The sequence below is a fragment of the Lethenteron reissneri genome, chromosome 33 (genome assembly GCF_015708825.2).
Source record: "Lethenteron reissneri isolate LAM-NWPU_2019-01 chromosome 33, ASM1570882v1, whole genome shotgun sequence".
In the NCBI taxonomy this organism is placed as follows: Eukaryota; Metazoa; Chordata; class Hyperoartia; order Petromyzontiformes; family Petromyzontidae; genus Lethenteron; species Lethenteron reissneri.
In genome coordinates, this window is record NC_083811.1 from 3,137,129 (window position 1) to 3,356,069 (window position 218,941).

General features: G+C 44.8%; 3 protein-coding genes across 7 annotated transcripts; 2 read left to right on the forward strand and 1 right to left on the reverse strand.

Annotated features, from left to right (window-relative positions):
* Positions 1 to 1,121: 1,121 nt before the first annotated feature.
* LOC133350399 (uncharacterized) lies at positions 1,122 to 3,108 on the forward strand. Its single transcript, XM_061564733.1, has 2 exons — positions 1,122 to 1,312; positions 1,494 to 3,108. The coding sequence occupies exon 2, from the start codon at positions 1,677 to 1,679 to the stop codon at positions 2,388 to 2,390; it is 714 nt and encodes a 237-aa protein (XP_061420717.1). The 5' UTR covers positions 1,122 to 1,312; positions 1,494 to 1,676; the 3' UTR covers positions 2,391 to 3,108.
* Positions 3,109 to 79,211: 76,103 nt separating this feature from the next.
* LOC133350204 (activating molecule in BECN1-regulated autophagy protein 1A-like) lies at positions 79,212 to 178,574 on the reverse strand. 5 transcript variants are annotated; one of them, XM_061564304.1, is made up of 21 exons: positions 178,250 to 178,573; positions 172,185 to 172,629; positions 169,529 to 169,587; positions 168,087 to 168,270; positions 166,996 to 167,168; positions 165,614 to 165,680; positions 159,584 to 160,816; positions 158,989 to 159,355; positions 158,203 to 158,503; positions 154,096 to 154,218; positions 145,797 to 145,961; positions 139,512 to 139,595; positions 133,435 to 133,535; positions 108,645 to 108,755; positions 106,453 to 106,641; positions 102,807 to 102,961; positions 96,510 to 96,649; positions 93,691 to 93,795; positions 91,851 to 92,014; positions 83,896 to 84,204; positions 79,212 to 81,002 (listed from the first exon to the last, which is right to left on the reverse strand). In XM_061564304.1, exons 2-21 carry the CDS (start codon positions 172,317 to 172,319, stop codon positions 79,657 to 79,659), a joined length of 5,511 nt encoding a protein of 1,836 aa, XP_061420288.1. In that variant the 5' UTR covers positions 172,320 to 172,629; positions 178,250 to 178,573; the 3' UTR covers positions 79,212 to 79,656. The 5 variants fall into 5 exon arrangements, with proteins under 5 accessions (XP_061420288.1, XP_061420286.1, XP_061420287.1 ...); XM_061564305.1 differs by having other exon boundaries at positions 80,213 to 80,396; positions 80,725 to 81,002; positions 158,989 to 160,816; positions 178,250 to 178,574; XM_061564306.1 differs by having other exon boundaries at positions 80,213 to 80,396; positions 80,806 to 81,002; positions 158,989 to 160,816.
* Positions 178,575 to 187,037: 8,463 nt separating this feature from the next.
* On the forward strand, positions 187,038 to 216,574 carry ARHGAP8 (Rho GTPase activating protein 8). Its single transcript, XM_061564307.1, has 13 exons — positions 187,038 to 187,375; positions 193,252 to 194,260; positions 198,490 to 198,600; positions 200,025 to 200,112; positions 201,536 to 201,667; positions 202,687 to 202,773; positions 203,085 to 203,183; positions 205,027 to 205,146; positions 208,272 to 208,345; positions 208,455 to 208,532; positions 209,301 to 209,435; positions 211,911 to 212,014; positions 213,831 to 216,574. Exons 2-13 carry the CDS (start codon positions 194,218 to 194,220, stop codon positions 214,068 to 214,070), a joined length of 1,311 nt encoding a protein of 436 aa, XP_061420291.1. The 5' UTR covers positions 187,038 to 187,375; positions 193,252 to 194,217; the 3' UTR covers positions 214,071 to 216,574.
* Positions 216,575 to 218,941: the final 2,367 nt, after the last annotated feature.

Consider the following 218,941-nt stretch of genomic DNA (forward strand, 5'->3'; position numbering starts at 1 on the left):
AGAGCGGGGGACCCAAGGAGAGGCTCTGCAGCAGCAGCAGCGGTGGCGGCAGGCAGTGTTTGCTCGGGAAAACAAAACTAGCGAGTGTTTTGACGGGCAGGGTTAATAAAGGGAGAGAGGGGGGCCACGCGAGAGGGAGGAATCGCGAGGTTGAACGCGAGATGCGTGCGATGAGAATGTGCACAAAGGAGAGAAGACAAATGGGTCTCGGTCCCTCCCGAGGCGAGTTAGGATGAGTCTCCACGGATGATGTCGCCTCGCCCCCCCCCCCCCACCAAACTTCCACCAGCCCCCCACCCTCGTCAACCCGGGACAGCGCGACTACATTCACGCGTTTAACTGGCACCACCTCAGCATCTCACTTTCTCCCTCCTTTCATTCCTCTATCCTTCCTTTCTTCTACTTTCTTTCCTGCCTATCTTCTTCCTTTCTCTCCTCTTACCTTCCCTCCGACGGTTCTTTTCGTACCTCCGATATTCCCTCGCTCCCTCTCACCCTCCCACCCACTCTCCATCCTTCCCTTCCTCGATTCACACGTAACCCTTTCTGTAATCATCGCTCAACATCTCCCCCTTCTTTCCATACCTCATTCACGTCCTTTCTCCATCTATATCTCCCTCCATACATCATCCCTCCCTCTTTCAATGCCCCCCACCACCACCAGCTTTCCCCTCCCTCTCTCCATTCCTCCCCAATCTCTCCATACCGCCCTCCCTATTTCAATTCCTACCTCACTCGATACATTCTATATCCATACCTTCCTCCCTCTCAATCCATACCTCCCTCCATACATTACACTATGTAATACTTTTTTTTGTTCCTGGGTAGTAAGTGTTATTTCCTAATTGCTTATGCCTCAAAAGTACAGAAAATGGCTCTTATTCCCCACAAATTTTGATTTTATGACCAGGACAGTGATATTTTGAAATGTACCTATTTTCCAGAACATTCCACAGATTCAGTGCCGAGACAAACTTAGAGTAACTTCTTGAAGATTCTAGAACTTTTAAGTAATATAAATAGTAGTATAGATACAGGGGCCTTAAGCCCACCAGTTCAGTTTAGTTCCAGCTGCCTAAGTGGATACATTTCTGTATTTTTCTGAGATGGCATCAAGAGGCTGTAAGCATCTGGCAGACGCATTTTTCGGTCTGCGGCCAATTTATCAAGGCAAGAGTGAAAAAGTACTCTGTGGAAGCATCTGCTATGATGTGTGAGGCCTAGAAGGCATATTTCGGCATGCCTATCGGGGATCAAGACAAACCCTGGGCACCTCATTTCACCTGCGAGCAATGCAAAAAAACTCTGGAAGGTAAGATGGACAATTGTTGCTCGGAATTTTACGTAATATAATTTGTAAAAAAAAATTGTTAAAGTTTTTAATTTTAAAATGTTTTACACTTTTCAATGTTATTGAAAAAATATAATATATGAAAAATGTTGCAAGAATCTCTTACACATTAGTCATGGGTGAAATAAATGTATTTTTGTAGGATGGTACAGAGGGCAAAAGAGAGCCATGAAGTTCGCTATCCCAATATTTTGACGGGAACCCATTGACCACTCAAGCAACTGCTACTTCTGCCATGAGCTCCCCGTACCCACTCCTCCAGATAGAGAGCAACTGTCTTTAGAAGAGCACAGTAAGTCTGAGAGCGAGGAAGACGTAGATACAGATGACAATTTCAGAGGTGGAACCTGAGGAAAGAACCCCATACTACCCCAACCTTAAAGACCTCAACGACTTGATCAGAGATCTTGGTCTCACCGAGTCCAATGCCGAGCTTTTGACGTATAGACTCAAGCAGTGGAACTTGTTGGATGAAAGTGTGCAAATCGCAGATCGGAGGAAGCATCACCAACCTTTTTGCAGTTTCTTCACTCGTCAAGATGGGCTCTGCTTCTGCCACAATGTGACCAGTCTGTTCGAGGCAATCGGAATCGCCTGTAACCAGAATGAGTGGCGCCTCTTTGTTGACAGCTCATCCAGGAGCCTCAAAGCCGTGCTGCTCCATAATGGTAACAAGTACCCGTCTCTTCCCCTGGCTCAAATGGTGCACCTCAAAGAGGATTACAACAGCATCAAGACCTTGATGCACGCCTTAAAGTATGATGAGTACGGCTGGGAGGTCATCGGAGACTTCAAAATGGTGGCATTCCTGATGGGTCTCCAAGGCGATTTTACCAAGTTTCCCTGCTATCTTTGCCTTTGGTACAGTAGGGACACCAAGGCACACTACTACAGGCGGGACTGGCCACAGCGGACCGAGTTCTCTGTGGGGAGGAACAACATCAAGTGGGAGCCACTGTGTGGACCCCCGGAAGGTGCTGATGCCTCCACTGCACATCAAATTGGGCGTTATGAAACAATTTGTCAGAGCTGTAAATAAGGAGTCGGCAGCCTTGAAGTACCTTCAAGACTTCTTCCCTAAGCTGTCTGAGGCAAAGGTCAAAGCCGGTGTCTTCGTCGGACCACAAATAAAGAAAATCCTGGAGTGCAATTAATTCCCCAAGAAGCTCACTAGGAAGGAGAAAGCGGCTTGGAACAGCTTTGTCGCAGTGGGTCGTGGCTTCCTGGGCAATCACAAGGTCGGGAACTATGTGGAGCTGGTTGAGACTGAAGAACTACGGCACAATGGGGCTGTAGGATGTTCCTCAAAAGTCCAAATACTTGATGGTCATCTTGATAAATTCAAGGAGAACATGGGAGCGTACTCGGAGGAGCAAGGCGAGCGCTTTCACCAGGATAAACTGGACTTTGAACGCCGCTACCAAGGACAGTATAACAAGAACATGATGGGAGACCATATTTGGGGGCTGATTCGTGAAAGTGATTTACAGTTTCATCGTAAATCCCGAAAAATCGTTTGTAGTCTTTTTATTATTTTAGAATAAATACATGTTAATTTTGATTCATGTTGGTTTTTTTCTGACCTTTACGTAAACGAAAAGACACACATTCGCCATTTTTCTCACTTGAAAACATGTACATTTCAAAATATCACTATCCTGGTCACAAAGGCAAAGTTTGTGGGGAGTAATAGCCATTTTCTATACTTTTTAGACATAAGCAATTAAGAAATAACACTTACTACTAAGAAACAAAAATTGTGTTCGTGTCATCTATCCCTACCTCCCTCCATACATTCTCTATCCATAACTCCCTCCCTCTCTCCATCCCTACTTCTACACATTCTCTACATACATCCGTCCCCTAAAGCTCGCTCCCTCCATCGCTTCCTCTCCTCTGTATCGGGCAGAAGACTCTCACTCGAGCTATGATTCCAATGCAGCAGTAAAAAAAATAGTTACGCGAGTGAATTTTGTAAATCCAGTCTGACGGTTGTCTACATAATATTGATTGCAGCCCCGCGTAGATCCATATCTGCGGTAGGCAGAGTTTTCCCTCTGAAGCGAGCAAAATCTGGTGACTTGGCTGAATTTAAAATCAAACTGAAAATGTCTCACAATTTATTCATGAAGTTGTACGTAAAATCATTTACTTATTAATAAACATTGATTTTCTTCCGTTTAAGTATTGCTTCGACGGTCTTTCATGAACTTCATCTATGTATAACTAATTATACTATATGCTTTTATTTATGTTTATGCCAGACGCATTCATTAATTATCGTTCCAAGTAAGTACATTAAGTGGTTTATTTTCTCGTACAATTTGAATCCCGCTAACAGTGAGAGGTCGCGCTTAGTGGACTGGCTTGACGGCTTGTTTATGAATTGCAATACGGGCGCATAGGTATTTCAGGATATTTATTTTTGTCGCTGTACTTCCAGGCACGTTGCATGCGCAAAAAGTAGAACTTACGACTCGGCTCTGCACGTTACATAATAATGCGTCAATAACGTACGGGTTCGCTGTTGGGGAGCCGTGCATTAAATATTAATGAAGTGAAGGTGAATGAGCTGACTGGTTACTCGGTGCACTGTGCCTCTGCCACGCGTCCGGAGTTGAAGGCTCGGGCATTTATGGAGGTGGCGAGGAGTTCGCGTAAGGCGACCAGCCGGGCAAGCTGCTCCTGGTTTCCCCGAAACCAGATGTACGAATTAATGTATGTATATATGTTGAACTTCTTTTGCACCGTACGTAGCCAGCCGTGCTAATCGGAGGTGCAGCGGAGGTAGAACAAACCAAACACGACAAGGACTTCGAAAGAAATGAGCTTTCCATCTAGACGATTTTTTAAAGTGCATCGCTCCAATAGCTTCCGAATATCGGGAGGAAGAGCGCTCCAGACGACGACAGAAGCGCATCTGCAGTGCGCACAGCCGTGCACTTATTTGAGGAGCGGTGGGGAAGGAACGTTTTTCCCAAGCCATGGGCAAATGGTTTCAAGTGCATTTGTTGAACCAAGAGGTGAGAACTCGGGAGGGGGCCACCATGAGTTTCATTTTCCAGGAATGACTGGGGGCCCATTCGTATGCCAATAGGCGAAACGACGATTGATATGTAAACTTTGGCCAATTTTGGACCGTGACACCGACACACGATGACCTCCCCTTGCAAATAGGGTCAGGTGATCTTTAACGTCCGGCGCGTGAAGCCGACTTGAGCGCAGTAAATTTCGATCTAAAGCTTTCGTGACTGCAGGGATTCATCTTCTTGGTTCTTTCGGCAGCTCCTTACTATTAAAATGTCCCTCCCTTTATTACTGGTAATCCTTCTTCCTCCCTTTATGACTGCTAATCCTACATAATACACGAGCATAATATGACTTTGAGACCTCCCCACCACCTACACATTCCACAAGTAGTGATTAATCCCATATCTGCATTACCCATAAATATGCTAAATTCCTCTGTTGATATGTAAATTCCTTTGTCAAGGCGCTCTCCTCCTCTAACCCAGCTTAAATATACGCTGCCAAGCTTGGTGGTGTTCATTCGGACGCTGTCTTTCCGACAGCCCTGTTCTTCACCCGAGGACGGCTGCTTGTGCTGTGGCCGAAACGTCGTGAGAATTGTATTTAATGTTTTATTTTTATTATTTTATTATTTCCCTTCTACGTGACTTTACCGAGAGAGCCAAGAAGATGAGCGCAGTAGCTATCATGGTTACCAAAACCGCAGTCTTAATCGCGACGACCACTGGGATCGAACCGCGAACCTCTGCAACAAGCAGCCGACGCCGCCGTCTGACCTTGCCGTCCAGAATCCATTTCCCCCTGGCTGTGTTTGCACTGCTTAAGACCCCTCCTGGTTCAAGTCCAGGTCCAAGCCCTCGATTGAACATTCCATGATGAATGTCTCTTCCCCCAATGAAGTCTACTCAAATCCCGCTGCTAAATTGGTAAATAATTACGGCCCATTGTCTTTAGAATTACTGTATAAAGGCCTCCCCCATGTTGCATTATCCCGGTGGAGTTCTGACCATATTTCACCACGTAGAGCGCATGTTAGTTAATCTCGGGAGGCCAAGACTCTATTAAATATCGCACACGGCGTGAGATATCGCGACGGAGCTGCATGGCTCCCGGTGTCCTCACGCGGTTTGCAACCCGCGGACACATCGGAGAGAGATTCTCGACAGTCACAAACGTCACCCGTGGCCAGGATTCTAACTCGGACGGCTCAAAATCCATAAGCACAGCGCGATGTTACCGCGGTGCCACCATCCGGCCAGTAGCGTCTTCCATGAGAGGCTGATCTTGACACCGCTAGTGCGAGCGTTCGAGAGCACACACGCGCACAACGCACGATTTTGCGTTGCGCTGATGTTCGTGATCAGTCGAGGCTTTCTGAGCCTCTGCCTATCCGCTCTCCCCCAGCTCTCCCTTTTCCCCAATTCCTGTCACACCCCCCCAACCCATGTCAATATATTAGCTGCGCCGCCTGGGATCATCCAACGTTTCTCACAAACATCTGTTGCACAAACACAAACACCGCCTGGTTACCGGCCGGTGAAAGCATCCCCACCCCCGCCTTCTTTCTTAGTGACAAACACAGCCGTGCTGTATCGTTACGAGGCCACATGAATCATATTTGCTCCGGCCAACTGGCAGATCTTAATTGTTCGCGATTCTAAGCCATATTCCGCCGTCGCTACTAAGAGCTTGATATTTGTTTATGGCAGCTGTATGCTGTGTATGTGTAATATAAACACAGGCAAGTGTGGAACGGTAGTGTAGCGGCTAGCACGCTGCGTTACGAATCTTGGGGCCCAAATTCGATTCCCGCTCACGGCCAACACCAGTGACGATTATCTGAAACTGCTCCTGAGCCTCCCCTAGGTCGACTCGGCCTCCGCGACGCCCTGATGACCGATGGAAGGGATGATGACCGGATGGGTCCAAGGATATCGACGATGAAGGGATGGGGGGGGGGGGGATCAGATTGTTAGCAATGACTGAGAATCTAACTTAGGCGGCTAGGTTCATCGTGCAGTGCGCTAAGCGCTGGTGCCACGACTCCCCCAAGAATGGAGACGTGAAATATACATAACGATGAAACCGGAATAATTATTATTATTATAATAATAACCTTATTACTCGTGTCTGTTGTGCATTGAGACATCACGATGCCCCCATTCCGGCAGACTTTCTTGTGACAGACGCAACTTATTAATATCGATGCGAATGTCCAAAGGAGCCTCCTTGATGTCGCCATAAACGCGTTTCATTATATCACTGGGGTGGAGCAGGTGGCGCAGTGGTTAGCGCATCGTGCTACGAACCCAGCGAAAGCGAGGTTCGATTCCAGGCCACGGCTAACATTGGTGATTACCTGAACCAGCCCTGCTGAGTTGTCACTTAACGAACCAGCCCGCAGCGACGAGCGTGGTGAAATATGGTTAGAAATAAAACCTCAACTGATACAGTGGTAGCTTGTTGACATGGGGATGTAAAATGGGATTATTAATATCGTAATGCAAAACATCTAAATGGTTTGTTTAGACACGTGTCGGAGGTAGGCACACATCTGGATAACACTGTTTTTTTTCTATGGACCAGGATCAAAAGATTAAATTAATGGGGGACAGGCGCGGACGAAATTGGATCATTTAATTTCGTATTGTAACTCGGGTATCGGTGGCTGTGCACGTGTCTGCTGTAATCCAGCACTGTGGTGGAGGCAGCAGCGAGGGGGTTGGTGGGTTACCGCACACACAGCCGTTGTCGTGGTGGAACTCCCTTCCCCGTGGGCATCGAGGAGGGGTCATCATACCCTGGTTCGCCAGCAGAACGCATTACAGCAAGTAGGCTAATCTCATCACTTTCCATCTGTACGGGGGACGGAGTTCAGTTTCATTTATTTGGTGCAGCCCTGTGAGCCTTTCGGCTCTTGAATCGGGTGCAACCGCAACAAACAATAAACAAAAACATGAACAAGAAAACATCTTAATTTGATTATGTAACTATGTGCAAACAGAAATTCCAAGAAAAGACAGCAAAATATTGCAGAAAAAGCACCGTACACCAACACTGTGTGCAAAAATCCCAGTGAGATGCAAGTCAAACGACAACAACAACAACCACAAGACACCCCTCGCGTGTATATTACAACACAACTCGTCATGAATTTACTGAAAACATCTTTTAAAATAAAACCCCAATGCAGCAGCAGGACCACCACCCCTCCTGAAATAGGGTCATTGTAATGACGGAGGGGAGAATCGACGGAGAGGACCGTCCAGGACGGAGATGGAGCCGACGAGGTCACGTTGTAGTGGGTACGGGAGGCGGCTATGGATGAACAGTTGGAATCTCGGGACTATTCAGGATTGTGTGGCGGCTTGGGGGGGGGGGGAGGCGGCCTTCATCGTGGTCGCTGTCGATGACTGATGAATACAAAACGTTACCGGACTCTGACGAGGCGCTGAGCAACAATGGAGGGGACACACGGGGGGGGGGGGTGGTGGTCCCCAACGCGCATTTAGTCACAAACCCATTCCTAGTCGAAGTCTCTCCTCTCCGCTCGTCGTCTTGTACACGAGCAGGCAGCTACCCCCCTCCCACTAACCCCCCCCCCCCCCCCACTAACCCCCCCACTAACCCCCCCCCCCCACCAGTCCATCTTCATCAGGCTTAGGAGCAGCGCCGCTGATCGCCGCGGTTTCACTTCCCCCTTCCAACAGCCCCCCCCCCCTGCCCCCGCCCCCCGCAAAATTCCTCGCGGAAAACCCCAAAACATCTCCGCATCGAGCAAGTTAATTAAACCCCAATTTAAAGTGCCCAGCCAAGCGATTACAATTACGTTGTAAAAAAAAAAGAAAGAGAGAGAGAGAGCCCCCGAAACACTGTATCCACCCCCATCTGCATAATGCACAATGCCAAAGGAGTAAGCAGTTTCGACTCAATTATCTGCCTCGTAGATCTTCACAGCCACTTGGCCGTGCTGCTGATGGGGCAGGTATTTGTCCGCAGGGGAACGCCGGGCATTGGCGTACTCAGTGGCACGGTGAAGGGGGGCGGCCCGTGGCACAGGGCTCGGATTACTTCACCGCCCCCCCCCCTCTGATTACCTCACTGCCCCCCCCCCCCTCGGAATACCTCACCGCCCCCCCCCCCTCGGAATACCACGCCGCCCCCCCCTCGTATTACCTCACTGCTCCCCCTCGGATTACCTCACTGCCCCCCCCCCCCAGCACTGAGTCAGTGGTGATGTTTGGTGGCCCATTAGGGGGGGGTTGGGTCCGAAGAAATTTTTTTTTTGGGGAGGGGGGGATTCCTCCCCCTCGCCCCCCTCGCCTCCTGTCCTCCATGTGTAAATTGTTAGTGAGGTGACAGAACAGCTGTAGCCCACATGGAGACGTAGCGAGATGAGAGAAGACGGACACGGTGAACTGACGCGCGCTGTGTACAGCCATAATAATAATAATAGTGCCCCGTATCTAGAAAAAAGCCTCGCTGAGTTTCAATACTTTTTTTAGATGAGGGCCCCTGCATTGGGATGTTGGACCAATTCCACTTTTAAACAATGGGTGTGTTGACGAAAGTTAAATTAAGCTCGTTTAGGATTCTTAGGGTCTCACGTCAATGCCTTGATCATCAGACGCAATAAAGGCACCTTTGGGATTCTTAGGGACTCGTGTTTAATTCGTCGGGCTTGGACAGCCAGAATAAGGCACCGGTTAGGATTCTTAGAGTTCAATGTTAATTCCTGGGGCTTGGAAGGCCGGGGCTAATGCACCCATACGCATCGTAGAGTTCTGTATGAACACCCCGATTCTCGTCGAGTCAGACAAAAGCACCCTTAGAAACTCGTAAGGTGTCATGTTAATTCACAAGGCTCTGAGAGGCTGGCTAAAGGGTTTAGAGTAATACCACGAGGCTCCGCAGAGCCAGCTTCAATAGCAGCAGTGGCTGCGGTGAATCTGCTACCAAGACAAAAATAAGAAGAAAGAGTAGGCTAAATTTCGATTTAAAGCTTTCGTGACTGCAGAGATTCATCTTCTTGGTTCTTTCGGTAAAGTCACGTAGGAAGGAAATAAAAATAATAATAATAATAAAACATAATGTTATTATGCTTTATTTTTTTATTACTTTATTAAAATTATAAAATAATAAAACATAATAATATCATCTTAATTTTGGAGCTTTCGTGACTGCAGGAATTATTCTTTGTTTCTTTCGGTTAAGTCACGTCTAAAGATAAAATAAAAAATTAAAATAATAGCATATTACGACGTTTCGATTGCAACACAAGCAATCATCATCAGGCATAAAAGAAATAGCAACAAAAATCTAACTAGAAAACTATAGACAGACATACAAGCAGACAGACATGTTTATAGTTTTCTAGTTAGGTTTTTGTTGCTATTTCTTTTATGCCTGATGATGATTGCTTGTGTTGCAATCGAAACGTCGTAATATGCTATTATTTTAATTTATTATTTTATCTTTAGACGTGACTTAACCGAAAGAAACAAAGAATAATAATATTATGCTTTCTTTTATTAAAATAATAAAATAATAAAATGATAGAACATACTTATGTTTTCTTTTTATTATTATTTTATTTCCCTTCTGTTTTATTTAAAAAAAAATAAAACATAATAATAATATTATGTTTTATTTTTCTTATTTTCTTATTTCCCTTCTACGTGACTTTACCGAAAGAACCAAGAAGAAAAAAGAGTAGGCTGAGTAGGCTGTGTGTGTGTTTTGTGTGAGAGCGATACACGCTGTCCATATTATGGGCCTGGAGAAATGAAGGATGACTCACGCGTCGTAGATGCATGTTCATATATTGTACGAGGTACACACGAGGATTTTGAATAGAAAATAACAAGTCAATGTTCTCTCTATCCAGGTCATCATTTATAATGTTTATGTAACGTTTTTCCTTGCAGAGGAATATCATTACGGTGCTTGTGCATCTACACACGTGTCATTGCATATAAGCTGCGAATTGTCTGTGTGCATGGCATGCTCGTCTGGAAGACCGTACGATCTAAATTGTATTATCGGTGTATAGGCGCAGCTTATCTACTCAATCGTTGAGAATGGCATGGCACATTATGTGGGTCAACATTTTCTAAAATCGTACAACCGGTGGAACGTGTGTCCATCGGGGGACCCATGTTCTGTGTCGATATATTTGTACCAATTGAAGGCTGGCGACTCGAGACTCACACCGAGTCCGTCTTTGTCTCGTAGAGCGCTCACCGCCCTGCGCCGCCGCTCCCCACAAGTTGCTCGCTCACAGCACTTGCCCCAAACAGTCTAAAGTCTATACGGGAATCTTTGGCTTTTGTTTTTCGTATATTTGTGCTTCTCTGTAAGGGCAGTAGCGTTGCGGCTATACAACACACCGCTGTAAATTTAGCACTTAAACGACAGCTAATAACAACATTGCCTCGTGGGAAATCAAATTGCTGACATAGCATTTTTAAATAAAACATTTTCAAACTCTTCGTGTAAAATGTTTGCAGGATTAAAGATTTATTTTAAAAAATCTATTGAAACGAGCGGTCAATGATGTGTCGTCTATCTCGGCCTACTATCCAAGAGCGTGCACACGGTGGTACGCTACGGTGTACTTATATTAGACAATGGTTTCTTATCGTCTTGATGAACATCAGCCGTGTTTCTATGCACTTCTGGCTGAAGGGCCTCCCTTTTTAATGGTTGTTTACGACGATCCGCCTGCCAGAAGTTTGGGGGGGTCTGATCCTTCGGTGCCGTGAGCGGTTGTCGCCCTGACTCCATTCGGCGGCGTGACGGCAAACCCGAGCCGTGAGCCGCGGTTACGTGACGACGGAATGGGATTTCTAGCGACGCACATTTGCGGAAGTTCGTGGTTCCCGGCTGTCGTCAAGCCAAGCGGCGATCTGTGGACAACGCACACACCACCCCTCCCCCTGCAAATGATGAAGCTGCTGCCTGGCTCGGCGCAAACACACACACTAAATAAAATAAAGAACCACATTTATTATCATAATGAGAAGAAGGCAATGTTATCTAAAATATACTCGCGCACTCATTTGTCTTACGACTTCCATTTCCACCCGATCAGTGCCCCCCAAAGACAAAGGTCCCCCATCTAGCCTTCAACAGACGTGCCGTTAGCGAATAGCACATGAAGGGCCAGCACCACGCCCGGCCGCCTTTGTATCCCCAGTGGCAATGTTTACACCGCACTTGGTACACAATTAAGGCTGAGTCGACCTAGGGTGGACCCAAGCTCCGTTCAAATAATCGTTACTGCTCCCCACAGCTAAACACAGACTACATTATTATTATTTTTACCAGTTAAGGCCCATTGAGCTCTGTAGCTATTTTTCAGAAACGACCTGGCCAAAAATATCTCGGCAAAGTGGATTATCACGTGGAAATATGTATCAGCCAAATACTTCAAAGGCATTTTGATTCTAAATATGCAGAGAAAGAGAGAGAGAGAAAAACGGAGGACCCTGAGAAAAATCCAACCGGTCACGGGGAAAGAGAGAGTTGCAAACTCCAGATCTACAGGCAGGCGTGTGAAGGTTGGGGGATCGATCGTATACCACGCGAGGTAGTTAACATCTCGCCACCATGGCGCCGCAAGACAGACAGGCGTAGGAAATAAAACAATTCGGCGCGAGGTGGCTGCGGGGGCCACCACATCACGCTGTTGAGCGATTTTGCTTGAAGGCATCCCAGACTCGCACGCACGGATTTTTTTTTTATCGTCGCGAAGCGCGGGCGGTTATTTTTAGAGGCGCGTAATTGTGTGTGCCACCCCCGTTAGGCATTAAGTCGGCTTTTTTTAGGAGCTATTTTTTTTTGCGATCCGCCTTATTACCTGCCCTGAAATCGGGGTCAAATCTCGAGGTGCATTTTTCCCCGGGTTAAGCCCGCGAGATGGAGTTACAAGATGTGCCGCGCGCGTGATGAACAGCACAATAACCCTCAGCCGACCAAGTCCATCAAAATCGTTATTCGTTATTGGTGCAGCTGCCACCCAGTTCCACGAATAACCCCCCCCCCCACCGCTCCTCCTCATTTGATTTTGATTCTCCCAAGGCGTGCGAATTACACTGGTGGGGGTCTCCTTGTGGATGAAGTGAAGCTATGTTAATGCCGGGTGGGATATAACATATCGTGAGGTTTGGGGAATAATGACATTTGCTCATCAAAAGATTGTATTACCCGTGCTAAGTGCGCGGCTTGAGCGTTTGCGACATGGTGTCTGTGTGTGTGTGTGTATACGTGGCTCGCAAAGGAAAAGGACAATGTTAGGTGAGAGAACGAATTGAGACCACGGCTTTTGCGAGGGAGATCTGGGTTGTAAAAACAATACGCAATCAGGATATGTATTTGATACTAGAGAAATCTGATTAGCTTTCAAGGCTCTTTTATTCACAGGTATCCAGTCCGGGCGGGTCAGGACGTTACAACAACAAACAAAAAACAATCGGGGAGTGCAAGGCATAGGGAAGTAAAATACCTGGGCGGATACAGGGGAAATACAATGACACAGTACTTTGGAAATAAAGTAAAATGACAACGATAAACCCTGAGATAATTCCAGATAACGGTCACGCATTTCGCAGTTGCAGCTTTTAACGCGAACCTGTAATGCGAGCCACGTTCGGTCACATTCGTACTCATCCGAACAACATTGTCGCCAAATGATGCTTCGCCGTGCGGAGTGGTGAAGTATGGTCAAACACCCCCATCGATGGTCGGCACGGCGGTGGATTTGTCCAGTGGGGGGGGGGGGGGGGGGGCCGTAAACGATTATTGTGCCGGGTTTGTGATGCGTCGCCGTTGATCTGAGCGCCTTCTCTGGGCAGTTTTTTAACCCTCGGCGGGGTTAAAAACGCCCGAACGTGGACGGTTGCTCATTGCGGTGGTGTAGCGGTTAGCGCGCTGCGCTATGAACCTGGCGACCCGGGTTCGATTCCCGCTCACGGCCAACAACACCAGTGATGATTATCTGAACCGGTCCTGGGCCTCCCCTAGGTCGACTCAGCCTCAAATGAGTACCTGGTGCGGTGTGTAAACATCGCCGCTAGGGAGACAAAGGCGGTCGGGCGTGGTGCTGGCCACCCACCCCCTCGTATACCGTTTCGGCCTTCATAGGTGCTCACTAACAGCACTTGCCCCCAGAGTCTGTTAAGGCTATACGGGGGATCTTTGTTTGTTTTTCGAGTGCAAGGTGAGGTGTTGGCAGTAGTGCTGGGTGTGAGGTGGGAAGACGTGATGGATGGTGTTGATGCGATAAGCAAGGTCCTGTGATTTGTAGGAACAGTTATGGGGAGGAAGCTGCATTTTCTTAAACTCCTCGATCAAATTAATCAGTTCCGTAATGATGTGTCAATATAAGCTTGCGTTCGTGCAGTGCATTGTAAGAGCCAGTGATGTCACCGGCGGTGAAGTGTGCTTGGAATGAGACCTTGTCGAATAGAATTACACTTAACCCTCCCGTCCAAATCCTCCCCCTGGATCCCTCCGACGAACCATGGGAACTCCGGTGCAGTTTCACCGCCTGCACACTTGATTGGTCCACCACTGAATAATGTCGCGTTGTCATTTTCTCAAAGGATAACCATTTTTTTTTTAAATCTTCCACAACGTTTAAAATTGTGTCGGAAAGGAAAAAAAAACTGGTTTATCGTGGAATAAAATCACATCTTAAAATTTTGTTTATGCAAGTCTGGCCGTATTATGCCGGGGATGAACTTGGCTTACTGTGACTTGGGATGACCTCCTTCCTTAAACTGCTCACGTGGTTGACAGTCGTGTCACCGCTTGTAAAAAGGCAAATCGCGCGTCGCCAACTGACACCCGGGGTAAAGCTTCTGTGTAAAGCTGACATGAAAAGCAAAACAAGCATGTTGGGTAAAAAATTACAAATATTATAATTAGTATTTGAGAGCCTCATCAGTGAGTGGCAGATTATTCTTAGGGCCTCTGGAATGGATTAGGTGCACTGCATCGTGACGCTGTGGCCTACATAATTATAGGCGATCTCCACCGTAACACAACAAATACAAATCGCTCTAATTTAACAGGTTGAAGCATAGAAGTGTATGAACCGGGACCGCATGTGGCGGTCGTAACGTGGCACAGCGGTATATCGCGTTTACCACTCGTAGCAGGGGGCTCGTGGCTCGAGCCCAGCCCCCCCTCTTCCTGGTTAATACTCTGGGTGTATGGACTGAATAATATGCGCCAGCGCGCGTTAAAAACATCCCGTGATGTTATTCAAAAAGTAAAGTAGGTAGGCCGCAAGTGATGATCATGTCAATGGCTATATCGTCCAGTGGAAGAGTGAATGTTCGTGTCTTTTACGGACGTTTTTGTTACTCCCAGACAGGTTTCACGCAAACTGCAGTGACTCCAGTTTCGCTTAAATACCAATTTCCACTGGGCAGCGTGGTAGGCCCTCATCCAGCAGTGGATTGCTCTCCTTCGGCTGAAATAATTCTGTGGAGTCGTCTTGCTTTCGGTTACATTCATCTTGAAGGTCGTGTGGCGTTTGTTTGTGTTCTGGATGTTAACGTCCATAGCAAAAATACTGTGCTCGCGCTGTTCTAATGCTGAAGCCATCTTTGATTTTAAACCAAATTCTCTGGTGGGTTGATGGCCTCAGTCTGGTCACCCAATGACTGCAGAACAAAGTCGCCTTATACGTAAGATTACACCTTATTTGGCAACATTTCAACTTTGAGATTCCAAAATATCGTTTAGTTGACTGGCATGTTAGGAGAATTTCTCTGCCGCTGTACGTGTAGGGAAAATGCAGTCATCTCTATCTGGGATGAAGAGCTCACTTTGTGGCTCTCGACTAACACGGAGTGAACTACTGCCCTGTGGGAGATGCAGATTCAGCGTTTCGTGGCACGACCCCAATAGCACAATGGGGGGGGGGGGGGGGAGAAATATCAGAAAAAAAATCTTCAAATTGTTAAAAACTCTAAGAAATTCTTTATCGGGGGGAGGGGGGGGCAAATGTTAGGCTGGAGGGCGATGCACTGGTTGCGGTGTTCGGAGGCTGATGCCACAAACGGGACGAGCCGCGTGGCCTCGAGAAAGCCAAGTGTTGGGAGTATAGCTTCAAACGTGAATAATGGGCTGCCGCATTGACGCCTACCACCGCGGAGTCGAGGCGTCGCGGCGAGAGTGTTAAATATGCCTGCGGTAGAGAGATATACGCGTAACAGCCTTCGCAAGCAGAGTGCCAACTTTGATCCACCGCCTTTTAGCAACCAAGCCCGGCAGTGAACCCCGCAGTGAACCCGGGCTTACCGTGACACTTTTAGTCCCACGGAGCACCCTACAGACTGTGTTGGCACCAAGTCAACGTAGCCGCTGGCAGTCCGCCGCGTATCTGGCAGGCTTTGCGAATGCTCGTCCCCTTTGTGGCATCAGCCTCCGAACACCGCAACCAGTGCATCGTCCTCCAGCCTAACATTTGCCACCCCCCCCCCTCCCCCTGATAGAGAATTTTTTAGAGTTTTTATCAATTTGAAGATTTTTTTCTGATATCCCCCCCCCCCCAATTGTGCTATTGGGGTCGTACCACGAAAGGCTGAATCTGCATCTCCCACAGGGCAGTAGTTCACTCCGTGTTAGTGGAGAGCCACAAAGTGAGCTCTTCATCCCAGCTCGCATGCGCGCGCCCGGTTTAAATTTTTGTGCAAATATTTTCAGCGGTGTGCAGTGCGAGCGGCCACTCGTCGCGCGCTGAGAACGACGACGACGACGACGTCAACTTGTGACCCGCCGCCGCACAGCAGCCGGAGTCCGCATTGGCTGTGCCGCCTCCGCTTGGCAAGCCAGGGTTCTACTACACCTCGTCGACGCACACAGGGAAGGAGTTACGCGACATTGGCGCGGTGATCCACCAAACCCTCGTCATCCTCAGGCAGCAAATCCGTGGCCACGTGGCCTCGTTGCTCCGCAGAGGTTTGCGCGCAATCGGCTGGTTATTTAGCCAGCGTGGAAGTTCATTGTTGATAATGTGCCCGAGTGGCCTGCAGTGGTTGGGAGTGGCCCAAGTTGTACACGTCATCTACTTACTCCTTAACCTATTGATTTTGGTGTAATGTTAGCGGCTAAAATATTTTTTTACGCAGAGAACTCACCGGACTGTACCATTTAGATGTGCATTTATCGTACGCAGTGAGCCAGCATGCTTTCTCGGTGTCCTCAACCATTCTAATCGGGGTGAACAACCCGCTTGATTTCGTACGTTTTGTGGGAGGTGGATTGTGAAGGGACGGCGCGATTCGCTTCACCATAACCTTGCAAGACGTGGACACACACGCACACACACAACGCGTACAACACTGGAGGTGGGTCAGAGGGAGGGAAAACGGCGCCAGCCGTGCTCGAGTCACTTTTGATCCTTCAAAGTAAACGGGACAAACCTACTGACTTTTTTTGTCTCGCCCGATCTCCATGACATTCCCAAGATGTCACCGCACCTGGGCCCTCTCTCTGATTCGACCGCTCGCGCGCGAACAACTTTCTAAAAACCCTACGAGTGACTTTAAAAAAAGAATTCACGACTTCCCTCCTTTGCGCTTACTCTTTAGAATTTTTTGTGTGTGTCCATGAAACATTTACGAGCCCAGGGACGGCTCAAGCCGTTGCGCACGACCCATTCTGGCCTGTCGCATCGCCGAGTGGCGGGGAGGGTGAGCGGGGTTCGCGGAGCGAGCGCCGTCGCGTCCGCCGTGTGGACGAACAGACGCGGTGTTGGCGGTGGTGGCGGTGTTGGCGGTGGCGGTGGTGGTGGTAGTGGTGTTGGCGGTGGTGGCGGTGGTGGCGGTGGTGGCGGTGGTGGCGGTGGTAGTGGTGGTGGCGGTGGTGGCGGTGGTAGTGGTGGTGGCGGTGGTGGTGGCGGCGTGCCAAGCAGTCGCGGGCAGCCAGCCCACAGCGCCGGTGAGGCATCGCGCCCATCCAGTCGTGCCCTTTGCTTTTCACAAGCCTCCAGGCGGATGTTATCTGGCTCGGCGCGAAAACTTTATTCCTTTATGCCAATTTTTTTACGACTTCCCCAGCCGAGTTCGTGATCCCGTGCCTGGCATACATTTCAATGGCAAAGTCTGACTCTCTTTTTGTTTTTTAAAGCGAAAGGTCCTCTAACTTTCGAATGAGATCTTTTTTATTGTTCTGTTGTTTGGAATATTTGGCTGCTTTAAATTTCCACACGATATGAGCCACTTCGTTGAGCTATTTGTGGCCAGGTCGCTACTGAAAAAGAGCTATACAATACAGCTCGGCCTGTCTTACCTGGTAAAATACAAATAGTTTAATAGTTTATAATTGCGTATGGTGGTTGGCATGGACCCTGGTGTATGAAATAAAATTGGGGGGGGGAGGGGCTCTGTCCAATTCCCCCCCCCCACCCCGGTCACCCCCCGACTCTCCAGCCCGCGGGCACACTGACAGCCAAGATTGGGGGGGGGGTGGTAAAGAGGACGGTGGTGGGGTTGAAAGTGAGAGGTGCGACCAGGAATTCTCGACGCCGATTTGCGGGTGAGGTGGCAGGCAAGCTGCCAAGGCTGGCACCTTTCGGAGTGTGCGAGCGAGCGAGCGGGCGCGACAGGCTGGGCGCCGCCGGTGCTCTAGGGAGTCCTCCGGCAGACATCCCAGCGCAGCCCAACGCGAAAATTGCTCGCTTACAAATGAGCGGCCAGCTGTTGCCGCCTCCTCGATAATGTGTCACGCCTCGAAGCAGTCTACTGAACCCGCGGCATTTCTCGCTAATCCCACTTTAAGTCGCGCAAATGTTGTGTGCATAATTGCAGTATGCTGCAACTAATGCGACTGGTCGTGAGGCGGACTGAATGGCTTGAATGAGCGACTGTCGTACATTTTAATGATTTTCGAGAAGGGTTAGAGCTGAAATCTGGTATAAATATTGTTGAGTCTTTGCTCTTAATTCTCGGAATTTGGAAACCACAATTTATATTTTAGGCCCCCGCAAAAGCTTGCGTGTGGTGGCTTTGAATGGCACTAAAATACAATGATGAAATTTCAATGTATGGTGCGAAAGAAGTTCAACATACATGCAATTAGATGTATACATTGTGATGCACTGAACCAGGCCCCGTGGTGTCTGCAAAAGCCTCTTGCAAGACATCTGATGATTCACTCCCCCACTATACGAATCAATTCTTCTTCATGCGTATGGTTGTGTGCACAGACACACCATGTGCAGCTCTGATAGCAGAGCATTGCATCGGGAGTGGTGGTGGGGGGGGGGGGGATCTGAACGGATGATGTTGTCAATGCCTCCGCTGAATCTTAACCGAGGTGCACAAAGCCTCGGGATTTCTACAGGTGCCAAGTTTTCTGGGATTGTCCGTTTGAATCATCTGCCCGGGTGCTTACAGGTGCTGCGGGTTAATCGGTTCAGCGGGCGCCGTTTGTTCCGAGGCAGCTCCCATCTAGGGGGGAGGTGGGGGGGGGGTGCGATGGTTGGGGTCCAGAGCCGCCCCCTTGGGAGGGCGGAAAATCGGAGTCGACCGCCCCGGGCCCCGCGCTCTGGGCCAGGGCGGGGCGCGGGGGGTCGCGTGCTTCGACGTGACAGCGTGTTGAATGTAATACTTCCATCTTCTTGGTTCTTTCGGTAAAGTCACGTAGAATGGAAATAATAAAATAATAGAAATAAAACATAATAAAATAATTCTCACGACGTTTCGGCCACAACGCAAGCAGACTCTGTCTTATCGACAGACCTGTTCTTCACCTGAGGACGGCTGCTTGCGTTGTGGCCGAAACGTCGTGAGAATTATTTTATTATGTTTTATTTCTATTATTTTATTATTTCCATTCTACGTGACTTTACCGAAAGAGCCAAGAATATGAATCCCTGCAGTCACGAAAGCTTTAAATCGAAATATGATACTTCCAGTTGAGTTTGAAGGCGTCCGGAGACCCACGCGGTGGGATGTGTGTGATTTGCCCGGGTTCCGCAGCCCTCCTATGGACAGACACTGGGTGGGGTGGGTCGCTGACGACACGTCGGGGGATCTCGCCGTCTATCCAGAGCCGTGCCGATTTGCCCCCCCCCACCCCCGCCCGATGTGCACTGGGCCCTCCACTCGTATGAAAAATCGGGATCAACGAATCGATTCGATCACGCATCGATTCGTTTTCATCTCGTTTTTGTTGTTGTCGTCTATCGATTTCTCCCGTTTTCTGCCCCCCCCCCCCATCCAATCGTATTTGTTCCACTGGCCTAAATGTTACATTTGCAAAGAATGTAGAAATAATTAGCTTTGGACGAGTCAATTATTGAAGACGACACGCACAATACACTGCGTGTGGTACTATTTGTAAGCATCTATTTTAATCCGAATCACGGCGTTATGTACCTAGCTCTTGCCAGTAACATCGGGCAACCCAGCAGCATCTGTGTCAAACAGACCCCGCTTTGCTGATGAGCCTCGAATAAGTCGAAAACTGGTCCAGTTTGTTCCTGCAGCGATCGTGATTGCGTTTAACTAGGTTCAACCTGTCTATCGTGTGTGTTGCGATGCAACACAAACAATTGAAGATGTAGTAAACCACTGTAATCTGCCCTCCTTCAATAGCGGAGCAAGAGCACAACGGACACGAACTCTCTCCTGAAGCACACTCATGGTGAGCAGACCTTGACATTGGCAATTGCTACCATACACGACAAGAATAGAGCCTATATCTTTTAGCGAAAAAATGCTATGTTGATACCTGTGTAAAAAAAAAAAACATTCTACCGTGCTTTTTGTATCAATAATTTAAACATAGCCACGAAGATGACCTACGCGCGATATTCTGCAAACGGCAACGCGCAATTGTCACGAGGATGGCCCGGACGAATCAGATCGCCTCCCCCCCCCCTCCCTTAGTGACGCGTAATCACGTGGCCCGTGAGACAATGAGCCACGCGGTCCGGGTACAGCTCGCAGGCTACTGTGGGAACACCAGCTTTGGCCCACTTGCCCAGCTCGTGAACGCCTGTACATCAACATCAACGGCCATCACCAGCCAAGGTCAGTCCACTGCTGGACGAAAACCTCCCCAAGCCGTCGGCATTTCTCAAAGGTACTGTGATGCAGCCATCCACCGAGCACCGTGCACACGAGCTGATTTTAATCGCTCAGTGGTGCCACTTTCGTGGTCATCCGATAGCACCGAAGTTTAAGCTTCGATTTTTTTCGGTAAAGTCACGTAGGTAAAAAATTAAAATTGATAAAAGTTAAATACAAATAAAATAAAAAATCACGACGTTTCGGAGGCAACACAAGCTTCCGTCTTCAAGCGGAACCGTCACAACACGATAGCTGTATCAAGTGAAGACGGAAGCTTGTGTTGCCTCCGAAATGTCGTGATTTTAATTTTATTTTACTTTTATTAATTTAAATTTTTCATCTACGTGACTTTACCGAAAAAACCTAAGAAAATGAATCCTTGCAGTCACGAAAGCTTCAAATCTATAATTTAAGCTTCAAGTTTATTTTGTTTAACCGTGTGAGAAACTGAAGAGATTGGTTTGAGTCTCATTTACGAGAGTGACCTGCGGGCATTAAGCAATCAATAGAGAGGAGCTGATTGCTGCAGAATGATCCCAATCGCATAATTTGCGGAAAACTTTCTAATTTGGTAACTGTGGACCCTGACGTCGGCACACGTGGCCTTGCTCTTGCGATCGACGTCAGAGGGGGGATCTGTAACGTGCAGCCGTGAATCAGACGACCCAAAAGTGAACTATTTCCGGTCGTAAAATTGTAGCGTCAGTGACCAGGACATTTACAGCAGAATGAAGAATAAAATAAATTAACCCGTAAAAACTAAGTTTTTCACTATAAATCCTTTATATGCGTGGCGGCTACAGTCCTCTCGTCCTCTGGCTTGAGATGGCTGCCACCTATGGGTCAGATGAATGGCTGGCACCATTAAGCAATTGGTAATTAAATATAATTAATATTTTCCTAAAAAGTGTAAAATTTTGGATAAACATTTTCACGAAAATACATTGTCACGCACAACGAGTCTGTGTGCAAAATGTCAGCTCAATTGGATCACGGAAAGTGGGTTAAAAAACGACCGAAAGATTTGCACAGTCGTAAGCACGCAAGCAAGCAAGCAAGTGAACTTAATATAAAGGATTTAAAAAACAGATCTGCAGGCAAAGACTCGGCTTTGCAGAGAAATAGATGCAGTTAAATTCACGTTGGCATGTTATGCACTGGAGACCCATGCAAGGGCAATTCATCGTCGTGCAGCTGTGAATGGATAAAGCCTTTTTAATGGGCGGAGGCTTAAGTCATTTGTTTCGCGCAAGAGCCGCTTCTGTGATTAAGCGACGTCACGTAATCTGTCACCAGATTTTGAAAAATACACCCCCCGCTCCCCCTGCCCACGTGCGAAAAGCAAACGAACCGGAAGACGCAAACCGCGATATTGTGATCGGGGGAAATTATCAGAATCCTCGCAAAGCAATGTTCATAAGGCGCAGTGCAGTGTTCATAATCATCAGCCGTGATCAGTCCACTGCTGGATAAAGACCTCCCCCCAAGTCGTCACCCATCCCTTTAATGGTTCCTGCAATGCAACAAATCGGTCTCGCTCCCACGCACGCGCTGATCTCACCGCTGTCTCCACGCAGACGTAGTCTCCAGTTCGTTCCCTCCTTCGGCTGCCACTCCATCTTCGGTCTCGACCGTCAGCCATCAACCCTTAGTTATCTATCCTCCAGCAGTGGAATCCAGGGGCACAACCACGAGTTCCCCCGTTCTGTCTCTCGTCTATTCCAAACATGCCGTGCTTCTCTGCTGCACACTTTTACGAGTTTTTTGGGCCCTCCGCCTTTTTTTTCTTTTTCGGCATGTCCATGTTTCTGATTCATATTAACATACAAGAAAGGTAAGTTCAACGCATGGGATTTCGCGACCAAATCTTATGATTCGTAATAGATTTTTGGAGGACATTTTCACGATTCTGCCAACTGCCTGACGATCCTGGTTGTAACTACTAGCGAAACGTCTGGTACGCAGGTTAAATGTGTGGTTTGCTTTACACTAACACACCGGTGGCACTGCTTGAAGCAGCGATAAATTGGCCACGCCTGTTCACCGCATAACAACTTTATTGGCTTCGTCGGGTGGAGGAGGGTTTACGACACACATTGCATTTACGCGATGATCTGACCCCAAAATCTATCATCTAGTATTTTAATCGGTGCCAAACGCCGATTTAAATACTTTGCCGTTGCTTTTCATTGCCAACCTGCTTTTCCCTCGCCCAATTTACGACGCTGTCGGCTCTAGCAGACGTGATCGACAAACGGGGCCCGCCCGTGGACACCCAAGTACTACGGCGGAGAAAACGAGCGTAACGAGCGTAACGAGCGAGTTCCATTGGTGCGCGCGCGGCTCGAACATCAGGCATTGTCTAATGCAAGAGCTGCTTCCCCCGCGTACATTTCGAACAGAAGGGGGGAAATGAACGGCTTGTAAAGTTACGAATGAATTCCCTTCTCATTCCAGCTCTTCCGCACCCACAACACTCGGTGTGTTTATTTTTAGCCGCTGTGTAATGCTCGAAAAATGAAAACGTCATAACCAAGTGGCGACGCTCTTCACTGTGTCTGCTAAAATGCGTCAGCTGTTGAAAATGCAGCCGGAGTGACTCAAGGGAACCTGCATGCCCACATATGCGCATCACGGAGTCGGACTAGAACACAATCGCTTATTACTGAAGAGGCGATCAAATTGGCCAGGTAGCTCAGGTGTCTCAGCACCGCCCAGAATTCTGGGTTTGCATTCAGGTGGTCATCCATTGATGATTCTCAACTCTGTTTCAAAACCGGAGCGAGTTTGTCTCGGCTCCGGTCACCAATGTCTGCACAGAAACGTTGCTGTCGTGTTCAGTTTGTTGTCCTTCCCACGCACATCCGATGAGCGCGGTTGGCTACATACGGTGCGAAATAAGTTCTACATAATACACTTTTCTTTTTACTGTGGCTTAAAGCCAGCGTTCACGGTCACATTATATATATAGCAGAGTGTGGAAAAGTGCGCTCCCTGTTGTGTAGCGAACAAGAGTCACCTGACGGGTTTTTCTTAAGTTCTGCCAATAAACATCGCTTATGCAGTTTCAAACAGACGGGGTCGCGCTGCTCTAAGAAGTCCAATTTGTCTCACGACACGATGCTAACAATAGCGCACCCAGGCATTCAAGTGTGGAAAAGACCAAACAATATTTGTTCAAATAATAGCCGAAACGCTTAAAGTTTCACTCCTACGGGGGGAGTGCATCAATGGATGTGCTTTGTGAAGGGTTTCCTCCCACCCCCTCACCCACCCCCCCCATAAAAAACATTGAGGAGCAAGACTGCAAGAGGCAGCCGGCCAGGTGTAATCGCAGAACAGGCCGTGTAAATTCGCTTTGAGCTTGCAGCCACTTAGCCCTTTTTTTTACTAACTAACATCCACTCATCTACATTTCACACGCGGCTTTGTACCTGGGTTCTCCAGATGCAGATGCACTCCATTAGCGATATTGTAACGAAGCTCTCTACTAGAGTAGGGGGAGGGGGGGACACGAGGAGAGGGACGGTCCGAACAAAATGTTACCGATGAACCTATTTTTCATAAAATATTCACCTCATTATTTCCGATGGAGTGCTTTGTCGGTGCGATTTTGAAATTAAATTGTATAAGATCAGGCCGTCTCAAACTCCAGTCCTCACGCCCCCCCCCCCCATATATGGTCCACATTTCAATTTGATGTCAACACTCACGTGCATTCACAGGCAAAGTCACGACGCATTCTCCGCTTCGCGCCCAGGACCTGTTCAGACATCACTCGTCGTCAATGCGAGCCGTGGCTGGGAAATCCACCTCAGATTTGTGAGTTTCGAGTGCGGTGGCACCAACAAATGGGCCCTCCGCCTCCGCTACTCGTTTTCACTGTTGCAATATTTTTTTGTCGAAAGGTAAACAATTGTTGAATACAACATTAAGATCGCCGGGATGAGCCATTTTCGAGGGTCATGTCGCCCTCTGGTTCAAATTAAGCTGTGTCGCAGCAATTTATTTAATCTTAATCCAGCCAACATTTATTCGTAATTACTTTTATTTCCGAACACACAATTACATTCTAAACATACAAAAACTCACTCGACTTTCGTTCTGAAAAGTACGGTTGTGTTCCCTCACCTCGCCCCGCGCGTGTGCCGGACTGCATAGTAATGATGTGCTTCGAGGGAAAAAAAACCTGATTCACGGGCGTATTTTGAGAAGCTTGTTGTGACAAAAAAAAATTTTGCAATGAAGGAGCAGTTACTGCTCGGCAAGCCACGCGTGCTTGAAGCGACAGGAGGGCAAAGCCGCTCGCAAAGTGCCACTCTCAAGCCGGCCGAGTTGTTGATGTCATCGACGATGGCTATTTAAGCTGGGCAACCCAATTCTCCGGAGTGTCCCACAGCCAAATACGTAGGCTCTGCCCCCGATTCGTCAAGAAGCCGACTGGCAATGTCAGCATGCCCTCTCTCTCTCGCCAGAGTTTCAACCAGCGCGCGTTGAGAAGGAATTGGCTTTTGAGAAGATTATTATTGTTGTTGTTGTCTCTTCTCCCCGTGTAAATGCTTCTTTTGGGATGGCACACGGTGTGATTTAAAAAAAAAAGTGACTGAGCCACGGGGAGTGGAATTATTAGCCCCGGGTCATCTCGTGCTTTAATCTTCCACTCGAACACATTCTTCCCGTGGCCTTTATATTTGTATATATCGGCTTGCAGGTTCCCAATCGGGAGCAGCATTGCACACTTTTTTTTTGGCTAATTCGTTACATAGGCAATGCACGGAGTGTCCTTGTAAAGCTGTTTTCTTTTTTTAATGCCCCATATCAGATTTTGATGGGGAATTTGTAACGGAGCCGGTAAAATTCTCTCACGAAAAATGTCAATGCGGGGTTGCCAACTGGTGGTTGAACTTTTTTCTGTAATGAGTGGAATCAAATTCACGTTATTTGTGACATTTGCTCTGGTTAGTGTTTGGACCTCCATGCTCCTGCGGATGGTGGCGGTGTTACATACATTTGGAAGCAGGGATTGGTGGATCGCGTCGAGATTTGTAGAACTCCCAAACCCTACTGGGCCGTGTGGTAACCATGATAACAGCTAATGGAGGACGTGGGTTCAACAAACCAGTCTGTGTGGACCATTCAATGTTTTATTTTCGTCTACCCGTAGTCTGGTTTCCTTCCCACTTCTTCACATGGAAATGACCAAACATCTCGGAGTGTATGATAAGACTCAGGCTAAAGCACACCGAGGTCTTCCTAGATGAATAGATTTCATGATAATAAAAAGGGGAAACACGTGGGTTCGGGAACGTGAGCAGGTTATCGGCATTAAAGAAAAATAAGTGGCCTTTGGCAGGGACACATCGCGTGGCCGTGGATGATGCTTGCAGCGGCAGTCGAAGAATGGAAGGCACCTAATCATAGATCGGTTCCGGCCGTCCAGCAGGGAGATGGAGCGATAGAATCGGCTTGTGTGCAGCTGCTAGGTGGACTTGCGTCACAGGATCAAAAGGTTGGGAGATGGCATTGGGGAGGCATTCATCCAGCAGTGGATTCATCGTAGTGGATGACGATGAATTGTAGAGTGGTTGTGTTACTCGAATGCCCCCCCCCCACCGCACTTCCGCTTAGCACGGTTGGCTACGTACGGTGCGAAAGAAGTTTAACATACAAAGATCCCCATATAGCCTTAACACCTACGAAGGCAGGAACGGTACACGAGGGGGTGGGTGGCCAGCACCACGCCTAAGCGCCTTTGTCTCCCCAGTGGCGATGTTTACACACTGCACCAGGTACTCATTTGAGGCCGAGTCGACCTAGGAGAGGCCCATGACCGGTTCAGATAATCGTCACCGGTGTTGGCCGTGAGCGGGAATCGAACCCGGATCGCTGGGTTCATAGCGCCAAGTCACGCACGTAAAACACACAATACGAGAGCACTCTTCGTCTAACCTTGGGGCTTTGGGAACAATTGCTGTCAATGGGCATCTAATATGCGTCCCACATTCAACCGTTCTAGTACGAACCCAGTGCAAACGTTCACACGCTACACCTGTTGCTCATTGATTTTTGTCTCGCCCCCACAGAGTGTGGGAATCCTCCCTCACCCAGACGTCCGTGTTGTCCACTCTTTCGCCCCCCCCCCCCTGCCTCTCCCTGTTCGAGTCCAGGCTGAAGGACTTTCTTCCCCTAATTTACCTTGGCCCATGATTAATCCACTGTCTCTGTGCCCCAAAGAGCTGTACCCACCGTTTTTCTTTTTTTTGTACAGCGCATTGAGATGCGGCCCCAGTTTTTTAAATGCCAATATATAGACCAAATGTTATTGTTAACAATGTAAGGTCAACCTCGGGGAAGCTAAACTGTGGTAGCAATGGTGGTGTAGCGTGAGGACACTGAAGTTTCAGCACAATGAATGAGCAACTCTGCCAACTGACACCCACGCACAACCAAGCCTCTAAACAGACTGTTGGGGCATACACAGTTAGCGAGCACCTATTAAGGCAGCGAGCGGGTGGCTGTCCAGCATCACGCCCGGCCGCCTTTGTCTCCGCAGTACTGATGCTTATACACTGCAACAGGTAATCATTTGGATGCGGAGTCGACCTAGGGGAGGCCCAGCACCGGTTCAGATATTCGTCGCTGATGTTGGCCGTGAGCGGGAATCGAACTCGGGTCGCCGGGTTCGTAGCGCAGTGCGTTAACCACTGCGCTGCCTGCTCGCCACACGTACTCAGACGCACACAAAACCGCACAGACACACACGGATACCTCTACACCTCCACACACGCAGGCAAAGATCCCCCGTATAGCCTTAACAGATTGGCGGGGCAAGTGCTGTTACCGAGCACCTATTGAAGGCCGGCACGGCACAACGAGGGGGTGCGTACACTGAACCACACCAACACACAGAAACGCACCCCCCCGCCCCCCAAATAAAACCACACCACACACGAATGCCAACACCCACTAAACGACGCAGACGCGCACAAAACCACGCGCGCGCAGACGCCTTGCGGTGGCGCCTGTGAAATTGCCGGGTTTTGGCCTTGATGGATAACGGTGACATTTGTGCCGCCGCCGCCACCTCATCCTCCTCCTCCCTGGGAACAAGCGGAGCTGGGCTGTTGCGTCAGCGCTGCGCCCGTCACGCTCGCTCTCCGCAATGGATATTGCTTTGAGGGCGGTTATCTCAGCCGAGTCGCCCCGTCCGGGGGATATGAAAACAACCGCCGGCTCTCTTTTTTTTTTTGACGTTTCCCGCGCTCCGTGAATCAGCGAAATGTCATTAAATCAGAATAGAGCCCTCGCCTCCACCGCCCCCCCCCCCCTCCTCACCACGACGCTCAACCATCTTCTGCTTCGATCTCGCTCGCTGGTGCACCCACCGCCACCGCAGACACCCAGCAAGGAACGCCACCCGCGTGCGTTCAGACGGCGCACGGGGGCAGGCCACTTTGTTGGATGTCTCGTTCCAGAAGTCGTTTTACGGAGCTGCTCCGATTTTCTTTCTTTGGCTCTAAAGGGAAACTTATTCATCGTTTTTCATCATCAAGCCATGGTCTGCCCACTGCTTGCTGAACGCCTCCCCGTGTCATCGCCGTCCTTCGTTGGCTCTCGATGCCCAAAAAGATGCATCCAGCTTCTGCATGGCGAGCTGAGTTCGTTCAGGCATCACTCTCGCCCTGACCTGAAATTGAACCCAGGTCACCGTGGCTCGTAGGAGCAGTGAAAGACTGGACGCAGAAGATTCCTTGGGTCCGAACATCCGCGAAGCTCGTGGTCCACCCTAAATCGCAACCGCATATGCCACGGGCAATAGATGCGGATAACCTGATGCACAAATGGAAGAAAAAAAATATAAAAAATTCTGGTCATCCAGAACAGACCGTATACCGGCGCAATGCCCGATTAACAAATACGAAGGAAGAGACGTCGCAGCGACGATACACTCCGCTGCTCCCTGACGCGGTTATCTGGCTTGACCACCTTGCATGTGAAATCGTAAGTTGTAGCTCTGCGTCTACATCAGCCGCCACACGTCGACAAGACGGAGATGGCGGCGTGCGCGAAAACCACCGCCGCACCGCTCCCACGGCCGCAATTAGCAAATAGAAAATGCAGACGTCCGTCGCGAGCTTGTGCGGCTTGCACCCTTGACCTCTAGGGCAGCCGAAAAACCAAACATGCCCTCTGCGGATTTGTATTCTCGCTTCCCCCCCCCCCCCGGCCAGCCAGAGAAAGGGGAACAAACGCCGCTGACATGGACATGGGGGGGGGGGCGTTTGAAGCTGCGTATCACCCCCTGCTGCATGGGGGGCTCACACGAGGCCCGATTTAACCCCCCCTCCCTTTTTCTGGCCTTGCCCCTCTCTCTCTCTCTTGTACTCAATAAATAAGTAAACACACCGCATCCTTTTAAAAAAAAACTATTTACATTGAACTTTTTTCGCGCCGTACGTGACCAACCGTGCTAATCGGAGGTCGTCGTCAGCCGTGATCAATTCACTGCTGGATGAAGGCCTCCCCAAGCCACCTGGCACCTGCACATGAGGCTAATTATTTCATAGTTCCATCTCCTCTCGTTGCCATACGTTTACAATATTACCAATATTTGATGACAAATGAAAATTTCGGGTAAATAAAGTAATTTTTTTATTTTATGATTCCCAATTAGTTTATTTCCGATTAGATCGTCGTGCAGGTTTAAACGTCGTCTGTTTAACCATAAACCCTCTACCATCACAACCGACAAGAACCAATCAATTGAAGTCGCCACGTTGGCAAATGTGGCACGTTAAAGAAAATTTCAACAAAAAACGGAGATTGTTGAAAGGCCCCGAAGCAAAATCGTGACAATTTTATCCGACGTTTCGCTGGAGATTACATCCAGCATCGCCAGGTGTTAATGAAAGCTCAGCATTTACGAGACCCTGCAACCTGTTATATATCCAGGGTGCTTCAAACAAATGTTAACACTTACACGGGACAATCGTTTTTAATGGAAAAAGAACGAATACACTGTAGCGTGAGGACAAATGCAATGTTCATAGCTTCAAAAAGTCGCCATCATTGTCAACGTGTGCCTGGAATCTTCTCCGGGTGGTCTCCAGAGCCCGGAGGCACATTTCTTGTTGTTATTGTTACAAATTCTCAGAAGTGATATAAAAAAAATTGTAGCAGATTTATTTGAAGTCCATCACTTATGTTCGTGGGCTTTTTGAGCACCGCACATCCTGGCATGGAGGACATGTAGGAACATAATCACACTTGTAATTTTTTTTAAATTACTATCTCTTTAAAAAGAAAACAAGCACAAAATGTACAAACAAACGCTTGCAGACGTGCATGCGTAGGCCGTTGCCTATGCAATTCAAATTATTATACGGACGTCAATCTGAAACATGAGACATTTTGGTTGACACGCATTCCCCTCAATCATTACGTTCCCAAAAATAATTAATTATTAACCTATTTGTTGTTGTGGCCCTCCAATGAAGACCACTGCCCCCCCCCCGCGCCTCCCTCCCCCATCCCCTCGAGGTAACAGTACTAAGGCCAGGATACATAGATAAACCACATGTTCACGCCTATCGTCAACGCGCTAGTACTAAGGCATTTCTTCCACGTTGTGTATTGACATTTTGTACCCACGCACTTTTGAAATTCATCCTGCACAGTATCCATGCCACATCCCTCTCTCCCGCCCTCCCAACTCGTTCTTGCTTTGCGCGTAATCGTTTGTGACAAACAACTGCGCGTAAATTAGTTCGCCTAAATTAAATAACTGTCACGTGTCATTGTAGTGTGTTTTCATTTTACCCAACTATACAAGTGCCTTTGTCTCGAAGGCTTCGTCTCGGCCAGATGCGCACGCATGCACGCTCGCTCGCTCACCCACGCACGCACGAGGAAGAATACAATCAGTGTGGGTTTTGTTTACGCTGTGCTTAAAAAAAAAAGCCCCTCGACGCTGACTTGGGAGGAAGACAACACAAAAAACCCGCTCAGCTCCGACCGTGCCAGCTGATAGCGGCTCCAGGGTTTGTTGTGTTAAGCCCTCCCTGGGCACTGCCAGCGAGCTGCGAGGGACGCACCGCAATGACCTTGCCGGCATCTGCGCGCCAGAAATCGTTGACGTCTCCCCAGTCCATCATCCGGGAGGCATCGTTAACGCGTCCGCTTCGTGCGAACGGGGGGGTGGGGGGGGTGGCGCTCGCCTCCGTGGGCAGCCCAGAGAGACCCACGGTGGAGCTTCTGTAATATCCATGGCGGGCGCTCCGCAAGCCCAACCCTGGACAAAATGGTTTTGTAACATCCCTGTGAAGTCACACCTCCTCTGCAAACGGGATTTTTTTGTTGTTACACAAAAGCACAATACCGTAACGGCCAGCTGTGCGGTTAGTGGAGAGAAGCACACGGGTAATCAGAAATTACAAAACATGTTTAATGTACGCTTACAAATTCATGACAAATCTGGAACACTGAAATATTATTAGAATTAGGAAGGGGGTGGTGGGGGTGGGTGATAAATAAAAAACAAATATCAGGTCCATAATGTACGCATTGCTATTCCGATCAATCGGAGGTAATGTTTAGGAGACAGAGGCAGCCTCTGGGAGGAGGGCTGTCTTCGCTGCCATTACTCGGCGTGGAATAAACGTTGCATGTCTCATAGAATATGCAACTATGTATTGATTCGTCGATTAATATATATTAAGTTCACACTACTTGCATGCAAGCATCGATGATTTACCGCTTATGCAAATTGCAAGCTTATGACGAGGTGCAATCATGCACCCTCTACCCCACGGTGATCTGATTCGTCGTGGCCATTCAAGGCCACGTTCGATTCGAGAATCGATTGTCACTGCACAATTTGCATTGTTTTGAATTCATATTAATTTGTGAATCATTACAGAGTAAATTATACCGCAGCGGCTACATATGAGGTGAAACGGAGCAAAGAAACAACGTCCGGATGAGAACATCAACAGCAAAAATAGAAAAGTCAAAACGAGACCAGATGGAATGGAGGAATTCCAAATTGAATCATAACCTCGAATAGTGATAATTAATAAATTCCGTCATGGCGGAGGGGAGAGAGAGGCGACTCATCTACACACCTCGTAATTAAACAATGACCCCGAGTCACGACGATCCATCTAGTCGCTGGAGGGCGCATGGGGAAGGGGGAGTAGAGAGGGGAGGATAGAGAGAGGGGGTGATTGGTTATAATTGAGGTTGTTTTGGGTTAAATCGCGTAAATATAAATGCGTCGTTAAATCCGCCAACCCCCGACACATCCGATGAGCGCGGTTGGCTACATACGGTGCGAAATAAGTTCTACATAATACACTTTTCTTTTTACTGTGGCTTAAAGCCAGCGTTCACGGTCACATTATATATATAGCAGAGTGTGGAAAAGTGCGCTCCCTGTTGTGTAGCGAACAAGAGTCACCTGACGGGTTTTTCTTAAGTTCTGCCAATAAACATCGCTTATGCAGTTTCAAACAGACGGGGTCGCGCTGCTCTAAGAAGTCCAATTTGTCTCACGACACGATGCTAACAATAGCGCACCCAGGCATTCAAGTGTGGAAAAGACCAAACAATATTTGTTCAAATAATAGCCGAAACGCTTAAAGTTTCACTCCTACGGGGGGAGTGCATCAATGGATGTGCTTTGTGAAGGGTTTCCTCCCACCCCCTCACCCACCCCCCCCATAAAAAACATTGAGGAGCAAGACTGCAAGAGGCAGCCGGCCAGGTGTAATCGCAGAACAGGCCGTGTAAATTCGCTTTGAGCTTGCAGCCACTTAGCCCTTTTTTTTACTAACTAACATCCACTCATCTACATTTCACACGCGGCTTTGTACCTGGGTTCTCCAGATGCAGATGCACTCCATTAGCGATATTGTAACGAAGCTCTCTACTAGAGTAGGGGGAGGGGGGGACACGAGGAGAGGGACGGTCCGAACAAAATGTTACCGATGAACCTATTTTTCATAAAATATTCACCTCATTATTTCCGATGGAGTGCTTTGTCGGTGCGATTTTGAAATTAAATTGTATAAGATCAGGCCGTCTCAAACTCCAGTCCTCACGCCCCCCCCCCCCCCCCCCCCATATATGGTCCACATTTCAATTTGATGTCAACACTCACGTGCATTCACAGGCAAAGTCACGACGCATTCTCCGCTTCGCGCCCAGGACCTGTTCAGACATCACTCGTCGTCAATGCGAGCCGTGGCTGGGAAATCCACCTCAGATTTGTGAGTTTCGAGTGCGGTGGCACCAACAAATGGGCCCTCCGCCTCCGCTACTCGTTTTCAATGTTGCAATATTTTTTTGTCGAAAGGTAAACAATTGTTGAATACAACATTAAGATCGCCGGGATGAGCCATTTTCGAGGGTCATGTCGCCCTCTGGTTCAAATTAAGCTGTGTCGCAGCAATTTATTTAATCTTAATCCAGCCAACATTTATTCGTAATTACTTTTATTTCCGAACACACAATTACATTCTAAACATACAAAAACTCACTCGACTTTCGTTCTGAAAAGTACGGTTGTGTTCCCTCACCTCGCCCCGCGCGTGTGCCGGACTGCATAGTAATGATGTGCTTCGAGGGAAAAAAAACCTGATTCACGGGCGTATTTTGAGAAGCTTGTTGTGACAAAAAAAAATTTTGCAATGAAGGAGCAGTTACTGCTCGGCAAGCCACGCGTGCTTGAAGCGACAGGAGGGCAAAGCCGCTCGCAAAGTGCCACTCTCAAGCCGGCCGAGTTGTTGATGTCATCGACGATGGCTATTTAAGCTGGGCAACCCAATTCTCCGGAGTGTCCCACAGCCAAATACGTAGGCTCTGCCCCCGATTCGTCAAGAAGCCGACTGGCAATGTCAGCATGCCCTCTCTCTCTCGCCAGAGTTTCAACCAGCGCGCGTTGAGAAGGAATTGGCTTTTGAGAAGATTATTATTGTTGTTGTTGTCTCTTCTCCCCGTGTAAATGCTTCTTTTGGGATGGCACACGGTGTGATTTAAAAAAAAAAGTGACTGAGCCACGGGGAGTGGAATTATTAGCCCCGGGTCATCTCGTGCTTTAATCTTCCACTCGAACACATTCTTCCCGTGGCCTTTATATTTGTATATATCGGCTTGCAGGTTCCCAATCGGGAGCAGCATTGCACACTTGTGTTTTTTTTTTGGCTAATTCGTTACATAGGCAATGCACGGAGTGTCCTTGTAAAGCTGTTTTCTTTTTTTAATGCCCCATATCAGATTTTGATGGGGAATTTGTAACGGAGCCGGTAAAATTCTCTCACGAAAAATGTCAATGCAGGGTTGCCAACTGGTGGTTGAACTTTTTTCTGTAATGAGTGGAATCAAATTCACGTTATTTGTGACATTTGCTCTGGTTAGTGTTTGGACCTCCATGCTCCTGCGGATGGTGGTGGTGTTACATACATTTGGAAGCAGGGATTGGTGGATCGCGTCGAGATTTGTAGAACTCCCAAACCCTACTGGGCCGTGTGGTAACCATGATAACAGCTAATGGAGGACGTGGGTTCAACAAACCAGTCTGTGTGGACCATTCAATGTTTTATTTTCGTCTACCCGTAGTCTGGTTTCCTTCCCACTTCTTCACATGGAAATGATCAAACATCTCGGAGTGTATGATAAGACTCAGGCTAAAGCACACCGAGGTCTTCCTAGATGAATAGATTTCATGATAATAAAAAGGGGAAGCACGTGCGTTCGGGAACGTGAGCAGGTTATCGGCATTAAAGAAAAATAAGTGGCCTTTGGCAGGGACACATCGCGTGGTCGTGGATGATGCTTGCAGCGGCAGTCGAAGAATGGAAGGCACCTAATCATAGATCGGTTCCGGCGTCCAGCAGGGAGATGGAGCGATAGAATCGGCTTGTGTGCAGCTGCTAGGTGGACTTGCGTCACAGGATCAAGAGGTTGGGAGATGGCATTGGGGAGGCATTCATCCAGCAGTGGATTCATCGTAGTGGATGACGATGAATTGTAGAGTGGTTGTGTTACTCGAATGCCCCCCCCCACCGCACTTCCGCTTAGCACGGTTGGCTACGTACGGTGCGAAAGAAGTTTAACATACAAAGATCCCCATATAGCCTTAACACCTACGAAGGCAGGAACGGTACACGAGGGGGTGGGTGGCCAGCACCACGCCCAAGCGCCTTTGTCTCCCCAGTGGCGATGTTTACACACTGCACCAGGTACTCATTTGAGGCCGAGTCGACCTAGGAGAGGCCCATGACCGGTTCAGATAATCGTCACCGGTGTTGGCCGTGAGCGGGAATCGAACCCGGATCGCTGGGTTCATAGCGCCAAGTCACGCACGTAAAACACACAATACGAGAGCACTCTTCGTCTAACCTTGGGGCTTTGGGAACAATTGCTGTCAATGGGCATCTAATATGCGTCCCACATTCAACCGTTCTAGTACGAACCCAGTGCAAACGTTCACACGCTACACCTGTTGCTCATTGATTTTTGTCTCGCCCCCACAGAGTGTGGGAATCCTCCCTCACCCAGACGTCCGTGTTGTCCACTCTTTCGCCCCCCCCCCCCCTGCCTCTCCCTGTTCGAGTCCAGGCTGAAGGACTTTCTTCCCCTAATTTACCTTGGCCCATGATTAATCCACTGTCTCTGTGCCCCAAAGAGCTGTACCCACCGTTTTTCTTTTTTTTTGTACAGCGCATTGAGATGCGGCCCCAGTTTTTTAAATGCCAATATATAGACCAAAATGTTATTGTTAACAATGTAAGGTCAACCTCGGGGAAGCTAAACTGTGGTAGCAATGGTGGTGTAGCGTGAGACACTGAAGTTTCAGCACAATGAATGAGCAACTCTGCCAACTGACACCCACGCACAACCAAGCCTCTAAACAGACTGTTGGGGCATACACAGTTAGCGAGCACCTATTAAGGCAGCGAGCGGGTGGCTGTCCAGCATCACGCCCGGCCGCCTTTGTCTCCGCAGTACTGATGCTTATACACTGCAACAGGTAATCATTTGGATGCGGAGTCGACCTAGGGGAGGCCCAGCACCGGTTCAGATATTCGTCGCTGATGTTGGCCGTGAGCGGGAATCGAACTCGGGTCGCCGGGTTCGTAGCGCAGTGCGTTAACCACTGCGCTGCCTGCTCGCCACACGTACTCAGACGCACACAAAACCGCACAGACACACACGGATACCTCTACACCTCCACACACGCAGGCAAAGATCCCCCGTATAGCCTTAACAGATTGGCGGGGCAAGTGCTGTTACCGAGCACCTATTGAAGGCCGGCACGGCACAACGAGGGGGTGCGTACACTGAACCACACCAACACACAGAAACGCACCCCCCCGCCCCCCAAATAAAACCACACCACACACGAATGCCAACACCCACTAAACGACGCAGACGCGCACAAAACCACGCGCGCGCAGACGCCTTGCGGTGGCGCCTGTGAAATTGCCGGGTTTTGGCCTTGATGGATAACGGTGACATTTGTGCCGCCGCCGCCACCTCATCCTCCTCCTCCCTGGGAACAAGCGGAGCTGGGCTGTTGCGTCAGCGCTGCGCCCGTCACGCTCGCTCTCCGCAATGGATATTGCTTTGAGGGCGGTTATCTCAGCCGAGTCGCCCCGTCCGGGGGATATGAAAACAACCGCCGGCTCTCTTTTTTTTTTTGACGTTTCCCGCGCTCCGTGAATCAGCGAAATGTCATTAAATCAGAATAGAGCCCTCGCCTCCACCGCCCCCCCCCCCCTCCTCACCACGACGCTCAACCATCTTCTGCTTCGATCTCGCTCGCTGGTGCACCCACCGCCACCGCAGACACCCAGCAAGGAACGCCACCCGCGTGCGTTCAGACGGCGCACGGGGGCAGGCCACTTTGTTGGATGTCTCGTTCCAGAAGTCGTTTTACGGAGCTGCTCCGATTTTCTTTCTTTGGCTCTAAAGGGAAACTTATTCATCGTTTTTCATCATCAAGCCATGGTCTGCCCACTGCTTGCTGAACGCCTCCCCGTGTCATCGCCGTCCTTCGTTGGCTCTCGATGCCCAAAAAGATGCATCCAGCTTCTGCATGGCGAGCTGAGTTCGTTCAGGCATCACTCTCGCCCTGACCTGAAATTGAACCCAGGTCACCGTGGCTCGTAGGAGCAGTGAAAGACTGGACGCAGAAGATTCCTTGGGTCCGAACATCCGCGAAGCTCGTGGTCCACCCTAAATCGCAACCGCATATGCCACGGGCAATAGATGCGGATAACCTGATGCACAAATGGAAGAAAAAAAATATAAAAAATTCTGGTCATCCAGAACAGACCGTATACCGGCGCAATGCCCGATTAACAAATACGAAGGAAGAGACGTCGCAGCGACGATACACTCCGCTGCTCCCTGACGCGGTTATCTGGCTTGACCACCTTGCATGTGAAATCGTAAGTTGTAGCTCTGCGTCTACATCAGCCGCCACACGTCGACAAGACGGAGATGGCGGCGTGCGCGAAAACCACCGCCGCACCGCTCCCACGGCCGCAATTAGCAAATAGAAAATGCAGACGTCCGTCGCGAGCTTGTGCGGCTTGCACCCTTGACCTCTAGGGCAGCCGAAAAACCAAACATGCCCTCTGCGGATTTGTATTCTCGCTTCCCCCCCCCCCCCCCCGGCCAGCCAGAGAAAGGGGAACAAACGCCGCTGACATGGACATGGGGGGGGGGGCGTTTGAAGCTGCGTATCACCCCCTGCTGCATGGGGGGCTCACACGAGGCCCGATTTAACCCCCCCTCCCTTTTTCTGGCCTTGCCCCTCTCTCTCTCTCTTGTACTCAATACATAAGTAAACACACCGCATCCTTTTAAAAAAAACTATTTACATTGAACTTTTTTCGCGCCGTACGTGACCAACCGTGCTAATCGGAGGTCGTCGTCAGCCGTGATCAATTCACTGCTGGATGAAGGCCTCCCCAAGCCACCTGGCACCTGCACATGAGGCTAATTATTTCATAGTTCCATCTCCTCTCGTTGCCATACGTTTACAATATTACCAATATTTGATGACAAATGAAAATTTCGGGTAAATAAGTAATTTTTTTATTTTATGATTCCCAATTAGTTTATTTCCGATTAGATCGTCGTGCAGGTTTAAACGTCGTCTGTTTAACCATAAACCCTCTACCATCACAACCGACAAGAACCAATCAATTGAAGTCGCCACGTTGGCAAATGTGGCACGTTAAAGAAAATTTCAACAAAAAACGGAGATTGTTGAAAGGCCCCGAAGCAAAATCGTGACAATTTTATCCGACGTTTCGCTGGAGATTACATCCAGCATCGCCAGGTGTTAATGAAAGCTCAGCATTTACGAGACCCTGCAACCTGTTATATATCCAGGGTGCTTCAAACAAATGTTAACACTTACACGGGACAATCGTTTTTAATGGAAAAAGAACGAATACACTGTAGCGTGAGGACAAATGCAATGTTCATAGCTTCAAAAAGTCGCCATCATTGTCAACGTGTGCCTGGAATCTTCTCCGGGTGGTCTCCAGAGCCCGGAGGCACATTTCTTGTTGTTATTGTTACAAATTCTCAGAAGTGATATAAAAAAAATTGTAGCAGATTTATTTGAAGTCCATCACTTATGTTCGTGGGCTTTTTGAGCACCGCACATCCTGGCATGGAGGACATGTAGGAACATAATCACACTTGTAATTTTTTTTAAATTACTATCTCTTTAAAAAGAAAACAAGCACAAAATGTACAAACAAACGCTTGCAGACGTGCATGCGTAGGCCGTTGCCTATGCAATTCAAATTATTATACGGACGTCAATCTGAAACATGAGACATTTTGGTTGACACGCATTCCCCTCAATCATTACGTTCCCAAAAATAATTAATTATTAACCTATTTGTTGTTGTGGCCCTCCAATGAAGACCACTGCCCCCCCCCCGCGCCTCCCTCCCCCATCCCCTCGAGGTAACAGTACTAAGGCCAGGATACATAGATAAACCACATGTTCACGCCTATCGTCAACGCGCTAGTACTAAGGCATTTCTTCCACGTTGTGTATTGACATTTTGTACCCACGCACTTTTGAAATTCATCCTGCACAGTATCCATGCCACATCCCTCTCTCCCGCCCTCCCAACTCGTTCTTGCTTTGCGCGTAATCGTTTGTGACAAACAACTGCGCGTAAATTAGTTCGCCTAAATTAAATAACTGTCACGTGTCATTGTAGTGTGTTTTCATTTTACCCAACTATACAAGTGCCTTTGTCTCGAAGGCTTCGTCTCGGCCAGATGCGCACGCATGCACGCTCGCTCGCTCACCCACGCACGCACGAGGAAGAATACAATCAGTGTGGGTTTTGTTTACGCTGTGCTTAAAAAAAAAAGCCCCTCGACGCTGACTTGGGAGGAAGACAACACAAAAAAACCCGCTCAGCTCCGACCGTGCCAGCTGATAGCGGCTCCAGGGTTTGTTGTGTTAAGCCCTCCCTGGGCACTGCCAGCGAGCTGCGAGGGACGCACCGCAATGACCTTGCCGGCATCTGCGCGCCAGAAATCGTTGACGTCTCCCCAGTCCATCATCCGGGAGGCATCGTTAACGCGTCCGCTTCGTGCGAACGGAGAGGGGGGGTGACGCTCGCCTCCGTGGGCAGCCCAGAGAGACCCACGGTGGAGCTTCTGTAATATCCATGGCGGGCGCTCCGCAAGCCCAACCCTGGACAAAATGGTTTTGTAACATCCCTGTGAAGTCACACCTCCTCTGCAAACGGGATTTTTTTGTTGTTACACAAAAGCACAATACCGTAACGGCCAGCTGTGCGGTTAGTGGAGAGAAGCACACGGGTAATCAGAAATTACAAAACATGTTTAATGTACGCTTACAAATTCATGACAAATCTGGAACACTGAAATATTATTAGAATTAGGAAGGGGGTGGTGGGGGTGGGTGATAAATAAAAAACAAATATCAGGTCCATAATGTACGCATTGCTATTCCGATCAATCGGAGGTAATGTTTAGGAGACAGAGGCAGCCTCTGGGAGGAGGGCTGTCTTCGCTGCCATTACTCGGCGTGGAATAAACGTTGCATGTCTCATAGAATATGCAACTATGTATTGATTCGTCGATTAATATATATTAAGTTCACACTACTTGCATGCAAGCATCGATGATTTACCGTTTATGCAAATTGCAAGCTTATGACGAGGTGCAATGATGCACCCTCTACCCCACGGTGATCTGATTCGTCGTGGCCATTCAAGGCCACGTTCGATTCGAGAATCGATTGTCACTGCACAATTTGCATTGTTTTGAATTCATATTAATTTGTGAATCATTACAGAGTAAATTATACCGCAGCGGCTACATATGAGGTGAAACGGAGCAAAGAAACAACGTCCGGATGAGAACATCAACAGCAAAAATAGAAAAGTCAAAACGAGACCAGATGGAATGGAGGAATTCCAAATTGAATCATAACCTCGAATAGTGATAATTAATAAATTCCGTCATGTCGGAGGGGAGAGAGAGGCGACTCATCTACACACCTCGTAATTAAACAATGACCCCGAGTCACGACGATCCATCTAGTCGCTGGAGGGCGCATGGGGAAGGGGGAGTAGAGAGGGGAGGATAGAGAGAGGGGGTGATTGGTTATAATTGAGGTTGTTTTGGGTTAAATCGCGTAAATATAAATGCGTCGTTAAATCCGCCAACCCCCGACACAGCCGATTAGTAAGGTTTGGCGCGTAAGCAAAATATTCAAAAATGAGTGACTATTTCAACACGCCAACGAATGTGTTGGAAGAGTAAACCCACAGCATTTACAATGTGGGGTGTGCTTTCCAACACACCCGGTGTGCTGAACTTGGTACGAATTGCCATGCTTTGATTAATTGGGTGTGTCGGATGGTGGCGGGTTTAATGACACATTTATATTTACGCGATCTAACTCCCCCAAAAAAACCCTCGTTTGGATAATATTGGTCACGAATGCCTTCGTGTGAAACTGGGGGGTGGGGGGGGGCGGTTTGCTGTATTCCTCTACATTTAAAAAATCAAATCGTCGCGCAAAATCATGGACATTTCACTGCATCGCCGGGGTGTGGTGGTGGTTGGTGGTTTGGTGGCGGTGGTGATCTGAGTAGTGCACGAGCAAATTGTTTACATGAGTCACATGGCAGCGGTCACATCTGCGAACCGGGCCCCCCCCCCCCTCTTTTTTTTGCTGCGGTGGCAATGCCCGTGGGTTTCCTCGGCCACGCGCGCCTCCCATCGCGTCTCGGTGAACGTGGGGGGGGGAGGGGAGAGTGGGGGTCCGAGCCAGCCATTGATGATCCTCGCTGCCCGCTTTGAAGTGCGACTAGGAGATTTTAATTTATTTTTATTTTTTAAGTCGCCGCCAGCCTCTGCTGCGAGCAAAAGAAAGACAAAAGCAGTGAGGGCGGAGAGGTACAGGGTGGGGGGGGCCACATCAAGGTGCCCGTGCATTGCTTCCTCCACATCGTGCCCCGCGTAATTGGCGTGGTTTAAAAGAGAGGAGAAGAGCTCGCACCACAACAAGTTACATTTTTAATGCGCCCATAAATGTATCAAACGTCTCGGACGACGTGATCTCGGTGCCACCGGCATCGTCACCGCCATCAGCCATGGTCAATCAACAGTTGGATGAATGACCTCTCACGACCGTGTGATGTGATAATCCACCTCGCACCTGAACTGATTTCAATGCTCCGTGAACTCGGATTATAATAACAAAAATGAATGAATTTTCTGAATCGTTTGACCGAATTATTGTCAGCCCTTTTTAGCAATCTGCTGATGGATGAAGGCGCCTTCTTTTTACTCTGTGTGAGTCATGGGAGTTGCTTGACCGTACTTCACGTTGGGCGTGTGCGGGTTGTTGAAAGTGCGAGCTCAGGACAGGTTCAGATACAATCTGCCACTGTTAGCTGCGGCCCGAGAATGGAATTCAGTTCACCAGGTGCATAGTGCAGCGAGATAACCATTGTGCCACCGCTCCACCCGAAAAAATTGAATTTCGACTGTTTAACTCAGAGTTGTCCCTTGTATAACATGTTATTCCCAATTGCGCTCTCATCGGCAGCGTGTCACAATGACGAGGATCTGCATTTATTCAGCAGCTAAATGCAACAGCATCTCGGAGTGATCTTACGGAGATGATTAAGCGTTTACTTTGAACTCGTGAAGAGCAATGCGCCGTGCCGCGTGTTCGAGAATGGCCCAGCTAAATGTGGTTTCATCGACGTGATCACGACGTTTTTGTTCCGTTTTTCTCTGTCCAGTGTCAATGTTTCCGATCCACCTCCGATTGTTGACTGGGGGTGCGAGAGGAAGTTAACAGTTGTTGTCCTATGGACAGACTCGCCCCTGCCCATAGAATCGTGGGATTCCCACCACTGGCTCACGGCTGTAAGACAGGCGATGGGCACTGCCTCAATGCTCATTTGAGCAGGAAACCACTGCTCTGTTGTTTGGGTCTTTCGGTAAAGTAACGTAGATAGGTTCAAATAAACTAAAATAATAATAAAAATAACAAAACTACGACGTTTCTATCGCAACACAAGCGTTCGTCATCAGTATGGTTTTTTGTTCTTTGTTATTTTCTTTGAACCTATCTACGTGACTTTACTGAAAGACTCAAAGAATATGAATTCCTGCAGTCACGAAAGCTTTAAGTCACTGCTCTGTGTTTTAATTTGTTGTCCTTCCCCCGCACCTCCGATTAGCACAGTTGGCTACGTACTACGTATGGTGCAAAAGAAGTTCAACGTACATATATACGTATGTCACGGCAGGAAATGTGTACACCGTTTTTTCATCAACACATTTTATTTTTCAGACGTCCTTCTGTTTCCAAGTCTGCCAATCGTAGATGCCATAGCGACATTTACGACTATAATGAGCTAGAATGTCTGTGTGTCCCGCGCGTGACGTCACTCCACGTCGGCCAGCCCCCCTCGTTAATAATCATGAACAGGTGACGTCCTCCACATTGATCCCCCCTTCATTAATAGTAATTAGCGGGTGACGTCACTCCACATGGGGGGGGGGCGAGGCGCCGTCCTCCCCCTTCCTCAGCGTCAACTTACAAACCTCACTACAAAGGCATGTTTAATTTTTATTATTTTATTATTTCCCTTCTACGTGACTTTACCGAAAGAAACAAGAAGAAAGGCAGAACCCTCACGTCACGCGATCTCTGTAACGCTATTGAGACATAGAAGTAAAAAGGATGTCACGATGAACACGGGATTATAACCTTTAAAAAACCTTACAAATTGCACACGAATTGATGCATAAATATCACGTGGCGCTCTGCTTTTCGCTTGCAAGTTTCAGATTTACTGAAATACACCCGTCCTTGGACGGGCCAAAAAGCGAGTATACAGTATATGTGTATTGTATGCATATGTACTTTATTGTATTTGTCTGTATCCTTGCAACATAACTTTTGTTTAGTAAACTTATTGTACGTGACTTTTATTTTGCTCAGATTTTTTAATCAATACCCGACAACCTCGAATGGCTCTTCAATCATTTCCTGTCGTGCTTTTTGGTTCTTATAAAGACTTTGTCGTCAGTGAGTCTGAGATTGTTTTAAAAAAATACTTTCACCATTTTTCTTTACACCTATACCTCTGCAATACAACTTTTGCCAATTATCTTCTTGTGTATTCCAGAACAGAAGATGGAGCCTTAACCGTAATGTATGGTAGTGACAGATTCATAAAACCAGCCGAGGAATGCCATGCAGACTCTGATAGAAAAAATAAATAAATCGTATATACACCGGAGGAAGCAAATCATTGCTTTAGGAGAATGTTACAGATATCGTGCCTGTAAAGGTAACCACGGCCGTTTTCAAAATGAAACAATGGAAAGCTCCCAGACCAAATGGAATCACTGTGGGCATTATCATTGAAGCTGGAACCAACGTAGATTGTCGCAGCCAATATTACGACTCGTAGTTTATTATTTGCGGTAGACCACACGATTTGGCCAAACGTGTGTGTCGTTAAGACCTTCCATCACCCTGACAAGGCCAAGCAAGTGAAATTGTCACATCCGCAAGCATTTTAACGATGCACTAATGAATGATTATTGCTCAGGCCCATCCCCCGTGAAAGCCGAAGAACAATTCTCGCAGGTGAATGTTTAACAATTAGAGACAACGTTTCCGCTTGAGACTACGTCAGGCATCGTCGGGACAAGATCCAAGCGGTGGAAATATAAAATCACGACGTCGGACTGATACCTCGTATCTCAGGGTCACTAGTTTGAGGCTTATTAATGCGACACTTCTCCCGCCCCATCATAAATAACAATAAAATAATCACATTTAAGGCCCTTTGTCAAGCCCTCCCCACGCTGTGTCGGACACGGGGGTTTGTTTGACCATACTTCACCACGCTGGACGTGTGCGGGTTATTTTCAACAGGGAAATGGTATGAAGTGTAAACAAGTTTCAACTTTCATATATTTGGTATAGCCCTGTGAGCCATGCGGCTCTTAAGTCGGGTGCAACCGCAACAAAACAAAATATGAACGGAGAACATCTTAAATCGACGGCGCGCAACAGAAACATCCTGGATAAACCATCTCATGACCTGCCCCGAGGTTGCTTGCGTGCATGCCGATCGCTTTGGCTTCCAGATCATTCGTGCAGCCGGCACTGATGGCCCAAATGAGCTGTGTGCGCGTGTCAACTTTAACGCGTAAGTGACGGCTGTTTGCATTTCAAATGAAGTCGTTGATCTCATGTTTATGGGGCCGCTCCTTGCGATTTTACCGTCATTTTCGGTGGGGGGGGGGGGTGGCACGGCATCCGTTGATCTCGTGCAGTATTAACCGCCGCATAGAAATCGGTCGGAAAATAAGGCCTGAAATTCAAGATGCATTTGATACCGACACACACACACACATATATATGACTCATCATGAAAAATGTGCCCCATTCGGCACACGGCATTGCACGCCCACACGCGTTGTTTTGTGATAAATATAGGTGGAAAATAAATAAAAAACCAGCCGGCTTTTCAACGATGAAATGCATCCACGCGGAATTTCTCGTTAAAATCACACGCAGGGCACGAGTGGATTGGCCTGAGGACATCATGAGGCTACAGAATAGACAGCAGGAAACTGGACTTTATCACGCGACGTGATTTCGCTTTGTGCCCCCCCCCCCCCATCCGGGTTATCCTCGTAGCACAAGTAGCTACATATGAAGCTGCGGGCCCCGCACTTTCAAGGGCCCCGCGCTAAATGCTTTCAAGCTATCAATTCCGGTTCAGTGATTCTGTACTTGCTCTATTACTGTAGTACTATACTGCCTTCAACTTTTATGAACGACTGGATGTTTAAGGATAGAGATTTGTCGTATTATCTGGTTGTATAACAAATGAAAAAATTCGAATACTTCACGATGCAAGTTAAAAATTTGTGTTGTAATATTTACATGCTTTTTTTTATTTAGGTCCCCTTCTGAACATATGCTACAGGCCCCGCACTAACTTAATCCGGCACTGCCCCTTTTTTTTTTTTGGAACGCATCTACTACTACCGCATATAGTGAGGGAAACCTCGTAGGGTCACATTTTTGTTTGTTTGTCTTCAAAACAGCCGCCGTGCACCGTCCCAAAGAAGGCCCAGCAGCAAAACAGCAACGTTGCAATCGATGAGCATGAACACCTTTTTTGTTAATTGAGCAAAGTTATTACGAGGGACTTGGGGAAGTAGAAAAAAAAGAGAGACGTTTTGAGGGGGAATTCCAAAGTGGGGCAGTGTGAGGGAAGGCTTGCGGCATGTACGATGGTTGGACACACCGCGTGGACGAGACCAAACGGTCAACCTGCTAGGCTTGAGTCCAGCAGAATCATTAAGTGAAGTTCACGGGAAGAGAAAACCATGGTGGTAGTGGCGGTAGAGTGATACGGGGGTGACTTGCCACCGATGAGCGGGTGACCTGGAGTCAATCGGTGACTGACAATCCAGCATTCAATCGACCTGCTTTACGTTGAATTCTGTCCGATGCAGTGAGGTCTGCAACTGGTTGCTCCACCCCTGAATATGGCAACAGTATTTGGCCAGACGTATGCACTGTATGGCAGCAGCAGCAGTTGCTCAGTTACAGAGTTTTGGCACAGAAAAGAAAACCAAGCTTCTTCGATGCCTCTTTAGCCAGATAAGTAACACAGCTGTTCCATCACAGCAGGTCACATGAGATTATGCCAATGAATTTTAATATATGTATGTTTAGCAAGGGCTTAATATCTATTTTCCGTGTCACTGGTAGACTGAAAGACACCCACGACGAGTAGCTCACATCCATAGCAAGATGCATACTGGATGTGGTATGCCGGGTGCAGATATATTTCCCACGGAAATTCACGATTGTCTGGCCATGACGAGATTGGAATATCCAGAGAAAACTCGGAACACACGAGGGGATAACGCTCAAGACTGCCATCTCCTGGTCACCTTGCAGCCATTATAAAAAAAAATTCGAGTAACAGACTGATCAGTTTAACACGTCGGCTTTCGCGACCACTATTATTCACAATAAAGGTTTTTTACGTCAATAAGGGACTTGTCACGTAAACAAACGCCAATTGGTTACTACTTCAGCCCACCGGTGTGTTGGAGAGTAAATCCACAACATTTACAATTTGAGTACGACGTTTCGCTGGTAATTATATCCAGCATCATCGGGCAATTTGCCAGAATAGTGAATAACTAATTGGCTGTGTCGGGTGGTGAAGGGTTACTACGCATTAATAGTTACGCGATCTAACCCAAAAACCTTTATTATGAATAGCAGACTGATGTTTGCAGATAACCTCCTGGGGCAATCCCTGTTCTTGTAACTTTTCCGGCCTGTTAACCCCCATGTTCCAGTGAAAGCCATTAACAGTTTAACAACGAATTCTCTTCCTCTAAGAGCGTGGATGGGAACAAAATCTCCCGAATGTATCTCAAGACCGTTTATAATTGAGTCCATATTATGTTCATGTTTTTGTATAATTTAAGGTATCATCTAACGCCACAATGCGGAGTCATTATTTGTTTTGTCTTGTTTTTTTGCTTTGTTTTACAATGAATGCCTCCTTTTAGTGCTCCACTTGAATGGCAATTACTCGTGAACGGGACATAAGCTGGCACAAATGTGGCCCAATTATGTTAGCAGCGTGTGCAGCTGTGGTACCTAGACTAATTAATATGTTTCTTGAGTTTTCTCATCATGCTGAATATTTGCTTGACTATATAATTCACAGCTTTGTCAGTCCACAGTTGGATGAAGACCTCCTGCCATGCCATGTCAGTCTCGAGATTTTGTTTTGACCATACTTCACCACCACCACCACGTGGCTCAGTGCCAGTTGGTACGCTGTGTAAGCATCGTCACTGGGGAGACAAAGGCGGCTGGGCGTGGTATTGGCCACCAACCTCCTCGTCTACCGTACCGACCTTTACTTTATAGGTGCTCGCTAACAGCACTTGCCCAACAGTCGGTGAAGGCTGTACGGGGATCTTTGTTGGTAAAGTGATTGGCGAGAACCGCTCGCCGCTGACGTTAGCTGTGCTCTGAAACGGAACGCGGGTTGATATTCCAGTGCACCGACCGCTTGCACCACCACTCCACCCCGATGTTGAGTGTTGTGTAAGGTCGCACTTATTGCACACAAAGTGCTTGCCACAAATGAACCACAACGCCTTGCTCATCTCGTCAAGGAGCATAAAACCATCACGTGCACTACGGTCATCCTCACAGCAGCAGCTGCTTTTGGCTCTGGCCCTCGAACAAAGACGGTCACCGCATCACGCGGCGCTTTCAGATGCGCTTCTGCGGCCGTCTGGAACGCTCTTCCTTCCAATATTAGGAGACCACGGAAGCTATGCACTTTTAAATCTAGTTTGAAACTCGTTTCTTTAGAACTCTATTTTGGGATTAGTTTGTTGTCCTTCCCCCGCACCTCCGATTAGCACGGTTGGCTACGTACGGTGCGACAGAAGTTCAACGTACGAACATACAATGGCCGTGCTATGTTATCCAAAATGCTGACCAAATGACACTGGTTTTGACAATTATCACCACTCCATTCTTTCAACAGAATTTTTTCCCCTTTGTCAATCTACTGCTAGATGAAGGTCTCCCCACACCCTTGTTAGTCGGGGGGGGGCGTTGTTTGAGCATACTTCACCGCGCTGGTCCAGATGTCTTGTGACCCCCCCCCCCCCCCCCCATTCAATTATCTGACTTGATATTTTAAAAAGTAAGGTTTTTTAAAAATTAAAATGAATATCAAAGGGGGGGGAGGAATAATTAGGGGAGGTGGGGAGGTCACAGGATATCTGGACCACCCTGTAGGTTGGTGACTTGTCGCCTTGTACCAGGCACGGCTGGAAATCGAACTCTGGTGGCTGGGTTCGCAGTGCAGGGGACTCACAGCGGCTATGCTAAACTCGCGTAGGTTTTAGAGAGCAATCATCATCATCACTGGCAAATGTGTCACCGGCAGAGCATTTACTCTGACCAAACTTTGGAAACTTGACACGGCAAGGGCAAATTGTACCGACAGACGTCTGTGCCAATGAGCGCGGAGTTTGTTAAATGCGTGCCGACGGACAGCGAGTGCGTGATCGCTCTATGGGGCGCAACAACGCTGGGCCACCACCACGTGACCCCTGTGCGTTTTGTGTGTGTGCTGGGGCCAAAGTGTAAATGTACGACAAGCATCGCCACGGCGCTTGTGCTAAGCTATGTGCATGTTGCAGTGACCGCACTCTCACTTCGTGGTGAATGGCGGGTGCTGCTGTAGTTGTAATGCACACATCATGACATTTATGTACCGTATGTCAGCATTTGTCTTTCACATGTAGTAAATATTGTTTTCCTGGAACACATCCTGTGGAAATCCAGAGGCTGCCTGGAGAAGATGGTGGTGACTCAAAGCATGTCGATCTCAGGAAGACCGAAGGCCCAAGCCAACCCAGAAGAACTTGGGATGGATGAGGCAGTTCTTTGGACAGGGCTCGGTATGGGACAACTCTCAATAACTGCTGAGAAGCCAGCGACCTGTGGCGTAGGATAGTCCATATCGTGGTCAAACTCTTGGATCGAGGAAGGCGAGGGAATGGAAAGCAATGAAACGGCGTATTTTTGCGCGTGTCTGCTTCACTCGAATACAAGACCCTCAAAGCTATGGCAGCACTGAGTCAGGAGAAAATTGATTTTGTTGTTGCAATGTGCTTACGGAGCAATTTTTTTGTATTTTTTTTTTTAAATCCTGCCCCTGACAGTGTTTACCGGTCACATCTATCAATCAATGAAATGAAATCAAATTGTCCTTCATGTAAAGCCCGATGAATACTGTGCTTTGTGAAATCCCAATGTCTCTTGACAAGAAAGACCAGTAATAGTAATAAGATACTGATAACGCAAAGAGCAAAATGAATATAGCAGAATATGTGAAATTACATTTTTCAGTACCACTGATCACAAATGTGGCATGCGAGTCATGCGTTAATCTCACTCTCTTAATTGCCTTTTGCATGAATTTCATAATGCTGTAATTTAATTATCCAGGACAGCCCCCCCCCCCCCCCACAACGTCTGATGATTCATTTTAGGAGCTTCCCCGCAATGGAAGCTTTACCCAGATGCCTCCCAAATGTCCTCAATTCCACACCTTTGGGAGGCAGCACTTTCCCATGCGCTCTACCACTGAGACTAATGCCTGTTGCGTAACAGTCGCATCTCTATTATTAATTCTCAGAGGTGGAATGTAGTCATAAGTGCAGAACAACATTTTTCGTGATGGTTTTTGCAGAGTAATTGGTGACCCGGCAGACAATTAACGCGCTCGACATGAGAACCCGGTTTAATTGCGGGGGCGGCTGAAACCCGAATTCGAATCTAGCATCTCAGTAGTGCCGGCGAGGCAATATGACCTCTGACCTCTTAGGCACCCAGTCAGCTCCCAAAATATGAGCGCGCAAATGTGACACCGTGCAGTCAAAGAGATCCAGACAGGCGGAACCGACTTGACTTCTGGCCCCATTTTCACTTGTTAAGAAACAGAACGCGCTTAATGGTTGGCATGATAACATTAATTAACAATGTGATTGGGAATAATTCACAGTTTGCATAAAGAACATTCATTTATGTTTGCGAGCTCGCTTAACTATCGCCCTAATAATTGGGCCGAATGTTTCGTGTATGTGCAAGCCTGATGAGCGCTAATGACCAATGCAGTGTCAGAGCTGATTTGGCCCCTAATTCACTTACCGACGGTGCACAACCCAACGTATTATTTATTCCGGAATGAGATGTACTTATTAGTGGTTAGGTCTGGATCGTGCGGAATTACTCTCTTAGATACGAATTGTCTCGAATGCCTTCTCACCGTCGCCGTCTCTTCACACCTCGGCTCTAATCTTACAACTCCATCTGCCGCACGAATCCATTTCACCTCCGCCTGACCTTTTGACCTCTCTCGGGACCTGGTGGCAAAATCTATAACTTTTCCCTCTCCTGAGCCGCGTCTTATCTGGATGAATTATCCCAAAACACTGTTTATTCTGACAGTGCCAATTATCCGTCTGTCATGCCGGCCTCGCAAATTAGAGATGCTAAAGATCGGAGGGCAGAGGCGATGGCGGATGGGGGTGGGGGAGGAATTATATGTTGGCTGAAGCCTGATATGGGACGTCAGCCCGAGCCTTTGCTCGTTGTCATGTCACGCAGAATTCCTCCTGCATGGAGTGCCGAGATTCGAGACTAAATTCAAAGAACGCTTTGATGCCCCCCACCCCCACGATGCTTTCACGTACCTGAGACAGCCTGGTAGCTCAACTCTTCCACACGAGCCCTGCCCAGGAATCTATCTCAGGTGACTGGGTTTTCACTATTACCGCTGTGTGTATATGTGTGTGTGTGTATATATATATATTTGTTATATAACAAAGATGAATTATCACCCTATAGCCTTTAACAGGCTGTTGGAGCAAGTGCTGTTAGTGAGCGCCTATGAAGGCCGGCACGGCACACGAGGGGGTGGGTGGCCAGTGCCACGCCCGGGCGTCTTTACCCATTGCTGGTGATTGCACGCAACACCAGGGACTTATTTGAAGCTGAGTCGACCCAGGGGAAGGCCCAGAACCTGTTAATATAATCATCACCAATGTTGGCTATGAGTGGGGATGGAGCTTGTGTCGCCGGGATCATAACGGAGCCTGCTAACCGCTGCACCACAGCTCCCCACGATACGCGCACACACACATAGCACTTTGCACGCGCACAACAAACGCACAAAGCCATGCTGGCTCGTCTCGGCGCTTTGATGCATGGCGAGTGAAATTCGTGGAGCCAGGGCAACAGAACTACAGGAGCCGTGGAATAGAAAAGCTGCTTCACCAATACGGGCAGAGCTGCGTAATGGCACGTCTCATCATCGTCATAAGCCATGGTTCAGTCCACTGCTGGACGAAGGCCTTCCCAAGCCGCGGCCATCATTTGCAATAATTTATCAGGATTCTCTCGCAGTTCTGCGATGTAACAATTCATTTAGCACCTCCACAAGAGACGATTTCATCATTCCATCTCCTCGGTGGATAATCTTGAGGTTGTTCCATTGAATGGCTGCCACTCATTGTTCCTTTAGATTTACCATTATGCCTTCCAGTGATGTGTTCTGCACAAGCCCACTTTAATAAAAGTCAATATGATGGCATTAACCTGAGAATATTGTCTCATCCATATATTTTTTTAAACATTTACCGCACACAAAATACAGGCTCATTCATTTCCAGATACCCCACTGACTTCTAATGACCCCTCTTACTCCTCCTTGACAGCTGATTGAATATTGTGACATCGACGGCTCCATATCTTACAGAATCAATCGGTCGCAGGTCCCACCCGGGGTGGAGCGGTCCTCAGGAGACATCGCGACGCCGCCCTGCCCTGCGCCCGACACCACGCCGAGTGCAGGCCGCCGAGATCACGATGTCTGCGACAGGCCTCAATTGTACGCGTTCAGGTCAGCCTCGGCCTGCCCCTGGGCCGCCTTCTCTTACGAGGACGGCCGTTGATGATCAAGCCACAGACGTTGGCCCGGAACAATGTGTCCACAGAGCCAGGGCCTCCGGGCTCTGGCTACTATTTGAGACACCGGCTGACTTGCTGCTGGACTTCGAAATTTGTTATACGCTCGCCAAAGTTTAATACGAATTCTCTGTTACAAGCACCACTAGTCAGAGGCGGACTGTGCTTTTATTTACGGATGGTCTTATATGAAGATATCCTGCAAAGGAGAGTGAAAGATGGAATGAGTGCATTGAGATTGATGATTGAAGTGTCGAGGCTTTCAATGAAATCCTCTTTGCTCTATGACTGTGCTTCCTATTATTTTCAGAATTTTTTTTATTCCGGCCACGTGATTCAGCAGTAGAGTGAGCAGCTCGCAATGCCAAAGGTTACGAGTTCAAATCCTGGTTCGTGGGTTGACCCAGCCCATCATCCCTCAGGGGTTAATGAAAATAAGTACCACCTTGCGGCTAAGTCGACAATTGTCTTTCTATAGATAGCGTCAGCCCCGCCATATGAATGTGGAATTTCCCCCATTGGCTGGAGGCCGTATATACGAGATGAGCAACGCCTATTTTATCGTTATTTTATTGTGGGGTCAAAAAATGGATCACGCTGTACAGTGCCGGAGAGAGGACAGTAATCCCACGCCAACCTCGGGGGTTAGGTTCCTGGAAAAGGCCGAGGTAGACAAATCCACAGTTAAATTTTGATTTAAAGCTTTCGTGACTGCAGGGATTCATATTCTTGGTTCTTTCGGTAAAGCCACGTAGATGGACCCGTCCATCTGGCCAACTGCCAAATCGCTGTCCGTGGTGCTGACGTTAAGAAAAACCGCCACTTTTTTCAAATTTTCTTGCTGTGGATTCCACACCGTGATGATGATTGCTTGTGTTACAGTCGAAACGTCGTGAGAATTTTTGTTTGTTTTATATTTTTATAATTTTGTTATTTCCCTTCTACGTAACTTTACCGAAAGAACCAAGAATAGAAATCCGCAGTTGGTAAAGAACAGGGCCTATGAGACATGCGGAGGTTAGAGGAACCACGAAGTTGCCTGTTTATTCACTAAACACCGAATACAATCCAGCACATTACACAATAACATAATAAGAACAAAAACATAATGTTAGCTTTAGATACCTTGAATATTAACGATGAGGATGATAATGAGATGATGGGAGAAGGGGCTCAGTCAACCCCCTCTTTTTTGGGTCTCTGAGCATGCCTATCTAACGCTTCTACTTTACTCTGCAAACCCATAACTTTTCTTACTCTCTCGCGTTTTTTTCTCACCTTCACCACTCTTTGCACCGTTCGGCGCACACGATTCACGGAAAAATTAATGTGAATGACCAACAAACAAGCAAAATGTCGTTGCGATGCCACAGTCGATGCGCACCGAGAATTTCAACAAATAGACAGGACGTCTGATACGTTTCGTAACGCCACGGGTGGCGCATGTGGCGCAGAGGAGCACTACGGCTTGGCAAAATGTGTAAATGGGTGTTGCGGGCACGTGCTTGCCAATGGATACGCGAATTTCCAGGTCGTGGTTGATTGGTATACAAATAATAAACCGTGTATCCATAAATTCTGCGGTTGGCAAGTGCGCGGTTTGCTGTATATGACGTAAAAAGTAAAAAAAATCGACATGCTAACCTAAAAATTGCCTCTTTCTTCGTTTTATTTTTCAATGAAAAGTGAATTACTGCTTTGCCTTCTGGCCTATTCTGCTGTATATGACGTAAAAATTGTAAATAAATAAAAATATCGTGGAAAAATGGATATATGGACGTATGTGAAGTAAAAAGTGGGAACTTCTCTTATTTTTTTTCACGTGGAAAATGTATATACTAACCCATGTAATTTTTCGCAAAAAATCGCCAATTTTTAATAGCTTTATATTTCAATGAAAAGTTCGTTTCTTCATTGCAGTTTGGCCTATTATGCTGGATATGACGTTAAAGGTTACAGATTTTCACTGTTTTCAGCAAAAAAAAATTGACATACTAACCCAGGTAATTTTTTGAAAAAAAAAATCCCAATATTATATATTTATTTGCAAAGAAAAGTGATTTCTTGCATTGCATTGCCCTATTATGCTGTATATGACGTAACATTTGGCCATTTAATGCCAAAAATGTCAATGCCGATTTTTCTACGTGAAAAAATTGTGAAAAGTCACACTTTTTATGTTATATACAGCATAATAGGCCAAAATGCAATACAGGAATTCACTTTTCATTGAAAATAAGACTATGAAAATGTTATTTTTTAGCGAAAAATATCAAGGGTGAGTAGTCGATTATTACATGGAAAAAAAATTGCTTTTCATGTCATGTACAGCATAATAAGCGATAAACCAATGCAGTAATTCACCTTAAATGGAAAAATAAAGCAAAGAAATGGCGATTTTCAGCGAAAGAATTGTAATTTTCAGCGAAAATATAGGTTAGTATGTGGAATTTTTTATGATAAAAAATAGGGACATTTCACACTTTAGGTCAAATATAGCATAATAGGCCAAAATGCAACAGAGGAATCTACTCTTTATTGAAAAATAAAGCCATAAAAATTGGTAATTTTTCGCACAAAACTTACATCGGTTCAGTCTGTCCATTTTTCCACGTGAATATTTTTATTTTATTTCTATAGTTTTTACGTCATATACAGCATAATAAGCGATAACCCAATGCAGGAATTCACATTTCATTGAAAAATAAAGCTATAAAAAATGGGCCATTTTCAGCAAAAAATGACATAGGTTAGTATGTCGATTTTTCCACGTGAACATTTTTTTTCAAACTCACACTTTTTATGTTATATACAGCATAATAGGCCAAAAAGCAATGCAGGAATCCACTTTTCATTGAAAAATAAAGCTATAAAAATGGTACTTTTTTGCGAAAAATTACATAGGTATGTCAATTTTTCCACGTTAATTTTTATTTCAAACTCACACTTTTTACGTCATATACAACAATATAGGCTAAAATGTAATGAAGGAATTACGCTTTAATTGAAAAATAAAGCTATAAAAAATTGGCCATTTAATGCCAAAAATGTCAATGCCGATTTTTCTACGTGAAAAAATTGTGAAAAGTCACACTTTTTATGTTATATAGAGCATAATAGGCCAAAATGCAATACAGGAATTTTCATTGAAAATAAGACTATAAAATGTAATTTTTTAGTGAAAAATTACAAGGGTTAGTATGTCGATTATTCCATTGAAAAAAATTGCTAAGTTTCATACTTTTCATGTCATTGACAGCATAATAAGCGATAAACCAATGCAGGAATTCACCTTCAATGGAAAAATAAAGCAAAGAAATTGCGATTTTCAGCGATAGAATTGTAATTTTCATCGAAAACATAGGTTAGTATGTGGAATTTTCCATGATAAAAAATAGGAACATTTCACACTTTAGGTCAAATACAGCATAATAGGCCAAAATTCAACGGAGGAATCCACTCTTTATTGAAAAATAAAGCCATAAAATTGGTATTTTTTCCAAAAACTTACATGGGTTAGTCTCTCCATTTTTCCACGTGAACATTTTTATTTAATTTTTACAGTTTTTACAGTCATATACAGCATAATAAGCGAAAACCCAATGCAGGAATTCACATTTCATTGAAAAATAAAGCTATAAAAAATTGGTAATTTTTTGCGAAAAATAACATGGGTTAGTATGTTAATTTTTTTCAGGTAAAAGCATCGTGGAAATGTCAAATCATTTTACGTCATATAGAGCATGATAGGCGAAACCCCATTGCAGGAATCCACTTTTCAATGAAAAGTGAATTACTGTATTGCATTTTGGCCTATTATGCTGTATATACATAAAAAGTGTGACTTTTCACAATTTTTTCACGTAGAAAAATCGACATTGACATTTTTGGGCATTAAATGGTACAATTTTTTATAGCTTTATTTTTCAATTGAAGTGTAATACCTGCATTACATTTCAGCCTATAATGTTTTATATGACGTAAAAAGTGTGAGTTTGAAAAAAAATGAACGTGGAAAAATCGACATACCAATGTAATTTTTCGCAAAAATTACTATTTTTTATAGCTTTATTTTTCAATGAAAAGTGTCTTTCTGCATTGCATTTTGGCCTATTATGCTGTATATAACATAAAAAGTGTGAGTTAAAAAAATGTTCACGTGGAAAAATCGACATACTAACCTATGTCATTTTTTGCAGAAAATGGCCCATTTTTTATAGCTTTATTTTTCAATGAAATGTGAATTCCTGCATTGGGTTTTCGCTTATTATGCTGTATATGACGTAAAAACTGTAAAAATAAAATAAAAATGTTCACGTGGAAAAATGGACAGACTAACCCATGTAAGTTTTTTGCAAAAAATTACCAATTTTTATGGCTTTATTTTTCAATAAAGAGTGGATTCCTCCGTTGCATTTTGGCCTATTATGCTGTATTTGACCTAAAGTATGAAATGTCCCTATTTTAATCATGGAAAATTCCACATACTAACCTATGTTTTCGCTGAAAATTACAATTCTTTCGCTGAAAATCGCCATTTCTTTGCTTTCTTTTTCCATTAAAGGTGAATTCCTGCATTGGTTTGTCGCTTATTATGCTGTACATGACATGAAAAGTGTGAAACTTCGCAATTTTTTTCCATGGAATAATCGACATACTAACGCTTGTAATTTTTCGCTAATAAATGAACATTTTATAGTCTTATTTTCAAAGAAAAGTGAATTCCTGTATTGCATTTTGGCCTATTATGCTCTATATAACATAAAAAGTTACTTTTCACAATTGTTTCACGTAGAAAAATCGACATTGACATTTTTGGCATTAAATGGTACATTTTATATAGCTTTATTTTTCAATTGAAGTGTAATACCTGCATTACATTTCAGCCTAGAATGTTTTATATGACGTACAAAGTGTGAGTTTGAAAAAAAATGAACGTGGAAAAATCGACATACCAATGTAATTTTTCGCAAAAATTACTATTTTTATAGCTTTATTTTTCAATGAAAAGTGTCTTTCTGCATTGCATTTTGGCCTATTATGCTGTATATAACATAAAAAGTGTGAGTTAAAAAAATGTTCACGTGGAAAAATCGACATACTAACCTATGTCATTTTTTGCAGAAAATGGCCCATTTTTTATAGCTTTATTTTTCAATGAAATGTGAATTCCTGCATTGGGTTTTCGCTTATTATGCTGTATATGACGTAAAAACTGTAAAAATAAAATAAAATGTTCACGTGGAAAAATGGACAGACTAACCCATGTAAGTTTTTTGCAAAAAATTACCAATTTTTATGGCTTTATTTTTCAATAAAGAGTGGATTCCTCCATTGCATTTTGGCCTATTATGCTGTATTTGACCTAAAGTATGAAATGTCCCTATTTTAATCATGGAAAATTCCACATACTAACCTATGTTTTCGCTGAAAATTACAATTCTTTCGCTGAAAATCGCCATTTCTTTGCTTTCTTTTTCCATTAAAGGTGAATTCCTGCATTGGTTTGTCGCTTATTATGCTGTACATGACATGAAAAGTGTGAAACTTCGCAATTTTTTTCCATGGAATAATCGACATACTAACGCTTGTAATTTTTCGCTAATAAATGTACATTTTATAGTCTTATTTTCAAAGAAAAGTGAATTCCTGTATTGAATTTTGGCCTATTATGCTCTATATAACATAAAAAGTGACTTTTCACAATTTTTTCACGTAGAAAAATCGACATTGACACTTTTGGCATTAAATGGTAAATTTTTATAGCTTTATTTTTCAATTGAAGTGTAATACCTGCATTACATTTCAGCCTATAATGTTTTATATGACGTAAAAAGTGTGAGTTTGAAAAAAAATGAACGTGGAAAAATCGACATACCAATGTAATTTTTCGCAAAAATTACTATTTTTTATAGCTTTATTTTTCAATGAAAAGTGTCTTTCTGCATTGCATTTTGGCCTATTATGCTGTATATAACATAAAAAGTGTGAGTTAAAAAAAATGTTCACGTGGAAAAATCGACATACTAACCTATGTCATTTTTTGCAGAAAATGGCCCATTTTTTATAGCTTTATTTTTCAATGAAATGTGAATTCCTGCATTGGGTTTTCGCTTATTATGCTGTATATGACGTAAAAACTGTAAAAATAAAATAAAAATGTTCACGTGGAAAAATGGACAGACTAACCCATGTAAGTTTTTTGCAAAAAATTACCAATTTTTATGGCTTTATTTTTCAATAAAGAGTGGATTCCTCCATTGCATTTTGGCCTATTATGCTGTATTTGACCTAAAGTATGAAATGTCCCTATTTTAATCATGGAAAATTCCACATACTAACCTATGTTTTCGCTGAAAATTACAATTCTTTCGCTGAAAATCGCCATTTCTTTGCTTTCTTTTTCCATTAAAGGTGAATTCCTGCATTGGTTTGTCGCTTATTATGCTGTACATGACATGAAAAGTGTGAAACTTCGCAATTTTTTTCCATGGAATAATCGACATACTAACGCTTGTAATTTTTCGCTAATAAATGTACATTTTTACAGTCTTATTTTCAAAGAAAAGTGAATTCCTGTATTGAATTTTGGCCTATTATGCTCTATATAACATAAAAAGTTACTTTTCACAATTTTTTCACGTAGAAAAATCGACATTGACATTTTTGGCATTAAATGGTACATTTTATATAGCTTTATTTTTCAATTGAAGTGTAATACCTGCATTACATTTCAGCCTATAATGTTTTATATGACGTACAAAGTGTGAGTTTGAAAAAAAATGAACGTGGAAAAATCGACATACCAATGTAATTTTTCGCAAAAATTACTATTTTTATAGCTTTATTTTTCAATGAAAAGTGTCTTTCTGCATTGCATTTTGGCCTATTATGCTGTATATAACATAAAAAGTGTGAGTTAAAAAAAATGTTCACGTGGAAAAATCGACATACTAACCTATGTCATTTTTTGCAGAAAATGGCCCATTTTTTATAGCTTTATTTTTCAATGAAATGTGAATTCCTGCATTGGGTTTTCGCTTATTATGCTGTATATGACGTAAAAACTGTAAAAATAAAATAAAATGTTCACGTGGAAAAATGGACAGACTAACCCATGTAAGTTTTTTGCAAAAAATTACCAATTTTTATGGCTTTATTTTTCAATAAAGAGTGGATTCCTCCATTGCATTTTGGCCTATTATGCTGTATTTGACCTAAAGTATGAAATGTCCCTATTTTAATCATGGAAAATTCCACATACTAACCTATGTTTTCGCTGAAAATTACAATTCTTTCGCTGAAAATCGCCATTTCTTTGCTTTCTTTTTCCATTAAAGGTGAATTCCTGCATTGGTTTGTCGCTTATTATGCTGTACATGACATGAAAAGTGTGAAACTTCGCAATTTTTTTCCATGGAATAATCGACATACTAACGCTTGTAATTTTTCGCTAATAAATGTACATTTTTATAGTCTTATTTTCAAAGAAAAGTGAATTCCTGTATTGCATTTTGGCCTATTATGCTCTATATAACATAAAAAGTGACTTTTCACAATTTTTTCACGTAGAAAAATCGACATTGACACTTTTGGCATTAAATGGTAAATTTTTATAGCTTTATTTTTCAATTGGAGTGTAATACCTGCATTACATTTCAGCCTATAATGTTTTATATGACGTACAAAGTGTGAGTTTGAAAAAAAATGAACGTGGAAAAATCGACATACCAATGTAATTTTTCGCAAAAATTACTATTTTTATAGCTTTATTTTTCAATGAAAAGTGTCTTTCTGCATTGCATTTTGGCCTATTATGCTGTATATAACATAAAAGTGTGAGTTAAAAAAAATGTTCACGTGGAAAAATCGACATACTAACCTATGTCATTTTTTGCAGAAAATGGCCCATTTTTTATAGCTTTATTTTTAATGAAATGTGAATTCCTGCATTGGGTTTTCGCTTATTATGCTGTTTATGACGTAAAAATTGTAAAAATAAAATAAAAATGTTCACGTGGAAAAATGGACAGACTAACCCATGTAAGTTTTTTGCAAAAAATTACCAATTTTTATGGCTTTATTTTTCAATAAAGAGTGGATTCCTCCATTGCATTTTGGCCTATTATGCTGTATTTGACCTAAAGTATGAAATGTCCCTATTTTAATCATGGAAAATTCCACATACTAACCTATGTTTTCGCTGAAAATTACAATTCTTTCGCTGAAAATCGCCATTTCTTTGCTTTCTTTTTCCATTAAAGGTGAATTCCTGCATTGGTTTGTCGCTTATTATGCTGTACATGACATGAAAAGTGTGAAACTTCGCAATTTTTTTCCATGGAATAATCGACATACTAACGCTTGTAATTTTTCGCTAATAAATGTACATTTTTATAGTCTTATTTTCAAAGAAAAGTGAATTCCTGTATTGAATTTTGGCCTATTATGCTCTATATAACATAAAAAGTGTGACTTTTCACAATTTTTTCACGTAGAAAAATCGACATTGACATTTTTGGCATTAAATGGTACATTTTTTATAGCTTTATTTTTCAATTGAAGTGTAATACCTGCATTACATTTCAGCCTATAATGTTTTATATGACGTAAAAAGTGTGAGTTTGAAAAAAAATGAACGTGGAAAAATCGACATACCAATGTAATTTTTCGCAAAAATTACTATTTTTTATAGCTTTATTTTTCAATGAAAAGTGTCTTTCTGCATTGCATTTTGGCCTATTATGCTGTATATAACATAAAAAGTGTGAGTTAAAAAAATGTTCACGTGGAAAAATCGACATACTAACCTATGTCATTTTTTGCAGAAAATGGCCCATTTTTTATAGCTTTATTTTTCAATGAAATGTGAATTCCTGCATTGGGTTTTCGCTTATTATGCTGTATATGACGTAAAAACTGTAAAAATAAAATAAAAATGTTCACGTGGAAAAATGGACAGACTAACCCATGTAAGTTTTTTGCAAAAAATTACCAATTTTTATGGCTTTATTTTTCAATAAAGAGTGGATTCCTCCATTGCATTTTGGCCTATTATGCTGTATTTGACCTAAAGTATGAAATGTCCCTATTTTAATCATGGAAAATTCCACATACTAACCTATGTTTTCGCTGAAAATTACAATTCTTTCGCTGCAAATCGCCATTTCTTTGCTTTCTTTTTCCATTAAAGGTGAATTCCTGCATTGGTTTGTCGCTTATTATGCTGTACATGACATGAAAAGTGTGAAACTTCGCAATTTTTTTCCATGGAATAATCGACATACTAACGCTTGTAATTTTTCGCTAATAAATGTACATTTTTATAGTCTTATTTTCTAAGAAAAGTGAATTCCTGTATTGCATTTTGGCCTATTATGCTGTATATAACATAAATAAGTGTGACTTTTCACAATTTTTTCACGTAGAAAAATCGACATTGACACTTTTGGCATTAAATGGTAAATTTTTTATAGCTTTATTTTTCAATTGAAGTGTAATACCTGCATTACATTTCAGCCTATAATGTTTTATATGACGTAAAAAGTGTGAGTTTGAAAAAAAATGAACGTGGAAAAATCGACATACCAATGTAATTTTTCGCAAAAATTACTATTTTTATAGCTTTATTTTTCAATGAAAAGTGTCTTTCTGCATTGCATTTTGGCCTATTATGCTGTATATAACATAAAAAGTGTGAGTTAAAAAAAATGTTCACGTGGAAAAATCGACATACTAACCTATGTCATTTTTTGCAGAAAATGGCCCATTTTTTATAGCTTTATTTTTCAATGAAATGTGAATTCCTGCATTGGGTTTTCGCTTATTATGCTGTGTATGACGTAAAAACTGTAAAAATAAAATAAAAATGTTCACGTGGAAAAATGGACAGACTAACCCATGTAAGTTTTTTGCAAAAAATTACCAATTTTTATGGCTTTATTTTTCAATAAAGAGTGGATTCTTCCATTGCATTTTGGCCTATTATGCTGTATTTGACCTAAAGTATGAAATGTCCCTATTTTAATCATGGAAAATTCCACATACTAACCTATGTTTTCGCTGAAAATTACAATTCTTTCGCTGAAAATCGCCATTTCTTTGCTTTCTTTTTCCATTAAAGGTGAATTCCTGCATTGGTTTGTCGCTTATTATGCTGTACATGACATGAAAAGTGTGAAACTTCGCATTTTTTTCCCATGGAATAATCGACATACTAACGCTTGTAATTTTTCGCTAATAAATGTACATTTTATAGTCTTATTTTCAAAGAAAAGTGAATTCCTGTATTGCATTTTGGCCTATTATGCTCTATATAACATAAAAAGTGACTTTTCACAATTTTTTCACGTAGAAAAATCGACATTGACACTTTTGGCATTAAATGGTAAATTTTTTATAGCTTTATTTTTCAATTGAAGTGTAATACCTGCATTACATTTCAGCCTATAATGTTTTATATGACGTACAAAGTGTGAGTTTGAAAAAAAATGAACGTGGAAAAATCGACATACCAATGTAATTTTTCGCAAAAATTACTATTTTTATAGCTTTATTTTTCAATGAAAAGTGTCTTTCTGCATTGCATTTTGGCCTATTATGCTGTATATAACATAAAAAGTGTGAGTTAAAAAAAATGTTCACGTGGAAAAATCGACATACTAACCTATGTCATTTTTTGCAGAAAATGGCCCATTTTTTATAGCTTTATTTTTTAATGAAATGTGAATTCCTGCATTGGGTTTTCGCTTATTATGCTGTTTATGACGTAAAAATTGTAAAAATAAAATAAAAATGTTCACGTGGAAAAATGGACAGACTAACCCATGTAAGTTTTTTGCAAAAAATTACCAATTTTTATGGCTTTATTTTTCAATAAAGAGTGGATTCCTCCATTGCATTTTGGCCTATTATGCTGTATTTGACCTAAAGTATGAAATGTCCCTATTTTAATCATGGAAAATTCCACATACTAACCTATGTTTTCGCTGAAAATTACAATTCTTTCGCTGAAAATCGCCATTTCTTTGCTTTCTTTTTCCATTAAAGGTGAATTCCTGCATTGGTTTGTCGCTTATTATGCTGTACATGACATGAAAAGTGTGAAACTTCGCAATTTTTTTCCATGGAATAATCGACATACTAACGCTTGTAATTTTTCGCTAATAAATGTACATTTTTATAGTCTTATTTTCAAAGAAAAGTGAATTCCTGTATTGAATTTTGGCCTATTATGCTCTATATAACATAAAAAGTGACTTTTCACAATTTTTTCACGTAGAAAAATCGACATTGACACTTTTGGCATTAAATGGTAAATTTTTATAGCTTTATTTTTCAATTGAAGTGTAATACCTGCATTACATTTCAGCCTATAATGTTTTATATGACGTAAAAAGTGTGAGTTTGAAAAAAAATGAACGTGGAAAAATCGACATACCAATGTAATTTTTCGCAAAAATTAGTATTTTTATAGCTTTATTTTTCAATGAAAAGTGTCTTTCTGCATTGCATTTTGGCCTATTATGCTGTATATAACATGAAAAGTGTGAGTTAAAAAAATGTTCACGTGGAAAAATCGACATACTAACCTATGTCATTTTTTGCAGAAAATGGCCCATTTTTTATAGCTTTATTTTTCAATGAAATGTGAATTCCTGCATTGGGTTTTCGCTTATTATGCTGTTATGACGTAAAAACTGTAAAAATAAAATAAAAATGTTCACGTGGAAAAATGGACAGACTAACCCATGTAAGTTTTTTGCAAAAAATTACCAATTTTTATGGCTTTATTTTTCAATAAAGAGTGGATTCCTCCATTGCATTTTGGCCTATTATGCTGTATTTGACCTAAAGTATGAAATGTCCCTATTTTAATCATGGAAAATTCCACATACTAACCTATGTTTTCGCTGAAAATTACAATTCTTTCGCTGAAAATCGCCATTTCTTTGCTTTCTTTTTCCATTAAAGGTGAATTCCTGCATTGGTTTGTCGCTTATTATGCTGTACATGACATGAAAAGTGTGAAACTTCGCAATTTTTTTCCATGGAATAATCGACATACTAACGCTTGTAATTTTTCGCTAATAAATGTACATTTTTATAGTCTTATTTTCAAAGAAAAGTGAATTCCTGTATTGAATTTTGGCCTATTATGCTCTATATAACATAAAAAGTGACTTTTCACAATTTTTTCACGTAGAAAAATCGACATTGACACTTTTGGCATTAAATGGTAAATTTTTTATTGCTTTATTTTTCAATTGAAGTGTAATACCTGCATTACATTTCAGCCTATAATGTTTTATATGACGTACAAAGTGTGAGTTTGAAAAAAAATGAACGTGGAAAAATCGACATACCAATGTAATTTTTCGCAAAAATTAGTATTTTTATAGCTTTATTTTTTCAATGAAAAGTGTCTTTCTGCATTGCATTTTGGCCTATTATGCTGTATATAACATGAAAAGTGTGAGTTAAAAAAAATGTTCACGTGGAAAAATCGACATACTAACCTATGTCATTTTTTGCAGAAAATGGCCCATTTTTTATAGCTTTATTTTTTAATGAAATGTGAATTCCTGCATTGGGTTTTCGCTTATTATGCTGTTTATGACGTAAAAATTGTAAAAATAAAATAAAAATGTTCACGTGGAAAAATGGACAGACTAACCCATGTAAGTTTTTTGCAAAAAATTACCAATTTTTATGGCTTTATTTTTCAATAAAGAGTGGATTCCTCCATTGCATTTTGGCCTATTATGCTGTATTTGACCTAAAGTATGAAATGTCCCTATTTTAATCATGGAAAATTCCACATACTAACCTATGTTTTCGCTGAAAATTACAATTCTTTCGCTGCAAATCGCCATTTCTTTGCTTTCTTTTTCCATTAAAGGTGAATTCCTGCATTGGTTTGTCGCTTATTATGCTGTACATGACATGAAAAGTGTGAAACTTCGCAATTTTTTTCCATGGAATAATCGACATACTAACGCTTGTAATTTTTCGCTAATAAATGTACATTTTTATAGTCTTATTTTCAAAGAAAAGTGAATTCCTGTATTGCATTTTGGCCTATTATGCTCTATATAACATAAAAAGTGACTTTTCACAATTTTTTCACGTAGAAAAATCGACATTGACACTTTTGGCATTAAATGGTAAATTTTTTATAGCTTTATTTTTCAATTGAAGTGTAATACCTGCATTACATTTCAGCCTATAATGTTTTATATGACGTACAAAGTGTGAGTTTGAAAAAAAATGAACGTGGAAAAATCGACATACCAATGTAATTTTTCGCAAAAATTTGTATTTTTATAGCTTTATTTTTTCAATGAAAAGTGTCTTTCTGCATTGCATTTTGGCCTATTATGCTGTATATAACATGAAAAGTGTGAGTTAAAAAAAATGTTCACGTGGAAAAATCGACATACTAACCTATGTCATTTTTTGCAGAAAATGGCCCATTTTTTATAGCTTTATTTTTTAATGAAATGTGAATTCCTGCATTGGGTTTTCGCTTATTATGCTGTTTATGACGTAAAAATTGTAAAAATAAAATAAAAATGTTCACGTGGAAAAATGGACAGACTAACCCATGTAAGTTTTTTGCAAAAAATTACCAATTTTTATGGCTTTATTTTTCAATAAAGAGTGGATTCCTCCATTGCATTTTGGCCTATTATGCTGTATTTGACCTAAAGTATGAAATGTCCCTATTTTAATCATGGAAAATTCCACATACTAACCTATGTTTTCGCTGAAAATTACAATTCTTTCGCTGAAAATCGCCATTTCTTTGCTTTCTTTTTCCATTAAAGGTGAATTCCTGCATTGGTTTGTCGCTTATTATGCTGTACATGACATGAAAAGTGTGAAACTTCGCAATTTTTTTCCATGGAATAATCGACATACTAACGCTTGTAATTTTTCGCTAATAAATGTACATTTTTATAGTCTTATTTTCAAAGAAAAGTGAATTCCTGTATTGAATTTTGGCCTATTATGCTCTATATAACATAAAAAGTGACTTTTCACAATTTTTTCACGTAGAAAAATCGACATTGACACTTTTGGCATTAAATGGTAAATTTTTTATAGCTTTATTTTTCAATTGAAGTGTAATACCTGCATTACATTTCAGCCTATAATGTTTTATATGACGTAAAAAGTGTGAGTTTGAAAAAAAATGAACGTGGAAAAATCGACATACCAATGTAATTTTTCGCAAAAATTAGTATTTTTATAGCTTTATTTTTTCAATGAAAAGTGTCTTTCTGCATTGCATTTTGGCCTATTATGCTGTATATAACATGAAAAGTGTGAGTTAAAAAAAATGTTCACGTGGAAAAATCGACATACTAACCTATGTCATTTTTTTGCAGAAAATGGCCCATTTTTTATAGCTTTATTTTTCAATGAAATGTGAATTCCTGCATTGGGTTTTCGCTTATTATGCTGTATATGACGTAAAAACTGTAAAAATAAAATAAAAATGTTCACGTGGAAAAATGGACAGACTAACCCATGTAAGTTTTTTGCAAAAAATTACCAATTTTTATGGCTTTATTTTTCAATAAAGAGTGGATTCCTCCATTGCATTTTGGCCTATTATGCTGTATTTGACCTAAAGTATGAAATGTCCCTATTTTAATCATGGAAAATTCCACATACTAACCTATGTTTTCGCTGAAAATTACAATTCTTTCGCTGAAAATCGCCATTTCTTTGCTTTCTTTTTCCATTAAAGGTGAATTCCTGCATTGGTTTGTCGCTTATTATGCTGTACATGACATGAAAAGTGTGAAACTTCGCAATTTTTTTCCATGGAATAATCAACATACTAACGCTTGTAATTTTTCGCTAATAAATGTACATTTTATAGTCTTATTTTCAAAGAAAAGTGAATTCCTGTATTGCATTTTGGCCTATTATGCTCTATATAACATAAAAAGTGACTTTTCACAATTTTTTCACGTAGAAAAATCGACATTGACACTTTTGGCATTAAATGGTAAATTTTTTATAGCTTTATTTTTCAATTGAAGTGTAATACCTGCATTACATTTCAGCCTATAATGTTTTATATGACGTACAAAGTGTGAGTTTGAAAAAAAATGAACGTGGAAAAATCGACATACCAATGTAATTTTTCGCAAAAATTACTATTTTTATAGCTTTATTTTTCAATGAAAAGTGTCTTTCTGCATTGCATTTTGGCCTATTATGCTGTATATAACATAAAAAGTGTGAGTTAAAAAAATGTTCACGTGGAAAAATCGACATACTAACCTATGTCATTTTTTGCAGAAAATGGCCCATTTTTTATAGCTTTATTTTTTAATGAAATGTGAATTCCTGCATTGGGTTTTCGCTTATTATGCTGTTTATGACGTAAAAATTGTAAAAATAAAATAAAAATGTTCACGTGGAAAAATGGACAGACTAACCCATGTAAGTTTTTTGCAAAAAATTACCAATTTTTATGGCTTTATTTTTCAATAAAGAGTGGATTCCTCCATTGCATTTTGGCCTATTATGCTGTATTTGACCTAAAGTATGAAATGTCCCTATTTTAATCATGGAAAATTCCACATACTAACCTATGTTTTCGCTGAAAATTACAATTCTTTCGCTGAAAATCGCCATTTCTTTGCTTTCTTTTTCCATTAAAGGTGAATTCCTGCATTGGTTTGTCGCTTATTATGCTGTACATGACATGAAAAGTGTGAAACTTCGCAATTTTTTTCCATGGAATAATCGACATACTAACGCTTGTAATTTTTCGCTAATAAATGTACATTTTATAGTCTTATTTTCAAAGAAAAGTGAATTCCTGTATTGAATTTTGGCCTATTATGCTCTATATAACATAAAAAGTGACTTTTCACAATTTTTTCACGTAGAAAAATCGACATTGACACTTTTGGCATTAAATGGTAAATTTTTATAGCTTTATTTTTCAATTGAAGTGTAATACCTGCATTACATTTCAGCCTATAATGTTTTATATGACGTAAAAAGTGTGAGTTTGAAAAAAAATGAACGTGGAAAAATCGACATACCAATGTAATTTTTCGCAAAAATTAGTATTTTTATAGCTTTATTTTTCAATGAAAAGTGTCTTTCTGCATTGCATTTTGGCCTATTATGCTGTATATAACATGAAAAGTGTGAGTTAAAAAAAATGTTCACGTGGAAAAATCGACATACTAACCTATGTCATTTTTTGCAGAAAATGGCCCATTTTTTATAGCTTTATTTTTTAATGAAATGTGAATTCCTGCATTGGGTTTTCGCTTATTATGCTGTTTATGACGTAAAAATTGTAAAAATAAAATAAAAATGTTCACGTGGAAAAATGGACAGACTAACCCATGTAAGTTTTTTGCAAAAAATTACCAATTTTTATGGCTTTATTTTTCAATAAAGAGTGGATTCCTCCGTTGCATTTTGTCCTATTATGCTGTATTTGACCTAAAGTATGAAATGTCCCTATTTTAATCATGGAAAATTCAACATACTAATAGCTTCATTCTTCAATGAAAAGTGACTTCCAGCATTGCCTTTTGGCTTATTATGCTTTACAGTACACGATTACTACAATTATTCTGACCACCGGAGTGGCCTTGTGCTGTCAAATAAAATCTAATCTTAGATATCCTCAATATGTGCCCATTGGCGTCATAGGAACCCATGGGCAATGGGTGAATTTGCGAAAAGGTTTCCTCTTTAAAGTGACAGATGGGAATTCAGAGACGATTGGAACCAAGCAAAAATAACATTATACTTTGTTGTAATTCCCCCCCTACCCACCCCACATTTTACCACGTTTGTGCCATTGGCGTCATGTTGCCACCGGACGAAGGCCAATTTCGGATCTCTAAGAGAGCAGTGCAGCCCCTTTCTTATTGGAGAACGGCCCGTGGAGACGGATATTGCTGAACTGCGTCTGAGATCTGATCCAATCATACAGGAGATGGCAGGCACCTCGCACTCACTCTGCATATGAAGGTAGCTTCACCGCATGAGAGTCAGTCGGAATTTCAGCTCGTCAAGCCAAATTAAGTGTAGAACCAAATGCTGCATGATGAGGTTTCTTTTGCAATGGTGGCCGGGCTGAGACTATAAATGCATTACACTTGAGAAACTAGATTCGAACCCAGGATCTCAACAGTGCCAGCTCAGCCGCTCTGACCATTGAACCACCAGCTGGCCCGCCTCGAGATATTTTCTTATTGACATGTACAGAAGACAATGCACCGCTGCCTAATCATTGTAATTTTTTTACGCATTTATTCACAGACAAATTGGCACTTTCCGAAACTCCCAACGTACATTTATATGGCACGCATGCCACCACAAATCCTGCAACATATATTTATATGGCACACATGCCATGACTAAGCCTATTACGTCTATGAAGGACGCAGGTAATTATGAGGCCCACAGCAAACAACACATCATCAATGACTCAATGGTCGTGAGCAGGAAACCGCTGTGAGCTTGTGATCAATAATTACCCGGGGGGGGGGGGGGGGTTATTCCTCATCTTTTCTTGTTTACGGCTTCGAAATACTGTCTCTTGCACCAATTAAGTCTCCAAAGCACACGTGTTGGTGGTGGCAGGTGATTGTCATACAAAGCAAGCACGGCAAGCACATGTATAGTAGTGTATAGTGCACGGCAATCACATGTCCTTGTATAGTCGTGTATATTAGTGTATAGTGCACAGTAAGCACATGTCCTTGTAGTGAAGGGTTAGGTAGGAGGGATCATAGGGTGTAAACATATAGAGGGTCGTAGGATGTATGTGTTGGACTTCTTTTGCACCGTACGTAGCCAGCCGTGCTAATCCGAGGACGGAGTGGTTGTGACGCTGTCCCTCTGAATTTGGTCTCCTGAGTTCAATTCCCGGCCAGCGTTAAGTAACATCGGTGGCAGATGATATTTGAATGCGTAGTGACCGCCCCCTTAAACTAACCTGGACTGACCAGCGTGGTGAAGTATGGTCCATAAAACCCCCATGACCGAAATGGCGTTGGGAGCCCTTCATACGGCAGTGGATTGACAAATGTGGTGTGCATTATAATTGTAAATTACAGACAAGGCCTAAATTACAGGCGGTAAGTGGCAACCGCAGTGGTGGGTGTCCAGTCGACTTTGGTCACTGCGAAATTTCCAAACGGTCAGTAATTAAAAAAACAAAGTAACCATGATCTCGTCTGAGTCCATCGCACCAGACATGCTGATGAGACACTGGATGTCGAAACCGGTCCAAGAACAGGCTCGTATTTTAATCAATGCTACTGAAATGATGCACTCCCAGAATGTCGTGGGAGTGGTTTTGTTTTGTATGCGGAGAGACAGATGTGCGAATGAGAGAGATTGTCTGCTCACATACTTTGTTCGTAAGACAACAAGAAAGGTGACTGTAGCAGTTATGCATCCAACGTTGCAAATATCGTAACGGGGTATTGCTCTGTAACGCTATGCCGCCTCACACTTGCATGACGCATGCACGGCAGAGCTCTTGCGGTCCGTGTTCACATTTTTCTAAACATTCCTTAAAATAGGCACTGCTAGTAGGGGGCACTCGGGTTAGATATCTTCACAACTTTTGGACAGGGGGAAGCAATTCATATGCTCTGCCCCCGCAATTAATCCCCCCCCCCCGCCCACTCGGCCCACTTGACATGACCGCCCATGGCTTTAATTGCCTCCCAACCTCGAAATTGTCCCCCTGGTGCCTGGAAGAGGTGGGGGTGGGGGTTAGGATGGGCGATGACGTTCTAGGGCCCACGCGTGCGCCGGTAGCGCGGCCGGATTTGCGCGTCGGTCCGCGTTCTGCCGCGATCGAAGAGCGTGGACCCCGAGCGCCGTTTGCCGAATGACTGAGCGAGCGGCAGTGGCTCAAACGCCTGCTGCGATGAGCCAACGTGGCCGGCCACACACCTTGAGCGCGATTGCGAAGGCGTTAAGGACGAGCGGTGCGGTTGGCCCAACTTCAGGTCGATTTCGCCGTCTCGCTGAAAACTGTCACCGAGCGAGCCCCTTCTCGCGCACACGCAGCGCTGTCATTACCCCCACGTCAATATTACTCCACAATGTGGATAATTAAGTCGAGGGGCCGTCAATGGAGAATCTATTTTATGTTTTATTATTAATGCCTGCCACTTAGCCCGTCGCGCTAAATGCCTCTCTGCGTGCGGGGCACGTTGCGTATACATGACGCTGGTCACCGTAACACAATTGAGGTTAGGTACAAAAGGGGTGTTTCATTATTCTGTTCCCAATCATCGTCGCGAACAATTGATGCGTATGCGATAGGAGGGCTAATGGGTCTGGACTTCTTCAAGTCAGCTTTGTCTACATTTTTCAATCGGAGAATGATATCGGCGTCGGTTCACGATTGAGGTATTGGATTTCTGTGTAAAAAAAAATAAACGGTTCCGTGAGTTTTGTTACAACGGCTGCACCCGGGTCTCCAATGATTCCCACGATGATTGGTCATGTTGGGAAGGGTAAGGTGATACGTTGTTTACAAAAGATATTCGCACGAGGTTAAATACATTCCAGCACGAAGCCGTTCATGGGGAAAATATAGTGGCAGCCATGCACACATTCTCAAAGCACAAGCCACTGTGTAAATGTAAAAACAAAAAAAGGTCACTTGAATGATTGTGCAGGAACAGTGATGTGGAAAATAGTTTGTGCAGGAGGCTGATGGGTTGTGTAAGATATACGTTATGTTTCTATTATGTGGAGAGACAGACACATGGAGACGTTTTTTGTCCCCTTCATGTTTTCTTTATTTATATTGTTACCGTACTTTTGGGAAATATTAACTTCAATGTTGAAGAGGTTACTCAATAACAAATGACATTCGTTGGACTAACAATACATTCTAAAACGAGAAACAAATGAACTTGGTGACATCTTAACCACTTTCATTTTGGTGAATAATTTTTTTCCCTTTCAAGCTATTATTTTAGAAAGTAATTCATACGCAACTTGTCTATGCAGTGCGTATTCTTATACGACAACAACCGCCATTCGCCACGAAGTGGCGCTGACGTCACCACGACGCTTGTGCCAGGCTATGTGCACGTTGAGGCCACGTGAAGTGTCGAACGCGCGCTGGTACGAGGACACGGGGCAGACCCAGGTGTCACGGGTCGACTGACTGAGATGACTGGCTGATGCACCACCTGTGCCCCCTACTGTGCCAACTTGCTGTGCTTTAGCCACCCGGCGCTCCGCTCGTTGTTGTGAGCGTCGCTCCTCCGCCCTCCGTTGTTGTTGGAGGGCGACTGCCTCCAACTGCCCAGTAGCGTCCTTCACGTGCCTCCTCCACAGAGGCCGATCTTGACACCGCTGGTACCAGTCATCGGCACATCCACTCAGCTCCACGTCCTCCTGTACCACATAACTACATCTCTTCTCTAGCCCGTGACGTGTCCGTTTAGCCCCCTCGATCCGGCCAAACAAAAGCTGTTTAGGCATGCGGTGGCTGGGTATGCGGGCTACATGATCCAGCCAACGTAGCCTTGCCTGCCAGAGGAGCTCACCGATGGGACTTTGTCCAGATCTTTCAAGGATTTGTGAGTCTGAGATTGGATCACCGTTCTTTCCCCTAATGATGGCAATAGGTGTGGCGCTGCAGGTACATTTTTGATGGAGTTACAGAGCGATTTGGGATTGCGGGCCATTGAGGCAGACCATCTCCTCAGCAACCCGCGACCACCACCCATCCTTGCAGCGCCTCACGGCTCTCCGAACCTCTTATACACACACACGCACACACACCTATTTTGCACAGCGCGCGCGATAAGATAAACACTTGGCACCGGGCATTATTTAAGAAAATGTGGCCCGCGAAACTTTGTTCAGCCGGGCAAATTTGACAGCGAGACTATTCTCATGTAAATCAAGGATCGAGGAAGCAACTCTGCCTTCTCGGGAGCCGGAATCTGTTTGCGCACTCTCCATGTCCCGGTGGCACAAACGTCATCACAACTCCCGCGGAGGAGCCCCTGCCTCGGGCAGGAGCGGGCCAAACTCATCTTCCGCGCGGCCGTCTTTGTCTTCCTTTCCGTCTTGGGCCACCTCCACACGTGCTGCTCCCCCCCACCCCTCTCGGCGCTTATAAGATGCCTTTTCACCGAAAGACATCACGGCGATAACACTTCGCTCGCGACTCCTGACGCGGTTATCTGGCTTGACCACTTGAATGTGAAATTGTAGTCCTTCCTCTGCATCTACATCAGCAGCCGCATGAAAGAAGAAGACTGTTTACGCAGCTGAACGTGGAATTATTCACCCGCCCCTTCCCTTGTGACTGCTGATTGTCGCAATTCAGGATGAAGATTTGAAGGTGCAATTTTTTTATATATTTTTTCAATCATTGTTATAACCTGTATATATTTTCTTTCCTTTATAAATTGTGTGTTCTTAAATATATGGAATTGTCGTTATTGCGACGAGTGAAGAAATATCGACGCGTGTGCGCTCCGGTTGCCTGGGTGAAAAGTGGCCCATGCCCTTGCCCAATCCCAGTCAGCTGGCTCCAAAACGCAATAAACGAATCGTGATTCAAGCTTTAAATCTTAGTGGGGTTTTTTTTTTAACAATGCGGTGAATTTAGTGGCCTCTAGTGGCTAGGGCGGTCACGTGAAACCCAATATCTGGCCAGCAATGGAAGAGGCCAAAACACCCTCCCTAGGGTGGCTCTCCAGAGCTCCTTTATCGTGAAGACCGCTTCCATCAAGCAGTGATGTCATCAAGCAATTGCCTCGGCTGCACATTTAGCTTTTTATACGAATCAAAAAGCATGCACGCTTTCTATATACGCATCTCGAGTGGGGGAAAAAAGCAATTTTCTTAATCGATAAACGGACGCATCGTTAAACCCGGAGGTGCCACACAAACTGCTGTTGCATAACATTCGCAAAAGCATTGACTGGGTCACACGTCGAGTTGCAGCAGTCGGTGGGAGCCCGTGCCTGGGTCGTGGTATTATGAAATGTCATGGCATACAGCTCTTTTTATAATATAAATTTGTTGTCATGGTAAACAATAATAAAGCAAGGTGGCAATGCAGGCGTGTGGAAGGTGCATTAAATCTGAGCTCTGCTGGCGAGAGGAAGTCGCTGTGGCAAATTAAAACGGGTATTTCAAACGCCTTGCCCTGGTGTTGTGGCCTTCTATTCTGTCCTTCCCGATGGCAATATGTTCAGGAGCTCAATACCAATGTCGATATCTGCTTGCCACGAATCGGGCTTCAGGAGAGAGTTCGTACAGTTTATTTCTTCTTCTATTTCTCCATCGAAAGGGCACAAGAATACAGTGGTTTAAGACGTGGCTTCATAGTTTTTTAGTTGCATTGCCACACAATCGCACTGATGAAGGGGAGACGTTTGCGCGTCGGGCCTGTTGATGTTCTAATGCAGGGGTCGGGAACCTTTTTGACTGGGAGAGCCATAAAAGCCAAATATTTCTAAATATATTTCATTGAGAGCCATATAGTATTTTTAACGTATAATAAATTAAATATGTCTTACTTTTAATGCGACTTCTGGTCACGGGGCCCGTGACCCGAGAAATTTTATCTTCAAAACTAATTTCTGTTTACTTTAAAATGACACAGTATTATTAAGCAATATCACAAGTATTTTAAAATCAGTTCCAAACCGATTTTATTTTTTTTCAACTCAAAATTGTCTGGGAGCCATATGCCGTCACTAGAAGAGCCATATATGGCTCGCGAGCCATAGGTTCCCGACCGCTGTTCTAATGCAATTGATGGTTGCACCAGCGTCCTTGAGGAATGTCAAAGCCAGGAGGTGCGTTCTTTGGATGCCCGCGTTCCTCCACTCTTGTGATATAGTGAATAGGTTAACCCCTAAATGCCACCAAAATACACCCACATGAAATACCGTATTGCCCGGATTATAATAAGACGCTTTTGAAGTATAAAAAAAATACGCACAACATAGTTGTGCTCGGTGAAAAGTCGCAGAAATCTGGTCAAGCGTGAACATCTACTAAATTAGGGGACGCTCCTTTAAAAGAGGGGGGGAAAAAGTGCAACTTTAATAGACGTCTGCTCCATCGCTCCACGCTGATGAAATCACCTCTCGTGCAGGTACCAGGTTGCATTCTTACATCGCCGGGCTGGGCTGCGAGAGACGGCAAATGGCGTGAGGCCTTCATTTACCAGCGTATTGATCATGCCGAATAATGATATTTCCGTGCCAAAAACAGACCAACTTTTTTTGCCTTTTAAAAATACAATTTAAGAAAAAACTATCAGTATCCATTTGAGGGAAACTATATTAGATCAATGTAAACATTTCAGTCTGAAATTGTACGCACTGCTGTTTTAAGAGGGAAAGTGGCTTACATTTTCCAAGCTAAAACATTGAAGACGTGTGAATAAATCATGTCTCTACAATGAATCTGAAAGTTGAATTTGTTGACCGCTGAGCTACCATAGGCTCGGCGGTAGCACATTTGCGGCTTGTTGCAGAGGTTCAAGATTCAAATCCGGCGGCCACTCCCCGATTTAAATACCGCGGTTGCATTAGCCGTACAAATACTCCGCTGTCCGTAACGTTAGAAAATCTCGCGGTGTCATTTGCCAGACTAGGCTGTGGGTTTGACAGCGTCGTAGGACAAACAATTTAAAATTGCCCGCAAACGACTCGATTGGGATTGGACCCTCCTGAAAAAGACAGGAGCCTCCGATGAGGCTTCCCGGGATAAAGAGGCATTAGAAAACGATCATGAAAGAAAAAAATTCCAACACTCTTTTTCGGCCAGTCGTACAGCGCCATTTATTCAAATCATAAAACGATTGGGTTAACGAAACACAGCCATCGTGATATATGTTGCATATACATAATTTGTACACAATGTACATTACAAAACCAGCTCTCAGGTGGTTGTTAGACGTTATGTACATAGCTTAGCACTCACATTTATGAAAACCAATGCTTTACATTTGCAGGTGAATAAACGAAATCCAGAGCCAAATTTTTTCAGAGAAACAAACATTTTTTTTACCAGACTTGTGCAAAGCATGCCGGGACACAAATATACATTGCTGAGAGAGAAAAAAGCAGACTTATTTCCCAAGTCAGTAATTTCAAGTGTTGAAAAATAACTCTAGTCTCGCCGAGCTGACTACAAGCATAATGTGAACTCCCCCACCTCCACTACGAGCGTGGCAGTCTTTATTAAGGGACAATTTTAAACACGTCCACTTGTCAAGCCTCCCTTATTGTCCTATCGAAGATTGTGTTCCTCTTGTGAGACAACAGGGCCAGAGGCTCTCACAGCGGGCTGCCTTGGACCCACAAAACAAAGATTTGCCGATCACACGTAATTATGGAAAGAAAAATTCCAGGATTTATGATGCAGTTGAGCTACGGTGGCCCCAAACCAACAACCGGCCTCGAAGAAAGTTGTTTTCCCAACTTCTTTGGCCACAATTAAGCCCGAGTATAACTACATGACCATGTGGGCTTTGTCTGGTAGGATGGTGATGGTTTAGTTGTATTTGCATGTTTGCGTGATTTATTTACCCTTACTTTGCACTATCATGTTTTTGTACTGTTGTTACATTCTTACCCACCCCTACTGGACATCTGTGAACAAGAGCTTTATAGCTCACCGGATTCCTCCAGTATAAATATTCTGATGTAAAGTACACCAGTGATGCGAAACTCATTTCTTTTACCCCCTCGTGTAACTGAGCATCGCATAGTTAAACACACTCCTGGCCATGTTCATTGGGGTTCTTATGCACAAAGTAATTTTTTTGTAATTTTTAAGGAGGGTTGCGGATTCTGACAATCTCTAACGAAAAATGGGCTCAGGCAGGACACATCACGAGAAGGGTTGATGGCCGACGGTTATAAATAACAATCAACAATGGAGGGCAGTCAACGAGTGGAAAACGTCCAGGAGGACACCCACCGAGGAGATGAAATTATGAAATCACCTCGTGGGCAGTTGTCAGGTGGACTACTAACATACTCTTAGTTTATTCGGTAAAGTCACGTAGGTAAAAAAAAGAAATGAAAATTAATTTTAATTTCATTTACCGAAAAAACTAAGAGCATGAATCCTTGCAGTCACGAAAGCTTCAAATCTAGAATAGACGACTAATATCGCTGGATTGTACGAGATAGTGGTGGCTTGGGGTGGCTTTCATGCGGCAGTGGATCGAACATGGCTGGTGATGATGATGATGCACCTACGTCTCCTTCGCCTGAACCTCTGTGTGCCTCAAACAGACGACCGTCTGGTCCACTCCCGATGGCACAAGTAGGCCTGTGTGAGGCACAAGAGAAATGTCATTCTTTCTTGGCTGAATGTCGTTGCTCATCTTAGATGACAGCAATTGCAAAAACATTACATAGACGTAGGAATAATTGTAACTTTGCAATTTTGTGGAACTTAACGGCTTTTCAATTTGTTTCAGCCCGATTTAAAGACAGGAAGCGTTGCTTTGATACCATCACATAGATCGTGACGCAAGTTTGCAAGTGAACTGCCCTCGCTTTCACTGTTATTAGCCTTTGCATTTCACGGTGGAATATTGTTTTTTTACGCGCGCACAAAATGTGAAATGTATCCTCTCCGTTTTAAAGTCCAGTAGAAATGCACATATAAAAAGAACGGTGAGCAAAAGGCCATAAGTGCTTTCGGTGGAACGTGCCACAGTCTTGAGGGTCCGGTGTTTCATAAAGAAGTCTGCACACGATAAATGCAAGACTCAATGTACAACCTTTCGCGTCAATAAGCATCGCGTGCAAATCAACTCATTCCGTGAGTGAACCTGTCACGACCATCACAGATTTGCATGACGGTCCGATAAAAAAAAACGCTTCCAACATTCATCGTGAAGACCGCCGCAGTCAAAACGTTGCCATGAACAAAGCGGCAATCGGAAGATGTTATTCACACTTTAAAACATTTGAGTAAGACACTTAAGCCTCGTGTTAACTTTCAGTTAGAAGTCTCTCTTAATTTGTATAATCCTCACGTATCACATGGTAAGTGCATTAATATTATTAATTTTGAGCGAATTCATTCTTTTTTTACAATTTTAACCAAGGTATTCCAACCAACTTCACCTTTACTACAGGCGTCTGGGTTCTGATAGCTCTACCGATTTGATGGTAAACTTGCCATGTGTCGAAACCACTGGTCTGAGGTGATCATGCTGTCATGTAGAGGCTTTGGCTTATTTTTCACAGGTAACGTCCCAAAGCCACAGCTTGCTTTAGCCAAGATAAGGCCTGCAATAATTCACTCACTCTCTCCCGAGAGATCCAATGAATTGTCATGTGTCTGGATCAAGATTAGATTAAAGAATTGAAGAATTTGTATGCTTTGTAATCGATAAGAGGTTCACCAATTATTTTGTGGGGTAGTGGTTCATGCTGAACCACCACACTCGCCGCATATGGCCATGCTCTTATACATGCAGCCAACAATATTCAAAGCCGAGCATCGGTCAGCAGTGGTTTTTAACCTGTGATAAAAACAGGAAGATGCCAAGTATAAGATAACTGACGGGCCCCGATTTTATCAAGTTTCACAAAGCCTCAAATGTATTGCTTTTGTGGATCGTGGGAGTGAAGACACAGACACAGCACCCCCGTCAACTCCCGACACCCAGCTATAGGGTCATGCATTCGCATGCCGGTCACGGAAGTTAACGTGAACAAAACTTTTGAGTTTAACGGCGTTTTATTCGTTGCATTTGTGAAACCGCACAAGCCACCACAAATCTACTGTAACATAATGCTGTAACCACAAAGTACTGTAAACAAGTGCCATTCGAGTTTTGTTTACATCTGAAACCGGGGTCAAACATCCAGCTCGCTTTACTTGATAACCAAACGTATACAACGATTAATTTCCACGAGTAATGCTTACAGAAAGTATCATGTGCAAGAAACATTATTTGTTGTATGTAGGCGGTAATAAAATTAACTTTCAAAAACAATTTGAAAAATTTGTAAACGTGGCGCACTTTTCCACGTTGCAAATTCAGCATCGGCCATAATTTACCCACTGCTGGGATGAAGGCCTCGCTCAACCCTATCATGGACTCAAACACAAGAGCGACGATCCACCCTTTCTGATGAACACAACGAGAGAACGTTGCCACTCAACCCGTAAAAAGAATCTCCTCCGGCTTGAATCGACCCACGTTTGTACTTTGATGGGTTAGTGGAAAAGAACAAAATACACACTTGCAGATATGAAACAGTCGATGCAGTGGAGCAGAGCGGGGGGGGCCTGGGAGCGCTCCAAAATTACAAACACGCATTTGACCGTTCGCGCCACTGCGCTCGCGCATGTACCTGTTCGGTGGCTGACACGGGCAATATTAAATGCCTCCCTCTCACCCCCTTTAAATATTAACAGCTAAAGACGAAGGCTCTTTGTACATCGCGGGTGCATCGAGCGGCAAGGTGGCAGTGAAGTGCAAACGTAACATTCACAGAACTTGCTGCTGCCCTCGCTTCGGTCAATAAATGGAAGAGACTTTGCGCATCGTTAAATTATATCTGCACTGTATCGTAATATGGACAATACAATACTGTTTGCTAATGAAACACAGTGAAAGCACAAACTAAAAACAATAAAAATTGTCAGTAAAACAAAACCAGTGTTGGTTGTATTGTGTAAGGAAATCATCCCTACCAGCCTTAGGATATGCCAAGGCGAGAGGCACAACAAACTATCAGTCAGACAGGTCCATAGCGGCGTTTCTGTTTGAAATGAGACCTTAAATGTACTTGTTTTCAGAATGCCCTTTAACCCGCAATTTTTCGAAACTATTGCCGGAATCAAAAAATTCCGCTTTGACGCCACATTCATTTATTCAACCTCAACATCACATCGCTTCACCATTTTTACTTGTGCACGTCTGGGTGGGCGGTGCGCCGTTGGTTAGCCTCGCATTCCTGCCGGAAGAGAAGCTGGCTTTTCAGGCCTCACCATTCCGAATACTGACTGAAGTACATGTCCTCGATGTGTCCGTCTATATCATCCGCGTGCCCATCGTCGTCGTCGTCGTCATCGTCGTTGTCGTCATCGCCGCTCTCCGTGCCCGCAGCGTCCACCACGTTTATGGCCGGAGACTCCTGTTCGAGCGAGGAGAGCACGAAGCCCAGGCTCTCCCTGAGCGACGCCTGGCCGCCGCCAGCCTCTGAGCCGGCCGTGTCCGCGTCGCTGAACCCCAGCCACTCGTCCGAGAGAGAGAAGTTGGTCTGCAGATCCGGCGGAAGTCGCTCACGGAAACCGGCTTCGGACGTCGCAGCTGCGGCCGGTGGTGGTTGCGGCGTCAGCGCCAGCAGCACCCTGTTGCTCTGCAACGAGCCGGATCTCTCGCCCGAGTCCGTGCCCACAGCGACGGACGAGCTGGCCGCAGCCTCTTCCCTTTCTTCTTCGTCGTCGTCGTCATCGTCGTCGTCGCTTGTGGACTGGCCGATCACCTGTGGCGATCCGTCTTCGGAAGATGCGATGAGGTAGGGTGGGGGGGAGCTGGGAGGGTTTCCCATCTCCATCCCCAACGCGAGGGCATCGTACAGGCTTCCCGAGCCGACGCTCTCCGCTCTGGACGGCTCCTCGTCTGCTCGCAACGAAAGAATGAGCCGGGCTTCGACCGAGGCACCGTCGGACTGCTGGCTGCTGGACTGTGCAGCGAGGGCGGCCAGGCTCAAGTTGTCCGTCTCTGTCACAGTGATGGGAAAATGAAGCCCCGTGTCATTTTGGGGCAAAGCGATCGAGTGAAAGGCTTCCGCTTCCCTTACAGCATCAGTACGAGTCTCAATCACGCCGGCGGCGCTGGCTGGAAGCGCGGCTAACAAACTGCTTGGGGGATCCGCGTCAAAAACGGCCGCGACGGACGAACCGGAGTCGGTCCGTGCGGCGGCAGCAACGGCAGCGAGGGCGGAACGCAAGTCTGTGGCGTGCGGGGTCGGCACCGCAGCGACGTGGCCCACCGTCTCCCCGTCGGCGCCCGTGCTCGTCTGGGAGCTCGCGTTAATGACGTGGCTCACCACGATCTCGTTACCGAAGCCACCCATGGAAGCCATGGTGGTGACCCGGCCACGTGTCACCACAGCCGTCATGCCGCCCACCGTCAGTCTGTGGCATATCGCAGTGGCGTCCTCTCGGCCGGCACCAAGGCCGGCGTCCGACGGGGGACCGGAGCCGACGGCCACGGAGGGGGGCGCAATCGTCCCGTGATCGGAGTCGGTCTGCGACACGGAATCCGAGAGGCCAGCGGGGACCAGCGCTTGCCCAGCTGCACGCAGGATGCCCTCGGTGCTCGAACCTAAAAATAAACGGGAGAGAAAAAAATATTGTAAAGCAGCATCCACAAATGTGTAAAATGTTTGGTCCATAATGAGCTCTCAGCTGAATCATTACTTTCATAATTCAATTAATTAATGGCTTAATGGGTTTCCGGCTTGATTTCCACTATTTTTCTACGTGCACCACCAGGCAGTGTGCGGTATCATTCGAGACTGCTGCTCGGCATCATTAAAAGCACGAACGCAGTTGAGAAAGGTGGGTATGGCGCATTGCAGGTGTCATTTGATACGAGCCGAAGCAATGGTCGACAGCGGCTTGCTAGAGACGAGCACGCAGAGTGCCCCTGTGCTGCGTGATGGCCAGGGTGCTAAGCTGCACGCAGTGACCCTTTTTAATGGGACACTGTGGCTTTTCCCGAAATAGCACTAACCTTTTGTAAGCTCCGCACTCACAGCCAAGCAAGAAACCACTGCATTCTGTTCGCCGTATTTAATTAAACAAGACAATATGCATTCACCACTTCATCTCTAGATAGAGAAACAAATAACATTGTCCGTGTCACTTTCAGTTTTATTTATCAAATTTCAGCAACGTATCTCGAGCGGAAATAAAAATGCCGCTAAAACTACGACAAAAAAAACGCTCCACAATATTTCAGAAAACATTACTTACTTCCATATCCGCGGGCTTCTCATAAAAAAAGGACTCGTTTCGTCACACAAGTACACGGACCGCAATTTAAAAGCATGTTCATTCAAACTTGACTGTATTGTAACTGTGTCGGGTTCCCTTTTAATAAGTACCACAAAGAGCAGACACATCAATACACAATGTCAGCGCTCTGGGCTAGCACGCTGGCACAAGCACTGGAGTCTGATGGGAAGCGGGGAATTGGGGGGGGGGGGGGCGCAATGGGGGAGCTATGGAGCGACACAGCTCTTGCGAAGTGGGTAATGAAAAGTCACACCTCTCATGTGCCCTAAACTTTTGCGAAGCTGACCGGCTGACCCAAATTGTCAAGCTGCTGTTGGCTACACCCAGGCGCCGTTGCTTTTGTTAAAATCTGCGCAGTTAATGGAACACAACACAGCAGGAAAAAGCACTTCTACAACCCAAGCCACACAAGGACTGCTATGAAGATTTTTGTTTTACGCGTGAACAAGATTTCCTCTCCCGCGGCAGGCCGAGTTTCTTGTGCAGTTAAGTAAGCTGGGATTAGAGGTGGCTCTGAGGTCATGAAGTCCAACTTAATTAAGAGGCGCATTCTATGAGCAAGGTCTAAAAACACACAACCGGGTTTCACTCGGCTTGCCGCGTGCACGACGCTGCGCTTGCGTGAAGACACGAGCGGATGCTCAACGCGTGTCAGCGAGCCGTAAATCCCCATTATTGTACCTCGGTGACAGCAGGGCATTAAAGTGAGTTTACTTTAAAACGCCTTTAAATAACAATAAATTCGTATTGTGTATTAAAATTCATGGGGTACGAATAATACGCTGTCATGGAAACCCACACAGGATGCCTTGCAGTACGCGCCTGCATGAATGCAAGAAGAGGCTCCAGTGGTGGTGATTCATGGAGGCTGCTTAAACCGTTATTAATATTGATGGCAAGGACATTGATTTCCTTTTGAGCAGCACAAAAGCAAAACGTCTCGCAAAACCAAAGAAACGGTCTAATCGTTATCGGGAGCATTTTGAAAAACACTTACTGGAAACACTCACGTTGTGGCTAAAAATACACTCGAGAAGACAGGGATTTAGTTTTGTTTGTATTTCACTGATAACTAAGAGCAAAACATAAAATAGATGGGGTTTTTTTTCTCGATCAACATGCTAAACCACGTTTTCATTGAGAGCACATCTAGACCCTTTTGATACACTAAGACGGTGATATTAATAAGTACGCTGATAGAATTGTCAAAATATTAGGCTAACAAAAAGACATTGTATGGCACACAAGTAGAATTGAAAGCTTTAATTGCAAACAAGTACACTGTGGTCAACAAGCATTGCTAATGTTCAATTGTTAAAGGAATTCAATATAGTTTTTCTAAATTCTCCATGGCGCTATCTAAAGTATATTTGAACAATGGTAAAACATGGCAATTTCATTGATAATAGCGTGGTCTTCCTCAGGCTAAGCATCAAATCACTTCACAAATCAATGTTTAGTGCCACATTCCAACGGTGCACTATAGGTGTCACAAAAGACGCACTTGGAAAGGCCGAACCATGGTTCAGCGACGGAGCAGAACTGTTGGGCAAACAAGAGCTGCCAATTAAGGTGGCAGTGAACGTGGTGCTTCATTATACAAAAAGGAACAGTTTCCACTCCTGGGTTCCACAGGTATCACACGATGGCCAAAAGGTCAAGGGGTCCCATGCCATGAGAAGGGGGGGGGGGCGCAGGGGGCTCATGAAAGTACCTAGAGGAAAAACTATTTCAATGATGGTTACGTGGTTGAAAGGAGCGATACGCCAGTCGGCAGTTCAGAACAGTGGTGAAATTATGAACGCACAGTAATTGCCTTCGAAGTTAACACATTGGGCACAGTGGCTTCATTAGATCTGCACATTACAACTGGGTATCTGGCAAATGACCCCAAGTGAAAGTTTCAAGTAGTCTGGGCACAAACGATTTTAAAAGTCGTCAAGGAGGCATTGTTCAGTGGGGGGAGCACAGTTATAGCTGTTTAACACGTCGGCTTTAGCGACCAATATTATCCCAAATTAAGGGTTTTTTTGAGATCGCGTGAGCATAAATGTGTCGTTAAACCCGCCACCGGCAGACACAGCCAATTCGTCAGGTTTGGCACGCAAACAAAACGTGCCAATTAGTTAACGACTTCAGCACGCCGGTGTGTTGCAGAGTAAACCCACGACATTCTACCTGCCAGCGGCGTTACAGACCTGCATCACTTGCAGCGGGAGGCTGCGGCGGTGGGGAATCGCTGCCCGTGGCGCGCTCCTGCCGGTACAGCGTGCCGTAGCTGTCGATGACGTCCTGCACGGGTTCGTCCTGCCGGGGTGGAGAGGTCGCCCTCCTCGGCAGGGGTAAAAGCGCCGACGGTGCCAGGGCACCGCCGACGTCGTCCGGGCCGCCGTCGGTTGGAGCGTTGTCCGCCCGCCGCTCGTGTTCTGCGTGTGCGCTCTCGGCCGGCGTCACGCTGGGACGCGTGGCCCGCACTCCGCTGGGGCCCGGCCTCTCTCCGTCGTCGGCTTCGCGGTCGAAAACACACACGAGAGACACGCGCAGCACAACGGAAACAGTGCTCGTGTGAGTTTTACATAAGTGTGATTGCGCGTGAAATCGCAAAGGTAGCATTCAAACGCTGGCCAGGTTCTCTGCAAATAGTACCAACGTGTGTAATTAGCAAGCATTTTTCTGACATACAGGAACAAAGGCGAGTATAGAGGGATTCAAACTACGTCTTCGTGGACAATATAAATGGATGTGAGCATTATTAAGCGTGAAGCAGACATCAAATAAAGTGCCACGGCTCTTCGCGAGCATAAAACAACGATCAAAAGAGCAATGTCCCAGCATGTCAGACTCCCATGAATAATGGTAGATCTTTATATTGCTCAGCCTAGATATCACAGGTGACTCAAACAATCAGACAGCTATTTTATTTCTGCTTTGAGGCTTGATTACACGGGACATAAAATACATCCCCTGATTATTTAAGCATGCGTAGGGCTCCCAACAAAGCCCAAGTGTCGCAGCTCAGGAGGTGATAGGTAACGTTGTAAACACAACAAGCATGTCCTTGGCTTATAATGAGCGCGAGCTTCGTCACTTTTACCTGCAGATACTATTTTAAGCTGACAGCGGAACCCACTTGTGACAGCCGCCTAATGAACTAGGTAAGCACACATCGTGCTACCGGAGACAAAAACCACGCATCATGTTCACCATCAGGCGCACGACTGCAGTCGTATACAACGGGGTGAAATTATACTACGTGACAGCACAATAAAAAAAATTGTCCTCTCAAGGCAGAGACCTGAAAGCCATAATTGCTCCTGGTCACAGAAGCACGCATCCACCAAAATTGTTCCTCAAACAATTTGCTGGAGGCTATTTTCCGGGGTTGTTCCTTTTAATTCATGCATGAACAGGTAACGTGTCGGGGTGACAAGCCGAGCACTCTCACGGACCGTCACGCTTGCCTCTACATCTGAATTTCAAAAGGCGACGCACACTCAAAACAGCGCGTGCCGACTAATTGCCTGCGGACCTCAGAAGACCCCGCACAACGATCCTCACCTGCAGAACCTCCGTCTACCGCTGTCGCTTCCAAATGTACGACCCGCGATATTTACCGCATGTTGATAGAGCAACCCTTTATCAACCAAGAACTTCCAAACACAACTTACGCGTGTAAAATGGCACAAAAAATGCCAATGGAACAAAAAAAAATCATTACCCAATGGAATTGCCAAATTAAATATTTCTCAAACCAAGTCCTGCAAACGTTTGAATCTGGCGACAAAAGAGCTGCAAGTTATTTCTGGGCCCCCTAAGTCTGAAGTGACACAATCAATTCCCTGATCTTATATCATGTAACCCACATGCGCCATTTAGCCACGTGAAATGCCACATGCTCACAGTGCTCCACAGTAACGACGCTCCACATTATCACTTAACAGTGTTAAAAATATAATGGGATTCTTGATAATTAGAGGCCACAAAGGATTTATAATCTGCCAAAGTTGTGAAAATGATGCAAGTGCCTTCGGGAAATGAAATATGAGCTTTGGTACGAGAGGTGTATAGCCGAGTTTGAATAATAAATAGAACATATTGCAAGCAGTATTTGATTTGGCTCTGGTACAGGGGAATGGTACTTAGCAATGCATCACGTTGGTGTCTGTTATAAGCAATTACAGGCTCTAACATGAGTCTTGTTAATTCTATCACCATTTCACATTGCATATGAATTCAAATACACCGGATAGTGGGCGACACCCTGTCAGCCATCACCCAATGCATTTAAGTTCAGTGTCACACAGTGCGCACAATGTTATAATAAAATAAATATACAAAGTGCCCAAACTGATTAAATTCCTGTCTGCCATTTCTCTGCCACCACCACCGGCCTCTTGGGAGGTGCATAACTGTTTATAAAACTTAATTACAGACAATCAGGGAATCTATTGCGGTGTTCATATCAGATGCATTTTACCTCGGCTGGATTAAACACGAGTACAAACGGGGCCAAAACCCCTTCAACGTTCAAACTGCCGGCAACAGACAGCAACGTGCCACCATTCCGATCAGCACGGTCGGCTACGTACGGTGCGAAAGAAGTTCAACACATATACATTCCCCGCAAGCCACTGGTGAATCCCAGAATTACCAAACGGTGGAAGCAGGCAACTTGTGAGTGGGTAAGGGAAGTGCGTGGGGGGGTGGCACCGAGTGTGAGCCACGAGCACTCCAAGGCCTCCCCCCACCACCATCTGGACAAGTTCCTGGATCTACATAGCAAGCACAGTCTTCAATTACCCTCCGCCAAGCATTTAGAAACATTCTGGCTCTGAGCTGACAGGGGGAATACTAATAACATTTCACTCTATTTGTTTACCGTGTAAAACAGAGCTTCATCATTCTCTAATGTTTTAATGTTACTCTTTTTCTCTTCCCTTCCAGGGAATATAGTAACGTATTCCAATTGCTGTGCGAGCATCACGCCGGAGACAAAAACGTTTCTAAATGGAAATCAGCGAGCAGTGGTTGGTTCACCGTGTCCGAATGGTCCCGGAAGATGACGTCACAGAACTATTCATGGAAAGTCCCATCAGCAGGCCTAAGTGCCCACACAAGGACACAACTTTTATATACAGTGATACCTCGGTTCACGAACGCTTCGGTTCACGAACAACTCGGTTCACGAACAGAAAATTTCATAAAAATATGCTCCGGTTCACGAACTCCGCTTCGGTTCACGAACAGGAGCCGCGGCCATTTTAATGCTATTTCCAGGCTGTCACATCGTCGTGACTTCCTGTAGGAAGATCGTGGAGAGAAGCAGAGACACAGAAAGAAGTACTGCGAGTACTGTGAAGACACTTTCAGTGATTTTTTGATTTTTGGTGTGCTTTTTAGCACATACAGTACTGTACTACTGTACTGTACAATACTGTACTTACTGTATTGTACAGTTCACCCATTTGAGTGCTTACTGTCTCCCACCCGCCTTCCACCTGCCTACCACCTGCCTACCTCCATGCCAGAAGTCATCTCAAGCAAGGTTAGTGTTCTCTCTTTATACATTACTATACTGTACAGTACTACAGTAATGTGTATTGTCATTTGTTTCATATTTTTGTGCTTCAAAAACCAAAAAAAAAGGTCAGAACGGATTAACCGGATTTACATTGAACCCTATGGGAAAATGTGCCTCGGTTCACGACCAATTCGGTTCACGACCAGAGTCAGTTCACGAATTAAGTTCGTGAACCGAGGTATCACTGTATAGGCTCTGTAAACAGTTTGCTGCATTTCAATAAAAAAAAATCAATGCTCCAAGTTGGAATAAGCCAAACTAAATCTAAACGAAAAACAACGTGATGAACTAAAAGTAACGTGATAATTATTCATACAGCTAAGGGTGACTGACCTGAGAACATGAAAGTTGCTGCACACATGGAAATCTGGTTGTTTATTTTTGTTCATGTATTATTATCGTTCACATTATTACCGATACCTGAAGAATACGGCGAGCGCTGGAGGAGAAGAAAAGTGGCATTACCACAGACTCGGTGCAACCAGGCTCAACTCAATGCGGGAACAACGTCTAAATGTGTTCGCGCCGTACGTGCATCCATTGCAGTAAAATAATGACTCATGGGAGAGCGCCCATTGAACGACCTCACCCAAAAGCAGCCGTGAACTAAACGCCATGCCATGTTATGCAAGCTATTTGACTGTCCATCACAAATGACAACGCTTTAAGTATTTTTTTCTCAAATGCCAAAGCTCAGCCAGAACGTGGCATATTTAGGGCACTCCATTTCATCCGCAGCTCAGACACGCAGTCGTGGTATGATGAATGGATGGTGGCGCCTTTCAAGGGGTATATTATTTAAATATTCCCTTCTAAACCAACACGCGTTAATGAAGGTACACAATGTACCTTGTAAAACTATCTAGGAACTGAACGTCGTGTGTATGCATCTGTATTCAACGTGACGAATAAAACACCTCCCCGCTGATGCATGGATGATCACCTTGCGTGATCGTTAATTAATAATTCACACGTAATATCAGCCTGACAATAGCACTGCTGTGAGATGCCGACTCCTTATAAGGCAATAAGGCTGAGAATTCAACAGTTGCGCCTCACACTAGGAAAGCCATAGCAAGCAGCCTTAATGCAACACATTGAATGCACTGCAATATGAAACAAGATACAAACTGTCAGCATGCCCTATATAGCCTAAAAAAAGGCTGTTAGGAGGAAATACCGTTAGCGAGCACCTATAAAGGGGCAGAACGGAGCATGAGTTGGTGGTGGCTTCAGCACAATGACCGTTGCCTTTGTGTCCCCAGTGCTGATGTAAAAGCACACTACCAGATACTCGTTCAAGGCCGAGTCGACCTAGAGGAGGGCGCAGAAGTTCAAATATTCGCAAATGTTGTCCATGAGCGGCAATTGAATTCAAACCGCTGGGTTCATAGCACCATGCCGTAACCACTATACTACCGTAACCACTACACCACCGCTCGCCCCAAGATGTAACGCAAAAGTACACACTCATCCTATACTAAGCCCTGAGTTAAATCCACCGGGCAACCAAAAACGATTGAATGTGGTTGGGGCTATCGCTGTGCCCGCACCTGCTGCGGCCGTGCTCACGAAACACGCGCCAGTAAAAAATCAATACAGGTCACTGGAATCAACACCGCAGCAGAGTCCGAGGATGTTTGAGCATCCCAACATGCCGAGACGACGCACACAGCTGTGTTTTCATCCTGGAAGAATGCCAACAATGCAGTTGCGAGGCCAATGTTCGATGCACTCTTTATATTTTCTTTCCCAACCCAATTTGCGGTAATGCATGACCTGTGCACGGCTCGTCTCAATGCTTGTTATTTCTTCTTAACGGCGCATGGTCCCATGATTCTAAGACGCCGGCTGCGAGGGGTGAAGGGGGGGGGCGTGCGTTGTTTCCAAGGAAACTTAACAAACTGCAGTGGTTCTTTGCTTCCCGGCAGCCAATTAGAATGGGGCAATGTGTGTGCCTTAGAGTGAAGGGTAAAAAGGAAAAGCAGACACTGCCACATAATGGAAGGCGATGATAATCACGTGAATAATAAGCCCATAAAACCCAGGGGAAAATGTAAATAAAATATCTATGCTAATAATTATTCAATGACTGCCACGCAAATGGACGGTAAGATGTGGCACCAGGCGCTCAGAGGCCCCCTGCTAAAGCTGCAAAATCAAAGGGAGAGGGGCGAGAGATGGGGAGAGAAAGAGATTATGGGAAAGGAGCAAAGGGCAAGCCAATCTCAGCAGGATTAGGGGGAAAAAAATCTAGTGGGATCCCTCTCCATTAACATCACTTACAGTCTCCAGCGCACTACCCACAACCCCAAACCCGCTGCCCCGTTCCCCGCAGCACAGCAACGCATATAAATTGAACCCGTCATTCACCAACACACGGCTGGGGTTTCGTTTAGCTGCACTAACGCTCGTCCACACGTAAACAAGGAAATAAACAATAAAAACAACCCCCCCCCCCCCCCCGCATTTGTTCGTACGGGTACACGGCATTAAAACGCACGCACGGGGGGGGGGGGGGGGGGGGGGGGGGCCTGTCAAAGTTGGCGAATTCTGAAACTTTGCACGGTGATGTTTTCGCACAATTCCAAATATTAATCGTTTTGCAAATAATGCTCAGCGGATGCGCAAATAAACAGCATGATCAACAAAGCTTGGTCGTACAGACTCACAAAAGCGAGCTAAGTGAAAGAAGCATGCAATTAAAATTGACGGTGGTCACCCTCATAACAATAATGCACTGATGACACGGGGGGGGGGGGGGGGGGGAGTACAAGTGAAGTCGACTCGGCTCATTACCGCATTTTAATCAGTACGCAATAATAACGCAAGCCGCAGACATTTGAAAGGGCTGGACCCCAACTCCTTTCATTTTCAGTTTCTGAAAACAGGCTCATTTATTTTCAACGTAAATTTAAAGAAAGTGCGTTGATTTTTAATTGAAGGAGTGCTAATTTCCCGTACTTTCATCACAACGGCTAGGGTGTTGTGCCAGTGACGGTTTGTTTTTCCATCACATCATTTCTAAGATAATTTTTTTGACAGATCTAACTAAAAGGGGCTAACTTGAAAGAGAGGAACTAGGGTATTTCATCACAACTATCAGCAAAGTGGCGTTCTATACCATACGCAGTGCACGTGTACTTGCGTCTGCTCAGTTCACCGTGTCAAATTCACAGAATAATTCAGGAGCTGCGCTCTTGTAATTTACCAATTTGTGTTCCACAATGTCATTTTGTTAATTGGTTTTGTTTACCCTGCATGTAGCCAGCAATACAAATGAGTGTGAAATACCCTATGTACTTCGTATAATGATTTTCAAATAATTCAAGTGGAACATGTTTAATCACCCAAGAATTATATTCTGCCCGGTTATCATAATTGTATTTTCATTAGTATATGCGACTTTCGCAGGTAAGTCAGATCTAATTATTTTATTACCATGATATTCTAACCCTATTATAATTATAGATGCTTCTGCTGTGCATATAAATGAAGTTTTAGTCTCTTGCATGAAGGGCTGCTGAGACAATTGACCAATAGTGGCACAATTAATTGTGTGAAAGTGCACATTGCACGATATTACTTGCCAAATTAAAACAATCATCCACAAAATACTCAATTGAGATCACACATAGCAATCATTGCCTGCTACTGGCAGACAAATGCCCGTTTGGAGGCCAAGCGCCGAGTCACCGCGTGCCTACAAGGACAGCTGCAACTTGGAGGGTGCCCTTTCAAATGTTTGAGAGAAGATGTGATATGAAGTGCTTCGAGACATGTCGCACAATATACGGTAGGGTTGACATGAAGGGTCAAACAATGCATCGATGCATGGATTCGCCAATATCCATTGTTATGCTCACAATATTACCCATCAAATATTACGCTTTCAGAATAATTATCCAAGCATATGCTTTACAATACAATCATGTGACTACTGCAGCCACCAGAGGCCACCATGTTAAACACACTAGGACAAAAAATATTCTAATAGAATCACGACTCCAAATCGTAGCAATTCATAGAATTGTGTGGGTGACAAGAATCGTTACAAGCCTAGTTGATGGCAAGTGTTTTAAGCGTGCCACGTTTTCATAAAAAAATTAACCAGCAACCAAAACAGAAAACAAGCAATCTGCATAAAGTACTTTAATTATGCTTACGATGTTTTCTCAAATCAAACCTAAATGAAGATGCCAAGCAGCTTCGCCCTATTAAGTTAAGGTCCTGGTCATCATCATCATCTAGGATGAATCCACTGCTGGATGAAGGTCTCCACAAGCCGTCGGCATCTCTCACCATCCTGCCATGTAACAATCCCATCGAGCACCTGCACACGAGCCGATTTTTGGCTCCATCTCTTCAAGAAGAAGTCCTATTTCCTTATGTCCACAAAGTAATTCCTAACGTCGCTTTGCCCTACATCTGACTGTACCGTCCGCCATGGTTCGTGATATTGGGAGTCTCGGTAAAAATATACAACGGCGCCGATTAATGGACAACTCTGCAAGTGCCGAGAGGCGTTGTATCTCGTCGGCACACACGCACATGCGTGCCTGCCTCGCGTACCGTGCTCGGCGTCGGTCTGTGTGCTGGCGCTGAGGAAGTGGCGCTGCGTCTGCGTTCCTTGAGTGGTCACGGACCAAGAGCCTGGTCCGCGTGGCTGCAGCCCGATGGCGCTCATGAGCGCCAACTCGCGGTCGGGCCTGAACGCATCCGACCTCGGCGCAGACCTGTGGCGCACACACACACAACATACACACGGCACCGAATCAGACGTGGCAACCGCTATGCGACGGCTCGCTCAATGGCTCACCGAGACTCGTTGAAGCTTATAGGAAATGGATAAACGTTACATGCCGATGTGTGAAAATCGACGTGTCAGTATTTAAAAAAAGCTGCATGTGATGTAGAGAGCGCTTCTTAATCGGCGCAGTTCACACCAAATATCTGGACCATGGTCTCTCAAACTCCCAGGCCTCGCGATCCACCATGGTCCGCCGTTCAAATACAGATTAACTCCATAATTAATTTGATTATTGGTTAGGCCACGTAATGATCTGGCCAAATTTAAGTCGTTAAGACCCTTCACCACTCAACATAACAACACATTATTGTTTCAACACACGCACCCCAAAGCATCCAACAAAAAATATTCTGACAACCAAATTAGTCAACTAGATACAAGACGTTTTGTTTGAACTACTTCAACCATCTTCAGGACAAGATCCAGGAAGGCAGAATAACTACATCACCTGACCCTGGCTTCTGAAATAGTTGTCCTGACGTCAAGGAACAAAAGATAATTACATGGTCCAACTCAAAAATTTCATTAGAAATCGTAATCTTGGCTTCTAAAAACCTAAATGTTAAGTTAATAGGTTAAGCCCTTACACACTGCACGGCCTCATTATTGAAAAACAACGCCATGCCAAGTAGAGGGCACTTTTTAATTAGTGTGCTCTCTAAGTCACCTGAGAAGCGCACACACGATCTCAATACAATTTGAACGAGCTCTGCACGTCACCTGTAACGCACACGCACGTGCAAGATCTCAATCTTAATTTGATCGAGCTTTCCTGAAGCTCCCCCGTTCCACGCACGCGACCCCTCAATCTTGATTTAAAGCAGCGCTCGTATTCGTTTCCGCGAAATGTGTTTCGCGATTAAACTCTCAACCAAAAACCAATTCACTCATATACTAGATATTTAACTTTGGATGTATGTCCTCGGGTGTCCTATACAGGCATTATGAAGCTTTGTTCACACAAAAATAAGACTTTAAGATTAGATCAATGACGTCTTACATTACTGTGAACGCTGCACATCAAAAAAATCCTGACGCCATCGGATGGATTACCAAAATGGAGACAGTTGTAATGTTTTGTCAGTTGCTTTTCAAATGCCACACAAAAGGAGAAATGTGAAGTCAATACCATTGAGTATAAAAAAAGTGATTGTAGTAACGTCACTAGAGTACACTATAATGGCACACATGATCACGATTTTAATGTTAGATTTCTTGTTTCAGGCAGTCCATGATACATAGCCTCCATAAAGCTAAGTGTTATTTTGGCCAGCATATTTCTTTATTGCAGCCTGCACATATTCTATGCTGCCATAACCTTCTGTAGGCCGGTTTTCATCCCTTATTCATTTTCAAATAAACCTCACAAAGTGATGTTATTTATTCCACTTGATATAACAAGCTCCCAGAAAGCTCCGACTGAATGCAAAAAAATGAGTTTTTTTTAAGCCATCAATCTTGCAAATCGAGGTGTTCATGTTATCCTCGGCCGTTGTGCTGAGGAGCGAGTAATGTCGGACGTGAGATGCGTTCAGTGCCAAAGAGCCAGCGGGATGGTAACATGTCGCGGCGATCATAACGACGACGGTGATGGGTGCTCACCCAGGGCGCACAGGCTCTCGACGGCTCTGCAACGAGTCCACGGCCTCTGACAGCGTGTAAAGATTGTCCCAGCCCACATCGCTAGTCAGGCTTGGGTCCACTCCGCTGGGGTGGGGCGGGGGAGGCGGGCGGGAGGGGCAACCGGCAAAGCACAATTGCAAACGACAGCACACGGCACAGTCACAAAGTGCAGATTCGCATCATATACAACCTGCAGTGCAACACGGGATACGCCACACACGCTCCACGCACAACCACAAGACAAAACAAATAATGACGTGTGGCCAGGAGAAGTGTAAATCATATGCGGCACGTTACCCTTCATACATAAAACACTACGTTGATGTTAAGCTCGCAACAGGCAGCTCGTAACACACAGCAGACAGCCACACAAATCACCATGTGCCGCGCAGCACTTACAACCAAATAAATGACCCTTCGGCGTAGCCCGAACTTTCCTTTAAAAATGACAGAGAAAATTATTTAAATGTCTGCAACAGGTAATTAATTGAATAAGGGTTACTTTTTTTCCTTTTTGGATTGCAAACAAAAGCTAAAAGCATTCTCCCCATACAAAGTTCAGAGGTCAAACCACCGCATGCCCCTAATGGAGTTGAAGTATGTCAGGCTCGTGCTGGACGCTAAACAAAAACGCAAACAAAGAACGCACATTTCACTTTGCCAATTACAAGCCTTCTAACTAAATGCACACATTAGAGGCAATCGGAACACTCGACAGAATTTTTTGCCGGTAACACACCGCCACGCACCAAACCGCTGTGAAATTTGTTGTTCACCGTTTTACCCACTGCAATTAGCTGCTCTGTATTGTTTCATACCTATGAACATTATTGCCTTTATAAAAACCATGAAACTCCTGTTATACATGTTGGTGGGATGGAGCGTGGGGGAACCAATGGGACCGCATTTATTCGCTGAAATTATTCCGATGATCCACATGGTTGTCCGTAGTTCATACAATTTAATCTCTCTCGCGTCCAAATGCAACTTATCTCAAGTCAGTGGACTGTGTTCATTACGGCGAACAAAGAAGCATATGTAGTATATAGAAAAATTAGAAAACAAAACTGTCATAGGTAGAGAAGAAGATAAAGGTCTTGGGTGATGGTCTGGAGCATGGACTTGAGGCAAACGAGTCAAGAGCACATAGTTTATGGCCTTGACTACAGTTGCCAATGCTCAAAAAGACCCATCAGGTTAAAATTAGGTTTTGCACTAATGTGGTTAAACTTTCATCTCTTGAGAATTTTAACTATGGTTTGTTGTGCAATAAACAATCACGTTCTGTCGCAGGGTGGAATGGAAAGTTATTCTCGCTGGTGTTGAGAACAGGGCACTTGAACAGAGAAACTTTACTTTTTGACATCTTCCCCCAAGAAAATCATGCTCACAATGACAATCTGTGAAAAATCTAAACTTAGAAAAACCCATCTAGAAGAGTGCATACTGCGTGAACCATTCGACTCTTCTAAAGCATGCATTCATCTTTTACTTGGAGAATGGTAAAAATTGTGCATCCTAGGCGTTTAATATGCAGTGTGCGACAATCTGCTCGTGTGTTCTCCATAACGACACACGTAACGCAAATCAGGTCTTGCAGGCAGAGTATCTGCAGACGACAAAGAATATATTTTAACTTTCGATTTAAAGCTTTCGTGACTGCAGCGATTCATCTTCTTGGTTCTTTCGGTAAAGTCACGTAGAAGGGAAATAATAAAATAATAAAAATAAAATACAACATAATAAAATAATTCTCACGACGTTTCGGCCACAACGCAAGCAGCCGTCCTCAGGTGAAGAACAGGTCTGTCGGAAAGACAGAAACGTCGCGAGAATTATTTTATTTCATTTTTATTATTTTATTATTTCCCTTCTACGTGACTTTACCGAAAGAACCGAGAAGATATTTTAACTTTGTTTAGGAAATTCACCTTACGTATCCACCCCTTCCAACATTTGAAACATTTTCACGATCCAGGGTCACAATTTGATTCCAGAATTGATTCTCTTTTGTAAGCAATGCGGTGAAGAATATAGTGCCTCTATTAGCTGTAGGGACCACAAGAATCAATTACATACAACATAGACGGATCAAAAATCATCGACTCTCACACGCATGATTTGATGCATGTATTGTGAGCATAAGAATCAATTTTCATTGACAAATCAATGCACAGTTACATGCCTACTCAGGAACCTATTTTTGCTGCTTGATGTATCTACGTTGCTGTTTGTGCATTTTTTTTACTTGGGTCACCCTTGGAAGAGACTTCTTGTCTCAATGGGCTCTTAACTGGTGCAAAGGTAATCAATCAAAATGGAGTGTAGCAGACCAATGCATCTTATGAACACGAACAGCTCGATGTCCCGCTTGCCTCCTGATGCCATGCGGGTTACTAGGTTTATTAGACTGTACTTTACATCGGTCCAGTGCAGGTTGGCAAAGGTGGAGAGCATACACATACAGTACAATAATAAATTCTGCTGCTCTGCCGTCTGCTGTGCCAGAAGATAGCATTACAAAAGCGGGGCCACGTTCAACATATTTCCCCAAAAACGGTTTAATGATTCGGTATAAACCCTGACATATTTGGTACAGGTAAACCGACTTTCTTTCCACATGTTGACAATCGAAAATGAGCCCAAGGGACAGGAGGAGTGAGAGAGAGAGTTTGGTGGAAGGAGGAGTATTCAAGGGAGCACACTGTGAACAGGGCGAGTTGATGGGTGGGCGTACGACTGCATCGCGTTGGTGGGGTGCTATGGGTTCGGAAAGCGGCGGTGGGGGAGAGGCTTACATGGGTCGGCAAATGATGAGGTCTCCCCGGTTGGTGCCGTAAGCCAGGCCCAGCCCCACATCCGGAAGCCAGCGTGCCGAGTTGATGCTCACGTAACGCCTCTGGTCGGGCGGCATCGGGTACACCACGTTGAACACCCGCTGTAGAGCAGAGAGGTGGCAAAGATTAATGATAGCGGCAGATACAAAACGACTTAAGTGCTATCGCAAGTGCAAGCCACCGTCATTTGGTATGCAAAATCTTACGTGTGATGCCACACCATTCTCAGAAAAGGCGAGATAATTAAATCACTATTCACAAGTGTCTCACACTAATGATTTAAAAACCCGCAATAATGGAGATAAACAACTGGACACTCTATGATCCATTACATGTTTATTGTTTTTGTTATTCTGCGCCTTGTCAAGAAAATGAGCAGGAAATGACAGACATTTTACCAAGGGTTCATCAAAATACTTTAACAATAAACAAGAGTGGAAGATAAAAACAATGCTGAAAAACGATTATACGAAAAACTACGTGTGAAGTTATCATTGTCAACAATGATGACTGCATACCAAGGAAATGGGACAAGTTGTGAATGACGTGCCAAATTTAGAACCGCAAGTAAAGAGAGGCATCCACACGTGACATCACAGCTTTGAACCCACACTGCAATTCTGCACACGACAAATACAATCTTCCACTGTCCTCACTATTATTCCCCGTCACTTTCGATGCATGCAACGTTTTAAACACTCCTGAGATGCACGCAGTCGACTCGTTTTTGTCGGTGGATGTGTTCAAATGTGTCCTCGCAAGTTGATTGCTTGGCTACTTTTTCCATTTCTGCAGAGATGAAAAGGCTCCCTCTGCAAAGGGACACAGCCGGGGAAAGAGCTATCCAAGTTGCTTTAAAAATGGGGGCAGTGTGAGCTGCAATCTCGCAGGAAATGCAGCCTTAAAAGGCATCGTTCTTGTTCCTGTGAGCCAAGCATTATGGTGCCGCGTGCAGCCAGGGGTAGGGATGGTAGCCAGGGGCGGTTACTTTGCAGTCTCTAAAATATTGAATGCTTCGCTTCTCCGCGCGAGTCTCTGTCGCAGGATGCGACACCCATTCATTTTGGCGTCTCTCTGTACAGTTTTTGGGTGAACGCTACATTGCCTGTACCCTTAGCCATTACTCCTCGGATCAAATATTTCTTGTTCATTTCACAATGGAAGAGAAAGAGCATCATTTAAGCAGCCCAATTTTAAAACTAATCTGCATGAAAATATGGGGTGTGCTATGGATACCTGTAACACTGAAGTTTTGTTTGATCTAGGTAGTGGCAAAAGGCCATAGACATTAAAATGCACACTATATCATATCTCCAGATACAGCACACAAGGACACACTTGGAAATTCCCACAGGAACGTTCTCCGCATTCAGATCATAAATGATACGTGTCTATATATGTAACACTCCCCCCCATGTTCCCTGGATACCTGTTGACTTATTGAACGTATGTGGGCAGGCGAAGTGAGCAGTCCCTTAGCCTATTATCCCTTTGGGAAATCAGCTCAAAATTGCATAATTACAGCAGCATGTGTCCACAGCAGACACGACCGCCAGCCTCTGCGGTCCACCACGAGATGGGCATTTTATTCCCAGCGCTAGAGAAAACCTACATGATGCGCGCATGTCCAAAGGGAAGTGTTGGATGGCTGGTGTTGGGGGGGTGGTTTGGGGGTATTTGTGGTGGGGGGCGGGGGTGTGGGCCGAGCCCTGCATGCCTGTCACGGCATTTAATATAATTAGAAATGAAGAGGAGCACTTCTCGCCCACACCGAAGAGACAAATGTCAGATTGTTCGCCAGAGTCAACCGTCATTAGCGCCTACCATCCTGCTGCCGTGCGGTAAAATTTCGACGCGCGAGCACAAGCCCTCGTCCCGTGCCAAACAAGAACGGCCAACGTCTCCCCGATGTAAGCAGAACCCCTGGGCCACTTGAACTGCCGAGGCCGTAATGCCCGTTCGCTGCACATCCATCTTACAAACACCGAGCCTGCTCCAGTCAACACTTCCGAGTACAGGAAGATGGGGTCGTATTATCGCTCAGTGTCAGCCACAAGTGGCGATAGCTTTGCTAGCAACACCAATGTCGCTAATGGCAACAATTTGTGAAATGTGTGCGGACTGGTCTCCCAACACCAACAGTGATAATAAATTAGCAGGTTTGTTCCAAGTGACAACTTTCTTTAATTGGCTGCGTCATGTGGAGGGTTTAGGCCACACTTTTTTGCTTGCACCACCCGACCCAAAAATGCATTATGAACTGTGACAACAATTTGGGGCCAACCGGTCTGCATCTCAATAAATGAGACGCTTTAATCACAGTAAAGGGAGACCCCCCGTTGGTGTTCATCGGTCACGGAAGACAATGATCACTGCGCCATGCGCCTCAGAAGATGACATTCTCCTCCCACTGGTGTAGAAGAAGCGGCCCTTGTATTATTGAAGCATAGGCTGTTGTGGGACAATTTTTTTACAAGAGTGTAAATATTACCAGCAGCCTCACTTGAGAATAAATATTTGCCCAGAGCGAAGAATGATTGTTTTTACAAAATTTTAAGTAAACCATGTAAAAGTATTATTATTATGCTTGTTCAATCCGGGAAAGGTCTCAAAACTATTTTTCAGGTAGTTTGCAGGTAATTTTCCAGCAGCAGGATTTTTGGCCAATACCAGTTATACACTGTTTTTTTTTTACAATGGGAGGAAACTGGAAAACCCATGCAGAACAGGGGGAGAACGTGCAAGCTCATCACAAGAAGGCGCTTGACTAGAAAATCAAACCCAGGTGCTGCTTGCTCTGAGGGACGAGTGTTATCACTGTGTGACCTTGCTGCTCTAGTGCCCTGTCATGTCTTAATGGTTTTTTTTTACTGGAAATTGTGTTCTCTTTATTTCTCCATATGAAACACAGTGGATTATAATTTCTTGAACACATTCCTGTGGAGGGAGCTGGTAGGAACGTTGGGTTGCTCGGTCAATGGCCAGGGTCAACGGCGGCATGGTGTATTCCGCAAATATGGCCGACTGTGAGGGCGGGCACAAGCCGGCATGAGTAGGTTAAACGTTGAGTTTTATAAGGGCACCACGGGGTGACCAGCCCCTCCCCACCCAGCCCCACACCTCCCACAAAGCCCCACCCAGCCCCACCCAGCCCCTCCTAATCCTCCCCACCCTCCCCTCCCCACCCAGCCCCTCCCTCCCCACCCAGCCCCTCCCTGCATGAAGGACGGACACAATAATCCCGTGGGCTGGTGTAACCAGGAAGTTCCTACTAGTATAAGCAATTCAATTAGGCAGCGGAAACAAAAAAGAAGCTTGTAATCAAATGTTTTGCCCAAAGTGGATGAGAATTTTTGCACAAATACATTTCAAGTATCAACTAAAAAACATTTTTATGGCAGCCACTTAGCTTTAATCACAACTTAATTTTTAACGTGGAAATTGTTTAATTTGCAAGATGATCCTGGCAAATGCATCATGCCATAAGCCATTAACATGGCAATAACCATATTAAATATACAAATAAATAAACACATCCTTTGGCCTTAAAAGGAAAATATATAAAAGGTGACATTTGGGCCAATTGTCCCTCTCTATAGAACATTTTATAACACTTCATTATTACACTTCTTCATGAAACTTCATCTCTTATATAATTTCCTGAAAGGTAAATAATTGCGTTATTGATGAATGTGTTGAGTCTTTTCATTACGTGTGCACCACTGCCAACGCAGCATCACCAACATCGTGACATGAGATATAGCTTGGGAAAAGCAACCCACTTATAAACATGCGATGAATAGAAACATTTGAAGGTCTTTCACGGTGCAGTATTACTACATTCAAGAGCGCCTAGTCTCACCCAGGAGATTTGAGGACAGCAATTACTACTAAATGCAGGAGCACAATAATTTGCGGTGCTAATGTTATTCCATCAACGTTCAGTGATAGCCAAATCAGTGTTTTCCAAAGGATATGTGAGCACATGTCAGGTGGCAATAGCCACAGAGGCATGAAGTGTGGTATTGTGAGCATGTGCTGCAGATGTTTCAGAAAGTAGTCTGGGCCAGATGGTTAGATATCAAACGCCCACCCGATAGTTGTCGACAAGTGTAGTAAAGTGATATTAACAAATCTCTTGTAGTGCATCACTTGTGAGTGTTGTTGTCACATTTTATGTGTTCGCCCTCCTGCTACACTATTGCGAGTCACAGTAGGTTTGCGGGCTGTGGAGCACATTTGGGAATAGATGCCACTCGGCACTCAAGCTGTTACAACACTGAAAAAAATTCTCCGTGTTCAATTTTCACATTCCGTACGCCAACAGTAAAAAGTTGCCAATTAAGCAGCGCAAATGGCTGAGTGAAGAGAAGGACAGCCAACCGAATTGTTCTCATCTCCAACATTATTGTCAACTTGAAGGCAAAATGAGGACATATTCCCAGCGGCAACTTCAAGAAATACCTATGAACGATAGAACCCAGTGGGCTATCCCCCCCGTCCCACCCCCATGCGAGCTAGTTAGTCTGGCAAGTCAGGCTGCCTCAAACACGCTGCTGCTCACCTCTCTCCCACTATAACCTCCTTTCTCCCTGGAGCCACCTTCCCAACAAAACAGCACCACCAACACAGCAACATGGACTCCAAATTCAGAGCTAAAATACATAAATGGAAAGAGAGGAGAGGGTGGTCTTTGTTCGGTCCAAATAATGGAAACGTGCAACTCCTCAAGTGGGCAGATATTATCCGCGCAGGCATCACGCTTCGAGCGAGTGCAAGGCGCTAATGTGATCGGCGCCGAGGGTCGCCCATGCAATTTTTCTCGCCACCTCTTTGAATGCAACGGCCGCATTTTCCTCCAAACAATGCCATCCTCTTCAACGGCATTTACACGACGCGTGCCTGCATGCACAATCAATATTTTTTTGTTATTTATTGCCATCGTCTCTGCAGACCCTTCTCTCGCGCTGCATTCTCCAAGAAGCCTCGCTCTTTGCTCATTCCCATACCATGCAGGTGGCTTTCATTGAGCACATCCAAGCCCCTTAAAGCGGGTGAGATTTCCGCGGAGCGAGCACACCTGCCAATTTGGGACCGTTTGCCGGGCGGTTTTTACAAAAAGCTGTTCAAACAATGCGAAAAGAGCATGCTTCAGCAAGGCCAATGTTATCAAAATTACGTTTTCGTGTAAAGATCATGGGGTCATGGTCGTGCCAAAACTTCAGGGACATGCACTTTAATTTTAAAATGAATGCCGCCAGGAATTCACAGACGAGAACATTTGGTACATTAAAAAAATGAATTTTGTGACTTGCCCTTAAGTGTATACGTGCCGGTTTGCAAGCGCTGCCAGCGATAACGGTGCAATGCAGGAATTTTGTGCACATTATGTGCACGTTGCTTGCACATTGGAGAACGCGCGTGCACGTGTGTGACGGAGCTTTTATTGGGTGTCCGGCAGTGCGCCACAATTGTACGCAAACGTGTCGATGAAGCAAACTTTCCAATCGATGCGTGCAAACAGCGTGCAGGCACTAAAGCTTGCATAAACAAGCAGGCACCAACTGGGCTATTCACACACAACCATACATGATCAGCCATGATCAATCCACTGTTGTACGAAGGCCTACCCAAGCAGTCACCATCTCGCGTTCCTGCAACGTAATATTCCACTTAGCACCTGCACACCAATTGCTTTAATCACTCCCATATCAACGGTCAGATGCCGTCTCTCCTTTGGCTGTCACTCCGTCGTTAGTCTCGACCCTCTGGCGATGATCCCCCCTTGCGACATGTCCTGCCGAAGCCCATGTATGCATTTAGTTTGTTGTCCTTTCCCCGCACCTTCCACAGGGTATGTTAGCATATGTTGCACTTCTTACGCACCCATTAGTATGGTGCGAAAGAAGTTCAACATACATGTAATTTTCACAACAGTCGAAACGCTGTCGTTTATCTGCAAACGCTCTCCAATGTATGCATTACTGTTTCTGTCAAAGTGCAATTCCAAGACAAAGATCCCCCGTATAGCCTCTAACAGACTGTTGGGGCAAGTACTGTTAGCGATAACCTATGAAGGCCGGCACGGCCCATGAGGGGGTGGGTGGCCAGCACCACGCCTGGACGCCTTTGTCTTCCCAGTGGCAATGTTTACACACCGCACCAGGTACTCATTTGAGGCCGAGTGCAATTCCAAGGTGGCATACACACACACACAAACGGGCGCGTGTGTGCGCGTGCATATCACGTGGCACCTACCCGCATGGACACTTCTCCAGCGTGCGGCTGCTGCAGGCGGAACACTTGGGCGACCATGTGCTTGGTGGAGGGCTGCAGGAGCACCCTGCGCGAGGCGAGTCCCACCATTATGTATCGCCCCATGGGGGACAGGCTCACGGATATGGCGTTGGGGCCTGGCGGGCAAACACGGGGGGTAGGAGAAACAGAAATAATTCTCAACACATTTTGATCGCGCCGGGCTCCCCAATGGGACGACGGGACATATTACGCATTCATCAGGCTCCGCCGGGCAAACAAAACCGTCAGGAGATATGACGGGGAAACCTTTAAAAAAAAACTGAAATCTGCAACAGGCTGCCAAAAGATTTGAGTGCGCGCAAGTGGAAATAAGAACCCGGTAGCATACGCAGACAAAAACCATTAACGGGAGAGTCTGAGGCTGCGATACAATGACGACACCGGGGGCTAAGACCCTGGGGATTGCAACGTACGTTTACAAGGAGTAAAAATGGAAAAGAAATAGAATTTAATCACCTGGCTGTCAGTTGGTAGACAACCAGCCTTCGCAAACACTCACGTGGAGAAATAATGATTCATGTTTTACCCATTCTAGCGACTTCTACTCATGACGGTGATGCATGCCTAAAAATAACAATGGGAAATAAACACGCATAAAGGATATAATGATCATGTATAAATTACACATTAACTTTTCAATGGTATTGTTTTTTTATTTTTACCGTCTCGCACAGTGTCATGGCAATTATTTTCCTAGTGGGCAAAAGGTATGCCATATCATCTGGAGAAGGTTAAACATTATAACATTTATCCCAGAAATGTACGAAAGAATGTATATACATAATCTTGGTTCTTTCGGTAAAGTCACGTAGAAGGGAAATAATAAATTAATAAAAATAAAACAATAACATTCTCACGACGTTTCGATTGCAACACAAGCGACCATCATCAGGTGTGAAAATCTTCTTGCTGTGGTTTTCACACCTGATGATGATTGCTTGTGTTGCAATCGAAACGTCCTGAGAATTTAATTGTTTTCTTTTTCTTTTTTTATTATTTCCCTTCTACGTGACTTTACCGAAAGAACCAAGAATATTAATTGCTGCAGTCACGAAAGTTTTAAATAGAAATGGATATACACCTGCAAGCAATAAATATTTGAAGCGACCATGAATTAATAATTATCTTAAATAATTACTGGTAATAAAAATGTGTATGTACACGCAGTCAACCACAAGTATACTCATTGCTAACTTGGCCAAAAAGCTTGTGGTGATGATGATGATGGGCTGGGATGCCCGGCACATTTAGGTAGAATGACTTTTCTTTTGCTTAATTGCGCAACCTCCAAATTACGTGCCACGACAACTCTGATTATCCGTAACCGAGGTTCGTCCCAATGACTTGCGCAATCAACTTACGTAAGAACCCTCTCGTGTCGTTGTTAGCGCACCCAGGTGCGCTTACGCGATACGCGTCCGTGCCAACGGAGAGCACAAGCGTGACAATAAGACACGTGCCGTGTACTTCCATTTACACGCGCACAATTAACCGCACAGCGTCGCGCGCACCAGCAAAGGTGAGAGTGTTGTGTGGGGGAAAAAAAGGTTCACATGAGGTAAAAGGTAGGAGACCATTAGTGGCACCAATGTGCTATGCTGAACAGTTGCCACAGTAACACATCACACCCACATCTGCTCCACGGATTGCAAGTGAAAATTCTGCACGCTTTAAAGTAGACTTCTCACCTGTGTTTGTTTAAAATGTAACTTTTTTTCATCATTAGAAGTCAGCACACGCACATAACTCATTTTACGTAATTATGCCCAAGCAAGCAACCTTGTGTTTTTTAGCTTGCGATTTTTTTTTTACCCCCGCCTCACCCTCTATCTCTTTCACAGGAAATTTTTAATTACGCCGGAGCGATGTGGGAATGAGGGCAGGAGGGACGGAAGCAGCACCACACGCTGGCCCGAGCTTTGTTCACCGACATAATTCACCCAAGATGTCAAAAGATCCCAGCCTATAATCTGCTTCCTTAGAAATCTGCCAAATTTAGACATTTATTGAGGGGAATTTTGTTTAATTTGGATTTCTCAAAAGCACATTGCAAGGCACACCTCTGCAATTTCGCTGTCCACATTTTTGCCCGCACCATGAAATTTAACGCATTTGTCACAGGAAATTATTACTTTAGTACCTTCATATTGACCCCGCAAATGACTCAGAATTAAATGTATCCCTTAAAAGTTGACGTAACCTCGTGCATATTTTTGCCACAATCTCTACGTATATATATTAAAAAAACACTGCACATTCATAACATTGTGGCCTTAAAAGTGAGAATATATAGTAGGTGGCATATCAAGCAATAGACCTTCTTGATCGCATATAAAGAAGAGACATAGCCCTGAAATGTCACCTATTATATATTTTTCTTTTCAAGGCCACGGAGTGAAATTGACGAGTGTTGAATTTTTTTGTTATATGTATCCGTGCACCACTGCCAAACGCAGCATCACCAAATAATGTCACGTAAAATATACTTTGTTTCGTATGTCGATAAAGCGCTAACTAAGAAAACGTACTTGTCCCTTGCTGGAAGAGAAGATACACGCAAACGTCCACTTGAGGCCGAATAAGATTAGTGAATTCTGCTTCACTTTTATAAAAGCTACGAGAGGTTTGCACGGCAATCTAACATGAAATAAACGTAACAAATACCCACCCCCGTTCCATGCATCACAGCGTGGCCATGTCAATACCCAAAGCTACACTGAATAGCGGCCTGGCCACAGAGAAGTGGTAGCCGCCTCTTGGCTGAAACGAATTTGTTCGCTAAAGAAAGCAAGCACACTCAGGCAATTCTAATTATTTTATAAGGATGACCACGATCTGGGGGTACAAAAATCAAAGTCGGGCATCACGCCACATCGGCAAAGTTTTTCTCTCAGGCAATTACCAACAAATTACCACGCAACGTTTATCCGATTTATTAATTCCACATTTATATTCTTGTGATTTATGATATGCCTCAAAATCCCTGAAATGTCTCAAGAGTAAATACATGTTGAAATTGTTATTTTATTGTTATTAAGTTCCTTGCAGATGATATAATTATATTCCTTCTCTCTTATTTAAAAACAAAAGTATTCCATTGCCAGAGTTTTTAATGTTTAATTAGATTTGTTCCTTGGTCACTCTGAATGGAAGCTCTTTTGAAATGTACCCTATGCAGTTAAAATAGCTAGAATGCATCTTATTGTAAGGTATTATGTTTTCAATGTCTACATTATTAACCTCAATCAATCCACTGCTGGATGAAAATCTCCCCAGGCTGTCAACATCCCTCATGTTCCTGATCTCAATGCTCCATCTCCACGGTGAACATCCCCCCTGCCTCCTTTGGCTGTCACACTATTTAATTGCAGTCATCCATTTTGCACTTTGTTACGAGTTTTGTTATAGTATTTCAACTGTTAAGTTTACATGTGAAATGCATGACTTTGTGACCCAGCGCCACATTGAAAGCAAGACTATCAGTCTCAATGGCGACCTCGCATCGCATCAATGAAGAACAGACGGACACATTACGCACGCCGTTTCATCGCCGAAAAGCTGGGTTGGCCAACCGGTAAATCCTCACCGAAGCGGCGCTGGTAAAGCACCTCCCCGAGGTTGTGTGGCGCCAGCGAGTAAACGTTGAGGACGCCCTCATCCGGGAAACCCCGGTGGCTGCCCGGCACGAAGGCGGCCAGGTGACGACCGTCGCCCGAGATGTCACAACTCGCGTCGTTGTAGATCTTGCACTTGGTGACCAGAACGTTGATTTTGGCTGCCGAAGAGACAACGTTCGAGTCAGATAGAGGGAGTTCATCACAGAGTGTTGACTGACGAGGCATTTTACTTTCGCGCACATGAAACACACTTTCATCGATGTGTGTTTCTCTTAGAGTGCCGTGATATGGTCGAGGGGGAGCAAGTTTTCCACTTTGTTGCAGAGGCTTTACGCATCGAGCCCGGTGCTCGTCCTGATTAATACTGCCAGATGAAGTGACCATATGTAAATAGACTGTCAGTTAAACTATGGAATGTTAAAGATAATACATTTGGCATCACAGACCAAATTTAAAAAAATTGAAAATCATCTGCATATTACTTAACTGGGTAAAATCACTCACTCTATATGATTGGTGGAACTTAATACATTTTTGTGATCGCCTTCGACCATAAGAATTGCACAAATAACACATTAACTAAATGTTCATTATTTATCATCTCCATGCTTCAAATGGCAACTGCAGTGTTCAATTATGGAACAAAAACATACAGGAGGGATATTTAAGGCACAACGTAATACCGAGGGCCATTTTCATAAAAAAATCTCATTGAAGCAATGATTTTGCTATTTCTTCTACAAAGCAGTTCTTTTTATAAATTCAGAAAACATAAAACAAATATATAGGACAATGATATGGAATTCTGAAATCATGGTGTATACCCCCAAATTGCCAAATATTATAGTGGCTGCTCTGCATAAACCACTTTACTCAAAAATGCTAAAATAGAGCAAGCACTCAAGTTCCACATTTCATCTATCAAAAGGAAAATGTGTCCAATTTTCACACAGTTGAATCAATGCATAAAAACCAAGAACTCAGCATTCATTAAACGTAAAAACATCTGAACGGTGAAGAAAAATAGCTTTAATGGCCCAGTGTTTTTCTGCCATGACAACTGTGCAATCGTTCGTCGCAAGTTGCATTTCAGCCCATTAGTGCATATCATCACGCCACTCATTACGCGAAACAGATTTGCTCTCACGGCCATCGATCTCGCCAATGTGTTGCGGCTACTCGGCCAATGAGGTATAAGCACCCAAATGGGACTGGTGCAGCATTGTGACCTGTTGACAAATGAGCCGCTGGATGACAACAGTGAGAGTATAATCTAAGAGACATCGCAACGCTCGTTTCGTATTTTGATGGCACGGGACATACAACCGCATTGCAGTCCTAACGTACATGCTGCCGTAAGGCCAAGCGGGGCTGTACGCTCGTAAGACTTCGCTAAGTACTTATTGTGATCCTTATACTTAAAGAGAGTTAAAAACACGTGAAGAATGGACACAATGTTATCCATGTATTATGCCCAGCAGCACAATCATCAAAAGCAGAATTTTGACCAATAAAATCTCTTGAATGGACATACACCCACTACTTTGTTAACTCTTACAACAAATCAAGTCTGCTCTCCAATAAATAGGATCTCTCAGCAGATTTTCATGTACTAAATACATTTTCATAAATTTTGCTTCGATAAAACTTAAAAGGCAAACCTGTGATTACGTGACAGGTATTTGGTACATCCACAACCTTGCATGATGCGTTGTTCTTAAAAACCAAGTATTCCTGTTTGTAATTTGGAACCTGTGAAACTAAACTAATTGTAAAAAATGGCAATTCTGAGCATAATATTTAATTGTGTATCTACATGTGCATGCCTAAGTGGATCCACTGCGGGCTAAGAGCCCTCCACCAGTGTGGTGTAGGCAGTGGGGGTTTTGATGAACCAAACTTCAGCACAATGGTCCGTTGCGGATTCGAGAAGGCAGGTGGGAAAATATACTTCACGGCAAAGCAGTAAAGTACTATCATGTATTGTGCTACGCTGCCCGCCACGTAGCCTCACAGCAGACTACAACAAGCTGCTGTGCACGGTGGTCACCCATCCAAGCACTATCCAGGCACAATGCTGCTTATTAAGGTCACGCGAACTGACGAGCATCCTCCTGGGTGAATACGGTCGTTCTTGTGTCTGCTGTGAATTGGTGCTCACAATTGCTAATTTCAGGCAGGTTGTAGCTGGCAAAGTCCCACCACTGCAGGCGGTACGTGATGTCGGCGATGTTGTTAGCCACCGCTGACTGACCATCTCCGACCACAGCCCCTGCAACAACAAAAAACAAGAAAGCATGGTAAATTTTGACAGATTCGAAATGCATCATCATAAATGCACATTTACCTTAAGTGACTGCCAGGAAAAGTGTAATTGCACATGCGTGCATTAGTATGGTAGAGAATAGTCCATGAGCAATGATGAATGAGTGGCGACACCAGCAGCAAATAAGACACCCACATAGCAGAGAATTACTAGTGGAGGGAATGTGGTGTGATCGCAAGAGGGAGGATCAGCAAACAACATAATTACTCTCAAGAGTCATGTAAAACAAAATCAAAGAGCTGATTAGTCATACAAAAAAAACAAGTTTGTCTCATGTCACATTAAGATTCATACTGTTCGACACTTCATTGATGCGGCATTGAAAAGAGTCCACTGCATTGGCTTCATATCTAAATCTGCTCATCATAAAGATAAATACTTCTTTAAGGTAACCACAGCAGCTCTGCATCCTAACCGATTCAGAGATGGGCAGAGGAAAATGACCACGAAGGGGACATGTTTGGCCAACATAGGGACGCGTTGATTTCGACGCACATGAGGGGGGCTACCTCAGGGATTTCACTCAAGATAATGCTTACTGTACATCAACACAAACCTTTTGACCTTTCCAACGGAGGAAAGTTAAGCAAATTCAAGTGGATGTAAAAGGTCGTGTGACGGGATGAACGATTACGGCAAAAGTACAAGTATGGCCTGGAGACTGGATCTAGTGCACGGCCGGTTATGTGCACTGGTCTTATGGGGACTGGCTCGAGAGTGGAATTCCAGAAAGGGGGCAGTTTCGACCCTCCCGAAAGTTGGTTGGGAATGATTGCCCTCCCACGAGATATTTTGCACATGCATCCGAGTGTAGAATTCTACCCCCCCCCCCCCCCCTCTAACAAAGGCTCTCTTGAGAACCATTTTCTCCCCACACACCTATGCCTCGGCTCCCTCACTCTCGCTAAGGATGCCTCTGTGCCACGGCATTTGTAACCGCCAGATTCTGCCAGAAGAGATAGATTAATGAGGCCCTTTTCATCACGCACGTCTCTCAACAAAGTCTCGATGCAGAGGCACTATGGTTCCATAAAATAAGATCTTTTTTAATAAGCAGCCTCATTGCAGCGGACTCAAAATGCTGAATCTCGGTTAAGGATGCAATGTGCCGAGTACTGCCATCGGGACAAAATTATATAACAAAACTTTTATCAGAATTTAAGCAGCCTACGGAGCTCGACATGAAATCCTATAGTAGCCTTGTGCTATACACAGCAGTGCCCTCCTTCTCTATTCGGGTGCAAGACCAGTGCTATTGGTACTTATGCGAATATGGAAGTGAACCTGGCACTGTAGACAACAGCCTGGGGACTGAACTCGGAGATTCCTTAACGACAATGCAAACGCTAAAAAAAACTCCCACTCAGCCATCCTTAGTCCTTACAACACAACCGTTATAATGTATCGTCGTTTCTCGATAAAACAAACGTAAAAATCTATTAAGCAAATAATCAAGCTCATAGAACATTTCAGTGATGAAGGTAAACTCCAAATAACCAGAGGATGTGGATGCATGTTGAGACAAACTTATTCTTTATATGAAAATGGAGGCATATCCAGAAAATGAAATTGGAATTTCTGTTGCATGCCAAATAAGCGATCATGAAATCCATATCGGTTTGATGCATCCGAGGTAATTGCACTTTTATGCGCATGACTCAAGACTTTAATGTGTATCCTTCTGAAAAGGAATTAAAATCCCATCAACAATTCAGATTATTTACAAACAGGCCAGCCATAATTCATTTTGACATTTTTAAGAGCCAATTCTAAGCTGTAATAATAAATTAAACAGATAGGCAAGGTAATTTTACAATGTTTTTTTCGGTAGCAGCAGCTTTATTTGATGCAATGTTTACTATCAGCACTTACAAAAAGCAAAGGATTGCTTTACATAAGTATGCAAGCCTTCCTTTAAATACAATATACCACAACAATAAAACTAATTTCCTATATTGCTGGCCTATAATGCCTTTAATGTCAAATTTCCCCAACAAAAAAAACAATCTAAGGCGTAATAGCTCTCCCCTTGAGGAAGCGTATAGTATTAAATTTACCCCGGGGCTTTCGGATAAGGTGGTGGTGTGAAGGGGGCCTGATCGTTTGTGAAGAGTCTAAGAGATGATGTTGGCTTGTGATGCCATACAAAGTAAAATATTCAGCCTTACAAAGGCAATTGGACAGGGTGGGATCCTATGGTTTATTGATGGTTATGACTGGTATAAATAGCATGCATTATATATTTTTAAAAAAACCAAATACTTGCGATGGTTTTGTCCAAAACAGAAATAACAAACAATAAGCGAGAGGCACCTCTCTGCCCTTTCAATGCACTGTGAAAGATCACTTCCCGAAACGTAACTTATCATTAAATACTTTTCCTTGTAAGTGTTATTTATTAAAGTAAATATTGTTTTGCGTGCTTGTCTACCACTGCTCGCGCAGTATTACCGAAAGAGGTTTAATAAATAACGACAAGATGTTTTTATTGTTGCAAGAAATCCAAATAGGTACCTAGTTTTAGAATTGATCCTTATGGCGGTACCCCAGGGTACCAAATGATACAAATTGGCCGAGGCAATTAAATAATTTATATCTGGGACACTTTTTTCGAGGGGTGTACTTCACTCCGCGATTCGGGTACCAATCAATCCGAAATCAGTGCTACTGCGCGATGTCCAAACGCAGCGAGGACGATTGCGCTGAAACCCTGAACGCTCGTATGCATCAGGTGATCGCGTAGGATCTTGGCGATTGGGAATCCAGGCCATTAGCTGCCTTTATCAGAGCTCTCGATGAGATCGAGGACTTCAAAAGAGTTTCTAATCCAACTTCATCGCGACTGGCTGGGAGAAGCACATCCTCGCGTTCATGTCGAGCGCGTCAACATCAGCGGCGGGAGCGGCATCCTCTGCGGCAGGTGCCTCTTCGTCGGTGGCAGACTCGTCATCTTCGGCGGCAGAAGCGGCGACATTCGTGACGGGCGCATCATCGGCTTCCGGGGCGGTGTCCTCGCGATTGTCCAAGTTATCGAGCATCGAAAGCATTCGTCGGATGGGCGGTGTCGGTGGTTCGCAGCAGACCGTGCCTCGTCGCATTCTTCGTGAACGGTGCACTCGCAAGATGACGGCGTTGTAGCGTGTGATCGCCAAGCTGGGTCAAGAAGCGATTAACAAGATTCAGAACGATTGGGCGTCGATGGAGACCATCCAGAACGGATCGGAATGGCAGCAGTCTGAGGGGATCATTATTAACATGATCCAGTCAGGGCCATCGGAAAATGAGATTCGTTCGATCATCCCTGTCGGTGGTTCCTAAGTCAAGATGGAGGCCCAGGACCGTTGTGTCGTGTACTTTTCAAGATGAATTCAGTCCGTCCACATGTACTATCCCGGTCTTAGCTTGACGCACACAGCCCGAAGACATTTGCCACTGCTGCGTTCGAATCGATATCCAGCTCGAACGCAAGGATCTTCCGGATGACGAACGTCAACGCCTACTGCTGGAGAAGAACATGCATCTCGACGCCGCCATCTGCCAGCGCCGAGCGGTGGCCAATTTGTCAAGGAGTATGTCAAACAACACGCTCCTGATCAGATTGTCCCCGACACCGTCATTCCGAAACACTACGACGACAACGACGACGCAGCCGGCGTCGACCCGAGCGGACTGCCGTCGGTGCAGGAACTGAACGGCCTTCCCACTATCCAGATTGAGGATTTTGGCGGTAGCTTCGCCATGCCGCACTACGGTCACATTCGCCCGTCCGCGGATTACTTCAATTCCAACCGGACGGTCCAGAACTTCGTCCCAGCGAACATCATGAGCGGTGCCAACAAGGTCATTTTCTACGACAAGTGCGCACAAGGAAAATATGCAGACGCACTGTGCAGCCTCTGCTTCGTGTACCACATGAAGCTGCTTACCATGAAGACGGCCCACATGATGCCAAGCACTTTGCTTGTTATTCTCGACAACTGTGTCGGCCAAAACAAGTCGCAGCTGGTGATGATGTTTCTTTGCGATGCTGTCACAATTGTTCTACAGCAAAGTCGTTCTGCTATACTTCATACCAGGCCGATCGGGTCGTCGCATCGTGTCGCAATACGATGAATGGTAAGAACTTTTACACCCCGATGGCCATCGTTCAGGCCGTCAACGACGTGTCAACAGCATTAAGGCGATATTGGTTAATCATCACGATTCCAAACGCCCATTCTATACGGGCTGGGACGTGATTTTGAAGAAGCACTTCAAGCAGATGCCAACCCGCTACACGTTCAACTACTTTTTTGAGATCGATTTAGGGCTCGTTAACATGAGACACCTCAGCTCGACGCCCGACAGTGAGGTCGTCCATGTCCCACTGATCAAGCAGGAGAATGTCGAACTCGTCCGTCGATCGATTCTACATGATCTGTTTGGCGACAACGTAGACACGATCAAGCAGGGGACGTTGCAATCAATCCGTTTGCCGACGACTCCTGTCGGCAGCCTGACGATGAAAAAATTGCTCTCACTCCCAAAGAAGTACTTTTCTATTCCTCCGGAATACCTGCCATATTACTCAGAAATCGCGAGCGAGATCAGCTCGCAGATCGACGACCCGATTCAGCAAGCAGTCCCCACCCGCTCGAACAAACGCCAGATTGTTTGGAATGACGCGATGGTGGATTCGAACACCGCTGCGGCACCGAAGGCGAAAACCTTGGCGTCCCAAGAAGAAAACGGGCGTCGCTCCGGGGCAGAAATCGATCCTGTTCTTCTTTGCCAAACATTAGCATATAAAAATCCGTTATCGAAAAATTAAACGTTGAATAGTGCAACGTGTACAGCTCGTCGAGAGGAGTCGATTGCCGCATCGCCGACCATCAACAGACTAAAAATGACTGCATCACCGACATTATGCGAGAGCCGGGGTACTATGGTACCCTGGGGTACCCCCATTAAGTTTAATTGTTGATTGGCAATAAAGTTCTGCAGTACATTCAAAGCATATGTTTATACATAACCTTCTGAAAACATGGCACCTTTGAACAAGCACAAGGTGTTCAGCAATAATAACAGCCGTGTAACTTGGTGTGATGCATCTAACTCAAGGCATTTACAGCCGATAAGCTTGCAAATTTGCCATCGGGTGTCCCAAAATTTCAATCTCCATCGCAAATGGAATTGCATTTTTCTCCTTGTTTCACTCCTGGGTTTTTTGGCGTTTTCTCTCTTGGATAATGAACTAGTCAGCACAGCATGCCTGCCCTCACTTCCCTGGCTGCGGGCAAGTCTTCGCTTCATCTAACGAAGCTTATCTGCAGGTATGTGCCACGCGACACGGCATGGGAACAAGTCTCCCGGTGTGGCATGTTCACATAAAAAAGTGACATCATCCAGGAACAGGCGAGTGACCTCAAAAGCGATGGGGGTCTGAGATTGGCTTCCAAAGACGAACTTAAGATAAATGTTCCATTATTTCACTTACGATTAGCACGGTTGGCGACGTATGGTGCGAAAGAAGTTCAAGTTAACTATCTATATAAAAGTAAAGGATATTTGAAATCGCTTTACTGGGGTACCGTAAGGTGGTCTTTTCCTTTCCAATTCGTGTTTGATACGAATGCCAATATAAGGTATGGGATTCAAATGTTACTACTTAAGGTCTAATCAAAGGCAAGCATGACATTTGTTTAGCACCTATGGAGAAGAAAATGCATGTTTAATTAAGAATGCGGTTTTAGGCTGATACAATTTATAACACAGCAGATGACTGTTTCATTTGCAGTATTAATAAAAAATTAAATGGAACGCTAAATATATTTGGTGGCAAAAAATATGCGACAACAAATATTTACAGCGTACTTTGTTATATACATTATACCTAGCTTTCAATTATTTCTGAAGAGGATCATATAAATCTTGACTTAAAAATTGAAGTGAAGGCATCATCTAATACAACCTCATCCTCATGAGCCAGGACTAATGCACTGCTGGATGAAGGCTCCCTTATGCGAGAATCTCTAAAAGAACTGCGAAATTCACGATCCATCCACGTGCTAACTGTATCGATCCTTCACCCCCCAAGATACCTGTCCGTCACAGATATGTTGACTGCCAGTCCGTTGTTAATCTTGACCACTGACCATCATCCCTTCGAGTGGAGTTATCTTCTCCAATCCCATTTATTTCATATGAACAGCATATGCTTCCAGTAGCTGGGTCTTTCAGCAGAAGCAAGACACAGCAACAGACTTTCGTATATAACAAAGCAACCGGTACATTAGATTGCTTGCCATTGCTATATGACATGACTGAAGGCAATTGTGAATGCTGCTTTGGAGAAAATGGCTAAAAGGCAAAGTCGGTGTGGGAATAGGAATACAACGTATTCACAAAAACAAACATACAATTTGCAAACTGCAATAATGCGGGACAACCATTTGTTATTGGCTAAATCACCCGAGACGCAATCACATTTCTGAATCAGTCCCGTTCCACTTATGTGCTCCTCGCGTACAAACGAAAGTGACACCAGCAGCGGCATGCAAGCCTAACCGTGTCCTGAACGTAACACGTTAAAGGGTTGTGCAGACCCCGACTGTTTGTTCTGCCTGCACCCAAAGTTGTCTGCAGTTGTCTATGTGTCCTGCTGCTGCCCATCAGTCGGTCACATTTATGAACATTTTGATGGCAATTTAAGACAAGAGGACCACAATGAGTTCTACATACGCTATTGATGGTTTTTGCATAAAGCGCAAAGGCTGGGTGCTTTTTGTAGACGTTTCTGCGTGTTGATTGAAACTCATGGTTTTCTAGCCTGAACTATCTTTCTGTGACAATGAGTCACTTTGTCACTAACAGATTTGATCCAAAGTTGTGCCGTTAAAGGTGTGGCTATATTACACCAGAAGCAAGACACTGTTAAGCTGGATAGACAGGAATATTGAAATGCACGTTAATGAATAGATTGGTCGGTACGAGATAAAAAAATGGAATTAAGACAGATACACTGACATTGCACGAAGTGTATCTTAGGAGCATTAGACAAGGAGGCACACTTTCAAAGTTATTCACATCGACATTTCTAAGATTAGTTTTTTAAGTTTAACATGTAGGCTTTTTTTATTGGATCGGAGAAACAAGGGCATAAATATAAAAATTTAAGTATTAATCGTCTAAAATTTGCTGATGACAGTGATTATAAGCAATATAAATGTAATATAGGAAATGATGAAAACGATTAAATAAAGGAGAGATGAGAGCAGGTTGGAGTGCTTTTGGAAAAGTAATCTTAATGAAAACATTATATTCTTGGTTCTTTCGATAAAGTCACGTAGAAGAGAAATAATAAAATAATATAAATATAAAAAATATTATTTGTTGTTGTTTTATATTTATTTTATTATTTCCCTTTTACGTGACTTTACCGAAAGAACCAAGAATATGAATCCCTGCAGTCACGAAAGCTTTAAATAAAAAAAATCTTTAATTATTATTATTATTTTACTTGTTTAACCCAGGACAGCCTCACCAAGTCTCATGACTTTTTTGAGGACGGTCCTGCCAAGTTTTCAGTCAGGGGCAATGTTGCAATGCGAAATCCCAAATGTGTCATTTGTAGGTAGTTTTGCAGAATTGCGATATTTCGCCAATTCTAGTTACTTTGGAGTTTTTTTCCTACGTGGAAGTAACTGGAAAAATTGGGGGACACACATGCAGAATAGTGGGAGGACATAAAAACTACACGTAGAAAGACGCCCGAGTCAGAAACCGATCCTAGGGCCTTCTAGCGGTCAAGGCCCAAGTGTTATCACTGCGCCACCGTGCCGCCTCAACGTGTCTAAACGTACCGTTGTGCCTAAAAAAAGGAACGTTTATATTCATCGTACAGACATAACTTGCTTGGATAGTATTAATCAGAAGCATGGTCAATCACATAGAACAATGACCAAAAACTATAAAGTGTGCAAAGCGTGGAGAAGCGCACGCTTGGAATTACACTTTTAGAAAGAAAGAGGATCACACAGGTCAGAGAACATACATAGATAGATATAATGTTGATGGGGAAATAAAAGCGAGCGGGCTCAGGCAGGACGCGTAGCTAGAAGCAACGATGGCCGGCGGTTGAGCTTAGTGAGGGAGTAGCAGCCCAAGGAGGGAACGCGCCCGAGACTGCATCCACCGTCGAGGTGGAACAATTAAAATCAGCAGGCGCAAGGTGGATTACGCACATCGCAGATCCACAGACTCCACGATGGGTGGTGATTGGCTTGGGAAAGCCTTGATCCAGCAGCGGATTGATCATGGCTGATGACTGATGATGATAATGCTGTGGTAGACACAGAAGATGTGTCTAAAAAAAATACTTATGTAAACTTTGCGTCTTTTGGAATTCTACGATTCTCCTCCACGGGCCAAACGAACTGCTGGGACCTCATTTAAATTTTGCAAATGTTCAAACTTTGTTGAAGCTCTCCATTACATTTGGACAGGGGGGAATTTATCCAAATGTATCGACCTGAGGTGACCTTGTAAAACAAACGAGAGAGAGAGAGAGCAGAAAAGAGTGCTGTAACATTTGCAAAAGCAGGGCTTTTAATAGGATGACAGAAAAAAATCAAATACCAACATGAGCAAAGGGGGTTATGTAATTATAATTGTAATAGCAACATTATGAATAAAAATGAAAAGATAATAAAGAATGAACACCGCTCCAGTTATTAAAATTCATGACCAGGAAATTGTTAGAGCATCACCTGCCGTGAGAGCGCACACCTGCACTATCCCTGCAGAAAAAAAAAATCAGTAAAAAAAAGTTAATGTCCTATTCACCAATGCGCGCACGGAATTCTCTCCAGCGTTTAATAGTAATTGGACATCATCTTCATGGAAATGTATCGTAAAGGAACATATTTCTCAGAAATATAATCCTCATTTCTATTTTTCATATAAATTGAAGTCTAATTTTTTTTTTCACGAATGCAAACCCTAAATGCGGGACTCAGAACGCATTATATACGGGTAAAGTGCCTCAGAGCCGCGTATGTGCTAATGCGCTGATAAAAAGCAGATACGATGCGAATTCCAACATGCTTTCATAAGAGGCAGGAATTAATCCATGTTGGTGCTTATCTAGAAACACACATTTGTCAAAGGTTAGCTCCATATCCTTCACACCCTCTTCTCTCTCAGTCCATCCTATTGCTTCAGATCTCCAGCCCTTGGATTATAACGCCAACAAAGCACCCACAGAACGGAACGAGGAAAATGAAAACTGCCCGAAAGGCAAAGTTGAAAACAGACAAAGGAAGATGCGAACTGCATTTACAGATCCTAAACCATCTCACACGACCGGTCTAACAACGAGCTCCTTGAACCACCAAAAGTTGATAGCTCAGTCCCCCCTTCAACATCGTGGGGATCAGCTGGCCGCGGTTTACGCCCGTCCAGTCTTTGTGATGTTCCGAATCCTGGTTTTTCCTTGGGTACCCTCTTACTGGTCCCATCAATGCTGCCTTGCAGGGATGGTTATGGGGAGTTTGCTGGATCTATTGATGTGCCCAATGAACTCCAGTTTCTCTCTGTTTAATGACACATAGGTATTTGTAGAGTACTACCTCCGCATTTAAAGACCCCCCCCCCCCCTCTTTGGCTGTAATTCTGGTACGGCGTGGTCTAAGGTCTACTAGTGTTCTTATAAATTTCTGTCCAATCCCATGCTAAGGATGACTGTGCTGTTGATGCCTCGGCCAAAGAGGTTTGGTCATTTTGTTTGAGCACGGAGTTTTTTTTATTAGTTCTCAAATGCCATACACTTTGCAAACAGACAGAATGACGCATGGGTCTTTGAAGCCAACTGCAACACGAGACATATTTTAGACGTTATATATACAATGCATTCAAATGTCATTATGCATTGATACGAGTTGTTCCAGGAAGAGTACATCCCATAATCACTCACGAGCCTGTGATTTCCAGACGCAATATCCTTGGAAAACATATTGAGTTGATAATAAAATAGGCACCGAGGCATATGACATTTGTGTCCTGCTAGGTCCATAAATATTGATAGACGACAGGAAATGGTTAGGAAATATGGAAGCAGCAGCTGCTCTTGGGATTGGCGGCATCTGTACATTAAGCAAACCCACACACGTACACCCACACGCATACAATCATACAAGTGTGCGCGCACGCAAAAAACAGACCGAAGCGCACGCGCGCGCACACAGACCCATGTGGGCATGATTCACACAAACTTACAATCTGCCTGTGGCGTGAAAACGTCTATTACCCCTGACAGCAGCGCAAAATGCAGTGCCAACATTTTAAGCACAGTGCATATATAAATTCAGATGTAAAATAAGGTCATGTCAAGTATTTGTACATTCTACAGGATATTTATGATGGTTCACACGAATGAGAAAAGATAATTGATAAATATTATTTCGCGTGAAATATGAGAAATATGATACATATTCCTATAAAAAACGAAACACACGTTTGACATGGCTTTTCCATGACCCGCACGGCAGTGTGGGAAGTGGTGAATTGACAAAAGAACTGTACGTAATCTTTACATTCGATATACACGGCCTAAAAATGTATATCTTCAAACAGTGCGGGATAGGCAATTAAGTGTTAAAAAGGACAACATTTAAAGGGCCCTAAAAGCATGTTGGTCAGCCATTGATTCAATATTCAAGTTTAGCTTTTTACGCATAATCTAGTCATGCGGCAGCAACAGAAGAAACAGAGACAGCCGATGCTTGAAATACAAGAGCTCTGACGATGGGCATTCATCCAAAAACATAACATGTGGCCACGTATGAGATTTATTAGGATTTGGGCCACTTGTGTCCAAAGCTGAAGGCAATTTAAGCTCAGTGTCATTGTAGTAAGATAAAGTTTGCGTGCGTGTTGTTTTGTTTAAGAGATAAAGAATAATGGTCAATCACAGCTCGGACGAAAATCTAAATAAAGAAACTAACCAGGGACTATTCAATCTGATTTAAAAATGATGAAATGGTACTTGTGTCTTTATAGAGCCAACTTGTAAAGCAATATCACGAAAGGACGTTTGCCGCACATGCTCCAAAAGGACTTTCATATAACAATCACCATCACAATAAAGAATGCAATGGTAGGCATAAGAAAACAAACATTCATGTTACTTTTGGCGGTGCCCTGTTTGCCGAGCCAAAACAAACGCAACTTAAACATCTAGGATCAACAGGTTCCTTTTGGCAGGAAAAAAAACCCGAATCGATTCATTGTTGCCAGGCAGCGCTCTCCCACGTTATTTTTTGACAAAAGAAAGAATACAGCTACATCGAGTTGGTGCCTGCGGCAAGAACTGCGGTGCAAACGAGACACGTGGCACTTGAGAAACTTCAACCAGTCTACACAACAAAGGCTCATTCCTAACAGCGTGCTTCAGCCGCACCGAACCCCAATAATAATATCCAGGGCTTACCTTGGCTCCTCCCACCCTCAACCAGTATATATACAAGGACTGATTTCTTGGAATTTCTCTTACTTGATACAGCTATCGTGCTGTGACGGTTCCACCTGAAGACGAAGGCTTGTGTTGCCTCCGAAACGTGATTTTTTATTTTACTTTTATTAATTTTAATTTTTTTTACCTACGTGACTTTACCGGAAAAAAAACCTAAGAATATTTGAGAAACTGTCCGTTGATCAAGCGCTGTCAGCTAAAAAGAAAAGTTTTCTTTAGTTTAAATAAATCAATAGCATATTTAATGTGGCCCTACACAAGGTCAGCTTGCTTGTCAATAATAATATAAAAAAGCTAAACACCTATAACATGCACCAACAATCAAGAAGATTAACAAGCTGGTATTGATACATAGCGCCTGTATTATTGATAGCGTTTACATAGCACACTTGGCAAATTTAACATGCTTCACATTCCTCGGTATTTCAACCGTGATCCACAGTCATCAGAGCCACATCTATCAGTATTGTTTCTTGTTTAAGCTTTTTTGTTTGCTCCATTAGCTTAAATGTAACATCGGTACATCGTGATAATCGGCCACTGTGTCAAACCGCTGGATAAAAGCCTCTGTATGCTGTCACCATCCCTCACCCAGCTCACTTGCCGCACATGCTCCATCACCAGAGCGACCGTCCCTCTGGTGAATTGCCTCCTTTGGTCTGCTGCTCCATTAGCGGTCTTGACCATCGACCATCATCCCCTTCCGGCAATGCATCTCACCCAAGTCCACTTATTTGTCTTTAACTTAAAAGAAAATATTGAACATTTTACATAGCATCTGCATACAACGTAAAACACGTTCCTTCCGAGTGGGCAGGTAGGAACTTGGTTGGACAGCGCATTCGTGCACGACAGACAAATATGCACGACAGACAAATAATCCCTGGTGGGGAGTGTGGAATCTGTTGTTCCTACCTGTGTACAAGATAACTTGACTTGAGGTAGCCAGCCCCTTCAACTATCGGCCCCTCCCCCTTGCTTAGGCCCCTCCGCTGACCCCCCTCTCTTCCCTTAGGCCCCTCCCCTGACCCCCCCCCCTTCCCTTAGGCCCCTCCCCTGATCCTCCTCCCTTAGGCACCTCCCCTCTCCGTACCCGGCAGTAGGTCTCCACCAGAGAGCTGTTTATATTATATATATATTTATGCACGACAGACAGACAAAAAATCCCTGGTGGGCAGTGTGGAACATATTGTTCCTACCTGTATAATAGATTCCTATGCACACGATTCAAAGTATTAGGTAACCTGGAGCTTTTTTTGGTATACATTTCACTGTCGGGTGCTCTGAAGCCCTTGGTTGGGTCTGCTGCACCTCATAAAAATGCAAATTAAAACATGTAACTAAGCACATTTACACACGAGCACAAAAAATGTTTTGACAAATTCAATACATCTGTAGAGACACACAAAGTGTTCTCTACGCTGTTGCGCAAGCCACGCCGAGTGCCGGGCATCTCCATTGGAGGACTGGCGGACACGTGACCGGGGATCCAGGAGGGGGTGTGGCCGAAGGCGGCTGCCAGGGGATAAAAGGAGCAGCGCCGAGGGGACTCTGGGCTCGTTTTGGGGATCAACTGAAGAGGACTCCGCTCTTCGGCGTCGTGCAGATTTAGCTGGGAATCGTTTTGCATCTTTGCCGACCAGATGAAGTAATATCGTGCCAGCAAGCATGAAGACTTAAAAAAAGGGAAACAAGTCAAATAAGCTGGCATTGCAGAGCCTTATTCACCACATATGCGAACAAGTGTACAGGAGTACACAAAGCTGTCTCGCAACAACACTGACCCATAAGCAAAGATCACAAACAGCGTGTTAACACGGGACCGAATAGACGGACGACGGAACCGAACATATACCGGCAAAACGGCCAACAACGCGAATCAGTCACTGCTTCTATGAATATCAAATACATGCACGGCAGCATCTGCTGTCTGCAAACGCTACCGAGGGGGATGCACATTCGATACACGCATGTGTGCTACAGACCCGTTCGGTAGCTAACTCACACACATATAGTGAACAGTCTAGAACAGCATAGCCACACTTAACAATAGAATCCAGTGATCAGCGAGTTGTTTTATTAAACTCGTCGCCTCTACAAATAGTGTTGTGTGTGCCTCAGTAATTACACACACTACACATCTTTAGATGGCGACTTGTGTCAGTGATTCTACTCTGAGCCAATGCAGGAGGGAACGTTGTTTTTTTAGCTTCATAATTTTTTTAAGACACCGTCTCTCCAAGCCCATTTGTCGCACAATGTAACCAAATAAACAAATAATTTCAAGAGGCAGAGACATCCTCCGTGCCTTTTGTCCTTCACAACCATGGCAATGAGATGTAGGCTACAACATCAAGCCAGCTGAACTGGCCTGGCCCCACACCAATTGGGTACAGATGGCGAAAAAGAAGTCGGGAGGAAATCGATGTCTAACGGCCGTTATTTGGCAGTGTTTAGGGCGCTTATTCTGTCAGCTAGACCAGACGCAAAGCTAGGCAATTCTCTTAGGATCAAGAGCAGACTTGCAAGTTGTGAGTAAATATACAATTATATGATATTTTGCACTGCTCTCTGATAATGTGGGAACGTATTCAATAATTACAAAGACTCCAATGTATTCCACACAATCTGTTTGGGAAAGTGCTGAGCAAGTACCTGGTTTGGTCGGCACAGCACAAGAGGGAGTGGGTTCCTAGCGCAGTGCCCCTACCCACTATACTACCGCTTTGCACACATTCAATTCTCAGCACATATATGCGCATTTAAAGGCGTGAATATTTGTAACAGACCCAATGATATATGAGAGTGGGTCAAGCAGTTTTGAAGTTCTGAAAACAGAATGTGCAAAGCAGAAATTCACACTTGTAAATCTATATTTTAATGCAGCATATTCATTACATAGTAATATTCATGCAATGAGATATGTTGATACTAATCAGTGCGATTCCTCTTTTAGTGCTGTGCACTCTGTTCTCACATCTTTTCACCAATTCAAAAGCCAACAGATATTTTTTTTACATTTAAAGCAGATATCTTGTACATTTTACTTAAGGCCTTGCTGGTTTGTGCCTTGGTGAGGATGGTTTTCATTGTAGTTCGAATTTTTTGTCTGTCAATTTGCCTTTTTATGAGCTGTGTTGCTCTTTGAAGAAATAACAATATTAGTGACCGACACAAAGTACCCGACTTCAAAGGGCATAATGACATGTTTTTGCATCTTTGCCGACCAGATGAAGTAATATCGTGCCTGCAAGCATGAAGACTTAAAAAAAGGGAAACAAGTCGAATAAGCTGGCATTGCAGAGCCTTATTCACCACACATGCGAACAAGTGTACAGGAGTACACAAAGCTGTCTCGCAACAACACCGGCCCATAAGCAAAGATCACAAACAGCGTGTTAACACTGGACCAAATAGACGGACGACGTAACCTAACATATACCGGCAAAACGGCCAATAACGCGAATCAGTTACTGCGTCTATGAATATCAAATACATGCACGGCAGCATCTGCTGTCTGCAAACGCTACCGAGGGGGATGCACATTTGATGCACTCAAAGTAAGGCATAGAAAAACACTTAGGGTTCACTCACAGTATTGCCTGGATGGTTGAAAACTACAGGGTCAGACACCCCACTAAAATAAAACAGAAAAATTGGAGAACGAAAAACATGTTATTGTTTAAAAAAATCCTCTAGACATGTCCCACCAAGCTCGACATTCATTACACGTTATAACACTCCCTCTGTAAGATACGGAGCCATCACATTCACAAAATTCAATCACCTGCTGAGAAGAGGGGTCCAGTGGAAATCAGTGGGGTATCTACAAATGATAAAATTATTTGGCAATGCTGCGCTGCCAGTGCTGAAAAAGCTCAATTAACAAACACCCATCAAAAACACTGTCGTAAAATAAATAAATAGAAAAAATTCGCCATTTCGGGCAATGGCACCTTCTTCATTTGATGTGCTATGAAGAAGAGCCACGAACCGAAATGTTGACAAGTGTTTTGGGCATCGACTCATGGAGCACCCCTGTATATTCAACACACTACACGGCACTACACTTGAACCCCGAGCGTTCCGGCATGAGTGACTGTTATTGAGCAGTACAGCGCAGGTAAATTCTCGACAGGCTATTTCTTCAAAAGATATGTGGTCAAGCAAATACCGTACGCAGTGTACTAAACGCACAAAAAAACAACGCCCAGCTGGGGCAAAATACAGGCAGTAGAAGCAGGCCGGGGAAAGGTGTTTGTAACTCGTATGTCAATTGAATGTTTGACACCACGCAGAGTATCTCTTTGTTACATGCGATGGAAATGAGTGCAAGTTTTGAAGGCGCATTGCAGATGATGAAACGAGACATTTTTGTGCTAAAAATAAAACACGTTCTCTGCTTTCAGGGAGCACCGGTCAACGCGCCTCTTGCAAAAATGTCTTTGCATGTTTTTCCAGCCGGACTTTTGCTTTGGAACACTCTCTCCGAAATTACTTCAGAAAACATAATTTGCAGCAAACCTAATTTTAGACGTCTGCTTCATTGTGCGGTTAATTTACTTATGAGAAACTTGACAGCTTTCATTTGCACAAACCTCAGATAAGAAACAAACTCCATGTCGAACAGACAAAAAAAGACTGTTTAAAAACATCCGAGAACGCCACGTTTTTTTTACACGGCCAATGAAGGTTCACAAAAGTGCAGCTGGAATTCCTCCAGACAGATGAATGTGGGCATATATGTGGGCATGCATGGGGAATAGTAGCGTATTGAGTTTCGCATTGCTGCGACAAACCCGGCGTCCCAAGTTCGATTCCTGCCAACATCTGACATTTGTGGTGATAATCTGAAATAGTTCTGGGCCTCCTGAAGGTCGATTCAATTGTAAGCAAGTACCTGGTTTGTCATGTATATAGCAATACTAGCACAATAAAGGCAGCACGGTGTGATGCTGGCAAATACCAACCTCTAGCATACCGTTTCACGGTTCATGCGTGGCTCGCTAACAGCGCTTGCCACAACAGCTAGATGGGAGGGGGGTATTTGTGCGCGTGTGTGGAGGTGCATGTGTGTGTGTATCGGGTGAGCGCAGGTGCCTATGCGCGTGCAAGGGGGTGTTGCGCACATGCCGGAGTTGACGCTCGCACTCCTGCGCAGAAATCTGACAGCTCCGCCGGTAATGAGACGGCAGAGCAGAAGGAATTGCAATGGGAAGGTCCGCAGGTCAAATCCTTGCCTGCCTAAATGAAGGTAGACTATTACAGTGACTGCCCAAATTATTTGAGCAGTAATGGTGGTTTGGTACAATATAGGCCAAGCACTCTCCCCTTATTTGGCTAAATATATTTCCGTGAACGCCAATTACTAAAAGACAATTGGTAAGCGAACGCAGCAGACTGAAAGTAACCACGTTACATTTAGAAAGCGCCCATAGCTTTCACCCCTGGGTTCCTGAACGTTGAGATTAATAAACAATTAGAGACAAAAACAATACAGTCAATTAGGCATCTTAAAACCACCCAATCACACACTTTAAACTATAGCAACAAAACAAGACGGCCTTAGATTTCATGTATGATCAATAATTCTCTTTCAGCAAATAGAATTGCTGCAGACTTTTTGGAAAGCCCCCTACAAAATTCTGTTTGACTGAAAGATATAAGGGAAATGAAGCCAGCGTACGATTTTAAACAGTGCTCATTTCTTCAGCACATTGCAAGCGATGTGTCCGATTCTCAAGCTCTAATGAGCTCTCGTGGCACTGATATCGGAACCACCACACGGCCCTCACCTTGACAGCCATCAGTGGGCGTTCCGCTTCACGGAGAGTGATATTTCTCTGCCCTAATGACAAGTGTGGCATGCAGACTTGGCCAATGAACCGGCTTCTCAAATCAATAAACCTTTGTTAATCCCCACATGGCCCAAACAGCCTTCATTTATCAATGGCAACAAATATGTTAAAGGGATGAAGCCCCCCACCCCTATCTCTCTCTCCTCAACCCTGGCTGAGTGCACAAGAAAAACAACCCTGGAGGAGAGCCTTGGATTTTCACCAAGAGATGGTTATGGGGGGGAGAAGTTTCAAAATGCAAATTTAGCATCAGCAGCAATGGCAGAAGACATTATTGATAAGATCATCTATCTTGGGAAATGTAAAATTGGTGTTTTCAGATTCAGTTACAACATTATATATTTGTGGATAAAAAGAAAGACAAAGCAGCCTCCACAGAAACGGTGTCCTTGGGGACAAATTCATGTTCTGGTAAATAAATGGAATTCCACATAAAAATAAGAACATAGAGGTCAGGGTATCCGTCTTTTACAGAAACAAATTGCAGCCAAACTTGGCTGTTAAATGGAATTTAAATGTCAGCCTCGGCAAACCGCCCATGCGCGCCGCACCCCACTGCGCGCGCGCGCACACGCTCGCACGCCGACTCGCCACAACAAAACAAAATGAACGTCCCATATTCACGACATTACCCATTCTAACCGGCGAGTCGATGTTCCTCAATGCAATTAAACGTGCGGCTACGCGACATTCCCGAGGCGCGTGTGACACGCGAGAGGCACGCGAAAGCAGGAGCAAGGTCCGGCCCCGACAAACCCCAGGATCGGGACACATCGCCGGGCTTGCAAAGGGCACCCCCACCCCTCCCCCGCAACCGCGCAAGCCCAAGCACAGCGAGCGCCATCGATTACGGCTCGCCCTTTTACGGCTATTGATCCGCTGTTACTGGTCTTCATGAGCACGTGGAGCATCCCCACCTTACTTTCCAATTTCCCCCTTAATGCGAGTCAGCAGGCGGCATTCGGGTCACTGCTGGGCGCTCGGCACGGCGGGATAAATGGGCAAGCGAAGAGTGACTGGTGCACACGCGCACGTGCAGAGCCGCACGCGCCATCTTTGTAAAAACAAACTGAGCGCAAGCAGGTGGTTAACTTGGCAGCACTGTCTGGTTTGCACTTTAAAGGTGAAGAGTTCAATTGCAGCTTGCTCAAACACACACGGGATGACGTTTACAGAGAGATTAAGGCCACATTAGCCATGTCCGGGGTCAAGCACGCATTGAAAAGTATTCTGGCAATTGCAAAAGCTTAACCAGGTTTTGGCAATTTGCAAGGGGCAAATGAAGCGAAACCAAGATGTGCACTTTATTAGCATTTGGTGAGAAAAAATAAGTTGGCAAAAATGACTCATTCTTCTGGTCCTTAAAAGTCTTTGGGGCTTTGTCTTCACTGCTGACCTTAAGGGGCCAAGTGGGGTGGGCTGCTTGAACAGGCTGGGGCAAAGGGTACTCCAGAGATACAAACATTCCCTTCGAAACAGGCGACCAGTCACATAATTTGTCCACCCATCTCACAGTTCTCAAGGGAACTCATTTATTAAATGCATGTCAACCATGGCGGTATTTGTGAAAAAACAAAGATCCCATCACCGTTAATGATTTCACCCTCCACCAAAGTATAGCGGAAGAACAATTTCAAGATTGCGTTTGCATTACCCTATGCTGCTGGGTTCAGTGGTCTGGGAAGGGAAGCCATGGCTATGTAACCGATGTAAAATAGGTTGTGGAAGAGAGGAGCATTTTATGTCGTGCACTAATTTATAGTTTATAACACTTGTAAATGTGGACAAGGCAAATTCAATTGGAACTGATTTAGGTTTAACATTAAATAAGCATTTTTCATGTAATGCATTTTAAATTTAACAACGAGAACCACTTACATGCTGGTATCTTTTTGCCTTCATTCCAGGACACTCGTATAAAATATGAAAACGCTTTTAAATATAAAAATTTCTGCAAATCTCTTGAGCGGCGAGAGAACATGAAAACTTTCCTCTGTAAAACGACAAATAATTTCCCGAAGCCTTACCTGCGCTAACACCAGCCACCTGCCTTGAACGGAAAAAAAAGTAAAATCTGTCATAATTAAACTCGGGTAATTCAGTGCCAGACAGTAATAGATACCCCCCTACACCCCCCCCCAAAACATCATGCTCCATCTTCACTATGCTCCACCACTGACGACCGCTGCAGCAGTTTGCCAAGCGGGACACTGACCCAAGCAGACACCCAAAGGACAAAGCAGATGGATGTGCCCCACACGCCACACGCAGCTCTCCCACACGGCGGCAGTAAACTCAACCAACCGTACCCCACGTGCACACATTGGTTCATAATTCTTAATTGCCATGCCAAATCTAGTGTGCACCCATAGAAAACTGTGCCGGGCGTTGATAGAAAACACCACCCTGGCACGGCTCTCGGTAACTCCGCAGAAAAGTCAGGGTTTTGAGTCTGTGTGTGTGTGTTTTGTGTGTGCGCAGTTGGAAGAGTAATATAAAATCTCCATAAACAAAAAATATGTGGATTGCCATGACTCAACTGCTGTAAAAAGTTGGGGAGACCCTTGACACACGAGAATTTATTTGAAAGCACTTTGGAACGTTTGTTTTATAACCCACACACCTGGCTAACCCCCCTCTCTCACCTTGGGAAATGAATGTGAATCCAACACAAGTGGCTCCGGCTCCCCAGTATGCTGATAATTATCTCTTGAGTAGAAGGCAACCCAACAAAAGACCTCGGCCTAACAAGAGCTCAAGAGTGAAGACTGTTAAAAAAACAATCCACATGCATTGTTAAGAAGGCTCGAGCAATCACACAGGTTGATAAGTTGAATAAAATATTTTAATGATATTTTAATTTTACCAGGTAAGGCCCACTGAGCTATATAGCTCTTTTCAGAAGTGACCTGGCTGCAATGACAGCTCAATGAATGGTTTGTTACATGAACTTTAAAGCAGCCCAATACTCTAAAAAGCATGTTTCTAAATGTGGAGGGAAGAATCCATGTGAGTAGGGGAGAGAACATCCAAACTCCAAATATACACAATTGGAGTAAACACAAAAATCATCGCCCCCGTCTAGAAAATATTTGCAGAAACCTCCTTAAAAAATAGTCAAGAGACTCAATGAGACTTTTCTTGGTAAACAAGATTAGAAATAATAATAAAGCTAACAGAATATTTATTTTAAAAATCTCTCTTGAAGAACGCAAGGAAAACTGCTTGCACAATTTATAACCCGATCCTATTGCCATATAGGCAACACAAATCCATCCAAAAATAATCTGGATGAGTTAACGGTGTCAGCGTGGTGTCCGTGAGCCAGGACTGATACAACGCAAGAACATGTGGAGGGAGTATGCCCACACCATTTTCAATGCTGTTCAGCATTGAATGTGCTGGGGTCACCGAATGCACCGGCCCTCCGTGCTGCGATTGTCACGGTGTGACCGCCCACCATTGCCCAATGCCATCAAGCGCAAGCCTCCTCTTAAGAGGTCTGTGCAGACCCATGCCAGCACTTTTAGGTTGCCACAGCAATGGGGTCCAGGATTTCGCTGCACCACATTAGTCCCGTCGCCTCTCGCATCGCCAGCACTTTCATCCTGCCCAAAGAGGATTCTAGAGTGTACAGTGGCTGGAAAAGGGAGCCACTTAACCCAGAGATATACAGAAACACACGTATTTTCACATAAAAAGACAAAGATTCTCCCCCCCCCCCCCCAACCTCTTTCGCAAGCAAGACTGAGGGCAAGTACTTTGAGGAAAGCACAGTCCATGGAGTGGGTAGTGGGGCCACCACAACACCCTGCCACCTTTGTCTCCCAGTGTTTACACATCGCTGCAGATATTTTAAGGCTGCGTCGACCTAGGGGAGGCCCAGGAATATTTCAGATAATCGCCACTGTTTAATGGTCGTAAGCAGGAGTTGAACCCAGGTCGCTGGGTTCGTACCACAGTGCACTAACTACGACACCACCACTCCCCCACTTTCACATACTCGGGCACGCAATGTAGTATTTGTGAAGCTGACTATTCTCGTGAATGCTACATCTGATTGAAAACATTATGAATTGGACGCTTCATAGCGTAGCTAAATTCCACACAGAACCATCAATGCTTGCACGCGAAACTTTCACGCTTGCTTGAGAATAGCATTAAGATCTTCAAGACGTTGCTGGAGAAGACTTCTATTATTGGCACGGTAACCATGGTTTTTAAAATAATGTTGCTTGCAAACGATCATTGCTCTTCATGGTGAATGTTATTGCAGACAAAAAAAATAACACCTGCCAGAATTTACAGCTCTTATTATCTTCATGTACAGTGGATGTGTATATATATTTCATAAGTTACTGCCAATGATAATCCATGAATAAAATGCAAATTAGTAAATTATTTTCTTGTTAGCCTATTTTAGCATCTTCACTATTACGTGCTGCCCTCTTGTGTTGGTATTAACAGACAGCCCAATTTCTAAATACATTTACGAGGAGCAGAATATTTCGCTCCAAAAATCTTGGTAATGTTAAGACTTGAACACACTGACCAAAGCTAAATTGAGAAAATATGCTCCCAAGAGAAAAAAGTCCCTATTGACAATTGCTACGATTTTATCACCACTTTTTATCTTCTTTCACTCACTCATTGGCATCTGTGATATCTTGTACATTTTGAGAGCCTATCTCAAGGGATAAAAGATTGCCAGAATGACCGTGGGAAATCTCATCACGATGACTTTTCGGAAATAAAAACGAATTGATGGTACTTAGAACACCGACTGATGCTTGGCAAATGTAAACTAATAATCCAAGGTTTCCAAAACAAAAAACACAATCTATTATTAATGAAGAACCTTTGAGGTTTCGTCGCAATAACTGAGAATGTGTCTCAAGAACTACATGAAATCCAACTTAGGTGGGGGGGGGGGGGGGGGGGTTAGGCACAACTTCAAACAAATTTCACGCCAGTGTCATAACACGTCATCATAATATATCATCTCCAAAGTTTAACACACTCTTCCCAATACTTCAATGACTTTTCCAGAGAGCACAATGTCAACATTCGCCATCTTTTAAGCTGAAAATTCAAGGGGTGCGCAGTTGTGTGTCGTGCACCCTATGATCTCCATGTTGGACTACATTGGTAGGTAGCCAGCCAGCCAGAGACATATGAACAAAAAAACTGTAATTGCATAGTGACAAATGCATTTAAAGAAAAGTTGATGAAATACATTTTCCTTCAAAAGCAAAAAATATAAACCAATGCCAACCATCCAAAGCAGTGAAAAGTTGTTGCTCTATAAATGTAAAATCTTGCAAAGAAGTGCATAATTATATAACGCTAAACTACACACATACATAATAATGGTGCGTGCATACACGTTGTATGCAGTCGAGGATGTACATTAAAATTACAAACACTCGTGTGGAAACCACCCGAGATGGCAGCCGTAATTGATTTGTGGTCAAGCACCCATGGGGACCTGTGAAAATCATTTTTTTGAGGCCATCACACGAGATCCTGCTTGCCTCAATATCGCTGCAGCCAGAGCAATATAAACACGGTTTATTGCAAGTGCTGCAAGCCTGAACTCCCACAGAGGGCAAAAACAAACAAAAGCACCCAGCAAATGCTGAAAGATTACAATCTTTCATTTAGATACTTAAAATACCAATAATGTCACACAGAATGCACCTGATCTCGCAACCTAAGCAGGCCTGAGCCTGAATAGTGCTTGAGATGGGCGATCACCCAGCAGCAAGCCAGGCTGCAATTGGTGGCACGGAGCTGTGCTATGTGGCAGTCAGCAGTGCATTCAAATCCATTGCTATACTGTACTTCTATGCTCCTGCGGCTCAGCTCACTACCCACGCTCCAGAGACATGACTATCCTTAGCAGAAGAATGCCAAATTGGACGAAGGAAAATTCTTGGTCGGTCATGACAGAGACGTTTAGAAGAGGATCTTTAAGGCATCAACTCAAAGGCAGGAAAGTGCATGAATTGTAAGTATTGATGCTCGTGTGAACGGGAGCAAAGATTTCCATCTGGGCACATACATAGAAGTATGGAGTGAAGTGTATATGTATGGGGCTCAATTACCACCAAATTAGGACAGAAAGAACTTATAGCTGCCAGGAAGATGAACAAACCCACAGTTATTTGGGCACATCAATAGATCCAACAAACCAAACCCATCCACAACAAGGCAATATCGAAGGTACTAGAAACAGAGGGAGCGCCAAAGGAAAACTGAGTACAAAATACATTCTAGTCTGTTTACATTACAGCACAATAGTTACCTTCTATCTATCTAATGCTTCTGTAACTTAATTTTCTAACTGTATTATGATCAGTCTAAAAATAATCTGCCCACGGCCGACTTATGCAAGAGGAAAGGGGCCATCCATTTAATATGTACGCATGAAGGGGGGAGTTAACCCAAATGTGTCCGCTTGCGTATGGGGGGGTCTACTCACAATGTACGTAAGCAGAGGAAACGGGGGGGGGGGGGGGGGGAAGCCTCGATAATAATTTATCTAAATTGGCCTTCAAATGATGAGTTAGATAGTCCGGCGGTGGACTGTTTGCTTAAACACGTTAATATTATTAATCCTTGATCGTTTCTGCGTGGATTAAATACCAGTTGTTCTATAGGATTTTGAGGGGGGGTGCGTCAGGCGTACGTAAGCCGGTGGGGGGGGGGGGGGGGTAAAAAGTATGTGTGCGTACAAGGAGAGGGGAGAGGGGTAAAATTTTGACATATTTTTGCATACGTACTAAATGGATGGCCCCAAATGTATTATTTAATAGTGATTTATGTTCGTGCGACATTTCCAATTTCTCACGTGACAGTTGCGTTTGTTCCGATTTCTCATTCCTTCACTGGTGTACTTTATTTGCTTTGTATTTGTTATGTTGGCGACCAAGATCACTAAAGCATATCAATACAATCCTTGGTCTCTGAGTTCTCACCTGATTAAATAACCACCCCCCCCCTGACCCCCCCAGTAACTTGAAACTCGACTTGGATTCAGATCCTTGGCACTGCAGTCGGCTGCTGATCGGCAAGGCCGAGGACCGTGCGGGGGGGGGGGGGGTGCAGTTGAAAGGGGAGATCGCGACCAGAGCTGCCCAACACGCGCAGTGCCCCCCCCAATGACCTCGTCGTTTAAACCGGGCATGGGAGACGGATGAACGCAAGCAACATCGGGATTCTGCTGAATCTCGCTCCTGCGTAGCGGCGTCTTTACCTGCGAGCACGCGGTTGACGGAAGCGTGGGTTGCGAGGCCCGGCTGCCCCCGCTCGTGAAAGATGCCCGCGTAAGGTAAGTAGTCCGGCAACAGGAACCGCCTGCACAGCACAACACAGCAGAGACGAAACAAAGTTTTTATAGCACCTGCATTTAAAAACTCAATCCAACTCCAGGGAGAAGAGAATGGTGGGTAAAGATCATCCTGTCACAGTGGATCACATGAACTCACAGCGTCTCACCAAAAGATGTATAGCCTTTAACAGACTTTTGCGTCGAGTGATAGGTAGCGAGCACCTATGAATGCCGGCACACAAAAGGGGGTGGGTGGCCAGCACCACGCTCAGCCACATTTGTCTCCCAAGTGGCGATATTAACACATCGCACCAGGTGCTCCGTTTAGGCTGAGTCGACCTAGGGGAGGCCCAGGACCAGTTTAGATATTTGTTAGTGGTGTTGGCTGTGAGCGGGAATTTAACTCGGGTCGCCAGGTTTGCAGCGCAGCACGCTAGCCACTGCGCCACCGCTCCCCATACCACACTCTATATATACATACACACACGATGTTTCTGTGATACTGCATTGGTCGTGGAACACAAGCAAAAATAACAAAAACATTAGTCAATAATACTACCCTAAGAGAGTGACCTCTCTGCTTTGGAGGGCCATTTCTTGAAAATGTCACCTTTTGTATTTTTGTTCCTTTTAGGACAGGGTTATTGGTAAATATGTTCTAGCTTTTTGATATTTATCACAATATGCATGCGCTACACCACCTATAGCATATATCCATACACACACATGAAGCAGATGCCTGACGGATGCATGTTTATTCTGGGATAGTGTGCAAGGCTTTATAAATGCCCAGAGCAAAACATTTTTAATTACGTGCAAGATTCGGCTGTTCGTGCGCCTGAAACAGGTGTTCACATTCAGAATTTGGTGAGGCCGGCAGTAACACAGCCACAGGCTCAAACCAAGCAGTTCCCTGGATTTAGTCATTGACCGAAATAATTTGCTCTAACAGATGGAACTGACTCATGTCCCAAGCCAGCATCACGCAATGCAGTTGCAGAAGCGCTAACAGCCTCGGTGGGATACACGTAGGTGTTGATGGAGTGTTTGTCTCGACTATTAAAACGAATGTGTCATGCCTTAAGCCCGTGGTGAGGAACAAACGAGTATCCCTCTGACTCTCATGAATTACCCACACTTTGGACCGACAAACAGCCCACTAATAATCCCACTATAAAACAGGGCTTTAAATACGACGGCTAATAAAATGAACATATATATACGGACAATGAACTTTACAAGGTGACAAATAAAACAGACAACGCTTCCAATTGAACGACAAAGTTAACCACTTAACCACCTATGAAACAGTGGAAACATTTTTAAAGAGGCCGGTATGTTTGGTAAAGAGACTTAACTGTCAATAAGACAATACACTGAGGCGCTGCAAGAAGTCGATAAACCCAATCAAAGCTCGCGGCAAACCCGGCCAATCCGCAGTCGTTGGAGGCCAAGTGGTTATGCACTTTCAGAGCCAACGCAGGGACGCGTCAGCCCCTGCGCCTTATCGGATGTCGAGGTGTATTTACAGTCACGACACCAAGCTCAGGGGACACAGGGACTGTGACTCAGTGCCTCCATCTCAGTTAATTTTCCCCACTCGCTGCGGAGACCTCCCGGTGCCTACTCCATCGGGGTTCACGTGCTGCTGGCGCAATGGCTGGAAGCTCGCATCCGGCAACACAAATGCACCGGTTGGAGTCCCACGCCCGACGCTTCCATAGCATCTCCCGATGTGCAATAAATGTTCTTCTTGGTTCTTTCGGTAAAGTCACGTAAAATGGAAATAATAAAATAATAAAACATAATTAAATAATTCTCACGACGTTTATTATGTTTTATTTTTATTATTTTATTATTTCCATTCTACGTGACTTTACCGAAAGAACCAAGAAGATGAATCCCTGCAGTCACGAAAGCTTTAAATCGAAAAGTGCAATAAATGCTTAGTCTACAGCCAAATCCCCCCACAAAATGGAAATTACACACGCTCGCTGGTGTAAATGCTAAGCACCCCGCTCTTAAAAACTGTAAGCCACTGCTGTGTTAATGCAAAGAAGTCTTTGTCTTCAGTGTCTAAATATCCCACAAGAGGGCAATGCGGTGATTATAGTTTAAAAGACGTTCAACTAAACACTCTTTATGAAAGCACTCATCGCCACATAGCCTTAATAACAAAACAAGCTTCCCTGGCATTGGTGCAGTATTTGCAGTTGCTTTAAAAAACACACAAATACACACATTTCGGCTATGGAAGCGGCATCGGAAAGGTCTACCATCAACTTTGGCGACTGAAACATTGCGGACATATAAAGCAACGTTTGGCTCCTTAAAATAGTTGCGTAAAGATACGTGATGCAGCAGTTATTTTGTTATGTAAGCTTGCCAAAGAAGTTAATCAGCAGGTCTCGACATCATTGTGGGGCGCTGTCCCCAGTCAAAGAGCGTGACTGAATTTTACGGCTTTCCATAAAGCATCGTGACGGTGGTGGGGGCCTGGTGATGATACGCTGGCGATTGCGGCGGGCTCCACCTCGGGCCGTTCTAACAAATGACCTGTCGGAGGTAACGTCATGCGCGGAGGCTCGCCTGTATAAATGGCAGGGCTTAATCTCTAAGGTAATCTGACAAATGCACTTCCGCCAGCTGGTCCCCTCACCTTCCTCAACAAACCCATACAACCTCCACACTGCTGTGGCACGTATAGGTGAGCGCAATAAAAAACAAGTATAACCCGTAAAAACAAAGTTTTTAACTATAAATCCTTTATATGCGTGGCGGCTAGAGTCCTCTCGTCCTCTGGCTTGAGATGGCTGCCACCTATGGGTCAGATGATTGTCTGCCACCATTAAGCAATTGGTAATTAAATATTTAATTTGTTTTCCCTAAACAGTGTAAAATTTTTGATTTTTTTTTCACGAAAATTAATTGTCACGCACAACGAGTCTGTGTGGAAAATGTCGGCTCGATTGGATCACGGGAAGTGGGTTAAAAAACGACCGAAATATTTGCACGGTCCTAAGCAAGCACGCAAGCAAGCAAGCACGCAAGCAAGCAAGCAAGCACGCGAACTTAATATAAAGGATTTAAAAAACAATTATTCAGAGCACCTTCCTCAATCCACTGCTGGATGAAGGTCTCCCCCATGCCGGGTTTTGGCAATTACGATACTTCACCACGCTCATCAGTGTGGGTTGGTCGAGTGGGGAGCAGGGTAACAACCCACCACCGCTTCAAATATCACTTGCCACTGATATTAGCCATTGTCTGGAATCAAACTCAAGTCACAGGCTTCATAGCGTAGTGCACTAACCACCGTGCCACCACTCGCTCACTAAACTAAATTGTGTCTGCCTCAATGGAACTACACAAGGAACGGGAGGTGAAACGAATCACCTCCCTGGCACTTTTATGAATTTCCATGACACAATTAGATTTTGTTTTTACATTGTGGCGACTGTAGTGGCCTCTAGTGGCTGGAGGGGGCACATGATCCGATTGCATACATTTATGAATCTAAAAAAACATTGATTCTTCGACGTGTGGTTTAATGTTATTTGTTGGCTTACGAATCGATATTAATTGATGAATTGATGCAATGTTACTTACAACCCTACTAGGAACCCACCTGGGGCTTTACAGCTCAACATCAATTGACCAATCAAAGTGCTGCCCAAATGCCAATTCCTGTTCTTGAACTGAAGCACACGCTCGTGTTTTCTTTTTGTACGCAAAGATTGCAATGGCAAAATATGATTACAGGGCCAATTCAACCCACACAATGGAGAAACCTTGCACTCACATCACACTGCAACAATTTAGCATCTCATAATAACGGCAGATTTCACAGGACACGATGCTCTCGTGATTATAGCAAAGGCACAACCACCGATCATTACCGCTAGGAACATTGAGAAATTATACAGTTGCCGACATCACACACAAAAACGGCTTTCCTCGATTTACCATATTCAGTAGTGCCTTTATCGCATCGCGGCGGCGATTAAAATTCGCCGCACCGTTGTTTATTTATTAATATTCTAATTATCTGGCTGCATATTGAAATGTAATTAGTTTTACCACGCACGTTTTTGGGAACAATAGTCTTCCTCGGGAAGCGTTTATTTATCGTCTCACAAAATCCAATGGCCGTCTTTCACGGAGAACTAATCAGCAGCAGCATCATTGAGCATGTTACCCTTTGGCAGGACAGTGGATGTGTGTTTATTCTGGAGAAATGTGTAAAATGCGTCTCGTAAGATACACCCATGGAGAACTCCTAATCAGAAATTTGACACATCACACCTCTCCGATCACCCCGCTGGGGAACGGTAGTCTTAATCTTTCTTACCCCATCTCTCCCAGAGGCTAAAGCCATTTCGGCACCGTAATTAAATTAAAGCAAGAACATTTTTACTTGGTTATTGCAAAGTATGGCTCCAAAATCTCTAGCACCTGTTGTTTTTGGATCTTCTACCAAAAACAGGACGGAGGAAAAAGGCTACGCAGATCTGTTACTGTGATAGCCAACACGATGAGGAATGTTTCCTCTACATAGGTCTGAGATTTTGGGTCTTCACAACACGCAGTTATTTATTAATTCGGTGTTTAACACAACTGTACAAGAGCTGGCTACTACAGTTTTTAAATGTACATGTTGTAGATAACTTGGACAGCAGTCTTTGTGTACCAAAAAAACCAGGCCAAACATGGTTCTCAACAATATGTTGACAAAAACACATTGAAACTGATCCCTCTTTTTTGGCCAGACTAAATTATCGATTAACGATTCACCTGGAATGCACCTGAACCTGTCAGATCTCGGAAGGTAAGCAAGGTTTGAGTCTGGATATTGCAAGGATGGGCGGCCACCGTGCATAGCAGGAATTATATGCTGTTGGGCTACGTGGTGGTCCGACAGTGCAGAGAAATCCATTGTTGTACTGTACTTCTATTCCCCCTCATCTACGTATCCCCGCATTCACCAAGCAGCATGGACCAGCGTGGCGAGTTTTGGTCAAATAACCCCCACAATCTGCATGGCTGAGAGGAGGACCTCATACAGCAGTGGATGACACGGGGGCGTTACATGGACACATGTTCATACTATACTCTTTGGTTCTTCCGGTAAGCCACATGGGTAGAAATAAAACAAAATAAATCACTACACTATAATACCCTATTAACACTACTTCGGCTACCTTTGTTTTCAAAAACTTAAGTAAACTCTTGCTGATAACAGCTTCTCTTCACAAGGCAGCAGACATCGTGCACTTCGTAGCAGACATCTCGGCTGTCGCGATTTTCACCTGAAGACAGTGGCTTGTGTTGCTATCGAAACGTCGTGATTTGTTTTATTTCTACCTATGTGACTTATCGAAAGAACCAAAGAGTATGGATTCCTGCAGTCACGAAAGCTTCAAATCTAGTTTGTTCATATTTAGGCAATAGTTTCAATGGAGCCAGGCTCAGGAACGTTCGACTCCCATGTGCTGATGCTGATGCAGTTTTGACGGGCACTCTCGTTAGGGGCCCACATACAGGTGACGGTGATTAAAAGCACACCCCCTAAGCAGTAAATCCAGCTGTGCTTATATCCAAAGTGTGCTTGTAACAGAAGTTGCCTTTCACCTTCCCCGCCCCAAACCCCATTAGTAAAATGGAATATCATAAAGTGCCTATATCCAGCTTCTACTGCACATGAAATGTCACCAATGATAATGTGTACTTAGCAGGAGGAGGCAGGGTGGTGGGGGAGGAGGGGTTGCACCCCTTTACTTTATTATCTTTATTCAATCACAAAATACCTTGCTCAGTAATGACATGAATGCGGGACCATCAATGCCCGTGAAGTGACCCGACTTAAAATTCCGAAAATCAAACATCAAACCTGTGAAACAAACAAGATTCAGAGCATCCTTTTCGCAGTAAACGATGGAGGGGGGCCATCGCAGGGCAATGGACGGAGCGTGACCTGGCGCGGAGGAGTTTTCTCATCTCACCTGGGGGTGAAACGGCCGAGGGATGGCACAGGCAGGCGCGATCGGGGAGCAACACGCGGCCGTGATCGCTCGTTCCCGCCATCGCTAGAAGTGGGCCACACACACGGGGGAGAGGAATGGAGAGAGAGAGAGAGACGGAGGAGAACAAGGGAGATGGGTGGGGGCACACAAGGGAGAAGGGGTTGGACGATTGGGAGATGGATCGAATGGATGATGGAATTGGGGTGAAGATGGTGGGAGAACGAGGTAGGGGGGGAGAGGGGAACCAGGTGACTGGAGAAAAACGATCCAACACGTGTGTGTGTGTGTGTGAGCGTACAGCTATCTCGACCCACAGGGGTCAGCAGAGACAAAAATTATGTCTGCAGTCAAGCTGTAAGGCCATGAGATAAAGGCCAGCCGGCACACCGTATGTAGGACAAGACTAAATTGAACATAATTAAATAACAGCAAAATAACAAATCATACCCTGACATGTGCTTGTGGTCACGAATATTTTTGCTTTACCTAAACTTTAATGGCGTTAAATAACGCCCGTGGGGTTTTTCCTCTAACGCGTGCGCTTTTCCAAAAAGAAAAACCAGCAGCGCACGAAACAAAACCAACGAGTGCCGTTTACAATATTACTGTGTTTTATGAAACAGGATGACAAAGAAAACAAGTGGCAGGACTGTTCACACAAACCCACCGCACCGTTTTCTGAACTGATTAGCGAGCGCACAGGCACCACCAAACTGCGCCAGAGTTGTGCCGGCTCCCGCGGGGAGGACAAGGGACTACGGGGCAACCCCCCGGCACTGCCGAAACCCACCACGCGTACCCGCTACGCTGGGATAAATCAGGGCTGTTCACCATCATCCTCCGGGGAGGCGCTGTTCTCTCAAGCACCTTGTTTTTTTTTTTAAACCTTCTATTTCCTAGCCACCGGCCCCAGCCTGCCTGCTGCACCCATTACTTACTACGACAGCTTCATTCTCCGAATGCTGCTCTGCCACATCAATCACGGGGGGCCTCAGCGCACAAGGCAGGAGTGCTCAACCACTCTCTATCGAGCCTCTGGCTTGGCTCCTGAAACTTAAAGAGAACCCCCAAAATGACACTGGCATATCTCTTAATGGTCGGTCACTGTACCCCCCAAACCTGTCAATGTGGTTGGCCCAATGAACTGCCTCCAAACCCCAACACCAAAACCATCCACTTCTCGTATGTTTTCCCTCCATTGAAAAACTAAAACTCGAGAAGACTCAAATTTCTCACAATCCACGAGCACTACTTAAAGATGACGGCAAGCACATCGCTAATGTGGAATGTTGTGCATAACCATCAATTCTGCTGGAAGCTATCACAAAGGGCATACAATATGATTGAGTACATTTCAAAAGAAGTTCTGAATGAAAACTACATTACAAAAGCAGAAGCCACAACTCAACAAAATACAGCTGAATAAACACCATAAGCCTTCGGCTTCTGTCATTATAGGCTACGTTAAGCTGCATCAACTACCGAGTTTACTTGTACATGCTGTCTCTTGCATTCTCATAGCGTAATAAGACTACCAATATTATAGAAAAATGCATTCAAAATTCTGCTACATTAAACACTACCTCTCCTCGTCTCGCTATTCTTGTCCACGCTATTTCTATCAAATGTCCTTCCCCTCGAATGCTAAGAAATGCATCCCAGCATTCGTCAAGTTTTTAAAGGAGCCTAAAACAACATTCAAAACACCGTCAAGCCTGGCAAAGTGCAAATACAATACATAGTAGCTGTACAAGTGCATACAAAGATAGCACCGTTGGATACAAATTTATATAACATGTAGCATTAAAAAGTAGTGGTTACTTTCAGAGAGAAAGCCACGTAAAGCGACTGATGAAACAATCAAGTTCAGCCACCATCTGCCAGGTAATTACTTTCATCTATTTTGTTTTATCCATGAACAGTATTATTAGCACTTCCCCAATACAAAATTAATGACAAGATTAAAAGATCAGCATATATTTTAATAAAGGGCCTTAAAATTCACCTGCATACATGATGGCCTGTGCGGATTTGTCAACATACGGATCATGCCACTGTTCTTGTGTACACAGCCAAGTAAATTAGATATAATTATGCATAGCAGCTTAAAAATACATGTAAAACATTTACATAGAATTACACATAAAACATGCAAAACCTATCACCAATTATAACACCTCCGTTGGCCTCAATAACGAATACAGTAGAGCATTATGCACAAAACAAACTGGTGATTCCTGCAATATTTATTCATACAAACATAAGACGCTTATGTTTTATTAAAGCAGTGCTACCCTCGATGTAATTGCAAAACTGCCCACAAACCGTCACAGCGAATGACGTCACTTGGGCCTGCTTAGCATGTAAAGCTTTGCAGGTTGACCTAAAAACAAAATGCGGCAACAAGCAAACATTGCATTTATTGACATGCATTTTACATGCATATTGGATCACCCGCCTTTGGATAATTTAAATAAGCAACAGCCCTTCACATAAGATTTGCACAGGCATAGCCCCTTTGTCGCACAGAAGTCACAACGGCGACTCCATGAGCGATCACATCCAGTCGCTGCCACTCCGCCACCAATTTCAAAGCTGACAAGGAGCGCAACATTTCTTCGAACGTTACCACTTGGTCCGCGGAATATCAACGCGTTTATTTTTCCATTTGACGCAATCACACCGGTAGCATATGGTGGCAAGTGCACCCGGTTGGATTGGGTGACATTTAGACGCCGCCACACATTCTGTGGGATCTGGGGGCCTTGTAAATAGAAATGCAGTACACGGCGCACAGCTGCAAGCACCGTGGGGGGTCCCTATTATAGCTAATGAGTTTCCACGCAACAGGTGTGCACACGGTATAAATGGCGCACTTATTTTACGATGCTAAAAAAAAACTAATATAATAATAACGGCTTCTAATAATGGCTTCGCAAGATACAGAGTCCACTTGCGTACGGCAAATGGCAACTTGCTAATGGAGTAAGCAATTAATTTTCCTAAACGGGGGAATGTTTGTTGCAGTATTCCTCGCGCAAACTGTAGGGGGAAAGAAATGGATAACCGAGTCGACTATAAACAGCTTGGGCGTGAGAAACAGTGTCGACAAGAAGCCAAGACAGATGGGCACGGGGTAAGGGCGGGCACCAGGGTGGGATAACAACGCAGAAAGATGACACGGGGACCTAAGTGAATTAAATTTTTATCGAGCTTGATGACACGGAGATAGATATGACATTGAAACTTGTCCCAAATCATATTTTTGTTAACTTGTTATCTAATTTCATAATCAACAAATACATAAACAGCCACATACATAATATATAATGGGGCTTTGCAAGTTAAGCTTTGGGGACAGTGAGCAATGTGGCAGGAAATAAGGAGCACCTGGTACGCTAGGTCTCGCGTGAATCACTTGAGTCAATGTAAACGACCTCATGTCTCTAGGGCACTGATTGCCAGGCATTACAGTTGATTGACTATTTAGGAGCTAGGAATGATAAACTACTTTTAAAAAGTCCGTGTTTCAAGATGATATACACTTTGTTTTTGCTATGGCACAAGTCCAAGTCGAAATAATATAGTGAACGGTCAAATAAATGTTTTTCAATGGAGACCATTTCGAGACGATTACATACTAAAGCTCCAACAGTATGAGGACACGATATGCTCATACTGATGGAACACACACTATATCCTCAGCACTTAAATGCTTTTCGTGCTCAGGACTTCTTCTCGTCAATTTTCAATACAAAGCAAGTCGCCTTGCCGATTGAAACGCATTAATTTAAATGTCACGTTGAATGTTTAATGCTCGCCACGAACAGGCAGGATTAATGTCACGACATCTGCACAACGGATTATAAATTAGAACAATGTGGTGCAATACCATTATTGGCATGCTGCTTTCAAAAAGCATCGCGGAAGGCAACGCGCTGTTGCTAATTGCCGGCGCAATGCCTAGATGTGAGCTGTGCCTTAGGCAGGCCAATTCATATTTTGTGCATCCTCACGACTCCCTTGTGGCCCTTCAGGAGCTCCGTCTGCATAACCGTTCTCTACCCAAGCCGCCCGAAGGAGTGAGAGGTGATTTACTTTGAAAGACAGCAGTTTGTAATGAAGCATATGCCGGCCAAACGCATGTCCCTGTGGGCCAAACACGTTACTTTGAACAATCAATGTGCTTTTGTAACGCTACAAATTCTAACGAGGACAACTACAACAAAAGAGGAAGAACATGGTGGGGTGGAGGGGAAAGAGTGACATACGGGAGACAGTGTCATTTATTCACACATTATCCCTTGATTGGCATGCTCCTTAACCGCCACGGGCCTTTTGTGACTCTTACTCAAGATAAAATAGGCTGACCGGTGATATGAAAATTGCAAGCTGGTCCCTAAAGTAGATTTACAAGCAAAATAGAGGGGCTCAACGCGGCCACAGCAGATGAAGGCCTTGCAGAGCCATATTCTCTTTTTGGCTGGGATAATGGGGGTCACGCTGAGCTGTATTCAAAGTGACAGGCGAGCAAGCGAGGCTCCGTGCACCAATACAGCGCCACCAACACCTTGTTATGACTCGAGATTGTGCGCGCCGGAAAAAGGCACCCAACACTGTTTGGAGAGAGAAATCCTGCACGTGCTTCTAAAGGTAAACAAAACGAGAGAGAAGCTCTCCGTTGCACACTCAGGTTTGTGTCTCGAGTTGTTCGCTCGGTGCGTCCGACGTTTCGCTCTAAGCCTCCGGAAGCTGGTTTGGGAACTGAAGCAGCTCCCGGGCTTGCCGTACAACGCATGCGGCACAACCCAAAAAACCACGTCAGAGAAGTATACAGCACGACCGTAAAAAGCTACGCACGCTGTTTAAAAATTAGGGTTGAGTTTTCTTTGTGGATGGCATCAAGAAGCCTGTTTGCATATCTAGACTAAAGGCGGGCTTACAGATTTAAGATGTAAATGTGCGAGAATGGAACCCAGCAAGAACTGGGACAATGTAAAAAAAAGTAAAAATGTACAAAAGTTGTCACGAAATTTAAAAGTGCACGTCAAAACAATACAATTTCACAAAAGGGAACCCGTTGAAATATTTTAAAATGGATATTACATAAAAGGAAACGGAAACGCAACAAACAAAACAACAAATAACTACATCCAAAAATATACAAAAAGGAAAATAAATGTTTGAAATGAAAATCTTCAAAGAGAGACTTCAATACATCAAACACATAACTCTTCTGCGTTCGTTTTGGAGTTATTGCACTCAGGTGGGAATGTGCTGCATTTTTCAAGAAATCAAAATGTGCATCACTTGATACAAAACTAAACGGCAATTTGAACCTATCTGCATAGGTTCATCCGTCTTGAGAAAAAAAACGACGAAAAAAGGGATGAGTATCAGAAAACAAATTAACCTTTTTCACAGCTGCATGGGATACACATTCTGGCAATTTCGGTTTGCTTTTGTTAACTTAATTGGGTGACAAAACAGCTCCACTCCTGTTAAGATACAATTAAATAACAATTTTCAATTTGTCTTATTTATCTACCTAAGGGCATGCGGAGATTAAAAATAACACTCATTTGCAAAGATAAATCAAGGAGGATTATACAAAGGCGTACACATATTGTATTAACATTTAAATGTAGGTATTGATCATTATGCCTTTGACCAATCCCATCCCATTCTAGGAAGCTAAGCAGGACTGAACCTGGATAGTGCTTAGATAGGCAGCCACCAGGCAAAACAGATCGTTATAGGCCGTGGCACTACGTGCTGGGTGGCAGACAGCTAAAAAAGACATTGTGGTACTGCACACCAATATTCCTCGCCTTCACTCACCCCCACACTGGCCAGCGTGTACCCCAAAAACACCCCCCAGCGACACGCAGTGTTGGGGAGGCCCTCATCTAGCAGTGGATTGACAAAAATGACTGCACCGCACATGCGGAAGAGATGCAAGATGAAATTGGAGAGTTTGGAGGTCAATAAATAAATAGACAAGAAAATGGGAAAGGCCTTTGCCAAGCAGTGGGGAGTGAAATGCTGCCAACAACAACAGCAACTGTCTATCCAGCATCGTCTTTTGCACGTTGCATTCGGCCTGCAAATCACTCCCTTACCGAGTGACTCCTGATTATCTCAAATCCCCCCTTTTGTTCTGGCGTCGTGAGATGCGCTCCGAGGCACAGTATGATGATGGTGGTTGCTGTCAGAGAGGAAGGGTGAAGAGAGGTGGGGGCGGCAAAATGTGGCGGCACTCACTCGGGTTCATCGTCGTCGTTGAGCCCCGTATGGGACACGGCTGGGGGCGCGGCGCCCCCCTCCCCGTGCCGCACGTGCTGGTAGCGCAGAACGCGCTGCCGGATGCTGTCCCTGCGCGTCAGGTGCTGGATGAGCCGCTGGGCGTAGTAGGCAGCGGGAGACAGCCTACCCATGGCAGTACCACCACCACCGTCGATGACGATCGATTAATAACACCAACAACAGTTTCAAACACGCCGAGTTGTCTTGGGAGAGATGCAACTTCACTGGATTCTATCAGAATGTCGAATTGTCTGGCGGAGGCATAAATTGATGGCTGACTTACATCGTCCTCCTTTGTCAATCAACTGCTTGGATTGGTTCTTTTTTAGTTACGTTCATTTTGTTGAAACCAGGTGAGAAATAAAGAGGCCAGGATGGTCTAATTTTCAAGGGTGGTCTGGGTCATCAAAACAACAACAGTAAAGCCTTGGATTAAGGTTTTCCCACACCGTCACGGAGGCTGTTTGACCATACTTCGCCAAGCTGATCAGTGCACGCTCGTGAAGTGAAGGGAGGGGGGGACTGGAACCAGTTAAAATCACTCGCCCCGGATATTAGCAGTGGCCAGGATACAAACTCAGGTCACCAGTTGTACAGCTCAATGCACTAACCACTGAGCCACTGATGAATTTTATAACGCCAATATTAAATATAAATTTCAACTACATTCTGGATTTTTTTAAAATGCAGAGCCCAAACCACAACTTAAAATAATTGAGCATATATCATACAGCATAATGAAATCTGTTGTATCCCATATAACAATTATGTTGAGAAAATGTCAACAAATTTTGTTATACAATACTCTACTGATAGTCATACTTCAACACATGCATTATTCAGAACAACAGAGAAGCTGTAATATCAAATTAAGTGTTCCAAAAAAACTATATCCTATTCTCACTCACCTCTATTTCCTCAATTTGACACCAATACAGCTTTAATAATCATCATGGGTATACATAAGCCACTGTTTTTCCCAGTTTAATCCCCCAAAGTTTTTTTTCTTTTATGAGCTTGTTGCATGCAATTTCTATTTTGGTAATATTTACCGAGACCCAATTTTGCAGCCCACTTTCTGGGCCGTTTCAATCACTTCCTGCGGTTCCATTTGGACATCGATGAAAAAGAGCTTCATAGCCGAGCGAATTCCTCCAGTCTAAATAAAGATTCTGATTCTGTAAATCCAAGGCAATTAATACTTGTCCAGGCATTTTCATCCCTTTATTTCTGGAATCTGTTTTTTCTGAAAATATATTTAAAAGTTGCTTGTGAATTGCCACAGTGAGAGCGTGCGTATCTCCTTGCTTCACTCCTCGTCATTTTTTTCTTCGCTAGTCTCATCACGCAACGGCAGTGTAGCTAATTCTATCTTTAGAAATGGTCTTCAAAACTTCCCAATACTCTTTTTGTAATGGCCTTGGACCTGTGAGAGTTTGGTTGACTAACCAGTTTCCACTGAATAAGAGGTCTTTTTATAGACTAGAAACGGATGATGCACAATGGTATTTGAAAATGTGTCCTTTTACCGACAACCAATTTGAGAATGAAAAGCAAAATACCACTGTGCCTCAAGAATAAATTCTTCAATTGGCGCACATTACCCAGTATGACATGGATCAGAAAGAGACAAGGACAAAGGATTTGGACCAAATTTAAACAATGAATAGACAAAAAGAGAAACACATGTATTAGGGAAACAAACACAAGTTATGCATTTCAAATTGACCGTTAAGAAAACAACAAGGGCTTTGGGGGGAAAAGGCAATATTGCTAGAGGACTGATGGACGATGAATGACACCAAAAGGTAGTACTGGTGACAAAGCAGCAAACACGGCTAAGAGTATGACTGCCGTGGAGATGGAGCGACGAGATCTGCTCGTTTGCAAGAGCGACACAGACCGTGTCATAACGGGAACGCGTGGGATGACGAAGGCGGAGAGGCCTTCGTGCACCAATGGACAGAACTTGGGCGGATAATGAAAGAAGCTGTATCGTGTTCAGAATTTTCAAGGCGACTTATTTAGCTCTAAGGCTGTTGCGGTTATGTAACACCTGTAAACATTTGGACAGACAGACGAATATATGCAGTGAACTATGACATAATGTGGAGGGCTAAAAGCAAGAGATTCATAAATGAAAATTAAGAATTATTTCCATGCGTCACAGGGCATCTGCCACAATCGTCATTCATACCCATTATCACGAGGCACCTGGATCAAGGCCATAAGTGACGCAGGCAAAGGCATTACTTTCATCTTCACTTCTGGTTGTTGTGAAGAGTGGATTGTTGTCTTAAGTTGAATGCTTTTTTCTCAATTAATGTCACACACAGCTCTCTTGAAATAACAAAATGACGTCAAAATCGCTTTAAATGAAATTCAAATTTTCTCCGCTGCAATACGGAATGCAACATATTGTCCCTGTTCTTTGGTTCTTTCGGTTAAGTCACGTATAAAGATAAAATAATAATAATAAATTTAATATTTAATTTACTATTTTATCTTTATACGTGACTTAACCGAAAGAACCAAAGAATAATTACTGCAGTCACGAAAGCTCCAAAATTGAGATATTGTCCTTGGGTACAAAAATTTCCGGTCTCCTATGAAGAATATTTAGAAACAATGCTCGATTCAAAATTGCTCCTTCGGTGACAGCAAAATGGTCTAAATTGCATGCTACTGCAGTTACCAATATTTACCCGGGGTCATTTTCATATTCATGCCAAACTTTATTCGAAATAATAATTCAGTTAAATGTAGATTACTGGGATGGCTTGAATAAAATCCCCCTTGAGAAGTGGCACATTGCCCGCATAACAAAATCCAATGAACAATTACCCAACAATTTCCTGTGTGCAGTGGGTGGTTTGGGCACGAGCTCACCAGGCTTGCAGTTACGGAGATCGAACGTTGAACAGAAACATGCACTTCAAAAGTTAAACTTCGTATTTTTTTTGTTTATTCACCAACATTTATTATTTTCAGAATGTATGCATGTATGTTGAACTTATTTTTCACCGTACATAGCCAACCGTGCTAATTGGAAGTATGTGTTTTTGATATGTATCTATTTATTTATAAGGTAAAAAAATGTAAATGGCAACCAAGATTTGAGTTCGATGCAAAATGCTATTTTGAGTTGATTAGTCGTTTTGTAGATGCCCTCCTGTTTTCTTCGATGGACTTTACATGTGCCCTCTGTCCCAAAGCAGATTATACAAATTATATTATTTGCTGATGCTGCATTGGCAGTGGTGCACAAGCACAATTACCAACAACAACCGCCATACGCCACTAAGTGGTGGTGACGTCACCACGGCGCTTGTGCCAGGCTATGTGCACGTTAAGGCCACGTGAAGTGTCAAACGCCCGCTGGCAGGAGGTCACGGGATAGACCCAGGTGCCATGGGTTGACTGACTGGGATGACTGGGCGATGCACCACCTGTTTCCCCTACTGTGCCAACTTGCTGTGTTTTAGCCACCCGGCGCTCTGCTTGTTGAATCTTCACAGAACATGTATGTTGAACTTCTTTCACACCGTACTTAGCCAACAGTGCTAAGTGGAGGTGCGGGGGAAGGACAACAAACTAAACACAAAAAGCAGTTCTAAAGAAATTCGTTTTCAATTTAAAATACATTCATGGACTGCAACGCACCATATACATGGCTTGTCCTAAATTTGCAAGATAATAATATTTTGAGGCGTGTTATATGTACAATGTCAAATGTGCATTGTTTTCCAGTGTTAATTCTCAAACAAATGCACGCTTGTGATAAAAGTATTTCATTGAGAAACAAAACTTGTTGTAAATCAATGCGTCCCGTCATGTTGGAGGTGACTGCGGCAAAAACTATAAATTTCCACTAAAACTACCGATTAGGTAGACCCTAAAGATGATCTAAGGGGCATGACAAAAGAGATAAAGTCACAAGCTCACTAAAGTCACATTAAGGTACATTTTATAGTTACAGTGGCATTATAACAGGGAGGAAAAAACTTGAACGCATAAAGCCAATTTTTAATTGAAGAACAGATAATCTCACTCGAAAAGACGTAGCCACAAAGGCAATTTGACACTTTCATATGCATGACTGCAAGCATGCTTATTTCCGCACACACATAAATGCTAAGATGGCCTCTCTAGACTTGAGCACATTTATTATTATTAAACATGTGGCATTTGAGAGTATTATCTCGCACTCATTTTTTCTTTCCCTCCCCCCCCCCCCCCAAGTGTTCCACGGTGCAATGAATATAATCCAATTTTCCAGCCACAGGCGGCAGGGAACGTGGCAGAGAATGCAGATCTTTTTTATCGCAAACCATTAATCCCGACATCAAAGCCTGCCTAAAGAGGTCGCAGATGTTCCTATGAAAGGTTACAAGCCACAGCTTCAAAAGTGTGTCACCGAAGCAAAATTGCGCGTTATTTCGGCCTCAACAAGGATGAAACAACTCCCTCCTTGAAAAAATATTGGAAGGCTTTACTGCTGAGAACTGTTTTACACAATAAGACAACCGCACGACCCTGCATCATACCTCTAATTACATAAGGACATCCCCGTCTGCCCATTATTGTTTTAATAATATGTTAAAACAATACTATAATTCAAAGCGTTATTTACATTTCAACAGGCCGTATCTTTACTGTGGACATCCTGGAAAACCTCGCCGAATGCGGGGGGGTTGCGTTCCTAGAAAACGCCGAGGTTGGGCAAAACAGTCTTCGACAAATAACAAATAAGGTTACATTCTTGAGTCTGGAATTATCACCCCCTCCCTCTTTGCTGAACTAATTCTACATGATGTTCCCACAGTCTCAAGTAAAAAATAAAAACAAGAAACAGAATAAAGGTAAATAAAATAACATTAAATACAATCAGACATAAAATGTAAGAAAAATAAGTGAAATAGGTTTTTATTTATTTACGATGAATGATGACGGTGAAGATATAACTTGACACGCTCACGCGCAACACAAATGTTCACACACACTGCCACGTGCATCTAGCCATCCCCTTGTTGAAAGATTCGGTGTTAAGGGGCAAGCGTCGGGCTGGCAAGTCGGTGTGAGGGGTGAGCGTTGGGCACCAGTGCGTTTGGTAGGAAAAGTTATGGAGACGGAGATTGTGTGTCGAGGTAAAATGGAAGAAAAAAAAGAGCGTGCACAAACAATGAATGGGAAGAGACTCAACATCCTTCATTACAAAGATGATGATATTGGTGGGGGGGGGGGGGGTGTAGGGGGTTCAGGTCTTAGGGGTCAGTTGGGAGAACCCTGAGACCATTCAGGAGAGTGCCGAGACGGCAGATGAAAGGGTGAGGTGGCTGGAGACCTGCCGTGTGCTGATGGCGGTGGGGCTGGGGTAGCGTGCTGGTGGTGGGACACTACCTTAGAAAAACACTTGACCATTGACCTTTGTCCGCAAAATATACAGTACCCATAATATAGGGGGGTTTTTTTGGGGTTAGATTGTGTAAATATAAATGTGTCGTTAAACCCGCCACCACCCGACAGCCAATTAGTAGGGTTTGTCACGTAAACAGAACATGCCAATGTGTTACAAGTATGGCACACCGCTGTGTTGGAGAGAAAAGCCACAACCTTTACAATCCGAGTACGACGTTTCGCCAATAATTACAACTAGCATCATCAGGCGACAGACAGATTTGTGGAGACATCCTCGTTTCGTTCTTTAGAGTGATAGATGTGATGACGTCACTTGTGAGCCCTTTACGTGTGAAAGAGGGATATTAATTAAGGCAAAAAAAATTCAATGTGTATACATTGCCAGTTGGGCTATTCATATGGTCATCAACGCACATTATGCATGCAAATTGTTCTTGTACCTCCTGTCATTTGCGTGCAATAAAAAACCAGTAACTGTTGGTGTCTCCGTACAGGTAATCCCCATTCATGTACAGATATGTATTTAAACAATGTATTATATGATGATTCGCTTCCAAGCAGCACTAAGCCTGTAGCTATCTGAAAGGTTAAAATTATTTTAAAATCTCTCAATTTCGATAGATTCTCTAATTAGTCTTGGCCAGTAGTAATTAGTTTTGCACAGAGCTTCAACATTATGAAAATAAATTGAATGTCCTTTTTGGCGCGCGTGTTCTGCCACTGCCGACAGTTGTATTTGTAAGTATTTAATGTTCCTTTGGTGTTCTTTTGGTCTCGTGCTGATCATTCGTCATGTCTGCCCAACGAACATATACAGTAATGTAGAGTACAAGCGGACCGCACAGCATATACGGCACAATACCAGCGGACTGTGCACAATTATTCGATGTGGAGATAAGAACTTGAGCAGCGTCAAACTGCGCAGAGCCGAAATATCACCCCCGTGTGTGTTCCAAAAAAGAGACCCCGTTAAGCAACCCATAGATAGTCGGAAAACGCGTTCGACAAAGCCGCGTGTTCAGGGAGATTTCCCTGTACCACGTCCTTTTAATGCGAATTGTGTTTTGGACTGAAGTAGACGAGTGAGTGATGTCCGTGTACTTTAGTACCAAGGGCACGACCATTATATATTTCCTTCTCTGACATCAACAGTGGTCTAAAATAAAGAATGACCAAAAAATTACAGGCTCGTTTGTTCGAATGCTTTTTTTAAACTTCTGTAATTACGAAGCTGTTCAGACCCCAAACGGTAACAAATCGAATCGTAAAGTGGTACATTATGAGAACCTACTTCACTTGCAAGCAAAACAAAGATTACGTTTCGTGCCAGTGGCAAAGTTTGCAATTTTATATTAAAAATCATAAATTTAGATTTAACAATTTCCTACGAGAAACCCCCTTTAAAAAGTATTCGTGCAAAACAAGTGAGGGCCATTAAACCACAGACTTTTATAGCTGCAGCAACTGCACTTATATTTTAACTAACACCCAACCTTTGAAATATTTTGGCAAAAAGCAACAGTTCCTTTCTAGACAATTCTGCTTGTAGACGTCAATGTCTCACTTGCGTTTCAAACGCAAATTTGGCTGATAAAGCCGCCCATCTGCAGAGAAGCTCATGTGGCATATTCTCACGAGGGTAGGACAGACCTGGCACAGAACCTGGCCACTAAGAAAAAAAAAACTTGTCGCACCTCTTTGCTCAGAGCAATGTTGGCAACAAAACGATTTCGTAATCGTGACTACTATTTCGGCATCTTAGGTCAGCAATTGAGTGGCAAGGTTACCCTCGTCAACGTAAGGTGCAAGTTCATCTCAATATACATAAAATAAGGACCTTATTACAAACAGCAATGTAAATCAAATACTGATGTGCTATACAATTTGGGGCTTAAACTAAGGACGTGCAATTTGCGACTAAAATGTCCTCTAGATTTCAAGTTGCAAGTATAACAACGACCTGAACTGAAACACGGAGTGCTCTGACGGTTTGAAAATGTCATTGTGAAGGTTTAATAAAAGCCATTCTTTTCTACTCACAAAATTCAGTGGATGCAACTCTAAATGTATAAGCAATGCTGCCAGCTTGGAAGGCCAGCCCAGTAATTATTTTGTCCTTTAAAGGAGACAATAACGCTTTTGTAAAAGACAGTTCTGAACAACAGTCATAGCCACGAAATACAAACGACAGACATGATCATCACTTCCAATACCGGAGACAGCGCTGGGCACAAAACAAAACGAGGCTCAACGAGGAGAAGATGCGTCACTGCTCGCATTTTTTAGGCAGGTTTCGGTTGTGATGTGAACAACGGAGGACCCCAAGTGACAGTTTCCAAGCAAGCGGCAGTGGGGATTCATGGAGTGCAAAGAGACACGTGGGATTGAGTGGTGGTAGAGTGCATAGCACATGACACTACGAACCTGGCGACCTGAGATCGATTCCCTATCATGGCTAACATCAGTGACACAGACAAACTGAACAGTGGTCCCTAAATGGTGACAATAAATCAAGTTTAAGTTCTGCCATACTATTATCAGTCTATGAAAACTTCACAGAATGAGCCCAATCTTGTCAAATTTTGCAAGCTAAGCAGGTTTGATCCTGGATAATGCTTGCATGGGCAACCACTGTGCATAATACATGTGCCATAGGCTAATGCGGAACTACAATGTCAGCACCACGCATCCCACTTACGGCAACGCATAAAGACCAGTATGCAGCGCCCTGACCGGCAAGCCATGGGAAAACCCTCATCCAGCAATGGACAGGTAAAAGGGTGGTGCATGTGGAGGCAGACAATACTATCAGGCACAGGGCAGAACAGCTGGCGCCCACCTGGCTGGGTCGGGGTACAGAGGGTGTTCCCTGGCCCCAACGCCATCGAAGCTGGTGATGGCACGGGCGAGCGCGGCCGTGGACGGGCTGACAGTTTCACGTTCCGTAGCCTGCAAGAGCCTCCTGTAATGGCAGCAACATCACGGGGCGTAACGCCACACGGCCAAAGAGAAGTGACCGCATCGCACTGGTAAATCAGCACAGGAAATGAAATTCCACAGAATATAATTGCAAGTTTTGTAACCAGCAGGCAAATAGGCATCTCTTTGGCAAATTAACCATCACACTTATTGATGCATGCTGGAAACACTGTGCGTACTTGCACCATGAAGCGATTTAGTTTCAATTTGCGGAAGGCTAGAGAAGACTTATTACAGTCCACGCTGACCGCAAATTCTCTGTACGATCTTGAACGTGACGATAATCAAGGGCGACTCCTCGGCACCGTGCTTATTTTTAACACTTCAGTTAACCGTCAGCAACTGATGACATGCCACCATATATGACGCAGGAAAAAAACATGAAGCCAGGTTTATTTAACGAGCTGCATATTATATATGGGAGTTGGGTTTTTTTAGCTGTGGGCTATGTCTTCTATTTAGATTTTTTTTATTATGACACTTGCATGCTAAAATAAGCCCAAACATTTAGAGACCCTGATGTAGGCCCAAAAAGAGATTGGATATAACGAGACGAAAAATGTAGGGCTTGGGAGAAAAGCTCATTAGCCACTTAATAAAAGACTTCCTCAGAGGTCAATTTAAACCAGACAATTGTGTAGCAGTTTTCACTTCACAAATGCAAAAGCAATTAGGTGACAGCGTAATTTACCTTCTCAATTATTCACCTTAAATTGACCTCATTTAAAATGCTTTTACAATTCATTTTGGCACAATTCATGTTCAGGAAACAATTCACCAAGCGGGTTCAATAAATGAGCTTCAACACGCGGGGTTCAGAACCACTGTGGTCCTCAAACAAAGGCGGTGGCAACACGTTCATTAGTTGCGCAACATTTAATAAGTGGACAATTAACACACGGAGATAAATACGGATGCAAACATTCAAAAAAATATGCAACATAGTTTAGAAATTATTACATTTCACGAAGGTTATGATTTAGAGACCGCGCAGAATAGCTTTTGGTAACATAACAAGCGTGTCCCTTATTAGTCACTACGGGTCTATGTTTAATTACCTGCACCAGTGCAGGGTTTGCCAATACATTTAATATCGGGGAGGCCAACAAAACAGGCTCCTTGGAAACGTCTGTTTGCCGAACCTCCCTACAGCGGCCTCACCAATCAATCATTATCAAATTAATGCAGGCCACCACTGCCACCACGAACAAAAGAACAGCTGCGGCCAAAGAAGGCAATTCTCCCAGCACTGTGAGACACACTGGATTTAATTATAATGGGACCTTTATGCCAGTACCAAAATATGAAAAAATAAGAATAGGTTTTACCCTTTCTAGCATTAAAACGTGTGGTCAATGCAGACTTGATTCCTTGCAAAAGGGTATCTATTTGGTGTTTGAACATCTTAACACCTATATTCTTGGTTCTTTCAGTAAAGTCACGTAGAAGGGAAACAATACAATAATAAAAATATATACAATTTAATTGTTTTATATTTTTATTATTGTATTGTTACAATTTAATTGTTTTATATTTTTATTATTGTATTGTTTCCCTTCTACGTGACTTTACTGAAAGAACCAAGAATATGAATCCCTGCAGTCACGAAAGCTTTAAATCAAAACACCTGTTTTATTGCCAGAAATGGGTAAAACATATTCTTATTTTTCATACTGGATTTAATTGTTTGTGGTCAACATTCGTGGGTGCTTAATCTAGGCCTTGCCACTGTTGCCAACAAGTTATAAATCATCGCCACTGGGAATGTAACAATACAATCGGTGTTATTTTTTTATTGTAATAGTTGACAAAAACACATTATCATCACACCCAACTAGTCATTTAAACCTTAAAATAGCACACTTCCAAAAGCAGGCCAGCTGCGCTGGGCCAAGTGAGTGCAAGCAATTTGCAAAAAAGGTCAGCATTGTGCGACATACAGGCAATGTCGGTAAGCCCATCTCTGCAACACTCATTCTGGGAGGACAAGCCATGGTCGTGGCAGCTCGTCAAAAGACCTGCTATTTATGTCCACTGACCACGCGCACTGTATGTTTGCAATCAACATTTGCGAATAATCTTAATGCCCACCGGGGCAGGGGGTGAGAATTGCAGATGTATGGAATCTAATCAGGGGTTTCCCAACATTCTTCAGTGACAAATTGGTTCAATGCAACAGGACATGATATGGTTGACATATAAAATTGACCAAGTGTAACAAAACTATTTTGCTCAAGCTCGGGAAAAATTCAATAAAGACAGGGCAACATTAACGTATATTATAATGGACTGGAACATCTGAAGGACATAACAACACGATAAGCACCCGCTACAATAAGCAGCTGTCACATGCCTTTCCGCAGCTCATTCATCACACACAGCACACAGGAAGACCGGGAATAATATCTTGGACATGGTTTATAATCCTCCTACTCGTATCACACAGGACAGGCCCAGGCATTTGGCCAATAAATCAAAAACGGGTTAGACTTACCACAACTTATAACAAAAGCAATATTAACTGAAATCGAAATCCAATTTCGAACAGGTTAAGTCCAGGGACGTGCAGAATCTTCCAAGATGTATTACACCTACAGAGTACATGCTGCATTCTCATCCATCCCATGTAATTCAAAACACCTCTGTGGGAAATGTGCTGTGTGCATCTGCTGCACATTGCTGCCCTCTGCTGGCTGGCTACGTTACAAGTGCAGCAAAAACATACTTAAGTTGCACGATTGTTTATATTCCATGAGGCAAGCTGAATAACCGATTAGCCGTCAAATGCTGACGACACGTTAAACAGTCCGTGCTTATTAGTTCTCCTTTCTTTCAAACGGCGCTGCTTAGTTGAAGAGCGGTTGCGTCATGATGTTGATGTCGGGGTCAATCTCGCATTGGTGATTATGCCAAGCTGCCAAACTAAACTATACGGCAGCTTATTGCCTGAAAGCCCCTCATTTTAATGCAAAGATCAAAGAGATATTGAAGACAAAGGCTTAACTTTGATTCAAAGCAAAACCTAAATATAATGAAAGCAAAGGCATTGATCTCCGAAAGTTTAGTTTTATGACAATATGGTCATAATTACAAAAAGGTTTTTCTAAGTTTATTTAAAAATCAGATGTATTATTTTAAAAAAATTTGCTTAAACGGTGCCAAGGGTGATTTGATGGCATGAGCAGGTGCCCGTTTATGGGTGTGAAAGACACTGGCAAGTGCTAATTCATAATCGAAGCCACCTTACTAATGGCAGGGTGAAGCCAAATGAATGTCAACATGCAGGAAATAAAAAAAAAGTACAACTCCAACCAAACTGACAATATGATTACGATGGACTAGAATCCCTGTAGATAATTGAAGCCATTACGAAGGACAGAGATGTCTTGGCAATAATTTTCAACCCACGCTCCTTATCCATTTGTCAGCTGCAATAAACACTTCACCCCCCCACCCCCCCCAAATTGTCTGCATTTAGAATTTCCAAACATCTGCGTTTGAATCCCACTGCGACATACGGTGTTCGATCGACATCGTGATTTCGCAGTGTCAAAAATATATTTCATCAAGGTCTAAAAGTAGATGCGGCTTTTAGATTTGAAATACACACGGGTAAAGCATGCAATGGAACAAGGACAACCACGTGAACTATATTAAAAACAGCCCCATTCCAGATATTTGAAGTACATAGCTCCAAGCGACAATTACATTTTATGACAGAGGGATGTTTGGTATTACCAAGCATAACAAGCTATTGCCAGGGTTTGTTATCTGCCCCCAAGTCGACGTGAGCCAAGCCCCAAATTGCCCTAAGGGGCAGCACTTACTGACAAAATTAAGTTAAGGTAGTGCAGCCGGGGGAGACGCAATTAAACCAAGGTAGGATAACCTCAAAAAACCTCGCGAGGAGGAGTGGAAAGGGAAGCGCGCCTTCCATCGTTTCCGATGGCGGCTACGGAATTCACACCTGTGCAGAGGATCGTCGCGCTCCGCGTCGTGGTCGTCCGTCTCCTCCCTCGCTCCCCTGCCGCCGCCGCCGCCACCACCCGCCTGCGTTCGCTCCATGGTCCGCGTGTACGCCCGTTCCCTGGTCCTTCCGTCGCGGACGCTCACCGGCCCGCCGCCGCCCGCTCCCAGGGCGGTTACGGCACCGGATCCGGCACCCGGGCCGCCAGAGCCAGAGAGGCGATCGCTGAATTGCCGAGAACCGTAGAGCAGGCCCAGGCGGTTTCCATAGCGCGATGGGACCTCCATTCCGGAACCGAGGCCTGTGCATTCGACGGGAATCCACACAGAAATGAATGGCTGCTCCACTGCTAAGTAGAATGTGTGCTGTTATACAGATGTGTTTCTAGTAGACATGCAGTAATAATGCCATGATTAGTTTCTCAGAAGGCATTCTTGTGCTCATAATACATGCATCGAATAGCATGTGTGTGTGTAGGAAAAAAAAATGTAACACATATGCACATTGTATGGCAATGTTATATTTGGGTTAATTCAGTCAGCAGAACTGCAAAAAACAAGAATAAAAGAGCACTGCAAATGAAACGGTAAAAATTAGACAAAAAGTTGATTCAGTCGAATTGTGACCACGAATCTTAACAGTTAAAATAGCTTAAGAGGGGGTAACTGAATAGTTACGTACCAAGTTACCAAAGTGTGCACAAAGGGAATAGGAATGACTTTAGTGCTATTTTTGATTGTTGGTGCTACGAGCAATCTGAAAAATGATCCCACTTGCGTGTCTCACCAGCAGGTGTAGCGTAGCGTCCCACGGCCCCACGTGGAGGCAGGAAAGGTGCGGTTCCTCCCAGGCCAGGGGCATCATACGAGGAGGAGCTCACGTGCGCCATGCCCCCTACGCCCGCACCAACGCCTTCGTCACTGTTGTCCGGTCCAGGGTAAAAAGGAGACAAGTGCGGCGGTGGCGGAGGTGGCGGCGGCGGCGTTGGCGCCGGCGGCTGCTGCTGCTGCCCGTGAGAGAAGCGTTCCCAACGACGAGCGTCCGAGTTGAACGTCAAGAGGTTGTGGCAGGCGCGACAGCGGTGAAAGTGAACGGAGCCTGAAGAAGAGCCCATGGCTGCCGACTCATCCTCGTCACGATGCTGCTGCTGCTGCTGAGGTAGGTCATAAAAGTCAGGAGACTGAACGGGAACGTCCAAAAATGACTGCGACGGTTGGAGTCTGCCCGAAAAATCTAATTCCGCTCCGTTGTTGTTGTTAAGATTGTCGTCCACGGTGGAGTCTCCGGAGAGACTGGGGTATGCGGGAGCTGGGTTTTCTAAATGCGTCGTTCCTAGGTACATATCGATGGTGCTCTGCACGTCGGCATGGTCTTCCCTTACCCCTGCACGGTCACTGTCGCGGCTGGCGCCAGTGGTCCAGCTCGTGCCCGAAGCCGCGCCGACGCCGTCTGGTGCCGCGTCTCGCAACAGAAAGCCAGGCTGCTGCACTGCGGTCTCCGAAACTGGAGGGAGCGTGACAGCAGGATCGGCGGTCAGTGCCGACAGCAGGCGGGGGGCGGTGACCGTGAAGTCGGGCCGGGAAGACTGAGCGCCGTAGGCAGCCTCCTCGTCGTCTGCGCCTTCCGCTTCGGCCGCGACGCTGCCAGTGGCCCCGAGCACAGTGCGCGTCCAGCCGGTGCTAGATATGACGCGGTTCGCCTGGCTGGCGCTTGATTGACGAGCGCTGCCTGCCACCGCGAGGTTCCTTGGCAGACCCGAGCCCTCGGACCTGTGGGGACGAGGCGGCGTGGGTGGAGAATCCAGCCCGGAGCGACTGGTGCTGGGAATCGCCTGATCGGCCTCGTAGGTGGCTGGCGCAGAGTCGCGACTCGCGCGGGGCATTGAGATGCGGGGCTGGGGCACAGTGGAGTACGGCAGCCCCACAGAAGCGGCCGACGTTGCTGGGTATGCCGCGAAGTTCGGTGCGCCGCTGCCGCCGCCGCTGGCGCCACCGCTTTGCTGCGATGAACTTTGAGGCTGCGCACTGAACTCAGAAGGAAGCGAGCGCTGCTGCGAAGCAGACAGGCTCCTCGAGCGGAGCAGCGGAATGGAGGGAGCGGTGGTGAAGTGACCCTGGCTTGTCGGCATGGTGGACGAGGAAGATGTGGTGAGATAGCCAAAGCGATCGCGAAGCACCGTGTAGACCGATGTACGACTCGTCTCCCGAGGTGACTGGAACGAACCTACAAAGTAAGGGGACGTCCTGCTCGCCCCTTCCATTGGCGAAAACGAAGCAGACTGACTTAACGAGTTGTAGCCGAAGGGCAGGCTGCTACTGCTGCCGCTGCTGCCGCCACCGCCACCACCGACATCGCCCGTCGGAGCGAACATGCTGGAGGAGTAAGGAGGGGTTCTGCCCCCCGCATCCCCGTGCAATGAGGAGCCTCGGTCAGGAGCGCCCGCATGGCTGGATGCGCCGTCTGCCCCCACACCAGAACCCGCCCCACCAGGTGGCCGGAACGGAGGCATGTGCAAGTAGTTGTGCAGCATGGGCGCTCGGCGGATCAGCTGAGCGTGCAGCATCAGCCGCTGCCGGATTGAGACGTCGGGTGAGATCTCGGTGTCCTCCTCGGGCTGTTAAAACACACCACACACGCGCACACACACAGGCTGACAGTGTTAAAGTTGCATTTCCACATCTGCTATTTTACATGCAGTCACATTTTCGATTATACGGGATAATCAGGGGGTGGGGGGGGGGAAGAAATGGCCTGGATAATATAAAAACCCACCATGCAAAATATATGCAAATTAGGCTATTGAAACATTTTTAGTTTCCTGTGTAGAATGGGGGTGAAGAAGATATATAATGTGTCGTCTGTGTGTATTGCTTCTTCAAGTAATCGGTTTACTTTGCTGCTGACGTGTTTGCAGTCACCTCCGCAGCAAGCCGCTGACCTCCAGCGAGGAGCGGATCATAATTAACAAAGTGAGCATAAAGTAATTTACTTAATTATTCGCAGGTACGGTTAATCCACAATCGGGATATTCTACGATTAGATAATAAAACGCCAACAAAAGGTTGATCAATAAAAAAGTTAAACTTTGTTGTCTGCTTATTACTACACCGGCTTTTGTGCTCGTTTCACCAGGTAAGATTTCAAGAGACCAGGGTGAGCCTCATTTGCAAGAGTAACACGGGGCATTATTTTGCCAGTGGGGGGGAGGGGGAATGATTACTATGTATGGCACAGATTGAATAATTTGCGCGTCATTTTAAAATTTGGAAAATGGCGCAGGCACACATTTGGCCTACTTTTAGCGAATGACGTCGGGAGGGGAATTTTGACGTCGACTGTGGAAGCATACTATGGTGCACATTTGTACGGTCGATACACACGCAGTAATCACCAGGGTAGCCGTTGGATTCGAGCCGTGAACCTCTGCTCCAAGCAGTCAACGCACTACTTCTCGGCCACATCACTACCCATAATAATGCAAAATCAAGGCAATGCATAATCAAGTCATAATGCAAACATTAATATCGCCGGCATTATAATAACCAGTTACTAATCCGTATACTAAAGGACATTCTTCAGAGATTATTCTTGACCGTGTTGCTTCAGGCAAACAAGTAAAAATGTTTTTACTTCTATCGATGATTACGTACACGTAATACTTTCAACAAAACCAACATAGAAAAATAACAACCAAGATAGAGGATCAAAACCTATTTAAAAGGGCATTCTCTGTTTAGTTTTTCATCTTGCTTCTTTAGTCTTTCTCTCTCTGGTTACCTCTCGATAATTTTCCTCTTTTACACGCATGGCACTCTAAGATGTTTTAGGGCACCTTATAAATCAGAATTATGATCAGACGAATGGATCTAAAGACAGACCTGGTTGTAATCCAACGCAAACGAGAAAGACACAAGAGCGCACAGGTAAAGTTGATTTTTCCAACTTTTGCAAATGTCTCCATATAAACCTACTGTTCACATCCCTCCACTTTCCTGACAGCACAATTTAGATGAATTAAAAAAATGTGTACCGCACTCAAAAAAACATTAACATTTTAATATTCATCAAAAGATGCATCAATTCATGGGCGTGCAGACAGCACACGTTTTCGAAAATTGCAGCAGTGAAATCTGTGAATTGACTATAACAGATAAAACCCTTCTGTAGATGCTTTACTCCAATGACTATCCATCAATGAAAAACTCCAATGTGTGCACTCTCCGGAACACATATTTACCTTTTTAGTTTTCTACTCAATTTAGCATGTTAATTTCCTAAAATGAATTTATTTTACAGCAGATAAGTGTACTCTCTCGATACACAAAAGACGTGCGACACGAAAGAAAAAACCTGCCAAGTATTTTGCATCATCTATCACCGACAAATTGCAAAAGCAAGATAAAAAAATAATGCGTTGTGCAAAACTGCCGCGCACAGTCCTTATCTACGTACATAAATCAATGCCTTATTTCCTTCAGTTTTCATCACAAGATAATTAAAACTTTTAAAATTCAACTGGAATAACACGAACAAAAAAGCCAACAAACTGAATGCAACGCTGTACAGACTCGCAATTCAAACGACTATGCAACATTGCATAGAGTAGTATTACGCATCATGCAAGAGATGCAGTTACAAGGATGCAGAGAGGACACCAGACAGCCCGGCAAGTAAGGGTAAAAACTGCCAGTAGATACACGTCTCTCTTGAGGTGGTGCGAGAGGCGGGAGGGTATTTTTACACAGCATTTATGCACTATGAAATCATTTTCGAAGCAAGTCAACCTGCAGAATGCCCCTGCCAGATACAAGGGCCAAATGAAATTTTTGCAACTTTTGGCCTTGAGAGACTGGATCAAACATGGGTCACTGAGATGGGAGGACAATTCCCTTGCCACGCAAGTCTATTTTCAGCCCACGGCTCAAGATAAGCATGTGTAGATGCGTGCGCGTGTGCGTCTGCTTCCATTTCCGCTCGCGTCTTTTGATTCTTTTACAAGTAAATTCAAGTATTGGCTGTAACAATCTAATTTCTTAAGAGCGAGATCAGAGGCCGTGCAGGGGCAAGGCTCATTTTATTGAAAAATGAACATGAATAATTAAACACCATTGCAAAAAAGACAAGGCAGTTATTACCTTCTACACATCAAAATCTATTTTACAAAGGGCACTCTCCACCCATTTGAATACGCATGCCTGACACCATCTACATCCTTGCTCATATTTTTGCAAAGCTAATCAAATAAAGTAGACACACTGCCTTTATTAGATTTTTGTGTAATTTATCCTACTTGAGCGAATGTCATTAAGTTACAATTTGGCAAGAATAATATATTTAAATTTACGAAGCATGCTTAAGCTGCACAAACCTTCACTTTATTCAACAGTGGCTATGCTGGAACAAGTGGCTCGCAATCTGACAGTTGCGAGTTCAAATCAAGGTGGAGGCTCAACTCGGCCCCATCATCCCTCAGGGGCCTGATTAAGACTAAGGCACCACTTTGTGGAGATGTTAACGCTATGCTGTCCAAAGGAGACAAACAACAAAGATCTCCCATATAGCCTCAACAGACATTTGGGGCAAGTGCTGTTAGAGAGCACCTATGAAGGTCAGCACGGCGCACGAGCAGTGGATGGCCAGCACCACTTCTGGCAACCTTCGTCTCCCGAGTGGTGATGTTTATACACCGCACCAGGTAGCCATTTGAGGCTGTGTCGACCTAGGAGACGCCCAGGAGCAGTTCAGAAATCGTCATTGGTGTTGGCAGCTACACTACCGCTTCCCCATGGCCCCCGCCAAAGGAATGAGGAAATTCCACCACGGGCTCAAAACTGTATACAGGAGATGCCCACTGCTTCAATGTTAATTTGAACAGGAAATCACTAAAGTTGACTTTTTTTTAGTAAAGAGCCTCGTCAATCTGATCTGGCAACTTCCCATCACGCCACGGTTCAAAAAGCCGCTCTAAACAATTGTGAGGACATGGCAGTGCAACTGTGTCAATGCTGCAGGGCAGCTTATGGTGGGTTACATAAGAACATTTGTGCAGCTAAGTCAACACGTGAATACGCATGGGCACATAGCCTACCCCAATACACACCCCATAAATAATTATTTTAATTACCAAATTATAATCTGTGGCATTTAAAATTTAAATATCGGGAGCTCATCTGTTGCAAAGTGGCAAGCAACAGCACTACGCGATTATTTTAACAAACATTTTCAAAGGAAAATTTGCCAACCTTTCGCAACGCTAAAACACGACCTCGGCAACAGCAACTCGTGCACTTTAACGACAGACAATACTGCCCTCTATGGTTACAATACGAAGCTCTTGTTAAGCACAACAGCCCGTTAGAAATTCTATAAAGTGGCATAAGTCCATCCCAGCACTTCGCCATTATCCATTACGGTTCTTGAGGGCTCGTAGTAACTGCGTGTGTAAACACCCGTCGAGGCAAGAAATACATTAGAGTTGTCTGCTGTCGCACGGCTTACCAGTCGCTTTGCTGTACCTATAAACAAAAACGCCAAATGCTTGGCATGTGCCACGAATGCATATGCCAAGTGCTGTATATGCAAATACACACAGGGAGGGAAAAAAACGGCATTATCTAAAATAAACAAAGGAGCACGGCACCACATGCTAACCACATGCTTGGGCTTTGCCAATGAGAGAAGGGCCTTGAATGAAGAGTGGTCGTAAATTTGTTTGGCAGCTGCTATGTGGGTTTCTAAACGGTGCCAGAAGGGGACTAAATTATCTATGTTTTGCCATTACAATCACTATCACTTAAAGTGAAATTGAGCTGCAAAGGACTCGTTTATTCATTGCTTGTTCGAAGGTACACATTTGTCTCCTCTGACAAAATACCAGATTAAAATAGGCAAGTGCTGTACTTGTATCCAACTCGCAGGTTTGTGGATCGTCCAGCAATTATAGGCGAAATGTTTCAAACACCATTCCTACTTTACCAATAGAAAGTTTGAATAAAGCATATAGAAGAGGCGACCCTTTCCCCGCATTCAGAATAACGCTCAGTGAAATCCTATCCCCGGAGTGTTCGAAACACACACACACACACACTCGCCACCTAATTATGACACGGCCCTTTCCTTTACGGGAAAAAAACACAACTCTACCAAGTTTGATTCTGCGGCCCCATTCTGTCAACGTTACAAGAAACACATCACATTCCCCCAATGCCAATAAACGGATGTTCCAACTTCAAAGTTGAAGCAAAGAAGTGAATCTGTCATATGGCAGGCTTGGCTGAAGAAAAGCTTGACAGAGTCTTCCCAAACAACATCCTTCTCTGGTGTTGCAAGAGAAATTGGAAGGTGAGCAACAGCTTCAAAGTGAGGCATAAAAAGAGCGAGAATGCCAAGGCCAGGAACTTCTGCACCTCACCTGCTGATTGGAAGGGTTAACGATGGCCGTCAGCAGGTTCTGGCCGAGAGGGTCGAAACGCACCAATCTGCAAAGACGAGCAAAAAAAAAAAAGGTCAGCCATCGTCGCAGCAACCTCAGTCAAGACGAATATTCAATTCACACCGCTGGTATTTTTAGCTTCCGATACCATCAAAGAGCACTGCATCTTTGCCGACAGCAAAAAGTACCACTGCACACCCTCTTAAAGGCGTTGTATATTATCGCGCTCGTCCAGTGCTGATCAAGGTCAAGACAAAAATGTGAAATGTCCTGCCTACAGCGAGATATCAGCTGCACTCTATTAACTTGTGCAAACAAGAAACCCACTGTTTTAGGCCCTTGAATATCAGTTTACGGGTATAACAAAAAAAATACATTATCGTTTCAGGACTGTTTAGTGTCCTGCCTGAAACCTTATAACACTTTCTAACATTCATCTCCCTTTCCACGTCGCGGTTCGATACACAATTCATTTGCATTAGCCGCGTACACACTGTACTGTAATGTACTCGGGAAGGACTCCATGACATTCACATTTTGACCAGAGGCAAGAAGACCTTCTCGGGTTGCACATGCCCTCCCAATCAAATTGAATTTATGCTTAAAATTAGGCTTCATAACATACAAAACCATTTAGGTTCAGAAATGTATTTCTCGGTTGGAAAGCCCAAGAGAACTCAAAATAGATAAGATATAAGCAGGCATCAGATTCCAATACATATATTCCAATGTATATTTTTTAAGTCAATATACAGCCTGTCATTTCAATAGACCACGTTGAACAATATTTTTTCCTTCTTTAAATCATGAAAGTTCACCTGCAGCCTTAGAGAAAACAATGTCCTTCACACCACTGATATGGGTGCAAGAACACACAACAGATATTCTTATACAGCAGTTCTCATTTACCTCTATAATATAAGTTTTACGGGCAATCCATCAATGCACAGCCCTCCTTTATCAATCCACTGTTGGATGTTGTGAATGGTCAGTGTTATATGACCATCCTTCACCACATTGGACAGTGAGGACTGGTAAAGGCAGGAAGCACAGACACGGGGGCATAATGCATTTTTCTGCACTGCCTTCTGCTGGCCATCACGCAGCCCCACAGCCTACAACACCTGTTATGCATGATACTCGACTAATTAGCAACTACCCTTGCTCGATCCTGCTTAGCTTCCAAATTTTGACGAAATCGGGCACATTCTGTGTGATATGATAGTAAGCAGTCCATCAGATAAAAATTACATGCCAAATATGTATCTCACTCATGCACTCTACTCAAGATTTTTTGGGTGTGGTTGTAGGTTATCGACAATCCTAGATATTTAAATGTGTTTATCGTGGCGAAGGCACACCGGACTCGCTCCATCTCATTGGCCGTCTTCACGACGGCGAAGGGCTCGGGGCGGCTCCAGTCCCAGAAGTGAATCTCATTGGCCGTGGCCACCACAAGCAGCTGCACCGTCGGGTGGAAGGCCAGCGACGCGATCGCCATGTTGTTCTCCGTGTACCAGCTTTCACTCCCGCCCTGTTTTGATTTCACGCAAAAGGAAACATTTTTCTTCTGAGAATTGAGAATTTTATTTTATTATTTATAATTTTCATTATTTTATTATTTCCCTTCTACGTGACATTACCAAAAAAACCAAGAAGATGAATCTCTGCAGTCACCAAAGCTTTAAATCGAAAGGAAACATTTTATTTGGTGGGTTTTCGCAGCCAGTCGTAATCCGACTGGTGAGGAGAGGCCTACTTTAAAAGTAAACAAAGGACAGAGAAAAAAAAATCGCCATATCAGCGTGAGGCTGCAGTGTTAACCGGCCACCCTCAGCTCTTGCAGCTAACAATATATTTTGCAGTTATCCCCATGGGACTCAGCATACTCTGGCAACCAGGAAGGCCAGGCAGTCATGTGCGGTCCTTCACAATTGTTCCGATTTCCCTGACTCAAGCAGATTGACGTATACGGCAACCGCTTTGGCGAAAGAAAACACTTAAAAGTACATATTCTGTGGGCATCCGGAGCTGAGAGGTCAGCACAAGGTTACATTGAGTCAATTTATACGTGAATAGGATTAGCGGTTCAGCCGCTGCAGCCACTCAGGAGTATAATAGGGAATCCACCCTTGTTCAAGGACAACACAAACATGTTTTACATCATTAACTGAACTAATAGTGGCAGCAGTGGACTTTTATTTTACCAGGTGTGAAACCCATTGAGAATGAAACTCTCTTTCCAAAGAGTGACTTGGATCAACAAATAACACCTAAAAAAAAACACATTGTAGGAGGGCACCATAACATCCCAAAACTAACAACAAAAAGCTAACAAAAGAAAAAAACGTCAAGCAGATGATAACTTAAAGAGATTGGCCGGAGAAAAACCCAGAGGCACCAACCGCACGCCAACCCAGGAGTGGTAAATTTCTAGGAGACGGCAACTCACGTGCAGGTCCCAGATGCGGACCTCTCCGTCCAGGCATCCGGACGCGAGCAGCCCCTTGATAGACGGGTGGAAGGTGACACACCACGGCGTGCGGCGGTGGCCCACCAGCGAGTGCGTGCACTGGCCCGTGTACACCTCTGTGATGTAGATGTTGTGATTCACGTGTGTCGATGCCATAAGACTCCTAGAACGACACAAGTGAATAGATATAGTTGAAAAGTTGGCAAGAAATTGTACATTGGACAACAGAAACACTGACATTTTTTTCCTAAAACACAACGAAATCCAGAATTCCAACCTAGCGTGATACAACAACATAGTTTCAACCATCATATCGTTCATTGCTGGACGAATGCCTCAGCGTCCTTCATCGTTCTGCGATGCAACAATCCACCCAGCGCTGGCACACAAGCCGATGCCATCGCTCTATTTCCTTGGTAGACATCCTCCTCCAAGGCGCGTTCCATGCCTTGGCTGCCACCGTCACTATTTTTTACCATCGGCCATCATCCCCATCCAGTGACAATGTCCTGTCCAGGCGCACTTGAGTCTCTTAAGTCCGAATTATGCTTATGACCTGCATTACATTCTCCACCTTCTGTATCTTATGTAAATAGCTCCGACCAGTGGAAAAAAATGGAGGGGTGGGGGTATGGGGAGGGAGAGGAAGGGGAACCTGAGGACATCATTTGGTCGCACAATCTCAGCCTGATCCAGCCAGTTTCTAAAGGGACTCGGCATCTAATTCCCAACCTAAGGAAGAACAAAAAGATACGGGGATCATATCTATTGAAAAATTACATCCCTACCAAAGTCAGAATTTAGTTTTAATATTGATAAAATATTACACACTTTTCTGAGAAAAAAATGTGCCTAAAAGCATTGTTGATTCTGGATTACCATGCCATCACATGGCTCTGTGTCACTTGAAGGGCAAGGCAGTTTAACAACCGCCGTAATGTGATTCTGAACATTTCAGATCCTGACGTGCAACACTGGACAAATATTGATAAATGTGAGTTTGTAGCATACATACGGTGAAGGATGTTCGTAATTGGAAACACTGCAACCATGGTAATTGGATGCGAATTGCATGGCTAGTTTGTCGTGCAAGCCAACTCCTGAGTGACATTTATGGTATCTGGTAACACGTGGCTTCTGCATGCTATCGGACAACAATAATTTATTACAGGATCACTTCCAGATTCAAAATATGCACTGTACCATCATTCTTGTCAACTCTTTTTTTGTATCGGTTAGGTTTTTTTTATTTACCTTCATTGTGCTCCAAAACAAATTAAGACGTTGAAAGTTTGAAATTGGCTGGCATTAAACTATTACTCAGAATTAGATCGTGACCAATATGCTCCCTGTCTACAAACCGCTGGCGTTACAATTAACTGGAACGACGGAGGGTAACGAAATTAGAAGTGTCAGCTCACCTGTCCGGGCTGAAGGCGAGCAGAAATGTCGATCGCGGACTGTCAGGCAGTTCCACTTTCTGCAAATAAATAACTTTTTTAAATTAAATCTGTTAAGGAACAACACAATATTTGCATCATCATCATCGTCAGTCATGATCAATCCACTGCTGTACGAAGGCCTCACTCTCAAAGCCATCGCCATGATCCCGTGATGTAACAATCCATAGAGTAACTGCACATGTGCCTATTTTTATTTTGCATGCTAAACAGAATCCCAAAGAAGCATTTTAAATACAAAGCTTGCATTTGAATTCCATACATCAACATTTTATAAGGATTTATTTCATTTACACGAAGTAAAAAAAATGCAATATTGGGCATGACAGTATTAATGGTGGTGTGAAATTTAAAATTACTTAAATAAGCATAGAGAAAACAAGCCGAAAGTACATTGCGGTGAGAATTCCAAAATGTTGCAGATTTACTGGGGTAGTACAAATAAACTTGTGACTACATCGGCAGGAACCTCCACAGCCAGCCAATGAGCAATACTGAGATGTACCAAATAATTTTTTCTTTCAAAATGTTCCATCAGTCTCTACAAGACCATAACAAAGCTTGTGCTTATAAATTGTAAATATATAACTTACAACGAAGCAGCACAAGATGAAAGGTTATTTTTCGTTACAAAATAGTTAGAAATTTAAAAAACACCTGTTCTTCAAACTCTAGTCAATGGCCACAAATTATATATTCTTCAATGTGCACACACCACTGCCAAAAGCCAACACAAATCAAACACAGGTGGTGGTCAGCCAAGGTTACACATCTGGTATTTTGGTAGTTGGTTTATTGCTCTTACGCGGCAAATCTATTTGGAAGCACTGCTCATCTAAGTGGAAAGTCTTCCCTATAGGGACTTAACAAGGGCATTTTAGCACCATAAATCCACCCTGCGCATTCCTGCAGTGACTACGCATATAAAAGCACCAGCATGAAAAAGGGTAAGCCCACAAAATGGCAAAACGCTGACCAATTAAGAACACGGAGTCATATCGGGCAATTATCCGAACAGCGAGCACAGCTTGTGCCGTTCAAACGGCATCGAAAAAATCCGCGGCGATCGGCGAATAATCAAAAGCCCCCGCTCGCGATCCATCACGGACCGGCCGGCCGTGATGGATGTGCGTCACATGCAACGAGCTCCCCCGCAGAGCTACTCGGCATGCGGCGCACGCCCCTGCGCTGCCCTGGCCGCATGAGCGGCGTCGTTAACAATCAGCCCAGCGCAGCGGGACCCGCCGCCAGCCCCACGCTGTCCTCGCGCGCCCTCTCTGCACTCCGCAGCCAAGACGCAAAGCCTCCCCCCCCCGCCCGACGGCTCAGATTTCCAAGCGATAAAAGTGTGGCCAATCACAATCCACTCAACCACCCTTTTTCTTATCAAAACAGTCAAACGTGGTGTGCCCAGAATTTGTTACTGAGAAACAAACATTCTACCGTTTGAGTGAGCGGGCGTTCTGTCCTGTTAAGTTGGAGATTGCAGTATTCCAGCTTCCAACTTAAGCACGATTATTGCATTTACAAAGACAACACATGAGATGCACTCTGTACAATGCTGTAATAAAATACTGTATTATTATTTTTTCAGCTGGTATATGGTTAGGACTTTCAACACTGTTCAGTTTTTTTTCTTTAAACCAACAAAAAAAGCCTTAAATCACTCTTTGCCTAAAGCTATGCAGCTGGCACCAGATGGGACTTAAAACCCCATCCTATGACAAATAACCTACTACAGTGCCAACAGTTCAGCTGAGGTCAGGTCTTTACCCTGGACTGTATGTGTCAATTCATTTCCACTCACAAACACACTCTGGCACCTTTTCTCCCATGTGAGTCAGGCGGCTAACATTTGTTCGTGTAAATATTAACGATAATAAAGGGCATGAAGCAATTCGTCTAGGTTTTTATTAAATTCAATACCGAATCATATTTAAAATATAATACAGGATTAGCACACCCTGCATGTGCTCCCATGCAGTTAAGGTTACCCCATTCCTAAACACATTGCACACTGAATTAATGTGGAAACTCCATGTTTATGAAAAGGGTCAAAGCAAGTCATGCTTTCTATATCAGTGAGCTGCAAACAGTGATATGCCCGTCTGGTCACGCAAGTCTGTGTCCGCACTTAACCTGCTGTAGTCTGACCTGGCTTGCCCAAAAACAAAACATAAAATCATCAATGTGTTTGAGCTGAGACAAAATAGCTGGAAAATTTTACAATTTACATATCTTCCAAGTCGCTGTAAGAGACGAATTTACCAATTCATAATTCCATTCAGGACAACAATAACACAAAACCGTTATCATTAACATCGTGTGTTTTTTACATTTAGTGCTATTTAGTTGAACAAAACTGTAATAAATAAGACTTCCCAGCCAGGAAAATCTCACAGCAGAAGTTTCATTTTATAATAAAACTGTCATTATCCAGTGAGAAGTAGCCTATGCAAGAGGCATAATAAAAATGTATATGTTGGGAATAATGGGAAAGCCAAAAAAAATCTCACTTACAAACAATGCTCACAGACCATAGGGGGAGGGATACAGATGTTGGGTGGAACACAGGTGTTGGGGCAGGGGGGGGGCATAGTGTGCTAGGAATTAGTACCTGGCTCTCCCACTGCATCTGGCAGGCCTTGTCCTCCGCCAGTTCCTCCAGGCCGCTGCGTGCCCCCATCCAACTGGCACCCAGCTCACGCCCACTTAGGATTTGGACCGCATTTCTCTTCCGGCTGGGCCCCATCCTTGCCCGTCTGCTTGGTTGGCTGCCGCTGTGGCCACCTCTCCCGATGAAAATGAAGTTGGAAAATAAAAAATAAAAACCCAACACCTCTCCCTTACGGCCCCGTGTTCATGGAGAAGGCAAGCGGGTGTGTGGGACAGCCGTGAGTCAAATTAAAATGGTGCTCGAGCATGCCGGCATTGTCTCCGGAAGCGAAGGCGCAGCAGGAATTAGCGAGCGCCGCCACGAAGTCGGTGAGAATGGTCGGGGCAGCCACACTTGGACCGTTGGGCCGATGTCCCTCTCGCATGCTCCGCGCAGAGAACAGCACCTGAGCAAGGGGACGAAAATTAAAACAAGCACAAAATGCATATAATATGAATGTGCACTCGTGCCACAACTGCAGCAGACAGTGAAAAAGTTGCAGCTATGGGTTCCTCTAACTTTTATTCGAAAGTCTTGATTTGAAGCTTTCGTGACTGCAGGAATCAATACTCTGGTTCTTTCGGCAAAGTCACGTAGATAGAAAAAATAATAAATAATAATTGTATTCGAACGTTTTATATTGAATTTAAGCATAGACTCTAGCTTTACAATTATTAAAAACCTAAACCAAGGAATAATGGTTACTAAGATGCATTGGTACTTTATTATTGCGTCAAAATAAGAAGCCTTTACAGCACACAAAAATGGTGATACGATTCTCACAAGACTCAGCAAAATATCATAACAAAGCACTTCAGTAAAGCAGACTTCTTGTGTTCTGACGAGATAGAGAGGTAAAGAATTATTATGATGGAAGAGAGAACATCAACTAGCACTAAGGTTTGCTGTTTCAAAGCCTTATCCACACCAAATTATGAGCTTTGGTTCCAAAAAGCATGCGTCCCTTGGAGGGACATATATGGAATGATATATGTAGCATATTTTCAATGTGCTTACGTTTGATATTTTTTTTAAATCCACTATGTTATTATATGCAGTGCTGCAAAGTTGTTTGCCATGTAAACCGTGTGTGCAATGAAAACAGAAAAAGGGAAAGCGAGACCCAATCAAATGCGTTGTATAAAGAATTATCCTTTACTGTGCCAATTCACTGTTTCTCTAACCGGTGCCACAAAATACGTGGAGCGACTCCATGAAAATGTGGATTTTTGCACAAGGTGTGTTGGGTGTTAAACTGTAGCGAGAAACAAACAATAATTCCACCGTGCATCGAACGTTACCTGAAGAGCACGTTGTCCTCAGGAAAACGCAGGCACCGTGTATAAACAAAAAAATAAGACTACAATCTCGAACGAGATGTAACCTTTGGTAAAATAAAATAAATCACCTTTAAGAATTACAATGGAACAGAAGATAAATGGCAGGGTGCATGTGAAAATAGTGTTTGCATGTTGTAATTTAATACATCCATGTACTACTCCCCATTGACTTGGAAGAAACTAGGGCACTCTAATTTAGCGTGGACGAATGGTGCTCTGCATATGCAGTCACATGTACACAACAATCTTCTGCGCTTGACGTAAGTTGTAAATGTAAAAAATTAGGAACGCAAAAACATGTAAAGAAATATGAATTAAATACACGCATTAAGTTTAATGATATTATGACATTGTATTTTTAAGGATCAGAGGGAACAGAGTCAAATCACATTTATAAGTTACCATCATATAAAGTACATGGCAAGTACAAACAAATCACTATCCTGAAACACACCATTTGATGATACCAATATTGACTGAGAAATCAATACAAAAACCCGGAGCCAAAGCTATATATCAAGTGTTCAACAGCGAAGACAAACACGTCTGCCTCCCTTACCAGCGATTTTGCATCTTGACTTCACCGGTAACAATGTTAAAAGTTAAATAAGTGGATCTCGTGTCATTTACGCAAGTGACTAGGAATACAGGAATGTGATGTGGCCTTAAATCAATTTGTGGCGTGTTGGTCATGAGGTTTAACAAGCAGCTGCAGGTTGAGTAGCACACAACGATATGACCTGAGAAGCCCCCCAAAGACAGTTCCAATTACCTCAGGCAAGGTGCCTACAATGCAGGATGGGTTTCAGATACTGTATTGTGTATACACGGGGCACATGCCTCGCCGCAATGTCAAAGGCTACACCCCTCTGAAGGAGGTTGTCATATCTATTCTTAAAAAGTAGTGTCGAACAACACACCAAGGCACTCCGTGGCTTTCATTAGGTAATTTCAGGGCATGAAGAAAACAATTGGGTTTTAGATGCAACTGCGGCTCATGGCAATATTATCGTTGCAACTTTTGAACTTTTCCTGAAAGCTTAACACTGAATTGATTTTATGACATCTATTCAACATCAGATAGGATAACGAGTAAATTCCAGTGTAACAACTATTTTCCAACATCTCACCCAACTAACAAATTTTTTGGGGGATTAAACTCTTGAACTATTACATACTTAAATATATATTTTAAAAGTGATTACCGCCCCCATCGATGTGGGGAAGGAAAACATTTTAACGTCCCCCCGAAAATTATTATGCAGGAACCATAAATGTACCCATTTATAATAATAATAATACAAATGTTCAATTATAATGCACACAGCATTTGCTCACTCTCGAAAAGAGATGACTGAAGAGGTGTGAGGAAGCACAGACAAGCGGGAAGGCAGCCAGTCCGTGAGTCGGCACCAACAATAACCCAAGCTTTGCAGACAAAACCGACGCATATGAAGGGGGCAATGCTTTCCCATGCCATGAAACGGATGGAATCCACATTTTCTGTATCACCTTCTCCTGGCAAAGCAGGGTATGGCACATCCATGCCCATGGGAAGGATGTTTTATGACATTTGTGTGATCCACCAAATCGGAGCCAGATTTTTTCCCATTCCTAGTTCCCAATTCACTTGAAACACAAATTGCTATGCAATCATAAACACGTGTTACATATTAATGTTGTAAATGCCACTAACTTTGTGTTCCATGTGTGATTTCCTTTTTAACAATCCCACTCTTTCACACTTAAAGCTATGATTTATTGCTGTGTAGGTTTTCGTGGCTGTGCTGTACAGTATATAAGTTCCAAGCACATGGGGTGGAATATCAGACATTCTACCAAACAACACAAAATATCACTGAATGAATGACGATTATTCACAAACCAGAAAGCTGTTTTCTTGGTACTTGAAATTTTGAGTACATTTCTTATCTTATTTAAATACAGATAATCAAGTTGGCTAACAAGTTTATACAGTAAATCAAACTGGCCTTAAAAAACCCACGAGCAATAACTTATTCTGGAAAAAGGCCTCCATATAGTCTAGCAATGAAACAATCGATATAGCTTCTGCACACAAGCTAAGATCTCTTATAACACAAACAACTGAAAACAGTGCTTAAATATTTTAACATGGCCCACTCTTACATACATAATTTAAAATAAAAAAATTATGAAAACATAAGTTGTAACTTTTGAAGGTTTAAACCTATATTTACTTCTCTGTTCTGTAAAAAAAATAATGTCTTTATAGGCCAAGTAAACACAATGTAAACTGAAATAATACTATAGCGGACATTTACCAAAAAAATAAAAAATAAATTATTAGCCTAGAATCCCTAGATGATAAATAACACTAACAAAAATTTCTGTTCCTGGGTAGTAAGTGTTATTTCCTAATTGCTTATGCCTCAAAGGTACAGAAATGTATATTATTCCCCACAAACTTTGCTTTTGTGATCAGGACACAAAAGCAAAGTTAATAATCTCCACTCCATTAATCACACTGTGTAACAAAAAATGTTTTTGCTCCTGGGTAGTAAGTGTTATTTCCTATTCTTTGGTTCTTTGGGTAAAGTCACGTAGATAGAATAATAAAAAAAGTGAATGAAAATAAAAATAATAAAATACTAATGTATTTCATAATTGCTTATGCCTCAAAAGTACAGAAAATGTCTATTATTCCCCACAAACTTTGCTTTTGTGACCAGGACAGTGATATTTTAAAATTTACCTATTTTCAATGAGAAAACGTGTGCATGTGTATTTCGTTCCCATAAAGTCCTGATCACAAAAGCTAAGTTTGTGGGGATTAAGCATTACCAATTTAAAAAATAACACTTAGTACCCAGGAACAAAAATTGTGTTACATAGTGTAATCAAATACCTTCTTTCATTATCAAAATGTGTACAATCACAATTCGAGAACACACCGTGTTTCAAATGAAACAAGTCTTTTCTTTACCAAACTAAATAAATACTTTTGATTTAAAGCTTTCGTAACTGCAGGGATTCATATATACGGAGTGGTAGCTCTTTTAATCTCTCATTTACTTGATACAGCTGTCGTGGCTGTGACGGTTCCACCTGAAGACGGAAGCTTGTGTTGCCTCCGAAACGTCGTGATTTCTATTTTATTTTACTTTTATTAATTTTATTTTTTTACCTACGTGACTTTACCGAAACAACCTAAGAATGTGAATCCTTGCAGTCACGAAAGCTTCAAATCTAGAATTAGGGATTCATATTCTTGGTTAAACATTTTATTTTAGAATCTATCTGCCGGGACAGTCGTGCCTGAAGACTACTTTTCTCACCGCACATCTGCAGAAACAAGCAGTCGTGGCCTTTTATAAATGGCTATGTTCAACAGGCTAATACAGCATCGTTGAACATATGACACCATAACAAATATACGTACGACTTATACGCGTCTACTGTGCGTTTAATGTTGTTACAGCACCAAGGGCAATACATTACCACACATTAATACCAATAACGTGTTAACAAAACATAATCAAACTCACACATATGCAAACAAACTTACATTACAGTACATGAACATAAATAAAAACTAATTAATGCAAAATATTCACAATCCATTACTGAATGCATCTGGACTAGATGTGTAAAGTAATGTAAGACGGCTGCTTATTCCCCCCCCCACCACCACGCCGCTCTAAATAAAGAGCGGGTTGAAGTAGTATACATAAACGTAGAATAACAAGAAACGATAACAACGTTGCGAGTGCAGTTAAAGCTCTCGAATAAAGTTTGTCACGAGATGCTGCTAAGCCTCACAACATGTGTTGCAGGGGGTCCACGTGAGATGCATTGTAGTATTTCATAATCATCAACCATGGTCAGTCCACTGCTGGATGATCTCCCCAAGCCGACATCCCTGTGATGTAATCACACACTCAGGCCCTCTATACAAGGCAATTACATCGCTCCGTCTCTCTGGTGGACGAGTTCCATTCCTTGGCTGCCACTCCCCGTAGTTACTAATAACCACAGGCAATCGTCCCTTCCAGTATGATCTCTTTTGTAAGGCTCAGTTAAAACAGCGGTGGCTAACATTGTCGAAGTTGATTCCATGTACAGTGCCGTACTTTATTTCCCCGTTGGGTTATGGGCACCACGGAGCATTTACCGTCCACTCTACAACAGACGGGCCAGATATATTTGATGACATACACGTTACCGTACCTTTATCAAAAGCAATAATGACGAATTATGGCGAATACAAGGACAACAACTGGTCGACTCAGAAACTATCCGCGATTGCTCGGTAGTGATCTGCGAAGGAACCCAACCCATCATGACCATTATCGCCCAGCAACCATCGCGCTGATGGCACAAGTATATTCACAGGCGCTCTGTGTGTTAACGGTACTTTAAGCAACGTCATATGACGACGCTGGTGACTATTGTAATAATTATATTGACGCGTAATGATTAAAACAGCAAGAGACGGACCCTAACGCCATAGACGCCGCGTCTGCGGCCTAAGGCCGCAGGCTTCTCCCTCCCACCACCACCACCACCACCCCCGTAACAAACCTCAAAACCCAAGCAAGCTTCTACCGCTCCCCTACTCGGTCTCCACACACACACACAGAACAACAAATACATCAAAAACGAAAGAAACTCGCGGTAGAATAAGAAAATAAAACTCTCTCGTACCTGTATCCAGCGTCTCCAAGGGCCCAACTCCCTGGGCCCGCGGCGCAGTGGCGCTCGCTTGGATCACCGCCGCCGCCGTCGTCTAACGCGGCCGACGCAACGAGCCGTGGTCGTCGTCTCCGTCTCTCGCCGCTCCTGAGAGAAAATGTCTCGCGGGTTTCTCTTTTGTCTTGTTCGTCTCCGAGCCCCGCGTCTCTCGCCCCGAGTGTCGCTGTTTCGTCGCTCGCGATGGGCGGACGCGGCGCTAGGCGAGGAGCGGCCCCGCTCGCCGCTCTGCCCCCGTGTCGGCCCGGCCAGACGACCCAGACCAGAGCAGTGGAGAGAGTCGATCGAGAGTCAAAATTCTCCCCTCAACTCCCTCCGCTCAGTGCTGCTGCCGCCGATGATGCCGCCTGGCTGCAGTGAGAGCGACGATCGATTGGTCGAGTCTGGTCCCGTGCGTGAACGGCATAATCGATTAATGTAGGCGCGTGGCCATCGATTCTTTCGTCAGTGAACTTAACACGATTTTTTTGGGGTCTTTCGGTAAAAGCCATGTCGATAGAATAGAAATAAATAATGAAAAATAATTATATCACGTTTTGATCGCAACACAAGTAATCGTCATCAGGTGAACAATTTAGCGGGAGAGCTGCTGGGAATATCTGTCAATATTTAAACTTAACAGCATTCATCAATAACATCGGACGCGGTGATTGACCTTCATCGGAATAAAACACTTTTTTTTAAAGGCGAAATTTCGGACATAACAAAAAAAATCACAGCATTTGTTCGGTGTGTCATAGTGTTAGTATTTGCTTCGAAGGACCATTGTACGAAACGTCGCCTATTATATATTTAAAAGTGTTATTGATGAATGTGTTGAAGTGTTTTAATGTACATACTGCATATAATTGTCCTTGTGCATCACGACCAACGCGGTACCACTCGATTGTCAGTGTCTTCGATTTACGGTGACAATTCATGCACAGCATGTGTCGGGATGGATTATCGCGCGCACGATTACGGAGTCGCGTTACGATTCTGCGCCGTCTGCGCTGCCATTCCAATCAATCAATTGTCTCAATTCCGTTGCGATTCCATTGCCAATCGATTAGTTCAACACTGCTCCACGCGTGTCCGCCAGGCGTACCGCGCGCGGATGGGATCACGCATTTCACAAACACAGGGCACGTGTCTTCTTGGTTCTTTCGGTAAAGTCACGTAGAAGGGAAGTAATAAAATAATAAAAATAAAACATAATAAAACAATTCTCACGACGTTTCGGCCACAACGCAAGCAGCCGTCCTCAGGTGAAAACCAGGTCTGTCGAGGCTGCTTGCGTTGTGGCAGAAACGTCGTGAGAATTGTTTTATTATGTTTTATTTTTATTATTTTATTACTTCCCTTCTACGTGACTTTACCGAAAGAACCAAGAAGATGAATCCCTGCAGTCACGAAAGCTTTAAATCGAAACAGGACGCGTGTTTATCGCTGGCAAAGCAAACGCATCCACGACGATGATCAATGATGCTGCTGGTTGCAAGCATCAGCGAAACATCGACGGAGTAAATCGTAAATTGTGTGGGCTTGCACTCTCACACGCCGGCGTGCTTAAAGTGTTCTAGTCATAAGTTGGCACTTTCTGTACGCGTTGACAAAGCTTATACGAATTGGCCTCGTCGGGTGGAGGTGGGTGTACGACACATTTACCTTTAAACATTGACTTAAAGCTGCAGGAATTGATATTCTTTGGGTTTTTATTATTTTTTTCTATCTACGTGGCTTTACCGAAATAATTCTAGATTATTAATATTAATTTAGTTTTCACAATTTTATTATTTTCACCTACGTGACTTTACCGAAAGAACCAAAGAGTATTTACCGAAATAACCAAAGAATACGAATATATATTACCTTTATGCGATCTAACCCCCCCCCCTTCTCCCACGAAAAAACGACTTTACCATGAAGTACATTCCTTTAACGAATTTAACTCCGTGCCAAATAAGAGACATTTTTCACTGGTGCCAGTGCCCCGCGGTGCAGGTACAGAAGTTATTACAGTGGTCAGCCGGACAGATCCATGGAACACACATAACAACTCAATGCCCAATTCGCAGATACAATGGAGGAGGCATCACAGCGATGTACCACTCTGCTCGCGACTCCTGATGCAAAGTTCTGGTTCAAGCGCCTCAATGTAAAACTATAGTAATTGCTCGTCAGCAGTGTTCTTTACTCCTTCAGACGTGGTTTGGGAGGCACTTTCGTCGTTAAGACATCATCAGTGTGAGGGCCGCCACACATTTGTAACCATTGGGGGTTTGACAGTAGAACGATGATGGGGGGGGGGGGTGTTTTCACATTTGTGTATTGTGGGGGGCCGCACCAAAGGCCACCAGGAGGCCGCCAGTGGCCCACGGGCCTTGCAATGAAGAACCCTTCTCGTGAGCCGTACGAAGAGGAAGTTGATGAAGTCTCACAGTCTTGTCACCCGCTGATATGTCCACCTCTTCGATGTGCAAATTCGTGATAGGCAGATTTTTCCCAATTATGTACAATTTTTTCAGTGATTAGATCTCCACACGGGCTCTTAATCTCAAGGTTGCAGAATGGCCACCCTGTAACTATTTGAGGTTTCCACACTTGGCGTCCAGAGATGGAGCGATGAGAATCGCTGATGAGGATCGACTCTTGTGCAGGTGCTGGGTGCATCGTTGCATTGCACGGGTTATAAAGGGATGTTAGCGGTGTGGGGAGGCAATCTTCCAGCAGTGGATTGACCACGGCTGGTATTGATGATAACCATGACCAGTCTTTACGTCCATGCAATAGGCCACGGCTGAATCTGCACGAACGTACGAGATTGATAAACGTGAAAAGACTTCTCGCGGTTAGATAAAAAAAAAATGTCAACCTCAATTAAAATAGTATTGCATTATTTACGTAACAAAAATCCATCCCAAAATTTTAACTCGGTAGGTGAAACATTTTATTTCATATGAATAAAATGCGAATTGTCACATTTATGTTAATGTTTGACCACATATGCCCCCAAACAGCCCAATACCAATAAAGGTGCACAGCCGACTGCTGTAGGCGGAAGGCGACGTGGGGGAATACAATATAACTTGTGGCCTACCCTCGTGTTTTATTTATTGTTGCCTGAGCCTGGCGTGGCCGTAATTGAGTTCAGATTTAAAATTGAAAGGGAGAAAAAAAATATGGCTGTTTTTTCGTGAAAACACTCAAGTGTTCGGCTTACTTAATCACACTAGCGGCATCCAGGCAACCGTTGCAGCGGAACCTTGATTTAAGGGGAGAGTGGGGAGTGCGTAAACCCCCAGAGGGGTGCACGACACAGTCAATATTAAAGCAAACTTTAAACAAACGTTACACTTTAAACAGAACGAGCAGTGGTAGGATCTACTTGTGTCTATCATGCATTCTGCTACAGCTCTCGCCGCATGTGTATATGATGACCTCCATCACTCAATTGATTGAATGTCAACAATATTCATGGAATTAATCAGCATCACGAGTCATTTTCTATCCAATGAAGGCCTCCCCAAGTTGTCGCCAACCCACGTGGCCTCTGATGACAAATTCCATCTTGCTACTGCAACATAACCTGATCTCTTTGTTCTATGTCCATCATGGTCATCGCTCTCAGACTTGTTTTCTCCTTCGGCAAGCATTCCATCATAAATCTCAGTCCAACCGCGACCATCCCTTTGAGCCATGTATGTATGTATGAAAAAAATTGAATAGGTTTTTACCCTTTCTGGCAATAAACAGGTGTTAAGATTTTTTTTTCGATTTAAAGCTTTCGTGACTGCAGTGATTCATATTCTTGGTTACACATTTTATTTTAGAACTTTTCCCAAAAAAAAAATTTCGTAGCCAGCGTTGAGAACAAAAGAACCCGTGCTTGAGGCTTTAAATTATGAAAAAGAAATAAGATGAGGGTTTTACCCTTTCGGCCAATAAAACAGGAGGTGTTAAGAACACCAAATAGAAACCTTTTGCAAGGAATCAAGTACTGCATTAACCACATACACAGTAATTGTGGTGAACATACAAACAAAACATGGCATTGTCTTTGAAACTGATTGGCCTACACCAGAGACAGACCAGTGTCAGACCAGAGAACGCCAAAGGCGAACAGTGGTGAGACTAGGCCATAAAGAAGGCTGTCTCTGATGAAGGTCAATCAGGTTTACAAGGCAATGCATTATATATTATCAGAGCATGTTTATTTGAATGTTCACCACAAGTACGTGTCGTTAATGCAGACTTGTTGTTTCAACATCTTAACACCTGTTTTATTGCAAGAAAGGGTAAAACCATTTTTTTATTTTTATACTTTAATACTGGAAAAAAAGGTCCCGTGATATGTATGTTGAACTTATTTCGAGCCGTACGTAGCCAACCGTGCTAATCGGAGCCACGATGTGCCCTGCCCAAGCCTATTTAAATCTTCCCGGAAAATCAGTTATGGCGTATCTGATTAGAATGTTTTTTATTCCCTGATCCGCATGCTTTTAACAGTACAAATATTTAAAAAAACATTTGTTACAAAAGGACAATCTAATTTGAGCCATACAAAAAAAATCCAAGAAGACCCTGCATTGGCACGTTTGTCCAATTCCTCTTTCGGTGGTTGTTTGTGCAACGAATGCGGCGCGCGGCTGCTGTTAGCGTGGTGGCAATGTGCCAGTGTAAAGTTGACGCGGGGTCGCTTGGCTCACCAAGAGCGTGGTGGCCCTGCCTTTAACGGAGCAGTGCCGTTCAGACAGTAGTAGCCAGCCCTCCCAGCGTAATCCCCATCGCATGAGCAGCAAGCAAGCAGCAGCAGCCTGTTGTGCACAGCGGCGTGTAGAATTTAAAACAGGTGTCGGTGCAGCCCAAGGATCAAACGCACCCTTGCGCGCACACACGCGCTTGCTTTAAATTAGTTCCGGTCAATGCAGCTTCTTTTCCCGCATCGTTTGGACAGAGTTCGAACACATGTTAGCGCCCAGCAGCAACATGGAACATCAGGTTTATATAAGCCGTAGAGTAAGTTGTTTGCATTGAAAATGTATGCACTGTTGCGTGCACACGTCGCATTGCCGTGTGCACAACTGGGATGCCAATTTGAATTCACGCCACACGCCGAGTAGAATAAGGCCCACGGGGAGATGGTAAGAATCCAAAACCAATCATGCATAGTGTCAGCGATCGGCCTTGTAGGCGTGATTGGCTTTGGAATTCCTCCATTCCCATGTGAGTCTTGTGCATTTTGCGCGTGGCGTAAATTTGTCATCACATCTTCTAGAATTCGCGTTTGGCGACGCCTGAACGGAGTGGCAAAGTTCACGCTCCTCCGACCTTTTTCACATCGACTCTCTTGAGTATGTTCGGCTCAAGTCTTGCCTGTAACAACCAGGCGATGAAGTAGCATTTTGTTCCACGGGCCACACACCCTACTGATGAGACGCAGAAAGTGTTTGTCTGCTTAAATAAAATACTGATGGAAACATTGGTACAGAAATTCTCAGAATCAGAATCTTTATTTAGGCTGTAGGGCTCCGATGAGCTATGAAGCTTTTTTTTCCACAAATGTCCAGTATGGGCCGATCAGAATGTTACATTCTACCAGCGGTTTAATCTAAAATGTATCTTGAATTTGTATATTTTTAAAGCGTATTTGGCCGAGAATATTCCACGACACCACATTTTATTTTGCACAATTATATGAAAATGTATTATAATTAAAAGAGACAATGACATTCCCATGCAAAATTCAGTTAGCAGTCCGTCACTGGGTCAGAGGATGACACCCATAAGTTAACATCGTAGAACTGCTTATGTCTCACTCCAATTGGCCTCTTTATTCAAACTAGAGGCACAACCTTATATGCCCTACAAAGGGTGTTCATTACATGTCAATCAAATGCTAATTTTACCAGCATTCGAATTGTCCGAGTTAATTGAAATACGAAAATTAATGTGATCATTAAATGGGGGTTTTAATTGTGGGGGGGGGGGGGGGGGGTTGCAGTTATTGGTGACGAGCTGCACTTGAGAACCCAGTTCAAACACGAGCAGCTGATTTCAACCTGGAGTCCAATCCAGGCTGTCTCATCAGTGGCAGTTCAGTGTGCTCTGATCCTGGGCCACCCACCCGGTCACCTAGCATAAATACATTTTGAACAACGTTCCACGCTGATATTATTCCTCCTGTTTCTCTATTATTTGCACACAAACCCAACACTAATCAAGGGCCCTTGAATTTAGATGCCCCGTGCAGACACCACATTAAGCCTCGACGAGAACGTGCACGTGAGAGACTTTACAATGCCCTCCCGTTGTCGTCATCAGTATGACGACTGCCCTGTGCATAGAATAGCCGAGCTCTGTTATTACGACCAATTGCCATTGATCACCGCGAAGACACAACGAAAGCCACAATCGTTTGACTGCTCGATATTAACAACGATAGTTTCCCCCCCACCCCAACCATTTGCTCCGTTTTGTTGTTCAGCCTCAAAGGCAAATCGTTAAAAACCAATCTCGCCCCTTGACTTGTCTCGCTTATGAGTCCTGTCTGTGACCGCCCTCTACTGACCACTGAATTGATGGGGGGGGGGGGGGGCGGTGGTGGTGGTGGTGGTAAGAAGTGATCCGAGCTTTGGCAGCAGTGGTTGCACGTGCCTCAAATAACACTGTCCTGAAAAGTAAATATTTAATAGGTGACGTTTCGGTCAATGGCCCTTCTTCGTGTGCATCTGTATTCATCACACATGTATTCAAATAAGTGCACAACACAGTTTTGTATATACGTTAATACACATACGGTGTACGTATAAGCAATCCGCTGTCGGGCTCAGTTCGATATGGGTTTGACGCAAAACTAAACAGTATAATTTATAACACGAAATAATTATTTATCTCGTTGTTGTGGAGAATATAATTAACAAAGTCGATCACCAGACAATACACATTAACATATCGGAAGAGAATACGGTAAATTAAACGAAACCTGTGAAGAGTTTACTTGTCTATGGGGACCTCATTTGCCAGTAAAAATATGATAATTGGTTCTTTACCCTTCTATCTGGCAACAAAACTGACACCTTTTTGCAAGGAGTCATGTTTGCATAGACCGCAATACCTGCAGTCATAAATACAAACAAAAGACATAACTCTGATAATGTGCACTGTCCCTGAAGTTGATTGGTCCACACCCGAGACAGCTTTCCTTCGAGCCTAGTCTCATATGGGTTGGACCAGATGACGCCAAAAGGCGTCAAAAGGCGTCATCTGGTCCAACCCATATGAGACTAGGCTCGAAGGAAAGCTGTCTCGGGTGTGGACCAATCAACTTCAGGGACAGTGCACATTATCAGAGTTATGTCTTTTGTTTGTATTTATGACTGCAGGTATTGCGGTCTATGCAAACATGACTCCTTGCAAAAAGGTGTCAGTTTTGTTGCCAGATAGAAGGGTAAAGAACCAATTATCGAGTTTACTTGTATTAAACAATATTTCTGAAATTGTAGGATGTGTCGAAAATACACTGTTCACGTGACGGGTTTGTGAAGGAAGTGCATTGCGTATTTACTGTGTCACTTGCAGTATTTTCCATAACGACGCTAATTAATGTTTTATAATATACACATTTATACAGTACACACACATACAATACCCCCACCTTTACAAACCCGCATTATCCCGCAAGGTGAAGTATGGTCAAACAACCTCCACGACCCGGCAGGAGTTGGAAGACTCTCATCTATTTATTATTTACTATATTTTCTATTTTACCAGGTTATGCCCCGCTTAGCTATATAGCTCTAGGAATAGTTTTACCCACACGTCACTCTCGCAATTGACGTAACAAACTCAACTCGTTCATCAATAACACTGCCTTACAAGTGAAATTACATATAATAAGCAACGTTTCAGACAATGACCCTTCTGCACAGCACATGTGGTTTAGGGTAATGCAGCGCATGTGCTATGAGGAGGGGCATTGCCCGAATAGGCGCCGATAACATATTTTTCTTTAAAGTTATTGGCGTTTGTATGTGCGTTGAACTTCTTTCGCACCGTACGTAGCCAACCGTGCTAATCGAACTAAACACAACAGGCAATTCCAAATAAATTAGTCTTTCAATTGACGAACGTGGTGAGGTTGTCTTTGTCACTTACGATTCTGCGCCACTGCCAAAGCAGCGTCAATAATCGTGGTCTCTTTGAGTCCTCACTCAGCTGGTTTATCAAATGAACTTGACAATGTCAGCACGTGCGTACATAGGGGGCGTCGTGGGTAACGCTGAATGAGAATTCAATCTCTACACCACTCTCTGGCCTCTGTGACTGCACTGTGACGAAGGGACATTGCCCGAAACTGCGGACTATGCAGTAAACCACTGGCGTCTGCTTTCTTTCAGAGGGACAGCAAAACACACGAACTCTCTCCTGAACCCCTCTCGTAGCGAGCAAATCTCGACAACCCTGACTAGTTGGTGGCGGGGTTTTAACGACACATATATTTACACGATCTAACCTAAAAAAACAACCCTCTATTACGGATAATCCCTTCGGTGGCGACGCAATAAAGTACGCACTCGTTGACGTCGTGGTGTGTTCGAGTGTGATTGGCGACTGGCCAGGTAGGCAGGTCACAGGTGAACGCATGGGGGGCGGAGCGCGCAGATGTGACCGACCACTCACCTGGGTGGGCAGGTGGGTGGGGGTGGGCAGGTAAGGTAAGCAACACGACAGACAGCCACGTAAAGGTGGGTTTGGCAGGCCAGTGCGGAACAGCGAACAGCAGCAGCTGGGTTCGCTCACTGCTGGCCGTCACCCCGTAACCATCTCACGTTATTGCACACTGGCATTATTGGCGAACTTGTGGACGCTGAGATAATAATATTAATTCATAGTCGTTGTGTGCAAGTCCATGTGTAGTGTACGTAAGCGAGAGGGCAGGTAGATTGGCGACGCGATTGCGAGCGTGGCGTTTGAACTTGCAAGTTGAATTGTCCTGCCTGGAATTGGTGTTGCGCTTTGGGTGCACGCTCCGGTGTTGGGAGTTGGGTTTTTGTTTTGGCTTCCGTGGGAGACTTCATTGCATACCGCGTGGGCTACAAGGTATGTCGGTGCTTACGTGCGTGCGTATGTGTGTATGATGGGGAGCGCTAGTTGGTAGTAGTTAGTTGGCGACCCGAGTTCGATTCGCGCTCACGGCCAATACCGGTGATGATTATCTGAACCGGTCCCAGAGCCCTCCCCAAGATCTACTCAGCCTCAGCCAGCTATGGCTACAGGGTTTGGTGGTGGTACATGTTGTTTATGTCGTTTGTTATGAAAATTCCGTCACAGTTCTTATGATCACTGTTTCAATGCTTTCATGGCTTTATTTTTGGTTTGGCCATGTTTGTTTGTTGTAGTACGGAGTAAGAATGATGGCCTTAATCTAAGTTGTCTTGTGGTGGTTGTTGTTGTTTGACTTGCATCCCAATGGGATTTTTGCACACAGCGTTGGTGTAGACGGTGATTTTTTTCTGCAATATTTTGCTGTCTTTTCTTGGATTTTCTGTTTGCACTTAGTCACATATTCACTTTAAGATCTTTTCTTGTTCATGTTTTTGTTTTTTGCTTGTTGCGGTTGCACCCGCTTCAAGAGCCGAATGGCTCACAGGGCTATACCTAATAAATGAAATTGAACTTGAAATGAGTACCTGGTGCGGTGTAAAAACATTACCACCCACTCCCTCGTGTGCTGTTACGGCCTTCATAGGTGCTCGCTAACAGCACTTGCCCCTACAGTCTATTACAGGCTACACGGGGGATCTTTACCTACGGTTCTGTTTCCTCTGAAAGCCCACAGGCTGATGGACCGACCACAATATACAATTTTAATGCGGAGAGGTCTATTCACTTATTCATTACAGTGCCCCAAAATAACTTACAATGAATGCTAATGTGTAGGTTTATTTTACATTCGTAAATGGGACTGCTCCTGCCGATAGCATCTGCAAACTCGGCATGTTATTTGTTTAACGAGTCAAATTAACGATTACACATTGATGTCCATTTTTATTTACCCCAAATTCTCGAGCCACATTCATGAGGGTCCTGCGTTCAGTTGTTTAGCCAGCACCGTTGCTAAAACCATTCAACGTCCTAATCGGATCGATAGTTTGTCTTCAACAAAATCTCCACACGCGGCCATGAACTATCCACTGCTGGACGAAGACCTCCACAACCCGCATACAATATCTCACGATTCTGTGAAGTAACAATCATCCAATGTAGCTCCTCCAGACACGGTTATCTCAGAGCTCCCATCTCCGAGGGGGACATTGTCTCGGGCACGTTCAAGTACAAGCACCTCTATAGAGTACTGCTGGATAATATTGGGTCTGGAAATCCCATAGGCTGATGGACTAAGGCCGTATAGGTATTCCTCGCTTCGTGCGGACTCGGTTTATGCGATTTCGCGTATTTGCAGCTAACCTGTTTCTAGCCCCACATTCTCGATATGCGGTCTGAATTCACTCACACGCGGCTTTGCGGTCAGAGGTTGGACAACATTGTGTGTGTCCTGTATGTGTGTATTGTGTGTTTATTGTGTGTGTGTGTGTATATTGTGTAATATGTATGTGCTGTGTGTACTGTGTGTATATATACTGTGTGTACTGTGTGTGTGTATACTGTGTGTGTATATACTGTGTGTACTATGTGTGTCCTGTATGTGTATATACTGTGTGTACTGTGTGTGTGTACTGTGTGTATACTGTGTGTGTGTACTGTGTGTACCGTGTGTATATACTGTGTGTGTATACTGTGTGTGCTATGTGTGTATATACTGTGTGTACCGTGTGTGTATATATACTGTGTGTACTGGGTGTGTGTGTGTACTGTGTGTACTGTGTGTACTGTGTGTGTGTGTACTGTGTGTACTGTGTGTGTACTGTATGTGTATATACTGTGTGTACTGTGTGTGTGTTTATACTGTGTGTGTATACTGTGTGTACTGTGTGTGTGTGTATATATACTGTGTGTACTGTGTGTGTGTGTACTGTGTGTGTACTGTGTGTGTGTATACTGTGTGTGTACTGTGTCTGTGTATACTGTGTGTGTACTGTGTGTGTACTGTGTGTGTGTACTGTGTGTGTATACTGTGTGTGTACTGTGTGTATACTGTGTGTGTACTGTGTGTATACTGTGTGTGTACTGTGTGTGTGTACTGTGTGTGTATATACACTGTGTGTACTGGGTGTGTACTGTGTGTACTGTGTGTGTATACTGTGTGTGTATATATACTGTGTGTGTGTGTGTATATACTGTGTGGTGTGTGTGTGTATATACTGTGTGTACTGTGTGTGTGTATATATATACTGTGTGTACTGTGTATACTGTGTGTGTGTACTGTGTGTACCGTGTGTGTGTATATCTATTGTGTGTACTGTGTGTGTGTATATACTGTGTGTGCTGTGTGTGTATACTTGTATGTAGTGTGTGTGTACTGTGTGTGTATACTGTGTGTACTGTGTGTGTGCTGTGTATATACTGTGTGTGCTGTGTATATACTGTGTGTGCTGTGTATATACTGTGTGTACTGTGTGTATATACTGTGTGTGCTGTGTATATACTGTGTGTGCTGTGTATATACTGTGTGTACTGTGTGTATATACTGTGTGTACTGTGTATACTGTGTGTGTGTGTGTATTGTGTGTACCGTGTGTATATACTGTGTGTACTGTGTGTGTGTGTACTGTGTGTGTATATATACTGTGTGTACTGTGTGTGTATACTGTGTGCTGTGTGTGTATATACTGTGTGTGCTGTGTGTATACTGTATGTACTGTGTATATACTGTGTGTGCTGTGTGTACTGTGTGTGTGAGTATACTGTGTGTACTATGTGTGCGTGTGCGTGTACTGTGTGTGGGTATACTGTGTGTACTGTGTGTGCGTATACTGTGTGTACTGTGTGTGTGTATACTGTGTGTATTGTGTGTATACTGTATGTACTGTGTGTGTATGTACTGTGTGTAGTGTGTGTGTATACTGTGTGTATACTGTGTGTACTGTGTGTGTGTATATACTGTGTATGTACTGTGTGTGCTGTGTGTATACTGTGTGTGCTGTGTGTGTATTTGCTGTGTGTGCTGTGTGTATACTGTGTGTACTGTGTATATACTGTGTGTGTATACTGTGTGTGCTGTGTGTGTGTATACTGTGTGTACTGTGTGTATACTGTATGCACTGTGTATATACTGTGTGTAGTGTGTGTATACTGTGTGTATATACTGTATGTACTGTGTGTGTATACTATGTATGTACTGTGTGTACTGTGTGTGCACCATGCGTGTGTACTGTGCACGCTACTCGGCAGGTGGCAGCTGTTTCCTCGTGCGGTTTCGCTTTGTGCGCCCTTTTTTTTTGAACAAAGTGGGGAAATCACCTGTAGTCTGTGTGTGTGTCTCAGGAACGACGGCATCCTCACTAAAGCAATGGGTGGCTGACCGTGCCGAGTCTCGAAAGATCGCACAAATGCGTGATGTAACTCATCCAGCAGTGGATAGCTCACGGCTGATGATGACATGTAGGATCCCATCGTGAACTTGAATCAGTCTTTCCCCCCCCCAATAAACCACTAAGTATACGCCCCTTCAACGGAGGAGGAAAAGCCAAACAACATCAACTCTATCATCATGGGACCTCCTTTGCCAGTACCAAAATATAAGAATCGGTTTTCCCCTTTTTTCTGGCAACAAAACCGGTGTTAAGATGTTAAAACACCAAACTGAAATCTTTTACAAGGAATCATGTCTGCATTAAGCACAATACTTGTGGTCAGAATGCAAACAAAAACACTTTAATAATACATGCAATTGTCTTTGAAACTGATTGGTCCACACCAGAGACAGCTTTCTTTTGAGCCTCGTCTCAAAAGGTGTTAGACCAGAGGACGCCAAAAGGCGAACACAGCACAAAGACAACGCCACCATCAGAGTAACGAGAGCTCTGGGTGAGCAGCTACATCATGGGATCTCCTTTGCCGGTTCCAAAATATGAGAATAGGTTTTCCACTTTTTTCTGGCATTAGCTCTAGAACATATTTGCCTGCCGTTGCGCACGAATAGAATACCGTAGTCGTGTAAGGGGTTTGCACAAGCGTAACTCTATCTCTCTGGGTCTAATGTGGACAGGTCGAAGCGACGTGGGGGGTGGGTGTTACTGGCCGCCCCGTGACTTGACTGTCAGCACAGCCATGCAGATTAGAAGTTGGTCATTAAATTCAGAGCCAATTATTCACGCCCAGCTTTAGAGAAGCGCACTGCCCTGCGTAATTGCCCGGGTTCATCCGTGGACCATTAAACCGGCTTGCTCGTGTTGTAGCTCTCCACTCGCTCAGCCTCGTCAAGACTTGTGGGGTCACTGGGGTGGGTGGGTGGCAACTGCGGTTTCGAGTTCCTCTGCGTGGTCGAATGAGCTCTTGCCACGGTGATGCCCGCACTCTGGCTCCTATCTGGACTGCCAGTGGAGATGGGAATTTGTCCCAGTGCTCTTTCGAGCCAGGGACACTTTGGCTTGGTGTATTTTTGGGAAGCATTGTGATTATGATGGTGGTATCGGTGGTGGTCGTGATGATGGTGGTGGTGATCGTGGTGGTGATGGGGAGCGGTAGTGTCGTGGGTTAGCGCGCTGCGCTCCGAACCCGGCGACCCGAGGGCGATTCCTGCTTGCGGCCACCACCGTTGACGATTTAATTATTTGAACCGGTCCTGGGCCTCCCCTAGGTCAACTCGGTCTGAAATGAGTACCTTGTGCGGTATGTAAACATCGCCACTGGGGGAGACAAAGGCGGCCGGGCGTGGTGCTGGCCACCCACCCCCTCGTATGCCGTGCCGGCCTTCATAGGTGCTACTCGCTAACAACACTTGCTCTAACAGTCTGTTAAGGCTATACAGGGGACCTTTATCTTATGGTGACGGTGGTGATGATGATTGCAGAACTGGTCGAAGCAGCAGTGGTGGTGATGATGACGACGATTGTGAAGGTTATTGTGGTGGGGATTATGATGGTGGGGGTAGTGGTAGAATGGATTCTTGCCAAAGTAATGTGGAATGTCTGTTCTCTGGCTCGGTTCTGACAACCAAGATGATGGCATTTGTCGAATGCTGATTGAGCAGGGACACTTTCACCTGGCATAGATTGTGTGTGTGGAACTTCTTTCGCACCGTACATAGCAAACCCAGGTCCGGTGGAAGGACAACAAACTAAACACAAACAGTAATTCTAAAAAAAATAGTTTTCAACTTAGATAAAAAAAAAACATTTTGATTCAGTTTAGATGTTGTAGGAATAGTGATGATTACGGTAGTGGAGACAGCCGTGGTGGTGTTTATAATGGTGGTGATGGTGATAATAATGGTGGTGATGAGGCTGTGGTGCTGATGGCGATAATGGTGGTTATGGTGATGAAGGTGGTGATGAGGTTGTGTTGGCAATGAGGTTGTTGTGATGATAATGGTGGTGATGAGGTTGTGTTGGCAATGAGGTTGTTGTGATGATAATGGTGGTGATGAGGTTGTGTTGGCAATGAGGTTGTTGTGATGATAATGGTGGTGATGAGGTTGTGGTGGCGATGATTATCGGAGAGACCACCACCACCATACATGGTGACGTTGTAACATCTCGGGTAGAAAACCTATTTTGAGACAAATATAAAAAAAACTCAGACAAACCTGTTTGCTATATTTCAGTGTCGTATTTAAATTTTCTGTCTCTGACCATATCACTTGGAATGCACCCTATCTCATTCTTCTCAGAACTTCACCAAGGGTTGGGTCTGGATAGTGCCTGGATGTGCAACCACCAAACAAAAACAGGTGTTATAGGCTGCTGAAGGGCTATGATGTCATCTGCTGCCCACAACAAAGCAACAAATACTATTGTTGTACTGTACGTCTGTGCTCGCATGTCTCGGCTTCCTGCTTCCGTCAACCCGCACAGGCCAGCGTAGTGAAGTATGGTGAAATTGTCCCCCACTCCCGACGCCTTCATCCAAGCGGTGGATTGACAAAGGGCTGTACAAGTACACACACGTTCCTCGTTATTGATCATCCATGCAATCAAACAAGTGACAGTGGTTTTAATTCGAACCTCAGATCGATTTCAGACACGGCTTGCATCGGTGGCGAGTGGTATCTGAGCCGGTCCTGGGCACCCTCCACTCCTTCACCAGCCTGGTGAAAGTATGGTGAAAGTATGGTCAAATAACCTTCCATGATCAGCAAAAGTGGGTGGGGGAGGGCTTTCATTCAGCAGTTGATTGAGGAAGGTCTGCAAATTATCAATCATTATTGCACCGAATTAAAAAGAAAATCTGTTGACATAACATATACGTGAACCAGCATTAGCTTTCAATAGTAATTGGTTGGCCAAGTCTAAAAATAAAAACTGGGATGTTCCCCCCCACCACTCCCCGTTCACTTCTCAGAGTACTCTGACCTGTGTTTTTTTCCCCTCCCATTTACAATGGAGCGGCAGCAGACGTAAACACACTGCGGTTTGGCTTCCTCGTTTTGCGTTTCCCGTATGCCGAACTTCTTTCGCGCCGTACGTAGCCAACCTTGCTCATCAGAGACGCGCGGGGACAAAAAACACAAAGCATCCCCGCCCCCCCCACCGTCCGCTTTCTGTTTCACATTCTTCTAGAGTTACGTGGCAAGGAACCTGACAACAGCGCGCGTTTTCAGCCGGCCAGGAAGTCGTGGAGCGCACAGGGCACGAGATAACAACAGCAGCCACCTCCTGGATTCGTCCTCCTCGCAAGCGGACCGGCGGACGCACGCACGCACGCACGGATTGCTCCGTAGCCACGGCGAACGAGGCAGCGGCCACCCGGGATGGGAGAGCCGGGAGTGGAGGACTGCGGGTGCGCTCGAGTACCTGGGAGAGGAAGCGCCGCTGCCCACGATGGGGCGCCTGCGTCTGGCCGAGGAGGGGCCCATCAAAGCCGGTAGGGAGCTCGGAGTTAACTCGATAAACATTTTCTTGGTTCTTTCGGTAAAAGTCACGTAGAATGGAAATAATAAAATAATAAAACATAATAAAATTATTCTCACGACGTTTCGGCCACAACGCAAGCAGCCGTCCTCAGGTAGAGAACAGGTCTGTTCTCCAACAGGTCTGTTCTCCACCTGAGGACGGCTGCTTGCGTTGTGTCTGTTCTCCACCTGAGGAAGGCTGCTTGCGTTGTGGCCGAAACGTCGTGAGAATTATTTTATGTTTTATTATTTTATTATTTTATTATTTCCATTCTACGTGACTTTACCGAAAGAACCAAGAAGATGAATCCCTGCAGTCACGAAAGCTTTAAATCGAAATTCGATAAACATTTTGTGCCGTTTTGGCATTTAGGACAGATTTGTTCAGAGACGGAAGGGGAGGGAGGAGGGGGGGACGCTTTATCCAGGGGGCGCTCGCTCAAAAAGGGGGGTGCCCACAACAGACATGGGTTTTTGTTGTTGCTGTTCTTAATTAATAGGGGGGGGGTACCCCCCACGTGCCACTCTGCCCCAGGCCTCAATCCAGCTCTGGGATTCCAGACACCTGGAGGTTCCCTCTGGCTTTGGCACCAACTTTGTACAACAGCTGAGCCAGAAATGTTATTAAAATGCATCCACAATTAATAAATTTCAGACTGCATTAGAGACATGTTGGTTTTTCGCCCGAAGCTGTGTGTAATTACCAGCGAAACGTCGTATTGAAATGATAAATGTTGTGGATTTACTCTCCAACACACCGGTGGGCTGAAGTAGTAACTAATTGGCGCGTTGTTTAATAGTACAATTTTGTAACGCGCGCAAATTGACAAACCTTACTGGCTGTGTTGGTTGGTAGAGAGTTTATACTTACGCGATCTAACCCAAAAACCCTGTTTTATGAGCTAGATGCATCACAGGACAGTGAGAGATAATATTTATTTATACTGGAGGACAGCTTGGGGAAGGCCTTCATCCATCCAGTGGTGGTTAGACCATGGCTGCTTTTGCTGCTGCTGCTGATGACGATGATGATCAATTAATCCACGTGTTTACACCGACTAAGAGCGTCAATGTATTGATGTTTCTGCTCCGCACTACGCTGGAGTCTGGAGGGAGTTTGCCCCCCCCTCCCCCGTTTCTCAGCTGCTGATCATAATTCATCTGAGGGCGAGGGAAGAAGAACAATCCATTCCTGTCCATATTTCAGGCATACGTGTTTAATTAAGATCCGGGCACATTCGATAAACAACATTGCATCGTCGTAAACGCCGCGCGTGTACCACAGGTATTGTGCCGGCTCTTGCACAACAACAAAAACGAAACGCATTCGCCGATAATAACGCCGAGCCTTGAAAGGACCAATATACAATTGGTGACGTTATATCTCTCTATAAATGTGTATAAAACATACGTATATCACAATCTCGATTGTAAAAATGGAGTTTGCAGTGGAAAGGGGGGGGGGGGGAAATGCTGGCCAGCTGGGAATCCCCACGGCAAACAGTTTTTAGACGAGGAAATAAAAATAGCAATGATTAACTTTACGAGCACGCGAAGATTAACGGGGACTAGTACAACAATCTATGCTGCCTTGGTTGTAATGATTAGCTGTTCGATTTTCTGAAATGGGATGGCCACAGTTGATCCGTGGGGCGGAGGGAGGGGGGGTAACGTGTGAGAACCTCACCCACATCGTCCGAGACTTCCAGCCAACATGGAAGAGTAAAAAAATAATTTCGATTTAAAGCTTTCGTAACTGCAGGATTCATCTTCTTGGTTTTTTTCGGTGAAGTCACATAGAAGGGAAATAATAGAATAATAAAAATAAAACATAATTTATTTTATTATAATAAATTTTATTATGTTTTATTTTTATTATTTTTATTATTTTATTATTTCCCTTTTAAGTGACTTTACCGAAAGAACCAAGAAGATGGAAGAGTAGGCCAAAATGCTCTCTCGAGGGACCCTCTAGAGCTCCCTCTCCTATGACAAAGATACGCGTTTAGCCTTAACAGAGTTACAGACTTTTGATACGAGTGGCTAAGTTTACACACCGCACCAGGTACTCTTTTTGAGGAGAGACTCAGGACCAGTTCAAATGATTGCCACTGGTGTTCGGGGCCGTCCATAAATGACGTCACGCACCTAGGGGGGGGTCAGACATTTGTGACGATGTGTGACGATGGGGGGGGGGGGGGGTTGAGAAATGTGACGTCACATCAAAATGCGTAACTTTAAATAAATATAGACAACACGTTCTACTTAATTAAATAGACTTTTAATGAATGCCACATTAAATACGCACTACAATAACAATAGTTTAAAGCGATTTGAAGCATGTTTTATATTTTTTTGGGGGGGGGGGGGGCGCAGAGCTTTGTGACGTCATATTTGAGGGGGGGGGGGTCTGACTTTTAGTGACGCCGTGTGACGAAGGGGGAGGGGGGTCAAAAATCGTCGATAATCGCGTGACGTCATTTATGGACGGCCTCTTAGCCGTGAGCGGAAATCGTGTCACCGGGTTCGTAGCGCGGCACAGCACTAACCACTGCATCGCCGCTCCCCGCTAGTACTGTATATATATTTTTACCAGATAAGGCCCCACTGAGCTATGTAGCTCTTTTTCAGAAGCGACCTGGCCACAAGTGATAGCTCAGCGAAGTGGCTTATCGTGTGGAAATGTATCGCAGCCAAATACTCTAAACGCTTGACGTTGATTCGAAACTTGGAGGGCAAAACCGGAGGACCCGGAGTCGTGTGGAAATGTGTAGCAGCCAAATACTTCTCACACATGTTTCTAAACGTGGAGGGGAAATTTGGAGGACCCGGATAAAAAAAACTCACACAGGGAGAGAGACACCGCAAACTCCAAATATACAGGCGTCAGGGTCGGGATCGAACTCACGACCTCCTGTATATCAGGCGAGGTAGTTAACATCTCCTAGCCACCGTGCTGCCCCTAGTATAGAACTTGCACCAGCAGTGGCATGAGTGAGCAATTTCTTAGTTGCATCTTTGCCTATAATAACAATCGGCAGAAACACTCACACTCTCATTCCCCCGTTTGGTGGTGGTTGATGTTTAATGTGAGTGGTGAATATGTTGGCAAATGATTGGGAGGTGGAGTTTGACGACCTCCATAACTGCTCGCTCATGCATGACAAGTTGGCAAATTTGTGTTTTTTTTGTTCCCAACTGCTTGGCAAAGGCAGCCGGAGTGTCTGGTGATGAAATCAGAGTGAAAGAAAAACAATATTGGAACTTCCAGAGTTAGTCAGACGTAAACTGTTTGGCCAGCAAGCGGACAAGAATGTCGGGTCCGATTGAGAATGCTTGCCTTGTTTATCCTAGTGTGCCATCTTACACAGCCAACCTTATCTGTCCATATCGTCCCAATCTACAGCCTCTCTTGTTTAGCTTTTAAAGCAGTTCTAATGCCATGGCCCCCACTAAAAGCCGATTTGTTATGGCAATAAATTGCAACCGTTAACATTGTTTTGAGCATCATCAATAGCCGTGATCTATCCATTGCCTGATGAAGGCTTCCTCGAGTCACCAACTCTCATGCTCTCCGCTTGCGACAAAACCATCTCCACAATGGAAGGTTTTTGTTTGATCGCATGAATATAAATGTGTCGCTAAAACCGCAACCACCCGACACAGCCAATTAGTAAGGGTTGTCAAGAAAACGAAACGTGCCAATTGGTTATGAGTAAAGCACACCGGTGTGTTGGAGAGTCAAAATTCTGGCTATCACCTGATGAAGCTAGTTGTATCACCAGTGAAACGTCGTACTCGATTTGTAAATCCATCTCGTTCGTACCACAACAGCTGATTTCATTGCTCCATTTCCATGGTGGTCCTCTGCCAAGTGTCATCCCGTGTTTGGTTCCCAATCCGCCCTTAGTCTCGACTGCCAGGCATCCTCGCTAACAGCTCCCCCTTACCTTTCCCTGGCATCCAAGATGATGTCTCTGACTCTACTCCGTGCATTCCTCATCATATTTCTCAAAGTAACATTCTAAGCAAGCGTGTAGCTCACTCTCTTTCTCCGTGCTTATTTGCACACATTTCAGCTACTGTTTCATCATCTAGGCCAAAGTCTCTTTTTGAAGATGAATTTTTTTTCGCTTTCACCGTGGACATTTGGGGTGGGGTACAAATCCACGACACTCAACCCGAGCGCCACCTTCCCTAGACGAGACCTCCCCCGGGGCGGCGGAGAACGGCGGCAGCAGCAGAAAGTCGCACGTGGACATCAACGACCCCTATTACGACGTGGCTCGTCACGGCATCCTGGAGGTGGCGGGTACGCGCGCTCTCCGGTATCCATGCACATTCACAATCGCGCTCCGCACTCGCGACGGTGTCCCTCTCCTCGTGTGGGCCGCACCGATTGACGTGTTTTTACGTTGCCCCGAAACTCACCTATCTACACCATTGGTACCTCATTTGCCAGTAAAAAATATGATAATTGGTTTTTTACCCTTTTATCTGGCAACAAAACTGACACCTTTTTTATGAGGAGTCATGTTTGCATAGACCACAATACCTACAGTCATAATGCAAACAAAAACATAACTCTGATAAGGACAGTGCATACATTATCAAAGTTATGTTTTTTGTTTGCTTTATGACTGCAGGTATTGTGGTCTATGCAAACATGACTCCTCGTAAAAAAGGTGTCAGTTTTGTTGCCAGATAAAAGGGTAAAAAAACAATTATCACTCACCTATCTGTTAGAGTTTTTAACAGACAATGTGACAAGAAGTCACAGCTTATCGCCTGATGACGGATGCTTGTGTTGCTTCCGAAACGTCGTGATTTAATTTAGTTGTTTTATTTTGTTTTCACCTACGTGACTTTACCGAAAAAACCAAAGAGTATGGATCCTTGCAGTCACGACAACTTCAAATCTAGAATTATGGCATACCGTCGTTTGGGCCGAGCGACAAAAGTGACGAAAGTGCCGCTTCTACGGAGCAAAACTCTCAACTGTAAAAAAAAAAAGATTCTCTTTTTCTCTTTTCTCTCCCCGGATAAGGCCCACTGAGCTATGTTGATCTTTTTTCGAAAATACCTGGCCACAAATGGTAGCCCAACGAAGTGGCTTATCATCATGTGGACATTTAGAGCAGCGAACTGCTCTAAACGACACGAACCCGCTCCCGAGGTCCTCTCGTCGTGGCTAGCAGACCTCGACATTGCCATTTAACTCCTGAACATTGCAATAATTTGATCGCCCTTCCTATTATCGTACCCCCAGTTGATACACAGAAACTTCTGCTATATGCTAACCGAGTGTTTTTTCCTGCTATCCAGGTACTGGGCCTCCTCCCCTTTGCAAACCTATGCTAACCAGTGAGATGAAGTTATGGTCCAACAAATCTCCCACAAGTGGCACAACATGGAGGGAGGAGGCCTTCCATGAATGTATTGGCAAAGGGCTGTAAATCATCAAAATTATATCGCCACACGGGATTCAGGAGCTACGATCTGTGGATGATCGTATCCACCAGTTGCACCCGCCCCTCCACAAATCACCAGAGTTAAGAGGAGCATGGCTCTACATTCACCTGCGGCCCTTCGTGATGGACAAGCAAGCTGTGAGCGCGGGCCGTGAGAGCTGTGAGTGTGATCTGTGCGTGCTGTGGAGGAGCAGGGTGTGGCGTTGTTAATCGGTGCTGACTGCCGGGGGGGGGGGCCTTTTCCCTCTCGTGTCGCCGTGATCAGGTGACGACAGCTACGGCCGGCGCGTTGTCGTGTTCAGCTGCTGCCGCATGCCGCCTTGTCACCAGCTCAACCACCACAAGCTGCTGCAGTGAGTTCCAGTGCGGGGCGCAACGTGGGGCCCTTTCTCGCGCACGTTGGACAAGAGACCACGATCAAAGAGCGGCTGATTTATCGCCCCGGCTCCGTAGCGGAGGTCACACGGCAAGCTGCCGGGCAGTCGTGCATTCACGACGACGCTATGTAAAACCGAACGTGATTATTATTCTTCTTGTTCAACAAATCACGCGGTCCCCGTCGCCCCCTGCTCGCGCGCCCTCCACAGAACGGAGTGCGCCGCGTTAAAGCTTCGCCAGAATGTGGAGCGCGCGTGACAAATTCAACCGCCGCGCGTCCTAAAGTGCCGTTCGACCCAAGAGGCACTCGCATCTGCGCACGACTTCACCACAGAATGGAGAGACGTAGAATAAATTTACCCCTCGACCGCGGCTGCCGGACAGAAATGCAAAGCAGCCTGCGGGAGGGCTGCAGCTCTTTTAGCAGCAGAGCCCAGTGGCTTCGTTTTGACTGTGCGTCCCGCATTATATCCTGTTATATATACTATTCTTGCATTTAATGGCAACTCTCACCTCCGATTGGCACGGTTGGCTACGTATGGTGTGGAAGAAGTTATAAATACATACAAATGCCAATGTCGAGATGGCTATTCTTCCTCCTCCGTTGAAACATTGCAGACGACAGTTGTTTGCTATACAGTCTATAAACAACTTTAAACAGGCTCTAGGATAGCTACACATGTATACAGAGCATAACAATCAGGCGTTTGCATATTCACTGTGGATGCCTGCAAACAGCCACCCGAGTGGAAAGTTCAGATTTAATGTGTTCACTTAGTGTGTGTGTGTACGCCTATATCAAAATCACCCACAATGCACCCGATCTCATCAGATCTCAGAAGTTAAGCTGAGTTTGAGCCTGGATAATGCTTGGAAGAGCAACCACCACGCACAGTGCACCACGCACAGTGCACCACTCCAGGCTGCTGCGGGGCTACGTTGTGGGCCGAAAGTCGGCATTGCAAAAACCACACTGGCCAGTGTGGTGAAGTATAGTCAATATTCACTGAGGACGCGTCACAACAAAGCTGTCTGAAATTAAGAGGTTAAGATCTCGTATGTTCTCACTATGTGTGTGTATTTATCTTTGAGGGGAGTGGTGGTGCGGCGGTTAACACACTGCGCTACAAACCCGATGACGCGACTTTGATTCCCGCCCATGGCCGATAGCAGAGGCGATTATTTTAATCAGTCCTTGACCTCACCTAGGTCGACTCGGCCTACCTTGTGTGGCGTCTAAACATCAGCACTGGGGAGACAAAAGTTGGCCAGGAGCGGTGTTGGCCACGCGTGCCCTCGTGTGCCATTCCGGGCCTTCAATATTATCGCCGAAGGTTATCGAAGGGGATCTTTGATCGTGGTCTCTTGTTGTGTGCGGCTGATTTATTCCATGTCCAGGTACCTGAAGCACACTCTCGAACACTACGTGGAGAGCGACTACACACTCGTGTACTTCCACTACGGCCTCACGAGCCAGAACAAACCCTCGCTCTCGTGGCTGCGCGACGCCTACAAGCAGTTTGACCGCAAGTAGGGGCTGCTCTCCTCGTGTGTGGCGCCGTGTGTGTGCGCTTGAATGTGGGGAGCGGTGGTGCAGTGGTTGTCACGCTGCGCGGAGAACCCAGCGACCCGAGTTCGATTACCGCTCACGGCCAACATCGATTGGCGAATATCTCAACCGGTCATGGGCTTCTTCTACATCGACTCAGCCTGTAAATGAGTACGCCCGGTGCGATGTGCAAAATATCAGCACCGGGGAGACCGATGCGGCCAGGTCTTCATAAGTGGCCGCTAACAGCACTTGCCAGATGGGGGGGGGGGGGGGATCTTTGTCTACACCACCGCTCCTCGTCAACAACAACCGCCCACAACGGCAGTTGTTGTGGCCGTTACTTGTAAGTGTGTGTGCATCTTCGAGCGGTGTGCTACGACGACTAACGCCGCCACTTTCCCAGTGGTATGTGAACGTGTCCCGTGATTCCTGGGATTCCCCCTAGTTCCACCTAGCCTCAAGTAACTACCTGGTATGGAATGCAAACCTCAGCCAGGCAGTGGAGCCAGCCACAATATCCCCTCTTGAGCACTGCGCCGGCCTTAAGTTGCTCCTCTGTTCCCTGGTAGCAATTGGTCCACATTGCGTGTGCGTTCGTGTGGTGCCGCACTGGTGGAGGGCTGGGGGTGTGTGAGAGGGGCAGTAGGGGGGGGGGGGGCTTTGTCCAGGCTCCTAAAGCAGCAAGCAGTCTAAACAAGTCCCCTGTGGGATGGTAAATGTTTAATGAAGCATTACAGCTGTGCCTGTAATTGTTATCTATTGAGACTTTTTTTTATTTAGACCTGTCCCATTCTGTTAAAAAAACAATCATCGATTGACCAGCCAGCTTTTCCAGACGTTTCTTTCGTTATTGCCAGTGTTGTTTAGGGAGGGTTCCCCCCCCCCACCAATCAATAGGGTTATTAGAATTGTGGCTTGGCCTTTCCTTGACGGCTTCATTCTGCAAGGCATCGTTGTTTCAGTTCCTCCCGTTGTGTCCGTTCTGTTCTCTCGCCAGGTACAAGAAGAATCTCAAGGTCTTGTACATCGTTCACCCGTCAAGCTTCATTAAGACCGTGTGGAATTTTTTCGGGCCCTTGATAAGGTTCGTGGCTCTCTCGCGTCGCCCTGAGCAACGACGTCGCGTCGTCGTCGCCCGCTTGTTACCGGCAGACTCGGCGTTTCTGGGAAGGGGCCCCTCTGCGCGGCGTTGGTGCTTCTTGCCCCGTCCCCCCACCGCACCTCAGATTAGCGCGGTTGGCTACGTACGGTGCGAAAGAAGTTCAACGTACGTTACTCGGCCGTGCGTCGGTGATACTCGGCCGTGCGTCGGTGTTACGTGGCCGTGCGTCGGTGTTACGTGGCCGTGCGCGCGAGCTCGCTCCGTCTCCCCTGCTCAACTCCCTGTGCCCACAGCCGCAAGTTCGTGCGTAAGGTCGTGTACATCAGCTGCCTCGCCGAGCTGCAGCAGCACATCAGGGGCAGCCGAGTTGCCATCCCGGACGAGGTGATTAGGTGAGAAAGAGGTGTTGAGAAGGAGGAGGAGATGGCGGTGGTGGTGTAGAGGTTAGCGCGCTCCGGCAAACCGAATTGGGGGTGACTATCGCTCCTGGTGACTGACACGACCACAAATCTGTCCCCGAGGGCACGGATAGTAAAATTGGGGCACATTACCCAGGACGGCGTGGACTGACAGCTGTGATGGCGTCATACCGACCCTAGACGGCGAGTCACACCGCGGGGAATCGCAAAAATCCCTCGGTCACCTCACGAACAAAAACACAGTTCTGAGATTTGATTCTCCGGAGCAATCTGCACGATCAGCATCCTGATACAGGACAGGTCGGGGGGGTGGGAGAAAATGAAGGTTGGGGGTGGGGGTTTGGGGTGGGGGGAGGGGGTGGGGGTTGGGGGTGGAGGTTGGGGTGGGGGAGTTCCGGTTCTTTGGTCGAAGCAACCAACGCAGGCCAATATGATTTTGAGGGTCCCCCGAATGTCCCCCGATGCACGTTCTAGTTCGTGTCCCCCCAATAATCCGATCAAAATCGGATCATTTAGCCAGAGTATTACTACGTGCCAGGGACTTTATGAGATGATAGGACAATAGTCCGAGTCCATAATTGGCAATAAGTAACGGCAAAGCAGTTATAAGTGACTCAGAATTGTGCGCAGTTGCGTATACAGCACACGACTTCCCTGAAGGCATTCACCTTCAGCGAGCGCGATGCCAATCACACAACGCGGTTCGAATTCGACCCTCGATCGATGGCTGCGCAATCGCTGCACACGCGTCGAATGAAAAGCAAGGGACAAGTCCTTACTTGCTTACAACTCCTTTCATTTTTCATTGCTGGAGGGGTTGCCCCCCCTACCTGAAAATCTTGGTTAAGACCATACTGCGCCAACCACTGTGTAACACAGCTCCATCCAATGTGTGATGATAACAAACTCAGTCTGTCTGCGTTAGCGACCCAGTAAAAGATTGTTTTCACATGCTGCACACCACATCAGTCTACCTTTCGCTTTCGCTGCGGCTACTAGTCACGTGACAGCCTCCGTCAGCGACCTGGAAAATATTCGGTGAGATATAAATCCCTGACCACAATCTGCGGTGATTGTTGTACTCTTTGGTTTTTTCGGTAAAGTCACGTAGGTAAACAATTAAAATAAATTAAATCACGACGTTTTGGGCGCAGCACAAGCTGCGGCTACCCTTGAAGAAGGACGCTTGTGTTGCGCCCGAAACGTCGTGATTTGGTTCATTTTAATTTTTTACCTACGGACTTTACCGAAAAAACAAAGAGTATGAATCCTTGCAGTCACGAAAACTTCAAATCTAGAATTAGGTGATTGTTGTGTTTTCCTCCATTTTAAACGATAAACAACTTTTTGTTTGTTACGCAAGAGGCCCACTGAGCGAAATAGCGACCTGGCCATAAATGATTACTCAACGAGGTGGCTTATTGTCACGTGGAAATGAACAGCAGCCAAGTAAGCTAAACGCATGTTCATTCTAAATGTGGAGGGGAAAACTGCAGGACCCGGAGAAATACGCACGTGACCACTGGGAGAGAAAACAAGCAAACTTTAAATATACGGGCGTCAGGATCGGGATCGAACTCACGACCTCCTGCATACCGGGCGTATTCATGGAGTTCTGTAATCGGAGATTAATCTGCCACTGAAAGTGTTTTCCCTGTTGCCGCTCGACCGAAGCTGGTGACACGTGACTTGTGCCTCACAACCTACCCGGAGAAGGCGCGGCTGAAATGAACCCCTAGCTGTGATGATTATTATAAACGCTGCTCTCGTGAAAGAAATCTCGGCGCGGTGAAGTATGGCAAAGTGGTACCGCCAGGCACGACGCGGAGCTGAGAGCGGCGCAGGCGGGGGGCACCGCGGCGGCGGCGCCGGTGAAGCGGAAACCACCACCTCGGCCTCCTCTGCCCACCCAGCAGTTTGGGATCTCGCTGGCCGTGTGAGCTCGAATGCGCACACACACATGCGCACACGCACACGTGCGCGCTGCGATTTGCGAGTTAACATCGATTCTTAAGATCACAAGACCACCGGTAAAATCGCACGAGGTCGGCAACCGGCGGCTCTTTGCGGACTGCTTCGTGGCGTTATTTATTGATGTATTCACAGCTCTTGAAATATTGAGTTACGTACCGAATTCGAGAAAAAATGCCCCTTGTTGTTTTGGTTGCCGACCCCTGCGCTCGATGGAATCTATGTTTTTGTGCGTGTTGTCTTTTTTTAAACATGGTGACGGCATTTGCGGGGGAGAGGCCCTTCATCCAGAAGTGGAGAGATCGTGGCTGACGCTGACGCGTTGCGTTTCATGGATTCACATGATGCCTACAGACACGAGTGGTTGCTGCGTTCACGACAGTGTTACAAAAAAACGTTCTTTAAATGAATCGCGGCCCCGAATTGAGGCAGTTCTTCGAATCGCCATGGGAGGTGAAGTAAATCGTTGTATCTCTGCCACTGCTGGATGAAAACCGCCCCACACCATGAGATAATATCACAGCGCTTCCCACTAAAATGATCTTCAATCGACCTTTGTTTCACACAGTAGGGGGCAAGCACGTACCTACCCGCTCTGCCACATGAGAGTAATGTTTGTCATATGACGGTTAAAGCTGATGAGTTTTTTTTTCTATTCTCACGGGCCAAAACAAATTTCACGCGGTGGAATGTTTGAATGTTTAAACCGCAGTCGTCGGTGACTGAGGCTTAGACCATCAATTCCCACTCTACTTGAGAATCCAGGTTAATCACAGGCGGCAGCTGAACACCAAGATTGGAAGCCAGGATCTCCAGTCGCGCCTGCTCTGACCTGATTAGCCACTCCACCACGCTCAGTCATGGGAATGTTCTCTGTTTACTCGTTGAGTCATTGTGTGTGCTCGTCTGCAACGTTATTGTGTACGGAACTTAATTCCCTGAATGTCAATATGTGCCTGCTAAGAGGATCTGATGCACGTGGTTAACGTAAAGGCTCAGCCCTGAAAGTGTTTCGCTCACGCCACTGCTGCAAGAAGGCGCCTCCACTGGAGGGAGCTTTTCGAGATCCCCCTCCGAAAGGGCAATTTGGCCGACTCTTCCCAAAGTTGGGCAGATTTCTTGGAAGAGGTGGGAGTAACCCACACTTTACCTCACCGCCACGTGACCTGCTGGTCAACTTCTCGCTGTGGTCAACTCATGTATCTACTGCTGAATGGATGGGGATTTAAGAAACTTGCTCCGTTGTTTAAGCCGCCGCACCGGATGACCGAACTGGCGGCACTGGTGATGGTGTCTGTGTGTTTACTGGATCACTGGGTGGGGGGGGGGGGGGATGTGACCTGGACACCACACACTGCAGCCCGAGCAGCACGTGACTACATTCTTTAGGCAAGAGCTCACGTGGATCAAAACAAATAGCCCACACACACCCCGTGGGCTGCGTTGTTCCAGTCGTAAAACGTGACAGAACAGTTCAAGGTGCAGCCCCACCTTGGGTCCTCCGCTGGCAGTGCTGATGGAACGGAGGAGATTGGCAGCTTGCCACCCGGCGTGTCCCAGTTGAGCCTCTCAGAAATGTTGGTCGCTTCAGCAAGGAGAGAACTGAGAGAAGACACCACCAACTGTTAACTAAACAATTTTTTTATTTTAGTAGGTAAGGCCTACTGAGCTATACGGCTCTTTTTCAGAAGCGACCTGGCCACAAATGATAGCTCAACGAAGTGACGGGATGGAATCCACGACCTCCTGCATATCAAACGAAGGAGTAAAATAATATTCTTAGGTTTTTTAGGTAAACTCACGTAGGTAAAATTTTTTAATAAAATTTATAGAAGTAAAATAAAAATAAAATTATTTTACTTTTATTAATTTAAATTTTTTACCTACGTGACTTTACCGAAAAAACCTAAGAATATGAATCCTTGCAGTCACGAAAGCTTCAAATCTAGAAGTAAAATAATAGTTTAATGACGGCCGTGGCGTCCGTTAAGTGGTGCGGTGTGCAGTGCCCCAACACACCGGTCGGGGTAGAGCCCAGTGGACCGTGGGGAGTGGGTCCCGGCAGAGATGACCCCTGGCCGTGAGGGAGTGAGCTGTGCTCCATTTGACAAGTCGCCGTCTTAAAAGGGGGCCACGTCGCAGCGTGGAGCCAACATCATCCACCCCCCGCCCCCCCACTCCGCTATGTTCGTGCGGAGCGCATTAGTGGCATCCTTCCAACGATTCTCGCTTGGGGCGGCAAAACTCGTTGGCGTTAGTCGCGTCCCGCACGCTGGCGGCTGATTTACTTTGTTACAAACTGTACGAACGAATGCTCCACTGTGACTTATGATCGTGGCTTTGTACGCTGTATTCCGTATTTTTTTTATTTTGGGTAGGGCCCCGTAGTTTATTTATTTTGAGTGCTCCTGCCAATAACATCCGGTAACCCATCGGCATTTGTTTCATAAGCCTGGCTCTGCTGATGAGACCCAGACGGTCACAATCCGGTCCTGAGTTTGCTTGCTTAACCAAATGCTGCTAGATAATGTCGGCCCGGAAAGCCGGGAGGCCGATGGACAATCCGTGGAGACGCAGCGTGGAGTTCTGTTTATATTTGCTGTTAAACTAAATAAGAATTTCCCTACGAATAGGTGGGCAAGTGATTCGGGGCTCAGAGCAGAGAGCCGGCACCGCTGAGACTTGGGTTCTAATGTTGGGATTTCAGCCACCCATGAGAAACTGGGTTCTCAGGTGCAGCGAGTTGACGGTGTTCGCCCGTTCACCCATTTATTCACAAAAAACACCCATAACACTAAATTCGATGTTCTGTCCACGTAATTTTTTGTGAAGATTTATATGACCGTCAACATTTACTCCCAGTGGTTTGTTGCCATGCAGGGAACTTCTTCTTGAACGTTGAACAGGGCGTGTGGGAAAGTGGGGTGCGCGGATGAAGGGGTCTCGGAACGAGTTCCGTGTCGTCCTCCTGCCACAGGGCAGTCGATATCTTTAAAACGGAGTGGTTCCTTTGCTCGACGAGTGTTTCAAACGGATCGTCTGCGTGGTGAGGTGACGCCGATGATGTAAATGTCACCGTCTCGCTTGCAGGCTCAAAGAGAAGAGCAGCGGTGAGGACATTCCCCTTGTCATGAGAGAGACGGTGGGCTACCTGAAAGAAAATGGTGACGACTCTTTGTATTTTTTTTCTCTCTCCAATCATCCGAATAAATTAAACAGTTTTAAAGGCAAAGCATTTAATCCACACCCTAATCCTCTCCTCCGTCCCTCCAGGCTTGAAGACGGAGGGTTTGTTTCAACGCTCCGTGAACGTTCAGCTCATTAAAGAAGTTCAGCAGAAGTACAACCTCGGTGCGACGCTCAACACTTGACTCCCCGATCAACTCTTCTGTCTTTGTTCAATTTCGATCATTTGTACGAAGGACGATGTAACCCAAAATCAGCTCTTTACGATGTAGATACATCACCCAAAAGTGTGGGAGAGTAGGCCAAAACACCCTCTAGGAGGAGCTGCCCAGAGCTCACTCGAGTGGGGAGGAGACCCTTCCGCCAGCAGTGGTGTGAGCGAGCAGCCGCAGGGTTGCGCCTTTACCCTTAAATACCAAATGTTTTGTTGTTGGAAACTGTGATTCCATGTTCACACGCAGCTACCCACATTTGTCCTTCTTAATTGTGTCGGCGCCACGGGACTTGGTTTGTGCTTGCGCAGGGGTGCGAAAAATTGGGCAAGAATGATTAAATATAAAACACGTAAAGCTCGGTCAGAAGCGTGGTAGTTTTCAAAATACACCGGTGAAACCACGATGGCCTCTCACTGCGGCGTTTCGGCCTGCGATATTTTTATATTCTTAGGTTTTTTCGGTAAAGTCACTGAAAAAACCTAAGAATATGAATCCTTGCAGTCACGAAAGCTTCAAATCTAGAATTTTTTTTATCGTACGCACGTATGTTGAAACTTCTTTCGCACCGCACGTAATCGGAAGTGCTCTTCAAACTCACATCGGACAGCTGGCCAAATCCGCGCCCGGTCTACGCGCGCACGCGATATAAGGAGCCGTCCGTTGTTAATCGTCTCAGGCGTCCCGTCGACGCTCCACTCGCGCCCCCCCCCCCTCGCAGGCAAGCCCGTGCGCTTCGATGAGTACAACAAGGAGGACGTTCGCGTGGCCGCCGTCACCCTCAAGACGTTCCTGCGCGAGCTGCCCGAGCCGCTGCTCACCCTACAGCTCTACCACAAGATCCTCGCGCTGCACCGTGAGGAGTCCCCCGTTCACACTGCCCCCCCCCCCCCTTCTCTTTCTGTCACTTCCAACGCACGCTCGGGGGGAAGGGGCGGGAGGTTGCAGCGGGGGGAGCGGGGAGGGGGCAGCGTTGATGCAGGCACTTTGGGAGGGGGCCCCAGGCAGCGACTCACTCTTGTGCTGCGACACGTGACGACAAACGTTACGTGCCGGAGACAAGCGACGCTAATTAATTGTACCACAGTTTTGTGTGAAGTCATTGAGTTAATGGACTAACCACAATTATTTGTCATAGTCGTATTGGAATGATGAGCTTTATTATTTTTAAAATAAGGATTCATACTCTTAGGTTTTTTTGGTAAAGTCACGTAGGTAAAAAAATTATAATAATAAAATAAAATAATAATAAATGAAAATAACTAAATTAAATCACGACGTTTCCGAAGCAACACAAGCCTCCGTCATCAGGTGTAACTGCTCCAGTAAAATTACGCTACAAATTACGCTACAGTAATTTTACTGGAGCAGTAACACCTGATCATGGAGGCTTGCGCTGCTTCCGAAACATCGTGATTTAATTTAGTTATTTTCATTTATTATTATTTTATTATTATTATTTACCTACGTGACTTTATGTAAAAAACCTAAGAGTATGAATCCTTGCCGTCACGAAAGCTCCAAATCTAGATTTTAATAATGATCTCAATTCGAGACGACGTTCATTAATTTAGTACCTCTTGAGCTACTTGGGACACCCCTAAGTGTTTGTTTGTTTGTTTATGCCTCGCGCTGCCACAACCATGGGGGATGAGATTGGTGTCGTTGTCAACTCGGCAATCTTGCCGCGAGATTGCGGCGACTTTTTTGGGAGTTTCCCGTGCAACAAAATTTTGCTTGCAACAAATCCAGCGACTTTCACAGCCGAGGGTAACTTGCAGCTTGCGGAGAGATTCCAGGTATGTGTGTGTTAAGGATCCCGTATCAGTTTACTCTGCGTAACACCTCAGCACATTGTAACATCGATGATGACCTTCGCAGGTCATGTCTAGCGACGTTTGCCGACTCGGCTTCGTCTGCCGACTTTTCCCGCTTTTAAGGAGTTGGCAGCAACTGGCCAGAAAGGCAAAATCCTCTGCCCCTCCTCCGAACAGCGCCGCTCGTTCCGCCACACTGATCGCTCGCGGGCGTCCAACCCGAGGTCGCGTGTGTCATCAAACAGCTGCTGCGTCGCTTCGCTTGGGCGTTAGAATGCGTAATCAATTCACGGTGACGCGAAAACTCACAGTGCATGCACAGTGAGCGCGGAAACGAGTTGCGTCAGACCTCCCCTACACGTGGGACGCACCACTGGGTAAGCGAGGGATGGCCGGCCAGCCGATTGGCTCAGACAAACTCGGACCTCCTTGTGAGTGGAAGTCTGAGTGATTCTCGATTTGAAGTTTTCGTGACTGCAAGGATTCATACACTTTTTTTTCGGTAAAGTCACGTAGGTAAAAAAATTCAATAAATTAACTCGCGACGTTTCGGAAGCAACACAAGTCTCCGTCATCAGGTGTAACTGCTCCAGTAAAATTGCTGTAGCGTATGAAGAGTGATTGGCCTGTGCAAGGGGCACGCCAATTTTTTTTAAATCGAAATACTTGCACACGACAACAAGCAGGGACGTAGCAACGATGCATCGATTCATCGGTTAATATCGATACTGAAGCTCGCGATACTTGCGCCGAATCACATTTGAAGAGTCGATGAGTTTGGGTTCATGCTTACAGCGATAATACATGTGGCATTGTACGGCTGAAATAAAGGAGCTGTCCATAAGCCGTTTTTATTTAGAGAACTGGAAAGACAGCCAGAGGATCTAAATTCACAAGAAAAATGTAAGTGTGGTCAAACATCCCGTGTGACCAACATTGAATGGGCAGGCCTTCGTCATCGTGGCGAGATGTTAACTCCCTGACCTGGTATACAGGAGGTTGTGGGTTCGATCCCGATCCTTAACACCTGCTGTAAATTTAGAGTCCGTATGTTCTCCCTGTGGTCGCGTGGATTTGTCTCCGGGTCCTCCGGTTTTTCTCCTCTACAAATAGAAACGTGCGTTCATGAGTATTTGGCTGCTGCAAATGTCCACATGATAGTAAGCCACTTCGTTGAGCTATCAAGTGTTGCCAGGTGGCTTCTGAAGAAGAGCTATGTAGCTCAGTGGGCCTTGTAGTTTTAATCATCATCAGCATCATGAGCCTGTAGAGACGTACGCCCGGACAAAGGGCTCCCCACGATGACGCTACTCCGAGTCCTCTCGTATCCGAGTTACTCTGTGTCGTTCCTCCTCTCGTCTCCATCTAGTGAAATGTATACCTCTGCATCCATACCAAATTTCTGGTCTCAGAAAACCCGTACAGCATGGGGCAGCCGTCATCCAGTCGTAGATTGACAGAGAGGGGGCTGTACACATTCACGGGCGTTAACAATAATTGTTTCTCATTGCCAGGGGTGGAGACGAGTCTGCGCATCACCAGGATAAAGGAGATGCTGCAGACGATCCCTGCGCTGAACTACAACGTCCTGAAATTCCTCATGTGCTTCCTCAACACGGTAAGTGACCCTCCTTCCACCACAGCTTCGAGGCCTCTCCTGCGCCAAAGCCTTCTTGAACTCTGAACATGTATTGGTAATAATGCAATGCACAAATTCGGCCAAAGCTGGAAATCTTTCTGCTGTCATATCTGGGGTGGAGCACCCAGCACCTACCTCGATCTACCTTATCTCAGTCAACGTGAAGCAGTCGGGGTTTATTAACCCTTTCTCGTTCCGAGACGTCTGCAAGTTGCAGGGTGGGTATCCCGTTCACCGCTGAACCTCGGAACACGCAAGCGCATAGCGTGAATTTTTTTTCGAGAGGCGTAGGACCGTTGTTTTTAAAGACATTGTACTCACCGCAGAGAACCGTAGCGACACGACCACACTCTACGATAGCTGGCGCCAAACTGTCCAACACGCCCTCCGGCATGGCCGTGTGGAAGCTTCGGTCCGTCTTCCGACCTGAAGACGTCCCGATAAGGATATAAAAAATTTTCTTCGATTCCATTCCCATGACGTACGTCTAAACAGAATCTGAAGAAAAACTAATGACGTACACATACGTCATCGGAATGGGAAAGGGTTAATTATCTAGCACTCACCGATTCACTCCGGCCTCTCGCCCGCTCACCGGCCGTCGGTCATCTCCTTACTTTCGCCGTGACCGGGAATCTTAACTAGTGTCACCGAATTCACGGTGCAGTGTGCGAAGCAGCGTGCCACCGACCCAGCGGCAAATCTGGCGCCGACGAAACCTGGCTCGGTTTTTTGGGGTCTTCTGTTGCATCGCTTGGCAGGCCTGGTCTCTGAGGCGAGTCTTCGTACCGTACACGCCAAGGCTCTTCACACGGTTTGATTGCGTGATCAACACCACCAGGAATAAACACAACAAAGGGGCCCCCTCACCGCCTCTCCGAGCCAGTCTGCATTACAAAACGCAGGGCTCAAAATAGCAACCGCCACCGTCGTCGTTAACGGTGCCCGCATTATAATTTAAAATAATATTTATTGTTTGCTCTTAAGAATCTCAAGAAATCCTGCCAATGTCTCTCTCTTGCTTTGATCGCGCATTGAGGAAGTGCACCGTTTATTTGCGTACCAAAGTGAAGTTTACGGGGAAAAAGTCAGAGTTTGTTTCCAAGGCAGCTGTCGAGTGTGCGGGCGGTGCAACTGCCGTACGGATGCCCATGGACCAGAGGGCCCCAGGCACCGGGCTACTCGGAGGGAAAGGGGGGGGGGGATTTCATTCTTGACACTGGGACCCAGGACAACCGCGCTACGCCGCTGTGTTAGGCCCAGTGCTCAAAACATTCTTACATCCCCAATCCCGTTGGTAGAAATTCCCACATTTCTACGGCGGTATACATGTACAGTTTAACACGTAGGCTGAGCTTATTGTAAATGTTGTGGTTTCACGCTTCAACACACCGGTGGGATAAAGTAGTGAACTATTTGTCTTTTGTCAACGTGACACTTTTTTGCAGATTGGCCGTGTCGGGTGGTGGAGGGTTACGACACATTTATATATAACGCGATCTAACCCAAAAACGTTGATTATGAAGGTATACATGTACGTTGAACTTCCTCCGCCGCCACCGTACGTGGCCAACCGTGCTAATCAGAGGTGCGGGGGAAGGACGACAAACTAAAACACTAAAAAGCAGTTCTAAAGAAAGAAAGAAATGACTGGGAGCAAATTCATCCACATTCACACCATCATTAACTTTCCACAATGCGGTACTCATTTGGTCCACCTGTGGCGAGACGAATGGCCTGAGTCGGTTCGCTGCGTTTCCGGCCGAAGGGTAAGAAGCCTACGTCTCTACGGCAGGTACTGGACGAGAGCATCCACAACAAGACGAGCGCGCGGAACCTGGGCTTCGTGTTCGGCCCCAACCTCGTGTGGCCGCGCGACGGGGGCCACTCGCTGGACCGAGCGCTGCCGATCATCGCCTTCGCCGAGCTCCTGTTCGAGTTCCACGGGTGCATCTTCTCGCCGCCGCCGCCGCCGGCGGCAGAGAAGAAGCAGGAGGAGGGAGAGCTGCCTTCGGGCAGCCTCGGCAATTCCTGACGCGGCGTTGAGGGCGGCTGCGTGCAGGCCCTGAACCAAACTGTGACATTTAAAACGCATGCACTTACGGGGGGGGCATAGTTACAACACAATATTGGGGTGCGAGATCGGCGTCATCGTCATCGTCGTTGTCGTCGCCATCACCGTCGGCCACGCGAGACCCACTGCGGCATGAAGTCCTCCCCAAGTCGCCACCGTCCATCACGGTCCTGTCAAGCATCAATCCACGATGCATCAATCCGCCCCAACACCGACATCTCCATGGTGGATGTCCTCTTGGGTGCTTTCCCCTCCTTTGGCCGCCACTCCGTAGCTATTGTCATCCACTTGCCTATCCTCATGCGATGCCCAAGCCCACCGTCGACGCTGCACAGAAACGGAGCGCTCGTTTATCGTGGACGCACACCAGGCAGCGTGGCTGGAACTGTTTTCAACATTCGTCACAATTCTACGAGTTGTCGTAACTCGGGGTCACGATTTTTATTGTTCATTTTATTTTATTTCGGGGAGCGGACGTGCCTCATTGTGGCGGCAGTGGCCACGTGATCCCTGTTACAATACGTACCGCGTACAAGGGTCAAAAAATATCGTACATTTTTTTTTCCCCAAACTCGCGCACGTATACCTTGTTTCCTCTAGAACAGTGGGGTCCACAAACCTTTTCGACTTGAGATCATCCCCTTTTTTTTAGTTTGACCACAAATTGCTGGGGGCGATGGGAGGCATGGGGGGAGGGAGGCGGTCACGGGCAGTATTATCATAGTGTTCACTCGCCATGGTCAAGCAATCCATCGCAATAATGATATCGGCAGATTTATTTCATTATTTAAAAAAACACGTGCCTTGCTGTTTTGAGTGGCAACCTCCCTCGACATGGCAACGGGAGGGGACTGCCCTGGGGTGATGCGGCGGTGGTGGTGGTGGGGGTCGCAACCCACAGTTGAAGAAATACCGCTGCGTAAATTGTTTGCTACTCCCTCCAGCTCCAGGTAAGTCCCCTCCCCGCCTTCCTACTATTCGACCTTTGACCTCAACCATGTTACCAGCTCACACGACCGATGATGCCCTCCCGGCTTGAGGCTCGCTAGGCCGAGCACGGGATGGACTTAACCCAGTGTGGAGTGCTGGCATGGTCGCGCTGTGGGAAAATGCGGCATCTTAAAATGCCCTTGTACACACAAGGGCGGAACACGCGTTGATAAAGAAGCCAATGCATTACCACCGCGTGAGGTTTTTTATTTCTCAGCGGTGATGCTTTGGCCGTGCGACGCTCGCGATGGGTTCACGGGATGCGCCGCGTGTTGTTCTGCACGGTGTGTCCGACGTTTCGCGCCGCGTACTGCCAGCTTCAGGAACGGAGAATTGCATGGTGCAACCCGAAAACACGACAGTTCTGCACTGCAGAGACTTTTTTGTTAAGCGCAGTGGCAATTTTAAACGCGTGAACTTGCGTTACTGCGAAGTCGACATTTTTTCTTCGTCCATGCCGGCGTCCACTGGTCACTAAGCTATTGACGGCGTGGACTAGAAAAACGAGTTTTTAACCAAAGTACAAAACCTTATTTTCTTCCTTTTTCCGTTTTGTATTGCTCGTATTATTGCATAGTTTTAGTGCTGGCCATGCTGATGACAATGATGTGAGAATGCACACTTGAGTGATTTTTTTTTTTTACACGCTGAATTTTTAAAATATTTAACTTTCACAAAGGGCCGAACATTTGTTGTTTGACACGTTGTACAATTTGTGCACGCCGCGACGTTTAAGGCCGTTCTCTGCAGACGTGACACGCCATCAGATGGTCGAGCGGCGTCATCCGCTGCAGAGTGGTGGTGGTGGTGGGGCAAATTCACTGCACGCCAAGAAGCAGACTGGGACATCACTACGCTTGCCACAACAACATGATTGGTTTCACTTTTGTTCCGTGCGCGGTGATGGACAGTGGGGTTTTTTTTTGGGTTGCTTCCAATTTACGAAAACAAATTCAGGCCCTCCTGCCCCCGGGGCCGCTTGCGATTGGCATCGCGATTGTAAAAATCACTGAATAGTGGAGTGGCAGTGGCTCTGCCGCCGTTCGGCATGCGCGGTCGAGTATTGCCGCCGTCACCTCCTGCCAGAGACCGATTGCGCTTTGCTTTGCCCGAGCCGTGGGTGCCGTGGGTGCCGTGTGGATACACGGCAACCATCAATAAACGTGCAATTACTGAAGGGGGGAGGGGGGTCGGTGATAGAAACACACCCAATAATTTTCTCAATTCATATTCGGGTATGTTTAGTGAATGTTTTGTGAAACGTGACAAGGTAACAGGGTGCAAGGAAATACATAGAAGATTGAAATTAAATAGCTGCCCCCCCCCCCCTCTTCCACCACTGCATTTGCAAACATGCCAGGGACTGTTTTTGTTGAGAGGGATTGGAAGAGCCACTTTAATTTAGTGATCGCCTCTGCTGCTGCTGCTCTGAGTTCGTGTAAACATGCACGCGTTCAATAAAAAATAAATGCATACACGTGAACGTCAACAATTCCTTTCCTTTCAAGGAGGCCTTGCTTTTGCAATTTAAAATGTCATGCCACGAATACGGTAACCGCCAGATATCATTCGGCATACGGCTTTAAAATAACAATAATTTATGGGCACTTTGTCAGTACACTTCCGTACAGGTTCGTGAACAATTGTGCCACCGCTCCCCCCAAAAGTTTCCGACCATGAAATAATAATTGGAGCGTTGAATTCCATCCATTCTCGATCCACTGCTGGATGAACGACATCTTGCACATCGTGTTGGTCAGGGGGTGGGGGGGGGGGTTGGCCATTTATTTTACCACACTGGTCAGTGTACATTGTACTCTGCCTGTATTTCCCGCTACGTACATACACTGCAAATTCTACGTGAAATCAATTATTGCTTTGATATAATAAGTTATCGATTAAATTTACCTTAGAAGCAATGCATCATTGCATAAATACAATAATCACACTCACAATGAGCATGCATCATATTACACAGACTTAACGGTTGTGAGGGCATCAAGAGAATAACTACTTTACCACGCTTTAAAGCAAAACAACTTTATTTTTTACCAGGTAAGGCCCACTGAGCTGTTATAGCTCTTTCGTAAACGACTGGCCACAAATGATAGCTCAACGAAGTGGCTTATCACGTGGACATTTATAGCAGCCGAAATACTAACGCCTGACGTTGATTGTAAACGAGGGAAAAACTGGAGGACCCGGAGAAAAATCTCCGCGACCACGGAGAGAGAGACATGCGAACTCCAAATATCCATGCCTCAGGGTCAGGATCGAACCCACGACCTCCTGTATACCAGGCATTGTGCATACGACAAACGTAATGGTTATGAGTGCATCATTAGAGTCAATATTTTACCATGCTTAAAAGACCTTCCTGACGATCCACAAGAGGCATGTTTTTGGGGAGGTTAGATCACGTAAATAGGTCGTCAAACCCACCACCACCTGACAGCAAATTAGTAGGGTTTGTCAAGTAAACAAAGCATGCCAATTCGTTACGTCGCAATGTTTAGTTTACGTGACAAGCCTTAAGAATTAGGGTGTTGGGTGGTGGTGGGTTTCACAACACATTTATATCGATGCGATCTAACCCAAGAAGAAACCCCTTATGGATAATATTGACACAGACTTAGAGGGCATCACGAGAGTAAATATATATTTTTTTATTTTTCGATTTAAAGCTTTCGTGACTGCAAGGATTAATCTTCTTGGTTCTTTCGGTAAAGTCACGTAGAAGGGAAATAATAAAATAATAAAAATCAAACATAATAAAATAATAAAAATAAAATATAATAAAATAATTCTCACGACGTTTCGGCTACAACGCAAGCAGCCGTCCTCAGCTGAGGACGGCTGCTTGAGGACGGCTGCTTGCGTTGGAGCCGAAACGTCGTGAGAAATATTTTATTGGTTTATTTTTATTCTTTTATTATTTCCATTCTACGTGACTTTACCAAAAGAACCAAGAAGATACATATTTTTTACCACGCTTTTAAAACACCTTCCCAACGACCAGTTCACAACACAAGGCAGTAGTTGCTGCTTGCAGATTTCGGGGCTTGGCAAGCGCCTCGCAGACAAGCCCTGCCAGTCGTAAATCTCCTGCCAGGGCTCTCTCTCTTTCTCTCTGCAGTCTTTTGTCGCAGTGAACTTCAGGAAGGGAGGGAGGGAGCCCACCGCTGCAAGTAAAACATTTTGGCACCAAACCCAAGCACAATGAGATGCCAAGCGCAGGTGGCTGGCTGCATTTGGCTGCTCCGCTTGACCGCTGTGTGCCCCCCTCAACGGCGAGCTCCTGCAAACGTCAATACGCGTCAACGCCGCTTGTGACTTCCTCGAATCCAGTACCGTGGGTAATGCAATTCAAGTGGTCTGTGTCCTAAAAAAAGGTATTTTTATTTATTGTTATTTATATGACATTAACCCCCCCCCTCACTCACTCTCTCTGGTGTTCGCCCCTGATTGCCTCACATAACGACATCAGATGTACCCCCTCTAAGACCGAAACAGGATGATTTATCCACAATTATGGTTGTTGCCTGATGCATGTTGTAGTTACGAGAAAAAAAGTCACAGGACTCGAATTGTAAATGTGGGTTTACTCTAACACAACCAGTGTGTACCGAACTAGTAACTAATTGGCATGTTTTGTTTACAAGACAATTCTGACTAATTTGCTGTTTTGGGTAATGGGGGCTTTGACACATTTATATTTATGCGATCTAACCCCCCAAAAAAACCTGTATTATGGATATTGGTCGCGAAAGTCCACGTGTAAAACGGGCATTTACTTGATCTAACCCAACGCACACAGAAAAAAATACTTCGTGGACATTCAT

Coding starts and splice junctions, on each gene's coding strand:
- LOC133350204 (XM_061564302.1), bottom strand. CDS start 172,319: ATGGGGCCCAGCCGGAAGAGAAATGCGGTCCAAATCCTAAGTGGGCGT. Junction 167,169..168,086: donor TCCGCATCTGGGACCTGCAC/GTGAGTTGCCGT, acceptor AAATCAAAACAG/GGCGGGAGTGAAAGCTGGTA. Junction 92,015..93,690: donor CGAGAGCCTGTGCGCCCTGG/GTGAGCACCCAT, acceptor TGTGCGCCACAG/GTCTGCGCCGAGGTCGGATG.
- LOC133350399 (XM_061564733.1), top strand. CDS start 1,677: ATGACAATTTCAGAGGTGGAACCTGAGGAAAGAACCCCATACTACCCC.
- ARHGAP8 (XM_061564307.1), top strand. CDS start 194,218: ATGGGGCGCCTGCGTCTGGCCGAGGAGGGGCCCATCAAAGCCG. Junction 200,113..201,535: donor AACCACCACAAGCTGCTGCA/GTGAGTTCCAGT, acceptor TTCCATGTCCAG/GTACCTGAAGCACACTCTCG. Junction 201,668..202,686: donor TACAAGCAGTTTGACCGCAA/GTAGGGGCTGCT, acceptor TTCTCTCGCCAG/GTACAAGAAGAATCTCAAGG.